The sequence below is a fragment of the Podarcis vaucheri genome (assembly GCF_965113315.1).
Source record: "Podarcis vaucheri genome assembly, chromosome: 10".
Lineage (NCBI taxonomy): Eukaryota > Metazoa > Chordata > Lepidosauria > Squamata > Lacertidae > Podarcis > Podarcis vaucheri.
The window spans coordinates 66,439,799-66,708,814 of NC_138748.1; the positions used below are offsets into that span (position 1 = coordinate 66,439,799).

Here is a 269,016-nt window from a genome sequence, read left to right on the forward strand (position 1 = left end):
AAACACAAGAATGGGGCTCCTGTCAGGGTGGGATAACTGCCTGCGAGGACCCTTGATGCCTCTCTCCAAGAGATGGAAGCCTGCCTGCTCACTGACTTTCTCTGATCTTGGTGTCACTGTACAATGTGGCTTTCTGGGGGTTGGATTTGGAGTTATTGCTTGAGGCTTTGTGTCACTGAGTTCTTCACTTAACGTGTGGGGATGTTTGGGATAATAGGTAAGCAAATATTGTTTAAGTATCCTTCCTTCCCCCACGCTAGTGAGTGACATAGCAGAGCAAATCCCCTCTATTTTCACGGAAGCGAGTTGTTGATAGATTGGTTTGAATCTCTGCAAAATGACTAATCCAATCTGGTTTGCCCAGGTGGGTTGCTCCCGGTGTCCTCTTTTCTCCCTCCTAAAATACAATAAAGATGGCTGTGGTGACTCTGCTTTTATAGAGGAACAGGAAGTTACACATCCCTCTGTCCACTCTAGGAAGTAAAGTGTGTTGTAATTGACTGTACTGATGTAACACACCCCACAATCTGCTGTTTGTGGTGTGTGGGTCTTTCTGCACCCTAGACAATGTTGTGCTCGGGGGAACGGGCTGGATTTCTGGAAGAAACAGTTCCAGTCTGGACCCCCCGCCCCACCTCCTTCCAACGTTGATCTGTTCGATGCTTGTTCCCGGGGCTGAGCAATTTGTGCTTCTGAAGGGTGAAACACATTTCTCAGAGCAGCCAGTGTGAGTGGGGAGAAGCCAGCAAGTAGCTGTGCTCCCTTCCAAGTTCAGGATTTTGGGGAGGAGGATCCCTCCTAGTCAACCACACGAGAGATTCTATACAGGGGAGAAACCATATCAGTGCTTGGGAAGATGTCACCAAGGAGCTAGTAGTAGTTGTGTTTCACAGGGCCAGATTTAGATGAAGAGAAGGCCCTAGGCTACTCCAGTTGTGATGTCTCTGGAAAATTTCTCCTCTCCTGAGCAGTTGGTGACTATAAGGCTAAGAAATAGCCGCAAGATTGCTTCCACATTAGGAAAGGTTATCTGAATTTTTCCTTCTATATAATTTGATAAAGGTCTGTATGAGACAAGTGCTTTGCCGTAAGCCTATGGCTTTGTGTCACATACAGTTGAAAGTGCAAAAGTTCATCCAGAAGTCTCAGGTCAATATGTTCTGTGGGTATGCTTCCAGCAACAGTTCAACAACTTGCTGAATTTCTTGCTTCGATGCTGTCAAATTAGCAAGAATGGCAAATAATTGTGCAACATCACTTTATGCAGTACTGTTTCTTTTTAAACTGGCTTCAAATTGGCATCTAATGTAGGAATAAAGGATTTTATCCTAAACCTCTCTCTTCAAGAAAGGGCATCTAAGTCATCAGTTGCACTTCTGTCATTTCTTTGCCGTTCCCTCACTCTTCGTCTCCTTGTTTTGTTGTTGACATTTGGCAAAGTGGCTTTTGCGTGTTTCTCAAGCTCATCAAAATCATTCCTTATTTTCCTTAAAAAGATCCAGGAGTGAACTGTACAAACTCACAAGAACTCAATAACAGGTCTGGTTTTTGAAGGCCTTTGCTGACCTTGTGAAAATGACCTAGCACACGGGTCCAAAAATGCAGCATAAACACAAATTCCAGTTCTTCCATTTTCTGCAGGAGACTGTTAACTCTGTGCTTGGCCTCCCTCTTCCCATTAACATCAGAACAAATGACTTGAGGGCATCAATGATAGCACTGTAACTTTCCAAAACAGCTGCTGTGGCTTTTGCGTGTGCGTCCCGTCCTAGAGTCTGACAGGCACTTTAGACTGAGGTGGCAAAAATGAACTGCCCATCTCTTTGTGGAGGATGAAAAGAAGGTATAAAGAAAGATAGATAATACTTTATTCGGCTATAAGCCCACCAGGTAAAACCAATCAGTAAATAAAATAGCATTTTACATTCTAAAATATCAACTAAAATATTTCAACGCATAATCTCCTTCACATTACATGCGGTCTCTAGATGTACCATATTCTGGCCTTGAATATAAAGATGGTGGATAGAGTTTACTAGATTTTAATAGTCATGCTGCATTCCATGAAGTCTTTTATATGAGAGAACAGAATTCAGGAATCTTGCAACCTGTAATGTTCTATAAGAGTCAATGTCCTGGAGTAGATAGGCTAGATGGTCTAAACCCGGCCTGTTCATGCCCTATCAGATTGGAATCTTCGGCCCATTGGGTTAGTCTGGTTAGCAGGAAGCGAGTATAGATTTTTCCGATGATTGATAATAAACTGATATTACGATAGTTTCCTGGGTCCTCTGGTGGTCCTTTTTCATATATAGGAATTATGATGGACTCCTTCCATGATCTAGGTATCTGGCCCGTGGCATTAATTGCATCAAAGATTTTTGCAAGGATTTTGGAAAGAAGGTATAAATTTCATTGATAATGCCAAAACAGTTCCCTTCATCAAGGCAGCAATCCACAGTTGAACTGCCCACCAGATTTAAAGAGTGACCTGCGCATGGAATAAATTTTGCAAATTGTTTCCCCCCCCCAATGTTTTATTGCTGCATATCGTCGTACTTGCCAGCCATGTTGGCAGCGTTGTCCTAAGACTGCCCTCAGCATCTAAAGTCAATTTCAAGCTCAGTAGTAAAATAGGAGAAAGCACGGCTGAATTAGTGTTCAACTGTAAATCTGTGTTGGCAAACGATCTTCAGGTGATACATACCTGATATTTAAAGTCAACGGATCAGTATGTGAAATGTCAGGAGTGGAATCTACTGAAAAGCTTGAAATATCCCGTCTTTCTCACATCAGCCAGAGTTGCATCCTTAACTTCTTTTGTCCTGGGCTGAACAATTTCCTCACATACAGTTTTGACAAAGCCTTAATTTCTTGGGATCCATTTGCCCGCTTACCCAGGACGTAGAGGAGACAAGAAGCACCAGGGATTCAGTTCCTTCAGAGAAAAAAGTTTATTGCGATCTGCGCAGAGGCAACCAGCGGAATTGCTTCCAAAGGCTGGCGGCCCCTAATGCAAGCAAGCAATATTTATACCCCTGCAGCACCTCCCAACCACCCCACCACCAGTAAATCATCATATCATATTCCCCGATTTACCTTACTGCCTCATTGGGTGTTGCTAAAGCATTTCACCAGTGCACTCCTTTCGCTTATCAGTCAAGCTTGCATATCTTGTTTGCTCCAGCTGTATTCCTCCTCCTCCCCTCCGGGCATCGCCTTCCAACTGCCAGTACACTCCCTGCCTACTCCCTTCAAGAGGGATTGCTTGATTCAGAATGTCCATACTGATAAGAGCAAGTAAAAATGGATCAAATTTTGCCACTAGTTCTAAAAGACCAAGATAATTGCCATTATTTGGAGATCCAAAGTGCTCATTGTCTCTTCTGAATGGTAAGCCTCGTTCTACTGGAGTGCATATTAACAGCAATAATTCTCTCCATGACATGCCTCCAGTACTGCTGTTATGCTTTTATTTGTTCTTCTAATAGAAGAAAAAAACAACAATCACAGAACTGAGAAATTGCACAAAACAAAAATACTGTGAAAATCCCTGAAACGAGAAGTAATCGACTAGAAATATTAGCTTGTGGAAATAAACTAAATAATAAAAATCAAAAAGCTTGAGGGGAAAAACATAGAAAAACCTAAAATTGAACAAAGCATGCTGGCTACAAACCTCGTTTCACTGAACTATTCAGTTTTCTCAGACGGAAATAGAAAAATTAAATGACGAAAATTCAAAAAAAGGGGAAGAACCCAAAATGCTGAAGTATTATAAGCCTAGCTCAACCTAGGTAAAGCAAAGTGCAGTAATAAAGGATAGAGAACTCAAAAGTACAGTTTCTAATACTGAATTTACAAAACCTAAATGGCAAGTTTTAAACAAAGCCCAGCTTGAAGAAAGCAAAGCACAGTAATAAAGAGTTGAGGACTCAACTGTGAAAATTCTAGTGCTGCTTTTACAAAAAGGTTTAAAAACCAAAATGGCACAAATTCAAAGAAAGGAATACGAGATAAGCTGTTTTAGATTTTAAACAAACTCAAGAACAGGGCTGAAACGCTCCCATGGTCTAGATGTTCTGGCATCTCTCCTATGAGGGTGACCTCTTGCAACAGAATAATAAAAGATCAGCCTTTCTTTCACTGAAGCCCACAGCTGATTCTCTAAGCAATAACAAACTTTGGGACTCTTGAGTCCCTTAAAAGGGGAAGCAAGCAAGCCATTAAAGCCGTTAGCCTGTGTTCTTCCAAATTCAGGATTTTGGGGAAGGGGATCCCTCCTAGACAACCACATGAGAGATTCCATACAGGGGAGAAACCATATCAGTGCTTGGGAAGATGTCACCAAGGAACTGCACTCCACACACTGGCGGAGGAAGAGGAGTGGGGGGGGAGCGCACTGGCCCCAGAACCGCGATCCTGGTGGGGTGCCATTGTGGCTGCCCCCATGCCCCCAGGACACACGACAGCCCTGTCCACGCCTGCTCTCCGCGCCCCCCCCCCCCGGTGCTGGAGCATGAAGCTCCGCCACTACAACACACACACTGCACCCCAATTATAAGATGTTAAAACAAAAAAATGTTCCTAAATACAGAGCGGGCACACATACATAGGTACAAAACCCATACTCAGAAAAAGGTTGCAGGAAAGCAATTCTAAAGACATTTGGATGCTTTAAAATGACCCCAAATTTTCAAAGAAGGTAAAGGGAAAAATTGTCAGTACGTCTTTCAACCGATGTCAGAAACTGGGCTCAATAACTGGTTCTGCCTGGACTGGGCTAGGCGACTGGAGCACTTTCAGAGACCTTCCAGTCCTGGAAAGCAGGTCCCAGTGCACTGGACTCACAACTGTGTATTGTGAGCACCAGACTCAGCAGAGTATAAATAATGTGGAAGCTAACTGTTTATTTCTAATAGCTACTACAGACTAATGAACTACTGGTTTGCATGAGTGTTACATCTCTGACTCAGCCATCTAGTCACTACCATAGATAAGACTACACAGTCAGGCAATCAGCAGCAGAAGAGTAGAAGAGCAGTTTCCACCCGCTCCTTTCTCAAAACATCAGATCAGGAGATTCTTGCAATGGGAGGGGGTGAAAATATCAACAAGAATACTGTCGAAAAATAGTTCTTTTCATCCGTGTTAATCCTATTTATCTATTAAAGACCTTGAAATGTAGAGACGTCTGTACACTAGTCCAAATTAAACTCTTAATTTAACAGAAGAACCTCTTGTTTCTTAATGGTAATCCATGCCAGAGCAAGAGCCAGGTATTGAGAAAAACTGCGAGTGAAGGCCATTACCCGCTGTCCTTGGTGGGGAATTCGCAAAGATAATTGCCCTCTTCGTTTCCCCCCCCCGCTAATCTCCTGTCGTGGGAGCCTTTCCATTAAGGCACACCGGAACCGGAAGCCACTGCAGGATGTTTTGGGAGTTGCTGCGCTTAGTTTGTAGTGTCATTTCCAACTGGAGGAAGAAAAGTTGCCCAGCTCTGAGCCTCCCACCCTCCTTATCACCCCCTCCCCCACATTGAAATTATTAAAAGAAGGAAAAATAAGATACTTAAAGTTGCAAGTGTTATTTTCTGGTTTTTTTACTTAACATTGTGAGCATAAGCACTTAAAACCTTTTTTAGGCGCTGGGAATTTTTGAATTTTTTTTTTTACTTAATTTCTCATTTTGCAGCTTTGGCTTAATGTAGAAATACAAACAAATAGCATGCATCATACCGTTTACGTTACTTGCCAAACTCCATATCGTAGAGAAGGGGATGATCACAATGAATCAATGAACTAAAAAATGTAACAAAAATAAATTCGGCACGGCACTTAAAAGCTTCAGTAATAATGCACAACTAGCTCAACAAAATGACATGGGGTGAGTCATCAAACCATCAATGTATGTTTCCAGCCCATGCCAGGTGTTTTTAATCAGCTGCTTGCCAATTTGGGGGGGGGGGAAGATATACATTAATCAGTAGCATGGTGAAGAATCTACTTTTCACTAGTAAGGCCATAGCCAGGTGTTTCAGTGTCTCTAACTTTACTAGGGACAACCTTGTAGATATTAAAATGCCTAGGCCACCCTTGACTCTCCCCCCTTTAGTGCTTGGGGATCCTGTGAGGGACATTGAGGAAAAGCCGTTAACTTGTAGGTCCCCTGTGAGCCATGTCTCCTGTAAAAATACTATGTCGTAGCCTTGGATAAATTTAGCAAAGGATGGGTCAGCTGCCTTTTTTTGCCATCCTGCGATATTCCATGATAAAAAGCTAAGGTTGGCTTTACCAAGATCCACTCCTTGTCAATTATCTTGCAAGGTACTGTTGGAGTTTACCATTCTACGTGGCTGCCGACTATCATCTTTACATGGAGAGCTGCCCAGGTGTTCTTGTCAGCATCGCCCTAGAGCCAGTGCGCCAACTGGACTCATGTACCTCAACCCCGACTGGGCTAGGCGAGCTGGGAAGCACCGCCAGAGACCTCCTTCTCGCAGGAACAGGTCACAGTGCTGTGGACTCACAGCTTAGAGCTGAGAGCACCGGATTCACTGTCTCAATAATTCAGTCGTTGCGCAGCAGAGTTTTGCAGAGTCTTGCAGAGTATAAACCACTCGGAGAGCAGCTCTGTAAAATATCTTCCTTTTATTCTGTAACTACACTGAGAGTATGCAGCTGCTCTTAGCAGCAATATTATCTCTAGGATCTCTAACACTCTCACTCTCTCCGATACACTGACTGACTGACTCTCACTCGCACACACAGATATGTTGCTGGGCAGAATAAGTAAATAGGCAGGACACGCCTCCTCTTCTCTGTGGAGAGTCAGCAGAGATCATCAGGAGATGGTCAGGAGATTCTTGGGTATGGGAGGGGTGAAATCTCCTCAGTTCTATGGTGTCAGATGGTAAATATAGAGTGCTCACATTGGTAGACACTGGGCCTTTGCTATACAAGGCCTCCTCCTGGGGGTACTCTACCTGGTTGTAGCCCAATTCCGCTTCATCTAAGTATCTCATTTTGGACCAGAAGCCTGGTGAGGTTTCCTTAGGCATGTTTTTCCTTATAGGGAGCGATGCATTGTTCTCCTTTGTGAGTTGTACTTTCTTGATTGCAGGTAGATTAATCTCTGCCTTTATCTGAAGGCTACGTGGTCGACGAGCTGCTGAATCGAGTTCTTGTGAGATGATCATTTTGGGAGGGCTCTTGCTCTTTCCTTGGACATCCACCTTGGTTTCCTTATATAAGTCTTTCCCTGCCAGCTTATTTCTTTTTTTTATTATAATAATTTTTATTACATTTTTCCAAATTACAAAAAGAACAGAAGGAAAAGCAGAATAGAAGAAAAAAAAGAAAAAAGAACAGAAAATCACATCCATTTCAACAGCTTATTTCAGATTTCCATTGGACTTCCCCACATCTCCCGCATAATGCATTCTTGATAATAAAGTCATCAGCAAATTATACCCTTATTTCGTGTGTTTCTTTATATTTTCAGTTGCAATTTAAGTTTAAATCTCTTATTCTCCATTTACTCTAAAAATATAACATGATATCATTTTTACCCATTTAAACTTTGATTCTTTCACAAATGTTAGCAATTTCATAGATAATTAAATTTCATTGCTGGGGCTAACGTTCCAAATCATACGACGTCTTATGTTTCATACAGCTTATAATACTTTTGCAAATAGTCTTTAAATTTTTTCCAGTCCTCCTCCATTGCCTCTTCTCCCAGGTCTCGGATTCTTGCAGTCATCTCGGCCAGTTCCATGTAGTTCATCAATTGCGTCTGCCACTCCTCCAGTGTGGGCAAATCTTGGGTCTTCCAATGCTTGGCGATAAGAATTCTTGCTGCAGTTGTAGCATACATAAAAAAAGTTCTATCCTTTTTTAACACCTTCTGGCCGACAATGCCCAGAAGGAAGGCCTCTGGTTTCTTGGGAAAGGTGTACTTAAACACCTTTTTTAACTCGTTATAGATCATTTCCCAAAAGGCCTTCAATCTTGGACAAGTCCACCAGAGGTGAAAGAATGTCCCTTCAGCCTCCTTGCATTTCCAACATTTATTATCAGACAAATGGTATATCTTAGCGAGCTTGACTGGGGTCATGTACCACCTGTATACCATTTTCATAATGTTTTCTTTCAAGGCATTACATGCCGTAAACTTCATACCGGTGGTCCATAACCTTTCCCAGTCCTCAGACATAATATTGTAACCAATGTCTTGAGCCCATTTTATCATGGCTGATTTAATTGTCTCATCCTGAGTGTTCCATTTAAGCAGCAAGTTGTACATTCTCGATATTACCTTGGTCTTTGGTTCTAACAACTCTGTCTCAAGTTTCGATTTTTCCACCTGGAATCCTATTTTTTTATCTAGCTTAAAAACCTCATTAATTTGGGCATAATGTAGCCAATTTTGCACCTTATCCTTTAATTTTTCAAAGCTCTGCAACCTCCAATTACCTCCAATGTTTTCTATTATTTCCCAATATTTCGGCCAATATGCCTCCATATTGGATGTTTTCCGAGCTTTGGCCTCTATTGGTGAAATCCACCTCGGGGTTTTACTTTCCAATAAGTCTTTGTATTTTTTCCAGACCATAAATATTGCTTTTCTGACAATATGGTTTTTAAACATTCCATGTGTTTTCCCCTTGTCATACCACAGATACGCATGCCAACCTAACGAATTATTAAAGCCTTCCAGATCTAGGACATCAGTGTTTTCCAATAAAATCCAATCTTTCATCCAGCAGAAGGCCGCAGCTTCATAGTATAACCTTAAGTCCGGCAGGGCAAACCCCCCTCTCTCCTTTGCATCAGTTAGTATTTTAAACTTTATTCGGGGCTTTTTGCCCTGCCAGACAAATTTAGAAATGTCCTTCTGCCACTTTCCGAAACAATCCACTCTGTCCACAATCTGCAAGGCCTGGAACAAAAACAACATTTTTGGCAAAACGTTCATTTTTATAGCTGCAATTCGGCCTAACAAGGATAGTTTCAATCTTGACCAAATTTCTAGATCTTTTTTAACTTCTGACCAACATTTTTCATAATTATCTTTAAATAAATTCAAATTCTTGGAGGACAGATTGACCCCCAGGTATTTCACTTTTTTAACAATATTTAGTTCTGTTTCCTTCTGAAACCCCTCTGTTTCAGTAACCGTCAAGTTTTTCCCTAACACCTTAGTTTTTTGTTTGTTCAGCTTAAAACCCGCCACCCGACCAAATTTCTGAATCAATTCCAAAACTCTTTTTGTACTAGGTTCTGGCTCCTGTAATGTTAAAACCAAGTCATCTGCAAATGCTTTCAGTTTATATTGTTTCGCTCCGACCCGTATTCCTTGTACCTGCCGATCCTCCCTTATCATATTCAGCAAAACCTCCAGGACTGAAATAAACAACAGAGGGGATAGGGGGCACCCCTGGCGTGTTCCTTTTTCAATATGAAGTTCTTCTGTCACCACATTGTTCACTATCAACTTAGCTTTCTGTTCTGAATAGATTGCCTCTATTCCATTCTCAAACCCCCTTCCCACTCCCATCCCTTCCAAGTTTTTCTTCATAAATTTCCAAGAAATGTTGTCAAAGGCCTTCTCCGCATCAATAAAAATTAACACTGCTTTGGTGTTAATATTTGTTTGTAAAAGTTCCAGAATATCGATAATGTTCCTGGTATTGTCATACAAATGTCTACCTGGGAGAAAGCCTGCTTGGTCCTTATGGATTACTTCATTTAATACTTTTTAAAATCTGTTAGCCAAAACATCCGCAAATATTTTGTAATCCACGTTTAGGAGTGAGATGGGGCGGTAGTTCTTGAGTTGAGTCTTTTCAGTTTCCACTTTAGGTATCAGTGTGATGAATGCTTCTTTCCACGTATCTGGTGCCCTCCCTCCCCCCATAATCTGGTTACAAACCTCCATTAATGGTTGTATCAAATAGTCTTTTAAAATCCTGTAGTACTTGGAGGTGAGTCCATCAGGGCCCGGAGATTTGCCTAGTTGCATATTCTGAATGGCATCCTCGATTTCCTGTTGTGTTATTTTACAATTCAAGATTGATCTCTTCTCTTGAGATAATTTTGGTAGGCCGTTATCTTTCAAGAATTGTTCTATCTCAATTGCTTCCTCGGATTCTTGTGTGTACAGTTTTTTAAAGTATTTCTGGAAACACCTTCTAATTTCTCCCGGTTTCTGAATGTTTTTCCCTTCAACTTCTAAGTTGGTGACATAATTTAATTTTTGTCTCTTTTTCAACTGCCAAGCGAGCAGTTTCCCACATTTGTTCGCAGATTCAAAAGATCTTTGTTTCATTTGTTTGATTTTCCATTCCACTTCTTGGTTAATCAATTTCGCATATTGTGACTGGTGAAATTTGATTTCTCTTAAAGTCTCTTTTGATTTTGGATTCACTCTTAATTTTTTCTCTCCATCACTTATCTTCTCCAATATCTTGTCTTTTTTACTATTCCAAAGTTTTTTCTTGATTGTATTCTGTTGTATCAGAAACCCTCTCATAACAGCTTTGCTTGCGTCCCAGATAATTCTTTTTTCCACCGAGGTATTCAAGTTAATTTCAAAATAATCCTTTAAAGTTTTTTGGGCCTTCTTTACGATCTCTTGATCTCTTAACAGGTTGTCATTCATTTTCCATCTGAAGGAGTCGGCAGTAGTAAATCTCATTTCCATTTTCAAAGCGTTATGGTCGGAGCAAGTCTTTGGGCAGATTTCTATTTTTGTAGTCTTAGGTGCCAGCCCTCTAGTTGCCCAGATTTGGTCGATTCTTGTCCATGACAGGTGGGCCTCAGAAAAGAAAGTTCCTTCTTTACCTAGGGGGTTTCTCGTCCTCCATAAATCAATTAGGTCCATATTGTCAGTTAGTTCAAAGAAAGTTTTTGGTAGTCTTCCATCTTTAGTCAGATTCTGATTCTGTGACTTATCCATCAAAGTAGAGACGACCCCATTCATATCTCCCATCATAATGATGTTGGAATAGTCCAGATAGTCCAGTAGTGTCTCATGCAGCTTCTTATAAAATTCTGATTTCCCCTCATTTGGTGCATAGATTCCTAATATCAAAACTTTTTCTCCTTGGGTCGAAATTTCAATAGCCAGGATTCTTCCTTGTTCATCTTTAAACAAAAATTTTGGTGATAGATTCTCTTTGGCGTAAATCACCACGCCTCTCTTCTTGACTCTATCTGATGAAATAAATTCTTGGCCTAATCTTTTATTCGTTAACACCTTCCTGTGTGACCTGGTCACATGAGTTTCTTGCAAGCAAATTATATCCAAATTCTCTTTCTTTAGGATATGGAAGATCCTTTTGCGTTTTTCTGGGGAATTCGCGCCGTTAATGTTCCAACTATACAGCTGCAGAGACATCCTGTGTCAATCTGTTGTTACTCTTGTTGGGTGTCTTCTTTTTTGTCCAAATCCGAGGGTGGTAACTCTTTTCCTGACTCTGGTGGTGGCCAAATAGCTGCCGCTCCTTTCTGCAAGTCTTCTCCGTGGTCGTGTAGGAACTTCTGGCTATCCTCTTTCGTTTTGATTTTTATCTTCTTTCCTTTGTATTTGAATGAGAGGCCTTGTGGGAACTCCCACCTGTAAGGTATTCCGTTACCTCTCAAAAGTCCAGCTAGGTCAGTGTAGTTAGATCTTAGATCCAGTAATTGTTTAGGAATATCCTTGTAAATTTGTGCTCTTCTGTCCTGGATCACAAGTGCTTTATTAAAATGTAGGTCGAGTATCTTGTCTCTCTCCTGCTTAGTCCTTAAAATAATCAAACAGTCTCTAGGTCTGTCCTTCCCGGCAGCCCTTCCCAATCTAAATGCAGTTGTTATTTTGAAGTCTGTATCTTCGTTTATACCCCAGAATTTAGAAAATTCTACTGTTAAAAAGCCAATCAAGTCCTCTTTCTCAATCTCTGGGATAGAGCGTAATCTCAAATTATTTTCCCTGTTTCGCAGTTCCACCAAAGACAGATAGGCCTGCTGGTCAGTAATATGTTTATGGAGCGGCCTTACCTCTCCTTTCAATTCCTCCACTTCTTTAGTTACTGCTTCTACTTTTTCATTCGCAGCCTCGGCCAATTTTCGATTTTCGGATACAACGTCCTTTAGGTTTCCAATATCTTGTGAATGCTTAGCCACCTGTTCAGAAAGTTTGGTAATTGAGGATGTGGCTAAGTCAATTTTTGCAGTTTGGTCATCCACTTTTTTGTTCAAAATTGCAAATTGTTGTAGCATTTCCTCTAGGAGAATGTTGGATCCCCCAGCTGCCATATCTTCACTTGTTGATTGTTCTGATTCTTCAGCTGGGGTTGTTGGTAATGGTACAGCCTGTAGTACCGCAGGGACTGAAGATCTGCGGGCCTGGGAAACCAAAGTTGTTTGTACCAATTTGCCTTTCCCTGCTTTCGACGCAGCTCTTGTTTTTGGTTTACCACTCATTCCACACTCATTCCACACCTGTCTTTGGATTCAAGGTCAAGCTGTCAAAAGTTCCATGGGAAAGACAGGCCTCAGAGTGAGTAACCAGACCACAGAGAGACAAAACAAAGTCAGTTCTCAGGAAATTGTAAATCCCAAACTCCACTAGGGGGAGTGTTGTTCAGTTCATGAAAGAAGAAACAAAGTTTCAGTCGCCATTAAAGTTCCTACAATTAGTTAAATTAATCAGTGTCTTTAGAGAAGATCTTTTCCCTCTGGCAGAGCCCTCTCAATTTTGCCACAATAGTTTCTTAAAAGGTGCAAAATACAGTTACTTAATTGTATCCACCGGTAATGCCTCTAAGTGTCTGTTTCAGCTTTGTAAGTGTATCCGCAACACAACTTTTTGCCCGCTGCAAGTCCGGGACTAGGGATTTTCAAGTCTTTAAAGTTTTTAAAAGTTTTAGCGGAGAAGAAACCCCAAACAGAATAGACACGATCACAGGAAAATAAAGATAACTTGCCTTTCCCTTCAATTTCCAAACTTCTCCAGACGTATGCTGTCTCTCATTTAAAAACCCTTTTGTACTGCTTCCAGCTTGTCAGTTCCTTTGCCTTTGATCATTAAGCACCTCCGGGAGACGGACTTCCTTTTTCTCGTCTCCCGCTTTCAGCCTAATTCACAATTTGTAATCCAATCTCAAATAAATCCTACTCACGAGTAGTTGATTTGTAATCCAATGTGAAGGAAGAAAGGTCGGCGCTCATCGGTAACAGCCGCGCGGCTTCACTCCCGCAGAAAGAGCGATGAATCCACAGCACCGCTTCCCCTCCGCGCTTCCGGAGCCCCTTACGGGGTCCCTTCTTCGTTTTGGGGGTCGCTCTCGGTGCCCGCCGGATCCCACGGCCACGAGCTCACTCTGCTCGTGGTTTAACTTAATGGGTCGTCGCTTCGCCGTAGCGAACAACCCTTTCCTGCGGAGCCCCTCTTTGCTGCGCAAAGAGGACCGCCATTACTCGTTTCGCGCCGCCTCCGGAAGTCTGCCAGCTTATTTCTTAGTGTTTCTAATCTTTCTAGGATTTCAGCTTGTATTAAAGGTGGAAATGTCCAGAATTGACTAATTAAGGTATTTTCTTCAGAGAAGAAGTGTGTGGAGGTACCCAGATCGTGAGGCGACTGGTAGTTACTCTGATATTCAGCTTTATTGTTTTCCACCACCTTTGAATAGATGTCTGTCTTATTTAGTTTGATGAGGTGCGAGGGGGGACGGGGCACTTCGAATAGGCGAGTCACTATCAGGCCCACCCTTTGCAACTTTTCCTTATTAATTAATATTTGTTTTGCGGTCGAGTCATCTTTAAATGTCAGCATCACTCGATTATACTTATTGTCATTTGGTAGAAAATCTACATTGATAACATTACCTTGTAATAGGAGGCCTCTGAGTACTAAGTCAATTTTTTTGAATATATACGTTCTTTGTTGGTCCAGTGAATGTAATTGTGTACGGTTGTACATAGGGCAGATAACCAATCTGCTTCTGTTGAGGATCAGCGTTTGATTGTTCTGAGTTACCTTATTGTGAATGGGGGTGTTTAAAGGTAAATCCTCTCTCTGCACATAACTGTTGCATTATGGGGAAGCATTGCTTCTTTTCTCTTGCATTCTGGGAAGTCTTGCTTTTAAGCTTTCCTCTGCTCCTGCACACACTGTACGAACCTGTTCCAAACACCAAGACATTCCTTCTTTGCTCAGTTCATCTTGAGTTCATGAAAAACACTATGACCTGTACTTAATGCACAGCTGACCACATCTATGGAATTCACTTAGTATATTCTTTCATGTTATGATTAATCATTAGTAATTGTTTTAGTCATGTTATATTAATCTTTAGTTATAATTTGATTAGGAGGTTTCATGCCTGTCTAGTTCCAGCTTCGTTTCCCAGCCCTTAATCTATCGGTGATTAATGATCACATGTAATTCCCGCCTTGTACTTATGTTAACCAATCAGCAACAAGTTGCTTTGTGTTTGTATCAACCAATCAGCCACAAGCACACCTGTGGCAATGTTTGTAATATTCAATAAAAGAGAGTTCCCGGGGCTCGCCCCGGTAGACGCCTCTCTCACATAACACCTGCTACTCGTCTGTCGTTGTTCCAACCCAACAGGTGTTAGTCTCCACAGTAGCAGAGGAGGTTTGCTGGTCTTTATCAAGTTGATCGTTCCGATCTTTCGTTGATTGAGGGTTAGGGGATTGTGATGCACTTGTCACTTTAGGTTGCTGGATAATGCTCTGTTTTGGGGTCACGGATTTAGTATGTATTTGATTCCTTTATTGTGGGATTCTCCAGGAACTTGAATAACTTAGAAAAATTGAATTTCTTAGTTCGTGTATGACTCTTAGTCCGCCTTCCCACTTTTATGTTTTTAGACTTCTTCTTGTAAAGTGGGTATATTCTTTGGTGGCGATGCTTCTTTTTAAGTGAGGGGTGTGTGGCTCAACTGTTGGTAGACATGGGAGTGGCTCTCTTTGGGAGCACCTCTGAGATACTGGGCTCTGTTGGAATTTCAGCCGCTGGAGTGGGGGTGTGTGAGATTGCTCCCTTCCTGATGAGCTCTGTCAGGCTTACTAGCAAACCCACATATTCCGTAAGAAAGTTCCTAATTGGTCCTAATTCTTTACTTATGCGCATTTGGCATTCTTTCATCATTTCATTGAAAAGCCCAATCAGGATACAGATAATGCTATCTGTGTCCCAGCAGGCTCCTTTTAGCTGACTTGGATTTTCCTCTGTTCTCGTCGCACTTGCGGATTCCATCCTAGCATTTTCGCTGGGGCTGGCTGCATTGACTGATCCATCTAGTGTGACTTCCAGGCGTTTCAAATTTCGTTCTTGATCATGCTCTGCGAGAGTGTCGGTAGTACTAGATTGGGAGACTATCTGAGCCATCTCCATTGCCAGACTGATCCCCTCTCTCTCCTCACCAATATCAGGTTCCTTCCCATACCATGTTCGGTCGATAGACCAATTGTGGAGAAGTGGGGACTCTGAGCATATGGGCGTTTTTGTTTTAGGCTTAAAATAATGCACAATTTTCGTCTGCGAGGTTACTGATGGCGATTCAACCCTCTGCTTTGGGGAGATCCCCAGAACTTTACATTTCTGTCTGGTGAGCACAATCTCCGTAGAGTATGGAGCTATGTGGGATATGTGGATGTGAAGATAGCACCACTTAGTCCCAGTTAGACAGGCTGGAATTAGCACTCCTCTCGTTAAATAACGCTCTCCCCAGAAGCTCCACGTCTAGTTAATTAATTAGAAGTGGCTGTGGCCCACTGCGTGCCAGACTTTCCTACAGTTAACGATCTAGCTGTCAGAGATAGAGGGGGATAGATGGAATAGATTTTTACAGCGGCATTACTTACAACGACCGTGGCAGATGGAACGTTGAGGGGAGAAGGGCGATGAAATCTTATCTGGCTTGAACCGCCATCTTACTTGCCGAAGAGACTGTAGTGATACTTCCCGACTATGTAGTGATACTTCCCTCCAGTGATGTTAACATTAATTTACTGCCCCCGCTGTACCCCGCCAACTGCGTGGAATTCCGAAGTGTAAGTAAAGCTCAGAACTCTCTCTTCCTCTCTCCTCTATTATAGTTGCACTTGGAAAGATGTTTCGTTGTGGCAGGCAAACCTCCAACAGCCAAATGCCAATAAGATAAGGGGGTAATAAATCACTCAGGCTGGAGTCGAAGTCGGTGTTAGCTAAAGCTTAACAGGCAATAGAACTACTAAAAAAACTACTAAAAACTACTAGCACTAAAACTACTATCTAAAAAGCTCTAAAAAACACGGCAAGGGCATTTGAAACGAGCAATATTAAGCTGTAGCTGTCTGCAACATCAGAGAACAGCGTGGGGCTGCTGCTCCCTAGCCGCCATCTTGCCCCACAAAGAAAGTATTTTATAATTACTTGATTATGAAATAGTAAGTAAACAGAAATATGAAAAATTATAAAATACTTTATTCAGTGCGCAACCTGGGCCTGTTTGGCTGAACACAAAGCTGATATTCTGGCTGGAATCGAAGACACACACGTAGCTCTTCGTCAACAGCTCTCAGTCTCTCTCTGTATTTAGTTTTTATAGCAATCATGCTTGAAAAGCTCATCGCACACAGATATGTAGTGGAAAATGGGAGCAATGTCAAAATAGCTTTGTTTGCCAGAAGGGGGAACTCCTTGGCAGTATCCAACCAAAAACTGTCCAAAGGTAGATCAGCAAATCTTAGCTTGAAACCACGATTTTGTCTCAGTTCAGTTAGTTCCTCCTGCTCCTGTAAAGTCATGTCCTTTCCACCAACTGATGCTGAGCTATAAGGGTCCCTAACCCAGTCAAGACATTCAGTGGAGACTGAAGAGAAATAAAATGACAACTTCTCGAGAGTTTTTAAATGTTTAACTATTATCTCACACAGTGCAGCAGTGTGAACACCTTGGTGAGTGTGAACATTACAAGATTGCCACTTTCCACGTGTTGATGTCAGAATTGCACCTTTGAACGGAATCCATTTATTTTATCTGTACTTGTAAGCAGGTTTTCATTTTGGCCTTGCATTCATGTGTTCAGTTCATTCAGAAGATGAAATATATCTGCCAGGTATGCCAGCCTTGCACACCACTCATCACTTGCAAGCAGCTTTGTGTAATCTGACCTCTCATTTGTCGGAAACACTTTTAAGTTCCTCCCGCAGCTCATACACACGAACCAAGACCTTGCCACGCGACAACCACCGGACCTCCGTCTGAAACAGCAAGGTTTTATGCTTCGCTCCCATCTCCTCACACAAAGCTGCATATATGCGACTTTTCACGGGTCGTGACTTTACAAAGTTTACCATGCGCACAACATCATCCAACACATGAACTAGGTCTGTTGGTAAAGTCTTGGCTACGAGGGCCTCACGGTGTAAAAAACAATGCGTAACAAATCACATCTGGATTTCTTTCCTTCACTCTGCTTACACAGCCTTTGGTGCGCCCGACCATGGCTGCAGCTCCATCGGTGCAGACACTTGTGCAGTTTTCCCACTTAAGTCCTCCTTGTTCAAGGTGTTCTGATGTGACCCGAAAAATTTCTTCTCCTGTTGTTTTTTCTGGCAATGCCTTGCAAAAAAAGTAGTTTTCTCTAATTGCATCACCATCAACAAAACGCACATTGGCCAAGAGTTGAGCATGTCCACTTGTGGTAAAACCTTCGCCCCCAGCTGCCCCTCCCTCACCTGTCTTTGCTCTCCGGCCAGAACAGGTTTCTTGAGCACACTGGCTGGCGAGGTTACTTCTTCAGAAACACAGGCCGAAATCACACCCGGTAGGGCTGCCACCACTCCCTTTGTTCCGGGGAACCCAGAGCCACAACCCAGGGAGAAGGGTGTGTCCCGTTAAGCTGGCAATTTCCCCCCCCCCTACAAGCTGAATCCATAGACTTGCAGACAGAAATTCTTACGGTAGAGCGTAACTAAGCGTAAGGCTAGGATTTAGCTATTCCCCCGGAAAAGGCACAAATACCAAACAGGTTCTTCTTTAAAAATTTATTTTAAAAGATTAACAGAAAACAGGTTGAAACAACAGGCACTTCTTAGGAAACTTACAAGCCAGGAAAATAAAAACGTTGCATAGTCTAACTTTACATACTCACAAAGACAAAGAGTTAGGATAGTCAAAGTCCTTTCAAGCATCTGCGTATTGAAGGTGTTTGAAGATTTCCATTTCAAAAGACGAAACGACGGCTATTAGGTGGACATCACAGCCGGGCATCTTTGCAGATTGCAGAGCAATGGCAGAGAGCAAAGAGCAACTTCTCTAACAATTCCTTGATCTTTTATTTCCAATTCGCCCTTGGCGTCGTAACTTTCCAGCCAATCATAAGTCCTAATCAACCAATTTACTCTTTTGCAGCTGGGTCAATTTAAGGTCCGAACCCAAATCAAAGAATTGTCCTCCCTTTCGTGGAAATTAACCAGATCCCCATTCCCAAGCACTTCAAGGACAGATAACATCACTGAGGGGAGGGGGAAGGTTCACACTCCGAACCCAGGTGTCAAGGATTCCTTTATTCCCATAAACCTCTCACGCCAAGGAGCCAGATTGTCTAGAGTTTAAAGAAACACAACTCCTTTTCCCAGGGTCCTTGCGGCTGATGAAATACCCACAAGGCCACAGTCTTTTACTTGACCAAGGAATGATTTCTAAATATTGTCTACTTTACTACACCACTGATATCAGTAGACTCGTCAAGTTGCAATGCAAATTTCTCACTGATACGGATCTTTTCCAAAACCACACTTTCGATGTCTGCAGACATGTCATTAATACGTCTGGAAATTGTGTTGTCTGAGAGAGGGACTTTGGCTATTTCCTTAGCTGCTTCAGGTCCGAGCATCTCCTCTACAATAGCTTTGCAGGCGGGAAGTATTAATGTCTCTGCCACAGTGTGCGACTTTTTTGACTTGGCTATAAGTTCAGCAACTTGATAGCTAGCTTTAAGAGCTCTTTCATTTACCTTTGTTGTTTTTCTCATGAAAGTTGCCTGTTTCTCCGTGTTTTCACGCAGGCGAACAAAATAGTCCGCATTCTTGTTTTGAAGCGAAGGGTGTTTCGTTTGGAGATGGCATTTAAGTTTGCTTGGGATCATAGCACTGTTAGGTAGCTTTTCATCACACACCACGCACAGTGGAGTTGGTTTGTTTGCATCTCCGGTGAAAGTAAATCCAAATGAAATAGAGCTTTCGCTATATTGCCTTGTGCCAGAGAATTTGCTTGAGCTAACCATCTTTGCTTTCTTTTGATCCCCACTCATACTTGGGCTCTCATCTGGCTCCAAATTTTGTTCAGAGTCCAGTTCTTTCCTTTTCAAAAACTTGTCCATCACTGCAGTATCTCATTGTCACTCAGTACTTACTGCGCTTGTCTCCTCCAGATAGCCGCTGTCCGTCACACTCAGCACTCTTCTGTGCATGTCTCCATCCAGATCCATCAGTCAGCGCTCTTCTGCTCATGTTTTCTCCAAATCCAGATCCATTCGCGCTCTTCTGCTCATCGGCGATCTACTGTGATGTCTCCTCCTGTCCTCTTCCTGTTAGTGTAACAGTGACACCGGAGCTATTTATAGTTCTTAACATCAGTGGCGGGATTCAAAAATTTTAGTAACCAGTTCCGACATTCAAGCATGGTTTAATATTTTTTTCTTTAATGGCATCAGAAAAGTGGAGGGTGTCCCCCTGAGGAGCACCAATCGGCACCCCTGTTGGCCGAGGGTGGGATCAAAAACCCCACTCCCCCCATACCCAGGACACAGTCTGGCACCCGCCTAGTGGGCAAAAATTTGACATTTTTTTAAAAAATAAATCTTTCACATTTTTCAATTTTTCCCACGGCACACCAGGCAACATTTTGCGGCACACTAGTATGCCGCGGAACAGTGGTTGAAAAACACTGCTCCTGAGGCTTAATAGGGGGCTACTGCACCCTGTAGCACCCCCTTTTGTCATCCGAAATAGCCGGGATTCCTCTCACCGAAAAATCCCTCGCTTGCGACGGGATCGCGCTCCACCGGAAGTCTCCTACAGTGATTAAATTAAATTAAAATTAATTATCAGGAACAAACCCTTTAACACAAACCCTTTAACTCTGTTGCAGTTAGCTCTTTGACCACTTGGAGTTAACTCTTTTTGCCACTTGGAGTTTCTTCAACTGTCCTCCCAAGTGTGTTACAAAAAAAGGGGGGACCCTTTATGAAACAAAGTAGGAAGGGATCCAAATGGTCCGTTTCCTCCAGGCATGCTTGGAGTTGTTCAGCAACCACCTGCTCAATCACCTTGCCCAAGAATGGCAGATTTGAGACTGGGCGATAATTGGCCAAATTGGCCGGGTCTAAAGATGTTTTTTTAAGAAGCGGTTTAATGACCGTCTCTTTCAGCGGGTCTGGGAAGGCTCCCTCACAGAGGGGAAGCATTCACCACCCCGCAGAGCCCAGAGCCCAGCCCTTCCCGGCTCGCTTTTATCAGCCAGGATGGGCAAGGATCAAGGAGACAGGTGGTCGGTTTCACTTGTCCAAGCAGCCTGTCCACATCCTCGGAGGTAACAGATTGGAATTGATCCCATGTAACAGGACCAGACAGAACTCTAGCACTCTCCTGCCCCGGCCCTGCTCCCACGGTGGAATCTACCTCCTTCTGAATCTGAGCGATTTTATCTGCAAAAAACTTTGCAAAAGCATTGCAGGAGATCTTGGGGTCCCTACCAGGCCCCGGTGGTACAGGTGGTTCCGATAGATTGCGAACCACCTGAAAAAGTCTCCTGCTGCTGTTTTCTGCAGATGCAATGGAGGCGGCGAAGAAGGCCCTCTTTGCCATCGCCATTGCCACTTGGTAGGCTCGACGTTGAGCTCTAGCCCGTGTCCGGTCTGATTCAGAATTGAGTTTTCCACCACCGGTGCTCAAGCCGTCTCAACGATTGTTTCATCACCCTCAGCTCCGGGGAAAACCACGGGGCTGTCCGGGCTCCATGCAATCGGAGAGGGTGCTTCGGAGCCAGACAGTCAATAGCCCTGGTTAACTCCGCATTCCAGCGTGCCACCAGGGAATCAGCTGAAAGGCCATCAACTTGGGATAAAGCATCCCCTACCACTCTCTGGAAGCCAATTGGATCCATTAAGTGGCGGGGGCGGACCATCTGAATCGGTCCCACCTCCCTGAAGAGGGGAAGGGTTGCAGAGAAGTCCAGTTGCACCAGGAAGTGATCTGACCATGGCATTTCTTTTGTTTCGCTTTTAGTTAGTGTCAGATCACCAACATCCATAGAGTATTGTATTGTTTGTTATGTGTTGTTTGTTATGAAAATACTGATGTAATTAAAGTAAAATGCATCTAAATACAAGTTTATTTTCAAACACTTTATTGAGTGCGAACATGCATTACACATTCTCCACATTTTCAGCAGGTCTATAAATACAAATCTACAAATGTAGTAACCTAGCATGGGCCATGCTATTATATGTCGTCTCACAACCATCGTAAACGACAAAAAATACCAAGAACAAAAACTAAACATCAAAATGGAACCATACCCTGGAGATGATCCAAGACTGGGCTAGATGGAGCCAACTTCCTCAAACCTGTACCTCTAATTGTAATTCTTAAATAGAAGTGCAAGATATCAATCTATATACAGATTAATTTAAATTTGCCTGCTTTTAATTAGCGCAAATTTTTCAACAGTGGAATTGAAATCTACGTTAGTCTCTCTCAATGGACAGTATTGCTAGATTACTCAGTCTTTCTTGGCTCATTGTAGATCTCTGATATGTTTTAATTAGTTTAAGTTTTGAGAAACTTTCACAACTTGCTGTAGAAACAGTGATAGTAAGAAAGATTCTTAATGTGACAACAAAGTTAGTTAAACTTTCTTGCAGCTTCCACTTATACACCCAGCGAAGCAAATCTAAAGCTGACCTGCTCATCAGGACTGACCTCCTTATACAAGATAATGTGGTGCCGAAGTCGAGTTATTTCGGTGAGCATAGATGCAGCATTCAATTCTGTGTACTGAGCACACGTGTGCTGAATTTGTTTCTTAATAAAATCATCTTTTCCAGTATCCAACAATGTTTGGATTTGCAAAAAAGCAAATCGCTGGTGAAGCGTATTCATCTGCGTAGTATGTTTTTAAATTTCTGCCTGAAGCTGATTAATTGCTTCCAGTTGTTCTCTGCTTGTTTTCTGTATTAAGGTCAAGCCAGCATCGCAACTGTTCTCACCATCCATCTTCCAACTCTTCTCTCTGTAGGTATGCAATAGGTTTTGCATACCTGCAGAGCTTTCTCAGTTGCTTTTGACACTAGACTGTCACGTTTTTCATGACAAAATAAAGCCAATGCTTTTAACTTTTGCATGCGTTGATCAAGCGCAAGTCCTTCTTTCAATGCAGAGAGACCAACGTGCTCGCTTTCAATGCAGAGAGACTTACCTGCAGCAGCGGCTTCTACTCAGTTCCCCGCGTCTCCTCGAGTCCTCCTGCCTCCTGCTCGGCAGCTCAGCCAATTGCATGCATTCGCCTTTCGGCCAATGAGGAAGTGGATCCCACTTCCTGATTGGCTAGGAGGAGGATCCGTGTGACAATAGCGAATTTTTTGCGTGGCTATTCCCTCCCCCCCACAGGTGGAATAAATACAGACACTGGACACAAAGATTTAGGTTAATGGGCGAAAATGGCCACAACTTTGATTACAGGTAAGAAGGGTATTGGCTTTAGGCATTGGCCCCTAACCGACTATCCGGTCTAACCGGGAAGGGTTAAACACCAACAGGGGGAGCCACCCGAGATGCATATCCCTAGGCGCTCCCCGAGGGGTTACCGCTCGGGGGCGCGTTTTAGGCCCTAGCCTCCGTAGGTTTCGGACGAGGCGTCGCCCCTCGGAGTCCTTTAATGAACTACCCTTCAAGCATTGGGGGAGGTGATGGCGTTCCTCCCCCCAACCTCATTTGCATGACAATACCCTGGCCAATGCCTACCGCCACTCGAGCCGTATTAGCCGGCTCGCCGCCAATACCCTCAGACCTGTAACCAATCCCTAACACCTTGAAAAATATCCGCCAACCAAATATCATTACCAGCATCAGATAAATGCACGCCATCCCAGCGATAGAGCGTTTCCCTGTTATACTGGATGCTTGGGTGCTTGATGACCCGTCTGCCCAACGCGGGCACTCTACGCGCCACTGTACGCTCCACGATCCTCCTGGCTTTATTCACAGCCGCGGGATTCTCTGCGTCCCGCCAACATCGCCTTTCCAGCAAAGATGACCAAATTATTGCAATGTTTGCATGGGATGCCCTCAACAATTCCAAGTCATTGATAATGTTCCACATTAGGTCCACCCCTTTCCTATAAGCCAGGTCGTTCTCGCGTGGGCCTTCCCCAACGCATACCCCGCCTAGTAATCCATGACACTTTGACATTGCTAGGTAGTAGGAGGTCAGCATCCCAGCCCCTATGTTCTGCGCGCCGTTTTGCCCAATATACGATGCTGTGGCCGATAATCCACAGTCGCACCACATCGGTACCTGGAATGAGAGAATAGGAGAGCCGGGTCAGGAGGAATGCACGGGGGGGTGGGGGTGGGGTGGGTAGGAGAGAAAACTGAGGGGAAATTAAAAAGGCTTCCGGATGTAACCCTTGTACGCGTTGGACTTCCATCGCCCCATGTCCATTATCCTTTCGGCCGGCAAACCCATATGGACGGCGGTGGTCGCCGCCCCAATGCGAAAGGAGTGTGCGGCATACTCCTCTTGCAGAAGACCAATGGCCGCGATCGCCTTGCGCATGACCCTCGTGAACTGATGTTTTGACGGGGGAACCGTCGTAAGAAAAAGGGGCCATTTGATTTTGGTCTTATGCACAGATATTTCCTGGCATCTTTTACTGGGCAAGGGCCAGCCTTCTGAGTTGCCTGGAGGCGAATCAAGGCCCCCCTGCCGAGCTGATCGGTCTTGGAGCTACGGATTTTTAAGATCACGTGCGAGCTGGCTACAGTTACATCCTCCAACAATAGACCCCTATTGGCCGTGATGTCTTCGCAGACCACCTCGCCTATGCGCAAGGCACCAAAGAATGCGAAGGAAAATGCTGCGGAGAATAACCTGGCTTCAAATCTTGACCAACAGAGGGCCCATAGCTTCCTGCGGATTTGCGTGAGTGTGTCAAGTGTTATGGGCCTTCTACTGTCTTGGCCATGAGGTCTGGCCCTGCGCCAGCCCTCAAGCATTTTCCGCACAACAAAATGTGAACAGGGATCAACGGCGAACAAGGCTTTTGAAAAGAAGGATATAGCTGCTGAATGGATATTGAGGGTTTTTGGGGCCCGGCCTAGAACGCGAAGGTGAACCATATACTCTATGACCTCCGACTTGGATGGTGGCCTGCCTGGCTTAAACCGCTCCTTTTTCCTGCGGAAAGATGTAAAGTCTAGCCATGCCTTATTATATGATCTTAGGGTTGAAGGTGCCAGTGCTAACAATACTCCCTTTATTGCTTCTCGTTGCCAATACTCCAGAGGTGCTCCGGGAACTGTTGCGGCTGCTGCTGCGCATCCGGCGCCAATGAGCGAAAGCGTTCCATCTGGAAACGAGATAGAGCATCCGCAATATTGTTATCTATACCTGGGACGAACTTGGCAGAGGCGTGAAGGTTCAGCCGAAGGCATGAAAGGACGAAATACCGCAGTAGGGACGCTACTCTAGGTGAATGTGAGGACTGCTTATTCAGAACTGAAACAACCGCTTGGTTGTCCGTCCAGAAACAGACCCTATGGTTTTTGAACTGGCCCTCCCATATGTGAATTGCCACTACAATTTTTAGGGCCCATTCCAGGAAGGTGCTGAAAGCCTCAAAAGCGGCGCAGGCAATAGAACACCCCATAGGCATTGCCTTATCGATGAAGTAAGCTCCCTGGAATTTAAAACCAAGCCAACGATAGTCATCTGGGTGAACTGGGAGAAGGCGAAATGCAGACTAGATGTCGCATTTTGCCATAAAGGCGCCCCTACCCAATCTCCGTACCAACTTCACAGCTTGATCGAAAAGATGCATACTTCACCGTGCACATTTCTTGGGGAATGGCGTCGTTAACTGAGGCTCCCTTGGGGTAAGAGAGGTTATGTATCATTCAAAATTCCCCGGGGGCCTTCTTTGGGACAATACCGAGCGGAGAAATATGCAGCTCATCGATAGGGGGTATTGTGAAGGGGCCGGCCACCCTCCCGGCGGCAATCTCCTTTTGGATCTTTTTTTGTGGCAATGTCGGGTCTTTCTAGAACTGATTTCTGGTTAGGGGGGCAACCGGCATTGGGGGTGAAGGCAACTGGGATCCTAAAACCCTGGGAAAACCCTTCACTAAGAAGACGGGCAGGTTGTTCATTTGGGTAAAGCTTCAGCAGTGCTCTCAGGGGCTGCAATTTTATCGGGGAGTACGCTAGGCCAAGGGAAACATTAGTATCGAGTCCCAGTTGGCCCTTGGGCGGGTCCTGAAGGTCCAGCAGGGGCACCTCGGTTACCCCGGTTGAGGTGACCCCTGCCTCCTCGAAAGGGCTGCTGCTTCCCTTTGTAGCAGTTGATGGCAGGGTGGCTGCCTAAGCACTTATCACATTCGTGCAAATACTTACAAGATGCACGCTGACAGGCACCCTTATTGAAGTCCCAGCACTGTCTACGGCGTTGAGCCTCCACCTTACCAGATCTCGGCTGATCAAGGGTTTTCTTTTCGATGTTAGGCCCCACATGTTCCATCCAGCAGTTATTGTCCCTTTGGTCCCATCGCGTTGAAGACTGCAGCGAGGCATTCCTCCGAAAGTCCTCATCATACGCGATGGCAGCCTCATCTCCCGCCAGTTCCCGCGCCCTCCTGACGTGTGCCAGGTAGGACGCGAGGTGCATGCCTCGTTTGGGATAACATCCCGCCCCTACTGCCATGAAAACCTGATACCCGTTAAGCCAGTTCTCAAACGTTCGCTCCACCCGGGGGGTCCTGTACCTTTTCTTACCGTAGTATCTCCTTTTCTCCCCTTTACCCTTGATTTGAGCTGGGGGTAGCAACGAAAACATATCTATGAAATCACCATTCAATATCTTATTCCTCTTCCTCTTAGAGAGGTGATTCCCTAAAATAAAGTCAGTGGTGGAGTTAGTTGAGACTTTAACGTCCTCAACTAGGGCCCCATCCTTCCAGTCAAGGGTGCCATTGAAGGTTCTCTGGTGTGAATTGGCCCTCCTTTCATGGACCCATAGGGGGGCTCCTGTGTCCTCCCCTTCCCCCCAATACGTCTCCATTGGAGCGTCGCTATCCCCATCGGAAGAAGTATCTGTCTCCTCCTCAGAGTCAGAAGTGTCTCTCTTCTTGCTCTTCTTAGACCGATGCTGCTTCTTCGCCTTCCGTTTCCCGCTACGTGATCCGCCGTCACGCGGGGCTGGGTCATTGACAGCCGGAGCTGCCTGTTGAGGGGACAGCACCTCATCCGATGTTGACCCCTCCGAAGAGCTCTGCTGCCCTGGGTTGTCCTGAAAAACACTAGGAACATCGATTACCTCTTGTCGTGGGACTGAAGGGTAGGCCACCGACGGCCTGGCCTTCTGCGTATTAGCCGTAGGTTTTTGAGCGGTTGCCTTACCCTTCTGAGGACCCGACTTAGACTTCTGTGCACGCGCAGTTTGTAAGCGTGTCCGAGGCCTGCTGGCAGCCTGCTGATCCGTGGTAGCTGCACTTGTGGAGGGACCCGCCTGACCCTGCTGACTGGGGGGGGGGTCCGGTATACACTCCTGTGACACTTCCACTATGTTCGGAGAGGGAGTGATAGGTGTCCTGCATTGCGCGTAAAAGGATTGAAGCGCGGAAAATAGTTGTGCCAGAGCCTGAGGGTTGCAAGGACCTGTTGGCACCAGGGCGTTACCAGGCTGAGGTGCTTGAGGATTGCCGTTGCCTTCCATGTTAAAGCAAAATCGGCGTGGGGGCGCTGGTCAGCTTATGTGTATTACCGACTACCAAACGGTTTTAAGAAGGGACCTCAAATTGACCGTTGCTAAGCTTATTACTTGTCAGGGTCCTGCTTTAATTTGTTTTATTATAATTGTTTATTTATTTATTAAAAATTAATTTTTTATATTATATTATTTTATTTATTTTATTTTATTCTTTTTTTATTTTATTTTTTTATTAATTAAAGATAAAGTATTATCACTCAAGATAAATATATATATATTTATTTTATTTTTGGTTAGTTACTTTCCTCTATATCCCTGACTACTTGTTTAATTATCAGCAAATAAATCCAACTGCAGCCAATTATCCAATTATCAGCAAATAAATCCAATTACTTGGGGAAGCAAGCTAGCAAGAGTAGAGGCTGGCTAGGACAATAAAGGAACAACAAACTCAAGAGTCACTGATGTATAAGGACTAAAGAGAAAGAATGCTTAATTAAAATGAGCAGCAGCAAAACAATGAAGTAAGTGAGCAGCAGCCAAACAAGAGAAGCTGCCCACCTATTAATAATACTATAATAGTAACTTCAGGAAAACGTGAGCTTAAACTTCCATTAAAGAAACCAGTTTTTGTTATATGCAGCTGTCCCTTATGGGAATCGAACCTGCAACCCTGGCATTATCAGCAGCACCCTCTAACCAACTGAGCTATACAGGCTGGATACAATAAGATGGCTCCCAAAGGCTGCCAAGCTTCACTTTACTATACAACAGCAAATAGTAGCTCAGCCTCTGGAGACAATGCCCCTAATTATCGCTCGTTAGCTGTGAATTGACCTGCCGGCCAGCACACAAAGACGTTTCTATGGCAACACATAGAGCCAGCCGGCAACAAAAGCCTCCTTAATGGGGCAACAGCAATAGCGTTTCTATGGCAACCACAGAATGAATCACCCAGCAGGGGGAGGGAGGTGGAGGGAGGGAGCTCGGAGCACAGGGAAGGATTAAAACTAACTGCATGAAACACCCAAGCAGACACGGAAGTAAAATACTCAATTTAAAACCAAGCGGGTGGGGGGGGGTACAGGGTATGGGAGCAAATAAAATGTCCACAAACAGAGGGAGCAGCGGAGACTGTTCAAAATCAGCTGTTTAAAGAGCAGTCATTGTTTAAAGAGCAGTCAAACACGTGGAGAGAGGGGAGAAACAAAGGGGCGGAACGGAGACTGATCAAAATCAGCTGTTTAAAGAGCAGTCAAACACGTGGAGAGAGGGGAGAAACAAAGGGGCAGAATGGAGACTGTTTAAAATCAGCTGTTTAAAGAGTGGTCAAGCACGTGGAGAGAGGGGGAGAAACAAAGGGGCAGAACGGAGACTGTTTTAAATCAGCTGTTTAAAGAGCATTCAAACACGGGGAGAGGGGGGGAGAAGCAAAGGAGGAGGGATGAGGAAATTCTGAAGAACCTCTGCTGACCACGGGAACAATAAACACACACCCAAACAGCAACGCACCAGCGGAACTAACGACGAATGGCTATGCAGTCACCCCCAGGCACCCCAATCAAGTAAAATTCAGCCAAAGTACCTAATTATGATGAGTGCAGCGCAATAAAGGCAAATTAAGCAGTGCTCATTCCTAGAGGAGAAAGGAATAAAGAAAGGTAAACTTCCCTGCCGGCAAGCCTCTTCCGAGATAGATCCACGTGGTCCAGCAGCTGAGGGAAACAACAAACCGCGTTGGCTGCAAGGGAGAAAAGGGGCGAGCCAAGGGCTGCCCCGACCTTAAGTGGCCTCTGGAAGGCCCGCCCCTGCCGCCAGCCGATTGGCTGGCGCTGCAGGGGATGCAAATAAAGGGAATCCCTGCTTCCTGCGAGGCTGGCGCCAGCCTCGCAGGAGTGAGTGTGGGCGGGGTCGTGAGCCCGCAACCCCCCCTCCTCCTGAAGTTCGGTAGTGGCATTGTGAAATCTGTGACAGCACTGAGAGAGAGTGAGTGAGCCAGGTAAGGGCAGAGAGCTGCGAGTGCGAGCGAGCGCCCCCAGATGTTGCGCCTGGCGCGGCCGGCCCCCCCTGCACCCCCATGCTACGCCACTGGTATCTAGGCAGGCTTTTCTTAAAACACCTTGTACAATTATTAACAGAGGGTTTTCGCGTGAGGAATATGGCCCCCTTCTCTGTTGTCTGTTCGGTTCTGTAGTTCACTTCACAAACTTCTTCCTGCCTCCCCTTCCCTCCGCTGAACAGGTAGAGGTTTTTCAATTGTTTTCTTACAATTTTATTTTACAGGGGAGGCATTTGCTTTTAACAGTCTCCTTTTTATAGGAGAGTTCAGTGCTGCCATGCCGGGGAATTGGGGCGTTTGTACCAGAGAGTGGTTTTGCCTCTTTGCGCAAAGGTCTTCCCCACGTCTTTTATAACAGTTTTCTTTGTTCTATAATATTGGGAAACCTCTCCTTTTGTGTTGCCTTGGGCTTCCGCCCTCAGGTTCCCCCCCTGAGGTTGAAGAGACTTATGCCTAGTCCCTTGTTTCTCTTCGGCACCAGGTCCGCCTCGAGATTGCAGGATCTCCACCCGTCTCTCTGGCGCACTGCTCTGGAAGTCCTCCCCTCCTGCAGTTCCTTATTTTACCAGCCGGTGGTACCTATTCAGGCTCACTTCTCAATTGCAGTATTATAATTGGCCACTTGATGTTTCTCTTAGCGTCCCCAAAACTCTGTTGCAGTTAGCTCTTTGACCACTTGGAGTTAACTCTTTTTGCTACTTGCAGTGAGCTTTTTGCCACTTGGAGTTTCTCCAACTGTTGTCCCAAGTTTGTTACAAAAAAAGGGGGGTAGATGGCATCAACCCCTTTCCAGCAAGGAGATTCCTTTCTTCAGCTGCCAATTCAGCTTAATCTGCAATTTAGAAAGCCCAGTCTTATATCGAACACCACCTCTCTTCAGTCTCTTCCACAACCTAATCCACAATTCATGTATTCTTCTAGTAGTAATTCCTCTTAACAGCCACACGCGTCACGATTTCCTCCTTCAGTGCCTTCCTTCCCTGTGCTGCTCTCTCTGGGATCTTTAGAATCTCTGTCTTCTCTTCCTGTCTTTGTTCTCAGTAAACTCTGTCAATGATGGAGGGCCCCCGTGACTCAGCAATCGCTCTCCACTCCCCTCTCTCACACAGGTATGTCAGTTTTCTGCAAATTCTCAGTCATATCAGATCTTCAAGACAAAATTAAACCCATAAAAATTAAATTTAAACTCCTTCCTGGGTAGATCGCTGGCTTCTGTTTCAGTTAGAGAGACTAGCTGCTGATTCTTCAACGTTATCTTTTCCACGCTGCAGAATTGTTTTCGGCTAAACCAGCAGGGTTTCTACTCCTCCAGTGCTTACGAGCCACTTCTCTACTCTTAGCTTTTAAAGTTACTGTCACCAAAGCAAATATTGTATCCAAAAACTAACACAAAGTTGCAATTCTCTCCCTTTCCCAAAGGATTGGGAAGGGAAAGTCTTTTGTTTCAACTTTCCTGTTTGTAGTAAAGAAGTCACGGACTTTCGGTTTCATAGTAGAAAACTTACTGCGCCATTTTCACGCCTGCAGAGGGACGGACTCCCTGTTTGTGCCCCTTCTGCATCCAAATTTGATCTTTGACAAATACTTGCCAAATTTCTTCTATTTTCGGCTTTCTTTTTATGTCGAGAAATCAGCTGCCTTTTCCCCTCAGAGCCAGAGGCTTCACTCAACAGCAGTAGCAAATAGATCCCCTTTGCACCCGCGCCTCCATCCCCTCCAGCTTCTGAACCTTATTAACCTTATTACAGAAACGTCTGCTTTTTGGGGAGATACGCCAGGGGTGCTGCTGGGTCCCCAGCACCCAAAACTTCCTTTTGGGTTTTTGTCAGTGTTTGTAAGAAGAAGAAAAAAGGTTCTGACCTCCCTTTTGTTGCCTCAGCCTGGTCCTCAGACCCTTGTCAGCACAAAAGAGTCCACGAGAAAAGTATCTTTGCAGAGTACTTTCTGCTTTTATTCTTAAAAGTCTTTCTGCAAAAGCGACTGACCAACTATACACACCTCAACACTACCAGCTTTCACTAACCAACCCAACAACACACTAAAGTTTTTCACTCTATATATACAACCCAGTGCAGGCCGCTGACTAATGCTGACCAAACTTTTTTAAGCATTAAAGAAACCGCGGCCAATTTTCAGCCATGAGTTTTTTTCTGGAGCTCACAGCGCCTTTGTGTAGCTCCAATCTCCCGTTGAGCTCGGATTTTGCCAGAGAGGTAAAATCCGTGTCCAAAATGGCGACTGCAGCCGACCGGAAGTCATATTTTCCAGTTCTTAGCTAGTAAAATTCGAGCAGCCGTCGTGGCATACAAAAATAATTTTTAAAGAAATTTGAGTTCTTGTTGGAAATGCACTGAAAAAGATATACCAAGAACTCTGGCCACAACTTTCAATTTAAGGAATAATTCCTCCTCAAGAGTTGAGATGAAAAATGTGTATATTCTGCTAAGAATAACAGTTTGAAGCTAGTAGTAAATTTAAATATAACATGTAAGTACAATGGTTTTAAAGTAATAGTAAGTTTGGATACAACGTTTAAGTACAGAAATAATGTAGTTTCAAATATGCAGTGATATGGTACAAGGGTACATGAAATACCAGTGCACAACAATTGTTTTATACAAGTCTCAATGGCAGTCCGAAAGAGTCCATATATATAAAAAATCAGAATAAAGGATCAAATAGGGCCAAAACGGAGTATCCGGAGTGTGGATCAGATGTACGACTCAGTAGTGGTGACCAGGACAGGGCCCTGTTTCGGAGTAAATGCCTTCTTCAGCTGGTAATATCAAATAATATGTCAAGGTAGATCAAGATGCTTCAATGCCATAAATCATAAATATAATAAATTATATACATTCTAAAGTGTGTTAACACATATCATAATATGTGTCCCCCAATACCAATAGGTTAGGGAACTCCAAGGCCCAGCCACCGCCTCCAGCAGGCCTGACAGGGTGGCTGCTGGTACGCTAGGTGGCCGGTACACCAGCCAGACAGCCAAGCTCTCCTCGGAGCCCCACACTAGGCCAACACATTCAATGCCGGGGATTGATGGCGATGGTAGAGCCCTGAAAGAACAATCTTCCCGGATTAATAATGCCACCCCTCCCCCCTGGCCCACAGTCCGCGACTGGTGGAGGACGGAGAAACCCGGGGGCGCCATCTCTCATAAGGTAACAGTTTCCCCTTCGCGCACCCAGGTCTCCGTCACACAAGCCAGGTCAACCCCCTGCGAGGTGAAGAAATCTCGCAGGGTGGCGGTTTTGTTGCCTATAGACCTGGCATTGCACAACACCAGTGACGGAGGTGAGTAATCCTTGCTCACCCTACCTTCGTCCCTCGGGATGGGGCGCAGATTGGAAAGGGTACGAGCATATCCATATCTCGATCCCCTTCGCCTATGACATCTGCCCCCACCGCCATACCTCCCTCGCCCCACTACGGTAGCAATCCCAAGCCTCAAACCAGCCTCCATTTACAAAATAGAAAAAGAAATCAAACCAAAAACAATTATACCAAACAAAAGCAAATCCCCACCCCACTCAATATCCAACCCCAAACCAAAATAAAACGGAACAAAATAAAAATACATCAGTAAAAACCACCGTTCACAGTGGTACAACAAAGTAGAAAGTAAAAACCCCTTTTAAACACTTTAAAATATATAAAAACATTTTTAACATTTGCTGCAGCAACACCAGTGTCGTTAAAAGTGTAGTGGTGGCGAGTGTGGGCCCCGCCCCCAAGGCCTGGTGGAATGGGTCTACCGGAGGGAGCGGCCTTTCTCAACACCCACGGTGCAGCAACAGCAGCGGTGTCCCAGTGCCTCAATGAGGCCTCTTAAGCTGTGGTGGTGGTTTTAAAAGAGAGTGGTGGTCGTAGCTGGGGGCGAAAGATTCCCCCCTCAAGAACAAGCCAACAAATAGAAAAGAAAGGGCTTTAAAAAGAGAAAGAAGAAAGAAATTGTGTGGTTTTTGTTTTGTTTCGGGTTTTTAAAAATAATATTTCCCCCTAATTATTGTTATTATTTTTTGTTTGTAAAAAAGTAATTAAAAATGTATGGGTAAAAGATAAAAAATGAGAATTAAAGGTAAAAAAAAGGGGGGTTGTCTTGATAGATAGAGCTTTTTATTTTTTTTTAAAAAATGAGTAAAGTACGAAGAGGATAGGTAAAAGAGAGTGGAAAGTCTGGGGCGAAGTGGCAGTCCCAGGAAATGGCCTGTGATGGTTCAGGGCTGTTTTCTGGGTACTGCCATTTTAATTCTTAAGAGGGGAGTTTGAGGTGAAAATAAAGTGAGGTTTAAATTGAGGGTGTGTGTGTGTGGAAAAGTGTGTCTTTAAATAGTGTGTAGAAAAGGTAGAAATAAAAATAAAAATTCAAATAAAGGGTGGCTGCAGCAGCAGTGGCCCCTCTTTTAAAAAGAAAAGTGATAGAAGTAGGTTTATGGGGAAGGGGAATAAAAAAGAATTTTTGTAAAAAAAAAAAGGGAGAGGGGGAGGAAGGGGTTAAAAAAGGGATTAAGGAAAAAAGAAGGGGGTAGTTTCTTCCTTTCTGCGATCTCCTTTGTCATGCGGCTTTCCTCTGTTTTCCTTGCCTCTGGAGCTCTTTTCGGAGCCTCTTTTGCCTTCCTGTGCTCACCTACCTTTCCTCTTACTTCCCGTCGGCAGAGATGGGGGCAGCAGCGGTAAAGTTGGGGCTCCTTTTTCTTTCTTTCTTTTTCTTCTTCTTTCCCCCTTTTCCTTTTCTCCCTCTCTGCGTTAGCTCCACTGTCCTGGTTTTGGAGCTCCTCTCGGCTGTTGGGGGGGGTAGTCGGGTGCCTTTCCGGCACAATCAAGGTTGTGGGGGGGTGTTTTGGCTCCTTTGATAGACTCCCTGGGCACCCCCGATTCCTCTCCGCTGGCAGTGCTGGCGGCAGCAGTCCTGGGAGCCCAGGAGTCGGCCAGACAGAGCCTTTTACTCTGGCTGGCTTCAGGAGCTCTTTTCTGCTGTTGCAGCCGCCATGCTGCCTCGCCGGATCTCCAGCTGTGGCGGTGGTGAGTCAGTCTGGGCCCTGCCCCCTGGGCCAGGTAGAATTAGCCTGAGGAGGTAGAAGACATGGGGGCGCTTAAGACAGAAATTTCAGCGATTAAACAGGGCACTTCACAAATGAGTTCACCTTCTCCTCGTTCACCCTCATTAAAAGGTTCCTTAATTCCTTCTCACTTTAGTGCTTTTTCTTTGTTCCAGTTTTTCAGCCTTGGGCATGTTTGTCCTGGTTGCTCCTCTTTAGCAGAGCTGTGAACTCCGTCACCTTTTTGGTATATACCGTATTTTTCGCCCCATAAGACGCACTTTTCCCCCTCCAAAAATGAAGGGGAAATCGGGGTGCGTCTTATGGGGCGAATGCCTGCAAGCCTCGCGCGCCCGGCAGGAGGTCCCACCGGGTGCGCGAGGCTTGGGGCGGCAGCCTGTCGCCTGAAGCACGGGGAGCCCTCGGGAGGGCTCCCCCTGCTTCGGGCGAGTGTCTGCAAGCCTCGCGCACCCGGCAGGAGGTCCCACGGGGTGCGCGAGGCTTGGGGCGGCAGCGGACTGCTTGCGCGCACCTAGAAGCTTGGTGCGCGCTGAGCTCAGCTGGCCCCAAGCTTCTCGGTGCGCGCAAGCAGTCCGCTGCCGCCCCAAGCCTCGCGCACCCGGCGGGACCTCCTGCCGGGTGCGGGAGGCTTGGGGCGGCAGCGGACTGCTTGCCGGCACGCAGAAGCTTGGGGCGCGCTGACCTCAGCTTGCCCCAAGCTTCTGGATTAGCGCAGGGGTCCGCTAGCCCTGGGAGAGGCGCCCGGCTCTCCCACGCTAGCGGAGACCTCGCCGGCACGCAGAAGCTTGGGGCGCGCTGAGCTCCGCACGCCCCAAGCTCCTGGTGTAGCGCAGCGCACCTGGGGGGGAAATAAAATTTTTTCCTTTATTTCCCCCCCTAAAATCTAGGTGCGTCTTATGGGCCGGTGCGTCTTATGGGGCGAAAAATACGGTAATACGTTAAGGCATATCTTATCTCTTGACTGGGTTTTCCTGTTTCATAGAACCTTGACTTCTGCATTGTTTTACCAAATAAGGGCTTGGTGCTGGCCTTTGCTTTCTTGTGTACTTGGTCCCCAGATGCTGTGTGAATCCAGTAGCATTTTTATTCTGGATTCCTTCAGATCTTCCCCCTGCAATTCGTACCCATGTTGTTGCATCTTAATGCCTGTGCCAGCAAAGCTTGGATGTTGCTGTCCACCAGGTCCTTTTCCTCCCGGTTTTGATGGGACAATTGTGTTGCGAATTCCTCACGGCGCTTTAGCAGAATGCTCAGAGTCCCGGGTTCTTTAGTACAGTATTATTGTGAGCAAAATATATATGCAAATATCTACAGAAGCAGTTCGTATAATCAGGCAGGGTACCTGGCTGCACCTTGAGGCAAAAGAAGACTCCACACTCATCTATACCACACCCGCTATTGGCCCGGCTTCCGTTTTAAACAGATGACAGCCAATCAACTGCCAGCACATTACTGCTGAGTCATTCTGACCCAGCACCTTCACAGAAAGTGTTGCATCAGCCTGTTGCATCAGCTGGCAAACTGAAGCCTGCAGAGTTACTTACACAGCATCCTGTGAATCCCAACAAATTGGCCCTAATCACATTCCTTATTAATCCATCATTGTCCAAGAGCTCAGCAGGAAGAAGATGCATTCAGTTGTGAGCTGTGGCCCTTGCCGCCTTCCATGTCCTTTATTTACCCACTAAGAGAAATCAGTAGTAGTGCAGGACTCGAGGGCAAGGGAAGTGTGGTTGGAGTACGGAGCCCCATTCATCTTTTCTTTGTGGAAACGTCCAGCCAGCAATCCCCATTGTTTTGAAGCAACAGTGTCTCCCTTCTCTCTCTCTCTGGAGGTAGTAAAGCCAGTTTCTGTTTGAAAAATCAAATCATTTCGAACATAGCCTAGGGCTATGGCGGGACGCCAGTCTTTTTTTTTTTAAAGATTTCGACAAAGATGACATGTGTGAGACAGGATTGGCCCATGAGATTGAGAGATGCTGTATATGATGGATTACAACAGGAAGAATGAAGAAACAAAAGGAAAATAAACACCTCACATAGAAAAATCACAGAATACAAACTACTCTGAAATTCAACACATGGGAAGTCAATCAAAATTGTTTAATTTGGTATTTGAATAATTATTATAATTTGGTATTGTGATAATGCAGCTTTTATTGGATTATGGTAATTGAAAATAGAAAATTAATAAAAAAATTAAACAAACAATATAGGTATTGCAGCTCCTCCAAATATATATATATATATATTTGCTGCTTCAGCATCATGTAGACCAAATTGTGAATACCATAGGCTTTGTCAGCACTGAAAGCTGAAACTTGATCTAGGAGAATCCCTGTTTTTCTAAAGTGTGTAGTATGCAGTCCACAATCCATTCTGCAGATTTTTCATGTTCTTTAGTAATCTGTTTCTAGCTGTCGGAAATTCTTCTAACAGTGGGAGCATAAGCAACGGCAACTCTGTGTTACGATTCTTTTCCAATTACCCATAGTTTGTCTGGAAATGGGTCCTGTAATTGTGACGCCTCGAGAGCCTCTAGTGCATGAAAACTGTTGACCTGGATTTGAAACAGAGCGTCTGTAGTATTATTTATTTATTTAATCCTGGAATGAACGCTACAGGAAAGAACGTTATCCCGCAGTCATTGCAAAACAAAGCACTCAGCAACTTGAAGCAGCGAATCCAATGGTGATCCAATGGTTTTAATTTTATTCATGATACAAGCTAACCATTTGGAATGGTGGGATTCCTACAGCATGTGAAAAATTAGAAAAGGGGTCAGACTTGAAATGGAGGTGTAGCTATAATTGTTATAGTAGTGAGCCACGATCGGTAAGTTTTCATAAGCCATTGTTCACATGGCTGCATACGGAACACAGTTTGGCAAGCTTGGGGTTTTATGAAGGAATTTTGATTGGGTGCATTTGAGGTGGTGGTCAACTTCACCAACCCATAATGCTGTGCCATACTGTCAGTGCTGGGATGCGTCCAAGGAAATGGGCAATTGGCAGGCCCCCAGCTGACCCCAGCCCAGTGGCTGGTAGCCAGGCAATCTCGCTTCCTTGGATCAGCATGTAACTGCAACTTTAGCATCAGAAAGCTTCAGAAGCTGAGCAAGCAAGCCAGCAGATAATAAAACTCTTCACAACAGAAGGGCATATAGAGGCTTTGTAAAGCGTATTTACAGGCATTTTATTCAGCAGCAGGACAAAGGGAAAAACATGTCTTCTCCCCGTCGTGTCCAAGTAAACAGCGTAAGCAGTAGCTATACACAAATGGAAGTTCCCAGCAAGTTGTGCCGGAATGTAAACAGGCATGTGACACACAGCAGCCTGTTCCTCTTAAGGCGGAACAGAATATCTTAACAGTCAGGTCCCCAGCTTTCTAACACAGTGAGCGTAGTTAATTAAAAAGGATTATGTATTTTCAACACAGCCTCCGCTATCATGAATTATGATGACCCTTCTAAGGGTCCCTTCCGCTTTCTAAAACAAAGTGAATTACGAAGCTGACTTTCTGCTTCCTGTCTAGCAAGCCCCCCATATGCAGGTTCCGGGGAGAGATTGGATCAGCTGCAACCTCTTCCGAGCCACTCTGTCTCTGTTCCTGCCTGATGAACTGCTTCCTTCTCTCTTGGTGGTATTTTGTAGTTCTCTAGAGTGTTGGCAGGGCTCCAGCTCACCCTCTTGTCCTGCTTTTTATCAGCTGGCATTCCTAAGGGTGGGGGAATTGGCACTCGGCGATGCTCTTGTCTGGCAGTTAATCCCCTCTGTATTCCTGGCTACCTACTTTGCTGGGAGCTGGCTGGGCTGCCTCATTCATGACACGATACAGTAATTTTGGATTTACTTTGCATCTAAAATCTTTTGCGTAGCAAGAATATATTGGTTCTTTATCGAAGGAGCAGTAGTTGATAGCCAAGCACTGGTACCTGCCACACTTGATGCAAACTTGCCAGGAGGCATGCATTGAAAGCGAATGCCTAGGTATTGAGAAAACTTGGTTTACCAGAATCCTTGGCCTTCGGTAGCTAAGCAACTACTCACCCACACAAGAGAACTTGGCTTCCCAAGCTCTCTTGCACCCGAAAGAGCCGCGGCAAAACACAAATCCAGGAACGGCAGCCGAGACCCTCACGCTTGCGCCTCGCTTACCACTTGTTGAAGGAGGAAGCAGTGCATGGCTGTGATGGCCTGGGAATCTGATTCAGAGGCTGAACTGGAGGAATCCCAGCCTGCACAGGAGTCCCCGCCTCCAGGGCCGGCTGAACTGGGGCAGGGCCTTGATTCTGAAGTGCCTGAACCTGTGCCGGATCCTCAGGAGCAGACACCAGATGAATCCACTCTGGCTCCAGAGGTGATTGAGGACCCGTTGCCTGCAGGTACTCCTCTCCCAGCTCTGTCAGGAAAAGGTGAGGCTGCCTCTGGGTCCAGTAACCCTGCAGCCTCTCCTGAGTTGCAGAGGCTCAGGGCAGAGAGGCGGAGGGAACTGGGTTCTCTCAGGAGGAGTGCTCGCCTTAAGGCCAGGAGAGGCGAGTCACCTGTGGGCCAGGACCGCCCCAGGCCCCAGAGGAGATAAAGGCCAGTCAGCCCAGTCCCAGGTTGCGGGAGCAACGACGTTGGAAACCTGTTTCTGCCAGCACCCAGACCTGTTTTTCCGGAGTTCCCGACCACGCCCGGCTTCTTGCTTTGGACCCCGCTTTGCCCTTGGTGGACAGTCTCCAGACCCTCGGCCCAGGACCGGACTCTGACCACGCCTCACAGTAACCCCCCTCCCCCCGGGTCCAGCACAACAGCGCAAAAACAGGGCAGCAACCTCCAAAAACACTTGGAAAGGAAAGGAAAGCCGTGCTGCTCCCGGCAGCCAGGCACATGGCTCAAAAGCCCCAGGCTGTGCAATGGAGCACTTAACAATAGAATCACAATCGCTGCTGGATGCTGCCGCTGGAAATCGTTACAAAGGCCCAGCGCACGGCGAGGAAAGCGTGGGGGAGATCCCAGAGGTGAGCTTGGGATGATTGGAGCAGCAACGCAGGAGTCCGGCGGTGAGCCACGCTGAAACCCAGCAAAGGTGCAAACAGGTAGTGCCCCAGGTGCGGGCTGCTTAAGTGGGCAAGGGGCAGGATCCGAGGGAAGCCTACCTGCTCTGTCAGCTCTGCCTCCTGGCACAGCCTGTTGTTGGCATCTCTGCTCGGCCAAGCTGATAAAGCTCATCTTCCTCCGGCCAAGTCCTTCGGAAGCACCTCCGACGAATAATTAACGACCTGAGCTTTTGATGAGGCCTCAGGCACATTCCCGTTCAGAGTTTCCAGCACAGGGAAGTGATGAGATTTAAGGCTACATCGCTATGCTTTATTTCTTACTACGCAGACAGCAAAGAAATATACATCCTCTCTCGATGAAAGCAGAGAGCAACTGAAACAAAGGAAACAGGAAACCAGTACATCACATCCGTCTCCCATCTCCCGTGAGACTTCCAACAGTATGGAATCCCAGGAATGTAAACAGAGTCCTTGTAACTCTAAGCAGCTGCACAGTGGCAAAACAGAAACTTAACATCTATGTCCCTAGCCTGCATTCCCATTGGCCAAAGCCAGGTGCAGGCTAGGACCCAGTTCCTGATGGGTGCAGGGGGGAGTGTAGAAAAGGTTATGCCAAGGGCAATAGGAGACAGGTAGACTACATATTCCCCCCCCATTTCTCCTGGTTTACTTTGTGTTTCTCGGCACACTTTTACACCTGAGGATCTTGGATTCTGTTGGGCGGTGTGGGAGAGTCTCTGGCAAGTTCTCAGTCCGCCATTTCCCTCAGAAGTGCGTCCATAACTCAGCTCCCCTTTCCTGAAGGTTCTGATCATATGAACCAGAACCCCTCCGACTTCTTTGAGCGAATCTGGATATTATTGGAGTTGCGAGTGCTGAGATCTTTCCCCTCAAACTCCCACCCCCTACTGTTGGGACAATTTCTACAAATATGCTCCTTACCTATAAGATACATGTGATCATCTTCTGATTGGTGGCTTTTTTGTGATATTTGCAATGAAAACACTTACCGGGTTTCAGGGACCGCCCCTAAGATGTGTTGTTATGCCTGCTTGGATTTCTGCCTCAGCTAGCTAAATACCACTAAATGAAAGAAATAATAATAAAAAATTTTTATTTCTATCCCACCCTCCCCAGCTGAAGCTGGGCTCCAAGCGGCTAACAACAGTAAAATGACAAGTTTCTAAAATCATTTCATTATAAAATCAGTTCAAATCAGATTAATACCGTGAAAATCCCTGAAACGAGAGGTAATCGACTAGAAATATTAGCTTGTGGAAATAAACTAAATAATAAAAATCAAAAAGCTTAAGGAAAAAATCAGAAAGACCTGAAATAGAACAAAGCCTTAACGGGATGCCAGCTGCAAACCTCGTTTCACTGAACTATTCAGTTTCCTCAGAAGGAAATAGAAAAATCATAAACTTTAAATGACAAAAATTCAAAAAAGGGTAGAACCCCCAAAATTCTGACGTATTATAATCCTAAAATGTGTTGTTATTTCTGCTTGGATTTCTGCCTCAGCTAGCAAAATACCACTAGACATCATTACTGGCCAGTTACTAATAACATACTTGCGGAGTGACCTGAGACCTCATGTTAGAAGCAGTTTCTTTAGATTTTGACCCCGCCGCCCATGAGATTCGCAGCACCATTATTGGCTGCAACGTCCTCAGTCCAGCATTGAGGTGTGGATCCAATTGCCTCTGGACCGACAGGTGTCAAGAGCTCCTAGTGATTCCCACTGCTGCAGGCAATTTACACATATAACCATTTTTATTGAAAATGAAACTTTCTATCAGATGCTGGCTGTACTAAGCATACATTCATTGAAATAAACTGAGACTACAAACCTGGGTTCATGAATTTCAGTGGGTCTACTCTGAGTAGAACTTCATTGGATGCAGAACAAAGCAAGCAGCGTGTAAGGACCAAATGACAATTTTTTTAAAAAATGATTCTTTTCCATGTTTTTGCAACGACTGCATGAAAAAAGTTTGGTAATAGTAATTTGCATGTATATTATCATTGATTTTGTTACTCCAGGGCATCAGGAACATTCATTTCTCCATCAGTTTATGAGGTTGATTAGTTTACATTCTCTTATAATAGTTTTAACCAGATACCAAACGTTTAAAAAAAACACATGTACAAGGGGATGGAGAATTGGACAATCAATGGCTACTAGCCATGGTCAGTGGCATTAATGTTTCTGAATTCCATTGCTAGGAATCGCAAGTGGGGAGAGCGCTGTTGCATTCTCAGGTCCTGTTGAACCAAGAATAGCGGCTAAATGGAAGAAGAAAGCATTACGAATAAATTCATTGACCACTGTCAACGTGGATTACAGTTCCATAGCGGGCGCTTATGTTGGTTGATGGTTTGCGAGTATATTCTATTCAGCACAATTTCAATCTGTTAGTTTCCCTTCCTTAGGAAGATTCATACTTCTTCATCGGATCCTCTGTCCACGGGGGGAAGGATCTGGCCAGCTCCTGAGTGAGATTCTCCTCAATTGGCCACCCCCAAGCTTTAAAGAAAGGACCCAGATTTTGGCTCACTTCTTGAGAGAAATGGCGTGTCCAGAGGTTCATCTTGGAGCTGTTGTCAGTTGGGATGTGGGTCATTGCTTGGTACTTTGCGAATATGTGGATGTAGGGCTCCCAGCCAAAGGCCTCCTGCAACTGAAAAAAAATAATTATTCAGTCCCTTTCCTAAGGACTTGGAAAATATATCACTGTTGCTTTTCCTGTCTCTGGGTGCCTATTTATGCTACCGAAGCATATCAGTTTTACACCATTTATGACTTACGTGGCTCCGCCCTCAAGGCCCTTGAGAATTCTGGGAACAAATGAGAGCAGCAACAAAACGTTGCAGTATGAAGTGCTGCTCTTCAGGATTCCTGCTACTTCACTGCACGGCATTCCCCTTTGTCCTCCCATGATCCTCCACTCCCCACCACTGACCACGCTTAGTCCTCCTTGGGCTGGTTTTAGAATAGGCCTTGTAGTAATGCTCCGGCCACTCGCCTCTCCCTCACCTGTCCTTACCATCCAGCTGGATCAGGTTTAGAGAAACGGCGGCCGGAGGCATATACTTTTTACAGGACAAAACGTATCAATAAAGGGTAGTTGCTGCCACCACTCCCTTCTACCAGGGCACCAGAAGGTGTAACCCAAGGGAGAAGGTTATCCTTCCTAGTTACCGGTTGCCCCACCCTGCAAGTTGCTTCCACAAACTGCAGGCAGAAATTCAACAGATACAGTAGCGGCTGATTGGTCAGGCTCCGGATTCAGGCTTTCCCCCAGAATGGCACACAAGACATAAGAAAGTGCTCTTTTAAAAATTTATTTAAAAAACAAGATTTAAAAAGCAGGCACATCTCTTATACGTTTCAAACAGGAAAAACGAGAACATTGTAGAATATGACTAGCTAACATACTTACAAATGAGAACAAAGACAAAGTTAGAATCGTTTCAAAGTCCTTGGATAGATCCGCATCTCAAAGGCAGTAAGAATCTTCATCACAAAGACTCACATGTGAATGCAACAGGACGACTGTCAGCAAGGTGGCAAACTGACAGAAGGGCAGATTGCAGAGCGCGCGCTTTCTCAGCCCTTTCCTAGGATCTTTATTTCTGAACCTCGTAGAAACGGAACCCAGATCCAATCAAAATTCTTGATTATATTTAAATTCACCAAGAGTCAGCTAGTTGACTAATAATTTTAACTTATGACAGCTGAGCTTGTTAGTTCCCAGGATCTTGGATCAAAGAGTTCCTCCCTTCTTCAGATACTCAGCAGATACACATTCCCAGAGTGATTAGGGTTGATAACTCATACACACCCAGGCATTTTTGTTAAGTACCAGGTGCTAGAACACTAATCAACCTGGAGAAGTTCCTTCCTGAGATAAGCAACTTCACACATTTGGAGACTGTTAGTCTGCAGTTTTAAAGTAACAAGGACACATTCCCCCATAAATCCTATGGCTTTTGATCTTCCCATAATACTTTGCTCCTTACTTGACCAAAGTTTTGTCTATTGAAATTTCCTAACTTTACTACAGGCCTCATAGAAATATTTCTGCAGCCCTTGGAATTTCCCCAGTCCTGCCATTTTCTCCGTTCCCCATATATAAATTCATTCCAGTAACAGAAGCAACACTCTCAAAAAACTACAGTTCCCAGAAGTCCCTGAGAACAAGGAAGATTCTTCATCTCTCCTTGGTTCTAAGTCCCGTCATGCTCAATAAGACATTCTTCCTTCCTAGGGTCTGTAGCACTGCAGCTTAATTCTGACTTAAAGTTTAACAATTCAGACTTTGTTTTGGTACTTGGATAGCCGTGTCACACCCAAGAGGTGTTTGACGTCCCATTTCTCTAAAGCACAGGCTTTTATAATGAAGGGGATATTGGTTAACCAGTTTGTGATAAGTTGGAGGTAGAGAGGAAGGTGTGCATTGGAAAGTGGGGGGACATCAAAACAACCTCCCTGGGCAGCGCCAGTTGTCTCTGTCTGCTCCTGAACGCCACTCTGGAATCTTTAGTTAGAAGTCACAATCACACATTTCAGCGGCAATGGCTGAATCCAAGGTTTAGGCCTACAGAAGTTCAACAGATGGGACTAAAGGTCAATTGATTTCAATGACTCCCCCCTGAATATTGCAGAGTTGAGATACAACCCAGAGTCCTGAAGGAATGAAAGACCATCTGCTTGGCTTGCAGCAGTAGGAGCAGCTTCTGCCACTGGCCAGTTAAGGCAGCACTGGTTTAAATGGTCCAGTGGTCCGACTTCTGTTCCGCTGTGGAAGATATGGCGGTGAACTCTGTGTCGTCTGCTTAAGAGACGACACGATTTAGGCAAATAGAGCTTGAGGGTGGCTACCAGGGCTTGACGCACCCCCCCAAAAAATGCCCTATGGAAGAGTGGGGACCCCAGGGTTCTGGCAGAAGCGAGGAAAACTCACCCCCGAACCTCCCGGCTCCCATTTCGCACACAGGGGAAAGGGAAGGGGCTCGAGTTTGCTCACGGCTCCAGTGCACTCTATTGCCGAAGCCATACTCATCACCAGAAGCAGTGGAGCTTCCAATTAGAGTGGTGCTTCGCAAGACGAAAAGAATCCGTTCTGTGATTCTCTTCGTCTAGTGGTTTTTTCGTCTTGCGAAGCGAGCCCATTGATGGATTAGCGCTATTAGCGGCTTATCGGATCAGCTGATAAGCGGCTTAGAAAAAGGGGGGAGGGGAAAAACCCCGCAGGAACTCGCAAGACATTTTCGTCTTGCGAAGCAAGCCTATAGGAGATTCGTTTTGCGAAGCACCTCCAAAACGGAAAACTCTTTCGTCTAGCTAGTTTTCCGTTTTGCGAAGCATTCGTCTTGAGGGGCACCACTGTGGAGGTAAAAGCCAAATCACTAGTAATAGTTTAAGTCTTGTTATAATCAATCACTAGTTAATAGTTTAATAAGGAGGCTTCACGCCTGTCCAATTCTGTGTCCCCTTTCCCAACCTTCAATCTATTGATGATTAATGCCTATATTCAACCTTTGCATTGTATTCACGTTAACCAATCAGCAACAAGCACATATGTGGTAATGCTGTAATATTCAATAAAAGGGACTCCCCGAGACTTGCTCGAGAGATGCCTCCCATATGACACTTGCCACTCGTCTGTCGTTTATTTCAACCCAACATAAAGTTGCTAATTAATTTAAGCCTAATTTCTTTCTTTAATTTGGCGAAAAGGAAGCCAAACTTCCGATTTCTTCCGGAAGTCAGCTTCCGATTTCTGCGCAAGGGACGTTTTTGTGAATGGGAGAAAGAGAATTGCCTACAGACAAGGAGATTTAGTAACAGAGATTCTTGACTTTGGGAATGGTTTCCTTCTGTTGGATATATGTTAGGAACAATTGTGTCAAGCTGCCCTTTGGGATAAAAAGAAGATACAAGCTGACAGCTGGAGAGAATTTGACCGTCTGATAATCCTGGCAGAGTATAAAGCAAGAAGGGGGAATTAAAATAATAATAATAATAATAATGGTCCAGTGGTCTGACTCTAGAGAGCAGCTTCTTTATGTACCTGCAAGTAAGGTTCCAGTGCAGTCCACACTGTGAAGTCCTTCAGCCGAGCTCCGCCTTGAATATAGTCCTTCACCCTCCTCTTTCTGCTGTCTGGTTTAAGCTCTGGATGGGCTCTTTCTCTGGGGATGTTCAGCACAGTTTCATTGACGTAAACAGACCAGAGATTGCAGGTGGCTTCCGTGGTATGTGGAGGGAATTCCCACCCACCCTTCTGCTGATTGTGACCCAGCTCATGGATTGGGCCCCAAGTGCCTTTGGTGTACATGCGCTGTACATCCGTGATCTCCTCTGACGCTGCCACGTTAGCCATGATCGGGTAGCCAGAGTGCATCCCACCTGGCGAGAGAGTTGGGACAAGGGCGACTTGTAAGACAGACGCATGTTTCTCCATGAAAGCGGAATAAATCATTTGCAGATAAATCATTTGCATCTTTTCCCTCGGCTTTAAAACGAAGAAGGTACAGTGGTTTGTGTATGTAGTGGTTATTTCTCCCCCAAAAATATTTTTATTGTAATTTTAACATGCAGAAAATCTGATTTGCATGGGGGTTGCTTTCTGTGTTTAAAATTGTTGAAGTAAATGATTCGGTGATTTATGGGGCCACCTAGAATTTTGCTGGCCAAAAATTGGAAATTACAAGAAGTACCAACAGTGGAGGAATGGCAGGTGAAGTTGATGGACTTTTTGGAGCTAGCCGAACTGACCAGAAGAGTCTGCGACCAGAAGGAGGAGGAGTATCAAGAGGAATGGAAGAAATTTAAAGATTATTTAATTAAATATGTTAAGATAACTAAGTAGAAATACTTGTAACAGATTGGCCTAGTATTTAAATATGTGATGTTGTAGAATACTATGGATAAAAGTAAAAATGAAAAGAAAGATGTTAGTTGACCAAGTAAATTCATATGGGCCCAGAAACAAATTGGGAGAGCCCTAGTGTTGCCATGGAAGACACCAGGTCCAGAGCCTGTGAGGAGGGAGTGGCATCCACATGGACATTGAAGTCCCCCAAAACCAATAGGTTAGGGAACGCCAAGCCCCAGCCTGCCACCACCTCCAGTAGGCCTGACAGGGTGGCTGCTGGTGTGCTAAGTGGTTGTTATACCAGCCAGGCAGCCAAGCGCTCTTCAGTGCCTCACACCAGGCCAACACATTCAGTGCCATAGATGGATGGCACTGGCAGAGCCCTGAAAGGGCAATCCTCCTGGATTAACAACACCCCTCCCCCCCAGCCCACAGTCCGCGATTGGTGAAGGATGGAGAAACCCAGGAGTGCCATCTTACACAAGGTGACTGTTTCACCTTTGTGCACCCAGGTCTCTACACAAGCCAGATCAACCCTCTACGAAGCAAAGAAGTCTCGCAGGGTGGCAGTTACATTGCCTATAGACCTGGCATCGCATTGCATCAATGATGGAGGTAGGTAATCCTGCTCACCCTGCCTTCATCCCTTGGGATGGGGCGCAGGTTGGAAGGGGTTCGAGCATATCCATATCTCAAAGCCCTTCACTTGTAATATCTGTCCCCACCGCCGTACCTCCCTCAGCCCTCTATGGTGGTGATCCCAAGCCCCATGTTGGCCTCCCTTGGTAACATCAGTTACCAAGAAGGAAGGCAAGGCCCTTCAGGCCCTCAGCAGCAGGTGAGTCCCTCTAGCCAACTTTTCACCAAACCACACATTCCAATGATTCTTTGTGGAAGCCATGATGGTTTAAACCAATACAAGCTTACAGCTCAGATGCATCTCTGAGGATATTTTTATAGATCCCGGTGGCTGCTTATTTAAAGACAGAAGGATTGTGCAAAATGGATTGGAGGTGTTTTCATCCACCTGCATATGAACAAGTTGGTACTTACCAACAGATATTTGGACATCTTCCACTATCCTTTCTGGTCTGGGGAAAAAGGGAGGGATGGCTGCTAACTTGGCTACTGCTCTCATCATCTGGGCCCAGGTGTTCAGCAGGACCTCTGGATTGTCCATTCCACGCACATCATCTGAGGCCACTGTCAAGATGATGTTCTCCGTTTCTAACTCAGCCCAGGGAGCAGGGTAGTGGCGGATAGTGTCCTTCCAGGCAGATAGGCTGGTTTCACCTAAATGCATTTATTTATTTTGTTGCAAAAAGAAGTAATAACAATTAACTGCATATTCTAGTGTGGAGAAAGGGAAAAAGAAAAAAGGAATGGATGGGTTTTGGTCAGTGTGTTCCCCTCAATAAGAGCTCCCTCTTGATGATATTGTTTGTGAAGAGCCTCAGGTTCTGATGATACCTCCAGAGACAGGGCAGATGGATTCAGGAAGGTTTGCCCTTGCTCCAAGTGGGCTTTATTTTTCATTATGTAGTTGGGTGTGATGTGGCATAATCTAGAAAATGCCGGAACCTCCAAGGATGGTCCCAGATTTACAGAAGCCATCCTGGTTTCTGATTTGGTCACAGAAGGTCCTCCTTTTCTGTAAAGGGACCCCTGACCATTAGGTCCAGTCGTGGCCAACTCTGGGGTTGTGGCGCTAATCTCGCTTTACTGGCCGAGGGAGCCGGCGTACAGCTTCCGGGTCATGTGGCCAGCAGGACTAAGCCGCTACTGGCGAACCACAGCAGCACACGGAAACACCGCTTACCTTCCTGCCATAGCGGTACCTATTATCTACTTGCACTTTGGTGTGCTTTTGAACTGCTAGGTTGGCAGGAGCAGGGACCGAGCAACAGGAGCTCACCCCGTTGTGGGGATTCGAACCGCCGACCTTCTGATCTGCTAGTCCTAGGCTGTGTGGTTTAACCCACAGTGCCATCCGCGTCCCCTCCTTTTCCTTAGGACAGCCCTATTTTCATCAGAGAAATGTTGGAAGGTATGGAGTTACATGACCCGCAAGTCAAGGAGATAAGCAACTATACAACCTTAAGAAGACATCTGAAGGCAGCCCTGTTTAGCGAGAACGTAATGATGCTGTTGGGTTCCTGCACATCTTAATTCAGACGGATTTCTGATCTCACGAAATACCTCCCCTGCTTCTTTCAAAGGGAGCCCCCTTACCATGCTTGAAATAAGGAGCCAGTGAAGCCCCTTCAACAGTGAGTGGTATGTTGCCCACGGAAGACTTCTTTGGCAGCACAATGTACAAGAGGCCACCGCACAAGCTGGAGACTTCCATTCTTTCACTCGTAACTTCAAACCGCCTGATCACTACCGGAGGACGCAGCAAGTTCTCAGCATTGCTCAGGTCATCAGAATGGCAGCCAATCTGGACCTGGAGAAAAAGACACTGGGTTCAACTAGCAGGTGGTGCAAAATATTAACCCCAAGGGGCAGTTGATAAGGTCTGCTGTTGAAGGCACCGAATACTTTTGAAGACTCAAGTAACGATTGCCTTTCTTTCCACTCTTTAGCTAAAGGACCGCATGATACAATTCGGTTATAATCACACGCGATCTTCACAGCAATCTTGTGAGGTGGGAGAAGGGCATAGGTGGCAAAGAAGGTCTTTCTGTGAGTGAGGAAGTGGAGATTGGTTAGTTGGGGGAGGGACTGGCATGCTGGGAATTGCAGGTTAGTGCTCAAAGGTGTAAAAAAAAGGGGGGGTAAAAGTTGTAGGTCCCACAACAAGTGGCTAATAAAACAATCCCGTCAAAACCCAGTGTACAGTTAAATCAATGAATAAAATACTAATTATATACAGGGTTGTATTCAACTAACTTTTGCTCAGAGTAGCCACATTGAAATTAATGGAGCCTGGTGAGTTGGGAGGCAGAGACAACATGTTGGGAGATGGAGCTTGGGGGTCAAAGAAGTAGACCTCGTAACACCCTTCAGCTGGGGGGTGGGGCCTGGTTGTGCTACGCTTGGCTCCCAAAGGTGTATTTTTCTGCACCTGTTCTTGTAAACCACCTCATCCTGTGCTGTATTCTTGTAAAATACCAATGTTATAAAGGTTTGTTTTCAACAAGTTTTTCTTCAGAGTAGCCCCATTGGAAATAATGAACCTCAGTCATGGTCATTGATTTCAGTGGATATACTCTTGAGTAGTAAAAGTTAGTGGAATATAACCCATCAATCACAAATAGCGGCTAGGGAGGAGGAGATGGAGTCAAGTCTCTCCCCAAGGGAGGGTTTCCAGACACCTAATCTACCAGGAGGGAGAAGGGTTCCAAGAAAACAGCACAAGGGGAAATGATCAGCCACCCTCATCCTCGCAGCAGCCTGGTCTCAATCCTTTTGACAGAGATTTAAGGAGATGGAGGAGCTAATTGCTTAAACCCAGTTGTGTCCCCTCAAGGCTGTAGTCACAGCCCTGACTGATGTTTAAAAAGCATCACCTCCAGCTGAGCACTGATGGCGTTGGGCGGAAAGAGTAAACTGACGGTCTTTGCCGGAGGAACATAAAGGCCCGTGCTTCTCCAAGCTTCGCCTCCTGCAAGGCAAAAACAAAACATGGAGGTGAATCATAGGAGGTGGATCATAGCTGGTCAAGGATGATGGGAATTGTAGTCTCAAAACATCTGGAGGGCCAAGGTTGAGGAAGCCTGTTCTATAGAGCCCTCTCAGTGTTTGTTTGCTTGTTAAAAAACCCTTTTACTTAATATTTTCATTTATCCGGGTTAAATAATCAGGATTGCTTCTTGAGTGAATGTGCTGCATGCACACATTTCAGCCAAATGTGGGCATACACCCAAGTTTGCCTAATGTGGCTCCTTTGTGTCACATTCAGGAACAGCCAATGTCAAGAGGCCCTGCCGCACACCTGGCCTCCAAGCAGCAGGTTAAGGCTGTGTGGGTGCCCCAGTGTGGCCAATCCATTGCTCCTGCTGGTGGGCTGAAGGCTAGGACTGGGGGATGCATTCTATGGCAGACCAGTTTCCCTCCGATGGAGCGCTGGAAGGGGAAGAGTCGCCCCCCCCCTTGTCCACAGCATGTTCAGAAGCAAAGAGAGGGAGAAGCTGAACGACTTGGGAAGGAGTTGCCCAGTTCTGAGATAAGGACGAGAACCAGAAGGGAGGGGTAGCTAGTTGAGACGCCTATTGAGAGCATGGGGGGCCACCCTTCACCACGGACTCAGAGATCCGAACATATCAGAGAGCAAAGGAGTCGGAGGGAGGGAGGAACGAACTTCCTGTTGGCGCCCAAAACGCTGCAGATGTTGGAAGTCGGATTAGACTAGCCAACTGTCCTCCTTGTGCAGAGCTGTGTGAGTGTGCTCGCAATGTGACGCTGCAATAAAAAGACTATAAATCTATCAACTGCTTGTTAATGCTTACATGTGAAGTGGGGAAGGACTGCATGCCTGACCGCTGGTGAGCCCACACAGCCCCAGCCTCTCCTCACTACCTTGTGTGGGATGTGAAACACAAGAGCAGTCAAGTACATTCCTAGAGTGAACATGTTTACACATGGGGAGGAATGTTTGTCCAGCCAGCATGTAAACTTCTTGTTTCCTTCTGGGCTGGGACAGACTTCCTCTGCATGTGACTAGAGGTGGATGTGGCCTCACCTGTGCAGGTAATGACAAAAGCACAGGGCAGGGCAGCCATCTCTCTCTCTTTGACTATATGCATCGAAGAAGCAACATTTTGCTTAGCCAAAGATGCTCTCCAACCAAGAGAGGACAAAGGGACTGTCTTCTTATGAGATACCGTATTTTTTGCCTCATAGGACGCATCGCCCCATAGGACGCACCTAGTTTTTTTTGGGGGGGGGATAAAGAAAAAAAATTATTTTCCCCCAGGCGCAGGGCTGGTGCGGGGGAAGCCCGAGCTTTCCCCGACCCCAGCCGCAAGAACAGCCTGCTATACGCAAGCCTAGGGAGCCCGGCGGGAAGTCTCCCCAGGCTTGCGGAGAGCTGCGCGAAGCCCGGGACTGCAGGCGGCTCTGCGCAGCCCTCTGGAGACCGGCGCGAAGTCCAGGCTTCAGCGAAAGCCTGCATTCGCCCCATAGGGCGCGCACACATTTCCCCTTCATTTTTGGAGGGGGGAAGTGCGTCCTATAGGGCGAAAAATACAGTAGTTTCCAGATTATGTTACTTTTCTAAGCTAAGTCTGCCTTCTGGGATCCTATTGTGAATAGAATGTGAGTAAACTCTTTTTATACTTTTATAGAAGACTGTGTCATGTCTTTTATAAGGGAATAAGGGGGAACTACCAGGACGGTTATTATAGAGGGTTTAGCGAGCCTGAGCAAACACATCCACTGCGAGTTTAAAAAGGGGAATGTTACTCTGCTAAATTGTGAACTTGTGTACACAAGTTGGAAAGGCTATAATCAGACAATATATCCTCCCCTTCATCCCTGAACATTTCCATACCTTGCCCCCTCTCGCCTCCCACCTGGCCAGTGGAAAAGCTACTGCTGGGAGATGAGGAGGAGCAAGGTCGCCCCCTCCTCACTGGCTGCTCCTGGGAATGGCAGGGCGGGGAGGCCAACGTGTGCAAGCCCCTCACTTTAAATGTGCCAGGGGCTCCTATGATACTGCGAGAACTGTTAATAAATGAGAGAGATGCTTTGTACTGCAACTTGAAACATGACCAGAACTGAGAAAAATGAGTTCTGAGCCAAGTTCACAAAACGACCCATTTTCAGATGAGGAAATCAGACAAGCTGAAAGGAACAGATTTACCTGAGGGAAAAATACTGTGGTAACAAACTGGTTTAAAGCAACAAAATCTCTCACCCTCATTTATTCCATTGATCTGAATGACTTGAGGAGGTGCTGTGGGATAGTTTGGAAGGTTTTGAATCAGATGGGGCACTACGCCTTGGAAATGTGGTAAATTGTTGTAGAGCAGGAATGCCATTTGAATTAAAAAGGCTTCATCCGAGTTGCTTTCAATTGGGTTGCTTGCCCTGACACCAGAAATCCCGCAGAGAAGTGCAATTTTTCTAGAAGAAGAGGTGCCGGAGCTCAACATGGACGCTTCCATTATTCTCTGAGTTCTGGTGAGTTCCGGCTGAAAAAACCTGAGCTTGATCAGCTGCAGCATATCCTCATGGACTGAGGAGAGAGGTGGAGAGTTGGTAGCTGGGATTCTCAGGAATGTGGCACAGTCTTTTCCTAGCTTCTTGAGCCATGAAGAATATGGAGGCTGCAGAGCTTGCTTGCACCGAATGTGCTCCTTGAATTGGAAGAGCGCTTCGCGGAAGTGATAGCTCGAAGCAACAGTGCTGGCCTGTCTCGCTGGGTAGCTTTCACCAGGTAGGTTGATACACTCCCCGGTGATCCAAATTCCAAATTTCTTCAGTATCTTGTTTCCTGGATATTGTGCAATGGCGCAGGCGGTGGGATTTTGATAAGTCCAGTACCAAGCTTGTCCACCGATTAGGAGACCACCTCCCTCAGAGACGAATTCGTGGATTCTTTCCTTCTCTGTGTCACTGTAGGCGTTGCAGCAGTACACGCTCAAGCCAGGCTTAAGATCGGTTAGCTCACAAGGGATCCCACCCTGATTTAACATGGAGTAAAGTTCCTTCAATTGGTCTCCGACGCCAACTTTCCCTCCCTTTCCAGCAGTAACCCAGTTGATGGCGTTGAGGAGGAAAGTTTTCATGGATGGTCTGTTGAGCATTCCTTCGTGGGAGAAGACCACAACACGTCCCCTGCCGTAGTAGGCGGCTCCAACAAAGCACTGGAAAGAATCAGTTATGCCCACTGGAAATGCCAGATTCCCGTGGATAAGCAGGTGAGAAGGGATAATGCCCTTAAAACAGAAGGTCGTCACACCATTCAGAAGAGTCTTTAAGTCACCCTCAATGTCTAATCCATGCCTATTTAAAAAAAGAATAGATAATCCTTTAAGCGAGGTTATAACTTCCTGTGGGATCATCTGAATCATTATTGCCTAACTCGGTCCCTTCCTAATGTTTTGGATTCTATCAAGGCCTCTCAATTTAGCCAATGATCTTGGGAGTCCCAACACTTGGAGGCTCATTGCATTGAAACCAAAGCCATTGCTTTGGCAATTTCATGTGCGGCTAATAATAATAATAATAATAATTTTTTATTTATACCCTGTCCATCTGGCTCGGTTGCCCCAGCCACTCTGGGTCCAACACATATAAAAACATAATAAAACACCAAACCTTGATAGCAACAATCTGATTCAATATTAAAAAGTCACTCTAATAGTAAAGAGTAAAATTAAGCATCTGCTCAGTGGGCTTTTGTTTTCCTACCCTTCTTGTCTGCTAAGTTTTCTGAAGCTTTTTTTCCTGTAATGAAGCTGAAAATCCTTAGTCAAAAGTTTTCTTTGCTAATGAACTTTTGGCTCTGCCTGATATATTGGAACCAGACGTGCCAACTCCCAATAGGCTCCTGCAACTCTGCGGTCTAACAGGACACTGGAGCGCCTTGGAATTTATGGCCAAATCATGGCAAACAAATGCAGTGTTAAGATTAAACACTTCATACTCAGTTTAAATAGTCAATGTCTTGGGGTGGTATTCTGTTCCTGGATAATGACAGCCTGACCACAGTGGTCCGTGCATTGGAAACGTCAAGGCTTGACTACTGTAACACACTTTACATGGGGCTGCCCTTGTATCTGGTTCAGAAGCTGTACCTAGTGCAGAATTCAGTGCCCACTGCTCTCAGGAGCTGATTACTGGCAGCATGTCACCTGTCTCTTGCGAGAGCTGCCCTGGGTGGTGATTTGCTACCAGGCCAGGTTCAATGTTCTTATAATTCACCAAACAACTAGGGCCCAATGTACCATCTGAGACACTACACTCTGCCTTGATCGCTCAGGTTTTCCAGTGCTTCACTGCTGGCGATCGCACACACCTCTGAGGTCCAGTCGACCTTCACTAGGGTCTAAGCCTTTAAGGTGGCAGGCCCTGCCCTGTGGAACTCCCTGCCAGTAGACGCCTTCTTTCAGACATCTTCGGAAAACTGTCCTGTTTAGACAGGCTTCACAATACGAATTCCACTTTTTAACCAAGCACTATCAACTGATGTCTTACTGATGTCTTTAATTATGTTTTACAGATATTTATAGATGTTATTTTCTTACAGTTGTCTCCTTCACACCGCCTTGATTACATCCTATGAAAGTAAACTGAAGGGAAAGATCAGAATCAAGTATTCCTAAAAGACTGGAGTAAATTTTTTATGTATTTAAAAGACCTCTGTAAACAGTTAAAATAATGGGCAGGGATATAAAGACACTTGTAATGTGGAATTAACTACAGTAACTATAGATATATAATGGATGGAGAAGGGTAAAAGATGCAGAATACATTATTTTAAATATGGAACCGATGTAGGGAGGGAAAGAGGTCCGAAGGTTTGAATAAACCTTTTATTTTAATAATAATAATAATAATAATAATCCTTCCAGTAGTGCCTTAGAACCAAATAAGTTTGTTTTGGTATGATCTTTCGTGCTACTGGAAGCAATTTTTTATTATTATTTTGTTTTGACTACGGCAGACCAACACGGTCTTTTATTTTAATGTTTAAAATGATTAAAGTTAAAATGTGTAAAATTATATAAAACCAAGGGGGGAAAGTATGCATTAGACATACAGTGGTGCCTCGCAAGACGAAAAGAATCCGTTCTGTGATTCTCTTCGTCTAGCGGTTTTTTCGTCTTGCGAAGCAAGCCCATTGACGGATTAGCGGATTAGCGCTATTAGCAGCTTATCGGATCAGCTGATAAGCGGCTTAGCGGCTTAGAAAAAGGGGGGGAGGAAAAAAACCCGCAGGAACTCACAAGACATTTTCGTCTTGCGAAGCAAGCCCATAGGAAATCCGTTTTGCGAAGCACCTCCAAAACGGAAAACTCTTTCGTCTAGCGAGTTTTCCATCTTGCGAGGCATTCGTCTTGCGGGGCACCACTGTATGTAAATAAAACAGACAATAAATAGTGTACTTACTGGGTGATCAAGGGAACCTTTGGCATTTTCTCTTGCACTGGGAAGATCCCATTCTCTCCCACGTTGGCAGTGAAGTACACCCCGGAAACACTGGTCACCCAGTTGCCAGGAAATTCAGCCAGCACTTTCTCCTTTCCATGTTGACTTGACCAGTACCAGGCCTGTCCGCCAATGAGCAGACCCCCGCCTCTCTTTACAAACTGCACAAGGCCATCGGCTTGCGTGGCATCGTAAGCGTCAATGCAGTAGACCCCAAGAGAGTCCCCAGGCCTTGCATCTGGGTGCACCTTGACACCGTTACTGAGGAGCAACTCGGAGAGGGCACCCAAACTTTTGTGGACACCGATCTGCGCCGTCGAGGATGGCTTGAGCCACTCCAGGCTATTTCTAATGAATGGCAGGAACTGGGGGATTTTCAGCATGGATTCGTGTGCCGTCACCACCATCCGGCCTGCCCCATACCAGGATGCGGCTATTAGTACTTGCCCGTTGGTACTTACAAGGACAGGGAAATCTTGGTCTCCTGTGAGAAGCAGCTCGCAAGGATTGAACTCCCCAGTGACAGCCAAAGACTCAATACCTTTCACCAAAGATTCATAAGATTTTCTGGACTCCCTCTGGACTGTTTGGAATGCTGGTCTACAGGTGTATCTGAGAGGACAAATATCTGTTAAGTTGCAATATCTGTTAAGTTGTGGGTGAACATATCAGACGACACAGCGATTCTTCAAACAGCTCTTGTTTATTCACAGGCCAGGCCAGAACTGAACTGCAGGGTTCAGCCAGCCTGCTTATATAGAGCTCCACTACAATGCAACTGTAACACTTTCTGTAACTATCCAATCACTGAATGTCACTTTCAATCCCTTATTTGCATATTTGGACCTGAGTGAAAACTATCTACAGTATCCCCCTGCTGGCCCAGGGTGAGAACTTCAATACATAACAATATCTATCTGTAATTCCCCATGAAACCTTCCTAAAAATGTACAATCTTACCAGACCTCAGTCTCTTTGGCTCTTCCCTGTCCAGTTGTACCTTGGAAGTAAAATAGAATCTGTTCCGGAAGTCTGTTCAACTGTCAAAGCGTTTGAAAACCGAATCGCAGCTTCTGAATGGCTGCCGGAAGCTCCTGCAGCCAATCAGAAGCCATGGAAGCCCCATCAGACGTTCAGGTTCCAATAGAACATTCACATACCAGAACAATCACTTCCATGTTTGCAGAGTTCAGGAGCCAAAACGTCTTGAGTTCCAGGGTGTTTGGGATCCAAGGTGCGACTGTATATACTTTTAAAGCTCTGCTATATTAGTACCCAGGCAGCAGTTAGCTTGAGAAAAAAATCAGTGGGGTAAAATGTAGCTTGCCCAGCCCTTGGTCTTTGACCCATCCATCCTGTCTCTCTGTCGCCTCCATAACTACTAATGGAGCTATTCCGTCCTATTTGGTGTGTCCTTAATGGATTCGTAAGCCCACTGAGTGACCTGATTGATTCGGACAAAATCAGCATTCAGAATTAGCCAGGAGGCTGAGGATTGTCAGAATGTAAAGGCTTCAAGAAGTCTTGTCACCATGTATGGTGACTCAGACTTAAGAATAAAATTGGTGCTGAGAAATGCCTCCCTGCCCGACTCGATAGTAAGAAAGTGCCTCTTTTCTCACCGCAGCACGAATCACCCTTGGAAGGACAAAATGGCGGCTAGACATTCCAGGAGCCATGTGACAAATAGCTTTTCTACCCTATTTTTTAAACACTGGACAAAACACCTACTTTTTTGAAGGGCAGTCACTGCAGAGGGAGCTCAGGTTGAAATAACTTGGGTGATTTCTTAATTTATCCCAAGAGAGCATCGGGATGCTCATCCTTCACTATTTCCCACGAAAACTTTGGATTGAAATCTTTGTCTCTTAATAAGGGGAGCAAAAGCCTCAAAAACACCCTACTTACAGAGCTGGGATTTCTACTGCTGCTTTGAAGCCAATTTTATTTGGGGCATCATCCTGAGGATCAGTGCTGTTTCTTTACGCAAAGAGGGGCCGGAACCCGCCATGAATGCCTCCGTTGTTCTCTTATAATGGCAATTGAGTCCACCTGAGAGGTGCTGGAACTGAGTTCCGGCTGAAAAAAAAAGCCCTGTTGAGGGCTATAACCTGTTTATGTGGTAGGTAGGTCACCCCCCCCCCCATTTATACTTAGGCTAGATTTATGCTGTAAAAGAATATCTATGCTCTCTATATGCATTCTATCCTCTCACACACAAAATGGGTTTGTATGTTGTCATTATTTTGGCATTGCTTAAGGGCCCAGAATGCATCTGACAGCTAGGATAAGTTTTCGCTTTTCTGATTATTTGGGGCAGGCAGATTCATTATGGTTTTCTTCCTCTCCGTATACACAAACGGGGGGGGGGGGATTTCCTCATAATGAATCTTGCTGGGTCTATCTGTTGGTCATCCCAAATTGGGACATGCTATCAGGAGCGGAATACTTCAAACAAATTTTCACTCAAACCTCATTTGTCGAACGTAATCCATTCTGGAAGACGGTTCGACTTCCGAAACGTTCGACAACTGAAAGCAGAAGCCTCAATACAATAGGGAAACTCAAAACAGAAGCCGTGTAGCATGTTTGGCCTTTGAAAATCGTACGAAAACCGGAACAGTTACTTCCAAGTTTTTTTGCGTTCGGGAGCCGAAATGTTCGAAAACGGAGCCGTTCGAGAACCAAAGTTTGGCTGTAGCATTGTTTCTTCTCCCAAGAAGAATAAATGGAGATAAAGAGGTATACTTACTCAGGGCTTGGGGGAACCTCTGGTATATCCTGTTGCACGGGGAAGACCCCATTGTCTCCCACAGCAGCGGTGAAGTATACTCCAGCCATGCCAGTCACCCGGTTGCCAGGAAATTCAGCCAGCACCTTCTCTTTTCCATGTTGATAGGACCAATGCCAGGCCTGCCCTCCAATGAGTAGACCCCCGCCTCTCTCTACAAACTGAGCAAGGCTGCCAGCTTGTGTGTCGTCATAGGCATTGATACAGTAGACCCCAAAGGAGTCTCCAAGCCGGGCGTTCGGATGTACTTGAACAGAATTCCTGAGGAGCAGATCAGAGAGAGTGGCCATGTTCTGGTGGACACCCACTTTTGCTGTTGGGGACGGCTTGAGCCACTCCAGGCTATTTCTAATGAAGGGCAGGAACTGGGGCATTTGCAACATGGCTTCATGCGCCGTCACCACCACCCGGCCTGCCCCGTACCAGGATGCGGCTATTAGTACGTTGCCCTTCGTGCTCACCAGCACAGGAAAAGCTTGGTATCCGGTGAGAAGGAGTTTGCAAGGGTTGAAGCCCCCGGTGACATCAAAATACTGAATACCTTTCACCAGTGACGAATAAGAATTTCTGGAGTGCATCTGGGACATTGAGACTGCTGGACCGCTTACAGAACTGGAAGACCAAGAAATAACACACACACACCCAAAGAAAACACGTTAAAAATTTCCTGTCCACCTGCAAGGTCCATACTTACTTCCCATGTGAAACCTACGTAAAGTACACAAGCTAGCCATCTTGTGTGTGTGATCATTCTCCTAAATTCGTTGTTGTCGTCACGCATTTATACAAGAAGCAACAGTGTGCAGTCGTACCTTGGATCCCGAACGCCTTGCAAGTTGAATGTTTCGGCTCCGGAACGGCGCAAACCCGGAAGTGATTGTTTTGGTTTGCAAACTATTTTTGGAAGCCGAACGTCTGATGGGGCTTCTGCAACTTCCAGTTGGCTTTGGTTTCTGAATGTTTTGGAAGTCAGATGGACTTCCAGAATAGATTCGGTTCAACTTCCACGGTATAAGTGTATATTGAACCACCATACCCCCCACTCCACAAAAGCACATTTCTATACTAGGTTTTTAAAATTGGGGCTCGTCTTATACACGAGTAGTGCTGAGGGGTGTTTTCTTAATTTGGAGTTCCTCAAAATGGGCATCATACATGGGGTCGTTTTATACATGGAAAAATATGGTACATCTAACATTCCAGTCAAAAGTATCATTCCATAAGCTGCCATGCATTGCTGGAGGCCTGTCCCCGTATTAAAGGTAAAGGACCCCTGACAGTTAAGTCCAGTCGTGGATGATTCTGGGGTTGCAGCGCTCATCTCGCTTCACTGGCCAAGGGAGCCGGCATTTGTCTGCAGACAGTTTTTCTGGGTCATGTGGCCAGCATGACTAAGCCGCTTTTGGCAAACTAGAGCAGCGCACGGAAATGCCGTTTACCTTCCCGCCAGAGTGATACCTATTTATCTACTTGTACTTTGACGTGCTTTCAAACTGATAGGTTGGCAGGAGCTGGGACCGAACAACGGGAGCTCGCCCCGTTGCAGGGATTCAAACCGCTGACCTTCCGATCAGCAAGCCCAAGGCTCAGTGGTTTACACCACAGTGCCACCTGTGTCCCTGTCCCCACATTGCAGTGATGTAATAAAGTGATGTCAGGTTGATTGTAAATTAGCGCTTTTCCTGTCTGCTCAACTCTCCTGGGTATAAGTTTCTCAGGGTTAATTCCCAGAGTTGTGAGATCCAGATGTCAAACAGGTTTGCATTTAGACCCTAGCAGTGCCGGATCTACATATTAGGATAAACAAGCTATAGCTTAGAGCCTCACTCTCTTGGGGGGGGGCCCAAAAAAATAAAAGAAAAACAACAACTGGATGTACATTTCCAAAATTCAAAATAAAAAAACAAATAAAATAAAACCTACATACAGCAACAGTGTTTTGTGTTGTGTAGGCTCCTAAGATGTAAGTCAGACATTCCCAAACTCAGCCCTCCAGATGTTATGGGACTACAATTCCCATCATCCCTGACCACTGGTCCTGTTAGCTAGCGATGATGGGAGTTGTAGTCCCAAGTTTGGGGGTGCCTGGTGGAAGTAATGGGCCCCACCTGCTAGCCTACTTCTTAATTGTATTTCAGTTCAACAATTACTTTGATAAAAGTAATGTTATGTGCAAATGGCTTTAGATACCTATGAGGCCCATAAATTACAATATAGCATATATTCAACACAAAAAAAAAAACAGTGACAATTTGTTGTTGACCAAGGACAACTGGGCATATAAAGGACCCCATTACCTTCAGTTCCTCATCAAACCTAAATCTGGCTCTGTGCCCTAGCACACCTCTTAGGCTTCTTCCTTAACTTCCACACTCTTAGTTGGGTTTGGGCCATGCCTTTGGACCCCTGCGTAAGGTGTTAGGGCCGTCTTAAGTATATCCGGCGCCGTGGTGCAAAGATCCCTCCGGCGCCCCCCCCCCCCGAGCAGCGCACGGAAACTCCGTTTACCTTCCCACCAGAGTGGTACCTATTTATCTACTTGCACTTTGACGTGCTTTCGAACTGCTAGGTGGGCAGGAGCAGGGACCAAACAATGGGAGCTCACCCCGTCGTGGGGATTTGAACTGCCAACCTTCTGATCAGCAAATCCTAGGCTCTGTAGTTTAACCCACAGCACTACCCGTGTCCCTTAATCTGGATCTACAAGGCTGTTTAAGGAGGAGTGGATGAATGGCTTACCGCTTCCAGAAGATTCCTCAAAATTTGCAACTGAAAAGCAGTGGCAACAGAGCTTTTCCTCTTCTGCTTTCTCAGAGAGTTGTGTCTGGTGCTGTCACTCCTTCGGATGGGCAGCTTGCTCAGAACTGCTTTGAATTCTTGTAAGGCTTTTGCAGGAATCTGAAATGCAGAGTGCGAGGAGCTAGTACGGTCTGTTCACCTATATGACCGTGAAAAGTGAAAGTGAAAGATTAAACTGGTCTAAATTTGTACTTTGCATGTCAACGACCTGGAATAAAAAGCATGACACACACACAAAAAGTTACATTGATTACTTTCTCTTTTAATTAAAGATACTCCTTTTTCTTCTTTGTAGTTGAAACTCATCCATAGTTTATTAGTCGCCTTCAGAATGTAAGAAATAGCTTAAAGCCGCCTTCTAGTGAGCAAGTGTTGCCATATTTTCACAGGCAGTGGAAAGTTTTCTTGCTGAGTCTGTCCTTTGTAGCTGAAGAAAGGCAATCTTGAGTCAGTTTGTTCAGAGGCAAGTCTCACTGATTGCAGTGGAAACTTACTCCCTTGCAAATGTGTTTACTATTGCAGGCTCAAATTGCCCTTGTTTTTTGCCGTGGCTACTGGTTGTTCTTTGCTGTAAGAAAACAGACACGGCAATTTGCATGCGCTAGTTGCTCCCTTTGTAATACGAGGAATCTGTTCTAGCCAGCACTGTTGCACACCTGCTTCTCTGTTTCACATACCTGGCAAGAGCCACACAGGAAGTTGTCCTTTTGATGCCTTCCTCAGAACTGTCAGGTGAGCACTTGACAGTGCAATTCTTTCTGCAATTCGGCTGTCTCAGTTTGGCCTGTGCCTTAAGGCAGAATTAAATGTCGTGTTCCAGAATCGTGTTTTCTCTCCAGCGTGTCCGAGAAGTAGTTCCGGGAACTTCTGGGCAAGTGGCCAAAATAATCTCTGATAGAATAGAATAGAATTTATTATTTATATCCACGCCCATCTGGCTGGGTTTCCGCAGCCACTCTGGGCGGCTTCCAACAAAGTATTAAAATACAGTGGTCAGTTCAACATTAAAAGCTTCCCTAAAGAGGGCTGACTTCAGATGTCTTCTAAAAGTCTGGTGGTTGTTCTTCTCTTTGACATCTGATGGGAGGGTGTTCCACAGGGCGGGTGCCACGACTGAGAAGGCCCTCTGCCTGGTTCCCTGTAACTTGGCTTCTCGCAATGAGGGAACCGCCAGAAGGCCCTCGGCGCTGGATCTCAGTGTCCGGGCAGAACGATGGGGGTGGAGATGCTCCTTCAGGTATACTGGGCCATTTAGGGCTTTAAAGGTCAGCACCAACACTTTGAATTATGCTCGGAAACGTACTGGGAGCCAATGTAGTTCTTTCAAGATCGGTGTTATGTGGTCTCAGCGGCTGCTCCCAGTCACCAGTCTAGCTGCTGCATTCTGGATTAGTTGTAGTTTAATTTTATTTATTTAAGCAGATTTCTGCCGCAGCCACGGTACTCAGGATGGCAGACTGCAAAAACCCGTTCGTAAAACTAAGAAAACAATGGGAATAGGAAATGGGAACATGAAGCCAGAGGTCTTGTGTTGCAAACTCATCTGCTTGGCAAGTCATATGTCAGCTGGAGTAAAAATAACTGCATTGGGCAGCAAGAAGTCAAGAGAGGGGCTACGAATTCCTTATTTGGATGTGGTCATAGAGAGATGATAATACAGTGGTACCTCAGGTTAAGTACTTAATTCGTTCTGGAGGTCCGTACTTAACCTGAAACTGTTCTTAACCTGAGGCTCCACTTTAGCTAATGGGGCCTCCTGCTGCCGCCGTGCCACTGTAGCACAATTTCTGTTCTCATCCTGAAGCAAAGTTCTTAACCTGAAGCAATATTTCTGGGTTAGCAGAGTCTGTAACCTGAAGCGTATGTAACCTGAAGCGTAAGTACCACAATAATAATAATAATAATAATAATTTTATATGCCACCCATTGGACTGGGTTGCCCTAGCCGCTCTGCGCGGTTTCTAACAAATTGAAAACATTAAGCACAGTGAAACATCAAACATTAAAAACTTCCCTGTACAGAGCTGCCTTTAGATGTCTTCTAAAATTCAGATAGTTATCTGCTTGACACCTTACAGTAGGGCATCTCACAGGGCAGGCGCCACTACCGAGAAGGCCCTCTGCCTGGTTCCCTGTAGCTTCACATCTCACAGGGAGGGAACCTCAGTGCTGGACCTCAGTGTCTGGGTAGAGATGTTCCTTCAGGTATACTGGGCGGAGGCCGTTTAGAGCTTTAAAGGTCAGAACAAGCACTTTTATTATTTGATTCTATTTATTTTTTTCATTTGCATTTTCAAAAACAGGAGCAGAGAGCATACTTAACCCCCCTCCCCCATCCCACTTACAACTTCATACCAAATTCAGCATGTGTATATGTTGTTAGAGGGGGGGATGAACAGAAACTGTGACTCCATGAGACCGATGTAAAACCAAGTTAAATAAGGACTTTATTTCAAAACAACAAACAGCAACGCTTTTGGGTGTTTTTCCTGCAGGCAGAGTTCAAACTGCATCTTTTCTCCTTTTGTAGCCATGGGCAGCTGCACCCAACCAGCCCAGAGCTTACAGAAACTGCTCTTAAAGGTACAAACATGTTTCTGTACAGAATGATTCCCAGTACCCCCACTCATTCTAACAGAAACAGAAACAGTACTTTTTTGTTATTTAATCATTTAGTCATGTCCGACTCTTCATGACCCCCTGGACCAGAGCACGCCAGGCACTCCTGTCTTCCACTGCCTCCCGCAGTTTGCTCAAACTCATGCTGGTAGCTTCAAGAACACTATCCAACCATCTTGTCCTCTGTCGTCCCCTTCTCCTTGTGCCCTCCATCTTTCCCAACATCAGGGTCTTTCCCAGGGAGTCTTCTCTTCTCATGAGGTGGCCAAAGTCTTGGAGCCTCAGCTTCAGGATCTGTCCTTCCAGTGAGCACTCAGGGCTGATTTCCTTAAGAATGGATAGGTTTGATCTTCTTGCAGTCCATAGGACTCTCAAGAGTCTCCTCCAGCACCAGAATTCAAAAGCATCCATTCTTTGGCGAACAGCCTTCTTTATGGTCCAGCTCTCACTTCCATACATCACTACTGGGAAAACCATAGCTTTAACTATACAGACCTTTGTTGGCATGGTGATGTCTCTGCTTTTTAAGATGCTGTCTAGGTTTGCCATCACCTTTCTCCCAAGGAGCAGGCGTCTTTTAATTTCGTGACTTCTGTCACCATCTGCAGTGATCATGGAGCCCAAGAAAGTAAAATCTCTCACTGCCTCCATTTCTTCCCCTTCTATTTGCCAGGAGGTGATGGGCCCAGTGGCCATGATCTTCGTTTTTTTGATGTTGAGCTTCAGACCATATTTTGCACTCTCCTCTTTCACCCTCATTAAAAGATTCTTTAATTCCACATCACTTTCTGCCATCAAGGTTGTGTCATCTGCATATCTGAGGTTGTTGATATTTCTTCCTGCAATCTTAATTCTGGCTTGGGATTCATCCAGCCCAGCCTTTCGCATGATGAATTCTTCATATAAGTTAAATAAGCAGGGAGACAATATACAGCCTTGCCTTACTTCTTTCCCAATTTAGAACCAATCAGTTGTTCCATATCCAGTTCTAATTGTAGCTTCTTGTCCCACATAGAGATTTCTCAGGGGACATATGAGGTGATCAGGCACTCCCATTTCTTTAAGAACTTGCCATAGTTTGCTGTGGTTGACACAGTCAAAGGCTTTTGCGTAGTCAATGAAGCAGAAGTAGATGTCTTTCTGGAACTCTCTAGCTTTCTCCATAATCCAGCACATGTTTGCAATTTGGTCTCTGGTTCCTCTGCCCCTTCAAAATCCAGCTTGCACTTCTGGGAGTTCTAGGTCCACATACTGCTTAAGCCTGCCTTGTAGAATTTTAAGCATAACCTTGCTAGCGTGTGAAATGAGTGCAATTGTTGGAGCATTCTTTGGCACTGCCCTTCTTTGGGATTGGGATGTAGACTGATCTTCTCCAATCCTCTGGCCACTGCTGAGTTTTTCAAATTTGCTGGCATATTGAGTGTAGCACCTTAACAGCATCATCTTTTAAAATTTTAAATAGTTCAGCTGGAATACCATCGCTTCCACCGGCCTTGTTATTAGCAGTGCTTTCTAAGGCCCATTTGACTTCATTCTCCAGGATGTCTGGCTCAAGGTCAGCAACCACACTACCTGGGGTGTACGAGACATCCATTTCTTTCTGGTATAGTTCCTCTGTGTATTCTTGCCACCTCTTCTTGATGTCTTCTGCTTCTGTTAGGTCCTTTCCACTTTTGTCTTTTATTATTGTAATATTTGTACGAAATGTTCCTTTCATATCTCCAATTTTCTTGAACAGATCTCTGGTTTTTCCCATTCTATTGTTTTCCTCTATTTCTTTGCATTGCTCGTTTAAGAAGGCCTTCTTGTCTCTCCTTGCTATTTTTTGGAAATCTGCATTCAATTTCCTGTATCTTTCACTATCTCCCTCGCATTTTGCTTGCCTTCTCTCCCCCGCTATTTGTAAGGCCTCGTTGGACAGCCACTTTGCTTTCTTGCATTTCCTTTTCATTGGGATGGTTTTAGTTGCTGCCTCCTGTATAATGTTACAAGCCTCCATCCATAGTTCTTCAGGCACTCTTCGTTTTGAACTCCAAGGCCAAACTTGCCAGTTGTTCCTTTTATATCTTGACTCCCCACTTTAGCATTCCAAACCCCTATGATGAGAAGAACACCCTTCTTTGGTGTCATTTCCCTTACTTAATTCTGGCATTTTTGCAATACTGCGGAAATTGGCATGCCCCAAACGACGATGCCACAGATGCTGGCACTCATCATGCAAGGCTCTATTACAGGCTTTAACACATGCCCCAGACTCACTTATTAGCTGGTCTTTTAAAACAAATAAACCATTTTTTAGTGACGCTGTAACCACTTTTCCAGCTTTCTCTATTTTACAGCCTGAATTAGAGAAGTTTCCCTTAAACCCCTGTTTAACAAGACTTGTGGCTGAAGGCAAAATATTTTCTAAACTTGGTACACATAAAACATTGGTAAATTTGGTGCTTAAACAGTTAATATTCACACTACCCTTTCCAGCTGACTCATGCACTGTTCCATCAGCTAGTAGTACATTTACAGATTTACAAGGTTGCTTTTCTACAAGAACTTGTGCAGACTTAACAAAAATGTTTGTCGCTGCTGAGTCTAAAATCCAGTCCTGTCCAGTATCGTGACTGGTGCCTCGAACTGCTGCAGAAACATACTGGACTCAACTCTTCCTGCCTCCTCGCTTCCCAGCAAACGCTGTGTTTTCTCCCACAGACACAGTGCACTGTCGTACTAAATGCTTTGTTGACCCACAATGATAGTATCTTCTGACTGTGAAAGCTGCTTCCTCTGTGTGGTCAACAACCTCTTTAGGTTGCTGCTCCTCATCAGTTGCATATCTTTTACTGGACCACCTCCCATTTCCGGAATTACGGTGAAGGGTTGTCGCCTTCCTCTCATGGCGTCTTTCCTCCTTATCAAGCAAACGCCCAGTTAAGAAATGCATCGTTAATTGGCTTTCTGGAATTGCCTCCAGAGTCATCACTAAGTTATCCCATGACTCAGAAAGTGAAGACAGCACAATATAAACCTTTCTTTGCTCAGAAAATTGTTCCCCAAAGTTCATTTAACTGCAAAAATAAATCACGCATTCTTTGAAGATGTTTTGAAACACATTCACCCTCACTTAGTCTGGCTCGGTACAGAGCTCTCATTAGAGTAATTTTGCTGCTAGCAGTGTCTCTGATGTGTATCGCTCTCGAGTGCTTTCCAAATTTCACTTGCTGTTTCAAGGTCTCGCACATGAGATAACTGAGACTTCTCTAAACTCAAAATTAAATTGGCATATGCTTTGTCCTCCAGCCTTTGGTCTGCTTCATCTACTTCTTCATCCTCATCTTTTACAGGAGGGTTAACAATAACAGGCCAACATTGACAAAATAAAAAAATTCCTTCCAGTAGCACCTTAAAGACCAACTAAGTTAGTTCTTGGTATGAGCTTTCGTGTGCATGCACACTTCTTCTGATACCTATCTGTAACTAGTCCAACATTGTTCTTTCTTTAAAAATGCCTGCATCTGTAAACTCCATGACATATAATTGGACTCTCCCAGTTTCTCTACTGGAAAATATGAAGTTCCCCCTTGAGCTCCAGCTCGAAGTCCAGCCATGGCTCCACCCAGCTTTCAGCTTTCCACTCAGTCTTTACTCACACGTGGCTTGAAGCATTGTTCAGCTCCTGGTCTCAAACAAACACTCCCTGCCGACGCCTTCACACAGCCAGCTGCTTGAGAAACGCTGAGTTGCTTCCAGTCTCTGGGTTCTTTTCCACGCACTGTCTCTGCCCACTCAGGACTGGGCCCATAACCTGTTAGAGGGGGATTTTTCACTGGTGGCAGATGAACAGAACCTGACTCCATGAGACCAGTGTAAAACCAAGTTAAATAAGGACTTTATTTCAAAGCAACAAACAGCAACCCTTTTTGTTTTTCTGCTGCTCTGCATAATCCACATCTTTTTAATCATTTTTAATCATTCAATTTGTTACCTATTTCAACTCGGCTGGATTTACTCGAGACCTGCGAAGCTATGTATTTGTTTGTACTGGTTCTTAAAATATTCAGGAAACATCATTTCCTCCTTGTATTCCCTATCTTCATTTTCTCTTATCCTGTTCGTCGGACCAGCCAGTTCACCATATTCGAACATTTTGCACTGCCATTCCTCCTTGGTGAATACTAGACTTGTTCTCCACCTTTGTGCCAGTAAGGTTGTAGCTGTGGCATTGGCGTATAGTTTTTTGTTTTCGGGGGACCTCCGTTGTTGTCATCCCCAAGAGGAAAATCTTGTCAGTGTTTGTAAAAAAAAAAGGTTCTGACCTCCCTTTGTCGCCTCAGCCTGGTCCTTGGACCCTTGTCGGCATAAAAGAGTCCACAAGAAGAGTATCCTTGCAGAGTAATTTCTGCTTTTATTCTTAAGACTCTGCAAAAGCGAGCAGCAAGACGCACCTAGTTTTTGGAGGAGGAAAACAAGAAAAAAAAAATTCTGAATCGCAGAAGCCAGAACAGCAAGAGGGATCGCTGCGCCACCTTTGGTGGACGTGCCCAAAGATTAAGGCTTTCTGGGAAATGATATATAATGAACTGAAAAAGGTATTTAAATATACCTTCCTGAAGAAACCAGAGGCCTTTCTCCTGGGCATAGTTGGCCAATCAGTGCAAAAGAAAGATAGAACATTTTTTATGTATGCTACAACAGCAGCAAGAATACTCATTGCAAAGTATTGGAAGACACAAGATTTACCCACTCTGGAAGAATGGCAGATGAAGGTGATGGACTTTATGGAATTGGCAGAAATGACTGGCAGAATCCGAGACCAGGGAGAAGAGTTGGTGAAAGAAGACTGGAAGAAATTTAAAGACCATTTACAGAAATATTGTAAAATTAATGAATGTTAGAAGGATGTTGGATAGAAATTAAGGGGTTTCCAGCTGTAATGCTTTAGGAGATGAAAAAAAAAAGGTTTATAAATGGGTAAAAGCTTAATGGTAAGGATTTGCTGAACTAACAAATTGAAGTGGAACTAACAAAGAAGGGAGGTATGAGGAGGTCTGGGGAAATAAGCGTAAGGAAGATATGTTATGGAAAAATTTGCTCGGTCCCAGCTCCTGCCCACCTAGCAGTTCGCAAGCACGTCAAAGTGCAAGTAGATAAATAGGTACCACTCCGGCGGGAAGGAGCAGTAGTGTTATTTGTAGTGGTAAAAAACTGGGTTTTTTGGGGGGGAGGGGAGAGTCTTAAAGTGTTGACCTGTGCATAGAAACAAAGTCAGGATGAGTCCTGAGTGGTCACAAAATGCTGTGGGTTTGGTTTTTTTTTTGTAGGGAAGGGAGGAATACCAGAAAAAGAGTGGGAATGCAGTTGGGTCTTTGGGATCCCAAAGAACTGCACATCATACCATAGGTGCAGCCAAGGGGAGGGGACGGGGGGGCAGCTGCCCCCCTAACAAAGGACCTGACCCCCCCCCCAGAAATCCTAGCTACTCTTAGGCTTCATCCTGAGCCCTTTTTTTGCTGGTCACATTTGTTCTCAACAGTAGGAGTGGGGAGAAGCCATGGGAACTATAATAATAATAATAATAATAATAATAATAATAATAATAATAATAATAATAATTTATTTATATCCCGCCCTCCCCAGCCAAAGCCGGGCTCAGAGCGGCTAAGAACAGTAAGCGTAACACAGCATTACATTGACAAACATTGCCAACATTGACAAAATAAAAAAATTCCTTCCAGTAGCACCTTAAAGACCAACTAAGTTAGTTCTTGGTATGAGCTTTCGTGTGCATGCACACTTCTTCTGATACCTATCTGTAACTAGTCCAACATTGTTCTTTCTTTAAAAATGCCTGCATCTGTAAACTCCATGACATATAATTGGACTCTCCCAGTTTCTCTACTGGAAAATATGAAGTTCCCCCTTGAGCTCCAGCTCGAAGTCCAGCCATGGCTCCACCCAGCTTTCAGCTTTCCACTCAGTCTTTACTCACACGTGGCTTGAAGCATTGTTCAGCTCCTGGTCTCAAACAAACACTCCCTGCCGACGCCTTCACACAGCCAGCTGCTTGAGAAACGCTGAGTTGCTTCCAGTCTCTGGGTTCTTTTCCACGCACTGTCTCTGCCCACTCAGGACTGGGCCCATAACCTGTTAGAGGGGGATTTTTCACTGGTGGCAGATGAACAGAACCTGACTCCATGAGACCAGTGTAAAACCAAGTTAAATAAGGACTTTATTTCAAAGCAACAAACAGCAACCCTTTTTGTTTTTCTGCTGCTCTGCATAATCCACATCTTTTTAATCATTTTTAATCATTCAATTTGTTACCTATTTCAACTCGGCTGGATTTACTCGAGACCTGCGAAGCTATGTATTTGTTTGTACTGGTTCTTAAAATATTCAGGAAACATCATTTCCTCCTTGTATTCCCTATCTTCATTTTCTCTTATCCTGTTCGTCGGACCAGCCAGTTCACCATATTCGAACATTTTGCACTGCCATTCCTCCTTGGTGAATACTAGACTTGTTCTCCACCTTTGTGCCAGTAAGGTTGTAGCTGTGGCATTGGCGTATAGTTTTTTGTTTTCGGGGGACCTCCGTTGTTGTCATCCCCAAGAGGAAAATCTTGTCAGTGTTTGTAAAAAAAAAAGGTTCTGACCTCCCTTTGTCGCCTCAGCCTGGTCCTTGGACCCTTGTCGGCATAAAAGAGTCCAGAAGAAGAGTATCCTTGCAGAGTAATTTCTGCTTTTATTCTTAAGACTCTGCAAAAGCGAGCAGCAAGACGCACCTAGTTTTTGGAGGAGGAAAACAAGAAAAAAAATATTCTGAATCGCAGAAGCCAGAACAGCAAGAGGGATCGCTGCGCCACCTTTGGTGGACGTGCCCAAAGATTAAGGCTTTCTGGGAAATGATATATAATGAACTGAAAAAGGTATTTAAATATACCTTCCTGAAGAAACCAGAGGCCTTTCTCCTGGGCATAGTTGGCCAATCAGTGCAAAAGAAAGATAGAACATTTTTTTATGTATGCTACAACAGCAGCAAGAATACTCATTGCAAAGTATTGGAAGACACAAGATTTACCCACTCTGGAAGAATGGCAGATGAAGGTGATGGACTTTATGGAATTGGCAGAAATGACTGGCAGAATCCGAGACCAGGGAGAAGAGTTGGTGAAAGAAGACTGGAAGAAATTTAAAGACTATTTACAGAAATATTGTAAAATTAATGAATGTTAGAAGGATGTTGGATAGAAATTAAGGGGTTTCCAGCTGTAATGCTTTAGGAGATGAAAAAAAAAAGGTTTATAAATGGGTAAAAGCTTAATGGTAAGGATTTGCTGAACTAACAAATTGAAGTGGAACTAACAAAGAAGGGAGGTATGAGGAGGTCTGGGGAAATAAGCGTAAGGAAGATATGTTATGGAAAAATTTGCTCGGTCCCAGCTCCTGCCCACCTAGCAGTTCGCAAGCACGTCAAAGTGCAAGTAGATAAATAGGTACCACTCCGGCGGGAAGGAGCAGTAGTGTTATTTGTAGTGGTAAAAAACTGGGTTTTTTTGGGGGGAGGGGAGAGTCTTAAAGTGTTGACCTGTGCATAGAAACAAAGTCAGGATGAGTCCTGAGTGGTCACAAAATGCTGTGGGTTTGGTTTTTTTTTTGTAGGGAAGGGAGGAATACCAGAAAAAGAGTGGGAATGCAGTTGGGTCTTTGGGATCCCAAAGAACTGCACATCATACCATAGGTGCAGCCAAGGGGAGGGGACGGGGGGGCAGCTGCCCCCCTAACAAAGGACCTGACCCCCCCCCGAAATCCTAGCTACTCTTAGGCTTCATCCTGAGCCCTTTTTTTGCTGGTCACATTTGTTCTCAACAGTAGGAGTGGGGAGAAGCCATGGGAACTATAATAATAATAATAATAATAATAATAATAATAATAATAATAATAATAATAATAATAATAATTTATTTATATCCCGCCCTCCCCAGCCAAAGCCGGGCTCAGAGCGGCTAAGAACAGTAAGCGTAACACAGTTTACATAAAATCACAATCAAATAATTGAAATACATTCTAAAATCAATTCAGAATCAAATTAATGGCAACCATTGGGCTAGAGTTCTGTGAGGATTACCAAAGGAGGGGGTCAGACTGTGCCTTGTCCAAAGCCCTGGTGGAATAGCTCTGTCTTGCAGGCCCTGCGGAAAGATGTCAAGTCCCGCAGGGCCCTAGTCTCTTGTGACAGAGCCAGTGGCGTAGCGTGGGTTGTCAGCACCCGGGGCAAGGCAAGTAATTTGCACCCCCTAACCCGTGGATTTGCGCCCCCTAACCCTAACCCCCAGATGTTGTGCCCGGTGCGGCCGGCCCCCCCCTGCACCCCCCACGCTACGCCACTGGACAGAGCGTTCCACCAGATCGGGGCCACAGCCGAAAAAGCCCTGGCTCTGGTGAAATGGTGAAAACTGCTACTCTTTTTGGTAGCATAAGCCTGCAGAGAGACAGGGAATGCAGCACGGAAATTGTTCTTAAATCCTTAGGAAAGGAACTGAATACACACACACACACACAGTGGTACCTTGGGTTAAGTACTTAATTCATTCCGGAGGTCCGTCCTTAACCTGAAACTGTTCTTAACCTGAGGTACCACTTCAGCTAATGGGGCCTCCTGCTGCCACCGTGTGATTTCTGTTCTCATCCTGAAGCAAAGTTCTTGACCCAAGGTACTATTTCTGGGTTAGCGGAGTCTGTAACCTGAAGCGTCTGTAACCCGAGGTACCACTGTGTGTGTTTGTGTGTATATATATATCTTCACCACTTCCCCAGTGGTAATTCTGTATTGATTGTTTTGGATGTTGTATGTGATGCCAATAAAAGGTTTGATGAAGATATTTCTTCAGTTGCAGGAGTCCTTTGGCTGGGACCCCTACATCCGCATCTTCGCAGAGTACCAAAAGATAACCTCCATCTCAAATGACAACACCTTCAAGATGAAAGCCTGGAGAAGAGGAGGTTAAGGGGTGATATGATAGCCATGTTCAAATATATAAAAGGATGTCACATAGAGGAGGGAGAAAGGTTGTTTTCTGCTGCTCCAGAGAAGCGGACACGGAGCAATGGATCCAAACTACAAGAAAGAAGATTCCACCTAAACATTAGGAAGAACTTCCTGACAGTAAGAGCTGTTCGACAGTGGAACTTGCTGCCAAGGAGTGTGGTGGAGTCTCCTACTTTGGAGGTCTTTAAGCAGAGGCTTGACAACCATATGTCAGGAGTGCTCTGATGGTGTTTCCTGCTTGGCAGGGGGTTGGATTCGATGGCCCTTGTGGTCTCGTCCAACTCTATGATTCTATGATTCTATGAATCAGTGGGCAATACGCTTCTCTACAGAAGTGAAGAAGGAGACCTGGGTCCTTTCTTTAAAGCCTGGGGGTGGCTGATTACAGATGAGCTCATTCAGGAGCTGGCCAGATCCTTCAGTCCCTGGGCAGGGGATCCAATGAAGGAGTACGAATAGTCCTGAGGAAGCGCAAGGGAAGCGAACAGAGGTCGAAACTGACTAAACACAGTGATCTTGCACAAAATCGATTCCTCGCAACACAAATTCCTTTGTAGTGATTCGCTTGCCAGCTACTGATGATATGGAGCAGTTTATTTGGCTGCTGCTGCTGCCTTGAAAAATATAAGCACCTCTTGCTGAGTTGCCATTTAGTGCTGTACCCGAAGGAGCCTGGTTTATGGGCCTCTCCAGACTGGTGTTTTACCGCCGACCTGCATATAACCTCTTTATAAAGCCACCAGGGTCACATATATATCAAAGTCCCTTTCCTATTTAGGTATAACAGGAAAGTCTCCCTTATACTTTCAAATTGCTTTTTCTTAGCAGTTCCCCTAAGCACACAGTACAGTGTTACCTCGGGTTACATACGCTTCAGGTTACAGACTCCACTAACCCAGAAATAGTACCTCGGGTTAAGACCTTTGCTTCAGGATGAGAACAGGAATTGTGCTTTGGCAGCGTGGCAGCAGCGGGAGGCCCCATTAGCTAAAGTGGTGCTTCGTGTTAAGAACAGTGTCAGGTTAAGAACGGACCTCCGGAACGAATTATGTAACCCGAGGTAGCACTGTACTGACAAACTAAATGTTCAGAAAAAGCCATGTCCCAGATTTTGTGTCTAACCAACCGTTCTTGCTGAATACTGATGTTTTCCAATGGCTGGACAAGTAAACCCCATCAAATACAACAGCAGTTTCTTCTGAGTAACCAAACATAGGATTGTGTTGCAAGATGGGCAGAATTTATAGAGCGCAATGTTGATAACAACAATAAAACTTCTACCACCTAGAAACACGTCATCGTTTTCATTTTATTTAACAAGATTTAACAAGATTTTGAAAAAAGATCTGAAAAAATAAAACATCTCAATTCACCACCAATTTCTTTTAAGAACTTCACAACCTGTGAACTGAACTGGCAGTGAGAGGACATTGTGAGCGTCTCTGGTTGGGAGATGAATTTTATACATCCTTCCTCTACCTTGGGGATAAAACCAGCTCTCCCCGCAACCAGCTGAACACTAGTTACAGGAACCATTGAAAATATCCACTTTCTTCTTCCCATAAAGTTCAGCTAGGATTTTCTGGAGGGTCTCCAAGCTGTATTCCTTGACTTCATTCTCACTGTTTTTCGCTAGGGCAGCCCAGGATTTTCTGTGCTGGTTATCAAGCACACAACAAGCTGCCGACCAGATGTGGCTGGGCTTATTGACCCTGAGGTCCGAGATATACTCATCCCCGGGCACAGCTCCCACGAGGACGTACATATCATGGCAAGCCTGGGCTTCTTTCTTGAGGAGGCTCTCATGCTCAGCCCAGGCACCTTCATTGAGCTTGCTATACTGGGGCACGATATTGGTCAAAGTGGAAGTGGCCGCTCTGCTGTCTTCGTCCGGTTGGTGGCTCACTGGGTTCAAGTGCCCCTTTTCAATGCTTAAGGCCTGCGCATAATCGTCAAAAGTGGCCTGGCTCTTCTTAATCCCCGCGGCAGCGACGTTGGTTTCACGCTCGTCTTCCATACCCTTCCCCAAAGTTGGGTCTACGAGCTGAAAAACAGCAAGGAAAATAGGTCAACTGCTCCCTGCTCAGACATGCAGTGGAACCAGACAGGGCCTTCTCGGTGGTGGCGCCCACCCTGTGGAACACCCTCCCTTCAGATGTGAAGGAAACAAGTAGCTATCCTATCTTTAAAAGACATCTGAAGGTAGCCCTGTTTAGGGAAGTTTTTAACATTTAATGCTGTATTGTTTTTAATACTTGATTGGGAGCCGCCCAGAGTGGCTGGGGAAACTCAACCAAATGGGCGGGGTATAAATAATAAATTATTATTATTATTATTATTATTATTATTAACCAAACCTTTGAGACTGAGGCTACATCCACGCCATACAGCACTATCGTGTCACTTTGACATGTCTTGATTTCCTGCAAAGATTTCTGGGAACTTTAGTTTGTTAAAGGTGCTGAGAGTCGTTAGGAGACCCCCCAATACCCCCTCCCAAAGCTACAATTCCCAGAGCCCACTGTGAAGAGGGACTGGTTGCTAAGCCACTCTGAGAATTGTGCAGAAATCAGTGATGATAGGTTGCACATTAACTTTTACTCAGAGTTGACCTATTGAAATCAATGACCATGCATAATAATAATAATAATTTTATTATTTATGCCCCAGCCACCTGACTGGGTTGCCCCTGCCGCTCTGGGCAGCTTACAGCATATATAAAACATAGTAAAATATCAAACTTCCTGATACAGGGCAGCCTTCAGATGTCTTCTAAAAGTCAGATAGTTGTTTATTTCCCTGACATCTGATGGGAGGGCGTTCCACAGGGAGGGTGCCACTTCCGAGAAGGCCCTCTGCCTGGTTCCCTGTAACTCTGCTTCTTGCAATGATTAAGGAAGGTTTGTTCATTTTAATGGGTCTACTCTTTGTGTAAAAGCTAGTTGGGCACAACCTAATAAGCACAAATGTATTTGTTTATAAAAATGATTGTATACCACAATTTCATAAAGCTTATCAAATAAGTTTATAACAATTATATACGTACATAGTAAAATCATGTAAAGAAATGGAACAGATTCCCAGCTAATTATCGCAGAAAATGTTTATCTTTGTTGTCCACTTAAGCCTGGCGGCAAAGAAACATATTTAAGCAGATGTTTAAAGGTTAAACATCAGACGGCTGCTGAATCTTGCAGAAGCAGTGAACCTGGGAGGGGGGCTACCTGGTGTTAGTGAACTACAACTCCCATCGGCCCTAGTGAGCAAGAATGATGGGAGCTGTAGTTCAGCCACCAGTGACACCAGTTCCCTGAACATGCTCTGTTTGGTGGCATTCCACAGGGATGGGACGACGACACTCAATTGTCAGCTGAGCCTCACCAAATATGGTGCAGAAAAACAGGTGGCAAACCGGAAGGTCCTTTTGGATTGGGCAGGTGAGAAGTCCCCTTACCTGTGGCTCTATCATCCATCCTTGATATCTGTGTCCCTTCCCAGGTTTGCATTTGTAAGCGGAGTAGATGGGAATCCGCTTCTCCCGGTCGTACATCGTGGCAAAGCGATAGGCGTTCCTATAGAACTGGCAGATCTTGGCTTCTCTGGGCGGCGTCAGAGATTCTCCAGGGGGCATCTTGTCCAAGAAGAACTCGAGGCAGTTCTTAAAATCCTGGACCACCTCTCCCTTTGTGGCAGCGAGAAAATGTGTAGCCCCATAGAGGAGGAAAGGCAGCAACATTGCTAAGCTGCTTTTACCGTCCTATAGGTACCGTCCGAAACCTAGAGGTGTCAGAAGCGATGCAAGAGGTGGTGAATCAATGGTCACTGTCAAGATTTTATAAAGAAGAGGTCAGCAAGAATTTCTCCCAGGGGTTTTTGTGTGTGTGTGAAAATGTCAGATGTGGCGGAGAAACGGGTGGGTTGGTGCAGGGTTATAAAAAATGCAGAGGCAGCCATGAATCTGATAAGGAACATCAGAGCCACTCCCTCTCTGAGCTTACCCACAATTTGCAATTCAAGCCGGAGGAACGTGAGAATACAAATCCCTGTTTGAATTTGCACACCAGAGGTATTGATAAGGCACAGGAAGGGGGGGGGGAAGATATGTAATGTGTTTGCTGTTAACGTGGTCTGCTTCCAGTGAATTTCGAAGGCACCAGAAATAACTTCATATATTAAGTTAGAATCTCCTGTCTTGTAATTTGAATATATTGGTTTCTGTCCTCCTCTCTGGAGCAGCAGAAAACCAGCTTGCTCCATCCTCCATGTGGCAGTCCTTCAGCTATCACATCACCTGTCTTCTTTTCTCCAGGCTAAACATGCGCAATAAAATTAGTTTGAGTTTCTTTAGCTTACCTACCAATAAGACTTTCCCAGTAGTGATGTATGGAAGTGAGAGCAGGACCATAAAGAAGGCTGATCGCCGAAGAATTGATGCTTTTGAATTCTGGTGCTGGAGGAGACTCTTGAGAGTCCCATGGACTGCAAGAAGATCAAACCTCTCCATTCTGAAGGAAATCAGCCCTGAGTGCTCACTGGAAGGACAGATCCTGAAGCTGAGGCTCAAAGACTTTGGCCACCTCATGAGAAGAGAAGACTCCCTGGAAAAGACCCTGATGTTGGGAAAGATGGAGGGCACAAGGAGAAGGGGACGACAGAGAACAAGATGGTGGGACAGTGTTCTTGAAGCTACGAACATGAGTTTGACCAAACTGCGGGAGGCAGTGGAAGACAGGAGTGCCTGGGGTGCTCTGGTCCATGGGGTCACAAAGAGGCAGACACGACTAAACGACTAAACAACAACAAACCGATAAGACATCTCCTTCAGTAGACAGGTGTTCAGACAGCTGTTAACAGCTGCAGTTCTTTGACACACAGCAGCAGCTGATCCTGATTTTTATGTGTATCTGTCACGTCAACAGAGTGGTTTTTCATTTTGCTTGTGGTGAATTTCAAATCTTTGGGAGTGTTAGATGCCTCTGGGGTAGAGAAGCCTGCCTCTAGCATGCCCCCAAGCAGAAAGGAAGGTTGTTTTGCATGAAGTTCCCGCTAGATCAGTTGCTGCCTCTGAAGTTCACTGAAGCAGATTTTCTGGCCGCAGTCTTGTTTCCCCTCCCATTGCATCCAGTCCTATTTCCAGCCTTTTTGTAAATTGAGAATAGTTTAATTCAGGCATGGCCAAACTTGGTGGTTCAGCTGTTTTGGGACTACAACTCCCATCATCCCTGACCACTGGTCCTGTTAGCTAGGGATGATGGGAGTTGTAGTCCCAAAACAGCTGGAGGGCCAACTTTGGCCATGCCTGGTTTAATTGAACAAAATAAAGTAGAAATAAAAAGCGGATGAAGAAGAAAATATATATTACAGTGTATCATTTTATATGCAAACAACTTCAATACCATTGCCTAGGATATAAGCATATAAATGTTATTATTATCCAAATACATATATGTTCATAACCTACTATATTTTTTATAAACGTGTTCCGAATGTCATTATTCTTGTCCAGAAAAAGTCTACACCTGCAAGCGATCTGTCCATAAGTTGCGAGTGTTGTCATATCTCAAAATCCATTGACCAAAAAGAAGCCATAGATTTATCTTTCCAATGCATCAATCTCTGTCTTTGGGCTGTAAGTAAGGGCATGAAAAATCAATTTACGCTGCCCAGTTGTACGATACAATAGGTTTGTAATTCCAAATAATATTTTCCTCTGGCCTATTTCCAGTCTTGTGTATGTGTGTGAATGTTAAAAACTTTGGGGAGATTTGTAGGAGAGAATCTGGAGGCTCAACAAGTCTCTCTCTCTCGCCACTGGACCAGAGCCAAGGCTAGTCTAGTCCATTGCCCTGATCTCTGCAATCATAATAAATAATAATAATAATAATAATAATAATAATAATAATAATAATAATAATAATTTATTTATATCCTGCCCTCCCCAGCGGAAGCCGGGCTCAGAGTGGCTAACAACAGTAAAAGTAACACAGCATTCTAAAATCAATTCATTTTAAAGTCAAATTAATGGCAACCACTGGGCTAGATTTCTATGAGAATTACCAAAGGAGAGGGTCAGGCTATGTCCTGGCCAAAGGCCCTGTGGAAAGATGTCAAGTCCCGCAGGGCCCTAGTCTCTTGTGACAGAGCGTTCCACCAGTTCGGGGCCACAGCCGAAAAAGCCCTGGCTCTGGTCGAGGCCAGCCTAACCTCCCTGTGGCCCAGAATCTCCAAGATGTTTTTATTTGAAGACCGTAAGGTCCTCTGTGAGACATACCAGGAGAAGCGGTCCCATAGGTGCGAGGGTCCTGGGCCGTATAGGGCTTTAAAGGTTAAAACCAGCACCTTAAACCTGATCCTGTACTCCACTGGGAGCCAGTGCAGCTACAGATAGCACTACAGATATGTACTTTTGTATCATTTTAGTGTGGGCATGTGCATTCTGTGACGGGAGATTTTGTAAGCTGTTTTTCATCCATCCCCAGCTTGATTTGCTTCCAGTCCCATCCAGTATGAGCATACTGGGTGCAGCTGATGGGAGATCCAATACACTTGGGAGATATTTGGGAAGGTTGCTTGGGAATGCCTCTAACCCCCCTTACAATGGCAGCAACCTTTTTGTAGCATAGCTAACCAATTAAAAGATTTTCCAGGCCGCAATGCCCTGGACCACCTTGCCTGGCAGTAAGGCCCATTTAACTCAATGGGGTGTCTCCTGAATAAAGACTGCACTGGGACCCCAGTTCCTTGCTTAGCCTCAGTGCCAATGATTTAACATTTTGAAGGGGTTTCTAGCTGTAATGGTATAAAAGAATATGAAAAAATTGGATTCTTAACAGGTAAATTTAGGTTACAATATATCAAGATTAAAGATCAGGATAAAATAAGGAGGGAAAGGAATTGCTGAACTAATAAATTGAACTGGAATACAAAAAGGGGAGGTATGAGGAGGTCCGGGAAACAAGTAAATGAAAGATAAGCGGTGAAAAGATTCAATTGTTTTTAACTATTTTTATTTTGTATTTTTTCTTTTCTCTTTTTCATTTTGTAACATTGTAAAAACCTTAATAAATATTTATTAGGGAAAAAATGATTTAACATTTTGAAAGACTCTCTAATCTTGAGTCAGATTCCTGCTAGCTCAGGGCCAAATGTGACTCTGATGTCCCTTTGCATTTACAACACGGGCTTTTTTTCTTTTTAAATGCAAAGTGTATCAGCTGCAGGGCTGATAATTAACAAGATTTACTCTCTCTGTAGCTCCCTTTCCCCTTGCCTTTCTTCTTCCTTTATTGCATTTATATCCCAACTTTTTCTTCCCAGGATCTCAGGTTTTCCCTCTCTTGTTTTGTTTTGCTTTGAATTTAGGTAGTTAAGCCTAGAATGGTGATTCCATCTCCCCGCCTCCAACATTGAATTTATTCTGTGTTTGTCAAATTTCTGATTTCTGAATGTAGCAGCCTGCTGTGCATTTTGTATATTTGTATTTGGACATCTTGAAATTTTGCAGTGAGCTGATTTGGGTACAGCTCATTGCGGGAAAGCGGCATATAAGTAAACTCTGTAAGTCAAGCAATCTCCACAACTGCCCTGTGAGGTGGGTTTGGCTGAGAGGTCAGCCAGCGAGCTTCATGGATGAGTGAGGATTCGAACCCAGGTTCCCAAGTCCTAGTTCAGCAATCTGAGCACCGCATTATTAGCTCTATTCTTTGGCGAGCACTCATAAGATTGCCTTCCATGAACATGGTCATAACAGTGGGTCTGTAAGTGACTGTGGAGGCCAATTCTGGATCCATACGTCCTTCCACAGTGGGGACATTGGTTTCTGGGCGGGAGTTGATCATGGTGTGGATTTGCCAAGCATGCTTTCCTCTTAGCATGTTTCTTCTGTCCTGAGTTCAAGTGTCTTCAAAGCCCATGACATCTTTGGTAAAGGCTGTTCTCCAGCTGGAGCACTCGCAGGCGAGTGTTTCCGAGTTGTGGGTGTTTATACTACATTATTTAAGATTTGCCTTGAGAGAGTCTTTAAACCTCTTTTGTTGACCACCAGCATTACGCTTTCCATTTTTAAGTTTGCAATAGAGTAGTTGCTTTGGAAGACGATCATCAGGCATCCAAACAACATGAACAGTCCAACGAAGATGATGTTGAAGAATCATTGACACTGGTGATCTTTGCTTCTTCCAGTACACTGCTATTAGGCTGCCTGTCTTCCCAAGTGATTTGTAAATTTTTCCAGACACCAGTGATGGAATCTTTCCAGGAGTTGGAGATGGCGTTTATAAATGGTCCATGTGTCACAAGCATTCAGTAAGGTTGGTAGTACAATAGCTTTGTAAGCAAGCATTTTGGTTTCCCTGTGAATGGCCTTTTACTTTTTCCTCATTGCTATAGTAGTAGTCTTCTCTTCTTTGGCGATCCCTCATAGCCAAGTAAGATTGTCTTCAATAAACACGGTCTTAACAATGAGTCCGTAAGTGACTGTGGAGGCCAGTTCTGGATCCACACGTCCTTCCACAGTGGGGACATTGGTTTCCAGGCGGGAGTTGATCACAGTGTGGATTTGCCAAGTGTGCCTTCCTCTTAGCACGTTTCTCCCTTGAGTCCTGAGTTCGAGTGTCTTCAAAGCCCATGACACCTTTGGTAAAGGCTGTTCTCCAACTGGAGCGCCCACAGACCAGTGTTTCCCAGTTGTCGGTGTTTATACTACATATAGTAGTAGTATGACTTGCTTTACCCCAGCAAGTCCCAGGGTGAGCTCAGCAACTTAAAATTCAGTTTTTAAAACAGTTAAAACAAATTAGCAATAGGATATTATTACACCATTTGCCTTTTAAAAAAATCTGCATATTAAAAATCAAAGGTGCATTTAATGGGACATCTGGGGTGGACCCAGATTAATGGAACCCCCCCTTCCCCTCACAAAGTTACAATTCCCAGAGAGGCAACTCTGCGAATTGTAGCTCTCTGAAGCACCCTAACAACTCCCAGCACCCTTAATAAACTACATCTCCCAGGATTCTTTGCGGGAACCCATGACTGCTTAAAGTGGTATCCTAGTGCTTTGAATGTATGGAATGAATGCAACCAGAAATATATTTTCCTGGGAAGAGGGAATATTTATTTAACTCAGTTTAAACCTGACACACCACACAGACATACATGGACTGAGGCGGACAGAGCAATAGCAGGCAAGCAACCTATTTATGAATCACCCAAAAATAGCAGTAATATCTGCTCCCAGCATTCACTCACAAGGGCGCTTGGCTTTTGCTTTGTCGGGTGGAGGAGGATTAAAGCAAAAGCACCAAAAATAAATCTTCAGCTTGTTCAAACAGTATAATTCCAAATATCTTTATTTCATGGCGCTTGGGCGCCCTCTTGTGCTCAAAGGCTGTCACTTACCCACAACAACAACACAGCAATTGACAGCATGTCAGGTTTCTGCTTTTAGATGGAGGAAAAAACCACCACAGTTGCTATTTTGTGCAAGGTACATTTTGTCTGTTTTGCTTTCTGTGCTTTTTGGAACAGTCGGTTACTCTGCCAGAAGCGACAGAGCCTAGGGAGGACGCATGTGTTTGTAGGAGGAATGTGCCGAGACAGAAGATGCGCTCTGTGTTTAATGAGCTGAGCGCCAGACAGGGAGAGGTGGGGACCACATACCTGAAGTAGCATCTCCACCCCCATCGTTCAGTCTGGAAACTGAAGTCCAGCTCCGAGGGCCTTCTGGCGGTTCCCTCACTGCGAGAAGCAAAGCTACAGGGAACCAGGCAGAGGGCCTTCTTGGTGGTGGCGCCCGCCCTGTGGAACGCCCTCCCACCAGATGTCAAGGCAATAAACAACTATCTGACTTTTAGAAGACATCTGAAGGCAGCCCTGTTTAGGGAAGCTTTTAATGTTTGATGTTTTGTCACTTTTTTATTATTAATATAATCATTAATTATGTTGGGAGCCACCCAGAGTGGCTGGGGAAACCCAGCCAGATGGGTGGGGTATAAATAATATTGTTGTTGTTATTTGCAAACCTGTGATTTCCCTTGGGAGGTTTCCCTCCTTCATTGCAAGTTTTTTTTTTAAAAAAAAGTTTTATTACATTTTCAATTTTTTGTAATCACAATATCCATACATAAATCAATAAGCTCAAACATCGCTCTATCCCAGCATTAACCTCCTCCCGCCCCTCTTTCTGACTTCCGTACATATTTACCTTCTTAGCATTTCTATAGCCACCTTTTTACCTTCTCTCTTATTTTTATATTTCCTCTTATTAAATGTTAATCAGACACAAGATCTACCCACCCTGGAAGAATGGCAAACGCAATTAATAGACTATATGGAAATGGCGGAAATGACTGGCAGAATCCGAGACCAGGGAGAAGAGTTGGTGGAAGAAGATTGGAGGAAATTTAAAACTTATTTACAGAAATACTGCAAAATTTTCGAATGCTGATGACGTTGAATTGAATTGAAGGGGTTTTAGCAACAAGGTAAAATGTAAGATGGGATTGATAAATAGAGAAACTAAATTGGATATGAATTTGCTGAACCAATTTTTAAAAAAGGGATACAAAAAAGGGAGGCGTGCGGAAGTCAGGAAAATAACTTAACTAAAGATGAGAAACTAAAAAAGAGGGAGTTTTGTTTTTTCTTTATGTGTTTTTCTTTTTTAATGTTTGTATTTTTGTATCTTGACTTTGTATCTGTTTTTGTATTTTTTCTGAATTTTTCCACTGATAAAACTAAATAAGATATTAATAAAAAAATAAATAAATGTTAATCAGTTCCTTATATTGTCATTACAAAACAGTTCATCTCAAAGCTACAAACGTTTTCAGGTGTTTACAATATTCTTTCATATATAATATAAATTTGCTCTAGTCCTTTGGAAACGTTTCCTTCATTGCAAGTTTTTAAGCACAACTTTGATGGCCCCCTTTCACAGACGCCTTAGCTGATATTCCTGCACCACGGGGGGGGGGGGTTGGACTAGATGACCCTTGGGTCCCTTCTAAATCTACAATTCCATGTCTACCTAAAACCCTGAAGACCCACAGACAGTGCAGATCTATACCTATCTTTCTGGTGCACTTATATCCCACCTTTTTGTCCAAGGGACCCAAGGTGAGGGAGGTGAGACTTAAGAGGCAGTAGCTGGCCCAAAGTCACACTCAGTGAACTCCATGGCTGAGTGGGAATTCGAACCCTTGTCTCCCCCCCCCCAGTCCCAATCAAGCACTCTAACCATGACACCACGCTGGCTTCGTATTGAAAACAAATCAAACGTGGCAAGAAAAACTGATGAGTTATGCAAAGTAGGCTAAACTGACATATAAATTGCGGGACATGGACAACTGTGGTTTTAAGGAAGAATGGGAGCTTTTTTTTACAAATTATTTAAAAGGACAACAAAATGAACTGGACTCCTTGGCAGGTTTTGAATAAACATACACAAATTTATTGGTTGATGTTAGATAGATAATGTAAGGATATGTAAAATTTTATAACATGCAGAGAATCACAGCTGTCAACCTTTCCCTTTTCTTGTGAGGAATCCTATTCGGAATAAGGGAAGTTCCCTTAAAAAAAAAGAGAAATGTTGACAGCTACGCAGAGAATAATATGTGCTGAGAAATCAGAGGAGCCGAGGAAAGTCTTTGGTGGGGGTAGGGAAAAAAATAATGTATGTGATTATATGGTTTGATAATTTGTTATGTTGAAATTGCTAATAATTTTTTAAAAAGAAAACAAATCAAACGTTTCACATGAATGAGACGGTGGTTTTAGGGGGCGTTTAGGAGCATAAAGCGACAGCGAGTCAGCTGGTTGGGAACTGTCAATGATTGCCCTAAACTGGGGTGGGTGTCTGGATCCGTGCTTATGTATACAGAAGTTCTGTTGGGGTGGAGACCCTGGCGGAATATGGACCCTTCTTAAAGACTTGGCTGCTGCATGAAAAAGCAACACCAGAGGGCAGCACACCCTCAGAGATTTTAGCTGCATGTGCTCATGTTGGGGTGAGAACATAGCTCAGCGGCAGAGCACATTTTTTGCACATTGATTTCTTGGTAGCACCAGCTCAAAGGATCTTCTAGCAGCAGGGGCGGCGGTCCAAAATCCTCTGGGATGTGTGCAGAGGACAACCAAGGTGATTCAGGGCCTGGGAACCAAGCCTTATGAGGAACGGTTGAAGGAGCTGGGCATGTTTAGCCTGGAGGAGACGGAGACGAGATACGATAGCCATCTTCAGATACCTTGAGGGCTGTCACATGGAACAAGCTTGTTTTCTCCTGCTCCTGGAGGGTAGGACTCGAACCCATGACTTCAAATTACAAGAAAGCAGACTCCGACCAAATATCAGGAAGAACTTTCTGGCAGCAAGAGCTGTTGGGCAGTGGAATAGACTCCTGTGGAAGCTGGTGGACTCTCCTTCCTTGCCGGTTTTTAAGCAGAGGTTGGATTCTCTAGGCTAACAGATTGAGGTTGAATCCTGACAAGACGGAAGTACTGTTCTTGGGGGACGGGGGGGGGGGCTGGTGTGGAGGACTCCCTGGTCCTGAATGGGGTAACTGTGCCCCTGAAGGACCAGGTGCGCAGCCTGGGAGTCATTCTGGACTCACAGCTGTCCATGGTGGCGCAGGTCAATTCTGTATCCAGGGCAGCTGTCTACCAACTCCACCTGGTACGCAGGCTGAGACCCTACCTGCCCGCGGACTGTCTCACCAGAGTGGTGCATGCTCTGGTTATCTCCCGCTTGGACTACTGCAATGCACTCTCCATGGGGCTCCCTTTGAAGGCGACTTGGAAACTACAACTAATCCAGAATGCGGCAGCTAGACTGGTGACTGGGAGTGGGCACCGAGACCACATAACACCGGTCTTGAAAGACCTACATTGGCTCCCACTACGTTTCCGAGCACAATTCAAAGTGTTGGTGCTGACCTTTAAAGCCCTAAACGGCCTCGGTCCAGTATACCTGAAGGAGCGTCTCCACCCCCATCGTTCTGCCCGGACACTGAGGTCCAGCGATGAGGGCCTTCTGGCGGTTCCCTCACTGCGAGAAGCCAAGTTACAGGGAACCAGGCAGAGGGCCTTCTCGGTAGTGGCACCTGCCCTGTGGAACGCCCTCCCACCAGATGTCAAAGAGAAGAACAACTACCAGACTTTTAGAAGAAATCTGAAGGCAGCCCTGCTCAGGGAAGCTTTTGATGTTTGATGTATTATGGTATTTTAATATTTTGTTGGAAGCCACCCAGGGTGGCTGGGGAAGCCCAGCCAGATGGGTGGGGTATAAATAAATTATTATTATTATTATTATTATTATTATTATTAGAAATTCCTGCATTGCAGAGGGTTGGACTAGATGACCCTTGGTTCCCCTGCAACTCTTATTCTAGGCAGGTTCTTGCAAAGAATGGGGTCTGTGCTGGGAAACACTTTGTGAGGTGGGAAAGTGCCTTCCAGTAATCTTTTCATTGTCCGCTGATCGCAAGTCAACGTTCTTCCTTGACATTATGATGGATTCCTTTCACGTAACCAGACAATTCTGCACATGCATGCAACTTTCAAAAGGGAAAATAATGGCAGGTGCAATTTATGCTGCGGTTGACTTGCAAACTGCGCCACAATCTTTATTGCACTGGTCCCCAACAACAGCCTTGTGAGGTAGACTGCTCCTACCCCCCACCTTACAGATGAGAACTGACATATCCCAGTTTCAGACACTGTCTCTTCTTTTTTTTTTTTTTTTTTGCATTTTAAAATTTTATTGGTTTCCAACCAGTTATACATTTTTATCCATATCATAACATTCTTATCCATTTTGGACTTCCTTCAACGTTACTGACAATCATTCGTAGTTTTCCCTTTCATACGCATTCCGTTCTTACATATTGCCGTTTTCCCTCCCTTCCCTCATTATTTCTATTCGACAATACTTATTAATTCTTTACAGTGCCTCTTTTAAACCCACCAGCGTTGTATTTACATCACAGTTGTTTTCCAGATACCCCACAAATTTCCCCCAGTCTTGAATAAACTTTTGGTCTTTAGTGTATCTAATTTTCCCTGTTAATTTATCCAATTCTACATATTCTATCAATTTTTCTCTCCACTCTTCCACCGTTGGAATTTCCTCCTGCTTCCATCTCTGTGCTAGCACAATTCTTGCGGCCGTTGCCACATACTGAAAGAGTTTGCGGTCCTTTCTTTCTATATCTTTTCTTACAATACCCAATAGGAAGATTTCTGGTCTTTTAACGAAGGTATATCTCAGCATCTTTTTCATTTCGTTATAAATCTCCTCCCAAAAACTTTTAATTTTTTTGCATTCCCACCATTGATGGTAAAATGTCCCCTCTGTCTGTCTGCATTTCCAGCATTTGTTATCTATCTTGTACATCCTTGCCAGCCTCACTGGCGTCATATACCACCTGTAAAGCATCTTCATCATATTTTCTTTCAAAAGCGTACAGGCCGTGAATTTTATGTTCACCTTCCATAACCTTTCCCAGTCCTCCAATTGGATATTGTATCCAAAATCCCTTGCCCACTGGACCATCACCGATTTCACTTCCTCGTGACACTGTCTCTTCACCTTGAAACAGACCTTCAAACCCAGGTTTTTGCAGTTCCAGCTCTCCAACCAACCGAAGCGACAATTTATTTGAAATACAGTTGCAACTTTGGATCAGCTTATACACGGTGCTCTTCCCCAATCACTATAACCGATTTCAAATGGTGCTAGAAAGAGAAATAGACTCTGAACACCAGAAGAAATCAGTCATCCTCTATAGGGGTTACTGGAATCTGTAGATGCTGATGCTAATGTAATATGTGCTGGGAATATTGAAAGTATATATATATATATATATATGTCAAAACAACAACAACACAGCATACGTTCAGTTCAGATGCTGAACGAGCAAAGATTCCATTGTGTAAGTCTAATTAAAGACCTTCACATCTTAATAGGATATTGGATGTGACTGACAAAGCTATGGCAGGTGTCCTTTACACCAGCCAATTCAGTTTCCTTTGAATCGTTGCAGCATATCTTGCGTTATCTGTAGCCATTCTGAAAACTACCTCTCTTTTGCTTATTACACATGCTTTGTTGAATCGTCGTTCCAATTTGTCTCTGGCTGTGTGCTTTTACTTGCAAACCAAAAAAAAAATTAAGACTCTTACTAATGTGCATAAGATCTGCCTTGTTTTACTCTTTTTGCAAACCGCTTTAAGGTTTCTGCTTTTGCAATCAAGTAGTATATGGATTTTGTTAAATAAATCAAGAGAACGTCCCAGAGAAAAGGCCCACACAGAAATGGGATTCTAAATGGGCTCTAAACTCTTGAGTGTCTGACAACCCACTTATTTCTTCACCAAGCAAACCTTGCTCTGTTCTCCCGCCTCCCCTCAAAACTTTACTAAACACAGCTTTCCAATAATCTGAGCATCTCAATCTCTCTTTTTAACCAGTTCCCTAGGAGGACACCATTTTGATGGGTTATGCTAAAAAAGCAAACCATGGTCACCTGTCCTTCAGCCGTGATTTCTGCATTGCAGGGAGCTAGACTAGAAAACTCTTGGGACCCCCAACTCTACGGCCTTTGCTCAACATTGCTACCGTGCTGTGTGAGTCTGTGCAGGCGACAATTCCTTTTCTGACGAGGTTTGTCCCAGAAGGATTTTTCGGGAGGCCTTGCACTTCCTTTGCCTCCAAACCAGAGTCGCTTCCCGTCCGGCGAATGTGCAGCCAACCTTCCCCCAAGAACACTGATTTCAAATGGTGCTAGACATCGTGTAGTTAAATCTAAACCACCATATGAAACCAGCTTCCTGAGGGAGCTCCAGACAGACTTCCTCCGACGGCAGAAGAGGCCGCAGCCTGACCTAGAAAGAAGAGATGTGAGCGCAAGGGCTGGGCATTTTCTTTTATCTAAAAAATAATAATTAAATAGGCCCCACTGGCAATCAGGAACAGGGAACTATGTGCCAATGATGTGATGTTAGCCATCAGCTTATCCACCATTAGTGGGGAGAGAAACACAATTCACTTTGCATTCAAAGGCAAAACCACCCAAACCAGACTTCCGGAAACGATGATGTGAACATTTGGAACGTTAGAACTTCCCCAAGTTTTGAAATACAGTTCTCCCGGCCAAGTAACGTGTACAAAAATGCACACACTGGGCAAAGTATGTATATATATATATCAGTGAAAACAGTGTTATATGCATGCACACACACAAATGCATTGTATTGTGGGAAACCGCATTTTCAAAAGGTGCATATTATAAATTGGGTGGCACATTTTCACCAGGTTGTTTGACGCAGAAGGTGCGGAGAGCTAAACCAAAGGATGGGAAAATGAGAAAGGGGGAGACTGATTTGCCCATTCCAACAACTGTATGTGACAAATAAAGTTCACACTGGAAAACCCTTCTTGGGTGTGAAAGATAGGACAGCCGACCTTTGGAGAAGAAGGAAGTCAGATCTGCGAGCTCCAGGTAGGCTAACAGCCCTTAACTACCAAGGGACGCGGGTGGCGCTGTGGGTTAAACCACAGAGCCTAGGACCTGCTGATCAGAAGGTCGGTGGTTCGACGGGGTGAGCTCCCGTTGCTCGGTCCCTGCTCCTGCAGTTCGAAAGCACGTCAAAGTGCAAGTAGATAAATAGGGACCGCTCCGGCGGGAAGGTAAACAGTGTTTCCATGCGCTGCTCTGGTTCTCCAGAAGCGGCTTAGTCATGCTGGCCACATGACCCGGAAGCTGTACGCCGGCTCCCTCAGCCAATAAAGCAAGATGAGCGCCACAACCCCAGAGTCGTCCGTGACTGGACCTAATGGTCAGGGGTCCCTTTACCAAGCTGGAAAACTTTCAGCTCTGTGTTTTCTTGTCAACAGGTGAAGGGAAGGCATCACCTCAACCCAGGCCAAAATTCCTTCCAGCATCCAAACAACCCAGCTTTGCCATCTTCTGGGTATTGGTTTGCACATGTCGCCACGGCTCTTAACTCCCATTTTGGCTCCTTATCTCCCAACACGTAAAGAACAGCAGAGGAAATTCAAAGCCTCCTCTCCACAGCTGGGCACTTCTCCTTCCTCCCCGAAAAAACCAAATTCCTGCGGTTGGAAGTTCTAAACGAGAAGCAATCCATCATCTCACTCTGGCTGGTGAAAAGGACAACTGTGTGCGCATTCTGGAAGCGTGACTCCGGGATTAATCACAAAGGCTCCGAACTGGCAGCCTCTCGCAGAGGTTTCTCGAAGGGGAAGAAGTGCTTCTGGAGGGAGGCGTTCCAAAAATATGAGCGTAGTTCCTTTCCTCCCCCCCCCCCGCTTCCCCCACCCCTGGGCTGGTGCATGTGCAAATGTGGTCTGCAGATTGCAGGGCGGTCTCCTGCAACATCTGTGCTACACTGGGGAAGGGAGAAGCCTTTGACCCTCCAGATGTTGATGGACTTATTAGCATCCATCTGTCTTGAGAGGCAATGGAGTTAAGCTCTGGGGGTGAAGCCAACCACTGCATTAGCAGCGCCAAAGTGACCTTCCTGGGGAGCCAACCTGGGCAGTGTGTGTGGAGGCCCTGGGCTGCCCAGTCAAAAAGACGCTCCTCTCTCAGCCTCGCTCATGTGGAAAGCAGAGCAAGACATTTAGCACCAGCTTGGCTGCAGAAATTGCTGGAAGGAAGTGTATAGGGCACCATCTGAGCGTCTTAGGGATTCCACTTCGGATTTGTGAAGGGTTTCCCCTCCCCCTTAGTCTTGTCTTCTCCCAAAGATACCCCACAAGGCAAGAAAGGTTTAGGGTCAGAGTTTTCCTTCTCCTAGATGGGCTACTTTCCCAGGCCGATGAGACACAATTGCCCCTTGATGGACTATAATGCCTGTGATCTCCAGCTTTTAAAATGGAGATTCTTACCTCAGTCTGTTTCTATACAGTGGTACCTCGGGTTACAGACGCTTCAGGTTACAGACTCTGCTAACCCAGACCTCGGGTTAAGAACCTTGCTTCAGGATGAGAACAGAAATCGTGTGGCGGCAGCGGAAGGCTCCATTAGCTAAAGTGGTACCTCAGGTTAAGAACAGTTTCAGGTTAAGAATGGACCTCTGGAACGAATTAAGTTCTTAACCTGAGGTACTACTGTACTGGCTCCGGAACGGTTTTCAAATACGTTCCGCAGTGTTAAAATTGCTTTGGGATGGTTCAACCGAAGCGATTCCTACATCAAAACAAACGAGCGGATCAGATTTTTAAACAGAGGTTTTGAATGGCCACCTGTCAGGTATTACAGTGGTACCTCAGGTTACATACACTTCAGGTTAAAGACTCCGCTAACCCAGAAATAGTGCTTCAGGTTAAGAACTTTGCTTCAGGATGAGAACAGAAATCGTGCAGCGGCAGCAGGAGGCCCCATTAGCTAAAGTGGTGCTTCAGGTTAAGAACAGTTTCAGGTGAAGAACGGACCTTTAGAACGAATTAAGTACTTAACCTGAGGTACCACTGTATTTAGTTGTGATTCCTGCATTGCGGGGGGGGGGGGGGCGGGGTTAGACTAGATGACTCTTGGGGTCCCATCCAACTCTACAGTTCTGAGTCCATGAAGTCATCCAACCAAGTCACTTTCTCGTCTCAAGAGAAGCCTCCAAGTTAAGTTCGCATTCTTCTTCCTGCGTCGCAGCTCTGAGGCCAAATCCTTGGGGTATCACCCTGCCGTTTCCTAGTCCTCAGCCAAGTTTCCCCCTGAACCACAGTCTACATCCTCTCTCTCTTCCCCTGTTGTTTAGTCGTTTAGTCGGGTCCGACTCTTCGTGACCCCCTGGACCAGAGCACGCCAGGCACTTCTGTCCTCCACTGCCTCCTGCAGTTTGGTCAAACTCATGCTGGTAGCTTCGAGAACACTGTCCAACCATCTCGTCCTCTGTTGTCCCCTTCTCCTTGTGCCCTCCATCTTTCCCAACATCAGGGTCTTTTCCAGGGAGTCTTCTCTTCTCATGAGGTGGCCAAAGTCTTGGAGCCTCAGCTTCAGGATCTGTCCTTCCAGTGAGCACTCAGGGCTGATTTCCTTCAGAATGGAGAGGTTTGATCTTCTTGCAGTCCATGGGACTCTCAAGAGTCTCCTCCAGCACCAGGATTCAAAAGCATCCATTCTTCGGCGATCAGCCTTCTTTATGGTCCAGCTCTCACTTCCATACATTCCTACTGGGAAAACCATGGCTTTAACTATATGGACCTACTCCCTCTCCCCCTACTCACACCCAAATTCAGGGTCTCTTCAACACCCTAATCACACAGCTTTTGCCAACCTGCCTTCCCGGCTGGGGCTGACGTGAACTGGAGTCCAAACATCTGGAGCGCATCCGCTTGGCAAAGGCCGCTGTGACCAGTGAACCACTGGTGCCCTCCTGAAACGAATCCTGCGCAGAAGATCCCCAAGAAGGGGGGGAAAAACCCCCACATCTTTCTCGGTAGCAGCTGGCTTCTTAGCAGCGTTGCTTCTTTTGGCACACGGCATCCTCACGAGGCGAACATCTGCACCTTAAAATAAAAAGGGATTACTGTTAGTATTAAAAGGATGCCAGTAACATTCCAGCCCTCAGCGCTCATTGCTTTTAATTCACCCTCATTTTTTAATTCAAGCGAGGAAGAGGGAGGGAAGGAACAGCAGGGGGAAGAAAGGAATCAGCCTCTTTAAGAAGAGGATTGGACAAAGGAGAGGGCTATTGATGGCTCCCGGCCACAAGGACTGCGCTATGCTTCCACATTCAGAGGCAGAAATACTTCTGAAAGCCAGTTGCTGGAAACGGCGGGAGGGGAGAGGTCTCTTGTGTTCGAATCCTGCCTGCGGGCCTGATCCTGAAGGCTCCTCGTTTCCTTATGACGGCTGGCAATTCTGTTTCCAAAGGCCAAAGCTGCTTCCTTCCTTTGGGCCTCTGGACGCCCTTAAATAATTCCCAAAGCAGCAGGAATGTCTCGGCTGAGACTGTCTCCAGCCGATCTCTTTCTCTACATGCGGCTTTCCAAAAGGGAAAGGAGGAAATGCAAGCATTCTCTGGGGATCCATCACGCTCTCGTATCTTGGAAGGGATCCCAAGGGGCATCTAGTCCAGCCCTCTGCAATGCCGGAATCTCAGCTAGATCATACATGACAAATGGACACCTGGTAAAGGTAAAGGGACCCCTGACCATTAGGTCCAGTCATGACCGACTCTGGAGTTGCAGCGCTCATCTCGCTTTATTGGCCGAGGCTCATGTGGCCAGCATGACTAAGCAGCTTCTGGCGAATCAGAGCAGCACACGGAAACGCCGTTCACCTTCCCGCCGGAGTGGTACCTATTTATCTGCTTGCACTTTGACCTGCTTTCGAACTGCTAGGTTGGCAGGAGATGGGACTGAGCAACGGGAGCTCACCCCGTTGCAGGGATTCAAACCGCCGACCTTCTGATTGGCAAGTCCTAGGCTCTATGGTTTAACCCACAGTGCTACCCACGTCTGAAACCGGCTTAAATACCTCCAAGGAAGGAGAGCCCACCACCTCACAAGTCCACGTAGTTCTCCTGCTGGTCCTTGCTGAGATGGAAGCTGCAATACTGCTCTCTGGTCACCATAGGGCGCTGAGGGGCAGGGGAGATGGCCAGCAGCGCCCTCTGGTGGCAAATTAGCAGAGCAACAGCAATGCCCCTGAGTCTGGCTGGCGGAGCCCCTAGTTTGGAGTCCTGTGCCTTACGAACCTCTCCAAAACAACTACCCTGAACATCTGATAATTTTATCATGCCAGGGTGGGATCAAATTTCAGTGCCAAAGAGTTACAGGGACGCCAGCAAAGAGTTGCCAATTGTTTAAACATTTGCCTTTAAGCTGGCTGGATGAACGTGAATGAAAAACCTCCATAAAGGGGAGTTCTTGAGATACCGCAGGAAGCATAATTCATCGTTTTTAACAAGCAAAAGCTGCTCCTCCTCCTAGGAGGGAACAGAAAGGATATATCAAAGATGCAACGTTCTCCCCCTAACAGTAGCACGGAGAAACCGAAACAACTTCAAAGAAACCAAGCCGGTCTGTTCCAAAGCTTGCAGAGCCTCCTATCAACTTTTTCTTTCTCCCGCTCCCTTTGCCAATTAAAATTAGTCAAGTGCTTTGACGGATTATCCAGCTCGGGGGCGGATAAACGAAAGGTACCAATTAAAGTGTGCAGTGACACAGCCCTGTGCGCGAGAGACACTTTCTTTAAATAAACACGCCCAATGCATATGCGGGAGAGACCGTCCGGGGGTTTGCAGGAAGGAGAAATGAAATATAATGCAACATGTCCGCATGGAATGATGCACCCACAGCAGAGGGACTGGCCCATGAATAACAACAGCCTTTCGCTGGCCTTAGTTGCACTTTTAAAGAAAAGCTATGAGTCTAGTCTTTATGACAGTAGACGATTCCCCCCAGCCCCAGAAAACAGAAATTCCAACTGTGCAATATCAGTTTTGCACAAAAGAGTGCAATATCAGTTTTGCACAAAAGAGAGTCCGAGGAATGGCCATTCCTACAATGCGTCATTTGCATGTCAAAAGTCCTGGGTTCGATCTCTGGTGAGCTCCGGGACAGTGGTGGAAAACATTTCCAAGCAAGCAAGTTCCGTCGAGACCAGTATCCTGCTCCCAAAGTCCTCCATTCCTCCTTATACCTTTTTCCTAGGTTCTCTTGGCAGGACTTTTCCCCAACGCTTCCTTACAGAAAGGAAGCAATTGCTACTCTGGCCCTCCTACAAGGCTCTCAAAAAGACAACTGCTTTTGCAACATCCCTCTGTTCAACTGGCAGTGATCTTACCCACTGGATTGACCAGAATTGTTGAGCTTTTGTTGGGGAGGATGAGCTTGAAATATTTGATTAGCATTGGGAGAGATTATGTGATACAAGCCTCGGGCCGTTGCACAGAAACCGATCCAGGTTTTCCACCATTTAGGGCAACCGTCTTCTCCCTGTACGTGCTGACCAGTAACTTCTGCTGGAAACTTGATGATTTCATCTAATTTAATAAACTGGAGGCATCCCCCCCCCGCCGCCCCCTTTCCAGGAACATCCTTCATTTGGTGCGGGGGGGGGGGGAGCGTCAAGAAGAAATCCTTTGCCTTGAAAGACTTCTCTAGTGTGAAATTAAGCCAGTTCCCCCCCCCATTTCCAGCTCAAAGAGAAATAGAGAGATTTTCTCACTGAGTGTTTTGATTTGGCTTCTTGTCCCTCATTGATAAATCATACATTATTTTTTTTTTTGCTTTGTTTCCACTGCACTTCGAAAGCATCCAAAGATGTCACAAGCAGTATGTAAGAGGAGATTTTTTCACGCACGTTTGGTGGCATTGTGGAGACAGAGGAGGCCCCTGGCGGGGATTTTGAGCGACAGAGAATCGGCTACGCCGGCGTTCCAGGGACTCCTCTACTCTTAATCCTGTTTGGGTGCCTCAAGCCCAGAGTTGCAAGTGGAAAGACTAAAGGAACTTGCTGGGAAATGTAAAAAAAAAAAATCGCAGGTACAGGATTGCTGATAGAAACTTGTGAAAACAGAGAGGCGCGAGAGAGAAATGTACAAGGTGATGTGCTGTCGGAGGAGCACTTTGCAAATTTCGTAATGTTGAAATTTGAATTCAATTTGAATTCCCTAGCTTTGAACTGATTTTCTCCGTTCATAGGTTATCTTGTTTTAGTTGACCTGAGACTTTTTGCATAAAGAATGTAAATTAATAATAAAGAGAAGGAGAGTCATAATGAATTATGGTGGTACTTTGGGTTACAAACACTTCGGGTTACAGACTCTGCTGACCCGGAAGTAGTACCTCGGGTTAAGAACTTTACCTCAGGATGAAAACAGAAATTGCACAGTGGCGGCAGTGGCGGCAGTAGCGGGAGGCCCCATTAGCTAAAGTGGTACCTCAGGTTAAGAATGGTTTCAGGTTAAGAATGGACCTCTGGAATGAATTAAGTTCATAAGCAGAGGTACCACTGTATATATAGCCATGGACAGTTAGGTTTGGGTCTTTTCCAAAGAAAGAAAGAAAGAAAGAAAGAAAGAAAGAAAGAAAGAAAGAAAGAAAGAAAGAAAGGCTTTTTTTTAGAACAGGCACCCCCAAACTTGGCCCTCCAGTTGTTTTGGGACTACAATTCCCATCATCCCTGACCACTGGTCCTGTTAGCTAGGGATGATGGGAGCTGTAGTCCCAAAACAGCTGGAGGGCCAAGTTTGCGGGTGCCTATTTTAGAAAATAATAATTTTGGACCATTTTTCCTGCAGAAAAGAAAAGAAAAAGGCACACACACACACACACACACACACACACACACACACACACACAGTGGTACCTCAGGTTAAGAACTTAATTCGTTCTGGAGGTCCGTTCTTAACCTGAAACTGTTCTTAACCTGAAGCACCACTTTAGCTAATGGGGCCTCCTGCTGCCGCCGCACGATTTCTGTTCTCATCCTGAAGCAAAGTTCTTAACCCGAGGTAATACTTCTGGGTTAGTGGAGTCTGTAACCTGAAGCATCTGTAACCTGAAGTGTATGTAACCCGAGGTACCACAGTATATATATTATTTTGGACCACTGGGCATACTAACTGGCAACCAGGAATTGGGAGTCAAAACATCAGATCTAAGAGGCCTGCACTAGGTGTGGGGAACTTTGGTCCTTTGGATTTTGCTGAAAGACAACCCCAATCAACCCTGGCCACTGGCCATGCTTGCTGGGGCTGATGGGAGTTGTAGTTCAGCAATATCTAGAGAGTCAAACATTCCCCGGAACTGACCTAGGTGAATGTTAAGGTCTTCTTCACCAGGCACCCAAACAAAAACAGTGAGCCTCCCTGGAATGGGAGTTCTGGGGACAGAGCTTTCTAGTTGAGCTCTCCCATCTCCTGTCACTCCCGTCCTCGCTTCCGCCAGCAAGCAGAGGGGTCTCTAAGGCCCACCCGTCTTGCACGCAGAAGCTCGCAGGCTCAATCCCTGCCATTTCCAGAGAGTGCCTTACATGAAACCTGGAGAGCTGCTGCCTGCCAGAGCGGACAGTCCTAACCTAGGTGGACCAATAGTTCTTGAGTCAGTCTAAAGCCGCTTCCTCTGCTCCTAACTGCCTGGGAGCTGCAGGATCCATCTGGTTTGGTTATGGAATTCAGGGCAAACGTAATTTCCAAAGGAAACTTCCTCCTTCCCCTGCCAGCGCATAAATCTGGCACAGTTTTGGAGACGGAGCATGATGAGGCATGAATAATTTCTCCCTCGGTTTTAGATATATATATATATACAGAACCCAAACTAAAGAATTGTAAAAACAAAACAAATTGTTCAGCAGAAAATCCACACGGACACGCCCTTCCTTTGCATCCTTGTTTTTTTGTGTGTGTGCCCCCCCCCATTTTGTGCCCAAATTTAAGCCTTCCAAAGCATGAGCAGTCAGAGTGACGTAACAGCAGACGGCCCAGAAAGAACAGCGTGTACTTTGCTCATAACACAGCTCGGTTCTCTTGGAAATCCTTCGGCACTCGTTTTGTTTGGCCGGCGTTCCCGGCTGGTGCCGGAGCAGCTCGCGTTTCCACCTTCCTCGCCCAAATCCAAAGGCCTGCCCTCTTGAGGAAAACCCTTGGGCTCTAGATTTAAGGAACAGCTTGAAGCTGACCCCTAAGTGCATGAAGGGGGAGTTCAGGCCTCCCTCCCTTCTCTGCGAACATCAAATGCAGGGGGGGGGCACAGTAGGAATAAGAGAGGCTGACCATCACCAGGGGCAGAAATCTAGGCGCCCGGTCTTCATTCCTTGTTCCAGTGCTCTCACGAGCTGTAGGGTAAGGTAAAGGTAAAGGGACCCCTGACCATTAGGTCCAGTCGTGACCGACTCTGGGGTTGCGGCGCTCATCTCGCTTTATTGGCCAAGGGAGCCGGCGTACAGCTTCCGGGTCATGTGGCCAGCATGACTAAGCCACTTCTGGCGAACCAGAGCAGTGCATGGAAATGCCAATTACCTTCCCGCCAGAGCAGTACCTATTTATCTACTTGGACTTTGACGTGCTTTCGAACTGCTAGGTTGACAGGAGCTGGGACTGAGCAACGGGAGCTCACCCCATCGCGGGGATTCGAACCGCCGACCTTCTGATCGGCAAGCCCTGGGCTCTGTGGTTTAACCCACAGCGCCACCCGCGTTCCAGCTGTAGGGTAGTGGTTCCCAATTAGGAGTCCATGAAACCCACCCAGGGGGTCTGCAGCCCCATCTCTTGTCTCTCCCTCCAACTAAATTTTTGCATGGCCAATATCACAAATATGTTGGAGGGGTTTTTTTCCGCTGGTGGCAGATGACAGTAAGAGCTGTTCGACAGTGGAATTTGCTGCCAAGGAGTGTGGTGGAGTCTCCTACTTTGGAGGTCTTTAAGCAGAGGCTTGACAACCATATGTCAGGAGTGCTCTGATGGTGTTTCCTGCTTGGCAGGGGGTTGGACTCGATGGCCCTTGTGGTCTCTTCCAACTCTATGATTCTATGATTCTATGATTCTATGATTCTATGACAGAAGCTATGACACCATGAGACCGGTGTAAAACCAAATCAAATAAATGTTTTATCACAAAAGAACAAACAAAAAAGCTTGTTGGTGTTTTTCCGGCAGGCAAAGTCAAACTGCAACTTTCCCTCCTTTTGTAGTCATGGTCAGCTGTACCCATCAGCCCAAAGCTTACAGAAACAGTTCTTAAAGGTACAAACATATTTACTGTTTCTTTGCAGAATGAATCCCAACACCCCCTCTCATTCAAACAGAAACAGAAACAAAACAGTACTTTAAATACATACAAAACATATTTATACATCACGCACAACAATCCCTAATTTTGTCACTAGTTGTGCATGTTTCTCAAAAGTTTCTGTTTCTTTGCAGAATGAATCCCAACAAAATATTATGGCCTGTTTTTCTTAGTATACCTAAAATCCTCCGCTTATTTGGGACTACTCCACATTCTGTTCAAAAAATTGCTTTGCAGAGGTAACTACTATAGAGCTTCCTGCAGCCAACTGGAAGCCGGTCCCTGCTCTGCTCCGTGCCGATTTAGCACAGCACAAGGGAGCCGACCGAGCGGGCGCTAGGGGTCCATGGGCCGGTTAAACGGCCCCCATGGGCTGGTTGTGGCCCATGGGCCTTCGGTTGCCGACCCCTGTTTTGGACTCTCCTATTTGGAGGTTTTAAAGCAGAGGTTGGATGGCCATCTGTTATGGATGCTTGAGTTGAGATTCCTGCTTGGAATGGATGGCTCTCAGCGTCCCTGCCAACTCTACCATTCCATCTTCTACCAAAGTGCGGGCAGCACATAACTAAAACAAGCTCCTTTGAACAACTCCACCTGCTCCACAGCAGTGCCCAATGCTCATTCCCTTGCTATGCATGAATCGAAACTATGGTTGCGCAAGCCAAAGACCCCCGGAGGGTCTAACACACACACACACACACACACACACGTCCTGCAATGGGCCCTTTGCACTTTGCCAATCTGCCTTGCCTGAAACCTGCTCGCTGGTGGAAAACAGACAAGCCAGCTTTGAACCCAGCCCAGTTGGCAACGAGCGATGAGAAGGCCCATTAAAAACCATCCGAGCTCACTGAACCACACAGGTCTCTCCGGGACAAACAAAAGGGCCCCCGTCCTCCGTGCGTCCGGGGCTGCTCCGAGGGGCTTTGATGCTGAATTGAGCCCTGGGACCTTTAAAGATGCACAAAACCCCCCAGCAAAGTGCTTCCGATCAATGGCGGTGAAGGCTTGACAGCAGAGGCTTTTGAGACCCCTTGCTATTTCTAAGAGGTGCATAATTAGCACCGGAGCTCTGAAAGGCCCGGGAGCCGTGCGCGGGGATGTTCTCGGGAGAGAGAGCATGGGCAAGGGTTTGCTAATTGGACGGGCCGTGTCTCCGCTGCCAGCAGCATTCAGAAACGGCTGGGCACGGTTGGCGGACATGCCAGTCCACACCTCCCGTACAAAGGCAGGTCTCTCTAGGGCAAGGATGCTAATGCCTCGGAAGCACAGAAAAGCGGGAGAACATGGCGCTGGCAGCAGAAGACAGCTCCCCAGGAGCCTGGGCTCCCTTTTGTTTCCATCTGAGATTTTAAAAAGCTCAAGTTTCTAGCCATCAAGCTTGAGAAGAGCATGCGAGCAACGCTTACTGGGATCTCGGGAGCCAGGGAATAACTTTCCAGTCGCCAAAGCCCAGGGCAGATTCCCATCTCACCCAATGATTAGCTGAAATGGAACAAATTATGCAAAGTAGTAAAAATGCAGAAATGTGCCAATATAATTGCAATTTGCATAATTTGTGCAGGCCACAGTTTTTTAAAAAAATAAATAAAGCACAGGGATTTTTGATCTCCTCCTGGAATACATCGTGGGCAAACGGGAAGGGGGAAACTAAGTTAGCATGTGCTAAACTTCTGTACTGTACTGCGCACACTGAATTCTCAAGAACGAAAGCAAAATTCCTGGGAAAACTCAGTTGGAAGAGCATGAGACAAGAGTTGTGCGTTCGAGGCAACATGTTGGGTAAAAGGTTCCTGCATTGCAGAGGGCTGGACAATTCTATGAAAAAGTGACTGGGCTACAGTGAATTATGGGGTGCAGTTCTCACCCTACCCCAGATTGTACCATTCTGATCTCTAGCAGAGGGGGCTGCAGTTTTGCATGCTGTGTCCCACTACCCCAGTGACTTGAAAACCATCTTTGTACTTGAAAGACTATAGGGAAGCGGGTGGCGCTGTGGGTTAAACCACAGAGCCTAGGACTTGCCGATCAGAAGGTCGGCGGTTTGAATCCCCGCGACGGGGTGAGCTCCTGTTGCTCGGTCCCTGCTCCTGCCAACCTAGCAGTTCGAAAGCACGTCAAAGTACAAGTACAGTGGTGCCTCGCAAGACGAAATTAATTCGTTCCACGAGTTTTGTCGTCTTGCGATTTTTTTTCGTCTTGCGAAGCACGGTGTCGGGAAAGTTTTGGAAAAGCTTCAAAAATCACCAGTCTTTAAAAACTTCAAAAAAGGCTACCACACCGCGTTCTATGAGTTGCTCCTCGAAGTCAAGTCACAACTGTATTAACGGTGTTAAGAAAAAGGAAACAAACTTGCAAGACGTTTCTGTCTTGTGAAGCAAGCCCATAGGGAAAATCGTCTTGCGAAGCAGCTCAAAAAACAAAAAACCCTTTTGTCTAGCGAGTTTTTTGTCTTGCGAGGCATTCGTCTTGCGAGGTACCACTGTAGATAAATAGGTACCGCTCTGGCAGGAAGGTAAACGGCTTTTCTGTGCACTGCTCTGGTTTGCCAGAAGCGGCTTAGTCATGCTGGCCACATGACCCGGAAGCTGTACGCCAGCTCCCTCGGCCAATAAAGCGAGATGAGCGCCGTAACCCCAGAGTCGGCCATGACTGGACCTAATGGTCAGGGGTCCCTTTACCTTTACCTTACTTGAAAGACTAGCCCATTGGGGAGACAACTGACGCAGGGTCCTTCTCCCCGGCTTGCCACCTTCCTATAAACAGGATTTTGTGTGTGTGAAGGATTATTCCTCCACCTGCAAATGGAAGACAAACAACCGCCATTAACACAACGGTGTGCAGAATTCTGACAAACTCACAGCACACCCAGTGCATATAAACGAGGGGTGCTGCTTTCCCCATTACGTAAGTAGAAGTGCTGATGGGACAGTGACTTAGCACATCACTGGAGACCGAAAAATGGGGCGGTTTTGCCTCTGAATGCAAGTTGCTGGGCAATGCACCCAGGTCCTGATCGCAGGCTTCCCTGGGGAATCTGCTCGGCTGATAGATAAGCTTTATTCGCATTAGCCAATGGCCATAGCAACAGTAAAACATTACAGTATACGCAGAAAAGGAAATTTGATATAAAAGCACAATTTAAAGTCCTGAATCAGCCGTCAGTTAGTGGCCCTTATTCTGATCGCCCCTGCTATGAACCTGGAAACATTTGCTGTTATCGGCTCATTTTGATCTGATAGATGAAAGGTCATTGTGGCAGTGGTTGAGTGTCCTGGGATGGTTAGTACGAGTGGGGCGATGATCTCGTTCCTCAGGTCTTTGTAGAGAGTACAGGACAGGAGGACGTGTGCCGCTGTTTCGGTGCTACCATCTCCACAGGGGCAAAGACGTTTCTCAGGCGGGATCTTTTGGAATCGACCCTCAAGTACCGCAGATGGCAAAACATCCAGTCTTGCAAGTGTAAAAGCACGTCCATATTTTGGGATACAGTGGTGCCCCGCAAGACGAATGCCTCGCAAGACGGAAAACTCGCTAGACGAAAGAGTTTTCCGTTTTGGAGGTGCTTCGCAAAACGAATCTCCTATGGGCTTGCTTCACAAGACGACAATGTCTTGCGAGTTCCTGCGGGTTTCCCCCCCTTTCCCCCCCTTTTTCTAAGCCGCTAAGCCGCTTATCAGCTGATCCGATAAGCCGCTAAAAGCCGCTAAAAGCCGCTAATAGCGCTAATCCGTCAATGGGCTTGCTTCGCAAGACGAAAAAACCGCTAGACGAAGAGAATCACAGAACGGATTCTTTTCGTCTTGCGAGGCACCACTGTAATAAGTTTACGCAGATATGGGGCCAGAGAATCAAAATGGAGAGGTGGAAAATGAACATACCAAGGGCAGAATTTCCTTATAGTGGCCAGGTTGTTCTGATGCTCGATATCTTTTAGACGTTGACCAATTAGACTGTTTGCTTTAGTGGGGCCCATAGTGAGTAGGTGTTGTGGGGATAGGACACAAGAGTGAGGTTTTTGATAGACGGTTTTAAGCCAGGCACTTTTATGCATCTACTCGGCTGCTGTGAGAACAGGTTGACGGGCTAACTGGACCTTTAGTGTGATCCAGCAGCCGGTTTTTTTCTTGTGCCCTTAAGTTCATTGGAAAATAAGCTTTAGTTGGGACTCTGGAGAACCTCCAGCAGAGGGAAGTTTCACAGATGTACCAGCACTGCCAGAGTCCTCTGTGCAACACCGTTTGCCATGATGATGCCGACTTCTAAACTCCACATTACTGCAGGCGCACGATTCGCTTAGCATTGTGGGAAAATGCTGTGCTCTAGGAAAGGACGAGTGTTGCACCGAGGGGGGGAAGAAGAGGAAGCTGGGAGGTTTTGACAGACGCTTCCAGGAATGAATGCTCGAGTCACAAGACAGGCAGTATGACTCGGAGCAGGAAGGCTGGCTGCCCACAGACGAGATGTCAAAAATGGGTAACAGGCAAGGATGAGGCCTCTCTTCCCTGCCTGTTGCGAAAGCTGCCCTTCAGCAGCAGCTGGAGAAAAGGGAGGAGGAATTGTGTTGGGGGCAGGCAGAGGAGAAAGATAAGGAGCTCACACATACCCCAAAAGCGTTTTGCAACTGGCAAGGGTCCGATTGCAACCATGGGGAGATCTCTGGATGTCAGGTTTCCACTTAGAGAAGGTTCTGAAATATTTTCCTTGAAGCTTGAATTTGTTTTATTCTGGAACTGTTTGATTGATGCTTTAATTTCAAATTTTTTGAGCTAGTTTTCAGGAAATTCGCCAACACTTTTGACACGGGTTGCCATATGCCCGGGCTTTCCAGGACATTTTTACCGATTTTCGGAAATTCTGCCCGGACGCTATTTCCGACGGGTGCACCCTGGGTACGTCCAGGAAATTCCGGACATGGGGCAGCCCTAAATGCAATGAACGGTAAAAATAAATAAAAATAAATTCCATTGCGAAATAAAAGAAAACAGCACCTAAAACATTCTATTGTGGTGACCGTAACCAAGGTTTAAGGTGACGTTTGGCAATTAGGTGTGTATATATATATATATATATATGCAGGTTTTGGTGTCTTCGGGTGTCTTCCCGTGTAAGAGTCGGGGTGTCTGTGCGACGTTTCGACGAGGTCTCACTCGCACAGACACCCCGACTCTTACACGGGAAGACACCCGAAGACACCAAAACCTGCATTCCTGTACCCGTGAAAATCTACGAAAGCAAATATATATATATATATATATATATATATATATATATATATATATATATATATATATATATATGAGCTTCTAACATTGGTTGGGCATGACTTAATAAACAAGCTGAATCCTAAAAAAGCTGAAAATTCTGAAGCTGAATCTTGAAAAGTCAGGGGTGTTATCATGGAATTGTAGAGCTGGAAGGGACCGCAAGGGTCATCTAGTCCAACCCCCTGGAACACAGGAATCTCAATTAAAGAGTCCAAGACAGATGGCCATTGAACCTCTGCTTAAAAAAATATGACTCCCATGTTCTCATGTCTGGGAGGTGGTCTGTCCTGGGTGGGGTTTCACTTTCCTGGGCTGCAGCTCCTGGATTCATCACTGTCACTGAAAGCTCAGCTGGCCTTCATCATCATCATCATCATTTGAAACTACGTTCAAGGCGGCTTACAACAAGACAAGATTTACACAATTACAAACATAACAGAAGTCATAAACAATAAATAAAACACATCAAAAAGCACACAACCAAATGGAAACCATTTCCAAGTAAATCGTAAGATCTAAAACTAAAGATACAACAATACAGTCATACCTCATGTTACATCCACTTCATGTTACGTTCTTTCAGGTTGTGTCCCGCGGCAACGAAGAAGTACCGGAAAGGGTTACTTCTGGGTTTCGCCGCTCATGCATGCGTAGATGCACAAAATGACATCACGCGCATGCACAGAAGCGGCGGGTCGCAACCTGCGCATGAGCAGTCTCGCCGCTGCGGGTTGCGTACGGGCTTCCGGAACGGATCCTGTTCGCAACCAGAGGTACCACTGTAATATCAATAACAGCCACAGCTCTATCAACACCCTCCGTAAACAATACTCCAGCCCAAGAATCCGTTCAACAGCTTCCGCTTTTGTAGCTGGAGTCAGTCCGCGCTCCACTCTCTCAGGCCAGATGGGAAAGGGCCAGAATGGCAGGGGGAAGGTCTTCCAGGACTCACAGCCAAGATGGTCTCATTTCAAACAACACAGATAAAAACGAAAAACCAGCTGCAGTTCTCGTGAAGCCTGTCAAGCCGCCAACCCCAAACCATGTGGAAAGAGGCAAGGGCAGGGTCCTTCAGGCTCTCAGCTGGCAGTTGCCCTCCTCCAGGTAAACTCCGCGTTAAATGCAAAATCTGCATTGGCAACAACCCAGATGTTTCTCCTCTGGATTCCCTCCTGTGCTAACTACTTTTACGTACAGAGCAGGGAAAGTAGGAGGCCAGCTCAGCTATTCTTCTTAGGCCACGATTGCATCTTCAAGGAAAGACTTCCACCGAGCAGGTGCTTCTGAAGTGTTTTGAAGCTAAGCAGCAGCAGGTGGCGGTAGGTGAATTCAAAATCTTTCCCCCCACTTGCCATTTTCAGACCTGCACATCCAGTTGCGCCCCCCTCCTGTGCTGTGTGTGGGTCTGGGCACGTGAGACTGACGAAAAAGTAGCTGAGCGTAAGGGCTTGCAGAGGTGAAGGTCCCAGCCTTAGGGCTTAAAGTAAAGGTAAAGGGACCCCTGACCATTAGGTCCAGTCGTGACCGACTCTGGGGTTGCGGCGCTCATCTCGCTTTATTGGCCAAGGGAGCTGGCGTACAGCTTCCGAGTCATGTGGTCAGCATGACTAAGCCGCTTCTGGCGAACCAGAGCAGCACACGGAAACGGCGTCTACCTTTCCACTGGAGTGGTACCTATTTATCTACTTGCACTTTGACGTGCTTTTGAACTGCTAGGTTGGCAGGAGCAGGGACCGAGCAACGGGAGCTCACCCCGTCACTGGGATTCGAACCGCCGACCTTCTGATCAGCAAGTCCTAGGCTCTGTGGTTTAACCCAGAGCGCCACGTGTGTCCCTGCCTTAGGGCTTAGTTGCATGTAAAATTTGCATTTTTAGAAACAGAGTGGGAACTGAAACACAGCCACACTTTTGAAATCTGCGCTCCTCTGCGTTTTGCAGTGCAGATCTCCCTCCAAGTAATCTGTGCAGAAACGCACAGGCTGGGGTAAATCATAATATGCCGGGGTTTATATGAGTTGAAATTACATACAAAATGCATTCCATCGGGCAAGACTGCATGCAAAATTTGACAGATCTGCCCAACTGTATTTCAGTATTTTGTTGGAAGCCGCCCAGAGTGGCTGGGGAAACTCAGCCAGATGGGCGGGGTATAAATAATAAATTATTATTATTATTATTATTATTATTACTACTACTACTACTACTACTACTACATTATTATCTCTGAGTGACAACAGGGCAACCACTTAGAAACAGCAAGCAGGGAACGGGGTTAAACCCCTCTGTTTCTTCACCCCAAAATGGCAGCTTTGGGGTGGAAAAACAGGGTGAGTGGTGCTTAACCCCTTTCCTCACCGGCTGTTTCCAAGCTGCAAAGCACCCCAAAGCTCTGCCACAACTTTGTCCCTCCTACAGGTTCAAAATAATGCAATTAAGGATTCAGAAATGCCCCCTCCCACTGCTGCACCCAGCTAAAATCCAACCCCTCAAATCTGACTTTGATTTTTGAGCCGATGTTAAGGCTTGATTACATGCATAGAGGGTTTTTTTTTTGGGGGGGTGTGTGTCACAACTCTCCCCACTAAGCTTATGACTCACAAATCTTGTTGGCTTTCCTCTGCCCAATTTTGTTCAGCAAAGTGAGTTGCTCATTCAAGAGGCATTCACATCTTGACACCAAGGATGAAGGGGGTATACGTGTTCTGCCAGGACCCTGAGATCCAGCGCCGAGGGCCTTCTGGCGGTTCCCTCGCTGCGAGAAATGAGGTTACAGGGAACCAGGCAGAGGGCCTTCTTGGTAGTGGCACCCGCCCTGTGGAACTCCCTCCCACCAGATGTCAAAGAGAACAACAACTACCAGGCTTTTAGAAGACATCTGAAGGCAGCCCTGTTTAGGGAAGCTTTTAATGTTTAACAGACTATTGTAATACTTTGTTGGAAGCCACCCCAGAGTGGCTGGGGATGGGCAGGGTATAAATTATCATCATCATCAATCAATCTTTAGTCACCTTCAGAAACACTGAGCCCCTCCTCCTGTCTGCTGCCACTCCAACCAGTACCCTTTTCACAGAAATGAGAAAAAACTTGTACCGAGTTGCAGCCGAGTCGCCTTGTGGGCAGAGTCTCACATAGCAGGCTCCAGTTTCTTCCATGCAAGCGGAAGGGCCGTCTTAAGCATATCTGGCGCTGTGGTGCAAAGCTCCCTCCCCGTTTCCCAGAGTTTTTTAGGGAGGACGGCACTGCCGCGGGGCTGGAGGAGGCGGGCAGCGAGCTGATGCCAGGAGGTGCCGCATCCAGCCTCCACCTCTTCCCTGGCACCCTCCAGAACTTGGCGCCCTGGCGTCCTGCGCCACTAGCTTCTATGGGTAAGACGCCCCTGGTCAGCCCTTCTTCACAAACATCTAGACTAGGTGGCGGGCAAGCACAGGAACCCAAGGAATGAAGCAACGGGCTACAGAGCTTCCTCAAAAGTCATTCTCGTGTGATTCGTCCTGCCTGTGGATTGCGTACGTGCCGCCAAGGGAGGCGAGAAGCAACCTTGAGAAAACTTGCCTTCTTCCAGAAAACCTGCTGCTGCTGCTTCTAAAGGCTTCTAAAGGCTCAGTGGCAGAAGCTCCTGCGTGCAGAAGGTCTCCGGTTTGATCCCCGGCAACTCCAGGTATAGGATCACAGAATCTAGTCCAATCTCAGCTAAAACATCCATGACAGATGGCCACCAAATCAGCTTAAAGGCCTCCAAGAATCCACCACTTCCTGAGGGAGCCCGTTCCAATGTTGGAAGAGCTCTTGTGGTCAGAAGGTTCCTCCTGACGTTGAGTCGGGAATCTCCTTTCTTGCAACTTGAAGCCATTGGAGCAGGAGAAAACAGGCTCGCTCCATCCTCCCTGTGACAGCTCTTTAGATATTTGTTAAAGATGTCTCAAGACATCTTTAAAAGAGAGGTCCACTATTGTGTGAGAGAAGAGGAGGGGAATATACCTCCCCCACCTTAGACATGGCATATAACCTAAGAGAGTCTACTGGATCAGGGTAAGGATGCGGGTGGCGCTGTGGTCTAAACCACTGAGCCTCTTGGGCTTGCCAATCAGCAGGCTGGAGGTTCAAATCCCCACAACGGAGTGAGCTCTCCCGTTGCTCTGTCCCAGCTCCTGCCAACCTAGCAATTCAAAAGCACGCCAGTGCAAATAGATAAATAGGTACCACTGTGGTAGGAAGGTAAACAGTGTTTCCATGCACTCTGGCTTCCGTCACGGTGTTATGTTGCACCAAAAGCAGTTTAGTCCTGCTGGCCACATGACCTGGAAAGCTGTCTGGGGACAAACGCTGGCTCCCTCGGCCTGAAAGTGAGATGAGTGCCTTTGGCTGGACTTAACCGTCCAGGGATCCTTTACCTTACCTTTACTGGATCAGGCCACAGGCCCATCTAGCCGAGTATCGTGTTCCCACAGTGGCCAGCTTGAGATGTGAAAAACCAGCAAGTTTGCCCCAAACAAAAGCTCACTCTACCCTCACTGGAGGATTGCTCCCTCCAAGTGTATCACGGCCATCATGGCTACGAGTCTTTGATAGCCCTCTCCTTCTCCTTGAACTAGCCTAATCCTCTTCTAAAGCCATCCAATGTGGTGCCTCATGTGGGAGGGAGTTCCATAGTCCCACTATGCACTACTTTAGAATCAAAGTCTTGCAGAGTTGGGAGGAACTACGAGTGTCATTGAGTCCAAACCCCTGCAATGCAGGGATTTTTTGCCCATCATGGGCCTGGAACCCACGAGGTGAAGACGTTAAGAGTCTCATGCTCTACTGACTAAGCTACCTCTATTGACTTAAGAAACATGCAACTCTGCGGGATTCGAACCCACAACCTTTGAATCACTTCTCTATGCCAGAAGTCCAATGAGCTATCCATAGCTCTCTTTTTATAACAGATGCAATCATCGTCTGAATCGCACAGCACACTTTCTCCTGTAGAAACGTTCTTCTCTTCTTATAGTATATAATTTTCATTACGTTTTTTGTTTTACAATTTATAGCACCCATTTTTGCATCCTTCAAATATCAATGGCTTCCCTTCTTATCTTTCCCTGGTTCACTTTACATATCATAAATCCCTGCCTATTTTACAGAAACTATCTGTGGTTCTCCACCTGTGGGTCCCCAGATGCTGTTGGACTACAACTCCCATCATCCCTGAGCTCTGGCCTTGCTAGCTAGGGGTATGGGAGTTGTAGTTCAACAACATCTGGGGACCCACAGGTTGAGAAAGGCTGAACTATATCACTCAGTATTCCATTATTACAAGAAATTCCCCCCCCCCCCATATGCAAAACCTGTGCAGATTCATCAGTCGACGAATGCAGCAACCCTAAGCCAAATTCTTCTTGGAACAAGACAGGACTGACTGCCGAATAAACGATGCAAGGCTCCTGTGATCAACTCAGATTTCTTTTAACTAGCTGACAGCCACAAAAAGAATAAAAATACAGAGGGCATAACAAGTGTTCTGCGCAACGGCAACACACAGCTCAGAACAGCCCTGACCTCACTGCCGTCCTTCCACCGCAGAGCACAAGGTTCTTACACAAGTCCCTTTACTCCACTGACCTCCCCGCAACATTTGTACATGCAAATAGCTAGCGGAAGAGGAACCATGCGCCGATGGGGTGACTAGATGGAAAGGGAGTGATTTATCTGTTGGACGGAGTCCTAAATTTAGGCACATTCAGCTCCCAGGCAGGGAGAGGTGTGCCTGTCTCGTTGCTTGTAAAGGCAATTACATAAGCAAATTTCACAGAATGAAGCCGTCAGAAGGTGCGTTTCAGAGCAGTTGTGTATAAAGGTAATTATATGCCCCCCTGTCTTCCCGGCACCCCAAAGACACGAGGTGCTTCTTTAAAAAAATATGACTGCCATCACAGATGTGATGCTACAATTGGAGATCTCCGCCACGCAGGAATCTCAGTTAAAGCATCCATGGCAGATGGCCATCCAACGCCTGTGCTTACAAACCTTCAAAGAAGGACTGTCCACATAATAATAATAATAATAATAATAATAATAATAATAATAATAATAAAATTTATTTATACCCCAGCCAAGGCCGGGCTCAGAGCGGCTAATAAGCAATAATAAAAACAAGTTGAATGAATACAACTTAAAAACAAGATTAAAATACAACATAAAACATTAAAATGCAGTCTCATCACAGGAGGAAAATGGAAAAAGAAAGAGGGGGAGGGAATCAAATTGGCTCCAAGCCAAAGGCCAGGTGGAACAACTCTGTCTTACAGGCCCTGCGGGAAGAAATCAGATTCTGCAGGGCTCTGGTCTCATGAGACAGAGCGTTCCACCAGGTCGGAGCCAGTGTTGAAAAGGCCCTGGCTCTGGTTGAAGCTAATCTAACTTCCTTAGGGCCCGGGACCACTAGGGTGTTGCTATTTATGGACCTTAAGGTCCTCCATGGGGCATACCGGGAGAGGCGGTCCCGTAGGTACGAGGGTCCTAGGCCGTGAAGGGCTTTAAAGGTCAAAAGCAGCACCTTAAATCTGGTAATGAAAGCAACATACAATGCTACACTTGAAAGACTGCCTTATCTCTTATATGCCCAGTAGGTCATTGTGGTCTGCCTCCAAAGACCCCAGAAGCCCACACCACTGTAACTTGGAGCAGGGCCTTCTGTGTGGCTGCCCCTGTTGTGTGGACTACAACTCCTTTTGAGATACTGTACATACGTAATTTTATTTGCACGTCGCCCTTCCACAGTTCAAACCATGCTCAAGGCGGCTTACAACATGGGAAAAAGAGCTAGCTACAACATATCAAAAAGTAGCCGTAAACAATAAAACATGAAAGCAAACTGAACGGTTTTTGCAATCACATCAAGTTCTAATAAATTAAAAAGTTGTCCAGTAGCACCTTAGAGACTAACTAAGAATCATCTAGTTTAACCCCCTCGCCAAAGAATGGATGCTTTTGAATTCTGGTGCTGGAGGAGACTCTTGAGAGTCCCATGGACTGCAAGAAGATCAAGCCTATCCATTCTGCAGGAAATCAGCCCTGAGTGCTCACTGGAAGGACAGATCCTGAAGCTGAGGCTCCAATACTTTGGCCACCTCATGAGAAGAGAAGACTCCCTGGAAAAGACCCTGATGTTGGAAAGATGGCGGGCACAAGGAGAAGGGGACGACGGAGAACGAGATGGTTGGACAGTGTTCTTGAAGCTACTAGCATGAGTTTGACCAAACTGCGGGAGGCAGTGGAAGACAGGAGTGCCTGGTGTGCTCTGGTCCATGGGGTCACGAAGAGCCGGGCACAACTAAACGACTACAACACTAAACTGAAAACTATGGAGAGACCTGGTCTGAATATAGAAATTGAATTTTTGTCTCATTACATATGCGAAAGCTATTTCTGGTCATCTGGAAACTATCCCTTGCTTTTTCCTGTAGGACTAATTGCAGCCGTTAACAGTTGTCAGGAGGTTTATCATACCCATTGAGTCAATCACCCATCTCCTACTACCCTCCTGAGAAAAACCACGCCCCACCCTCCCACTATATCTAAGGGTCATATATAAATTCAATACATAATAATGATGATGATGATGATGATGTCTGAAACTGTGGGACTGCTATACATTGCAGCTGCTTGGACCACTACCCTCGGGGTCACTTCCAACATTACAATTCTATGAAACACAAGACTGGGCAATGCCTGCACAGTTCGTTGTATTCCTGGACCAGAAAGAAACAATTTGCCTAAAATAGGACCGCCTCTCCTGGTGTGCCCCGCGGAGGACCTTAAGGTCCCCAAATGACAACATTTTGGAGATCACAAGTCACAAGGTGGTTAGATTGGTCTCAACTAGGACCAGGGCCTTTTCAGTACTGGCCCCGACTTGGTGGAACGCTCTGTCCCAAGAGACTAGGGCCCTGCGGGACTTGACATCTTTCCGCAGGGCCTGCAAGACAGAGCTATTCCACCTAGCCTTTGGTTTGGACTCAGTCTGACCCTTATGTTTCCCTCCCCTTATGGTTTTGTCTTCTAAAATGAGGCTGCATTTTAAATTGCATTTTAACCTGTATTTTAAATTCTTCCCCCCCTTTCTTTTTTCTTATTATGTTTTTACTGAAATTTTATTGGTGTTAGCCGCCCTGAGCCCGGCTCTGGCCAGGGAGGGCAGAGTATAAATAATTTTTATTATTATTAGACTGCGATCTACTCCCAGTATAAAAAACTGGCAGTGATCTACCCATTTTTGGGAAGTGGGAAGCCAAAGTTGTTGACCTTTGGGGGGGGGGCAAAGCTAAAGTTGTTGACCTTTTTTTAAAGGGTTTTAATAGGGAGGGAAATCGCTCGCCTATAACGACGACGAAGCAGGAACAACTAATTCCGTTTCCTCACTTGCCGGCAAAATTTGACACGGCGGAGTAGAAGATCGACGGACGAGGGGCGTGGGGACTTTTACCCCATCGCTTTTCACTGTCGCAGATCAGGGATCAACCTGTCGATCACGGTCAACCGGTTGGACATCCCTGTTCTAAGCCACTGGGATGCCGTCCTGAGACAGGCAAATTGTCCCATGTTTAATTCCTGTGGCTTCCTACATTTTTTCCTTCTTGCCTTTTCCGCCCACAGCAAAGGAAGGCCAAAGAGGGTGGTTGGTTTATATTGACTCCATGGTGCTGAGGTAGTGTCTGTCAGGAAAATAATCAGACGCCTCGGGGGAATAGAAATATTTTTAACCAGTTAAGAAGCTGCTTAAGTTGTTCGAAGGAAGGGAAGGGGAGGGAAGGAAAAGGAGTATCTTTCCCGCTGAGTGTTTGTGGTTTAGTCTGCATCGCCTTCTCTCTCTCGCACCCCCAGCATCTACCAGTAAAACCAGTTAGGTGCCTTATTGGTTTTACACGGGCTGAACTCGGGGCCTGCTGCTTTCCAAGCCGTGCGCCCAGCCGCTTAAATCTGTGGTCAAGCATCTGCCTCTCAGATCCGATAGCTGCTTTGCACGGGCATGTGTGCGAAAGACGCCAGAAAGGACGATAAGGATTGTGCCTCCTTAACGGCCGGAACACGTTTGAGTGTTCCAACACAGCTCTGCCTCGTTGTGTAACCGCCAGTTTTTCCCCATTCTTCTCATGCGAAACACCTGCCTCTACAGGTCGTATAAAGATTAGTAGGAACACGGTGTTCAGAGAACGTTTCCTTTCCTGGTCGGCAGTGTGTTTGGAATGAAGGGAGTGGCCGGCGGTTCTGTTCCCCATCTCCATCTGATATACGCTCAGAGGACGGAAATAATAACCTGCGCTTAAGTAACGTACGGGTTTCTCTGGCGTAGTGATAGCTTTCAAAAAGGGATGATTAGCCTTAACTTAACAGCATGGGAAGAACTACGGAGAAAGAACTGGAAATTTACAGCCTGTGAAGTATTGAGGGGAAACCTAATCAAGGTGTTTTATAGATGGTACTTAACACCTACCAAAATAGCTAAAACGTATAAGACTAAAACTAATCTGTGCTGGAGGTGTGGCAAAACAGAAGGGGCACTTATACATGTTTGGTGGACCTGTGAAAAAATCAAAAGCTTCTGGAACACAGTATATGACTGGCTTAAAATAATGTTTAAGTATAATTTTATGAAAAATACAGAGGCTTTTCTTTTTTAAAAAAGGGGATTATTAGACCCACAATGGGTAGGGATTTAGCAGCAGCCAGCCATCACAGCTGATCAGAACTTGCATGTTCAGAGCCAGTATATCGCTCAATTGTTGTTGCTGGCATCTGTCTGTCTCGAGAGAGAGAGAGTCTCTGGGGGTCAAGTCAAACCGATGTGTTTAGCAGCACCAAAGTGACCTCCCTGGGGCGCCCTCAAGGCAGCACACATGGTCTTGCCCTGGTTTCATCGCACAACAGCCCTTTGAGGTAGGCTGACCCCAAAGCAACTGCCTCACCCAGGGAGCTTCACAGAAATTCAAACTTGGGTCTCCAACCACTAAGCAGCACTGCTTCTTTAAAATCTGTGGTTTGGACCGCTGCACATGAACAGGCTCTACACTGCAAAAAAACAAAAACAAAACCCTTTTGCTCCATGAACTTCTGGCAAACTGTTGCCCAGGGTTCAAAAGGTCTCTCTTTTATCACCGAGGTGGGAGGGCGTGCGGAACTGGCAAAATGTACTGTGCGTAACTTAATAATACAACCCAACCAGGATGTTGTAGCAATAACTCTTAAAACAATAGGCCGATTGTGGGCCGCTAAATGAAGGTCACGGCGGCAGGCCTGTAACCTTGACATTGGGAGCTAAACAACCAAAAACATCTACGGATTAATCACATTCGGTGCCGGAAGATCACTGAACTTCTGAGGGAAATCGTTCCCTATTAAACAGGTAAAAAAAAAAAAGGTAAAGGACCCTTCGGCGGTTAAGTACAGTCAAAGGTGACTCTAGGGTTGCGGCTCTCATGTCGCTTTCAGGCCAAGGGAGCAGGCGTTTGTCCACAGAAAGCTTTCTGGGTCATGTGGCCAGCAGGACTAAACTGCTTCTGGTGCAATGGAACACCATGATGGAAACCAGAGTGCATGGAAACGCCGTTTACCTTCCCGCCGCAGCAGTACCTATTTATCTACTTGCACTGGTGTGCTTTCGAACTGCTAGGTTGGCAGGAGCTGGGACTGAACAATGGGAGCTCACCCCATCGTGGGAATTCAAACCGCTGACCTTCCAATTGGAAAGCCCAAGAGGCTCAGTGGTTTAGACCACAGCGCCACCCGCGTCCCTATTAAACAGGTATTCAAACACTGTCCTGTGAGCAGGTACACATCTGCTACCTGTTGGGTGGGACAGCTCCGAAGGAAATCAAAAGGAAACTGGGAGATGGAATAAAAATACTTGTGGCTGTCGTCCGCCACCATGGGTGGCCTGCAACTAAGCTTTACTCAGAGTAGACGCACTGAGATTACTGGCTTTAATTTAGCCATGTTCATTCATTCCAATGGGCCTAGCTGAATGTCACACCGTATAATTTGTTTCATGAAGTTTATATGCCGCTTGATTGAAAGAAATAATAGAATTCCTCAAGTCTCAATTCTGTTGTCTAGTCTCTATGAACACACCTGCTCAGAGGTCATGCTGAGCTCAATGGGGTTTGCTCTCAGGTGGGTTTAAGATTTTGCAGCTGTGGACATTTAATAATTATTAAATTATTATTATTCCTTAGGGTCCCGGGCCCTAAGGAAGTTAGATTGGCTTCAACCAGAGCCAGGGCCTTTTCAACACTGGCTCCGGTCTGGTGGAACGCTCTGCCTCATGAGAGCATGGTCTTGCAGGATCTGATTTCTTTCCGCAGGGCCTGTAAGACAGAGTTGTTCCGCCTGGCCTTTGGCTTGGAGCCAATTTGATTCCCTCCCTCCCTCTCTTTCTTTTTTCCTTTCATTCTCCTCCTGCGATGAGGCTACGTTTTAATATTTTAATGTTTCAATATTTTAATGTTGTATTTTAATTTTGTTTTTAAGTTGTAATCATTCAACTTGTTTTTATTATTGCTTGTAAGCCACTCTGAGCCCGGCCTTGGCTGGGGAGGGAGGGGTATAAATAAAAATTATTATTATTATTAATTCTACATGTGATAAACTAGGATAGCTCAGTTGATAGAACATGAGACTCTGAATCTCTGGGTTGTGGGTTCGATTCCCATGTTGGGCTAGGTGATCCTCAGGATCCCTTCCAACTCTGCAATTCTATGTTCCTCCACAAATGGTTCCAACCCTGCGAAGGTTCACAGCCTTGAAATTTTGAAAGCAAAGACATTGACAGTCAGAGCTGGGAGGGGTCTCCCTGTGCCTGAAACCTTGGAGAGAGGTCCCCGCTCCAGGTAGACTATGCTGGGCTAGAAAGGAGCAACAGAGAGCTACGGCTATTATTTATATTTGCTCATCATTTTTTTTTAAAAAAAGAAAAGGCTCAAAGCAACTTGTGCAATATTGTAATAAGAAAAAAACGGTAAAACCTTTAAAAACTCTGCAACGCAGAACTGAACTGGAGGATAACAAAAGTGTTTGTCCATCAACAAGAATGAAAAAGGTGACTCTTACCCCAGAAAAAAACACACACCAGTGAAATGTGAACACCTAAAAGCAAGTCACAATCAATCGGCACTATGATCCAATTAGCACCCAAATGTTTGGCCAAACCAGAATGTTATTGCTCGGTGCCTAAAGGCTGCCAAGGTGAGCATTTCTGAGGAGCCCCCTACCCAATCAAGTGCTTTATACGTTCACATATGAGCCCCCATAAAAACACTCACACCTCTACTCTCCAGAAAGCACATCCAAACCCAGTGCAGTTCCATTTAACAGCAGCCAAGAATTATTTGAGGCATGAGTTCAGATCCCTTGTGGTACAGTGGTTATAGCGCTGGACTGGGGATTGGGGAAAACGGGTTCTAGTCCTGATTCAGCCGTGAAGGTGACCTTGGGCCAGTTGTTAATTCTCATCCAAACCTGCCTCACAGGGTTATTGTGAGAATAATGAGGGGAGCCATATCTGCCATACTGAGCTTTTTTTTGGTGTGTATGAGTGCAACAAGGGATGCGGGTGGTGCTGTGGGTTAAACTACAGAGCCTAGGGCTTGCCGATCAGAAGGTCAGCGGTTCGAATCCCCACGATGGGGTGAGCTCCCGTTGCTCGGTCCCTGCTTCTGCCCACCTAGCAGTTCGAAAGCACGTCAAAGCGCAAGTAGATAAATAGGTACCACTCCAGCGGGAAGGTAAACGGCGTTTCCGTGTGCTGCTCTGGTTTGCCAGAAGCGGCTTAGTCATGCTGGCCACATGACCCGGAAGCTGTACGCTGGCTCCCTCGGCCAGTAAAGTGAGATGAGCACCACAACCCCAGAGTTGGTCATGACTGGACCTAATGGTCAGGGGTCCCTTTACCTTTATGAATGCAACAGATAAGCAAACAAACTACATACCCTTTGAGCGATGCCATGTTCCCTGAAATTAGGGTGCTGTTTTGAGGGGTACAGGTGGCAACAAAGATCTCAGGCTCCCTGCTTATTCGGGGGAACAGTTTTCCAGCTCCTTTCTGGTGCTTGCCGATACGTGGAGGCGCCACAATGTTTGCTAATGAAGTTGGCCCAACTCTGCATTCATGTGCGCCCAAGTGCTCATCGGAGTGTACGCTCCCCGTACGCTTGCCAACCTAATTAACCGCCCACTCACATCATCGCTCGCTCACGCACCCAAGTCACACGTTTTTTCCATCCATTTCCCTATTCAGCTGTGTGTACAATGCAATTATTTCACACTCCCAGCCAGGCCCCTGCTGCTGGAAAGAAAGAAAGAAAAGAGGTCCCCCGGCTCCATCTTTCCACCCTAACCTTGGGAGTCCTTGGCGGGTGTTCACACATTCCTCATCCAGCCCTTTGCGGAGTCAAGAGGAGACTTGCATGTGCGGAAGAGACTGTCACGGGTAAAAGGAATGCAGTGATTTTATTTCCCCTAAGGGGAAGAAATGGAGGCAGTGAGAGATTTTACTTTCTTGGGCTCCATGATCACTGCAGATGGTGACAACAGCCACGAAATTAAAAGACGCCTGCTTATTGGGAGAAGAGCAATGACAAACCTAGACAGCATCTTAAAAAGCAGAGACACCACCTTGCTGACAAAGGTCCGTATAGTAAAAGCTATGGTTTTCCCAGTAGTGATGTATGGAATGAGAGCTGGACCATCAAGAAGGCTGATCGCCAAAGAATGGATGCTTTTGAATTATGGTGCTGGAGGAGACTCTTGAGAGTCCCATGGACTGCAAGAAGATCAAACCTATCCATTCTGAAGGAAATCAGCCCTGAGTGCTCACTGGAAGGACAGATCCTGAAGCTGAGGCTCCAATACTTTGGCCACCTCATGAGAAGAGAATACTCCCGGGAGAAGACCCTGATGTTGGGAAAGATGGAGGGCACAAGGAGAAGGGGACGACAGAGGACGAGATGGTGGGACAGTGTTCTTGAAGCTACCAGCATGAGTTTGACCAAACTGCGGGAGGCAGTGGAAGACAGGAGTGCCTGGCGTGCTGTGGTCCAGGGGGTCATGAAGAGTCGGACACGACTAAACAACAACAACGAACCTAAACACAACGCTTTAAACCTCGGCTCTCATGTTCAATGGTGAGTTCTTGGCAAAGAAACGTCCCGAGTGATGCGCATGCATGTGCAAAAGTGAGCGCAGGTTGAGTCAGCTCACCAGCTTGCTGAACGCACTAAGCCCAATGCTGTCCGCACTGGCTGGCAGCGGCTTTCCAAGATCTTAAGGCTATTTTGGGGCCGCAACTCCGATAAGCTTCAGCTATCACAGCCATCCTAGTTGATGGGATTTGTAGTCCCAAAGCACATGAAACAATACGAAGGGGCAACGTGATTCGAACCAGGGGAGAAGCTGGGTTCAATTCCCCGCTCCAATGAAGCTCGCTGGGTGAGCTTGGGCCAGCCGATCTCTGAGCCTGGCCTGCCTCTTATGAGGAGAAAGTGAGACCCGACAGGGAGTTATTCTGTGATCGTCGGACAGGATAGAAGCGGGGAAGGTAACATGCGACGGTTATAATAAAATAAATGTGCCAAAATCTGAGTGCAAATTTTGAGAAATATGCAGGGGTTTCTGCACCACCATCTTATTTGTTTATTCGGAATATTTACAGTATTCATTTATTATTTTAAAAGAGTTATGCCCCACCCTTCGTCAATTACTGGCACCATAATAACAACAACAATAATAATAATAATAATTTATTTATACCCTGCCCATCAGGCTGGGTCCCCCCAGCCACTCTGGGTGGCTCCCAACAGATTAAAAACAGAAGAAAACATGAAACACGGCAGGGGACATAATAAAATAAGCAATAAAGGTGAAAGGAAACAGCAGCAACACGCACACACCGAATTCTTATAAACACTGACAAACGGCAAGACCCCGACAACGTGTTTGCATCCCTCAGTGCGGCTATTGAGAAATAGGAGTGCCGAAGTCGAAAATCAGCACACAAACTAAACAAACGAACGAGAAACAGAAATGGAGACAGGAGCAAGCCACAGATCAAAGCAACCGAAATGAGGGTTTGCCGCGTAAAAACGTCACTCAGCCTGGCAGGGCAAACGGCTGCCAGAACAATTATCGTTATCATTTACAGTGGTACCTCGGGTTAAGAACTTAATTCGTTCCGGAGGTCCGTTCTTAACCTGAAACTGTTCTTAACCTGAAGCACCACTTTAGCTAATGGGGCCTCCCGCTGCCGCCGCACCACTGGCTCAAGATTTCTGTTCTCATCCTGAAGCAAAGTTCTTAATCCGAGGTACTATTTCTGGGTTAGCGGAGTCTGTAACCTGAAGCGTCTGTAACCTGAAGCGTCTGTAACCCGAGGTACCACTGTATTAAGTTTCTACAATAAGAAGAACGACAATAAAAGTTTTGCTCGCGCAGCGAAAACAACGAGAAAAGAAGCCCAACTGATGCTCCGTTGCAAAGCATCCTTCAAGACAAGACCAGGTACAGAGAGGCAACCCTTCACAGCAGATCCTTCCTGCACCATCTTCCAGGGACCATAGGCTAGGGGTGGGGAGGGCCACAAACAAAAGTGGGTGGGGCTAAGGATGCAAGCTTTACCTTGGTGCAGCAGACACTAGTTTCTACCCCAGGGGTGAGCAAACTTTTTCAGCAGGGGGCCCGGTCTGCTGTCCCTCAGAACTTGTGGGGGGCCGGACTATATTTTTTGGGGGGAAATGAATGAATTCCTATGCCCCACAAATAACCCAGAGATGCATTTTAAACAAAAGCACACAGTCTACTCATGTAAAAACACCAGGCAGGCCCTACAAATAAGCCAGAGATGCATTTTAAATAAAAGGACACATTCTACTCATGTAAAAACACGCTGATTCCTGGACCGTCCATGGGCCGGATTTAGAAGATGACTGGGCCAGATATAGCCCCCGGGCCTTAGTTTGCCTATCCATGTTCTACCCACTATTACACAAGCACCTTTCTGTCCCGCATCTGGGTAACCAGGTGGGCTGGGGAATGATTGCAAGCAGAAACACGCAATCGATGGACCACCGAGCTGTGGCTGCGCTTGGTTTTGCTTGTGCGCATGCCCTTTTGCCAGAGCTTTTGTAAATAGGGGTGGGGAGAGTACACACACACACACACACACACACACACACAGGTTTGGTGATTTGCTGAGGCAGGAGAAACCACGCTTTGCAGGCCGCCGCCAAAAAAAATGGACCACAAGGGAGAGCCGGGGAACATTCTGTATTTCCTTTAAGTGCTTCTTTTACTCCAGAGAAATTCTCACAGGAAAGCTGAGGCGCAGACTGCTTCTGCCATCTGAAAACATTTGAATGTGCTAGGTTTTTCCCTCTTCCTTTTTTTGCAAGCCATTTGTTTCTTTCCGGTGCGCCCGAACTGTCACCACTTTCAGGTAGGATTCAATCGCACCATGGAAACGTCAGGCTGAACAACTACAGCTGATTTGGCACTCGTTGTACAACAAATCCGTTTCCGCCCCCCGCCCAAAGACCAGACTTTTGCAATATACATGGCAAGTGCTGAGATGTGCCAGAAAGAGTGGGATAACACTTGCTCTGACGCGACGCCGTCTAACCCCCGTGGAAATGAATCAAGATGAACGCTCAATAAACAGGTTGTCCGGAAGGACCTTTGGCGTCTAACACACGCCTCTTTCTCTTCCTACGTATCTTAAGCTTCTAAACAGTGTGCAAAATGGGCTAAGAAGCTAGCTGCGAAGTTTGTGCTTCACCTCCAATTTGGGAATTCAGAATGGCGTTTGGGGGGATTGTCAGAAACCATATGAGAAGAAGGCTTTTTTGTTCTTATTTTACATGGTGTGTGTCTGTGTTAATACGATGGCTAACGGGACAAGGTGTGATGTTTCACACTTTAGAGCAAGAGGGAATGTAGGCGGCAAAGGGACCATGTATACAGTCGTATTTCGGGTCACAGACGCTTCAGGCTACAGACGCTTCAGGTTACAGACTCCGCTAGCCCAGAAATAGTGCTTCAGGTTAAGAACTTTGCTTCAGGATGAGAACAGAAATCGTGCAGCGGCGGTGCAGCAGCAGTGGGAGGCCCCATTAGCCAAAGTGGTGCTTCAGGTTAAGAACAGTTTCAGGTTAAGAACGGACCTCTAGAATGAATTAAGTTCTTAACCTGACGTACCACTGTATACCAAAGAGGAGTGAGTTCTCCTTTGTGGGTGAAAAAGCACCACCCAGGGGCAAATGGGAAGCATCAGCAGGCCGGGGAGAAAGCTCCGGTTTGGGGGAAGTACCGAAAATATTTAGAAGAAGCAAAAACAGCTCAATGATGTCTGAGCATGCTAAATGCGCACAGAATCTGGACTGCTGGGTAGCTAGAGAAATGGAGAGCCGAGATGGAGTATCCTGGAAAGGGGCATGGCTGGCTTGCACCCTGAACAGCCGCAGGTCCACCTTGTGTGGTATCTTTATTTAAATTTCATTTCGTTAGCTTTCTTACCCGCCCTCCACCGCAAGATCCCAGGACAGGTTGAAACAATAAAACAAAGCAGTTTTAAAGAAAAGAGAACGGTTGAAGCCATAAAACGAGTGCGGAGACAAATAAAAACAGTTCCACATATAGAATAGTTAAAACAATATAAATCAGGCACAGGCAAACTCAGCCCTCCGGATGTTTTGGGACTACAACTCCCATCACCCCAGCTAACAGGACCAGTGGTCAGGGGTGATGGGAGTTGTAGTCCCAAAACATCCGGAGGGCCGAGTTTGCCTGTGCCTGATATAAAAGATACCCGTCCTTTACCCAGTAAAAATTGGAGGGTGGGAAGGAGGAGAGAGGCAAAAAATCCTGCAATAATAGAACTATTATTCCTGGGGCAGGGAATATTTTGGCTGTTGGCTTTTTTTAAAAAAAAGATATTAGGAGGAATTGGCTCTAAAATGCTGATGCATTTTCACATTGGTTTTTTTTTAAAAAAGCAAACTGATGAGGAAAGATGGGGAACGCAATGTAAGAATGAGAAATGAAGTGAGAGAGGGAAATTGGCAGATTTTCCCATCCCTGGTTCAGAACCCTGTTCCTTTGGGCTTAGTAAAGGCCTATTCTCGACACCACATGCCTGCCTCTCCCTGGGTGACCCTGAGGACAACAGAGCAGATGCCAGCAACTCTGAAGTCTGCCTACACCTGCTTGGAAAACTGCAACCGGCCAGCGAAGAACTTGCAAGAGTGAACTAACTCAAGAGACACACACAAGATTAATCCTGGCTTTTTCCTTCAGGTGAAATCTTCGTGGCAACTAGGGCTGGGCAATATATTGATATATCATTCCAAACTGGTTCCAAGTCCAGATCCCGATACAGTGGTACCTCAGGTTAAGTACTTAATTCGTTCCAGAGGTCCGTTCTTAACCTGAAACTGTTCTTAACCTGAGGTACCACTTTAGCTAATGGGGCCTCCTGGCACCGCCGGAGCACGATTTCTGTTCTCATCCTGAAGCAAAGTTCTTAACCTGAGGTACTATTTCTGGGTTAGCGGAGTCTGTAACCTGAAGAGTATGTAACCTGAAGCGTATGTAGCCCGAGGTACCACTGTATTGGTTTCATAGTTTCTGACCTGGCAATATACAGTGGTACCTCGGTTTTCAAACGTCTCCACTGACGTTTTGGAACACCGTAAACCCAGAAGTAAATGCTTCGTGTTTTCGAATGCGCCTCAGAAGTCGAACCGCAAACGCGGCTTCCCTATTGAGTTTTCCGTGTTGATATTTCCGTTTTGAGTTTTTGAACGTTTCAGAACTCGGTCTTCCAAAACAGATTATGTCCTAAAACCGAGGTACCACTGTATCACAAATCATGATGTGTATTAGAGGTGGGCGATATATTATCCAAAATTGGTTTCAAGTCCGTATCATGAGACCGGCTTCATAATCTTTGACCTGGCAATATATCACATATCATGATGTGCATGTGCTTTGCGAAAAATCACAATGTGGGGGAAACTGTGAAGCTAGCCAATGCCTATTTATTGCTCCACCCTATTTCAGACATCATGATATATTGATACAGTGGTACCTCAGGTTAAGTACTTAATTCGTTCCGGAGGTCCGTTCTTAACCTGAAACTGTTCTTAACCTGAAGCACCACTTTAGCTAATGGGGCCTCCTGCTGCCACCGCGCCGCCGGAGCACAATTTCTGTTCTCATCCTGAAGCAAAGCTCTTAACCTGAAGCACTATTTCTGGATTAGCGGAGTGTGTAACCTGAAGCGCATGTAACCTGAAGCGTATGTAACCCGAGGTACCACTATATTATCATGGTTTAGCTGGTGATATATCGCGATGTTGAAAACCAGGTATCGCCCAGCCTTAGTGGTGACTACAAGCCAATCCAGCCCCTTACCTGCTAAATGTGGGACTCACCTGTGACTGCTATGCTGCTGGGCCCGTTTCCAAATTTCCCTAATCAGCAGCAAAGAGGTGCGCCCCCCCCCAGCCACAGCCTTAGAAGGAATTAACCGACCCCAGTGGCATCTTGGGCGAGGGTACGCACATGCTGGTATAAGCCATTCTCGTCTTCCTTTTGCCAAACCGCCTGGGAAACAAATCCTGCAAGGATCAAATACCCATCGCTGACAGGAATGCTCTTTCTAACATGAGAGAACAAGACGCGCTTGCCTGCGCTGGAATTTATCTCCCTCCCCATTGCCACCCCCCCACCTGTGTTTTGGTGAATCCACGTAAACCAAACATATTTCCCCTGCCATACGGCACATTCTTGCCCGGGACAGTGTTTTGGCAATGAGAACCGTCATGTGCTTAGACAGGAGCCTGTGACAGCACGTCGGCAGAGAGAACACACGTCGGCACTTTGCCTACGAATGTAAGGAACAACCTTGCACCGAGTCACGCCCTTGACGAGTCTAAAGGCTGTTTGGTTGCCATGGCCTGGCTGGCAGCGACTTCCGAGGGGGGGGGTCTTTGCCAGCCACGTGGAGGAGGCTGAGGGTCGGATCTGACACCTTCTGTGTGAAAAAGGCATGGGACTGCCATTGGTCCTTCCTTACTGGTCAAAGGCTGGATTTGCCATAAGAACGTTCTGATAGTTGGTAGTGGCGCCTGCCCTGTGGAACTCCCTCCCACCAGATGTCAAAGAGAACAACAACTGCCAGACTTTTAGAAGACATCTGAAGGCAGCCCTGTTTAGGGAAGCTTTTAATGTTTGATGCATTACTGTATTTTAATATTCTTTTGGAAGCCGCCCAGAGTGGCCGGGGAAGCCCAGCCAGATGGGCAGGGTATAAATAAATTATTATTATTATTATTATTATTATTATTATTATTATTATTAGGGAGCCCTGTTTAGGGAAGCTTTTAAAGTTTAATAGAGCACAGTGGTACCTCACGTTACATATGCTTCAGGTTACATATGCTTCAGGTTACAGACTCCGCTAACCGAGAAACAGTGCTTCAGGTTAAGAACTTTGCTTCAGGATGAGAACAGAAATCATGCTCCGGCGGCGAGGCTAAAGTGGTGCTTCAGGTTAAGAACAGTTTCAGGTTAAGAACAGACCTCTGGAACGAATTAAGTACTTAACCCGAGGTACCACTGTAATGTATTTTAATATTCTGTTGGAAGCCGCCCAGAGTGCCTGGGGAAACCCCGCCAGATGGGCGGGGTATTAATAATAATAATAATAATAATAATAATAATAATAATAATAATAATAATAAGTGCCACACCTGATGAACTGCTGGCTTTTCTTCTTCAAAGAGCAGCCCTCATGCTACCTGTCAACTTTCATATTGAGCACACGATCTAAATCTAATTTATCAGCAAAGCTTCCTGAACTACCATATTGGCTGCGCCGCATTTTAAACCAAGGTCTCTTCCGGACAACCCGAGTTTTGAGGCTTTTCTCCTGCTTTGCCTGCACAAAGTCTGCAGAGAGAGGAGACAAAAGCGCATCCCTTCCGATTTGCTTTCAGGGAGTTCATGTGATGCTTCATCCGTTATCCCACAATTCCCTGCCACTTTTATTTTAAATCTCCGAAACTCAGGTATTTAGGAGGCGCGGGCAGGGAACAGGTTTGCTGCTTGAGTGCGTCAAATCCACACTTCAATAAGTACGCTACCTGGGTTTTCAGGTATGCAATGGAATCCTACCTGCAAAACGCCAACAGCCTGGAAATACCCAAAGTTCTCACCGCACCCTCCTCTCCCCACGAAACCTTTATTTATTTATCCTTTCCCCCTTTTAACCTTTCATCTCTTAGCATCTGGGAAAGTAGCATGGTCCTCTGCGATTCTTATTTGGGTTTATGAGCATGGCAAGCTCCAGCCTGACATACCCTGGTCCATCTAGAATAATAATAATAATAATAATAATATTATTATTAATAATATGGGAGGCTTCCTAAAAAATATTAAAATACTGTAATACATCAAACATTAAAAGCTTCCCTAAACAGGGCTGCCTTCAGATGTCTTCTAAAAGTCTGGTAGTTGTTGTTCTCTTTGACATCTGGTGGGAGGGAGTTCCACAGGGTGGGTGCCACCACTGAGAAGGCCCTCTGCCTGGTTCCCTGTAACTTGGCTTCTCGCAGGGAGGGAACCGCCAGAAGGCCCCTGGCGCTGGACCTCAGTGTCCGGGCAGAACGATGGGAGTGGAGACGCTCCTTCAGGTATACTGGACCGAGGCTCAGTCCTGGGGTCCTTAGTGCTTTCTAACTACAACCCTGTGAGTTGGCCAGGATGAGATCGAGCGACTCTGGTGAGCTTTCATGGCAGACCTCGCCAGGGCCGGCTTACCCATAGGCACTAGGGGTACGGGGCACCTAGGCACCAGGCTCACAGGAGTGCCAGGCTGAGAGTCCAGGGCTGAGATTTGGAGTCTGCCAGGAGAGCCAGGTCAACAACTCTGCCCCCCTAAAAAAAAGCTCAACAGCCTGCCCCCCCCCCCACTGAATGCTATATTTTGTCTGAGTAGACCTTCCACTCAATGCTATATTTTGTCTGAGTAGCAGGGTGGATAAAAATCAATTATGTTTTCTTAAAAAATAAAAAAAATTGATTTAAAAAAAATTAAATCAGATTCTTTAAAAAAATTAAATCGGATTTTTAAAAATAAAATGCTTTAGGAGGAAAAATATTTCTCAAGATAGTTTTCTACTTAAGTTACATTATAGTCCAAAGGCTATTCATCAGGAAATAAGGATTTGTTTTAAGTTTTTCATGTGTGCTAAAACTCCGTCTTGAAAAAAAATTGTTTAACCACATCAGTTAACAAACATGGATACATATGCTATAATGTTATTGTTTTAGTTAAATAAGTTGTTTAAATTGTTATTAAGGAAACAGTTATTTTTCTCCTTCTAATAAAGTGCAGCAGAAAAGTTGTCCAAATATAAACAGTTAATTTATTAAACCTCACGATAATTTCATAATTATCTGTCTTGTGTATTTCTAATAGTATAACCAAATCAGTCGTTTTTGATGCGAGTGTAAAAACTACTCTGAAAATTTATTATTCCAAAATTGAAACCTTCACCTGGTTGTAAATATTAAGATTATAGCAGCAAGGGGGAAAATGGCTGAAATCAAGTCTTACTGATTAGTGATTTAAATCGATTTGATTTAAATCAAATCCACCCTGCTGAGTAGTGTTCAATACAGAGAGAGTATCTTGGCCAGCAGGGGCCCATCAGTTTGGGATAAGTAATAACGATTATACCGCCGCAATAATATATCATAACAGTGACAATTTATGTTGGAAATGCAAAGAAAAAGTAGATACCTTTTATCATATGTGGTGGACCTGTCCCAAGGTGAAAGACTTCTGGGAGAAGATTTATAATGAATTGAAAAAAATGTTGAAATATACATTTATTAAGAAACCAGAGGCCTTTCTTCTTGGAATAAGAGGTTTGGAGTTGCCCAAGAAAGATGTTAAATTGCTTTTGTATGCCACAACCGCAGCAAGAATTTCGTTAGCGAAGAACTGGAAAACACAAGAAGTTCCAGCAGTGGAAGACTGGCAGATGAAGATGGTTGATTTTTCGGAGCTAGCTGACCTGACTGGAAGAGTCCGCAACCAGAAGGAGGAGGAAGAATGGATAAAATTTAAAGACTATTTAGCTAAATATGTTAAGATAACTTAATTGGAAAAGCTTGCAAATATTAGATAGGCTTAGGATTTAAATATGTAAGGATAGGAATTAAGATGTTTAAAGCTAGATTAGAAAGAATGAAAGATGCTAAGGGATCAAGTTAACTTTCTGAGAAGATTGATTTTGGAAAATTGTTAAAATGATTTACAATGAAATTCAACCAGGGGGATTTGAGGAAGTCACTTAACAATGTTATTAAGATTGGTTTAATCACAATTAGGATGTAATGGAAACAAGAACAAATACCAACGTTGGAGGAGTGGAGAATGAAGCTGATGGACTATGCAGAAGTGGATAAACTGACTGGGAAGATCAGATATCTACGAGATCAAAAGTTTATCGAGGACTGGGGAAAATTAGTTGAATACTGGGAATGTATAAGTGATAATGGAATAACGCTAGTGGCATTTAGAGAAGCTCTGTAATAGCATAAGAAATATTGTAAAAAGGCAAAATAGAAGTGGGGGCTAGGTATAAAGGCAATAGCAAAATTTGGAAATGCGCAATTAAAGAAGTTAGAATTTGGATGATTGGCAGAGAAGCCGAAGGAAGTCAAAAATGGAAAATCTAATAGAAATTGTAATGTGGTATGAATGTATGGAAAATTAATAAAATATATTTTTTAAAAAAAATAATCACAATTAGGATGTATGTTTGTTTGTCTTAAAATTTTTTCTGGAAAATTAATTTTTAAAAAATTGAAAATAAATAAATAAATAAACCGCCACAATAAATGAACCTGGAGTGATATCTCTCCCCTTGCACCACGCAGGTAGGTAAGCAGCAATGAATGGGAAGAAAGGTCTTTTTCACACACAGCCGGCTCTGACTTCCTCGGCAAATTAATGTTCCTGCTGGCATCACCCTTGGCGAAACCTGATCCTCGGATCCCAGTTCGTACCTGGCAGTTACAAATCACGAAAACTATAAAAACCCACAGCTTCCTCCTTGAGATAAGGGGTGCTGAGCTGCCGTTCCGCTGGCAAAGGACTCCTTGGAAATGTCTTGAGAATCTGGCTGCGATAAGAGCCGGGCCTTTTCTGGATCTACGGGGTTAGTCCGGCCTTTGCCAATCTGATTCCCTCCAGATGTTTTTGGACTAGAACTCCCAGCACCCAGAGCATCTGGAAGGAGCAAGGCTGGCAAATCTGGGCTGGGTTAGCCCATGTAAGGATCTGCAGCGGCGGCAGCGACAAAACAATGTTTCTTTTTAATGCACAATTAAAATTAAGAAATCTGGTCCTCTGCCTAACCACACCCCTTTATTTGCTGAATTCGAGTAAATTGGTTTCCTCCACCCTTTCCTTTTTCTTGGGCTTTTTCCCGCCTGCACAGAAACCGCAGCAAAAGTGGCTTTCTCTGTGACCTTGACACCCACGCCGTTCAGAGGATCCGCTCATTTGAAACTTGCTCTTTACATGTTCATCCCCAAAGATCAGGGGGTGTTTTTGTGGGCGGCGGAGGCAGGTCTCACGAAGAACCAAAACGTGGGACGCTTTGCCTCTTCCTGTGCAATCTTATAAAAAAAAACCTCCATGGCCATTACTGCTATTGTAGACCTTGGTCTCAGGTCCAGGAGACTGCAAAGGACATGTCTGGACTCTCAGTTCGCGCTCAGCCTTGCAAAGCAAAAAATCCACAACTCTCTCTCTCGCTATTGGACCAGAGCCAAGGCCAGTCTAGTCCATTGCCCTGATCTCTGCGATCATTAATAATAATAATAATAATAATAATTTATTTATATCCCGCCTTCCCCAGCCAAAGCCGGGCTCAGAGAGGCTAACAACAATAAAAGTAACACACCATTTTAAATCAATTCATTTTAAAATCAAATTCATGGCGACCATTGGGCTAGAGTTCTGTGAGGATTACCAAAGGAGGGGGTCAGACTGTGCCTTGGCCAAAGGCCTGGTGGAACAGCTCTGTCTTGCAGGCCCTGCTGAAAGATGTCAAGTCCCGCAGGGCCCTAGTCCCTTGTGACAGAGCGTCCCACCAGATTGGGGCCAGTACTGAAAAGGCCCTGGCTCTGGTCGAGGCCAACCTAACCTCCCTGTGGCCCGGGACCTCCAGGATGTTTTTGTTTGAAGACCGTAAGGTCCTCCGTGGGACATACCAGGAGAGGTGGTCCCGTAGGTACGAGGGTTCTAGTCCGTATAGGGCTTTAAAGGTTAAAATCAGCACCTTAAACTGGATCCTGTACTCCACCAGGAGCCAGTGCAGCTGGTATAGAACCGGGTGAATGTGATCCTGTGCGAGGACCCCGTAAGGAGTCTCGCCGCGGCATTCTGCACCCACTGGAGTTTCTGGGTCAGTCTCAAGGGCAGCCCCACGTAGAGTGAGTTACAGTAATCAAGGCTGGAGGTGACAGTTGCATGGATCACAGTGGCTAGGTCAGGGCAAGAGAGATCATCTACAAGATGCCCCAACAGGGCGGCCACAAAGCAGGAGATAAGAGCAATAGCCTTCTACTGTTGATTCAGAAGCAGGCGTTCTCTGACCCTGCAGGTAGGTCATAGCCGTTGTGGCTAACAGTAGCCATTGTATTTCTTTAGCTGCAAGCTATAATAAAGATGAAGGCATGGAGATGTCGAGCCTTCAATTCGGATCTCCGTTTGATGGCTGCCAATGCAAATAGAGAAACGTGCCGAAGCTCAACAAAAATCTTCCTGCGGCTAAAAGGATATTGTTGAGCAGGAGGGGCAAACTGTAAGTTGCACTTGGCACCTAATTCATGTTGCTTAGAAACGTTGGCTCAGTCGCTCTCAAAGGCTGTGGGCATGTGTGCCACACTGGCCTGGCAGCAGAGGATGGCGAGTGTGGCAGGGAGATTCAAGGACAAAGAAACGTTTAAACATTTCAATATAGCATAGTATCCAAATTATGAATTATGAATTATTTTTGAATTATGGTACTGGAGGAGACTCAAGAGTCCCATGGACTGCAAGAAGATCAAACATGTCCATTCTTAAGGAAATCAGCCCTGAGTGCTCTCTGGAAGGACAGATCCTGAAGCTGAGGCTCCAATACTTTGGCGACCTCATGAGAAGAGAAGACTCCATGGAAAAGACCCTGATGTTGGGAAAGATGGAGGGCACAAGGAGAAGGGGACGACAGAGGACAAGATGGTTGGACAGTGTTCTCGAAGCTACCAGCATGAGTTTGACCAAACTGCAGGAGGCAGTGGAAGACAGAAGTGCCTGGCGTGCTCTGGTCCAGGGGGTCACGAAGAGTCGGACACGACTAAACGACTAAACAACAACAACAGTATCCAAATACAGTCATACCTCAGGTTGAAGTAGCTTCGGGTTGAGCATTTTCGGGTTGTGCTCCGCGGCGACCCAAAAGTAATGGAGTGCATTAGTTTTGGGTTTCGCTGCTCGCGCATATGCTCAAAATGACGTCATGCGCGTGCGCGACAAATTGTGCCCCGCACACACGCAGACGCGGGTTACATTTGCTTCAGGATGCGAACGGGGCTCCGGAACAGATTCCGTTCGCATCCAGAGGTACCACTGTAACTGGAACAAGCTGGAAGATGTGCAGAAGAGGGCAACCAAGGTGGACCAAGGGTCCAGAAGCCAAGCCTGATGAGGAACGGTTGAAGGAGCCGGGCATGTTTAGCCTGGAAAAGAGGAGACTGAAAGGAGATACGATAGCCATCTTCAAATATCTCGAGGGCTGTCACATGGAACAGGGGAAAGCTTGTTTTCTCCTGCTCTGGAGGGCAGGACTCGGACCCATGGCTTCAACTTACAAGAAAGGAGATTGAAACGAAACATCAGGAAGGTGCTCTTTCTGACAGTAAGAGCTGTTTGACCATGGAATGGTCTCCCTCGGGAAGTGGTGGACTCTCCTTCCTTGGAGGTTTTTAAGCAGAGGTTGGATGGCCATCTGTCATGGATGCTTTAGCTGTGATTCCCCTGCATTGGAAGGGGGTTGGACTAGATGACCCTTGGGTCCCTTCCAATTCTACGATTCTATGATTCCATTTTTTTAGTTATTTGCAGGATAGAGGTGACTCCCCATTTATGCAGGGGTTCTGTAACGGGCCCTTGTGCACGTACGCTGAGTTACGTAAAATGGGGAGCACCCAGGAGAGTCTTCCTCTGTCCTCCTGCTCGCACGAGGGGAAGAAGATTCCCCGCTTGTGTCGGCTGTGACAGCAAAGCTCGGTTGACCAGGTGCCCTCCATTTCCCCTTCTCTCTCTCTCTCTCTCTCTCTCTCTCTCTCTCTCTCTCTCTCTGTGTGTGTGTGTGTGTGGTTGCGAGCAAACAGAACACACATGAATGGGGAGTTGCCTGTATAGTTAGATGTTTAGGGAAGCTTTTAATGTTTAATAGATCATTGTATTTTAATATTCTGTTGGACGCCGCCCAGAGTGGCTGGGGTAACCCAGCCAGATGGGTGGGGTTTAAATAATAAATTATTATTATTGTTATCATCACCATCATCTCTTTTCCAAGAGCCTCTAGTGACACTGAAGACAACACTGGGTGTGTTTTCCAATGTATTTTTTGTTTTTCACCACTAGAAAATTTGCTGTGGGTGTGAGCAGATTCTTCTTCTGAAACGGTGGCTCAGAGAAAAATGTCTGAGAGCCACTGCTGTAGGCCACATCCTTAGAAGTACAGGAAGCTAAAAAAAATCAGGTCAGGCTATCATAAAAACATAAGAAAAGGCTGCTTGGGCCAAGTCCATGGTCCCTCTAGTTGATTGGAAGGTTGGCGGTTCGAATCCCCGTGACGGGGTGAGCTCCCGTTGCTCGGTCCCTGCTCCTGCCAACCTAGCAGTTTGAAAGCAGGCCAGTGCAAGTAGATAAATAGGTACCACTGCCGCAGGAAGGTATACGGCGTTTCGGTGCACTCCGGTTTCCGTCACGGTGTTCCGTTGCACCAGAAGTAGTTTAGTCATGCTGGCAACATGACCCGGAAAGCTGCCTGCGGACAAACGCCGGCTCCCTCGGCCTGAAAGCGAGATGAGTGCCACACCCAAAGGCTAAGTCCACCTTTGACTGGACTTAACCATCCAGGGGGCCTTTAGCTTTACTTTTATACCATCTAGTCAGACATCCTGTTATCACAATGGCCAACCAGATGCCTGGAAGTATCTGAACACAAGAGCAACTCTCCTCCTCCAACCATGGAGACAAGGCATAGCTATTGTGGCTGGTATCCATCAACAGCCCTTTCCTCCACGAACTTCTCTAAACTTCTTTTAAAGCCATCTAGGTCATCGCTGCCTCTTGTGGGAGAGAGTTCCACAGTTTAACTATGGGCTGCATTAAAGGTGTTGATCTTTAAAGCCCTAAACGGCCTCGGCCCAGTATACCTGAAGGAGCGTCTCCGCCCCCATCGTTCTGCCCTGACGCTGAGGTCCAGCACCGAGGGCCTTCTGGCGGTTCCCTCCCTGCGAGAAACAAAGTTACAGGGAACCAGGCAGAGGGCCTTCTCGGTGGTGGCGCCCGCCCTGTGGAACGCCCTCCCCCCAGATGTCAAAGAGAAAAACAACTACAGTGGTGCCTCGCAAGACGAAATTAATTCGTTCCGCAAGTCTCTTCGTCTTGCGAGTTTTTCGTCTTGCGATGCACGGTTTCCCATAGGAATGCATTGAAAATCAATTAATGCGTTCCTAGGGAAACCGCCTTCAGACCAGGTCCGGGGACAGTCTGTCCCCGGACCTCTTCTGAAGGCTGGGGACGGACGGACAAGGGCTTTTCTTCCCACCCCCAGCATTTTAAAAAACCCCGGGACAGCGGAGGACTTCTCCGCTGTCTGGGCGATCTTAAAATGCTGGCGGGCGGCATTTTAAAGTCGCCCCGGGACAGCAGAGGACTTCTCCGCTGTCTGGGGCGATTTAAAAGCCCCTGGGAAGGCAGGCAGGGGGGACAAAGACTTTTGCCCCCCGCCCGCCTTCAGAAGGTGTTGCCGCCCCGCCGCCCGGCTTCGGAGCAGCGTTCCGAAGCCCGCCGGCGGCGGGAGGAGGCGTTCCCGTCCCACCGCCCGGCTTCGGAGGAGGTCCGAGGACAGTGGGGAAGACGCGCTGCGCTTCCCCGCTGTCCCGGATATTTCCCTATGGGCTGTCGTCTTGCGAAGCAAGCCCATAGGGAAATTCGTCTTGCGGAGCGCCTCCAAAACGGAAAACCCTTTCGTCTAGCGGGCTTTCCGTCTTGCGAGGCGTTCGTCTTGCGAGGTACCACTGTACCAGACTTTTAGACGACATCTGAAGGCAGCCCTGTAAGCTTTTAAAGTTTAAGAGGTTGTTGTATTTTAATATTCTGTTGGAAGCCACCCAGATTGGCTGGGGAGACCCAGCCAGACGGGCGGGGTACAAATAATAAATTATTATTATTATTATTATTATTATTATTATTATTATTATTATTATTATTATTATTGGTTAGGAGAACAGAGCCTCCGCAGTATATCTCTGAAGGCCAATTGTGGTTTTTTTTTGGGGGGGGGTGGGTGGGACAGAAAGGCAGTTTCCTGTATGTCCTACTTGGGAGTTTCTCACAGTAATCTGGCTGGTCACAATACTGGAGCAGGTGTACTTTTTAAGATTTGAAAAGGCTATCTGGATTTTTAGTGCACCAAACCTGAGATCTCCTTAAGATGTCATATGCCAAATATAGCCGAGGACTAAACTCTAAATACTAAGTGCCATTGCATGTCACTATCAAACGCAGTAAGTCTCTGTTAAGTCCTAACAGACAGCAAATACTGTGAAATGCCAACTTCTGCCTAATATCCAGTAATAAGCATCAAACATTTATTTAACAAGATATACATACCACAATAAAATAAAACCTCTAAGCTATTAAGCTAAAGTAATATAAAATATTCATAAGGAAATACTGAATAAAATCAACAGACTTTTTTAAAAAACAAAAGATATAAAGCAATTAGCAAAATATAGCTAAAACCAACGGTTTTTAAACCAAATGTGCATAATCATTCATATTTGTCGCCTGTGCAGGTTTGTCTAAACAAAAGCCTTTTTAGCAGGCATGGAAAGCAGTACAATGAAGGCACTTGCCTAATACTGGAATTGAGCATCATAGGATTTCAAGGTCATATTAAAATTATTTGGCAAATTATAGAGCAGACTATACAGTACATACTTGGAAAATTGTATTAGTTAAACAATTCCTGGAAACTCTTTCGAGGCTGAAACTGCAGAGCAGAATTTTGGCTTTTCAGAATTTTTTTGCATTTCAGCTCAGATATAAAGCAATAACCGAGAGTGCAAGACGCAACTTAAAATGGCCCCGAATTAAGACAGTATGCATAAAAACAAAAGAAGTTGTACAGACTTGAACCAAAATCTATCTCAATGTTAGTGGGAGAAATTAGATTCAGTTCACATTTAAAAGTGAATCAGTCTAAGTCACTTCCCCAAATGATACAGAAACTCGAAACACAACTGTCCTTTGAAATTCATGCTTCTTTGAATTTCGCCATGCAGTTCTCCAGCAAAGCAATGGTTACAAAAATGCCTAAATTGGGGGTAAAGTCTGCATTAATGTGTTAGCAAAAACAGCAGGCCAAAGAAATGCTTTGCATTAGCGGGAATTTGCTTTGTGAAATTGTGAATATTAGGCAAAAATTGCATACAAAAAACGTGCACGTTAAATGCGCACATAAAAGCTGGTGAATTTTCACGATGATTTAAAAAAAATTGCAGACCAGTGTGAAACGGTGGAGAACTGAATGTGAAGATTGCAAAAAAGATATACTCAGTATATCCTGAATATCTAGGAGCTGCAATGTGCAAAGGAGACAGCAGATTAGTCTGCACTGTCCAAGTCAGAACATCCCACAGAAGGAGAAAGGAGAAATGAGCGAAGGGGTGTCATGGCCAGGAAGATGCATGATGTAGAACCTAATCAGCACATGGTCACATGAAGGTCTGCTTAGTCAGAGCATTGCTCTGTCTTGCCCAGGACTGACTGAGCAACAGCAGAAGCATTTCTCTTGGGTACCAAGAAGACAGTTCTTCCTGCCCCCTTGCACTGGGAACAGCCAGAAATTTCCACATGCAAAGCCAGCCGGTCTATCGCGATGAGCCCTCCATGTGGGAAGCATCTGCCGCAAACTACAGAGAGCGAAACGCACCCCCCTATTGTTTTATTACTGAGGTCCAAATCTTGCATTATGCCTTTAGGAAGCTGCAGGTAAGCCCTGATCTCTCCGCAGCTGCTCTCTCATCCCCCACAATCTTCCATCTGCAATACAGACACTGTGAGCCTTTGTAGGGTTGTGGTGAGAATCATGCAACATGATTTGGGATGCTCAGCTCAAGCCAGGAAGGAGAAAAGAACAAAGGCAACCAAACCGCCCTGTTGTCAGTGTTGTCGTTAGAAAATAAGCCAAGTGGGAATCGGGTTCTGATTTTAGGAAAAACCAGAAAAAGCAATCTATGGCAGGCTGGTGGTGGTTCTACATTAGAGGTCTCTTTTAGTCCCTGGACCTGATGTGCAACACTCACCCCAATGTTTAAAGCATGCTATTCCTTGATGTACCTTCCTCCTCCATCTTCAGGGTAGCTCAGTCCGCAGAGAACGAGATACTGAATCTTAAGGTTGTGGGTTCGAGCCCCACATTGGGCAAAAATATTCCTGTGCTGCAGGGGGTTGGGCTGGATGACCCCCGGAGGTCCCTTCCAACTCTACAAGTCTACGATTGTGAGCTAAACCAGTCGCACTGCAGCAGCAGAGGAAGACGGGGGAGAGGGGGAGGAGAGAAAGCCTGCTGTCCACAGACAACCCTACTTATCAGCCTCAGTTGTCCGCCTCTAAAATGGGAACAGAGATAAGCTTCCTCGCAGAGACTGTTTGAAATGCCAGCGAGGTTGCAAAGCGTCTTGAAAGCACGCAGTGGAAATGATTGAAAACCAACCCACGAGCCTCTCAACCCAGAATTAAAATGGCATTTTGACTTACTCACCCTCTCCAAGAGACTGGGATCCCAGGCAGTCCTCGTGGTGACAAAGGCAGCAAGTTCATTTCATCTCAGGCACCAAATCCGTGCGCATGCAGCAGCCCCCTCTTCTCCTTTTCCTGGCAGTGCTCCTAGACGACTCCCGAAATCTGCTGCGAGTGAAAGGGAAAGGAGGAACCACGGTGAGACTTCTGTCTGTGACCCCTCCTCCTATCTGAGCCAGTAGGTCAAGAATCCACCGGCAGCAAACACTCTGCAAAGATTATCCTTAATTCCCCATCCTCCTCTTCCTCTCCGCTGAAAGAGCTGCCTATTTTTTGCCAGTGGCTGCTCTCGTAGAAGCTGATCTTTGCCTGAGCTGCCAGGGCCCAGGACCGTGCAGTTTGGAGACGCAAGCCAAGAGGCGAAAGAGAGATAAGATATGCACAAAAATTTCCTCCAAAACGAAAGCAAGGCACACCTTCAGCCAGCACCTCCCAAACTGGCAGCGCATGCTTGTATTCCGGATTGCCTGATTCCCGCACACTCCCTTTCCGTTCCCCCAAAGCGGAGTGCGGCGCCATCCACCACGAACCGTTTGTACTCCACATGCAAATTACGGAACGTGGTGGACACACACCACCCCTGGCTGTGTGCACAAGGCAGCCTCCTCTCCCCGCTGCCTGATTCAAGGAGCTGCTTGAATCTGGTTTCATAACAGGCTCTTGACTAACTGGCGACTCTCTCTCTCACACACATCGCAGAACGGGCTTGTGAGGAGAAGCTCGCAGGAAACTCTCCTCGGCTGCCAATGCGCACCCTCCTTGTGGGCTTATGAATCCTTCACAGTGGAGAAATTAAGCAGCGCTCAGGTCCTATGGTCCCAATGTGCTGCAAACCTCAACATTCGCGGACAGGTGGGTCTCTGCATCAAATCTATCCGTGCTTAAGTGGAACTTCCACAGCCAAAGGCACTGTATCTCTGGGTACCAGAGGCGAGAGGAGGAGAGGAGGAAAAATGACCAGAGGTGCCTGGCTGGCCATAGTTGCGCAGCAGAACTGGCCAGACCCCAGGCTTGAGAACAAAGCAATTCTTATGCACTTCAGCATTGGAGCACATGGCTTTCCTGCAGAAGGTCCCAGGTGCGACGTCCAGAATCTCCAGGTAGGAGCTGGAGAGACCTGACACCCTGCAGCTGCCAGCCAGTGTGGGCAATGCTGGGGCAGATGGGCCAATGCTTTGGTCCAGTATAAGGCAGCTTCCTAAGGTTCCTGTCATCATGATTCGTACAGTCCTTTTCATTTGCTGTGCGCTCAGCTTCCTTCACCCTGGGCCAGGATGGGTTTCACAAAATGCAAGGTGCCAGAACTGGGGATCTTAGTACCTCCGCCTGCATGCCCAGCATCAAATGCACCTATAAGCAAAATAACTGAAAACTATAAGGCAGTGCCTTATTCCAGCTTAGGCTATTTGTCTATCTAGCCCAGGTTTCTGTACTCTGGCAGCAATTCTCCCAAGGTCTTACAGAAGCCTAGAATTGCAGAGTTGGAAGGGAACTCCAGAGCCATTTAGTCCAAACCCCTGTAAAGCAGGAATCTCAACTCAAGCATCCATGAGAGATGACCACCCAACCTCTGCTTAAAAATCTTCAAGGAAGGAGAGTCCATCACTTTCCAAAGAAGTCCATTCCACAACTCTTACTGTCAGAACGTTCTCAGTCGGAATCTCCCTTGTTGTAACGTGAAGCCATGGGTTCGAGTCCTACCAGAGAAGCGGAAAACAAGCTTGTTCTATCCTCTGTGTGGCAACCCTTCAGATTAATTTGAAGATAGCTAGCTTATCTCCTCTCAGTCTCCTCTTTCCTAGACTCAACATACCCAACTCCCTCAGCCGTTCCTCATAAGGCTTGGTATTTTCCTGGGCAGAGGAGGGTCTTTCTCATCACCCCCTCCCTCGCCCTCCTGAAAGGAGAGGGCAGGGACTGAATTTGGCACCTGTTGCCTGCAAAGCAGGTGTTCAGCTGTTCAGTGGTCCCTCCCTGGTGCATAAACTGGCAAACACATATGGCAGGATGGTTAGGCACAAAACAAGATAACCACACACACACACACACACACACACACACACACACACACACAGCCCACTCAAAGGAATCCTAAACTTAGTTCAAAACACACTTGCAAGCTGCCACGTTCCCAAACTTACATCTTAGCTTTCAGCACTCCATCGGCTGATTCGGCGAGATGGTCCTGGGAATGGAGCAGGAGAGAACGAAACGCTCCTTTTTCTTTCCCACGGGGCAAACAGGATCGTTCCTACGCTTATCCACCTTTGGGCTCCACAAAATCCATCCTCGGTTTCTAAAAACCAGGGCTGCTTCTGTCTCAAAATGAAGCCACTTCAATCGAGCTCTCTCTGTGTGTGTGGTTCAGCAGATCAGCATGCAACTTTCATTTTTCTTTTTTTGCTTCTGAAAGTTTCGCTCTGATTCAGAGGCAAACGACGAAAAGAAAGAAAAACCCCCATCTAGAAAACCTGCCTGCCATATGTGAAAAGAAACCCTCTCTCCTTGCAAACAACAATCGCAGCTTTCTGAATCCGGCAAACAAATGGGTTCTCTGGCAAAACGCCGGGACGAACGCAGATTCCCCAGGGAAAATGACTTGGCCTCCGATTAGCATACAAAAGCCATGAAACTGGCCACGTGCCTCGCTGACCACTAACAGAACCAGCTCCTGAATCATCCTGACCATAGGATGACTCCTTGCACATTTATTTCCTCTCCCTTCCACCCCCTCCTGCCTGGGGTTACTGAGTGTCGCTGGGGGACCCTGAGCCACCGCCATGCGCTGATGGGAATTCCAACCCGGGTTGCACTCTGCAGCCGTAATGATGCGGCCAGCTGCCAGCCCCTCGCTTTGAGTCAGCCCTCAGCTATACACCGAAGGATATTAGTCAGGGGCCAGGCAGCGCGTGTTTCGTAGTGAGTAGCTGCTCAGGCTCTCGTGCAACGCTGCTTCCGAGAAAAGCAAGATCCTGGCAACGCCCAGAGCACAGGAAAATTCCACAAACAGAGAGAGAGAGAGAGAGAGAGAGAGAGAGAGAGAAGGGAAGACCAAAAGGAAAGGGGGGAAAGAGGGAGGCAGGGTAGGGTAGGGAGAGAGCGAACAGGGCGAACTGCAAAAAGTCTGTGCTGGAATCCACGCTTAAGAAGTTGCTTTTGGAGCCGGTGCAGTAATCAACAGAGGGGAGAGTATTATTGGGGGAGAGAAATGTCACCCCACAAAATGAGATTTGAGAGTCTTCCAGAAAAACAATCTCTCAAAGTACCTGTTGATGGCATTTTACCATTTTACTGTGGAGAGTGTATTAACTTATTATGGTCTGTGTGTGTGGTTTGGGAGCTGCACGGTCAGGGGAAAAACAATGCTGTCCAGGGTTGTAAAGACTGCGGAGAGAATAATTGGCTGCACTCTTCCCACCTTGGATCAAATCTATGCTTCCAGGTGCCATGAGAAAGCTGAAGAGATAGTGCAGGATAGTGCACACCCCGGAAATGATCTCTTTCAGCAACTGCCTTCTGGAAGAAGGTTAAAAGGTAAAGGTAAAGGTACCCCTGCCCGTACGGGCCAGTCGTGTCCGACTCTAGGGTTGTGCGCCCATCTCACTTAAGAGGCCGGGGGCCAGCGCTGTCCGGAGACATTTCCGGGTCATGTGGCCAGCGTGACGAAGCTGCTCTGGTGAGCCAGCACCAGCGCAGCACACGGAAACGCCGTTTACCTTCCCGCTATAAAGCGGTCCCTATTTATCTACTTGCACTTAGGGGTGCTTTCGAACTGCTAGGTTGGCAGGCGCTGGGACCGAAAGACGGGAGCTCACCCCGCTGCGGGGATTCGAACCGCCGACCATACGATCGGCAAGTCCTAGGCACTGAGGTTTTACCCACAGCGCCACCCGCGTCCCATCTGGAAGAAGGTACAGGGTTTTAAAAACTAGGACTAGCCGCCTGAGAAACAGTTTCTACCCAAATGCAATTTTGGTTTTAAACGCCTTGTAAGGAGTCTGTATGGGAATATATTGTATTTAAAAATGGGGCATCAGTTTTTAGGGGCTAACTAGGTTGGGATAGCTGGGATAGCAGGCTTGTTGGGTTTTGAATGTCTGATGTATATTTTTCAATTTCATTGTTCTGTATGGGACAATGACAATAAAGATTATTGTAGCTCTCCTGTGCATGATTAGAAAAATAATCAACGGAAAGAAGCGAATGAAACTGGAAGCTGGTGTTGGTGTTGAGGTTAACTCTTTTCAGGTTCGCATAAGGGGGGGAAAGAAGACTAAAGCTTGGGGTGAATTAACTCAGTGTCGTGGGATGGTTAAGTGGGTTGCTGAAAGGCGGAGCGGACAACCTGTGACTGTGGTGATGCTGTGACGACTAGCACACCTGGAAGGTGTTTGCGGAAATCTTGAGGGAGACAGTGGGCAGGCTATGAAACAAAAGCCGGGCCTACAAAGCTGTGCAGCTGCTACGTATAGACCAAACCAGAGGTGGTGTGGTGTAGTGGTTAGAGCTTTGGGAGACCAGGGCTCAAAGCGCCGCTCAGCCACAAAGCCTTGCATTAGTCACTCATTCTCTGCCTGACGTACAGGGTTGTTGTGCGGATAAAATGGGGGGGGGGAGAGAAGAGAGAATGACATACGCCACCATGAGCAACTTGGGAGGGAAAGTTGGATAGACATGCAATGAGGAATAAATGAATAAAGTAACAGCACACACAGTGGAGAGGACTGCACAAGGGATTAGAACACCCTGGTTCTGACATGCTTGCACAAGTTGGCCTCCACCGCCAACGCTGGTTTTCCACAACCTGCTTTTAATGTGGTCGAACTAGATGTGTGAAATGTGATGTCTTCCATAGGTAAAGGGACCCCTGACCATTAGGTCCAGTCGTGGCTGACTCTGGGGTTTCGGTGCTCATCTCGCTTTATTGGCCGAGGGAGCCGGCGTACAGCTTCCGGGTCATGTGGCCAGCATGACTAAGCCGCTTCTGGCAAACCAGAGCAGCGCACGGAAACACTGTTTACCTTCCCGCCAGAGCAGTACCTATTTATCTACTTGCACTTTGACATGCTTTCGAACTGCTAGGTTGGCAGGAGCAGGGACCAAGCAACGGGAGCTCACCCTGTCGCGGGGATTCGAACCGCCAACCTTCTGATCGGCAAGTCCTAGGCTCTGTGGTTTAACCCACAGTGCCACCCGCGTCCCTCAGATGTCTTCAATACACTTGCTTTATTTTTAAGCGGCAGGTGCAGCCAGGGGAGAGATTGCAGCTAGGACAGTGGGAATGGGGCTGATTCCCAGAGCATCCTGTTAAGAGAGCCGTCTCTCTGTGAACAGCTGCTATTTGCTCCAGGAAGGGAAGCTTCCCTAGCAGTTTCAGGTGGGTGGGACAGCCACTGGAGCAAAAAGATAAGGAAAAAGCAATCATTTGTTTTGCATGGATCTCTCTCTCTCATACACACTCTGCACATGCACACAAGCACACTCCTCCTATTCCAGAATGGTAGATGGGTTCATCTTCTGTAGCAAAAGCAACAGCACCCTCTAACAAAGGCCAACAAGTTCTGAAGAAAGCCTCCAAACACCAGAACAGAGACTTGCGATTGTCCGTGGTCTTGGACTCCAGCTCCCATCATCCCTGACCACCTGCTGGCTTGAGCCGATGGAATGTCTTGAGACCAACAAAACCTGGACAGAGCCACAGCCCTCATAATAATAATACTACTTTTTTTCCTTATACCCCGCCCTTCCCGGCTCAGAAAACCGGGCTCAGGGCAGCTAACAACAAATTTAAAACACTTAATTAATGCAACAAAAAGCAGCATAAAATACAGTATAAAACGTGAATAACAATAAATGCAGAATTCAAAAATCAATTTAGGGGGGAAATCCATCCAATAAACATTAGAAGATCACCAGGGCTAGCTGGCTAAATTAGTCCTGTTTGGGCCAGCGAGGAGACCAGGGGAGAATTAGCTGTGGGATCCCAGAGCGGGTAATCTTCATAGAAAGGCGAGGGGGAGGGAAGAAAGGGGAATAAAAGATCAGGCTAAGTTCAAATTGAAAGCCAGGCAGAAAAGCTCTGTCTTACAGGCCCTGCGGAAGGAAGCTAAATCCTGCAGGGCCCTAGTCTCATGGGAAAGAGCATTCCACCAGGTCGGAGCCATCACTGAGAAGGCCCTGGCCCTGGTGGAGGATAATCTGACTTCCTTAGGGCCCGGGACCTCTAAACTATGATTATTCATGGACCTCAGAGGTGTTGGGGTGGAAATGGGAGACTTAACATCATTCTGATACTGTTCCCCATGTGCAGTTCAGTTGTCTTAGGCATACACTGTAGACCATATGTGTGGTCCCAAGGTGTGGTCTGAAGTCACACAAAGCTGCTGCCACATCTGGGTCTGATCAAGGCTCGGATTGGTCCCAGAGCTCCCCGTGGAGACAGATTGATGGTTAAACCATTCTGGGAATTGTAGCTCTGGGAGGGGAATCGGGGTCACATAAGAACTCTGAGATCCCTTAAGCCAGGTACAGGCAAACTCGGCCCTCCATATGTTTTGGGACTACAACTCCCATCATCCCTGACCACTGGTCCTGTTAGCTAGGGATGATGGGAGTTGTAGTCCCAAAACATCTGGAGGGCCGAGTTTGCCTGTGCCCACCTTAAGCAACTACAGTTCTCAGAATTATTTGGAGAAGCCTTGTGGGGTATCTTCAGGAAGGGCTAAGGAGCAAACGCTACACAAATCCAGAGTGGAGTCCCTAAGATGGTTGGATGGCACCTTGTACACCTCTTTCCGGCAAGTCCTGCAGCCAAGCTGGTGCCAGACGTGGTGTAGTGGTTAGGAGCGGTGGACTCGTAATCTGGTGGACCGGGTTCGCTTCCCCGCTCCTCCACATGGGTGACCTTGGGCCAGTCACACTTCTTTGAAGCCTCTCAGCCCCACTCACCTCACAGAGTGTTTGTTGTGGGGGAGGAAGGGAAAGGAGAATGTTAGCCGCTTTGAGACTCCTTAAAGGGAGTGAAAGGCGGGATATCAAATCCAAACTCTTCTTCTTCTTCTTCTTCTTCTTTCCTATGGACCACAACAGTGAGGCTGAGAGGGGGGTCTTGTCGTCTGGGCAGCCCATGACCTCCAGACACACTGCCCGGGCCTGCGCCCCAGGGAGGTCACTTAGGTGTTGCTAATGCAGTGGTTTGGCCTCACACCAATTATTATTATTATTATTATTATTATTATTATTATTATTATTATTATTAATTTTATTTATGCGTTAAGGGGTGATATGATAGCCATGTTCAAATATATAAAAGGATGTCACATAGAGGAGGGAGAAAGGTTGTTTTCTGCTGCTCCAGAGAAGCGGACACGGAGCAATGGATCCAAACTACAAGAAAGAAGATTCCACCTAAACATTAGGAAGAACTTCCTGACAGTAAGAGCTGTTCGACAGTGGAATTTGCTGCCAAGGAGTGTGGTGGAGTCTCCTACTTTGGAGGTCTTTAAGCAGAGGCTTGACAGCCATATGTCAGGAGTGCTCTGGTGGTGTTTCCTGCTTGGCAGGGGGTTGGACTCGATGGCCCTTGTGGTCTCTTCCAATGATTCTATGATTCTATGATTCTACCCTGCCCTCCCTGGCCAGAGCCAGGCTCAGGGCGGCTAACACCAGTAAAATTACAATAGGAAAAAACAAACCAATTTAAAATACAAGTTAAAATGCAATTTAAAATGCAGCCTCATTTTAAAAGTAGCCCATAGATCAAAACCATAAGGGGAGGGAAACATAAGGGTCAGACCGAGTCCAAACCAAAGGCCTGGCGGAACAGCTCTGTCTTGCAGGCCCTGCGGAAAGATGTCAAGTCCCGCAGGGCCCTAGTCTCTTGTGACAAAGCGTTCCACCAAGTCGGGGCCAGTACTGAAAAGGCCCTGGCCCTAGTTGAGACCCATCTAACCACCTTGGGACTTGGGACCTCCAAAATGTTGTCATTTGTGGATCTTAAGGTCCTCCGCGGGGCATATCAGGTGGTCCCGTAGGTACGAGGGTCCTAGGCCGCATAGGGCTTTAAAGGTCAAAACCAGCACCTTAAACCTGACCCTGTACTCCACCGGGAGCCAGTGCAGTTGGTAAAGAACAGGGTGAATGTGATCCCGTGGCAAGGACCCCGTAAGCAACCGCTGGAGTTTGTGGGACAGTTTCAAGGGCAGCCCCACGTAGAGCGAATTACAGTAGTCAAGCCTGGAGGTGACAGTCGCATGGATCACTGTGGCCAAGAGGCACACTCCATTGTGTCTCGAGACAGACAAGATGCCAGCAACCACCGTTCTCTTGCGGGACGGATTCAAGAGCATACCAGAACTTTAGGTTTCCTCGGTGAAAATGGACAGAACGGCTCTGTTGCCCTGACATAACAAATCCACGTTAAAAAGAAGAGAAATCGTAACTCGCTGTGCTTTGGAAAGTGATGGGAGAAACAAAAGCACCAGCAAGTGTGTGAGATGAGAGAATGACTAACGGGAAGATGAAGAAACACTCCACAAGCAAATCTGGATGAATACAGGGCGGGAAGGCCGGTGCTTGTATAACCGCCTTGTAAACAAATCAGAACAAGCAGATATAATCTAACCTCCATGCCAGATTTCTGCATAAATAGGTCATCTGGAAGAGCCCTGTCAGGGTAGACAACAGGGAGCTAGATGGACCGATTCAGTACAGTGGTACCTCGGGTTACAGACGCTTCAGGTTACAGACTCCACTAATCCAGAAACAGTACCTCAGGTTAAGAACTTTGCTTCAGGATGAGAACAGAAATCGTGCTCCAGCGGGGCGGCAGCAGCAGGAGGCCCCATTAGCTAAAGTGGTGCTTCAGGTTAAAAACAGTTTCAGGTTAAGAACAGACCTGCGGAACGAATTAAGTACTTAACCTGAGGTACCACTGTATAAGGCAGCTTCCAGTGCATCCCCACCCCAATACCTTTTGCCCAAATAGCCTAATAATGTCATCCTTAGCATCAGGGGTTACTTCACTTTCTCATCTTCCACTGCAGTAATAAGTCATTGTTTTGCATCCTAGAGAGGACGGACAGGTCAGGACCTGTGCGCAAAGGACAAACGGACACAGATCGGACATCCGAAACAGCAACATTTGAAAGCCAATGCAGGAAGGGGGCATTTCGGCCTCACGAAATGTTCTGCAACTGATCCACTGGGAAGACCTGAGCAAAGGTGCATCGGAGGAAAAACTGCAATGGGAAATCACTGAACGTTCATCAATGCTCACCCATGTGGACAGTGCGGTTTTTTAACACGCGAAATGCGTTAATTGCCACTGCTGGGCTGTCAGCGTTACCAACCACTGTCTTGTTCATTACTGACACGGAGACAAACAGAAGAAGACACCTTTACGCCGGTATGGCTCCCCTTTATCACAGACACAGCCCAACAATGACAAAATCCACCAACAGCATACTAATCAATAAGGCTAACCTGATCCAAAACACCCACCCACCTCACTCACACACGAAAACAAAGATCACCACAGCCAATCACAAACAAACAACCACACCCTAGGCCAACCCCAACCTCTCTCACCACCAAAGGAACACAAGTGAACAGCACATGCAACGCTGACACCAAGTCCTACATACATTAAGCAAAATAGAAATATTGCCACCAGACCCACCCATCTCCCCCCCTTCCTCCCCCAATGTCTCAACAAATGAAACTGATTTGTAAAAATGTTACATGGAAAAAATACGAGAGACATTACACATACTTCTGTAAAACAAGAAAACCTTTAATTAAAAAACAAACAAACAAACCAATGACCGTCTTGGGAATTTCCGCTATCAGCTGCATAGTTATCACTGTCTCCGAACATTATTGATTTCATTTGCCTCTGATCCCACTGCGGACAATGCCCACAGCATCACAAACCTATGCGCCTATGTACCTGCCGCTCAGGATAATTCAGAATGGGTGGTGGTCGGAAAGCAGACCGTAGTTCCCCAAACTTTATGCCATAATAAATTGGTTAATCTTCAAGGCGCCACAAGGCCCGGTTGGTTTTTCTAATTGGAAAATGTTTTGCAAGGTTCCTTGCACTGCAGAGGGTTGGACTAGATGGCCGGCGGTGTCTTTCCCAATGCATTCTGTGAAATCGGCAGAGACCAGAGTGGGATGAAGCTATATCCCTGGCATTAATAGTTCTAATCACGCTGCTTCTGGCTCTCTGGGAGGGAAACAAGACCGACAATCAAAATCCCCTTCTTCCCCCAAACCCTCCTGTCTCTGCCTCCAGTGGATGACCTGACCAGTAGGAATGTAGCTCTGGCAGGGTGAAAACATTCAGATCTTTTATTACTCAGATCAGATTCATGTCAGCCTCGTTGACTAAGGGGAGTGAGCAGCGCCGCAAGTCGCCGTTTCACTCACACCTGCCACAGAGATAAATCCTTATTTGGACCAGTCATTGATACTTGACGAACGGAAAAGGATGTTGATTTTAGAGAAGAGAAACAGGAGACTCACTGCAGCGTTTTTTCGGCATTACAAATGTTTTTGAAGCACTTGACGAGAATTAATTTTCCAGAAGAAAGGATTTCCCCCCAGGGCACGTTTCAGCAGAGGTACTTCCCTCTCTCCAGTTTTTGTGCAGAATTTGGAGTGTGCAGAAAATCCCCCTGTGCCCTCAACTAAAATGTTTAGTGAAATTGTTCTACGTTAGCAGAGAGGACACAAATAGCTGTCCACTCATATGAGGAGGGTCTCCTTCTGAGATACAGTGGTACCTCGGGTTACATACGCTTCAGGTTACAGACTCTGCTAACCCAGAAATAGTGCTTCAGGTTAAGAACTTTGCTTCAGGATGAGAACAGAAATCGTGCAGCGGCAGCAGGAGGCCCCATTAGCTAAAGTGGTGCTTCAGGTTAAGAACAGTTTCAGGTTAAGTACGGACCTCCAGAACGAATTAAGTTCTTAACCCGAGGTACCATTGTATATAGATCCCAGGCACTGAGGGGCTTTTAATCTGCAGGTGGCATTCACAGAATCATAGAATTGTAGAGTTGGAAGGAACATCTAATCCAACCGCCTGCAGTGCAGGAATTCAACTAAGTTTTACTCAGAGTTTTGCTTCAGAGAAGACCTACTGAAATCAATGGGCCAGATTTCAATGTATTTGTTAGTTTATACTTAGCGGCTGGATAAAAGTTTTCTCCCTCTCTCATAACACTAGAATTTGTGGACATTCAGGAAAGATAAAATAAAAGATAAAAAAATAAAGATAAAAAGATTCAGGAAAGATAAAACAAACAACGTCTTCATGCAGAGCATAGTTATAACCTCTGGAACTCTCTCCCACAAGGGACACTGATGGCCACCAACCTAAATTGTTGGTGTATATACCTGCCACTTTGTGCCGTAATAAATTGGTTAATCGTCAGGGTGCCGAAAGGCTTGGCTGATTTTACTAAGAAGGCTACCCTTCTGGAAAATATTTTGCAAGGTTCATCAAGAATTATAAAAGCAGGGGGCTGCACTAGATGACCCGTGGGTCATTGGTCATTTCCAATTCTACGATTCCATCTCTGCAAAGGAAACGCATGCGGAAGCCAACAGATTTTCAGAAAACAGCCGCGCAGAGCATTTAAAAACTCCCAGGAAACCTTCAAAGAAAGTGCAGGGCTTTTTCTGCGAAGAATGCAAAATAATAATAATATATTATTATTATTTATACCCTGCCCATCTGGCTGGGTTTCCCCAGCCACTCTGGGCGGCTTCCAATAAAAAATTAAGTGCAAGTGTTCTGCAAAGCGGTCTGCCACCTTCCCTGCTACATGCAGCCTTGTTTGCAAAGAAGAAGAAAAAGACGAAGAAATCCTGTAAGTTGAAAGCCCTGCTTTTCATCTACCCAACCCCAGCACTGAGGGTTCTAGAGCTTCCTGCCATAAAACCACAATCTGAGAGAACAAACAAGTCAAAACCAGGGCAAAGATCCTCTCACACCAAGCCATGTGTCTTGATTATCCAAAAGCGAGTCTATCCAGAAACTTCAATTACCCCCATTAAAATCAGGGTGAAGAGGGGACCCAGGATGCACCCAGGATGGTGGGTGCAAGCTTAAAGTCTGGAAAACGGGGAAGAAGTAATCAGGATTGCCGCAGGCGAAGCACCCTTTGTCTTAACCGAAAAAGATCCACAACAGCAACCCACCGAAGAGTTACGTTCCTCTGTGAATTTAGAACAGCAGTCTGAATCACCATACTAATTTGCAGATTCATAATTTCTGTGCGTATACTACTTTATTTGTCTCCATCTCACTACATTATTATTTATTCAATTTATATACCGCCCTTTATCAAAAGATCCCAGGGCTGATTAAAAACACAATACAGAGCATCAATGATGAAAACATATTATGTTACATTGAGCATGAATTAGGACATCAATCTGTTGTCACTTTTGAACATTTGCAATTCGGCCTGTGCTTTCTTTTCTACAGCTAGGCAAGACTTCCTGGAGATTTAGCTGAGATTCCTGCATCGCAGAGGGTTGCACCCTCAAGATCCCTTCCAAATCTAGGATCCTACGATGCCTGTTTGCTGAGCTTCTTGTAGTATTGGCGATGCTGTAGAAATGAATGAAAACTACTTAGCTCATGCCCAGGGAAACTCTCTTCAATCATTACTTCACATATTCCAACCTCCCAGCATCCAAACTGTGCCCTGGGTTATGTGTCAGGGGAATCATCCAGGATCCAAATTTATTCAATGAACAGCGAAATCCTTTGCACATTTGCTTGGAAGTTAAGGTTTTCCTCCTCCATCGCTGCTTAACCTCTGCCATTTTTTAAAAGTTGTCTGTTTCCCTCTCTCACTGCCTTCCCACCTTTGCTTTACTCAAACCTCTCCCTCCTCCATTCCTCAGCTGCCTTATGCATGAGAGACAAGGTAAAGGTAAAGGGACCCCTGACCTCAGGTCCAGTCGTGACCGACTCTGGAGTTGCGGTGTTCATCTCGCTTTATTGGCCGAGGGAAACGGCGTACAGCTTCCGGGTCATGTGGCCAGCATGACTAAGCCGCTTCTGGCAAACCAGAGCAGCACACAGAAACGCCGTTTATCTTCCCGCTGGAGCAGTACCTATTTATCTACTTGCGCTGGTGTGCTTTTGAACTGCTAAGTTGGCAGGAGCAGGGACCGAGCAACGGGAGCTCACCCCGTTGTGGGGATTCGAACCGCCGACCTTCTGATTGGCAAGCCCTAGGCTCAGTGGTTTAACCCACAGCGCCACCCGCGTCTACTCCCAGGTAAATTCAGTTTTAGAATTCCGACGCAGCCGTATCTCTTGTCCTGCCGAGTGTCCCTCTACCTGCCGTAACAAATAACAAAACAGGCTTATGGGAACAGGTGCGCATGCAGAAACAGAAACCCCCCTGCTAATTTTACCTGTATTAATAGCAGAGTTATTAATAACTCCAGTTCTTCTACTTGGCTGTTTTGCAGACCTGGCTTAGCCAGAGGCAGCCGAGTCCCAAAAGAAATCTGAAATAGTGCCCTTGTAGTTTCTTTCACATGTGGTGGTCATGTGATAAGGTAAAAACATATTGGGAAAACATAGATAATGAATTAAAGAAGATATTTAGATATACGTTTTTGAAAAAGCCAGAGGCATTCTTGTTGGGAATGGTAGGAGAAGACATTATTAAGAATGACCAGAAATTGTTCTTATATGCAACAAAGGGACCCCGGACCATTAGGGACCCCGGACCAAACGACCCCAGACTTAAAGGTAAAGGGTAAAGGGACCCCTGACCATTAGGTCCAGTCGTGACCGACTCTGGGGTTGCGGCGCTCATCTCACTTTATTGGCCAAGGGAGCCGGCGTACAGCTTCCGGGTCATGTGGCCAGCATGACTAAGCCACTTCTAGCGAACCAGAGCAGCGCATGGAAACGCCGTTTACCTTCCCGCCAGAGTGGTACCTGTTTATCTACTTGCACTTTGAGGTGCTTTCGAACTGCTAGGTTGGCAGGAGCAGGGACTGAGCAATAGGAGCTCACCCCGTCGCGGGGATTCGAACCGCCGACCTTCTGATCGGCAAGTCCTAGGCTCTGTGGTTTAACCCACAGCACCACCCGTGTCCCTCTGAGCTTAGTGGCACAACAAACCCTGAAACAGATCTACCTGCAATTCAACCCTCCCTTCTTCCCTTGCCCACCAGAAGCCAGCCTCTCCCAAGCCCCTTAATTCTGCCGCTCACGGTGCGTTCCTGGGATGGCAGGAGGGTTTGAAAAGCTGGTTGAGAGAAAGGAGGGGGGAAAGAAGGAAGAAATGCAAGTCACTTCCAGCACCCACCCACGATTATCAAGGGCAGAGGTAAGCTGTGTTTGCCGTGGCAGGGAGCCTAGCATTCTTCCGCAACACCTGCGGACTCCCCTTCGGATGGCTCAATGTTGCCGCGCTGGCAGTCAAAAGTGACGAGGCAAAAAAATCTGGATTTGTCTAGGAAGGGGAGTCGAGAGCCCTGCAGAATATCTCAGCTGGTCGAACACGAGGCTTTTGATCTTAGGGTGGTTTGAGCCCCAAGTTGGGCAGAGGATTCCTGAACTGGGTCCCTTCCAACTCTAGAATTCTATTATTTATTATTCTATGACGGGAGCACCAATTGTGGGGGCTTTGTGATCTTTATGCCTTCTTCTCTCTTTCTCTCTTTCTCTCTCTTTCTCCAAAGAATGGGATAGCAATTTGACTCCTTTCACATTCAAAGATGAGCCGACCGAAACCACACTCAAACTGAAACACAAGTTGGTCTTCATGTCAGGCCACTTTCACACCACGCATAAAAGCACTGTGAACTGTCATGACTCTCCATCCCCCCCAAAAAAGAATTATGGGAATTGTAGTTTGCTAAGGGTGCTGAGAAGTGTAAGGAGGCCCCCTATCTCACCCCTGAGCTACAATTCCCAAAACTCCCTGGGTAAGGGGGTTGGCTGTTAAAACCACTCCGGGACTGTGCCAGCTGCAGCTTTTGGGAGTTGTAGCACAGAACACATGGAAGATAGGCAAAATCTCCAAGTCCAGCACTCCAGCTACTCCCATCGCAAAGACGGATTATTCCTTGCTAGGGAGAAAACGGGACCTGGGTCTGCTCTCCCCTGGCACCGGGGGGGGGGGGGTTGCAGAAATTGGAGAGCGAGGGAGCAGCGCTCTGTTTCCTCCCTCAGTCATAGCACACACATCCATAGCAGTTCCTTTGCCCTACTGAATTTTATTTGCAACTTTCAGTTCCATATGCCTGAACGTCGGCTGCTGGGCAGCAACTGCTTCTGGGCTCAGGAATATAGGAAGCTGACTTAAACCAGCAATTTCCTTTTTCTAGCCGCCACCCGCTTGGTTCCATAAACCGATCCCCAGTGCCCCCCTACCCTGTAAAAAGCTCAGTGCCCAGAGATCTGCACTGGTTACCAATCTGCTCCCAGGCAAAGTTCAAGGTGTTTGGCGTCAGATTTAGGGCGATCCAGGGAATTCCCGCTGCGCAAAGCACTTTGGAACTCACTTCCGATTGAGACCAAGCAGGTGCCTTCACTGTACTCTGATCAGGGCCGGCTAAAAGCATTCTTGTTGAGACAAGCTGACCCAGACGGTTAGGATTAAAGTTTCAGTGCTTTAACTTTGTATGTTTCAAAGTAGGGTCATGAATTTTTCTTGATGTTACTGTCTTCTCGCAAACCGCTTTGAGGCTTTTATGCAATCAAGCAGTGTGTAAATTTTATGCGATAAATAAATAAAATTAAAAGCACCATTCAGACTAGCAGTTCCACAGCCCACTAAGGAAGAGGACACAGTAAAATTCAAAAAGGACCAGTTAATTCGAAATCCAGTTAAAACTTTTTAGTTTAATTAATTGAAATAAATGGGTGGATTTTGCCAGAGATGCCAGAGTTTCAAAGTCTGGTGGTCATTGACCCCTCCAGCACCCTTCCCCCATTGCCCCTTTGCCTCTCAGCACCCCACTATGTAATCCCACCCCTCCAGTAGGTGGTAATAATAATAATAATAATAATAATAATAATAATAATTATTATTATTATTATTAATAACCCACCCATCTGGCTGGGTTTCCCCAGCCACTCTGGGCGGCTTCCAACCAAATATTAAAATACAGTAATGCATCAAACATTAAAATCTTCCCTAAACAGGGCTGCCTTCAGATGTCTTCTAAAAGTCTGGTAGTTGTTCTTCTCTTTGACATCTGGCGGGAGGGCGTTCCACAGGGCGGGTCCCACCACCGAGAAGCCCCTCTGCCTGGTTCCCTGTAACTTCGCTTCTCGCAGGGAGGGAACCGCCAGAAGGTTGCGGCACTCATCTCGCTCTATAGGCCGAGGGAGCCGGCGTCTGTCCGCAGACAGCTTCCGGGTCATGTAGCCAGCATGACTAAGCCGCTTCTGGCGAACCAGAGCAGTGTATGGAAACGCCATTTACCTTCCTGCCAGAGCGGTGCCTATTTATCTACTTGCACTTTGATGTGCTTTTGAACTGCTAGGTGGGCAGGAGCTGGGATAGAGCAACAGGAGCTCACCCCGTTGCGGAGATTCGAACCGCCGACCTTCTGATCGGCAAGCTCTAGGCTCTGTGGTTTAGACCACAGTGCCACCCGCATCCCTCATCCAGGAGGTGGTTCCTTATACCAAAAGCCAGAAGATTTGGTCTGCCTTGCTCCTTACTGCCAACAAGGGCTGGCAGCAGCTTTCCAAGGGTTTCAGGAAAGGGGTCTTTTCCAGCCCGGGCTGCAGACACCCACGACTGAGCCTGGGAACTTTTGCATGCAAAGAATGTGCTTAATCACCACCTGAGCTATCGCCCTTGCTGCAAGACTCCCCAAACACATCTGCCTGGCCACCGTGGGAACAAGCTCTCTCATGCTGAAGAATTCTCTTGCAAGCAGCTGGAAGTGCATGTTCACAGGTGCCAGAACAACTTCGGTCAACAAAGCAGCCACACTGGAAAGCTTTCTGATTAGCTGCCACCAAGGTCATTTGTGGCATGCAAAGCACAACACAGCGAGAAGGCAGGGTTGAAGGTGTTCACACAACAGCTATGTGGTGACTTCTCCTGCTTGGGTGCTCCTAGCAGCAGCAGAGAGCCCGCAGGTGTGTTTTCTTGACAGGTCAGGTGAGAGCTGCATGCAAACCGAGCCAAATGGTCCAGAGCAGCCAATGGCACCTTAAACCTAAGTTGCAGTCGCCACCATGGAAATGTTTAGGTGCTGTTTTTTGTTTTGCAATGGAATTCATCATTACTGCTGTTCATTTCATTTCTATAGTGCTTTGTATTGTAAAGAACAAATCTTAAATCTGTTTAAAGGTAAAGGTAAAGGGACCCCTGGCCATTACGTCCAGTCATGACTGACTCTGGGGTTGCAGCGCTCAGCTCGCTTTATTGGCCGAGGGAGCCGGCGTACAGCTTCCGGGTCATGTGGCCAGCATGACTAAGCCGCTTCTGGCGAACCAGAGCAGCACACAGAACCGCCAGAAGGCCCTCGGAGCTGGACCTCAGTGTCTGGGCAGAACGATGGAGGTGAAGACGCTCCTTCAGGTATACTGGGCCGAGGCCGTTTAGGGCTTTAAAGGTCAGCACCAACACTTTGAATTGTGCTCGGAAACGTACTGGGAGCCAATGCAGATCTCTCAGGACCAGTGTTATGTGGCCTCAGCGGCCGCTTCCAGTCACCGGTCTAGCTGCTGCACTCTGGATTAGTTGTAGTTTCTGGGTCACCTTCAAAGGTAGCCCCACGTAGAGTGCATTGCAGTAGTCCAAGCAAAAGATAACCAGAGCATGCACCACTCTGGCGAGACAGTCTGCGGGCAGGTAGGGTCTCAGCCTGCGTACCAGGTGGAGCTGATAGACAACTGCCCTGGACACAGAACAGACCTGCGCCTCCATGGACAGCTGTGAGGAGGAAGAGGAGGTGTCAGAAGCTGAAGAGGTAACAGGGCTTAATGAGCTGGGAGAGTGTGTGGCAGAGAGACGGGAGAGAAGCTGAAGCAGGAGAGGAGAGAGGCCAAGAGGCAGAGAGGAGTCTGACTGGTGAAGAGTCACAGGTGTGTCCCCCTCTTGTTGCAACAAGCTGCCCTCCACCCAGGTCTCCCAGAACCAGAAGAGGCATGGAAAGGGCGGAGGAGAGGTTGGCTGCATGCAGGCAAGGTCTTCGATTGCTCAAGGAACACTGGAGAGGAGGGGACTAAGACGGCTGTGGGCTGTCTGATCCATGGTGGCAAGACCTAACAGCTCATTAGACCTGACACCCTGCCAAGTCTTTGCAGATCCTGTTCTTGCAAACAAAGAGTTAACACCAACTTGAACGGTGTGATTTACTGCTGGCTCGCTCCTCACAGAGGCCCACTGTGCAAAGGTAAAAGGTGTATTCGTCGCTCGGCCCACTTTGGTCCTGCCCAGTACAGTGGTACCTCAGGTTACATACACTTCAGGTTACAGACTCCGCTAACCCAGAAATAGTGCTTCAGGTTAAGAACTTAGCTTCAGGATGAGAACAGAAATCATGCTCCGGCGGCGCGGCAGCAGCAGGAGGCCCCATTAGCTAAAGTGGTGCTTCAGGTTAAGAACATTTTCAGATTAAGAACGGACCTCCGGAACGAATTAAGTACTTAACCTGAGTACTTAACCCGTACTGGCATGTGGTCCTCAGAAGACAATGTGGAGCTAAAAAGGACTCCTCAACCCTGCAGTGTGGGGAGAGGCACAGGGTTAGGCCAGGTGCCTTTCTGCCACGCTGAGCGCATACTTTGCATGCCAAGCTCAGGAAAGGTCAACCTGCCAGGAATGTGGCTTTTCCGCCCACCTTCGTTTCAGCCCAAAATTTTGTGCGAGCTGCCACCTCGGCGGCTACGAAGCCGTTCACCTTGCAAAAAAACAACAACGATAAAGAAAAGAATAAAACATGCTGATTCACTGCAATGCCAGTGGGCAGAATTTCACAAGCAACAGGCGTCACACCCCTCTGTTTGCCTTGCCGAGATGGAAAGGGCACAGGCAGGTGAAAGGCAGTAGGAGGGAGGGAGCGCTTAACCCTTTGCCCACCGGCTCCTTCTCCCCAGCAGCCTCCCTGGCTGCTTTCCCTTTCCCCCCAAGCTGCCTCTTAAGACTGGAAATAAGCAAGGGAGGAGGTTGTCGGGATGGAGAGAGAAGCAGAAGGTGTGGAATGCATAAGGACCATCCTTCTCACCTGCAGAAACCCCCCTGCAGTTGCCCTCAAAGTTACAGTTAACAAGGAAATGCGTTTTTGCTGAAAAGTGAGATACAGCTCCGTCCAAAAATAGTTGTGTAAACTGAACAGAACGGCTGCTTCCCTCGTCATCAGAAGGCATAAAGCAGAGAGGATAGTGTTTGCTGCACAGGGTGAAACATTTTTGCAACGCTGACACGGCGAAACAATTGGTGAATTTGTCAGTGTTGGGTTTTCTCAGTCCCGTCCCTCCCCATCGAAGGTTCAGTTCTCTACATCAATTTGCGATTCATCAGCATTTTCTCCTAATATACTCGTGTTTGAATATAACTTCACCTAATACAGACATCTTTTTTTGCAAAGAAAGATCCCTGATAAAATGCATGCTTTTAAATGTTGACGAGCTGGAAGCAGTGGCAGAGGAAGCCATGCGGGCGCATGGCGGTGTGCCCAGGGTCGGGGCGAGCTGCCCATAGGGGCGGGGTGCACCTTGGGGCCTCCAAAGCCTGCCTGCCTCCTCCCACTCAGCCGCCCTACAGCTGTGGGGGGAGGCAGCGGGTGGACCATTTGGGCAGCGCGGAGCCTGCGCGCGCCCAAGCCACCGTGTCACTCCCAGGAGAGACGCATGACTCGAGCGCACTTCAGGCCCCGCGGTGAGAGCGGCCCGGCATTTTGCCACCCCCCTCAGTACTGACACCCGGGGTGGCCCACACCGAACGCAACCCCCTTCCTCCACCCCTGGCTGGAAGGTGTGCAGAGGAGGGCAACCATGATGATCAAGGGTCCGGAAACTAAGCCATATGAGGAGCGGTCGAAGGAGCTGAGTATGTTTAGCCTGGAAAAGAGAAGACTGAAAGATGTGATAGCCGTCTTCACATATTTCACGGGCTGTCACATGGAAGAGGGAATGAGCTTGTTTTCTGCTGTTCTGAAGGGGAACTCAAACCAATGCATTCACACTACAAGAAAGGACATCAGGAAGAACTTTCTGACAGTACGAGCTGTTTTGACAGTGGAAAGGTCCCTCAGGAAGTTGTGGACTCTCCTTCCTTACAGGTTTTTAAGCAGAGGTCTGGTGGCCATCTGTCAAAGATGTTTCGTCTGCGACTCCCTAGATTGCTGGGGGTTGGAGTAGATGACCCTCAGGGTCCCTTTCAACTCTACAACTCTATGATTCCAAATGTTGCTTTTGTGATACATACATTTTTAGGCACGCTTTACCGCAGTATATACCTTTTTGCTTGTTTCTCATTACAGTGGTACCTCGGGTTAAGAACTTAATTCGTTCTGGAGGTCCGTTCTTAACCTGAAACTGTTCTTAACCTGAGGTACCACTTTAGGTAATGGGGCCTCCCGCCGCCACCGCGCGATTTCTGTTCTCATCCTGAAGCAAAGTTCTTAACCCGAGGTACTATTTCTGGGTTAGCAGAGTCTGTAACCTGAAGCGTCTGTAACCTGAGGTACCACTTGAATGTTGAAGAATGGCGGTGCTTTGTCCCACATGCTACTTTAGAAAGCGTGAGTCAGGTGGGCTCACCTTTAAATGGTATTTCTTCCCCATCTCTAGGGGAGGGGGGGGACACTCAAGCATCAGATTCCACTTTTGTAGGGCAGGGTGTGGGCCTAATTTCAAGCCTGGCTTTGAGCGGGTCACGCCTGCACTTCTTCTGCAATTCCTTCTTTCCCGCCACTGCCTCCTGCCCACGCAACTGCCTCTCTGCTTCTCCCCGCTTGCAATTAACGTGCCCTGGAGTATTCGCTGTGTCCTTGGACAAAAGCCCTGACTGTGTGGGCCAGAGATGGAGACGGCTGGCGGGCGCCTCTCTCTGCCCCAGCTCCACCAATGCCCTCTGGCCTGCTCCTCCCTTGGCCACGCCAATCCTGGAACTCCCACAAGCAGCCACGGCTGCCAATTGTGGCAAAGTTGCCGAGCGTTGGCTGATGTGATCAATTATCTACCAAGGGATTAGGGTGGGACGAGCCACTTCAGAGCCGGAGTCTCGTGGAATGCCAGGTCTTTGCCAAGCAGGAAGAGGAAGTCCTGAATCCTGGCAGCTATATGCTGTGGAAATCTACTAGGAAAAGAAAGAACCCAACGCTCCTCCCTCGGCCCCTTCCAACTCTACAATTCTATGGTTCTATGACTTCCAACGGGACGCAGGTGGCCCTGTGGTCTAAACCACTGAGCCTCTTGGGCTTGCCGATCGGAAGGTCGGCAGTTCGAATCCCCGCGATGGGGTGAGCTCCCGTTGCTCGGTCCCAGCTTCTGCCAACCTAGCAGTTCGAAAGCACACCAGTGCAAGTAGATAAATAGGTACTACTCCGGCGGGGAGGTAAACGGCGTTTCCGTGTGCTGCTCTGGTTCGCCAGAAGTGGCTTCGTCATGCCGGCTACACGACTCGGAAAAACTATCTGTGGACAAACGTCGGCTCCCTCGGCCAGTAAAGTGAGAGGAACGTCACAACCCCAGAGTCATTCGCGACTGGACTTAACTGTCGGGGTCCTTTACTTTTATGACTTCCAACATGCGCACTGAGGGGAGTATATGGTAAAGTGGCTCATAAATGTCTTACCGTGCTACCTCAGGTTACAGACGCTTCAGGTTACAGATGCTTCAGCTTACAGACTCCGCTAACCCAGAAATAGTAGCTAGGGTTAAGAACATTGCTTCAGGATGAGAACAGAAATCGGCCGGCAACAGCGGGAGGCCCCATTAGCTAAAGTGGTACCTCAGGTTAAGGACAGTTTCAGGTTAAGAACGGACCTCCAGAACGAATTAAGTTCTTAACCTGAGGTACCACTGTACAACAGATCCAAAGCAACTCCTGGAATCTGTAAAAATATCAGGATTTAGACCTATTCTTACAATACATGTGAAAAGGATCTAGGGGTCTTGGTGGACCACACGCTTAACAGGAGTCAACTGGTTCCAGTTACAGATAGGTAGCCGTGTTGGTCTGCCATAGTCAAAATAAAAAAATTCCTTCCAGTATCACCTTAAAGACCAACTAAGTTAGTTCTTGGTATGAGCTTTCGTGTGCATGCACACGAAAGCTCATACCAAGAACTAACTTAGTTGGTCTTTAAGGTGATACTGGAAGGAGTCAACTGGGTGATGCAGCAGCAGCAGCAGCAGCAAAAAACAACACTAATGCTATTCTAGGCTGCATCAACAGAAGTCTAGTGTACAAATCAGGGGAAGTAATAGCACTACTCTGTTCTGCCAATTCTGAGCAACAAAATGAGGAAGGATGTTGACAAGCTTGGAGGGTGTGGAGAGGAGGGCAGCCAAGGTGATCCAGGGTCTGGAAACCAAGCCTGATGAGGAACAGTTGAAGGAGTTGGGGATGTTTAGCCTGGAGAAAAGGAGGCTGAGAGGAAATAAGATAACCATCTTCAAATATCTCAAGGGCTGTCACATGGAGGACGGAGCAAGCTTGTTTCCTCTTGCTCTGGAGAGTAGGACCCGAACCTGTGGCTTCAAGTTACAAGCAAAGGAGATTCAGACTAAACATTCAGAAAAACCTTCTGACAGTAAGAGCTGCTGGACAGTGGAACGGTCTCCCTTGGGAGGTTGTGGACTCTCCTCCCTTGCAGGTTTTTAAGCAGAGGTTGGATGGCTATATGTCATGGATGCTTTAGCAGGTGTGGCCTGACCAAGGCAGATGTATTCACACAAGATCAGGAGAACCTCAGGTTCTGCACTCCTGCAGGAGGAAATCATACACTGATTCCTGGTTACCTGGGAGTAAGCCCCATTGCATTTGACGAGGCTTGCTTTTGAGTAGTTACGTAAAGAGATGCACCGTTAGAATCGTAGAACTGCATAGTTGTAAGGGACCACGAGAATCATCTAGTTTAACCCCCTCGCCAAAGAATGGATGCTTTTGAATTCTGGTGCTGGAGGAGACTCTTGAGAGTCCCATGGACTGCAAGAAGATCAAACCTCTCCATTCTGAAGGAAATCAGCCCTGAGTGCTCACTGGAAGGACAGATCCTGAAGCTGAGGCTCCAAGACTTTGGCCACCTCATGAGAAGAGAAGACTCCCTGGAAAAGACCCTGATGTTGGGAAAGATGGAGGGCACAAGGAGAAGGGGACGAGATGGTTGGACAGTGTTCTCAAAGCTACCAACATGAGTCTGACCAAACTGCGGGAGGCAGTGGAAGACAGGAGTGCCTGGCGTGCTCTGGTCCATGGGGTCACGAAGAGTCAGACACAACTAAACAACTAAACAACAACAGCAATGCAGGAATCTTCTGCCCAATGTGGAGCTCAAACTCACAACCCTGAGATTAAGTCTCATGGTATCTTTGCTCCTCATCCTTCTTTGTTTTGTTTCTCTTCTCATTTTAAATTGAGCTCTGCAGCCGTGAGACCTGCAAACAGTCCCATCTATCCACCATGTAAACCGAAGCCATGTTTTCTAGTACGAATGTTCACGTTGCACCCATGTGCTCAGGAGACCCGCTGGATAAAGGCTGCAAGTTCTGACCCCCTCCCCAGTGAAAAGGAAATTTCATATCCCCCACGAAATGAGTGCAACAAGCAATTAGCCACAACATGCCTCATTAATTCCAATGAAACTACAGAACAACTTCCGCTCCGCCGTGCCCTTCGGATATATAGCTAGCCTTTCTGAACGTATGTTATTTGCGGTACACACAAGAGCAGCGATCAGCCGAGTTGAGAAGAGACAAACAAGCGGCTCTGTAATGTTTCCTAAACGAATTCCTGCAAACCTGCTGGGGCAGAACCAGAGTCAATTCTCCAGCCTCTTTCAGCCGACTGGCCAAACGGAAGAGAGGCAAGGAGACCGCACCCAAAACTAAGCTGTGGGATGAAAATCTTAGCTTCTGGCCATTTATTTAACACTCCAAAGCCCAGGAATTGATTAAAAAAAACAAACCACCAGCGGATGGTTATAGTAACAAGGAGCAACAAGCATGACTCTTTTTTTAAATGTGGTTTATCGGCCTAATCTTGGTCTTACGAGAAGAACACATGAGCATTCCTAACGCAATTCTTCCACGCCTTCTTTTCCTGTAGCTAGCGCAGCTGAGGAATCGGTTAGGATTAATCGCCGAAAAGGCCTCTGGATAAATCGCAAGGGATGCTGCAATGATTTGGTTGGAGAACTGTTGTGCAGTATTATTATTTTTTTACATACAACTTCTAGAGGGTTTGTGTTAGGTCTGTTGTGGGGGGGAAAACCAAAGCTACAAAACTTGTCCAAACCTTTCGGTCTAAGAAACTGGTATCTATGTCATGTTGATCCCTGAAATCCTATTTATTTCAGTGACTAACTGCATCCTTCCAGGACAGACAGCAAAGTTGTGTTTGATGCTTTAAGCACAGGTTTGGGGAAACTTGGGTCCTCCAGATGTTGCTGAACTGAAGCTCCCATCACTTCTGACCACTGATTCCTGCACTACGGCAGGTTGGTCTAGATGTCCCTCAGGGGTCCCTTCCAACTCTACAACTCTATGTTTCTATGGCCAGGCTTGCTGCGGCTGATGAGAGTTTCAGTTCCACAGAATCTGGAGGGCCTTGGTTCCCCATACCTGCTTTAAGCACACACAACTCACATCCCTCTCTATTTCTGAAGATTCTGGAAATCTAATAAGTGACCAAAGCAAAACGAAAGACAATGATGTCAGACTGGTTAATACAGGCTTACTGCTTCCCCCTTCATGTACAATGGTACCTCAGGTTACATACGCTTCAGGTTACAGACTCTGCTAACCCAGAAATAGTGCTTCGGGTTAAGAACTTTGCTTCAGGATGAGAACAGAAATCGTGCTCCGGCGGCACGGCGGCAGCAGGAGGCCCCATTAGCTAAAGTGGTGCTTCAGGTTAAGAACAGTTTCAGGTTAAGAATGGATCTCCAGAACGAATTAAGTACTTAACCAGAGGTACCACTGTATTGCTTCCCCCCCACACACTTTATTGACCAAACAAACTGCTTACCAAAAATATGATAAATATAGGCCATTTCGCAAAGCTTGAATTTTAGCGACAGGCCATTTATCAGCATCTATTCTAATGCTGACTGTTTAAAACCCAATAGGGTTGTGAGGGAGATTGCAATGAATGGATTCACACAAATTTTGCCATTTGTGTTATGTGGGTGTTATGCAACATACATTTGATGTTCACATCATCTGGTTTTCCACTGGAAAAACACTGTACATTGCAAAGATTTATTGTGACACAAGGTGTGTCTGTTATTTTTAAGGGAGGGTAGCATTAAACGGCCTCTGTCCAGTATATCCAAAGGAGCGTCTCCACTCCCATCGTTCTGCCATGACACTGAGGTCCAGCTCCGAGGGCCTTCTGGCGGTTCCCTCCCTGCGAGAAGCCAAGTTACAGGGAACCAGGCAGAGGGCCTTCTCGGTAGTGGCACCCACCCTGTGGAATGCCCTCCCACCAGATGTCAAAGAGAAAAATAACTACTAAACTTTTAGAAGACATCTGAAGGCAGACCTCTTCAGGGAAGCTTTTAATGTTTGGCTTCTCGCAGCGAGGGAACCGCCAGAAGGCCCTCGACGCTGGACCTCAGTGTCCAGGCAGAACGAGGGGAGTGGAGACGCTCCTTCAGGTATACTGGGCTGAGGCCGTTTAGGGCTTTCAAGGTCAGCACCAACACTTTGAATTGTGCTCACAAGAACTATCCTGGGAGAGCTTGAATGGCCATCTGTCAGGGATTCTTCTTTAGCAGTGATTCCTGCATTGCTGGGGGGTTAGACTAGATGACCCTCAAGGTCCCTTCCAAATCTACAGTTCTACAAAATAAACAAACAACAGACCACCCAGTCACCACACTGAGCAGTTTGAAGCTGTCTTACCACTGATACATTTAGCCCAGTATTTTATCCACCAGTCTCTCCCCTTCCCCAATACGAGGACTAATCTCTACTCAGCCTGATGCCCAATGGGTGACCTTGGGCCAGCCGCAGTCTTTCAGCCTAACCTACCTCACAGGGTTGTTGTGAGGACAGAAAGCTACCCTGAACTCCTCGGGAGTAAAGGCAAGATAGAAACAAATAATCCAGCCTCTCCACCCTGCCCTTTCCCAGGACTTATTCTATAACGGTTTTTGAAGTCTGGCTCCGATGTCTCATGCTTTGTTCCCTTCGGCACTCACTTTTCAAAAGATGAATCATTTTTAAGATTTCCGTTTGAAGAGAGATGAACGCGATGATGGGAGCTTGGAAGCATCTGACCGAGAGTCACAAGGTGTTGGGTTCTATTCCCGGCTCTCCCCTGACTTTGGGGGAAATTCCTTTCCTTGCTTCGCAGTGAATCCTCACGCTGGTTTTATCTTGACTTCCTGTTGGTCAGTGCCACCACAGGCTCCTGAGCAGCAAATGGTTGGTTTAATCCGCATTCCCATAGGTCCCTTGCAACAACATCCAGCCACCTTGTTTAAGCACATCTGGGGAGCCACAGATGTCCTGCAACCCTGCGTTCCTGCACCATCCTTTATTCACAGAAACAGAGAATTGTAGGGATGGAATGGTCCATGAGGATCATTTAAGACTCAGGGGTCACCAAACTTTTTCAGCAGGGGGCTGGTCCTCTGTCCCTCAGACCTTGTGGGGGGCCGGACTATATTTTGAAAAGAAAAAAAAAAAGAACGAATTCCTATGCCCCACAAATAACCCAGAGATGCATTTTAAATGAAAGCACACATTCTACTCATGTAAAAACACCAGGCAGGCCCAACAAATAACCCAGAGATGCATTTTAAATAAAAGCACACATTCTACTCATGTAAAAACACCAGGCAGGCCCCATAAATAACCCAGAGATGCATTTTAAATAAAAGCACACATTCTACTCATGTAAAAACACGCTTATTCCTGGACCATCCGTGGGCCGGATTTAGAAGGCAATTGGGCCGGATCCGGCCCCTGGGCCTTAGTTTGCCTACCCATAATTTAAGTCCATCCCTTGTCAATGCAGGAATCTTCCGCCCAACATTGGGCTCGAACCCACGACCCAGAGATTTAAGTGCCTCATGCTCTACCGACCGAGCTACCCATCACACGAAGAGCGCAACTTGTGCTTTTCTGATATTGCAATTCTGTGCCAAGAAATTCAAATTAAGACAAACTCGCTTAATAAAAGCAAAATGGGTCTGTGTCTTTTACAAGTTGCTGCTGAACAGGAATGCGCAAATCTGACCTTTTTTACATGACAACATTTGCACGTCGCTTGGTTGTAGTTAAGCCGTTGAGCAATATGAAAGCTATCAATTAAGAATGGTTTTTAAAGAGTTTAAAATGATTAAAACATTTAGAAAAAGGAAAAGCCTTATCCAAAATCTCTGCTGCCTTGTGGGATATTTTTGGGGAAAGGTTGAGGAGTAAGCCCTGCACAAATCCGGACCTAAGACGGTCAGATTGCGCCTTGTATGCCTCCTTCCGGCAACTTCTGCAGCCAAGCTGGTGCTAAACGTTTTGCTTTGCTTTCCTTTGGACTACATCGGCGAGGCTGAGAGGGGGGTCTTGTCGTCTGGGTAGCCCATGACCTCCACACACACTGCCCTGGTTTGCACCCTGGGGAGGTCACTTCAGTGCTGCTAACACAGCAGTTTTACTTCACCTCCGGAGGTGCACTCGATAGTCTCTCGAGACAGATGGATGCCAATGCTATTAGACAGACTACACCTCCTGGCAAATAGAAGGGGAAGAAATGGTGGCAGTGAGAGATTTTACTTTCTTGGGCTCCATGATCACTGCAGATGGTGACAGCAATCACAAAATTAAAAGACACCTGCTTCTTGGGAGAAAAGTGATGACAAACCTAGACAGCATCTTAAAAAGCAGAGACATCACCTTGCCGACAAAGGTCCATATAGTTAGGGCTATGGTTTTCCCAGTAGTGATGTATGGAAGTGAGAGCTGGACCATAAAGAAGGCTGATCGCCAAAGAATGGATGCTTTTGAATTCTGGTGCTGGAGGAGACTCTTGAGAGTCCCATGGACTGCAAGAAGATCAAACCTCTCCATTCTGAAGGAAATCAGCCCTGAGTGCTCACTGAAAGGACAGATCCTGAAGCTGAGGCTCCAAGACTTTGGCCATCTCATGAGAAGAGAAGACTCCCTGGAAAAGACCCTGATGTTGGGAAAGAGGGAGGGCACAAGGAGAAGGGGATGACAGAGGACGAGATGGTTGGACAGTGTTCTCGAAGCTACCAGCATGAGTTTGACCAAACTGCGGGAGGCAGTGGAAGACAGGAGTGCCTGGTGTGCTCTGGTCCATGGGGTCACAAAGAGTTGGACGCGACTAAACGACTAAACAACAACAACATTATCTGTTAAAACTCTGCGCATGTTCAAACATGGGGAATCCCAAGACTGGAGGCCCTCCAAGCCTCTCCATCTGGCCCTCAGGATTCTCCCCAGCCAAGCCCTTTCTCCACAGGCCACACCTCAGCTGTGCTTTGCATCTTCCTGGAGCACTTTTGCCTGACTGTGTAGAGAGATAAAATTTTACATTCGCTGCCCACTTTTGCCTCTGGATGAAAAAGGTCCCTTGCCTCCGCCTCGGCTGCTTTGCAAGTGTTAAATAACAATAATCTCAGTGTGTGGGCAGGTTCCTGTAGGAGCCGGCAGTGCGGATATTAAGTTTCCGTCCCAAGGCAGAGGTCAGGACTACAAAGTACATGAGCGGCGGCAAAAATACCATTGGCAGAAGGACTTACGAGACAATGGGTCGAAGGCCAGCGGTTCACGGAGGAAACAGGCATGGCTTTCGAAAACACCCAGTCCAAAGCTGTTCTTGAACAATTGTGCAATCTGGGAATAATGGGGAGGGGAGAGAATGGTGGGAGGTTTAAAAAAGGACAAAGGCCGGCGATGTGAGCAGCAGCCAGGAGCTGAATGTACCACCAGTCCTAAGTAAAGGGGACAATTCAGAGAGAGTAATCAGCAGGCAATTTGCCTCCAAGATTCAGGTGGACAAATGTGTTTCTCAAATCTTCTCAAGGTTGTTCTGAGCCGGCAACTTTCGACAGAACAACAAGCGCCCAAGGGGGTTGCCAGAGTTCAGGACTGACTTCACCCAGGAACTGTGCTCGCAGATCAATGTGACCTCTTGCCTCTGTGTAATTGCTGCGATTACACTATGTACCAGCACACAAACTCGCTTCCTTGAAAACGCACACACCAGCGTACCTCTGCGTTGTTGCATCAAAGCTCCAACCACAGGAGGAGCAAACACACAGGAACTAAAATGCAAATCACAAACGAAACCAGACTTTTGGGGTGCAAAGACGAGATGTAAAATGCAGAATGGAAGGGAAGGATGTGTTTCTCACCTTTACAGTATTACCTCGGGTTACAGACGCTTCAGGTTAGAGACTCAGCTAACCCAGAAATAGTACCTCGGGTTAAGAACTTTGCTTCAGGATGAGAACAGAAATTGCACGGCGGTGGCACAGCAGCAGCAGGAGGCCCCATTAGCTAAAGTGGTGCTTCAGGTTAAGAACAGTTTCAGGTTAAGAATGGACCTCCAGAACGAATTAAGGTCTTAACCCGAGGTACCACTGTAATTTGTTTTTGTTAAATTTGTATACCACCCTACACCCATAAGGGACGCGGGTGGCGCTGTGGGTTAAACCACAGAGCCTAGGGCTTGCCGATCAGAAGGTCGGTGGTTTGAATCCCCGCCACGGGGTGAGCTCCCATTGCTCGGTCCCTGCTCCTGCCAACCTAGCAGTTTGAAAGCACGTCAAAGTGCAAGTAGATAAATAGGTACCGCTCCGGCGGGAAGGCAAATGACGTTTCCGTGCGCTGCTCTGGTTCGCCAGAAGTATCTTAGTCATGCTGGCCACATGACCCGGAAACTGTACGCCGGCTCACTCGGCCAATAAAGCGAGATGAGCGCCGCAACCCCAGAGTCGGTCACGACTGGACCTAATGGTCAGGGGTCCTTTTACCTTTACCTATACCCATAGATGTCAGAGCGGTTCGCAACATTAATGACATCACTGGTGCTGTCCAATAGGTGCCCAAAATCATCAAGCCGGTAGTTTTATGCAGAGATGAATCCTACTGACTGCAGCGGCATCAGCCGGGGTGAAAACTGGTTTGAGCCATTGGTCACAGAATCAGGGGATGGGAAAGGTCAATGGAGGAAGGGAAACATCTGTATTTTCTGAAACCGAAGAATACAAGAGCCCTCTCTTCCAACCAACACTCCACACGTCTAGTGAACAAATACAGGGGAACAGGATCGTGCTGGATGATCACACGCTTGACCTCATGTATACTGCCAGCGTTTGACAGGTGAACCGGAGGCACAAACAAGTAGGTTGTACTTACTGTAAACACATATAAATCAAATCTCCATCTTCAGCTCAATGCGTGAAATTTGGGGCCATTCAATGCAATGGGGTCAGAGGGTGGGACTAGCAAGCAAGATTCTCCTCCTTCTCCTCTATGTACTCCTGTGTTTGTTGCACAAGAGACCTATTTGTGGAAAGAGATCGCCTTCAGTTCCGAAAAAAGCAGCAAGTGGAACAAAATAAGATCTATCCTACTTCTGCATTGAAGTCCGCACAACCAGCTTTCTATTTATTTATTTCAAACGCCCTGCCCTGGCCTGCAGCTTACAAAACCAAAAGCAACAATAGCGCATGCTCTCTCTCTCTCTGTATATATACACACACAAACACTATTAAAACACTACTAAAAACATCCTCTGAACACACAGCAGCTATGGCAACAAACTCACTTTGCTCCTCCTGCTCACAGTCACCAAATGCCTGTGCAAACACGTTTATTTCATTTAGCTCTATTATTTGTTAAAATGTGTTTTATTGCACCCTTCCAGCCTATGCGCTCCCGTCCCCTGAAGGGCCCACAGTGAGCAGGGATAATGCCTGGGCCACATTTGAAGAGTATCACAGAATCACAGACTTGGGACTAGTTACAGATAGGTAGCCGTGTTGGTCTGCCATAGTCAAAATACAAAAATTCCTTCCAGTAGCACCTTAAAGACCAACTAAGTTAGTTCTTGGTATGAGCTTTCGTGTGCATGCACACTGAAGAAGGTATCTGAAGAAGTGTGCATGCACACGAAAGCTCATACCAAGAACTAACTTAGTTGGTCTTTAAGGTGCTACTGGAAGGAATTTTTTTATTTAGACTTGGGACTGTGAGGGTCATCCCGCAAGGGGCTCGAACCCACAACCTTGAGATTAAAAGCATCGTGCTCTACCAACTAAGTCCCTTGGCAGAGATTGAGGTGGCCCTATAACAGCATTTTATTACAGACTGGAGCGAATTGAGATGTCCTGCCATTTAAACCCCCGGTTGTCCTTGTTTTAATTAAATTTGCAAAAGATCTGCAGTTAAACGGCCCTTCGGGCTTCTTATTCATGAAGTCGAACGGCTACCCAACCTGCAGGTCTCCCCCGGGGCGACCAGAAAATGGAAATTCCTTTTATACTTAATTGAAATAATTTAAACAACATGACCATTTACCTGTGATTATGCTGCCTTTGCAATGAAGACTTCACTGAGAAGATGAGTAGCTCGGCAGCCCATAATTTGCCTGATTGAAGGGCACGTAACTCCTTAGATGTCTCCAAATAAGATTTCGCCGCAGCTTTTAGCCCTTTAAAGTTATTTCCAGTTCCAGGGGGAAACATCTCTCCCCAGGTCGGCTGCCAGCCTTTTTAATGATCTATTTGGCTTTGTATTGCTTAATGCAGTTGCTCATAGAGTTGCTATTTCTGACTTATTTCTAACGCGGATTTTCTTTTTTAAAAATAAAAGTGTGTATTACTGTAAGGCGACGTAATCTGATTAAAGAGCGGGTCACGAATTTTAATTTTAAAAAAAGATCTAAAATGTTACGAGTGAACTTTCTAATCTCTCCTACAGGTGAGATTAGCCTTGGGAAGAAAAGAATTTGCTAATCAGTGAACTGGTCATGAAAACTCCCTTCCCAAAGCGAGATGGAACAGTGTGACCCTGATTACCTACTCAGCCCTGAGTCACTGTTCTGGAGCAATGCACCCTCTCGCCGATAATAAAATGTGTACTCTTTTCCACATTTACAACTTTTGGCACCATGAACCAAACCTGGACTGTCCCCACCAACCGTTGGCTCTGACCGATAAGAACCCAGCCTTATTCAACCCTTCGGTCCCCATTGGAAATTACCGTATTTTTTGCTCTATAAGACTCACTTTTTCCCTCCTAAAAAGTAAGGGGAAATGTGTGTGCGTCTTATGGCGCGAATGCAGGCTGCGCAGCTATCCCAGAAGCCAGAACAGCAAGAGGGATTGCTGCTTTCACTGCGCAGCGATCCCTCTTGCTGTTCTGGCTTCTGAGATTCAGAATATATTTTTTTCTTGTTTTCCTCCTCCAAAAACTAGGTGCGTCTTGTGGTCTGGTGCGTCTTATAGAGCGAAAAATATGGTGATTATTACCGGAGGGGCGACGGCACGGTTGTGGCTCCCTTGGTGAACCTTAATAATAACAACCATTTTATTATTTATACCCTACCCGTCTGGCTGGGTTGCCCCTTAAAGGACAGGGAAGGCCACACTTTTTTGATGTAGGTTGCCTATTTTAAAGTTTTATTATCACATTTTCGTATTGCATTAGATTGTTATAAGATGTGCATTTTTTTGTTTCTTCAGCTTGTAAACCGCCTTGAGTATTGTAAGATAGAAAGACGGTACAGTGGTGCCTCGCAAGACGAAAATAATCCGTTCTGTGATTCTCTTCGTTTAGCAGTTTTTTCGTCTTGCGAAGCAAGCCCATTGACGGATTAGCACTATTAGCGGCTTTTAGCGGCTTATCTGCTGATCAGATCAGCTGATAAGCGGCTTAGCGGCTTAGAAAAAGGGGGGGAGGAAAAAAACCCAGCAGGAACTCGCAAGACATTGTCGTCTTGCGAAGCAAGCCCATAGGAGATTCGTTTTGCGAAGCACCTCCAAAACGGAAAACTCTTTCGTCTAGCGAGTTTTCCGTCTTGCGAGGCATTCGTCTTGCGGGGCACCACTGTATACAAATTAAAAAATGATGATGATACATACATCCAGGGACGTAGGAAGCCATCTTCTGCCAAGTCACAGAATCATAGAGCTGTAGCGTTGGAAAGGACCCGAGGGTCATCTAGTCCAACCCCCTGAAAGGCAGGACCGTTGGTCCATCTCAGCTCAGTACTGCTGACACGGACTGGCAGCAGCTCTCCAGAGTTGACAGCAGCACAGCAACTGAAGAAGCTGCCTTCTGCAGAGTCAAACCACTGTGAGAACAGGATCCTGGAACATTTTTGCCTAATCCTGCAAGGCTTTTCTTAGGTCCCAATGGGAACTGGGACATTTCGCATGCAGTGCAGCTAAGCATCTTACTCATCCGGACCCCACTGCTGAGAAGTTCGTACCAAAACAGATACGAGCTGCCGATTTCTCACTGTGGCATTTTATTAATTTTATTATTGCCCTGCTTGTGAGCAACAATTTGCATGCGCTCCCCGAGTCATGGAGCGTGCTTAAAATCCTTTTCGCTCCGGCGGACACTTTGGCGTTCAAAACCAGGGAAAGGGTTCCCCACGTCCTCTCCAAAATGTCGCCGCGGATTGTGTGCCGCGATATTTATCTGAGCTTCTTACTCTAGCCGCTCAGACAGCCAAGGCAAATAACCGTTCTTCCTGAGCAGGTTCCTTGCCACCCCCAGAAAAAAAAAAACCCCAAAAAAGCAATGCATGTGGGCAGGGAAGCAGAGACTATTTTCGCATTTGGGGCTCATTCCGGCACTTACTGGCAAAGCATAAGACAGCGAAAACCTTTGCAATTAAAACACACACCTGCCCCAGAATCTTTTGATTGCCTGTCCTAGAACAGATCTTCGTTTCCCAACCAATTAAGCTTCGTAATACTGAAGGCCTTTGCAAAAAGGTTCCAACAAAACTTTGGCACCTGCAATCTAAATATTTGACTATTTCATTCCCAAAGGGCTCGTTTATTAGCGGCACTGGAAAAGCTCATTGAAAACTCTGAATTATTAGGGCTGCCTGCACCCCTGGCTTAACGCAGACTTTGCAGCCGTTCGTCTTCCTCAGGACATTTCTGTGAGGGAAATGTTTGCCACCGGATTTGAGCAGGCTCTTTGCTGCGCTAGGAATCGCAGAATCGTAGCGTTGCAAGGGACTGCTGAGGGTCATCTAGTCCAACCCCCTGCAATGCAAGATTCTCAACTGAAGCATCCATGATAGATGGCCATCCAACCTCTGCTTAAAGACCCCCAAGGATGGAGAGCTCACTGCCTCCTGAAGGAGTGGCAGGCCACAGCAGCAGCCACCATTTCAATTTTCCACATTGCCGAAGGCTGGGACTACAAGCTTGGTTGTGGAGCTCCCCAACGGCGACGCAAGCTGATTTTTGAAATTCGCTATTTCCCCAATTATATTTTATTAAGTTTCAACGTTTTACACATGTGCAATTGATATACTGACTGAAAATGTATTTTATTGCAACTGTACTGTAACTTTTGAATATACCGTATTTTTTGCTCTATAAGACTCATTTTCCCACCTAAAAAGTAAGGGGAAATGTGTGTGCGTCTTATGGAGCGAATGCAGGCTGCGCAGCTATCCCAGAAGCCAGAACAGCAAGAGGGATCGCTGCTTTCGCTGCGCAGCAATTCCCTCTTGCTGTTCTGGCTTCTGAGATTCAGAATATTTTTTTTTCTTGTTTTCCTCCTCCAAAAACTAGGTGCGTCTTGTGGTCTGGTGCGTCTTATAGAGCGAAAAATACGGTGTATTTTCCATGGAGTTGTTGTTTTTCCCTTCCGCTGCACCCCTACTTCCATCTATTAAATCCTAACAACTGTGCTATAATCTAGTTACTTCTGTTGCTCAAAAACTGCTCGCAAGTTCTCCGTACTATAATATTTAAGTAGTCCGAAAAAGGCACCCATTCTTCCATGTAACACTTTGGGAATTCATTCTACTGGGACAGCCAAGACTGTTAAAAAAAAACTGGTGTGCCCTTCGCTGGCCAGAAGCACCTCCTGAAAGACTCGTTTCGCCCCCAGTTCTCCACATTTCCTGGGCGAACAATGGCGAGCAGCCGGCATCGTTCCTGCCTCAATGGCCGTGCCTGATCGATGCCTCCCTGCAAGATCTGAGCTCCTAGTTCTGCTGCAAAAATGAAGCTGTGGAGTCTTACTGAGATGCTTGCTTTGCCTGCAGAGAGGGAGTTGGAGGGGAAGCAGCGATGTGAAGGGCAGTGGCGTAGTGTGGGGGGTGCCAGGGGTGCCGGCCGCACCGGGCGCAACATTTGGGGGGGTGCGTTTGGCCGGCCCTCCTCGAGGAAGCAGGAACCCCACTGTCCTCGGACCTCCTCCAAAGCCTGGCGGTGGGGCGGAGAGACCACCTCCCGCCGCCAGGGTTCGGAAGGATGCTCCGAAGCCTGGCAGTGGGTCGGAGAGACCTTCTCCCGCCGCCAGCCTTCGGAAGGCTGTCCTGAAGACTTGTGGTGGGAGCAGTGGCGTAGCGTGGGGGGTGCAGGGGGGCCTGCTGCACCTGGCGCAACATCTGGGGGGCGCGGAAGAGACTCCAGTGCTAAAATCCACGGGTTAGGGGCGCAAATTACTTGCCTTGCCCCGGGTGCTGAGAACCCACGCTACGCCACTGGTGAAGGGGCTTCTATCTGCCCCCCCCCATAACCAGAGGAAAGCTTAAGGCAAAGGTGGGGGTCCCATCAGCCCCAGACAGCATGGCCAATGGTCAGGAGTGATGGAAGTTGCTTCCAACAGCATCTTTATAATAAATAATAATAATAATAATAATAATAATAATAATAATAATAATAATAAAAAATTCCCTGGCTTTTTTCTGGCCCATGTAGGACCAGTCTGGAAAGTTAGCCTTGGTGAAGACCTGGCGTTTTCATCCCCAAAATTTGAGTTTTTGATTTGAGTTTCCACTAAAATGAGGCTGTATTTTAGTTTTAATGTTGTATTCTAATCTTGTTTTTAAGTTGTATTTCAATCAATTTTTTTTATATTGGGTGTTAGCCGCCCTGAGCCCAGTCTTTAATTTAATTATTTATTATTATAAGTAATAATAATTTATTATTATTATTTATTATTTATTAATTTATTATTTAATAAATAATAAAAATAATAATACTACCCCGCCCATCTGGCTGGGTTTCCCCAGCTACCTTGGGCGGCTTCCAACCGAATATAAAAAACATAGCACAGCATCAAACATTAAAAACTTCCCTAAATCTGAAAAGCTAAAGGTTCCCTGCTGTGATGTGCGGAGAGTCAATATTCTTTTCTCCCCTGGAAAAAGGGCCCCACCGGGTGTGCTGGATTGGGGCAGCGGAGTCAAAGGAGACCCAAAATTTCCCCTGGTTTATTCGCTGCCTCTGCAACTGCGTTTGATGCCATCCTTTCGAACAGGAGAAAAGTAAAGGGGTGCAGCTGGGGCTGGACCGAAACGTAGTTCGCGCACCCCGCGCGGGCGCGGAGCCCAAGGGCGAGGGGACTACGGATCCCGGCAGCCCCCGCGCCGGGGACGGAGGGGGAGAGGCCGGGTGCAGGGATGGAGGGACAGGTGGGCGAGCGAGTGAGTGAGTGAGTGGCAGCCGCCAAGCCTTGGCCGAGAGCCAGGAAGGGCCTCGGAGGAGGAGGAGGAGGAGGGAGGCACAGAGCGGGAGGGAGGGAGGGAACCCCAGGGGTCATCTAGTGACGGCGCCCCAATCGAAAATTTTACTTTTTAAAAAAAATAATCTTTCGAATTTTTAAATTTTTCCCGCGGCACACCAGGCAACATCTCGCGGCACACTAGTGTGCCGCGGAACAGTGGTTGGGAAACACTGCTCTAGGCTAACCATACTCAGCTCTTTCCAGATTCTCCGCCATCCGAGTCACTTTTTTTTAAATATATATAAAATGTTTATTGAGATTTTACACAAAAGAAAAACAGTATGATAAAAAATACAAAAAGAAAATAGACATTTAAAAAAGTAGAAAAAGAAGAAAAAAGAAATAATCAATTTTTCAATATCTTTAGGTTCATTTGCTTATTTCCTTGACCTCCTCACACCTCCCCTTTTTGTATTCCCGTTTATTAAATCCTTTCAGCAAATCCTTACCCTCTTCCATTTATCTTTACTCTATATTCTTAACCTATTATAACTATAAATTTTCATCCATATAACTATCTATATTTACATATTCTTATTAGCCTTAATACCAAAACCACTTATTTTCAGTCCAACGTCTTTTTAACATTCATTAATTTCACAGTATTTCTGCAGATAGTCTCCGAGTCACTTTCTCCTTGGGGGGGGGGGGCATCCCCCAGTCTGTCCATTTCCTTACTGAACATTTGGGACCCAGAACGAGACGCGGTACTTCAGATGCGGCCTGGCTTGTGCAGAACAGAGTGCGGCTACTATTTCCCATGCTTCGGACACTATGGGCAGCCCAAGATCACATTAGCCTTTTTAGCAGCTGCCTCTCACGGCTGGCTCACGTTCAGATTGCAATCAACTAAAGCAGCCGTGGGGAACTTGCTGGCCTTCAGGTGCTGCTGTACTATAACTCCCATTGCGCCTGGCCGTTGACATCCAGCAACCTGAGGGCGGTGGGAATAAGCAGGCACAGGTCACCCACCCCAGAACGAATGCACCTGGAAGTTTGTTTTTTTACGTGTATTGCAGCCAGCCTGTTATTAATTACTATCACCGTTAATTTTATCCTGCCCTTCCTCATTACAGAGCCCAGGGAAGCCAACAACACCCACAAGATACAGCACGGAAATAAAATAAAAGCTACATTTTGCAGGAAAGTACTTCAGCCTATGATAATCTGCAGCGTTCAAGTTTTTGAATACTTTGGCTAAATGCGTAAAATCAAATAAAAGCTACATTTTGCAAGAAAATAATCTGCAGCATTCAAGTTTTCGAATACTTGGGCTAAAAGTGTAAAAAAGTGTAAAAATGAAATAAAAGCTACATTTTGCAAGAAAGTACTGTAGCCTATGATAAAGTGGAACACCTTTTAGATACCCTGGACAGCTAAAGACAAACAGGGACACTTCCTCTAGGCTCCAGAGACCTCAGCCTCTCCTATCCTACACTTGAGCTTTTGAATTTATTTATTTTTTAAATAATATTTATTACATTTAAACCTTACAAAAAGGAGAAAAGAAATAGAAAAGCAAAAGAAAAGCAAAATAAAAAACAATACAGTACAATGTATAAACAATACACAACACAACATTAACATTAACACGTTAAACAAAACGAAAGCAAAAACAGTTCAAAAAACACACATCATACCATCTCAATATCCTCTCTTTCATTCCCTTGTTTCATCGACCTCCTCTCACCTCCCTTTTTGTATTCCATTTCTATTAATTATTTCAGCAAATCCTTTCCATCTTTCTCTATTTTCTGTCATGTGATTATCTTAACATATTTTAACCTTGTTTTCCATTAATACTATGATACTTATTTATACTTAATTCCTGAGCTTTTGAATTTTGTACCGAAATGGGGAAAACATACCCCAGAAGGTTCCCCATAAAGGTCTAAAAACCTTCCTTCCCAGTTTTCCAAGAAACGGCAATTCTGTACATGTCTGAATCAGGCGGCACCCACCCTCACCTTCAGTGAACCTGGCAATTCCAAATAAAACCATCTCACTACGCTACAAAGCGATTCGTAAGATCAAGGGGCAAGTTTGCATTCTCAAAGGCATCCAAGAGGCCACGATGGGCTTCAAGTTTGAACAGCTCGTCTGCGTGGAAACATATGTTTGCTCAGAAACCTCCAATTGCTCCGAAGGGAGTTGTAAGAACCGGCGGCGGAGAAGGAGGCAGAAACAGAAGGCGTATCTACGAAGCCGAAACAGCTCTCCTCCAGGGAGAAATACCTGCTGTCTAACCAAACCGCCATGAGCCTTCTCTCACTCTGAAAGGCACCGAGATCGACGTGGCAAGATGCTCATCTCTGCCATGAGACTGCCTAAACCACAAAATTGCTTTCAAGGAGTGCTGGGGAGGAACCTACCAAACTGACCTTGAAGCACCTCGGCTTCAATCGCTTTCACCGCTGCCGAGAGCAGGGAAACCTTGGGATACGTTACAATCACGAGAGGAGAGGAATCAGAAATTGTCGCAGTCTTTAAAAACCCTCCTCGCAAAGTGTTTGGCGTCTTATTTTCCGAGTTAAGGTGTGGAACAGACGTCGCCCGAAACCGGATTCTACTTCTTATAAAGAGAGAAAGAGACAAGGAGAAGGAGGCGGGGCGGGAAAGTAGAAACAAGAAGGAACCTCGGTTTTTGGAGAAATGAAAACACGTACCTGTGGAGATGCACTTGACGACCTGAGCTGTTAAAGCAGAGGAGACCCAGCCGACGAAAAGCACGTAATCCAAATGACAGGACGAGTTCCAGGCTGCAGCCCGCAGCACGCCCAAAGGGGGGGGCACGATTTGCATGTTCCCTTTATAACGAAAGCAAAGTTCAGGTCAAAATCGGAACGGGAGGAGACGTGTAAAAAACCCCTGCAACCCTGATCAAACTCAAGTTCTTGGGGAGAGAGGCCTCAAAACACACACACACAATTCCCACAGGGAGACAGGAATTTGCACCCTGGCAATTATTTGTTATATTTTATTTTTTTTAAATGCTATTTATGCCTGCCTGGGACAAACTGAGCAAAGCAACCAGGAAGTTAAGGGCAGCAAGCGTCACTCCCAAGAGGCTGGCAGGTTCTGAGCAGAAACACAGCAGCGTTCATTGCCTTGGGTGGGTTTGAAGCGGGAGAAAAGCCGTGCCAGGATACGGCCCTCCCTAAAGATTATATATATGTGTGAGAAATGCTGAAACAAGGAACTGCAAAACAAGAAGTCGTCTGCCTATTTTTAAAAGGAACTGCGTCAAGAACTAGGGAGTTGTTTTTTTGGTTTTTTTACAGTAACGCTTCAAAGCTTGGAGGACTCGGGAGCCGGGAAAGATACGCAGAGGAGGCTGTTTGCACATGTCACTGCTGCTTCCATTATGTAACTCTCTTTCAAGCACTTTGGCAATCCAGTTTGTGTTCATTCTTAGCGGCCTCATGAAGCGGATCAATATTGTTTCCACCGGGAAGATTAAGAGCCAGTGCTTCCCTCCGCAGCGCCGGCTGAGTGGGACAAGCGCTTTGTACACGTGGCACTTTTGTGCAGCGCAGGAATAAGAAATGTGCTCACGGGAACGGAAAGAAGCATCCTGAGAATCTCTCTGACTTTTCTGGGGTTTTTTAAAGGGGGGGGCAAGCTTCTAGACCTTGCAAACTTATCTTTGCGGCCAGGTAGCCGCCGCTGGCGCCAGCAGCCAGCTCCCAGGTCACCCTTCTGTCCTTTCCTCCACATTCGTCCCCTAAAACCACCATTTTCCATTACACCTTTGGCATCCACTCTGAAATATACTCGGAGTCGAGAGTGGATTTCATGCTCTTTATTCAGCTCATAGTGGTGAGGAGGAATGGAAGTTCCTCCAGAATGTCTGCTTTGTATACATTATTTACACAATGGGCCCCACGTGACTGGCTAATTCCGGGATTCTCCTGTAAGCCAATCAGGTCGCGGATTTACTTCTACCTGGAGCTGGATTGGGTGGGTCCTGTGGACCAATCAGACTGCTGCATTCTGGAGCCTATTGTTCTAGGACCAATCAGGCTGCTACATTCTGAATCCTATTGTTCTAGGACCAATCAGACTGCTGCATTCTGAACCCTATTGTTCTAGGGCCAATCAGACTGCTGCATTTTGGATCCTGTTCAACTCAGTACATAACACCAACTCCCAGTAACTTATTTAGACTGAGCCAAAGTACGCAGAGCCAGAATACTTATATAATCTTCCAATTGACCCCTACGTCCTTTTCAATCGCCTTCCTCTGTTGCTTTCCTGGTGCCTGTTTCTAGTACGTAAGCTCCTTGGGGCAGGCACCTGCCACCGGGTATTTTAGCAAAGCGCCTTGTACCATGTGAACAGCATAATAATAGCACAACCGTTTGAAAATGAGTGGGCAACGCCTGGTAGAATAGTGGGAGGAGATGGTCAAATAGGATTTGCAATGGTCAAAGGAGTAAGATGACGATGGGAGTTTTCAGGTAGCGTAATGGACCGGGCAACTTCAGATACACGGGAGTGCATAAGAACATGAGAAGAGCAATGGCCTGTGGGGAACCTGCAAGCAGGATTTGAACACAAGAGCAACAATCTTCCCTCCTGTGCAATGTTAGAAACTCAGATATATAAGCTAACCACCAAATGGCACCTTAAACCTAGGTTATGGTTTTCCCAGTAGTGATGTATAGAAGTGAGAGCTGGACCATAAAGAAGGCTGATCGCCAAAGAATGGATGCTTTTGAATTCTGGTGCTGGAGGACACTCTTGAGAGTCCCATGGACTGCAAGAAGATCAAACCTCTCCATTCTGAAGGAAACCAGCCCTGAGTGCTCACTGGAAGGACAGGTCCTGAAGCTGAGGCTCCAATACTTTAGCCACCTCATGAGAAGAGAAGACTCCCTGGAAAAGACCCTGATGTTGGGAAAGATGGAGGGCACAAGGAGAGGGGACGACAGAGGACGAGATGGTTGGACAGTGTTCTCAAAGCTACCAGCATGAGTTTGACCAAACTGCGGGAGGCAGTGGAAGACAGGAGTGCCTGGCGTGCTCTGGTCCATGGGGTCACGAAGAGTCGGACACGACTGAACGACTAAACAACAACATGTCTAAGTGGAATGTCTAAGTGCCATTTCCCACCAATGGAATACTACTACTACTAATAATAAAATTGTTGTTATTATTAGTATTAGTAGTAGTATTTGCATTTCGATACTGCATTATCTTTTAAAGAACAAATCTCAAAGCTGTTTTAAAACATCCAATAAAACAACCCAGAAGAAAAGAAATTCAAGCTGCAAGGGAAATATTTCAGATCCTTCTCTAAATGACACTTTGCTTTCTTCAATTGCCAACTTGGCATCCAGAGATCTCCACATGGTCACATGTGCCTGGCGCCTGGCTAATTTCTAACACTGCTCTTGCGGTTTCCACCACCTGTATTCACAAGCATTGCTGCCTTCGACTGCAGGGGTAAGAGCATAACTATGATGGCTAGTAGCCATCGATCTCCCTTTCCTCCAGGAATTTGCCCAATCCCCTATTTGACAGCTCTCTAGGTTGGTGGGCATCCCTGCCTCACACGTTCCATAGTTTAACCACGCATGGCACAAAGCGCTTTCTTTTATCTGCCTTGAATTTTACAAAACATTTCGCTTGCTAAATAGTCCTAAAAACGGCTGCACTATTTAATTATGTGCCGCATCAAACACACACACACATTCCCTCTAATTGTTTCAAACGAGTGGCCTTTGTTACAACGAGCAAATACTTTGTTCCCCCCGTTAAGTCGGAGATGAAATTAGCCATGCCTAATTGGGCAGATTGCAAACCTTTGAATTATTTTATACGCCACCGACACCTCTGTGGTTATGCTCCCTGCATCCCCCTGGGGAAAAAGCTATCTCCTTTGTGTGTCCGGTCCCAATTTGGGGCAAATCTTACAGTTTGGGGTTAAGCCATACCCTTCAACAAAGAAAACAGTTCTGATTTTTTTATAAGAGGCTTCAGCACATCCTACAAACCCTGGGGCAAGTAGCAACTGCCCCAGAATGAGAAGACATTTATTGAATCTGTACACAGACATCCAGGTACTACCATGTCCAGGGAGCAATATCTGCTTTTCAAGATTGTGATATATCACCAACTTGTACTACCAACCTTACTGCATGCTTGTGAAACATGGACCACTTATAAACGCCATCTCCAACTCCTCCAAAGATTACATCAACGGTGTCTCCGAAAATTTTTACACAACACCTGGGAAGACAGGCGAACTAATGACACAGTGTACTGGAAGAAGCAAAGATCACCAGTGTCGAAGCAATGATTCTTCAACATCAACTTTGTTGGACTAGTCATGTTTTTTGGATGCCTGATTATCGTCTCCCAAAGCAACTACTCTATTCTGAACTTAAAAATGGAAAGCGTAATGCTGGTGGTCAACCAAAGAGGTTTAAAGACTGTCTCGAGGCAAATCTAAAAAAATGTAGTATAAACACCGACAACTGGGAAACACTTGCCTGTGAGTGCTCCAATTGGAGAACAGCCTTTACCAAGCACTAGGATACCACTTTAAGCAGTCGTGGGTTCCCGCAAAGAATCCTGGGAGATGTACCGTATTTTTCGCTCTATAGGACAAACCCGACCATAGGATGCACCTTGTTTTAGAGGGGGAGAACAAGGGGGGGGGAGAAATTCTCCCCCCCCCAACCCCAGGGACCACACATACTCTTCATAAGACGAACAGACATTTCCCCTTAGATTTTAAGAGGTAAAAAGTGGGTTTTATGGAGCAAAAAATAGGGTAGTTTGTAAAGGGTGCTGGGAGTTGTTAGGGTGCTTTAGAGAGCTACAATTCCCACTAGCTGGTGGGGGCATGGCCGGGACCATTTAAATGGAGGCGCGAGCCGGAGGGCTTCCTCCTTCAATCTCCGGCCCTCCCTCCCTTTTTTGCAGGTTTTCACAGGCCTTGCTATGGACCTTGATTGGCCGCCATCGAGGGGCCTGGTAGGAATTTTTCCATTTGGCAAATTGGCACAGGCCATTTGGTTTTCGCTTATATCGTAGCAACCGTCACAACTTTGTAAGGTTTTGCAGTTAGCCACTGTTGGATCTTTTGATGGAGGAGGGGAGGTGGGGCCATCACCTGCCCCTCCAAGCTTAAGAGTTTCCATTAAAGGAATCTGGGGGTGTGGATCTTGTCCAAAGCCCGGATCGGGGACTAGGGCCATGACACGACCCCGTCGGGAATACCCGTGGGAGCTCGAGTTGGTTTGCATCGACAGGGCTTCCCCTTCTGGTGGTTTATCCTTACCGGACTCCCTGCACGCCGGGAAGGAGTCAGATATAGTCGGGTCCATTCAATGCCTAAGCCAATTACCGCTCACATTCTGTAATCAATAAAGTTGTGGCCAAAATTTGCCCAATAACATTAACGTAATATCTGTGTCTAGTGTGTTTTATTCATCAACGAGGGGTGGTTGCGGGGTGTAGACGCACAACAGGTTTAAAAGCGCAGGTCCCAATACTGATCCTTGGAGGACTCTGCTTTCTCTTAGAGTTGTGGGTTCGAGTCCTGCGTTGGGGAAGAGATTCCTGCATTACACAGGGTCGGACTAGATGACTACACTTCAGTAGCTCTCCTTCTCCGTAACTCAAAATGTATTATGCAAAAGGAGAGGGTACAGTATAAGCAAACAGTACTTTTTTTTTGCAGAATCCTCCTTTTCTCGGCATCTGGGCTTGCCAACGTGCTGCAGAAGACTAATATTTTTAGCTCAGGGTACAATCATCCCTGCAAATATGCTCAGAACACGACACGGCAGCTACTAGGAACAGATGATTTTGCAAGCGGCGCTTTTTGACAGTCGATGCCCCCCCCTCTCCCATCTTTGCAGAAAACAAATCTCAATCTCTATTTGAAACTAAAGTGCTTCTCTAAGTGCTCCTCATTAAAAGAAGCTTGTGGTTTTCCTTTTTTCGAAAACAAACTACCGCTCGGATTTCGAAAGTATTTTTCTTTAAAAGAGAGAGAAAGAAAGACAGTGCTGTCAAACAAAAAGTTCCTGAGTTGAATACAGAGCCGTTTGCCGCCTGAACATCGTGTTAACAATGACTGGGGCTGTTTCGTATCAGCCTAGACTGCAAGCAGTGACTCATCAGCCTCTACCACAGAGTCCCAAGCTGTGTGTACAAGCACGCCGGCGCTGGGTTGCAAAGTTACTGGGCGACTGGGAGCCTGCCTGCTCTGTCTCTGAGTGAGTCCCTGCTCTGAGCTTGTCCTCTCCCAAACCGAAAGACACACTTAAGAACAGCCATTCACACAGAAGCACAAGAGGAGGGGGTTAGCTCGCGGGGCTAAAAGGTGTTTGGGAGGGACAACCAGAATGATCAGTGCAAGGGAAGGCAAAAGCATTGGGCTTTTGGTTTTTGCTTTTACAGGGAAGGGTCAAAGATCAGTGGTAGAGCATCTGTTGTGCAGGCAGGCCAGAAAATACTCAGGCAGGTATAGCAGTAGGTCTGGGTCAATACAGTGGTACCTCAGGTTAAGAACTTAATTCATTCTGGAGGTCTGTTCTGAGGTACCACTTTAGCTAATGGGGCCTCCCGCTGCCACCGCAACACTGCCACACGATTTCTGTTCTCATCCTGAAGCAAAGTTCTTAACCCAAGGTACTATTTCTGGGTTAGCAGAGTCTGTAACCTGAAGCATGTGTAACCTGAAGCGTATGTAACCCAAGGTACCACTGTACCACCCAAGGCCCAACTGTTGGTGCTGCTCTTATAGGAGCCGGTGGAAAGAGTTAGGGAGCCTGTGGAAAGGGTTAGGGAGTCCACTTACATACTAGATCTTATAACAAAAAAGAAGGGGGCGTCAGACTGAGCCCCGACCAAAGGCCAGGCGGAACAGCTCCGTCTTGCAGGCCCTGCGGAAAGATGTCAAGTCCCGCAGGGCCCTGGTCTCTTGTGACAGAATGTTCCACCAGGCTGGGGCCATGGCCAAAAAGGCCCTGGCCTTGGTTGAGGCTAGTCTACCAGCGTGGTGTAGTGGTTAAGAGCGGTAGGCACGTAATCTGGGGAACCGGGTTCGCTTCCCCGCTCCTCCACATGCAGCTGCTGGGTGACCGTGGGCCAGTCACACTTCTCTGAAGTCTCTCAGCCCCACTCACCTCACAGAGTGTTTGTTGTGGGGGAGGAAGGGAAAGGAGATTGTTAGCCATGTTGAGACTCCTGAAAGGCGGGATATCAAATCCAAACTCTTCTTCTTCTTCTTGAGACCCAGGACCTCCAAGGTATTATTACTTGTGGACCGTAAGGTCCTCTGTGGGGCATACCAAGAGTGTGTGCCATTCTCACAGAGGGCTGGGGGGAGAAATATGTATCACAACACCTTGACCACAAGAAGAAAGGCAACCCACATTCTCATCATTTTGCCATGGAAATGGGCCCTGATTTATCCCAAAGCAATTAAATGCAAGTGTCCTAGGCTGGGCCCAGACAACTTGTTTACTGATCATTCGTCCTCATTCATCTGCACTATCTATGGAGCATTCATTCTGATCTGCCTGCAGGGAGGTCACATGACGTTGATTGCTGGAAGAAATATCAACAACCTCAGATATGCAGATGACACAACCTTGATGGCAGAAAGTGAGGAGGAATTAAAGAACCTTTTAATGAGGGTGAAAGAGGAGAGCGCAAAATATGGTCTTAAGCTCAACATCAAGAAAACGAAGATCATGGCCACTGGGCCCATCAACTCCTGGCAAATAGAAGGGGAAGAAATGGAGGCAGGGAGAGATTTTACTTTCTTGGGCTCCATGATCACTGCAGATGGTGACAGCAGCCATGAAATTAAAAGACGCCTGCTTCTTGGGAGAAAAGCAATGACAAACCTAGACAGCATCTTAAAAAGCAGAGACATACTCCTTGCCGACAAAGGTCCGTATAGTTAAAGCTATGGTTTTCCCAGTGACATATGTGACATATGGAAGTGAGAGCTGGACCATAAAGAAGGCTGATCGCCGAAGAATGGATGCTTTTGAATTCTGGTGCTGGAGGAGACTCTTGAGAGTCCCATGGACTGCTAGAAGATCAAACCGAGCCATTCTGAAGGAAATCAGCCCTGACCTCACTGGAAGGACAGATCTGTCCTCACTGGAAGGACAGATCCTGAAGCTGATGCTCCAAGACTTTGGCCACCTCAGGAGAAGAGAAGACTCCCTGGAAAAGACCCTGATGTTGGGGACGACAGAGGACGAGATGGTTGGACAGTGTTCTTGAAGCTACCAGCATGAGTCTGACCATGCTGTGGGAGGCAGTGGAAGACAGGAGTGCCTGAAGTGCTCTGGTCCATGGGGTCACAAAGAATCATAGAATCATAGAGTTGGAAGAGACCACAAGGGCCATCGAGTCCAACCCCCTGCCAAGCAGGAAACACCATCAGAGCACTCCTGACATATGGTTGTCAAGCCTCTGCTTAAAGACCTCCAAAGTAGGAGACTCCACCACACTCCTTGGCAGCAAATTCCACTGTCAAACAGCTCTTACTGTCAGGAAGTTCTTCCTAATGTTTAGGTGGAATCTTCTTTCTTGTAGTTTGGATCCATTGCTCCGTGTCCGCTTCTCTGGAGCAGCAGAAAACAACCTTTCTCCCTCCTCTATGTGACATCCTTTTATATATTTGAACATGGCTATCATATCACCCCTTAACCTCCTCTTCTCCAGGCTAAACATGCCCAGCTCCCTTAGCCGTTCCTCATAAGGCATCGTTTCCAGGCCTTTGAGTCGGGCACGACTAAACGACCAAACAACAACAACAATTTCCCAGCGCGTTTCTCCACTACTTTCCTTACTGCAAAAAGTCCAGCTTGGAGCAGGGGGACGTAATCGGGTTTCTTGTGCAAGAGCTCTGAATTTACCGTCACCACACAACCCCAAATCTGAATCCCACCTGAAGCAGTGTGGGATCCCCAGAGTCCCGTCATTTTGCCATGTAAACCCGAACCCAACTAACCACAAGTTTCCTAGTCTAAGCAGAGGCTGGTTCTATCACGACAGTTTCTGCCTTGCTCAGAACTTGGGGGAAAGCCATGCCAGAATTCTTTTTTACTCAGAATTCTATTTTGCCCATGAGCACGAAGGCATGCATTCAGTTCTGACATGCACAGGTGCGCCAGAGGGCGAGTGCTTTGAGGGCACGACTGGTGGTATGAATCAAAATAAATATTATCTCAATATAAATGCTGGGAAACTGGACTCTACATCTCCCCCCACCCCATTAAGTGAAACGGGATATAAACTGGAATCAGGAGCTGGCGCTCAGTATGCAAAGATTTCTACATGCAAACACACACACTTTTCTTGCAGGGGGGGAAACGCCTGCGGAATCCTTAAGCATCTCTTTTGACACAGCAAAAGGCAAAACAGGGAGAAGGAATTTCAATTAGGCTGCGTTTTTTTTTGGACGCCACGTTAACACTTGAGTGCCGACACCGAAACCCGACATGGGCAGCGGGTGCCGGGGAGGGGAGAGAGAAAAGGCTGGGAGAAAAGAGATGGGATGAAATTCTATGGAAACCACCGCCAAAAAAGCATGCAAAGAGATGGGGGGGACCTTCCTGGCAAAGTCGCCGTTCCTGATTAACAGCAAATAAAGGAGGTGGGAGCAAGATGTGTTCAGCTTATTACAACTCCATCGAGGGCTCCATCGCCATGGAAACGGGCTCTCTGCAAGCAAAGCGACGTTCCCCAGCTACCAAAGCGTACATGTGCTTCTGTGCTCTCACGTGTTTTGAGGAACAGGAATTCACAGAACCACAAACACTTCTCCGATTAAAGTAACGTGCTGCACACATCGTCTGTGGTCCAGGGCTTTGGCGCTCCGTGGATGAGACTGGGCAAACATATTGCTCTGCTTTCCATTGGAGGTCTAGAGGGGGGGGGTCTTGCCACCTGGGCAGCCCAGGATCTCCAGACACAATGCCCAGGCTTGTGCCCCGGGGAGCTCACCTGGGTACTCCAAACGCAGTTGTTTGGATTCACCCCTAGAAGCACTCTCCATTGGCTCTCGTGATAGTATACCTGAAGGAGCGCCTCCACCCCCATTTTTCAGCCCGGACATTGAGATCCAGCTCCAAGGGCCTTCTGGCGATTCCCTCGCTGCGAGAAGTGAGGTTACAGGGAACCAGGCAGAGGGCCTTCTTGGTGATGGCACCCACCCTGTGGAACACCCTCCCATCAGCTGTCAAGGAAATAAACAACTATCTGACTTTCAGAAGACATCTGAAGGCAGCCCTGTTAGGGAAGTTTCTAATGTCTGATATTCTATCGCTTTATTATCAGTATAATTAATTACCGTATTTTTCGCTCTACAGGATGCACTTTCCCCCCTCTCCCGGCTTCAGCCGAGAGGGAGAGCTGCGCAGCGCCCCTTCGGCCAAGCGGGAGGAGAAATGGAAGGGGCTCCGTTTCTCCTGCCGCTTCGCTGAAGAGGCACTGAGCAGAGAGGGGGAGATTTTTCTTCTTCTTGTTCTCCCCCTCTAAAACAAGGTGCGCCCTATAGAGCGAAAAATACGGTATGTTGGGAGCCACCCAGAGTGGCTGGGGAAAACCAGCCAGGTGGGTGGGGTATAAGTAAAAAAATTATCATCGTCGTCATCATCATCCTTATTACTATTATTAACGGATGCCAACCACTGTAAATACATTCAGTTGAGCATTATCTCTCTCTCTCTCTCTTAGGCGGTCATCCTCTGGGTACTCACAAATGGTGCTTGGAGGGGGTGTCTTGCATACCCTCCAACGTTCCTCTGATGAAAATAGTGAAGCCTTATTCTATTATTATTATTATTATTATTATTATTATTATTATTATTACCGTGCCCGTCTGACCCGGTTGCCACTTCCATACATCACTACTGGGAAAACCATGGCTTGAACTATATGGACCTTTGTTGGCAAGGTGATGTTTCTTTAGTACTGAACTTTTTGTATGTTCTAAACCACCGTTGCAATTCTCTCCTCGGTTTTATTGTTCTATCTTTTTGCAAACCGCTTCAAGGCGTTTGGTTGTTGTTTTTTCACATGAAGCGGTGCAGAAATTTTATGAAATATATATATATATGAAGAACTACCTGGGATAAACATGGCTCTTACATGCAACCACAAAGAAAAAAGGGAGATCACGGAGGTCATCATCTCAAGCCAACCGCTCACACCTACTCTGGGGAAACTCACTCCTGCTAAGGAAAGCTGTGGCTTTAAGAAGAACCTTGAGTCATAGTTATTTATTGGCATCGATTAAAAAAAAAAAACCCCACACTCAACCAGATAACATACAAATTCTTCTCATTCAAGTGAGAACCATCAAGAAAGAGTAATCTAAGCCATTACCATTATGAATATTTTACCAGTGAAACATGAATCGTGGGTTCCTTTGTTCTTAGAACGGAACTATCCATTATTACTTTCATAGCTCACCAAGGAGGAGGAAGGGGACAGCAACAAGGTGCAGTTGGACCATCAACATGACGCTGGTTGGGAGTGGGAAAAGCAGGTGGTAACAATTATGACTCAGTTGACTCAAGAGGATTTCCCAATGTGGCTTTCAGTTTGGCACCAGAAGCTCAGAGACGTGTGTCACTCCAGTCTTCCAGCTCTTTGCCAAGAGTTTTGCTGTTGTTCTTCTTTTAATGTTTATATTTTATTGAGATTATTATAGTAAATTAAAGTATATTACAAACAGAAAAAGGAAAAAGAGGACACATTAAAAAAAATTTAAAAACACAGGAAAACAGCAAAAACAAAATAACAGCCAAATATAGTTACTGTTACAAAACTATACAGTATGTAAATGGATAAACTAATTGTTTCGCTCAAGACCCATGAAACCATGGGTCACTATGGTTTCAACAAATATGTTCCAAATATCATTACATATGTCCACGTATAATTTCACCTGAAAGTGATTCATCATAGGCTGCAATAGACTTGCCACTCTATTCTGCCTTGTTCAGACCACACCTGGAATACTGTGTCCAATTCTGGGCACCACAGTTTAAGAAGGCCGTTGATAAGCTGGAACATGTGAGGAGGGCAACCAAGATGATCAAGGGTCTAACGGTATGTTTATCTTACCCTGGAAAAGAGGAGACAGAGGAGATATGATAAAGGTAAAGGGACCCCTGACCATTAGATCCAGTCATGGCCGACTCTGGGGTTGCGGTGCTCATCTTGCTTTATTGGCCGAGGGAGCCGGCGTACAGCTTCCGGGTCATGTGGCCAGCATGACTAAGCAGCTTCTGGCGAAACAGAGCAGCGCACAGAAACACCGTTTACCTTCCCGCTGGAGCGGTACCTATTTATCTACTTGCACTTTCGAACTGCTCGGTTGGCAGGAGCAGGGACCGAGCAACGGGAGCTCACCCCGTCGCGGGGATTTGAACCACCAACCTTCTGATCGGCAAGCACTGTGGTTTGTATGCTTTACTCTGGAGTAAATAAAAGAGGCATTCACCCAGAGCCTTGGGCCAGTCATAACATTCCATCAGTCTAACCTACCTCACACGTTTGTTGTGAGGAATTAAACGAGGCAGGCGGAGAACTATGTACCCCACCTTGAGCACCTCAGAGAAGGAAGTGGGATAGAAAAGCAATAAATGAATAAATATGAATAAATGAGACAGCTGAGACTGAGGAACAAGAGCCCCCAGAAGAACCTCCTATATCTGTAGAGCCAGAATCTGGGACTTCACAGGCATCTTCCCTTGCACAGGAGTAACCAAATGCCTCTCCCAGAACCTCAGCAGTCCAGCCGTGCTAGCTAGAGGTGATGGGAGTTGTAGTCCAACAACATCTGGGCATAGCTGTCAACGTTTCCCCCTTTTTAAGGGAAATTCCCTTATTCCGAATAGGATTCCTCCAAGGAAAGGGGAAAGTTGACAGCTCTGCATCTGGGGAGCCACAGGTTGAGAAAGGCTGATCTAGAGTGAAGTGGAGTGTGAGAGAGGAAGTCTGAGAGTAGGAAATCAAAAAGGCTTCTCATAATCTTTGCTGGAGCAAGTGGCTCCTTTGGAGCTATCCGTAGTGCTGAAACTTCTCACCAGCCTTGCCTCCTCTTTCATGGAATCTGGCATTGGACTACTAGAACAGGGCATCCTTGCAGCTCATTTGGCTCCCCCACCTTCCCTTGATCCTCAGCTGTATCCTGTCGTAACTTCCATGATGGGAGGTAGCCCACGCTGTGCCCAAACCAATGGCTTAAAGTTACAAGAACTTTCTGATGGTAGGAGATGTTCGGCAGTGGAACAGTCTTTCTCAGGAGGTGGTAGACAGTGTTAGAAACAGAGATATGAAAGCTAGGAGCTAAATGGCAACTCAAACCTAGGTTACGGGCACAACAACGGAATGTCTAGGCACGCTTATTTTATAACAAGAATACAAAGCTGAAAATGAATGAACTTCAGCTAAAATATCATGTTCCTTTTTCACATGGTATAGTCCTAGCTGTATATTGTCTCCCTGCTTATTTAACTTATATGCAGAATTCATCATGCACAAGGCTGGGCTGGATGAATCCCTAGCCAGAATTAAGATTGCCAGAAGAAATATCAACAACCTCAGATATGCTGATGACACAACCTTGATGGCAAAAAGTGAGGAGGAATTAAAGAACCTTTTAACGAGGATGAAAGAGGAGAGCGCAAAATATGGTCTGAAGCTCAACATCAAAAAACGAAGATCATGACCACTGGGCCAATCACCTCCTGGCAAATAGAAGGGGAAGAAATGGAGGCAGTGAGAGATTTTACTTTCTTGGCCTCCATGATCACTGCAGATGGGGACAGCAGCCACGAAACTAAAAGACCCCTGCTTCTTGGGAGAAAAGCAATGACAAACCTAGGCAGCATCTTAAAAAGCAGAGACATCACCTTGCCAACAAAGGTCCATATAGTTAAAGCTATGGTTTTCCCAGGAGTGATGTATGGAAGTGAGAGCTGGACCATAAAGAAGGCTGATCGCCAAAGAATGGATGCTTTTGAATTATGGTGCTGGAGGAGACTCTTGAGAGTCCCATGGACTGCAAGAAGATCAAACCTCTCCATTCTGAAGGAAATCAGCCCTGAGTGCTCACTGGAAGGACAGATCCTGAAGCTGAGGCTCCAATACTTTGGCCATCTCATGAGAAGAGAAGACTCCCTGGAAAAGACCCTGATGTTGGGAAAGATGGAGGGCACAAGGAGAAGGGAATGGCAGAGGATGAGATGGTTGGACAGTGTTCTAGAAGCTACCAGCATGAGTTTGACCAAACTGCGGGAGGCAATGGAAGACAGGAGTGCCTGGCGTGCTCTGGTCCATGGGGTCACGAAGAGTCGGACACAACTAAACGACTAAACAACAACAACAAAGTCCTTCCCCTGCCTGCCCGCCCTCCTAATATTCTTAAGTGGATCTCTTCTCTAGTCTTCAGAGGGTGGCTGGGGAGGCAGAAAAAGGTCCTCTGCAGTTTTAATCTGAAATCTTAGACGCAGTACTGCGCCCAGAGCTAAGAAACTGCTCGCGCTAATGAAATTCCCTGTCGCAAAATGCACCTAGAACAATGGGAGTTTCGAACACTGGTGGATGGGCTCTCCTTCCTTGGGGGTTTTTAAGCATTGCAGGGGTTTGGGATAGGTGATCCTCAAATTGCATGATTCTGTAAGTGCTGCTAGACTCCAATTCCCATCATTCCTGACAGCTAGCCATGCTGGCTGGGGCTGATGGGAGTTGGAGTCCAACAACATCCAGATCTTCATAAAATCTTCGTAAAAAGGGGAGAGGGAGGGAAGGGGAAGAAAAGATCACGCTAAGTTCAAATTGAAAGCCAGGTGGAATAGCTCTGTCTTGCAGGCCCTACGGAAGGAAGTTAAATCCTGCAGGGCCCTGGTCTCATATATATATTTAAAAAACCAGTTACACAAACACTAAATACCCACAGTTGAAATACACAACGAAACAAACATTAAAATGCAAACATCCAGAATTAAAATGTGTGATAAATCAATCCCATTAAAACAATGCAACAATTAAACAGGAGACATGCGTTGAGAGATCAAGGGAACACCTGTGTCCGTTTTCAAAGCCGGCACATAGGGTCATTTGAAGCACTCCTTAGTAACCCTAAGAACTGACCCTTCAAGGCCTCATGGACAGAGTGTTTGATTTCTCTCACCCACCCCTAAGAACCATTTTATTACACACAAACTGGCGTAATATGAGCTGTTCATCCCCGCTGCTTCGTGCGCACAGACATACACACTGGTGCCATCGCACCCCCGATTTTCAGTTTAACCAGAACAACTCCATAAATCTCATTTATCGCGGGGAAGAAACCCCCTTCCAAATCTCACCTCAGCCTTTTGAGGAGGGGGAGAAACACTTCAGCAGGGGCAGGGTGGGCTGGGGGCTGGGAACGCAAACGGCAACTCACACGCCGAATAATAATCCGCAGCACTTTACAGAACCCGTGACATTTCTATACGTGTGCTCCTCATCCTTCAAGAGACAAGTAGTACGCAGTCGCCAAAAGAGGCTGCTCAGGAATCAATCTTCAAAGCACAACTGCGAAGATTAGATGGGTTCGTTACTTTGCGTACCATGTGCAAGCCCACGCACACAAACACACGCTTATGACGCTGAATGCCGTACGCACAAGGACATATTTTGAAGAACCAGAACATCTTGGAAGAGCGGGATGATGAAAATCTTGCACACTTGACAAGCCACATCTGAACTGCTTGTTTCAGAACAGTCAGGTTTTCTGAAATGTTTTGAGAACCCCAAACCTAGATCGAAGCTTGCTATGGCTGCATAAAGTTGAATGGTTTTTTAATTACAAGGATGAGCTACAGTGAGCCTCAAGCTCATGTGAGCTCCCCTCCCCAAGAGCTCAGAAGCTTTTGCTTCAATTTTAGATTAACCACGGCTTGCCATCTTAATCCAAACCCAGGCAAACCGTGGTTAGCCTTCATTACAGTTAGTCGAAACAAGCTAACATCAAACCATGGTTTACAAAGCTGGCTTGTTTTCTGTAATCGGGGTTACAGAGAACCTGCAATACAGGGTTCAACACAATACTGAACTGTGATCAGTTCAAAACAGAAGCTTCTGATCTCCCCCAGAGATGGGTGGGGGAGCCCACAGCTCACTGTGGTTTGCCCCGTAACACTAAACCATGGCTTGCTTTTATGTGGGAACCAGGCCAAAGTCTACAACCCCATGACTTAGCCCAATCATTCTGATATGAATTGAAGGTGACAAATCGTATTTCGTTCATTTTGCATCCTGCCCCTTGCCAAGGGCTCAGGGCAGGTGAGTACCTTTAAAAAACAACAACAACCAAGAACAAAGCACAGAAGTAAAAATATAACTGTTACCTCACACCTGCTTAATCCAGGTCATTCAACACTAGCTCCATGTTTTGTAGCTCCTCCAGAAAGTGCACTCTTCCAGGTTGAACTTTTCCTAGTGAGTCACACAACTGTAAGGGGATCATCCAAAAGGAATCTCCCAGCTATTTCAACTCGGTGCACACATAGGACAGTCAAGAAGGCACTCTTTGAGCAAAAGCCTGTCGTAATAGGAACATATTAAATCAAACCACTGGCCCCATCCACCTCAGTACGGACCACACTGACTGGCAGCACCTCTCCAGCATTTCAGGTAATGGACATTCTCAGGCATCCTGGAGATGATGGAGATCAAACCCGGGAACAAGCTGCTCTCCCTCCCAGGACCAGGAGAGGTATGAAGAGGGAAGAGCAGAGACAGACACAGTGGCGGAGTCTCAGATTGCTTGGGAAGGGCCCAGGGGAGGAAGAGATTTAGGCAGCTGTGGGGAGGCAGGGACCATCAGCTCCACAACTACCTCATGGGGGCAAGACCTACCAAGAAGACTTGCTGTGCTCAGTAGGCCTGGCACTCCTGAGCAGACCTTGTTTCTTCTAAAAACGAGTGACTTCAATTGCTCTGTGCGATTTATTCCTGACACCGAAGCGGATGGGAATTGGAGCACAAGAACTCTGAGAGGCCACAGCTTGCCCACCCCTACTCTTGGACCAAACATAAAGCTGTATCCAGCAGGCCACAGTGGCTCATAAATGGATTTTAACGGAGGCGCAGTGGGGAAGATCAGGCCCGCTGCAGTGACTTGTGTTTTCTTCTGCAGAGAGCAGGGGCTGCTTCTGTTTAAGAGGGAAAGTACACAGAGCCGTATCTTAAGCATTTGTTCTCCTGTTGCAGAGACGGTTTACTCGTGCATATGGGATCGATTTCTCGTAAGCTGAAACAAGCGTGCAGAGAAGACTTTCAACAAGTCGCCAGCAGACTGAATCACTACACCAGTCGGAATGATTTAGCAGCCCTCTTCCTCCTGAGGATATGTCTCCCCCACCCACTCACACTGTTTAACTGCTGCAAGAAGCAGGAGATCGTAAATTAAACACTCACTGCACATTGCAACATACACGTTCTGTTGCCTTTTAAAAGGGCCCGTCTAATATCTTCTTTAAAAAAGGAAAGGGAAGAGAACAAGAAGCTTTCGTCTCCCGTCGGAAAGATGCTCAGAAGCAGCGGAGCAATAAATCACTTTAGTATTAAGCCAGAGGTGTCATCTTCATGGCAAGCGAAAGGTTCTTCACAGTGAGTGAACCATATTGCGGCTTTTGGGTTTCTGTTTTTGTGGCTTTTTGTGTCGGAATAATTGGTCCTGTTTGCAAGCAGCACCCAGCTGGACAAGGAGACTTAGCTGTGCAACATGGCGCATGTTTATGTGGAGGTGGAAAATAGATCTAACCCATGTGTGGGTAATTAATTTTAAAAAATCGACTAGGCACCTAGATTCAAAAGAATGGGGTTTGCACGCCCTTCAGTGGGAGAGAGCCTCCGGCAGACTTAAAAACTTTCTCAAAATTAAACAGCAGTATAGCATGGAATATAGGTTGTTAGAATTTTTTTCAGATCCTGCTTGGTTTGCTTACAGCCCCTGGCAATGAACAGACCACACACTGTTAAGTAAGTTTAAAAAGCTTTACTTACAAACCCCAAAGGTCTGTCTATGCATTGCTCCATGCAGCAGCAAGGAAAACACAGGTAGAATACTCTTGGGTGCAAAATACAGAATGCAGTTTCAAGCATGCAGTCTGAACTTGGAGCGAGTTCAGACGTGTCCGTGCTGGTCCGTTACGTGGCACAGAGAGACAGAAAGGAAGAGAAGCAGCTTCACGTCCTCCTTCACAGAAGTAGGGGGGATGGCTTCAAAAACAGATTTGACAAATTCACAAAGGGTAAGGCTATGAATGGCTGCTAGCCATAATGGTTGCGTTCTATTTCGGCTGTCGGAGACAGTGCATCTCAGTGGCTGCTGTGCTCAGGTCTTGCTTACGTGTTTTGCTATAGACACCTGCTTATTTTTATTTATTATTATGTATTAAATTTGTATACGGACCTACACCCTTAGGTATACACTGTGAGAACAAGATAATGGACTAGATGGGCCACAGGTCTCTTGTTATTTTCTTACCGTATTGGCCCGAATATAAGCCCCACCTTTAAAATTGGAGGGCAAAAAAGAAAAAAAACCATAATATAAGCCGCTCCCTTCCTCGCTGCTCCTGGCTGCATACCGTAAGGTCACGAATATAAGCCGCACTTTAACTTTTCATGGTCGGAATTTTGGGGAAAAGTGTGGCTTATATTCGGGCCAATATGGTAATTAAATATCACATACAGTGCTACCTCAGGTTATATATGCTTCAGGTTACAGACACTTCAGGTTACAGACTCCGCTAACCCAGAAATATTACGTCGGGTTGAGAACTGTGCTTCAGGATGAGAACAGAAATCGTGCTCTGGCGGCGCGGCGGCAGCAGGAGGCCCCATTAGCTAAAGTGGTGCTTCAGGTTAAGAACAGTTTCAGGTTAAGAACGGACCTCCAGAACGAATTAAGTTCTTAACCCGAGGTACCACTGTCCTCAGTTATACACACATATATATTCATCCTTTACAGTACACGCGCACACAATCCCAAGTATTCTAAAAACAGTTGCTCTAAAGATGGAGGGGGGGCTGTGTTGGTGATGTCACAGACGCTGGCCAACAGGACCTTGACACAATGTTTTTTCACCACCTCAAGTTGCTAAGAGCCCACAATATTGCATGTTTAAATACAACCCAGAGCAGAGAGATGTGTGTGTGTGTGTTTGTTTGTTTGAAGGGCAGGGACAGCACTATTGAGCCACCTCCCAATGGCCATTCTGTCTTCACTATTAAATAAGAACAAACTGTCCCTGGAAAGAAAGGGAGGTTTCGAATGGGTGATCAAGGAGACAGCATGCTCAAATAAACACTGCATATTTCAACACAGCGGCTACTTTTCTCTCCCTGGACAGCAGGAGGAATGTATGCACACCTGAGACCTGTACCGGTTTGAGATTTCTCCCCGGAAAACTAGCAAGCGAATAAATAGTCCCCCAGCACATCACATTCTGAGTCACAGGCGTCAAAATCCGCATTCAGAATGATTGCCTTTGTTGTTAGCGTTCAGAGGGACCGGCTGCCTTTCCACAGAAATCAATACTTGCATAAGAATAAATGAAACAAAAAGGCCAAGAAACAAAACCAGGAAACGTTGCACAAAACAAAACCCAGGAAAAGCAGAACTGGCAGTCAGCCAAGCAATTGGGAAAGCTCTCTGGGCCTTCGCCAGTCTAGGGATTCCATAAATGCACATCTCTAGTTGTTGTTTTCCCCCCATAATTCATTCTACTTCCACGCTTCCCATTTTCAAGTTGCAATAATAACAATAACAACAATAATAATAATAATATTTTTTTATTTATACCCCGCCCATCTGGCTGGGGTTCCCCAGCTACTCTGGGCGGCTTCCAACTAAACACTAAAATACAAAAACCTATTAAACATTAAAAGCTTCCCTAAACAGGGCTGCCTTCAGATGTCTTCTAAAAGTTTGGTAGTTGTTCTTCTCTTTGACATCTGGTGGGAGGGCGTTCCACAGAGCGTGTGCCACTACCAAGAAGGCCCTCTGCCTGGTTCCCTGTAACTTGGTTTTTCGCAGCGAGGGAACCGCCAGAAGGCCCTTGGCGCTGGACCTCAGTGTCCGGGCAGACGAAATAGGTTGAAGAAGGACCTTGAATGTATTGGACTAGAGCAGTTTCCCAAACTTCAGTCTCCAGCTGTTTTCAGACTACAATTCCCATCATCCCTGACCACTGGTCTTGCTAGCTAGGGATGATGGGAGTTGTAGTCTGGAAACAGCTGGAGACCCAAGTCTAGGAGAGGACTGGTTCACAAAGTGGGCAGGGCTGCCCCCCAGGGAGTGGGACTAAGAAGCAAGCAGGGATGCTGGAGATGCAAATGACTGCCAGACTTTGAAAAGCTGGATCGAAACCATCCCTTCTGTCGAATTAAACTAAACTGCTTCAATTGGATTTTGAATAAATGTGCAATTAATGGCCACTGCTTGGATTTTATTGTGTTGTCAACTTCTCCTGCAGGTCGTGCAAACCGCTCTTCTGAATAATGCTTTTTTATAAGTTGGGGGGGGGGAGCGGGCCCCACAGGAGATGAGTTTACAGAACCAAGGGGCCGGAGGCCTCAAAAAGGTTGGGAAACCGCTGGATTGGAGTGATGTTACGTCTACTGCGCTTTGGCCCCACTGAAATCAGTGGGATAAGCAAGTTGCGACTTTGGTCCCAATGATTTCAGCAGGAATGAAGGGTAACCAGTGGGCAAAATAATCCGAACCTCGAATCCCAGCAGCTGGGAAGCAGTGGGGCAAGGCTGGCTGCTCTATCCAAAGCGGAAGGGTTTTCGGTATCTTCCTAGAGCAAAATGTATGTCAGAAGGTTTTGTTTGGTCAGAATCAAGGATATACTTCCAGAGTTAACGGTAAATACATTACAGTCGTACCTCCGTTTACGTAACCCTCTGGTTAGGTAAACTTTGGGGTGTGCGTGCGGCAAACCCGGAAGCATTCTACCAGGTTTCACCATGCGCGAATGTGCAGAAGAGGGCTGCACATGCGCAGAAACGGTCCTCAGGTTGTGGAAACCTTGGGATCCAACCGGATCTCCGGAACGGATCCCATCTGCAACCAGAGGTGCCATTGTACTTCTGGTAACTGAGCCGCCACAACTGATAAGAGGGCTGTGAAAATTTGTGTCCTGGGCTTTTTAGACACTTCGACCCATGTAATCCCTAAAGGGCCACTTTGGTGGCCTGATGTGGCCCTCCCCCCAGTTCTCTTACCTTGCTACCATGACCTACTGGAAACCTATTGAAGGCCTCATCCAACAAGCCTTTTAAGCAAGGATCTTTCCCAGTCTACATCTGCATTGCCATCGTTTCCTAGATGTCTTATTATTTGTGTCCTTCAGGAGGAAGAGTGGAGTAAGAATTTATTAACCACCTGGCTCCTGACTGCTCCTACAACTTCCCCTTCAATTCAACCTCCGATTCCCCCACACCTGGCGCACAAAACCTTCTCAGTGCCTACCTTTGGTTCGTTTGCGCCACGGCAGAAAACGATGGGACTTCCAACATGTAATCTCCTCAACAGTCGTGGACCGAGGTCTTGCGTATTCACACCCCAAACAGTGCCCGTCTCTCTGATGAGCTGAAAGCGGTTACTTATGTGTGTGTTTTTTAAGGCACACTTGTGCATCAGTTACCCACAGTGGAGGCCACATCACTATGGGAGGTGGAAGTGACGGGTCTCTGCTCCTGAGCCACAGCAAGAGAAGTCCAAAGGAGCAGGGGGCGAGTTTCATTGGGAAGAGACAAGACTCTTCGGCCTACTGTAGACAACAAATATAGCAGGCCCACATTGCATCAAAAACATTCAGCTTGGACATCAACATTTTTTGAACTGGTGCATCGCTGGATTGGATTGTTCAGGTGTGGCTATGGAATCATCCATCACCTGGAATCTATTTTCCAAATCCAGCAGTGATCTCCTTATGTTCCAGACCAGTATAAAAAGAGCGACCCACAATCACCACTGGAAACGACACGAGGATAGTGGAAGTGGTCTTCCGGGGAGGGGAAGATGGGAGATGTTAGCACAACCTGTTGCTTCGTGCAACAGTTTTTAGCCTTCGAAATGATTCTGCGAGTGGTTGCCTAGGAAACAACCATGGGGTTCTCTGCTTGCCGGGATGAAATCCTTCCCTCCAACGTGAACTGATGATGCATCCTCACGAAGAGACAGAGCGTTCAAATGAAGAACAACGTGAGGGGAACCTCAAACCAAGCGGTCCCTGAACCTGAAAGGGAGAGACAGACACAATTATACGTGAGGGAACACACGCATGCACCACAGTCTAAAATCTGCAGGCCACTCTTAAAAATAACCATCACAGCTCGCTGGAGACTACTGGGACTCTCCCTACAGATGTTTTGGATCTACACCTGGCCAAGCCAACATAGTCATGTTGGGAGTCCAAAATTAATGAGATGGCACCTGGTTGGGTGTGGGTTGGTGTACAGAAATAAAACAGGTGGGAGGCCATTGGAAAACCTGTGGCTTCCCAGATGTTTGACTGCACCTGCCATCGGTCCAGCGGTATTGGCTGGAACCTGCGGTCTTTGAAATAAAACAACAGTGACGACATTGAGACTGAAGTTCCTAAGACGGTCAAAGAGATATCCGGAAAATGTGTAACAGAAATCATGGAATTGTGGGGTTGGAAGGGACACAGCTGATGACTCTATGACAGCCTTCCTTATGCTGGTTCCCTCCAGATGTTTTGGACTGGGAGGTCCATCATCTCCAGTCAGCGAGGCTGAGGAAAGCTGTTCTTCTGCAGAATGCGGAAGGCAGAGGACATTTCTGGATTTTAAGGCTTCTACCAGCATCAAGGGACGCAGGTGGCGCTGTGGGTTAAACCACAGAGCCTAGGATTTGCCGATCAGAAGGTCGGCGGTTTGAATCCTTGCGACGGGGTGAGCTCCCGTTGCTCGGTCCCTGCTCCTGCCAACCTAGTAGTTCGAAAGCACGCCAGTGCAAGTAGATAAATAGGTACCGCTCTGGTGGGAAGGTAAACGGCGTTTCCGTGTGCTGCTCTGGTTCGCCAGAAGCGGCTTAGTCATGCTGGCCACATGACCCAGAAGCTGCCTGCGGATGAACGCCGGCTCCCTCGGCCTATAGAGCGAGATGAACACGCAACCCCAGAGTCGTCTGCGACTGGACCTAATGGTCAGGGGTACCTTTACCTTTACCAGAGTCAAAGGACACGGGTGAGATGAGACTTTTAGCCAAAAATGGCCGAAGTTGTAGAAAAGAGGGGGCAACCTCCAGTCTCTCCCACCCCACAATAAAAACCATTTCCATGCAGACCTTATCACTTTCCTTCCACTGCTAATGCTCACTGTCATTCACTGTACACATCTGGTCACTACTTTGAATGGGAAGCCCTTCCATAGGAGAGCAGTCCTTTCCTTCGCCTTTGAATTCTTTTGCCAACACTTATCAGCATTAAAACAAAAAACAGCAAAAGTAAATATTCATTTGGGGGAGGAGTACATACCTCATTTTAATTCAATGGATTCATAAGCAAAACCAGTTACGGACAATGCAGCCACAAGAATGTCTGCCATATTGCAAACCTGCCCCTATGACTAAGTAACATTAAGGAAAATATTTTCAGATCCTTCTCTAAGGGACATTTTACTTTCCCCATATTTATTTACCTACTTGATTTACCGTATTTTTCGCCCTATAGGGCGCACCGGCCCATAGGACAAACCTCGTTTTTTGGGGCGGAAATGAATAAAAAAAATTTACTCCCGCCGGGCTTGCAAGGCTTGTGGATAGCTTCCTGAAGCCTGCATTCGCCCCATAGGACGCACACACATTTCCCCTTCATTTTTGGAGGGGGAAAAGTGTGCCCTATAGGGCAAAAAATACGGTATACAGCTGCCCCATAGCAGGAGAACTCTAGTGGGCTAATATGGTACAGTGGTTAGAGCGCTGGACTAGAACCTGGGAGATCGGAGTTCGAAGTCTCACTCAGTCATGAAGATCACGGGGTGAGCTTGGAATTAGTCACAGTCTCTTAACCTACTCATGTAAAAACACCAGGCAGGCCCCACAAATAACCCAAAGATGCATTTTAAATGAAAGGACACATTCTACTCTTGTAAAAACACGCTGATTCCCGGATCGTCCACGGGCCGGATTGAGAAGGCGATTGGGTCGGATCTGGCCCCCAGGCCTTAGTTTGCCTACCCATGGGCTACAGCATCTCTGACAGCCACCGTCTCCTAAGATATCTCCAGCAGAGGGGGTCCCAGCACTCTGTTAACTGTTAGACAGTCCCTCCTTAATGTTGAGCCAAAAACCTGCTTTCCCGATATTTCTACTTAGTGGTTCTCAGGCGCATCTGAGAACATACCCTACTCTTCAGATACCTGAAGACACCTGTCACTCCCCTCCCCAAATCTCCTCTCTTCCAGGCTAAGCAGACCTAGGTGCTTTCAGCCCTTCCTGGCAGACTCACCAAACCCCTGGGGGGGGGGGGGAAACAACACAGTTCCATTTTGGGACCTAAACGGCTGTGGAGGATAGCAGAAAAGGGCCTCTGAATATCATCTGAAGGGGACTGCAGAGTTCGTAAGGGACAAGGCGATCCTTTGTTGCACGGATTGACTTGCAAAAATGTTCTTAACAGAGCTCTTTCGGGAGGAAATGTAGGGTATGAACGGGATAAATGAGTAACAGCACCAACACTTTAACGGGGCCAAATTCCCCACTGATTATATGTGATCGCAGCAGGCTCACCCTGTCTTCACAAATGAAGCAAACGGTGCCTTTGGCTACTTGGGTGGTTAGCAGAGGGCTTGGAAATAAGAGAATGCTGTACCAACCGCTGCTATGCTGCGGTCTTTGTGTCCACCTAGTGATAGCTACCTGGCACTGCAGCTCTGCCAAATTTGACATCCTTCCACCAGGAAAACGATCTACCAGTACATCACGATATCTGAAATAAGGGTGGAGTTATGAGTAGGAAAACAGTAGGGCGCGGCGATACCTGCTTTTCAACATCGTGATATATCACCAGTGAAACATCGTGATATACCGATACATCGCGATGTCTGGAATAAGGGTGGAGGCACTGTCTGGCTTCGCGGTTTTCCCTGCATCGTGGTTTTGGCATAGAACACACACGCATCGTAATTCGCGATATATTGCCAGGTCAAAAATTATGAAACCGATTATGGCGATATGGACTTCAAGCCAGGTTTGGACGATATATTGCCCAGTTCTACTGTGGATCCCTTATTTTTCAAAAGCCAAGCCATGTAACTCCTACTTTTGAACATTTTGAACATCTTTCTCACAGTTTTTGTTATGCGGGGAAGAAGCGGAGAAGAAGAGGAGGAGTTTGGATTTGATATCCCGCTTTATCACTACCCTAAGGAGTCTCAAAGTGGCTAACATTCTCCTTTCCCTTCCTTCCCCACAACAAACACTCTGTGAGGTGAGTGAGGCTGAGAGACTTCAGAGAAGTGTGACTGGCCCAAGGTCACCCAGCAGCTGCATGTGGAGGAGCGGAGATGCGAACCCGGTTCACCAGATTACGAGTCCACCGCTCTTAACCACTACACCACACTGGCTCTCTGGTGAATGGTGCTGTTGACTGGCAGTGTAGAGAATACTGAGTTTGTTGGACCAACTGTCTGATGCAGTACTGTATAGGGCAACTTCCAACTTCCTAAATTTTCACATATCTGCTAAGAAGCAGGTCCCACTGCGCTAACTGCATACAATAAATGCAGTATTTGGAATTCCCTGGGCGCTGAGTGCAGGTCAAATTGCAATGACGTGGAGATTTCTTGGCACCAGGCTGGCGACTTCACATCTCCACCGAGCCAGCCGTCTTGTGCAAAAGACCTTTTGTGCTTCTGCACTGCAGCGCAAATTGTGGACCCCTTGCTGGGCATCTTAAGTCCTTCATCGTCACACCAAGGAAAGTAATTCCAGGGTGGAGCACAGAGATATTGGACGGAGCTGCAGCCTTTCCACAAACCACCCAAATGAAACTCACAGACCACAGTTTAAAAGCCCCTGCATTAGTCCATATCTGATACCATTTCCATTTCCACTGTGTTTCTCTCCTTCTTCCATACTGGGACAAGTTGTAAGAGCAAGCTAAAGTCAAGCACTGTAGCTGAGATCACAGAATCGTAGTTCCCCCAAGGTCTTACAAAATCCTAGAACTGTAGAGTTGGACGGGACCCTAAGGGACATCTAGTCCAACCCCCTGGTGAATAGACATTCTGCTGCGGCGACCATAACCTAGGCCTAGCTTATAAATCTGAGTTTCTAACACCGGCTAAATGCATGGTGCAAACGGACTTCATAGCTGGCTAGCAGATACCGATGCTTGGCTACCACAATTTGTACGTGCCTTCTCCATTTTCTCGCCATGATAATGCATAGCCTCTCTCACGTCCTGAACTTCTATCCTGCCTCCCCACCTTGCGGTCACTTTTTTGCTAAACAAAAATGGACAGCTAAGACCATGGGTAGGCAAACTAAGGCCCGGGGGCTGGATCCGGCCCAATCGCTTTCTAAATCTGGCCCACGGACGGTCTGGGAATCAGCGTGTTTTTACATGAGTAGAATGTGTGCTTTTATTTAAAATGCATCTCTGGGTTATTTGTGGGGCACAGAAATTCGTTATTTTTTCTTCAAAATATAGTCCGCCCCGCCCCCCCCGCCCCAAGGTCTGAGGGACAGTGGACCAGCCCCTTACTGAAAAAGTTTGCTGACCCTTGCCTAAGATGAACTCTTTGCATCAAGGCAGGAAAAATGAAAGAGCTGTGTGGGTGTTTTCTTTCTTTCTGAGAAACTGGGTGTTTTTTTTAGATCTACTCTGATGAGAGAGAAAGAGAGTTGCTCAGGAAACAAGCTCATACCGGAAGCCAATGACCTTTTACCATTCTTGATATTTGTATATCATGCTGTTCTGCATGGCAGAGGAACTACACATATGTAGACTTCTTGCCGTCTGACCTTTCGGTTTCTGAGCTTCCAAGGCATCCGAACCAAAAATCCTGGATGACACTGGTAGACGAGCGAATCACACATATCTAAGCTTAATGCAATTTCTCAGCGCTTGATGCCTATAGCAGGACACGTGAAATGATTCCTTTGAAAAACTGTACAATGCATCTTCTATCTTAGTGGGGTTATTATATCCATCATGCCACAATCACATGTGCAAGTTGCCGCTTGATGCTTCAGCCACTAAGTGACCAGAATTCTACCTGAATCCTTCCTCGAACAGACCACCCCCAGGAATCTTATGCGCCGTAAGCTTGTTCAGCTAGAGAACGTTCAGTGAAGGATGTTTTGCAAACGTGGGTGTTTGCTTGCTAACAAAACACCTGTTCTAAATTATTGCACTGAATCTGGATCTTCGTGTAGAAGACAACAGACGGCACCAGGAGTGAAACGGTATTTGCAGAGCCTGGGGCTTGCCGATCAGGTCGGCGGTTCAAATCCCTGCAACGTGGTGAGCTCCCGTTGTTCGGTCCCTGCTCCTGCCAACCTAGCAGTTCAAAAGCAGGAAGTGCAAGTAGATAAATAGGTACCACTCTGGCGGGAAGGTAAACGGCGTTTCCGGGCGCTGCTCTGGTTCGCCAGAAGCAGCTTAGTCATGCTGGCCACATGACCCGGAAGCTGTATACTGGCTCCCTCGGCCAGTAAAGTGAGATGAGCACCGCAACCCCAGAGTTGTCCGCGACTGGACCTAACAGTCAGGGGTCCCTTTACCTTTACCTTGTCTCTCATGCATAAGGTAGCTGAGGAATGGAAGAGGGAAAGGTTTGAGTAAAGCAAAGGTGGTGAGGCAGTGAGAGAGGGAAACAGACAACTTTAAAAAATGGCAGAGGTTTGGGTTAAGCAGCGATGGAGGAGGAAAGCCGCAGTTTTAAGCAACAGCAGAGGTTTCAGTAAAGCAGTGACAGTAAGGGTGGGAAGCGATGGTTTTAAACAGCAGGGAAGTTTTGAGTAGAGTGAGCACGTAAAACACAGAGGGGGATCGTGATGGTTAAAATTAAGATCTGAATGCAGTGATAGGGGAGGTGATAAAGGCTTTGCTGTGTTAGCTTTTCAGAGTTGATTTCTGCATTGCACCCATCTCCACTATTTTTCCTAGTAGTAGTAGTAGTAATAATAATAAGAATCCCTCAGTGTTCCTCTGTTCCCAATCTTTTCAGATCTCTCCCATTGTTTGAAACCATCCCCCCCCCCCTCAGTGTCTCTCCCTTCTCACTCCCACGCCATGGCCACTGCTGTGATACAGCCTGCTTTTGCCTACTCCATCCTAACCTCATTCATATCCAGGGTACTCCAAAGGCATTCCAGATCCTCCAATGGGAGCTCAATGGGACTGCGTGATAACAGACTGGTGCAACACTAGTATAGAGAGAAAACCAATGGGAAGAGTCCAACTTGAAAGCACAAAAGAGACACTTTGGTTCCTAGGTCAACACACAAACACTACAGCTCTTTGGTCAGAGCATAAATGCCCGGACTTTGCAAAAAGACCTTTGTTTTCCTGTTTGGTGATTAATTTTGTTGCCATTAGACTAATAAACTTGGCAGCCAAACCAAGTTGGTCTTTAACAAGCTTAAAGTCAAATGTTATTAAATCTTCTCTTGAATCTTACTATAAATGGACGTGTTCCAGCAATCTTCTGGCTTGCAAGCTGTAAAGTGTTTCTCTTTTCTTTTTCTTTTTACAAGACTCTTCCCATCATCCAAGGCTACCCATGGTTGCTGTAGATTAACAGACTGCCGGTTCTCTTTCCATTTAGCTGTCATAAAGTGGTGCATTTAATCTGGATGTGCTTCGAAAAATATAAAACTGTCCTCTGCAAATTATCGGTTGCCAAGCGGATGTTATTAAGCTGCTATCCTTTTTAATGCTATTGACTCATAAGGCTCTAGAAAAAGCAGTATTTTATGTACAGTGATGTCACTATATAAAATGGTGGTGCATTGGGTTTTTGACCCTAATTGCCAGATTCTACAGTATTTAGTTCATTAAATACATTTTTCTTTCATATTTCAAAGGGGTTTACTTCATAGAATTGCTGAGTTGGAAGGGACCCTGCAGTGCAGGAATCTCAACTAGATCATACATGATAGAGAGATTCCTGTTTCAGAGATGTCACCATAAAAGCCTTGCTCCAAGCTGTTGGGAAATACTACCTTAAGGGTTGAAGTTTCCAAGCCATGCAAGTCTTTAAAACATGATGGCTGGGACCGATAGAACCTGGAATCCAACATCTGGAGGGCTACAGATTACCTATTCCCAGCTTTTTTAACAAAGGTTAAAACCAGCAGCCTGAACTGGGACTGGAAGCAAACTGGCCACCAATGTAACTGTCCCAGAACAGCTGAAACGGTCCACACTTTACAACAGAGATAGTGACCCTGTGGGTCCGTGGGTGTTGCTGTTGAGCACTCAACTTCTACCAGCTCCCAGTCAGGATCTAGGAGTCTTGGTTGACCACAAACTTGACATGAGCCAACAGTGTGACGTGGCAGCTAAAAAAGCTAATGCAATTCTGGGCTGCATCAATAGGAGTATAGCATCTAGATCAAGGGAAGTAATAGTGCCACTGTATTCTGCTCTGGTCAGACCTCACCTGGAGTACTGTGTCCAGTTCTGGGCACCACAGTTCAAGAAGGACACTGACAAACTGGAACGTGTCCAGAGGAGGGCAACCAAAATGGTGAAAGGCCTGGAAACGATGCCTTATGAGGAACGGCTAAGGGAGCTGGGCATGTTTAGCCTGGAGAAGAGGAGGTTAAGGGGTGATATGATAGCCATGTTCAAATATATAAAAGGATGTCACATAGAGGAGGGAGAAAAGTTCTTTTCTGCTGCTCCAGAGAAGCGGACACGGAGCAATGGATCCAAACTACAAGAAAGAAGATTCCACCTAAACATTAGGAAGAACTTCCTGACAGTAAGAGCTGTTCGACAGTGGAATTTGCTGCCAAGGAGTGTGGTGGAGTCTCCTACTTTGGAGGTCTTTAAGCAGAGGCTTGACAACCATATGTCAGGAGTGCTCTGATGGTGTTTCCTGCTTGGCAGGGGGTTGGACTCGATGGCCCTTGTGGTCTATTCCAACTCTATGATTCTATGATTCTATGACCAAAGACCACATAAACCTTCTTAGCTGCTACATGACACCACAGACTCACCCCCTGCCATTCATCTCATCATTGCTTGCCAAGAAACGCCCATCCATCTTGTGCTTCTGCCTGTGTTACCAGGAACACATTCACACTATTCATTTAAAGCACATGGCTTCCCTCAAGAATCCCAGGAACCATAACTTATCTTTCACAGAATTACAATTTCCAGCAAACTGCAGTTCCCAGGATTCTCTGGGGCAAGCCATGTACTTTAAATGGGCTTTGGCCAATGATTAAATGATTCTATAGCCAATGGTCAGCAATGATGGGAAGTGGTGATCCAACTGAGGTCCAGAGGACCACAGGTTCTCCATCCCAGCTTCAGAAGGCCTGAAGCACCAGCTGAAGCTTTGGAGTCAACTTCAAGGGCAGCGCCATGCCTGGCACACTGCAGGAACCATGCTTGATGGTACAGAAGCATGAATGAGCAAAGCATAGTCCCATCTGTCAGAGGAGAAGGAATGACTCTTTATTAGCCAAAGGTGATTTTTTAAAGGCATTCACGACAACTCTCAATGGCTTCTCAAGAATATGTTTTAATTTGCTGGAAGCTGACCAGGGTGGCTGGGGCAACCAGGTGACATAGACAGATAAGATTATTATTATGGGATGCAGGTATACACCCCAGGCTTGTTATGGATAAATATGAATCGCCAAGGAGAACAGAAGCTCCTCTACTTTCAGTAAGCATGCAGGAGAGAAAATTTTGGCAGGTTTCCTACACACATGGGGAGGAGAGGGGGACCACCACGAAAAGTCCTTCTTCTAATCTACGCAAGCGTTAAAGGTTCATGGGCCCTGTCCATCTTTGTATCTGTTCGTCCTTGTTGGTTTTGGCACACGTTCTGTTATTTGTCCAGCCAAAGAGATGCTTCCTTTCTTCCTGCCCCGCCATTCTAATTTCTAATCAAGATTCGCACTTCTTCCGTTGGAGTGGAGACAGGCTTGTTTCGGAAAGACGTGCTTCTGAGCCAAGTGCAGCGGAGCTGTCTCTCTGTTGACTTTTCATCTCTGTTTGCTTTTAATACCGATGCACAATCTGCTTTAATAAATTGTGCTTCGGCTGCGCGTTCATATGTTGTTAATTTCTTGGTGGGTTCTATAAAGCCGCACGAGGGGGCCCCTGAGAATTGCACAGCTATGAAGTTTACAAGTGAATCCTAAGCCAGCCCCATCTGCCAAACCTTCCAGGGGACACAGCGTGCTTCAACCCAAGGGAGGGTCATCTAATCCGCCCCGCAGACTACAGCGATGGGAATTCCTCCCATTGCTCAACTACAGTTGTTACTGGAAATTTGCTCTTCAAGTAACTAAGTTTTTAATGAATGTCTTTACTGGTACAAGGCAATGGGCTTGCTTATATGCTCAGTTCGAAGAGACTCTTAAAAAAATAATGAAACAGTGAGGGTCAAACCAGACATAAATGAAGACGGCGTCCTTTGTGTTTATTGTTGTTGTTTTCAGATAGCAGCTGTGAGGGGCCCTGATCTGGATTGGGACCTGCTGTGATAGAGGTGAAGGGGATTTAACCCTTTCCCCCGCTTGGTGGTCTCAATGAAAATCACCCGGCACCTCCAAACCTGCCATTTGCATGAAGACATGCTTCCTTCCTGGACTGGCCTCCTAGTGGGCATTCAGTGTTGCTGGTCCCGTGCTCTGAACACGCTTCCAGCAGAGATGCAGCAGACACCCTCACTTTTTATTTTCAACTCTTCCAAGAGCTTTTTTCTGTAGGCAGATCTATGCAACTACTTTAATATTGTCTGCCACTGATCTTAATAATTTTGGACCTTTTTGTGGTGGTTTTGTTGTATATGCTGCTGTATAGGTAAAGGGACCCCTGACCATTAGGTCCAGTAGTGACCGACTCTGGGGTCGCGGCGCTCATCTCGCTTTATTGGCCGAGGGAGCTGGCGTACAGCTTCCGGGTCATGTGGCCAGCATGACTAAGCCGCTTCTGGCAAACCAGAGCAGCGCACGGAAACGCCGTTTACCTTCTCGCCGGAGCAGTACCTATTTATCTACTTGCACTTTGACGTGCTTTCGAACTGCTAGGTTGACAGGAGCAGGAACCGAGCAATGGGAGCTCACCCCGTCGCGGGGATTCGAACCGCCGACCTTCTGATCGGCAAGTCCTAGGCTCTGTGGTTTAACCCACAGCACCACCCGTGTCCCTGTATACACTGCTGTATACCACCTCGTATGGATTGGAGGTACTGTATAGGAATACTTTTATAAACAAATAACTGGCAATAAGGAGGGGGCAGGGATTAACATTAAGACCATGGCATGGAGGTGTGGAAGAGTTAATCCCATACGCATTCCACAGCTGCTATTTAAAAACACAAGGGTAAATACAAAGAAAAATGAATTTGTGAACACATACTTCTGCCATGATCAGAAAGAGCTATCTGAAAGATCAAGGGAAGAAAATACGATCTACAAGAACAGGAGAGCAGCTATCTAAACAATGGAGACCATGGCGTCCTTGGGTTGCGGTGCCACCCACAGGATGGCATAACGTAGCTGCATAACACCATGCAAGCACATCCATCCCAATGACTGACGCATTCCTTCCCACGCCATCACTGGCAGGAACACACATCACGGTTGCCGTGGGGATCATGCTCGTCGCATGACTTCCCCCCATCGCGCAAGTCCCCAGGCCACACCGCTGGGTGTGAGACTGGGGAGGCTCACCACACAACAGGAAAAGCCATGCAGAAAGTAACTTGCAGTGATAAGAGGCCACTGAGTGTCATTAACTGGTCGGACGCAGAGGAATGGTGGGAGGAACCAGCAGGGGAACTCCCAAGAGAAGGAGGCTCAGAGCCCGGGAACTGGTGGTGGAACAACGATGAGTGGTCAGAGGGAGAAGATGGAGAAGACTGGGGGAAGGAGGTGTCGGATGCTGAAGAGGCAACAGGGCTTCGTGAGCAGGGAGAGGCTGTGCCAGAGAGCAGCCCAGAATCAGAGGCAGGAGAGGAGGCTGGAGAGGAGAGGCAGAGATGAGTCAGGCTGGTGAAGAATCCAGGGTGCCCTCTCCCTCCTGCGACAGGCAGCTCTTCTCCCCCCCTGGTCTCCCCAAATCGAAAGACGCATGAAGAGGGTAGAGGAAAGCCAGAAAAGATGAAGGTGCCTCACAGTGCTTGGGACAGAACTGGGTGAGGAGGAGCTGTAGGAAGGCGGGGGTCATCGGAATTGCAGCAACTGAATAGTGATTTGCGATTTTAACTTTTGCGGGCTTGCAAGATCAAAGGCTTAAACTGGCCCGGAGTTACAATTCGACCAATCGCAGTGATTTTCAGCCTGTAACCTGATTTTAAGGGAGCAGCTTATATTTGGGTATTGCCTTTTTTTTCTCTCCCCCCCCCCCAGTTCCTGGAAACCACTGGAAGGGAGAGTGCTCAAATCCTGCTTGCTGGTTTCGCACAGGGACCTGCTTGGCCACTGGCCTGATCCTGCAGCCTTCTTCTTACGCCCTTGCATTCTTAATGGAGCAGCCTCCACCGTTTGAGAGAACTGGGCTTTCCTTCTCTGGGATTCTTGAGTTCTGATGTGCAATAAACCAAGGTCCCTGTCTATGACCATTAGCATCAGGAAATACACATCAGAAGTCGGTGGTTTCCATCTACCGAGGGAATACACACACCCTTCCTTCCCCCCGCACCCCGTATATACCGCACAGGAAGAAACGCAGAACAGTTCGTTCCTAGTAGGTAAATTCCCCTCCCAGTGATCTCAAAGGCTGTGTTCTCTCTCAGCTCTCCCAGTTGGGGCCTCTGCCCTTCTTCCCTTCCCTCTGTGAATTTTGCAGGGGCAAGGCACTATGTAGAGTAATTTCAGCTTTTCTTTTCCGCGCTGGGTGAGGCGCTGCATTTTCCAACAGCTGTATAACAGGCAGAAATCCACTGTGGAAGCTTCCCCCCCCCCCACACACACACAAGGAGGAAGGAATTAAAAAGCTGCATCTGTTAAGTTTCTGGCTGTCATGCAGCTATTAAATGCATGGAGGGTCTATGCCCAAAACAGAGAGCAACCCTGAAATATATGAGCAGTAGCAGCACAGTTCCCTGAATTTGGATTAGGGTTGTTTACATTTCGCTTGGGACTGTTGGGCCTTTTTACAGGGTCTCTGGTGCCTCTGAGCAGCAAGCGAAACTTCACCTGCTGAATTTCTGCCTGCCACACACTTTTCAAAGGCAGAATAGCTACGCCAGGGTGAGGGGGAATGGGTAAACCTGATTTTGGGTGCCGAAAAGGAGAATGAAAGAAAAAATAAAATAAAATATGGTGTTAATAATAAACATAAAACCATGCAAGCTAGCAAAGGATAACAACATTAGCCTGAAAAAGAGGAGACTGGGAGGAGATATGATAGCAATTTTCAAATATCTCGAGGGCTGTCACATGGAGGATGGAGCCAGCTTGTTTTCTCCTGCTCTGGAGGGTGGGACTCAAAACAATGACTTCAAGTTACAAGAAAGGAGATTCCGAATAAACATCAGGAAAAACTTTCTGACAGTAAGAGCTGTTCAAGAGTCTCCATGGGGGTATTGTGGGCTCTCCTTCCTTGGAAGTTTTTAAGCAGAGGTTGGATGGCCATCTGTCAAGGATGCTTTAGCTGAGTTTCCTGCATTGCAGCAGGGGGTTGGACTAGATGACCCTTGAGGTCCCTTCCAACTCTATATGACATGGAGCCTCTAGCAGGCAAACGCTCCTTTTGACACTCCCCATGTCAATCAGCTGATTGGCGCTGATGGAGCAACTTCAAAGGGGGATGCTTTAACCTCCAATCAGCTGGTTGGTGGTTTTGTAGGGTGATTGACAGCTGTCTGCTTCCACTCACGGGTGGATCCAGGATAAAGATGGCATGGTATATAGGATTACCCGTCCCCCCCCCCATGGCCCCTAGATCTCAGTGTGCAATCATGAGCAAATCAAAAATTTAGTTCATTATCACATTTTGTACTGTTACAGGCATTTTATCGAATCTCAGTGGCATTTTGGTCTTGAGGGGCTGGGAGCTGGGGGCACTGTTATACAGTGGTTCCGCTCCTTCCTCCTGGGCCGTGTCCAGAAAGTGGTGTTGGGGGATGAGTGTTCAGACCCCTGGGCTCTCACTTGTGGGGCGCCTCAGGGTTCCGTCCTCTCCCCCATGCTTTTTAATATCTATATGAAGCCGCTGGGAGAGATCATCAGGGGGTTTGGGCTGGGTGTTCATCAGTATGCAGATGACACCCAGCTCTACCTCTCCTTTAAATCAGAACCAGTGAAGGTGGTGAAGGTCCTGTGTGAGTTGGAGGCGGTTGGAGGATGGATGGCGGCTAACAGATTGAGGTTGAATCCTGACAAGACAGAAGTACTGTTTTTGGGGGACAGGGGGCGGGCGGGTGTGGGGGATTCCCTGGTGCTGAATGGGGTAACTATGCCCCTGAAGGACCAGGTGCGCAGCCTGGGAGTCATTTTGGACTCACAGTTGTCCATGGAGGCACAGGTCAAATCTGTGCCCAGGGCAGCTGTTTGCCAGCTCCATCTGGTACGTAGGCTGAGACCCTATCTGCCTGCGGACTGTCTCGCCAGAGTGGTGCATGCTCTGGTTATCTCCCGCTTGGACTACTGCAATGCGCTCTACGTGGGGCTACCTTTGAAGGTGACCCGGAAACTGCAATTAATCCAGAATGCGGCAGCTAGACTGGTGACTGGGAGTGGCCGCCGGGACCACATAACACCGGTTCTGAGAGATCTGCATTGGCTCCCAGTACGTTTCCGAGCACAATTCAAAGTGTTGGTGCAGACCTTTAAAGCCCTAAACGGCCTCGGTCCTGTATACCTGAAGGAGCGTCTCCACCCCCATCATTCAGCCCGGACACTGAGATCCAGCGCCGAGGGCCTTCTGGCGGTTCCCTCATTGCAAGAAGTAAGGTTACAGGGAACCAGGCAGAGGGCCTTCTTGGTAGTGGCGCCTTCCCTGTGGAACGCCCTCCCAGCAGATGTCAAGGCAATAAACAACTGAAGGCAGCCCTCTTTAGGGAAGTTTTTAATGTCTAATGCTGTATTGTTTTTAATATTCAGTTGGAAGCCACCCAGTGGCTGGGGAAACCCAGCCAGATGGGCAGGGTATAAATAATAAATTATTATTATTATTATTATTATTATTATTATGGTCTTACCGTTCTTGGTATGGAATTGGTTAAAATATCAGCCAAGTTATTCAAGTTCTAAAAAGCCGAATTACGGTGTACTGTAGGATTGATGATGCATTAGCCATTTCCTTTTAAGATGCCTTTTGAATTCTTCCGACTTTTGTTTTTTAAAAAGTAAGGAGTTTGAATTTGAAACTTCTGAAAACTTGGCACGTCCTTAGCTCTTGATGTGAAGCCACAGGCATCTCTTGCATAAGGAGAATAATAGATATTTTTTTACATACTTGCACAAAGCAAAGGAATAATCGCTATCCGTCATGGGCCTTTTAAATTTACCCTCCGTATTCATGATCGTAACTGCTCCATAAAACAGTACAGTACAAACTGTGCTTCGGGACACCATAACAACAGGATGCCCTTCCCCTTATTTGGAAAGGTGGACAGAATTCCGGGTTCAAAAAAGAAATAATTTTCCTACGTTAGAAAAAAATATATATCAATTCAATAAAACTAATGAAAGCAGCAGCAAGGCAGATATCAAAAAGGGTACTATTTTTTACTAGCAGAAATGTGTTTTAGGAAAGGATAACATATCCTCGCAATAATTTTATCCGATAGGCAGCCCACAAATAGCTGGAAATGTTATTAGTGTGCTAGCAAGCCTGCCAGCTGCTTCAAAAGAGAAAATGGCTAAGGCTGCAATCCTATACCCATTAGCCTGGCTGGGAGAAAGTCCTATTGAACTTAATGGGACTTTCTTCCAAGTAGACCACCTAGGATTGCAAAGCGACATCAATAATTTCTCTAGTTGTAACATCAGCTGAGGTTGTCATATCCTCAGTTCCAGACACTGGTTGCAATGCCTTTTCTGGTGCCAAGGTGGTGAAATTCCCTTCCTGGGGGAGTCTATTATGTCCCTGTCCTTTTGCCCTTTGAAAATGTTCTTATTCAAGAAAGACTTTTCTCGCACTAGGCAAAAGGTTCCTGAATTGCAGGGGTTGGACTAGATGATTCTTGCGGTGCCTAACTGTACAGTTCTATTATTTTATTATTCTAGTTGCTTTCTTTCAAAAATAAATGAAACTCACAAGCAACTTACAAAAAAAGGAAACGTTAAAAAACAAATATAAAAAGAGAATAACACAACCTAAAATACGTAAGTAAGATACAGATAGATGCACACAGATATAGCAGATACAACTCCACCATACCCTGCTAAAATTAAGTTCCAAAGACCTGGGCGAACAGGTATGTTTTTGCCCAGCACCTAAAAGCAGCTACTGAAAGGTGTGCCTTACCGGCAACAGCATTCCATAAACAGGGAGCCACCACTGAAAAGGCCCATTCTCATGTCGCCACCCTCAGCACCTCCCTTGGAAAGGGGCACAGGAAGAATGATTTCAAATGCAGAACAAATGTAAACATACTTCTCAACATCACTTTTTGCTTCCAGAAATTCATTCTGATTGTGCAGATAAAATATAACGGACAGGATTCTACAGGGTGTGTTCCTAGTGTGTGAAAACAGGCAAGACCCATGCAAAAACATGTACCTCCAGATGGTGTCAGGCCCAGGCATTTTCACTTGGTCCCAATAGCTGATAACCAGGTGCAAAATGCGCCTGGGAAATTTTGAACATTGGATGGGACAAGCCATGGTCATTTTGACTCCTGCTGAATCTGGAGATTTAGAGGCAGCTAACATCCAGTGTCCAGATTATATCTTAGAGATATTCAAAATATTGAGGCACTTATGCATGCTTTTAAACAAATAAATATCCTCACACGACAGTGGCCAAATGCAGAACAGATGCCTAAGAGACTCCTGCAGCTTTAACAACGATGCAAAAGACAGAGTTTGGAACCTCTCTCGCCATAGTTCAGAGCAACTTTCTTGCATTCAGAAGGTCCCAGATTCAATAGCTGGAAGCTCCAAGTTAGGCTGGGAACATTCCCAGCCCTGAAACCTTGGAGAGCCACTGTGACTCAGTGCAGAAAATACCGATCTAGACAGAGAAGCTTCCTCCGTTCCAAAATTTCCTCCTCTGTGCAGAAACCCCACTATCCTCCTTTTCGCAGCTGCCCGCCTGCCTACCTGCCGCATTGTTTCGCTCCGCTCAAATGTGACCAAACTGGTGTTTTTCTCATGAGTCACCAGCCTGCAGTCGGCTATTTTGGTGCCGCGCAAAAGAAAAAAAAGCAAAAGGGGGGGACGTATAATGGAAACCTTCAGGGCCGAATCAGCGGCGGCAGAGCTACCTGGTGGTGGCTGTTTTAATAATCTTGGCAACATCTACTGAGGTTCCTGCAAGGAATCTGGCTGGCCAGCAATAGCCCACCCGAGTACGAGACGGAGACTGCAAACCAATGCTTCAGCCCAGCATGGAGAAAAAACACACTAGCATTCCCTAAACGAAGTCTGTAAAATCTTAAATGCAAAGGATCACGTCTGGGCCTTTGGCTGCACAGATCCCCTTGCAGCCTCACCTTGCTTGCGTACTTTTGTTTGGCTTGAAATCCGATAATGCCTCCTGCTTGCCTGAATGGAAGACAGAGAAGGGTGTGGGACGGGATTCAGAAAGGATACTTCTGTTATGCAGTAACTCGATAGCCAGGCGATTAATTAAAACATCTATGGCCATTTTAATTGTGTTTGGGGGGAGCGAGGCGGTTATCGGTTGTTGTTGCGATTATGATATGCATTTGGGGTTTGCATTTTGATGCCGTAAAACTGCCCTGTAATTTTCTCTGGACAACGGGCGGTATATAAATTTAACTCATAGTAAGAATTCTGTGCAAGTATCGATGTTGCCTCAGCTGCTCCCACCCACTTGTGGCTCTGGCCCTTGCCTATCATTGGCATGTGGCCCCCAGAAGGTGGCCCAGGCGGCAATAAGGCCCTTGGGCTGTATCAGGGTGTGAGCGGATGTTGCTGGACTCCAATTCCCATCAGCCCCAGACACCATGGCCAATGGCAATGGACGATGGGAACTATAGTCCTAATAACAGTACATGTAAGGGCAGTTTCCCCGATCCTCTTCACAAAGGCAGCAAGTTGTTCTTGCCATAACAAATGTTGCACACAATACTACTACTATTATTACAGTGGTGCCCCGCAAGACGAATGCCTCACAAGACGGAAAACTCGCTAGACGAAAGAGTTTTCCGTTTTGGAGGTGCTTCGCAAAACGAATCTCCTATGGGCTTGCTTCGCAAGACGAAAATGTCTTGCGAGTTCCTGCGGGGTTTTTTTCCTTTCCCCCCTTTTTCTAAGCCGCTAAGCCGCTTATCAGCTGATCCGATCAGCAGATAAGCCGCTAATACCGCTAATCCGTCAATGGGCTTGCTTCGCAAGACGAAAAAACCACTAGACGAAGAGAATCACGGAACGGATTCTTTTCGTCTTGCGAGGCACCACTGTATTATTATATTTATATTACGAGTTGCTAGAATTCAGGGATCATTGGGCTCCACTCCCACAGCTAGCGCTGCAACATTTCTTCCCGCAGCCATGGTGTTGAAATAACACAGCATTTCCTGAAGCTGAGGGTGGGGGGGTCCAATTGGCAGCGAAGGGAACTTCTCGGCCATATTGCATTAAACAGCTGGCAGGCGGGTGCTGGCCAGGTGCAGCTTCCCCTGAGGCAGAGACAAAAGCCACGGCCGCCATTTCTGCCTGTTGAACTTCTACCTGCTGCAGCGACTGAACACGCAGCTTGAAGGGTTTGTGGGAGAATAAAACTGGTGTTGAATTATTCTGACAACAGGAGCCCACTGACAGAAACTAAACGTTTATTCATAAACATGAGGATTATTTCTCTTCTTCACAATTTCGTCCATGCGTAAGAAGGAACCCAAGAGCAGGCAGTGCCATTATTGTTGGCAGTGTCCTCTCTCTCTCCACACACACACACACATATATATCTATAAATGTATAGCTACATATATGTCATAGAAATATAGCTATATATGTAGATATACAAACTTCTCTCTCTCTCTCTCCACACACACACACATATTTATAAATGTATATCTACATATATATTATATAGATATATGTAGATATACATAGAGATGTACGTATGTAAATCTATATACGTGTGTGTATGCCTAAATATAAATAGATCTACGTGCGCGCGCGCGCGCATTTAGTATAAAATCCAATAAAATTCAAGGACCAGGATGTCTGAGGTAAAACGCCATAAACGCTTTTTAGCTCCCCTCCTTCCCTCCCGCCTTCCTCTCAGCCAATCAGAAGCCTCGTCGCCACAAGGTTCGGGGTGGGGGGGGGGTAGAGGGAGCTAAGCACGAGGGAAGGGAGCGAACGAGCGAGAAGGGGCGGGGACAAGGGCGGCGCGAGGCCCTGCCGCGTGACAAAATGAGCCGGCGGCACGAGGCCGGACCATAACAAACACTGGAGAAGCAGGCAGGGAGGGAGGGGAGGGAGCGGAGGAGAGCGAGAGCGAGAGACGTACTTGAGGAGGAGAAGCCAATCAGCACACGCGCGGGGGAGAGCGCCAGGGAGGGGGAGGGAGGGGGGAAGCTGAGGGCGTGGCTGGAAGGCAGCGGCGCTAGGCTGTGATTGGCTGGCAACGGTGCGGAGGGAGGAGCGCAGGGTTTTGATTAGGCGGCCGCGAGTGTGTGGGCGGGCTCGCCGGCGGCAGTGCCGCAGTCAGTGCGAGGTGGCGCCGGCCGGGTTTGGGAGGCTGAGGGCGGAAGCCGCTGCTTGGCAGCGGGAGCTGCGTTCGTGTTCGTGTTGGCTGGGGAGCGCAGCGGGGTGGGCGGGGCTTGACACGTCACTGTGAGGAGGGAGGGAGGAAAAGCCCGGCTGTCAAAACAAACTCCTGAGGCGACCCATACACATTCACACGGAGGAAGAGACACGGTTCTCTCCTCAGACACGCGAAAGCCGCGCGTTCCCAAGACGCGCCTGAAAACAAGTCCGACACTTTCCCCACACAAAAGTCTCCCCTCACAAAATGATAACAATAACAACAACAACATTCCTCATGTTACGCGTCAGGCAGCCAAACCCGCGTTCGCGGGGCGCAGGACAGGCAGGCGCAGAAAGGGAGCCAATCCGAGGAGGCTGATACTCGCAGTTCCAGAGCAGTTTGCCTCATTTCGGGTGCACGTGTGAACCTCGCAACGCGTGAAAGGTGTCTCGGGCCCCCTAACGGCAACAGATAGATATTGCTCTGTGCGTGCGTGAAGCGGACTAACAAGGCTGCCCGCTTGGAATTTTTATTTATATATATATATAAATATAAAATAAATATAAATATATATATATTTATAATGTGCGAGGTATCCCACAAAAGACGTGAAGGGAAGCCTAAATTGCGAAGGACTTTCCAGCCCAACACAGAGCCAAGAAGCATTGTCCTTGTTCTGGGGGAGGAATGCTGGAAGCAAACACCTTCCTGGCATCCATACCTTCCCGTTATTCCACAAAACAAATGCCCCAAACTGAGAATACATCAGGGACTGCAACATCTGCCCCCCCCTTACAAAAATGCCCTTTTGACTTTAATGCCACCCTCATGCAAGAGAAACGAAACAAAACCAGGGCTTCCTTCCATCTAGAAAGCAGCAAAATGAAACCTCTTCACAGCATCTGTTCTCTCTTTCTCTGCCACAAAACAAGACAACACAGCAGGGCAAACCTCTTCACAACCCCAGTACTTGGTTTCTGAAAAGCATGCCATGAAAGGCAGGGTGCTTTTGGGCACAGCTTGCCCCCTAAGAAGGATTCCATAAACCAATCTGGGTACCATCCCTGTGAACATGTGCAAAATGATGTTTTTGTCGAGAGGAACACTCCCCGCGTCTTTCTGAAGCGTATCTGGCCATGCTGTGGGATCTGGAGCCTCCCTCTCAACCTGCTTATTTACGGCGGCCCACATATCTTGCGCTGATCAAGGAGCAAGAGGATGATGATGCCATCCATCGGCTAGTTTTTATGCAGCAGATACGAGATCCCCACGCACCACAGCCTAGCAAAAATGGCGCCGGCCACCTCCGTGAACCTCTTATCGAGGCACAGATCTTCACATGGCAGCACCATGTGCATCCGTTCCGGTTCGAAGCAAACAGCACTTTTGCAATCTCTGCAGGACCCCACGCTAGAACAAGGCTCATGTCTTCGTGTGTACAGATGTGCTATAAGAGTTTGTGCATGTTTGCCCTGTGTTCATGCACAGAGGTAGCCGAATCACCTCCCGCCCACCCCCTTCCATTTCTGGTAACCATTTGCTGTTTCTGTTGCTTCCCCGGCCGCATCCAGGCCCCACAATTTCTGCTTTGTTCTGTAACACCATCATTACCTATGCCATTAAAAACCCTGGACTCACAAACCACTCCCCAGAGCAGCTCTCGAATCTTAACACAGAGCCCGCAACGCACAACAGCCCATGTTCCGTACGGAAGATCGTACGCATCAATTAATCCGGCACAGCCACACCCTCTTTCGATACAAAATAATACAGATTACTTTCCCCCTTTTTCTTACGAAAACTGCTTTTCAGTCAGTCCAGTAAAGCACGGTGGCTCAGAGACGTTAAAAAGCATATATTTGTGATAACATAGCCTGTGTTTGTACCCTCAGAACCTATCCGAATAAAATTAGCCACCTTCCCCTATGGAGAGACCTCTGGTTTCTATAAGAGAGTTCTTTCTCCCCAGAATGAGGCACACACACACACAACAAACCGGCCCTTTGCCCTCATTTAGCAGCGTTTCACACCATCGCCAGGCACAAATCAGCAGCTTGGAATCTGTATGCATTGGTTCCCAGCCTGCAGTGAGCTGGTTATTTGCAAGCTCTCTCCCATGCACAGGACTGAACATCTTGTACTCTGCCACAAACCATCCTAGCTGTGGGTCAGTAGTGCTAGGCTAAAAACACATACACACACGGGCCAATTTGCCGTGGAACATGCACAGCAGTGTGAGGAGGCTTCCCAGCAACACAAAAACACACACACACAATCAGACCAAAGGCCCTTTTACATTCAGCCTAAGCCAGTCAGAAAACAAATGGCCCCAAATTTCCCCCAGGCTCTTTTGTGGGGGGGGGGGCGGCTTCATACTCCTAATTAAGCTGTGTTACCTAGAAGAATCAACTCCTTGTCCATAAATACATATATGGTCTTTAATCTAAAGATACCAACACTGTTATTGCCATAGCAAATAAAGACCCCTTAACTCATCTGTGAAGTTCAAGAAACCACGGTAGTTGCAAGCTGATTTAACGTGGGTGATACGTACTCGTGTGGGACTCCTGTTCCTTTATCCTGAGATTACCCCAAGGCAACCCTGTGAACATCCAATGCCCCGCTCCATGCGCACAGGGAAATGGCATATTTCCTACTTTTTGCCTTCTCAAATGCTTCACACGCACACATCGGTCAGACAGCACCGCCACAGCCTTAAAGCCTGCCTTCTCTTCTAACCGGCTAATCTGCAAAACCCTACCTTCATCCCAGCTTTAAAGGGTGTTTTTTGCAGGGGGGGGGAGGGAAGGTTGTGGTGGGACCTAGTACTACAAATATCTTAGAAAGGGTTTTATTAAATAAAAGAAGACGTCTCACCACGGGGGGAAGAGAGGAATCTAGGTTATTTTCCTTCTACCAAAGAAAAATGCCGGAAAAGCCTAATCACTTCCTCATAATTCAACTTCTCTGGTTTCGTTGCCACAGTTTTAAATAACATGTTGTTACCCAAACTGAGCTGAGCTTCTAGGAGGCAATCGTGTGTGTGCCTGTCTGTGTGTGTGTGTGTGTGTGTGTGTGTAAAAGACAAAGAGAGAGAGAAAAAATATGACTTATGTATGCATATGAATATGCCTTTAAGACTGTTTATTTAAATGTTCCAGCTTCTGGCTTCCTCACTAACCCTCTCTGTCTCTCTGTCTCTCTGTCTCTCTGTCTCTCTCTCTCTGCATGCCACTGGAGGCAAGCTGTTCCCTGCCACCAGAGAACATTCGCAGAGGGGAAACTTGCATCAATTAATTAGTGAAATGTTTGCACAGGCAGCTCTCTCTGGATGCAAAACGTACAGCGAAGTTGCTAAGTATTACCCTGGAAGGCAAGGAGGCCTGGGGAGGCGGCGGAGGAACAACCACAGACACCAGGCAGGCATGCAACACTCTTTTAACAGCTAGCCTGTTATTCAACACAACAAGCACTTCCCGAAACATCTCCACCCACAGTTAACCAATCCATCGCCTGCACCTCCCTCCAAGCGGTTTGGGCAGAGGGGAAGTTTTCTCTCAAGTCATGTCAACACAGCCTCAAGCATCCCACTGGGCAAAAAACACCCGTCTGCTTCCTACCCCCAGCCCCCCGCAGGAAGCACATCACAAAAACCACCACCGCTGGTCGCACACTACCTGTGTGCCTGCCCCTTCACTACTACCATTCGCTCTCCTCTTTCCACCAACACCGCTGAGCCACATACGCAGCCAGCTGTCAACACCGTCTAACCTCACGCCCGCCCAGCTGTCGCTTCCACAAACCCCCACAAACCTCCACCCTGTTATTACAGCGTTTTGCATGTCATGAGCGATATGCCCGAAACTGCAGAAGCCTTAAGAGGACCAGAGGCCAAGGAGAGAGCAAGGCTCCCGTGACTTTCCTTGCAGGTGCCTGGGAGAGGGAGGGTCTTTCAGCAAAGGTCTACAGAGCAGCACCCACCGAACGCCCCATAGGCTCTCTCCTTTGCCCAGAAGTTTGGCGAAAACAACCACACAACCCACCAGCCCAGCGTTCCTCCACTGGCTCCTACGTTCATCAACCCTCTCTTTGCAGATGTAAGCTCCACTACTACAAAACTCCCCACTGCACCGCTCCTCTTGCTTTCAGCAAGGCTGCGGTATTGTAAGAGCAAAATGAGAAGCGCACCTTAAGCCCTGGATTTCCTGGGGCAAGAGTGGGTAAGAGGGTCATACAGGATTTCCTTTTCTGCCCTTCCTGTGTACACATACACACAGAGCTTTTTTTTAGGTAAGGAAGAGCCCAAGCAAAAACGGGAGAGGAGGTAGTGATAGGGATTCTGCCAGGGCCATAGCTATGGGGCGGGGGGGGGAAGGGTCCTAGCTGGATTTTTGCCCCAGGTGAAGCTTCCAGAGGGGCGCCATTGAGGCTCCCAGCCTGTGCATGTACGCTGATGTACATGGGGGGGTGCCCCCCAAACTGGAGTCTTTGACCTGGGTGAAATAAAGCCGTGTTTCGCCCCTGGATTGTGCCATGAAGCAAGGAGGGAGCGTTTCCTCCTCTACTAGAAACTCACCCGTAGGCCTCAGGGACAACCCCCTCCCCTCTTACCGCCTCCACACCGAACTGCAACGCAAGCACAGCGACACTGGCGTACCCTGCAAGGTTGTTGTCAGGAGTGCAAGCAAGATAACTGCCGGCAAGTCCTACTGACTACTCCATTCCCCTGTACAAAAACACTGCTCTGGCTGATTATAAAACCTGGGTGTTTTAATATGGGGAGGTTAGAGAGGTTGCAATACCCCTTTCCTTGGAGAAAAGATGTTTTGCGGCTAACCGGGATAGGAGCATGGCGTTTTCCAAATGGTAAACAAAAAGCAAGCCCAACGTTGGAGGTGTCTTGGGTTGTTAAACTTGTTAAACCTGGCGTTGCAAAGACACCTGCTCTTTCACCCCTGGGTGGAGAGTTCCGGGTATCAGCTGGAGCCCTTGCCCACCTAAGAAGTGAAGGAATCTAGGGATGGATGGGGTTGGAGGAGATCTGGGGACTGTTCTCATCTCTTGAACCGGGAGGTGTTTCCGCCTGGGAGGAGGAGGAGGTGGGATCTAAGGATGGAAACAACCTCCCTCCCTCCCGCCCCTCCTCCTCCTCTGTTTACCTCAAGTTTGAATTTTATCTGCGCAACATTAGCTGGAATGCGGACATCGCGGGGGGGGGCGAGGCGCACGCACGAACGCCACGCCGCCCGCAGGAGGGGCGCCCGCCGAGCCCGGTGCGCCCGGAGCCCCGCGCGGAAGCAGCGCCCGCCGAGCAGCGCCACCGCCACCATGGCGCGATCGCCTCTTTTACAAAACAAAAATAGGAAAGAGAATTCTTTTAAAAGAACAGCCCGGCCTTCGCTCTGCCTTCCTAGCAGAGCCGGGGGGGACGGGGACCGGGCAGTGCCAAGAAGAGGCGGCGAAACGAAAACGCAGCGTCTCGGAAAAGGACCCAACGCCGAGCGCCATCCTTCCTTGCCCGGGGATGCGCATCTTTGCCTTCTCCTCAATCCTTGCCCCCCCCCCCCAACAACAAATCCTCCCTATAAATAAACTCACATTCGCGATCCAGGCGCGGGTCTTCTTCTTCTTCCCAAAGAAGATGAAAAAAGGAGGGGGGGGAGAGAGAAGGAAATAATTCCCCCCCCCAAGCAAAAATTTCCAAACCCACGCGGACCCCTTTTTCCCAGCATTGCAGGGGGCTGGACTAGACGATCCTCGGGATCTCTTCCAATCCTATGATGGCCAGGCGCGCACTCTCTCCGGCCCGGAGCAGGTGCAATTCCCACGCAGGCTGGCGCGCAAAGTTCCTCTCGCTCCGGGCTGGGAAGAAAGCGGGGTTGGCCGGCTCTGCTGCTTGCTGCCTTTTAACCCGTAGCGACGCCCCTTCAGCCGAAGCCGCACCGGGTTCCCAGGGCTGCTGCTGCTGCCGGCGCGCCCGAGAACTTTCTCCGCCTCCCCGTGCGCGCCGGCGGCGCCCCGCGCGCCTCTCTCTCGCCGCCGCCCGGCGCTCGGGCACTGCTTCCCTCGCTACAATGTTGTTTCATTATATCGTGGCCATCATGTGACGCCGAGAGGCCTCGCTATGGAAACTTCGGGGACTCCCACGTGACTCTGCAGCGGCGGCAGCAGCAGCGAGCCAAAAAAAAAAAAAAAGGAAAAAGCCAAAACACCAACCCAGAAGCCCCAAACCACACCATCATCTCGCCTAACCCCCGCCGACGCAACACGCCGGGCTGTTTGCAACAGACCACCGGCATCACCAAGTTTTGTCCGGAGGAAAACAAGGAACAACAACAAGGGGGGGGGGGACCACACCGAGATCAGAAACAGGAGAGGCACCAGGAGGAATCCGGCGCAGGTGCCTTTCCCAAAAAGCAAGAGAAGAGGTGTACAGCAGTGGCGTAGCGGGGGGGGGGGTGCGGGGGGGCGCGGACGCACCGGGCGCAACATCTGGGGGTTAGGGTTAGGGGACGCAAATCCACGGGTTAGGGGGCGCAAATTACTTGCCTTGCCCCGGGTGCTGACAACCCACGCTACGCCACTGGTGTACAGTAATGAGCAAGCACATTTGCAAAAGGGGGGGGCACCTGGAGAATTGGATGCTAGGGGGTCTCTTTAAGCAGCAGGAATAGCTTCCCCAAAAGTTAACAAGTAAAACGGAATTGATGGGGGAGAATGCATTATTATCCTGTGGAGTAATGCAATGAGGATGATGATGATGATAATGGTTATTACCATAACAACAACAACTGATGGGAAATAGGAGTAAATGGGTTGTTTGTTTTTCACCCAAAACAAAAACCTGTCTGGGTTCTGCTTGCTAGGTATCAGCATCACTCAGTTTGCCACAGGGTTTGCACAGGGTCTCAGCACAGCCCCTCTGAGCAACTCGGGAAAAGGTGCTTTCTGGCATAAAGAAAATGCAGCTTCGCTCTTCCGCAGCTGTCTCGGGCCTTTGCAGTGCTGACAGAAGCAGAAACGAGGAAGGAGGAAAAACTTGTTTGTGTCGAAAGAAAGGGGGAGAGAAGTTACAGCCTGAAGCAGATGGGACCTGGAAGATGTGCTCCGCAAAACGTCTTCTGTAGAATGCATCTCGCAGTCGATAGTTTTGTTTTAATGCAGGCTCATAAAGTCAAGAAATGTGTGCCCTCTCTTCTCTGGGCCATCCGGTGCGTGGTTTATAGACCTGAACTGAAACTTGAACCTGGTTTATCCCCATGGTTTAGAGGGGCATAATCTGGAGGCATCATTTTGGCTGTCTCTGGTTTAGAGACTTCAGACATATGCTCTCAGCATCAACTGATGACTTGTTTGTCTGTCTTTGCAAGCCCACAATTAAAACCATGGATTGAACATTAATATCCCCTGTGTGATTGGGTTAAGAGACCCATCTAGTCCAGCCAACCGGATGCCTACAGGAAGCCCACATCAAGCATAAATTATTTTCGTCCTTGTCTGCTCACACATTAATGCTCACTGGTTGATGCAAGTGATGAGGCCAATCAGTTCGGTTTCAAGCCATATAGGCATGGAGAAACTATCTTTCAGTCCCAACACAGCCATGGGTTTGTTTCATGGATTTGAACCTGTCTCCCAGTCTCAGCCTTGTTTTGATGTAAAATGGGAATCATGATCTACTTCGGAGTGGTAGCATGGGGACTAATTATATGAGCCATCAATTAGATGCTGCCTGTAAAATCATTTAGAACATCTAGGGAAATTCTGCTTGTGGCACCGCACCCCACAGAATATCATAGGGTAGTGACCCCAAAACATTCATTTTCTGTACTGTGGGTTGCCCTTCCCTTTGCCATAAATGAAGCTGCAACTATTACTTGCTTCAGGGGTCTAGTAAAGGCTTGTTTTTTAGCCTAGGCTTTCCCTGACCCTTAAGATCAAAACGATGTATTTTATGTGTTTGAATCTTCTGGTTTTGTTTTGTTCACTTTTATCAGTTTTTGTACCATTGCTTTATTATTTTAGGTTGTTGTTTTTCTGTTTTAATGGGCATTGGTTTTATATTGCACATATGCTATATACAGTAAGAGGTTTGGAAATCCTTTTAAATCACCAAACATCTTCTTATCATAAGCTTGAGGAAATACCTGGTTTCTTGATATAAACAAATAATCAGAACTTCATTATCCAGGTCCCTAGAAAATGTGGACCCATTAATATTTCTGTTAAACTATGTAAAATATGTTATCCCAGAGAAATATTTTGAAGCAGACCTATATTATTTAACTCTCATGCCTTTGAGAAATATTAGCAATCACATTTGGAAATGTAACAAAAAATAAAAGGGTTTTGTAAGAGTATGGGCAACAGCAAAGTGCCACGTTATCGAGACTTGGGGAAACGATGTCAAAATTACAAACTGTTAAGGGTTACAGTAATGCATTGCATTATGCAAAAATATTAATTTGATGATAAGTGTTTACTATGGTCCCATGTGATGTAAGCCTAAATTCCTAAGCTGCTGTTTGTTTATTGGATTCTATGAGTTGTCTCATACTGTAAGACTTTTTCTGTTGATCACAGCGACAACAACAACAACCTGTTTCAGTACTAGGTTAATACCTCTCTTGTTTATCCAAATTTCTCCATCTCCACAATGTGTTTTAAGTTCCCACAATGAGGCTATTTAGCTAATTAGACTTTTGCGCTGAGCAGGCAGCTGGAAGGTTCAGTGACGCTTCTGAAACAAAATGTCTCCCTTCCACTTAAAGGGTAAAGAGTAAAGGGACCCCTGACCATCAGGTCCAGTCGTGAGCGACTCTGGGGTTGCGGCACTCATCTCGCTTTATTGGCCAAGGGAGCCGGTGTACAGCTTCCGGGTCATGTGGCCAGCATGACTAAGCCGCTTCTGGCAAACCAGAGCGGCGCACGTAAAAGCCGTTTACCTTCCCGCCGGAGTGGTACCTATTTATCTACTTGCACTGGTGTGCTTTCGAACTGCTAGGTTGGCAGGAGCTGGGAGCGAGCAACGGGAGATCACCCTGTCGCGGGGATTCGAACCGCTGACCTTCTGATCGGCAAGTCCTAGTTTAACCCACAGCGCCACCCGCGTCCCATTCCAATTAATGTATTGACCCCTTCCACTTAACGTATTGTTATTTCTGAACCCTACTTTTTCCAAGCACCCAGCACACTCTCTCGCACCCACTAAGACATTCCCATTCCCAAATTCTGTGCTGGGGAACTCAGAGATGCAAGAGGAGTAAAAAAATGTGACTTGAAAAACTAAGCTGGCTTGTCATAATTCACCCACAGCAGTATGATCATTGGAAAAGCTAGGCCTGGTGCAACACTGATTCCCTCCCTAGCCTCTTGCCAGTATATGGGGAGTGTCACTTGGATTTCCAGTGCAACTGAAAGGCATGAGAGAATCTCGGCAGCATCTCACCTGCCCAGAAAGCACTGCCTCGTCCCTGAGCCTTGACTGATTAGTAAGGAGAAGACAACTTTCCCCTAGTCACAAGGATGAGGAGAGAGGGTTGAGGAAAATCTGCGTGCATCTTTCTGAGCGTAGGCATGCCTCAAATTTTCCTCCATATTTTAAAAAAATGCCCCAAGTATCAAAAGCTTGGGAAACACAGCGGACAGAAATCTTGCTTGCCGAAATCCCTGTGCTGCGGAAAGCGTATGGGGCGAGGGTCGGCTGATCTGTGCGGGAGATCAGTCGCGCTGTTGCTGTTCCTACAGTGGTGCTGAAGTTGACTCTGCTCTGCTGAAATAATGTGTTGAAAGGGGAGAGGTGGTCCACTTCCTAAACTGCTTGGTGGAGTCAGAATCTCTCTCTCTCTCCCTCCAGATCTTCAGCTGCTGGGCCGTAAGCAAAGAGGCTGCCATTGTGCAGGCCTCAAAAGCTGCAAGGAAGGCCATTGCAGAGATCTCGGATCGCGCTCTCAACTCTACCACGCCAATGTTCTGCTTGCATTGACTTGACCCCATATCTGCTGAGCAAACAAAGAGGCCAAGTGGAACTAGGTCGGGAAATTTCGTGTTGATTCAGCCCATAACCCTAATTGCATCGAGTCACATAACAACACATAAACACATACACACAATTAAACCTCATGAAGAGAACCATGCTGAACCCTATCAGCAAGATTCCTCGTTCTGCGCCCCTGTGGCAGCAAATAACGTCATTATTTTTCAATTTAAAATGTGTATACATTATGGCAGATGTATTGGCGGTTGGCACTGAGGAAGACTAAGTATGTTATTAGTGGGAGAAATGAGACTATCACATTACATGACTTTTTCATATTTTTGGCAGGCATGGCTGTAGAAAAACTACATCGTGTGACAGTTATTAAGATATTCGGTCTTCTTCAACACGAGTCAGTGCTGGACTTTGGACAGTTAGAGGGAAGAACCATTTTTGTCCCATCTCCTTACAGCAAAAGAGTGACCCCAAGTTTGCAGCCCTTTACCCATTTACCTGGGAGTAAGCCTCACTGAGTTCAATTGCGCTTGTTTCAGAGTAGGCATATATAGGATTGGACTGTAGGTGCTACATTTAATCCCTGAATCTTTTCCACAAAAGCATTTAGGATCAGCATTCCCCAACGTGGTGCCCCTCATGGGTTTTGGACTCAGATTCTCATTAGCTCCAGGCAGCATAGCAAATGCTCAGATATTAAGTTGAACAACATCTGGAACATACTAGATTTGGGAAGCGTGTGAGAGCCAGAGATATGTATGGTTTTACCTGATGCAATGTGGACTAACAGATAGTTGCCTCTCCTGCAATCCACTTCTCCTTAAACCGGGACAGGGAATGCATTTTTCCCTGTGATGATTTCTGCTGTGGTGTATGCACCACCTATAAAAAAAAAGTATAATTTTCACCCCACCCATTTCAGGAGAATTGTTTTCAATAATTTGCACCAAACTAGCAGCACAAAATCATATGCATGCCTCAGCAGAAATAAGTCCCACTAAGTTCAATGAGACTAATTCCCAGATAAGTGTGTAATGGTTTGCCACCCCAAACAATTTGGAGAAGGTTCCAGCCTAAGCATTACTGACATCCTGGGCCCAGATGAAGAAGACCGATTTCTCCTGCAGTCAGGTAGTAAACAGAGAGTTTGCTTTTTACTAGAGTCTGTATCTGCACTTGGTGGGAAACTGTATTCTGTTCATCCAGTTGGAACTTCCAGTGGTTTTCATTGTGGTTGGCAGAACATGAGGTGTTGGGTATGCAGCTAGGTGGCCTAGCAGGTGTTCATAGAACCAACTAGTGTGTGGTTCTGTTTTGTCCTCGAAGGGCAATCCTAGAGCATGCAAGTGCTGCGCCCGGGAGTAACCCGTGAAATGAGGTCCAAGACCGGTCCAGAATCCAAAGGTTCTGCTGGGAATCAGTCCGACAGGGCCAAGGCAGGAAACCAGGCAAGGACAGGTACAGGATCTCAGGCAGGATCTAGAATACAGCAATGTTGCTCCTGCAACCTGGGGCGGGGTCCGACAGCCTTTTATCTTTGTGGGGTAACAGCCGGTCCTGATCCCCCGGCGACTCACCTCCCTGTTTCACCCGAAGGCAAGCACTCCTCCTGTGAGTACTCAGGTCTCTCCTTCTCTCAGACCTGAGTCTCTGCAGCTCAGGAGACGTTGGTGGGTTACTAGACCCAGGGGCCACCTCAGCCTCCCCTGACCAAACCGGTAGTGGAGCAGCTGTAAGTGATGGCCCAGCTGGAGGCAATGAGGTGATCCCCACATCTGGAGCCAGGGCAGGATCAGGCCCCTGACTCGGCCCAGCTGGTGTTTGTTGCAGGTGAACCTGTGCAGACTGGGACTCTTCAGGATCGGGCCCCAGACTTGGTTCAGATGATGCCCGAGGCAAAGGATCTGGTGCAGACTGAGTCTCCTCTGGTTCCGAGTCCGAGCCCAAGTCCCAGGCCATCACAGTGCGGACGGCTGGCAGTTCTGCAGAGCATCTATGTTCCCCCTAGCAAAGTTCTTCAAGGCTCCATCTTGTCCCCAGGTAGTGGAGGAACAACCGAGATGGTTAAACTAGAACCACAGAATTGTATTGGAAGGGACCCCGAGGGTCGGTCATCTAGTCCAACCCCCCTACAATGCAGAAATCTCAGCTCAAGCATCCATAGCAGATGGTCAAGCATCCATGGCAGATGACAGTTTCATTTTCCTAGCCTAGGACCCTCGTACCTACAGGACAGCCTCTCCTGGTATGCCCCACGGAGGACCTTAAGGTCTGCAGATAATAACACCCTGAAGATCCCAGGCCCCAGGGAGATTAGACTGGCCTCGACCAGAGTCAGGGCCTTTTTGGCCGTGGCCCCAGCCTGGTGGAACGCTCTCTCACAAGAGACCAGGGCCCTGCAGGATTTGACATCTTTCCACAGGGTCTGCAAGACGGAGCTGTTCCGCCAGGCCTTTGGTCAGGGTTCAGTCTGATTCTTTTCTTTCTGTATAAGAACCAGAATTAAAGAGGCCTCCTAGCAAGTTCACAGGTCCTTTATAAGACCAGTGGTAACAGCTGGCCCTAGAGAATATTAACCACTCTCAATTTTACCCATGCACTGCCATCTGTCCAGATTTTAATTTGCTCTGAACTAATTTTAAGATGTATTTTAATTAATTGATTGCCTGTTCTTATGTTCTTACGTTCTTTGTATACTGTGTTAGTTTTATGATGTTAGCTGCCCTGAGCCCGGCTCCAGCCAGGGAGGACCGGGTACAAATAAAAAATTATAATAATATTATTATTATTGAATTCACCGTGTTATGTAATGTAAACATGCTGATATGTTTGGAAAGGCCCACTGGGTCTTGAAACTCGAGGCGCTGCAGTAAGGGAGAATTTCCTATCGTTCTGTGATAGCTGCCTGTTCAGCTTTTCCTTGACGACAAGGGAAAGGGAAGCTGCAAAGTTGCTTATTCATCTTCTCTCTCTGTTCTTTTAAATGGGAGGCTTTTAAAACACCCTTAAGCAAGGTCACGAAAGCAAATTAAGCCTTGGAGAAGCACAGCCAGGCCAAAGCTGCTTCCCACATCCCCATTCTCAATAATTTTGCTGCGTCATATCCAGTGGTCAGAGGAGAGAATTACCTGATCACAAGATCAGTGCAGGATTAGAGCGTGGCGGAAGAAATGCCAGCCAGAGAGAAGACAGCCGGCAGCCCAGATGAACTTCGAGGTGCTCCAGGGGTGCTTCTGCTGCCGAGAGGACTTCAATAGAGGAGAGAGAGAGAGGAGAGACAACGCTGTGATTTCTAGGACTCCCTGAGTTTTCCCTAGGATGGTGGGAGATTGGCAGGGAGCAAGGCAACAGCAGCCGCAGCAGCAGCAGCAAATGATTCATAGCCAGGGCTTCGCCGGCTGATCTGCACAGCTTTATCTTATCCTCTCAAGCCAAAGCATTTCAGGTTTCAGCCAAGAAGGGAAAGAGGAAAACAAAACAATGCGTCCCTTTAAAAGAAAAAGAAAAAACAGAATCTCGTTTTGGATATTTTTTTCCCCCCTTTTGCTCGCAGTGTTTTGGAGGCTCTTGGACGGATTGTTGTTGTTGCTGCTGCTGCTGTTGCTGCCATCCCCTCCGCAGCCAAAAATAAAATAAATAAATAAGAGGGCTTGTTATAAAACCATTTCAGCCCTGCCTTCTGAGCCTATTTAGTTGCGTTCCTCTTTCCTCAGTGGCGGTGCGAAAAAAAAGAAAGAAAACAAATTACCTGGAAAAGTGTTGAGTCAGAAGCCAGAGGAAAAAAGAGAAATCTGGAAAATTGTGCCACGAGGCCCTCAAAAGTCATGGATTCAACACAGTACAGTCCTGGCCCAAGATATTTTGAAGCCTGAGGTGCTGGGAAATCCAAGTGGCGGCCCCTTCCGCTGGTTAACAAGGGGCCCAGTGTCCACAGCGAACTTATCTTGTCCTTCATTTAAGTGAATGGGAGTTGCCCTTGTGTGTCTTTAACACAGTGAGATCATAGAATCATAGAGTTGGAAGAGACCACAAGGGCCATCGAGTCCAACCCCCTGCCAAGCAGGAAACACCATCAGAGCACTCCTGACATATGGTTGTCAAGCCTCTGCTTAAAGACCTCCAAAGTAGGAGACTCCACCACACTCCTTGGCAGCAAATTCCACTGTCAAACAGCTCTTACTGTCAGGAAGTTCTTCCTAATGTTTAGGTGGAATCTTCTTTCTTGTAGTTTGGATCCATTGTTCCGTGTCCGCTTCTCCGGAGCAGCAGAAAACAACCTTTCTCCCTCCTCTATGTGACATCCTTTTATATATTTGAACATGGCTATCATATCACCCCTTAACCTCCTCTTCTCCAGGCTAAACATGCCCAGCTCCCTTAGCCGTTCCTCATAAGGCATCGTTTCCAGGCCTTTGACCATTTTGGTTGCCCTCCTCTGGACACGTTCCAGTTTGTCAGTGTCCTTCTTGAATTGTGGTGCCCAGAACTGGACACAGTACTCCAGGTGTGGTCTGACCAGAGCAGAATACAGTGGCACTATTACTTCCCTTGATCTAGATGCTATACTCCTATTGATGCAGCCCAGAATTGCATTGGCTTTTTTAGCTGCCGCGTCACACTGTTGGCCCATGTCAAGTTTGTGGTCAACCAAGACTCCTAGATCCTTTTCACATGTACTGCTCTCAAGCCAGGTGTCACCCATCTTGTATTTGTGCCTCTCATTTTTTTTGCCCAAGATATAGGGAGCCTCTGGCCTTCCCTATGTTAATGGGACTCCAACACCCATCATCCACAACCAACATGGCTGATGGTCACGGGAGTTGAAGCCCCAACAACTGCTGGAGAGCCATATGTCCTGGAGCCCTGCCTTAAGCTGTTTTTCTAGGAGAAGGCGAGAGGTGTGTACAAGGAGGTTTCAGCTACAGAAAATACTCCTGTAGAGTATGGCGTTAAGCTCATCTTCGGTTTTCCTTTAATGTCAGAGACGTCCCCTTCCCAGAGCATTTTTCTCCTGGCACCCTCTGCCTTCCACCGGTGTCGTTTGAGGAAACCAAAATCTGTCAGCCTGGGAAGTTTGCATCACGGTTTTCCCCCCTGATGCCTGAAAGTGGTCTTCGCCGAGTTAATAAACCTGCAGCTCTGCTGTGCTGCTTAATAAATACTTGCACAACCGCAGAGTTCTGATCGCGGCAAAATGGAAGAGTCATGAAATCCCCTCTATACAAGATTGGATCCAAAAGCTGACAGAATATGCCGAATTAGACGGTCTATCAGAAAAAATAAAGAATAAATCAAAACAGGAATTTGTTTCAAAATGGGAGGTTTTCAAAGAATATCTGAAAAATAAATATAAGTAGTTTAAATTCTGTTGCAGCATTCGAGGAACTTCAGTAATAGTTGCAAGGTAGATATAAGAAATTAGATATATTAAGAAAAAGTTTAATTATGATAAAAGTGTGAATTGGCAATAAGTAATATGAAATACCTTTACCTTTACCTTTTAATATGAAATATGGAGTAGACGGGAGGTTGGGTCTTTAGTGTTAAGACCAATATATGTTTTATTGTTTGCTAAGAAAATTATGTGTCTATGGTTATTCCCGTGTGTAATTTGGTATTTGTGTTTTTTTCTTGTTTCTTGCTGTATCAATAAAAATCTTTAAAAAAGAAGAAATATAAAATAAAATAAATAAATACTTGCACAACCAGATGCGCCTCCTCTATATTAAAAGAAGTTATTTGCACTTAGAAAAATAGCATTTCAGGGAGGAGGTGAGGATGAAACGCTGCTTTTATGCTCTCTGTCTCACCCTCCTAGTAGGGATATTCGATCCCTTTCTGACAGCTGAACTCATCTGTATGTTTTGGCAAGAACTTCCGATCATGAAAGGGGACACCAGTGTATCACACGCTCTGCCTGGTAGAGTCATGCAAGCTACTTTGGGGCTTGTTTACATTATCAGTTATGCTGCAATAACTGAGTTATGTCCACTTTTGATGGTGTTTACAAGACCAAAGGTTACTCAGAGACTGAAAACGGTTGAGAGCATGTGTGTGTGTGAGAGAGAGAGAATGAGAGCAAGATAATATGAATGACTGCAGAGCCATTGCACAGAAAAGCAAACAGTGCCTTGGCTTTCATTGACAACCGTGTTAAGACAGGTGTAACATCTCTCTAGATCTGTTAAGGCTAGTTTCACCTGATCTACTCCAAATGGAACTTCTTCCGGGCACAAACTCAGAAACAAACAAACAGAAAACCTGCTCTGTAGCTTTTGGGTGTGTTTCAGATTTGATCTGGAGAAATCCTGGCTGAGGACCATGGGGACTGGCTAGCATCTGGGACATCACCAACACAGCACTTTCTTCCCCACCAGCCCCCAATTCCCAAAGCAGTTTTGCAAATAATTGCAATGTGTATATATAATGTTTTGCTATCATTTGCAGCTAGCTCCTGCTGGGCTGAAGCTTGCAAGCTGTGTACATAATGTCTATATCATTTTTATTATACTATATATATAAAAAGGTAAAGGACAGTGGACGGTTAAGTCCAGTCAAAGGCGACTATGGGGTCGTGGTGCTCATCTTGCTTTCAGGCCGAGGGAGCCGGCGTTTGTCCACAGGCAGCGTTCCAGGTCATGTGGCCAGCATGACTTAACCGCTACTGGCGCAACAGAACACCGTGACGGAAACCAGAGCGCACGGAAATGCCATTTACCTTCCCGTCATGCCATTTACCTTCCCTATTTATTTACTTGCACTGGCATGCTTTCAAACTGCTAGGTTGGCAGGAGCTGGGACAGAGTAACGGAAGCCAGATGGGCAGGGTAGAAATAATAAAATTATTATTATTATTATTATTATTACTTTGTCGCGGGGATTCAAACCTGCAAGCCCAAGAGACTCAGCGGTTTAAACCACAGCGTCACCTGTGTCTTATTATTATATATCCACCTGAAGAGTCAAGCCATGGGTAGGCAAACTAAGGCCCGGGGGCAGGATCCGGCCCAATCGCCTTCTCAATCCAACCCACGGACAGTCCGGGAATCAGCGTGTTTTCACATGAGAAGAATGTGTCCTTTTATTTAAAATGCACCTCTGGGTTATTTGTGGGGCCTGCCTGGTGTTTTTACATGAGTAGAATGTGTGCTTTTATTTAAAATGCATCTCTGGGTTATTTGTGGGGCACAGAAATTCGTTCATTATTTTTTCTTTCAAAATATAGTCCGGCCCCCCACCAGGTCTGAGGGACAGTGGACTGGCCCCTTACTGAAAAAGTTTGCTGACCCCTGAGTCAAGCCCTCTGCCTGCCACCCGAAGGTGGGCTGTGGGTCAGGTAAACCTGGAGACATAATAAAATCTGGAGGTCTGGTGGCCCCAGCTCCCATGGAGGAGGTGAAACCTCTTAACTCAATAATTCTGGTGCTCAAAAGCTTGCACTGGCTGCCCAAATTGTACCAGGTGAGATTCAAGGTTGTTTACAAGGCCCCTTAACAACAAGTCCAGGATACCTCAAGGACCACCTAATCCCTTACTTCTCTGCCTGATCGCTGGGATCTTCAGAGGAGTTATTGCTGGCGATTCCCCCATGTACGGTTCATATCCATTGGGATTGTGGGTCCAACTTCATGGCACTCCCGGTTGAACTTCCACTGCCTGCTGCAGAGCTTATTTCAGCAGGCATTTTTGCCGAAGTTTGACATTCATATTTTCAACCCTTTTCCTATATTGTGTTTCTCGAACACGGCGAAGGGATGATTGTAGTTAAGTGGCATGTACGGTAAATTCTTCAAACAAACAGCATAAAATAAAACAGAAACAGCAGGGCATGATGCAGGAATATAGAAATAAAAAGAAAGGATTCCTTGATCCTATGGGGTTTGAAAAGAAATACAAGGTTCCACCCTGGTGTTCATTAAACACTTTTATTCTGACCTTGGAGGAGAAAAACAACAACCATGTTGACGTGTAGTAGATCACAATCTTTATTTTCATTCTGAACAGCTGGCTGGTAGTCTGTGCACGGGGAACCCATGACTGATGCCAAGGACTTACTTACATTTTAATTGATGTGAAACATTTTTAATGACAAAGTAGTAGTAGTAGTAGTAGTAATAATAATAATAATAATAATAATAATAATAATAAATTATGTATACCCCGCCCATTTGGTTGGGTTTCCCCAGCCACTCTGGGCAGCTCCCAACAGAATATTAAAAACACAATAAAACATCAAACATTAAAAACTTCCCTAAACAGGGCTGCCTTCAGATGTCTTCTAAAAGTCAGATAGTTGTTTATTTCCTCGACATCCAATGGGAGGGCGTTCCACGGGGCGGGCGCCACTACCGAGAAGGCCCTCTGCCTGGTTCCCTGTAACCTCACTTCTCGCAGCAAGGGAACCACCAGAAGGCCCTCGGCGCTGGACCTCAGTGTCTGGGCTGAATGATGGGGATGGAGACACTCCTTCAGGTATACTGGGCCTGAGGCCGTTTAGGGCTTCAAAGGTCAGCAGCAACACTTTGAATTGTGCTCGGAAACGTACAGCGAGCCAGTGTAAGTCTTTCAAGACCGGTGTTAAGTGGTCTCGGTGGACACTCCCAATCAAAATATTGGGTGGTTGCTTTTCATACCAGTGTGTCAAAGCGAGAGCGCTGTTGCGTTCCACCTCTGCTTCTGGGCTTCCTATAGACATCTGGTTGGCCCCTGTGAGAATGGGGTCCTGGACTTCAGGCCCACCCATGAGGCAAGGTGGGATTCTCCCACCAAAGAGTACTTGAGTCTTGGTGTCCAAGTTTCCAACCCCTTAGAAAGTCCTGGATGCTGCAGTATATCCAGTTATACCTCAGGTTGAAGTCGCATCAGGTTAAGCCTTTTCGGGTTGCGCTCTGCCTCTTGCGCATGCACAGGCACTCAAAATGACGTAACGCGCATGCGCGGAAGCAGCGAATCGCGACCTGCGCACGCGCAGACGTGGGTTGCGTTCGCTTCAGGATGCGAATGGGGCTCCAGAACGGATCCCGTTCGCATCCGGAGGTATCACTGTAGCTTCACTTTTACAAGTGCTCTGTTGGGTACCAACTTTTTCTGGCCTAACCAGACCATCCAGGTACAGTGGTACCTCGGGTTACATACGCTAAAGGTTATATACGCTTTATGTTACAGACTCTGCTAACCCAGAAATAGTACCTTGGGTTAAGAACTTTGCTTCAGGATGAGAACAGAAATCGTACTCCAGCGGCACGGCGGCAGCAGGAGGCCCCATTAGCTTAAATGGTGCTTCAGGTTAAGAACAGTTTCAGGTTAAGAACGGACATCCGGAATGAATTAAGTACTTAACCCGAGGTACCACTGTATCTCTGTTTTTCAGGGACAGTCCCAGATTTACAGAAGCCATCCTGGTTTCTGACTTGATCCCGGAATGTCCCGCTTTTCCTTAGGACATCCCGATTTTCATCGGAGAAATGTTGGCGGGTGTGGAGTTATCCAATCCCCGAGCCATCTGAAGGCAGCCCTGTATAGGGAAGTTTTTGAATGTTTAATGTTTTTATATATGTTAGAAGCCGCCCAGAGTGGCTGCAGCAACTCAGATGGGCAGATTAGAAATAATAAAGTTGTTGTTATGGACTAAGACATCCCTATTTCCATCAGAGAAATGTTGGAGGGAATGGAGTTATGTGACCCCCGAGCCAAGGAGATAAGTAACTATACAACCTTTAGAAAACAATTGAAAGCATCCCTGTGTAGGAAAGTTTTTAAATGTTTAGTGTTTTATTATGTTTTTATTATGTTTTTTTTATTATATATATATATATATCTGGGACGCGGGTGGCGCTGTGGGTAAAAGCCTCAGCGCCTAGGGCTTGCCGATCGAAAGGTCGGCGGTTCGAATCCCCGCGGCGGGGTGCGCTCCCGCTGCTCGGTCCCAGCGCCTGCCAACCTAGCAGTTCGAAAGCACCCCCGGGTGCAAGTAGATAAATAGGTACCGCTTACCAGCGGGAAGGTAAACGGCGTTCCGTGTGCTGCGCTGGCTCGCCAGATGCAGCTTTGTCACGCTGGCCACGTGACCCGGAAGTGTCTCCGGACAGCGCTGGCCCCCGGCCTCTTGAGTGAGATGGGCGCACAAACCCCAGAGTCTGTCAAGACTGGCCCGTTCGGGCAGGGGTACCTTTACCTTTACCTTTATGTTTTTATATATGTCGGAAGCTGCCCAGAGTAGCTGGGGCAACCCAGTCAGAGGGGCAGGGTATAAACAACAACAACAACAACAACAACAACAACAACAACAGAATGGGAATGAGGCATCAGGCATAAGCCTACATTTTATTAATGTTTGATCAGGACTTGTATATTAAAGAGAGAGCTTAGATTTTCAAAAGTTTCATGCCAGGCAGACCAGCTGCTTAAGAAAACACTGGCAATGTTTTTCCTAGACAAAGGGGCCCCTTTGATTGATAGCAGAAAACAATTCTCAAAGTCGTAAAAGCTGAAATTACAGGCTAAGAACGAGGACACTGACCCTACATGTTACAGAAGATAAAAAAGGCAGAAATAAATATAATTAGGAATGAGTAAATAGTAAAATAATGCCAATGTGCCTCCCAGTAAAATGAGCCAGATCTTCTTTCCAAGGTTAAAGACCAAATGGAGAAGCATCTAGCTGGCAAGTCTTTTTTTAAAGCTGTTTCTTTCTTAAACTGAGAAAGTTAGAGGGCAATAAATGTTGGGAAGAGCACATGGAAACAAAGCAACTGGCTGGAGAAGGGGGGGAGTGTAAACAGGGGAAGAGGCTTCTTTTAAAGCGGTTTTTACTGTGTTCCTTTTTACTGAGTTTCTTTTCTACTTTACAAAAGGCCTTATTCCTTTTAAGAGGCTATCTGTGTTGTGTATTAAATATATTGGCTTAAATGTAATTATGCAAAGGATTTAAGAAATGCTAGATTTCATATAGTTGTAAGAGTTGTATTTTGAAATTAAGTCAGCCACCAGCCTAGCCCTGCCAGACAGGAAGACGCCATCCAAGCAGTCCTGAGCAGTCCTGATATATTAGTTGTCAGACATTTGTTTAGAAACCTTCAAATGAAGGAGATCTTTCAATGTTGATGTGAAACTCAAGATCCTTGACATATGTTTAAGATAAAAATTTAAGATTAACCATTTGTTTTAGAAGGCAATAGGGCAAGGAGGGCAAGAGGTGAGCTGGTAATTAAGATTCCTTGTTGAGACACATGTAAGATATATTACTACTTATTTGTCATTTATAGATGTAACAAAATATAGCTCTTTGTGTTCCATATAAGGACAGGAGGATATGGGTGTATCTTTTTGTGATTGGTTCTAGCAATCAGCCAATAGGAATTTCAACCAGGCTGATTGGACAGAGGCAGCCACAGGAGGAGCAAAGGGGGCTGGATTAAGGGAATATAAGTGCTGGCCATAATGGCAGGAGGACAGGCCAGAGCTTGGTAACCATATACCACTGTGCCTCTCATTTATTTGTCTGACAAATAAATAATTATTTTAATTTCTCTATTGCTGCGTTGAATATTTCATTCCAGCTAAGCGTTCACCACAAGCAGGGTGCTACAGGACGTCCCTATTTTCATCAGAGAAATGTTGGAGGCTGTGGAGCTATGCAACCCCTGAGCCAAGGAGATAAGTAACTATACAACCTTTCGAAGACATCTGAAGGCAGCAGTGTATAGGGAAGGCTTAAAAAAAAAGTTTAATGTTTTGTTATGTTTTTATATGTGTTGGAAGCAGCCCAGAATGGCTAGGGCAATCCAGTCAGATGGGTGGAATATTATTATTATTATTATTATTACTACAGTCATACCTCGGGTTACAGACGTTTCAGGTTGCGTTTTTTCTGGTTGCGGACTGCTGAAACCCAGAAGTACCGGGACGGGTTACTTCCGGGTTTCAGCGTTCGCGCATGCGCAGAATAGCTAAATCGTGCTTTGTGCATGCGCAGGCGCGCCAAATTGCAACCCGTGCATTCGCAGATGCGCCGCTGCGGGTTGCGGACACTGCAGGTTGCGAACGTGCATCCCACACGGATCACGTTCGCAACCCGAGCATCCACTGTATTATTATTAAATAGGGTGCCCTTATTTTCCTCAGTGAAATGTCGGAGGGTGTGCCACAGATGCCTGGAAGAGAGATTGGCATGTTCTGCCTCGGCAGTTCAGAGTAGCAGGAACATCTTGGCAGCCACGTAACAGGGAGCAGCAAAGGAAAAGAATGCCTGGTGCGCAGGAACCAGAAATGAAAACCCACGTCCCCACGATATTTCAAAACAAAAATAGGGTCCTCCCCAGCGTCTAGAAGATGTGGGGAGCAAGACGAGTTGTGATGTGGGAGGTCACAGCTAAGGATTTTAGGGAAGGGGGGAACTGTGGGTGCCTTTCTTTCCAGCAGGCTGTCAACAATGAAGTCAAATAAAGCTCTGTTTACATGCAATGGGCAGGGATTATCCTTCTCATTCCTAAAGTGACGCAGCAACAGCTGAGCGCAGGGCTGTTTCAGCTTCCATCTATCCAGGACTGATAAGGGGGAAATAATGACCGGTTCCCTGCTGGGTGACTTAAGTGCTCAGTCACTTTTTGAAGCGGCTCCAAGGCTAACATAGCATCCTGCCCCACTCTGGGATACTGTTGCTGGTTTACCCCCCTGGTTTACCCATGAAACACAAGCCATCTGTTGCATTCTACTTACTTATCGAAGGAGACGCCACTGCCATTCCCTCCAGGTGTATTGGACTACAGTGTCTGCAGAGACACACATTTTTGAGGGGGCGCAACCAGGCGCCCCCACGACAGGCACAGATCCTGAGTTGCAGTGGCGGGCAGTTTGGTCTAGTGAGCAGGTGGACGGAGGCAGCGGGTGAGGAGCCTGTTAGAGGTGGGCTCCTTTCACCCTCCGTGCGGGCCCTCTGACGCAAAACCCCACCCTAGCTGCCCAGTCCATCTGGAGGATACAAAACTTGCCCTGCCCCGGGCACCGGCAACCCAAGCTACACCACTGAGCATCCGTTAGTTATGTATTCCATTGTTAGTCTGCCTTTACGCCAAGGTGTTCAAGGTGGTGTGTGTGGCTTCTCGCCTCCTTCCTATTTTATCCTCACAACAAGCCTGTGAGGTTGATCTAGGAGGCAGGGACTGGCCCAAGATCACAGGTGAGTTTCTTTTCTTTTTTTAAGATAGTTTTTTTAAAATTTCCGACATATAACCATTAGGTAAAGGTAAAGGGACCCCTGACCATTAGGTCTAGTCGTGACCGACTCTGGGGTTGCAGCACTCATCTCGCTTTATTGGCCGAGGGAGCCGGCGTACAGCTTCCGGGTCATGTGGACAGCATGACTAAGCCGCTTCTGGCGAACCAGAGCAGCGCATGGAAACCCCGTTTACCTTCCTGCCAGAGCAGTACCTATTTATCTACTTGCAGTTTGACATGCTTTCAAACTCCTAGGTTGGCAGGAGCAGGGACTGAGCAACAGGAGCTCACCCTATCACAGGGATTCGAACCGCTGACCTTCTGATCGGCAAGTCCTAGGCTCTGTGGTTTAACCCACAGCGCCACCCGCGTCCCTACTATATAACCATTACGCACACACACACAAAAGAGTTACAGAAACAAAATCTCAACTCGCTCTCCTCCAGGACGGATCCATCCAATTAAGTCCAATCTGTGATTTTGGTAGCTGCCATTCTTCAGGGTTATCAGCAAAGTGTTTTTTCCCCCTTAAGGATGCCATATCTCAACAAAATCATCTACATCATTTGTCTCATTCAATGCATGCAATCTCTTTGTTAATTGTTCTGACGCAGAAATAGACCATACATTCTGTTTCCAACGAGATATACACAGATGTTCCAATCCTTTCTGATTCTGTGCCACTGGTAGGCGTGCTGCTGCTAAAAGAAAATGAATTATCTCTTTATAACAAAGGTCAGGTTGCCCTTCTTTAAAACTAGTTAACAGTCCCAAACGGGGTACATTCCACAGGCTGACCTGCAACATAGGTTATTTCTGCAAATACCCTCTGCCAGAAGGACTTTAGAGGTTCACACGACCTGGTGAGTTTTGTGTTTGAATAGGGATTTGAACCCTGAACTCCCCGGCCCCTAGTCTAGGCATCATCCTGTGTCCATTCCTTCAGCTCTGCAGTCCCAGGGTAAGAGCTGGTTTCAGGTGGTGTGGTTGTGCTCATCACTCACAAAAGCCCACCTGTTGTGATGCTCACCTGTTGTGATGCTCAAAGTGTGAGCGCCGAAATCAGACAAACGACTTGCTAAGTCTGTTTCATGGTTTCTATCCACCTGAGGACCCACTGCTGCAAACTCTGGGGTCTGTCTTTGTTTTATTACCCAACAGTTTGCAATTCAGAGACTAGTTTTGCTGCTGCAGTCAATCCTTCCTTCCTTGCAATCTGTGGGCACACCTGGGTTATCCATGACCGCAAAACAAATGTGTTTATACCTGCGTGTGTATGCGTGTGTTGCGAGTCTAATATCTCATCTTAAAATAGCAGCGATTAAAGCGGAGAGGAGTAGGAGGCAAGCTGCGACGTCTCTCTGCTGGGGAAAAGGCAGAGGAGTTGCGAAGTCTCTGGGCTTCTGAAAGACGAAAATTGTCACTACCAGCAAAAGGTTTCAACGTCTCCGTCTCTGCTCAGCACGGAGTCCAGTTTAGCTTCTTCTAAGACACAGTGGCCCAAACAAAAAAATATTATAAAATCAATACCAGATAATACACACATTATGACAGCCCGTAATTAACTCAGAGCATTCTAACCCTTTGGATTTTATTTTTTAAAAGGCAGTCAGGGATGCCATTTTGTAAATGGGAAAAGTGCAGCTGAAGCTAGAAGATTGACAATGGGAAAGACTTCAACACAGGAAGGCCTTTAAAGTGAGAAGTGCAGGTGGAAACTTAGAAGAGGATCCAGGAAAGAAGAAAACAGAGCAAGGGAAAGGAGGAAATATATTTAACTGCTGTGCGTGTGAAAAGGGTAACAAAAAAGAGGGAGGGACAAAACAGCTGAAATAAAAAATTAAGGTCATTTTAATATATAGGGACGCGGGTGGCACTGTGGGTTAAACCTCAGAGCCTAGGGCTTGCCGATCAGAAGGTTGGTGGTTCGAATCCCCACTACAGGGTGAGCTCCCGTTGCTCGGTCCCTGCTCCTGCCAACCTAGAAGTAAGAAAGCACGTCAATGTGCAAGTAGATAAACAGGTACCACTCTGGCGGGAAGGTAAACGGCGTTTCTGTGCGCTGCTCTGGTTCGCCAGAAGTGGCTTAGTCCTGCTGGCCACATGACCTGGAAACTGTACGCCGGCTCCCTTGGCCAATAAAGCGAGCGCCGCAACCCCAAAGTCGGCCACAACCGGACCTAATGGTCCGGGGTCCCTTTACCTTTGATATATACATATATGCGCGCGCGCACGCACACACACACACACACACACACACACACATATAGATACACACACACACACACACACACACATAGATATAGATATAGATATAGATATAGATATATACACACACATAAATATATAGATACACACACACACACATATATATAGCTATACACACACACACAGATATATATATATATATATATATATATATATATATATATATATATATATATATATATATATATATATATAATATATATATATAATGTTCATAAATGTGCCGGCCAGGCGCGTACATGGAAATGTGGACCACATGTCTGGAGCAGAACAGCAAGACCGCCCTGAAACCATTTTGACTCCCAAACTGACCAAATGTTTTCTCTGCAAGGAGGGAGGGGGTGAGGGAGCCTTCCCATTGTCTCAGGAATTGGGAAATCACCATCTCAAAGGAATGGCCAGACTACCAGGAAAGGCAATCAGATAAGACACTATCAGATAACCTGACAGACAGGAAAAACAACAACATTCAAATTTCTGTTGTAGACCACCTTTTCTGTGATGTAGGTATGATGTTTGTGGCGGGTGGTCTTGTGTTACACCCCTTCTGTGATGTAGGTATGATGTATGGAGGAGTGGTCTTGAGCTCCGGGGAAGGCAATTTAAAGTCTATACAAGGGCAGGCACACCTTTGTTCTGGGTCCTCCTCCTTTCCTGCGTGTGAGGGGAGCACCCTGTTGCAACAGATCAATAAAGATCAGGCTTACAAGCTGCTTTGCTTCGTAATATTCTCTGGTTGGCCTCTGTTATTTTCTCCTACCGATGGAGAACCTACAAAGGACTCTATAAGGGAACGGGGGCCGATTTTGTTTATTACACAGCTAATTCTAATTTCATGTTAGTTCAGGTTGTCTTAGAATCATACAACTGCACAGCCAGAAGGGATCCTGAGGTAAAACTCATCCAGCCCTCTGCAATGCTGGAATCACACCTAAAGAATCCCTGACAGATGGCCATCCAAACTCCGTTTCAAAAGAGGCCACCATCTCTGAGGGAGACTGTTCCACCGTCAAACGGCTCTTACTGTCAGAAAGTTCTCAATATTTTGTCAGACATCTCCAATTCTTGTCAATTCAGATTCTCCCCTCCAGAGCAGGAGAAAGCAAGCTTGCTCCATCTTCCATCTGAAAGCCCTTGAGATGTTTGAAGATGGCTACCCTATCGCTTGCCATATTTTATCAGTGTGGGGTTTTCATTTTAAGACTGAGAGTTCTCCTCTTCTCCAGGCTGAACATCTTCAGCTCTCTCAACCGTTCCTCATAAGTCTTGGTTTCCAGACCCTTGATAATCTGGGTCGCCCTCCTCTACACAACTTCCAGCCTGTCAATATCCATCGTATACTTATTGACCAAACGCTTTGCAGCCATTTTGTGGTGGCTTTTTGTAAGCTGTACAGATAGGCTCTTTGAGTCTTCTCTGAGGAATGCAAAGTTTCCGTGAAGCCTCTTCATTTATAACATGGCACTAGAAGAAGAGGGACCCCTGTGGCGCTGTGGTCTAAACCACTGAACCTAGGGCTTGCCGATTGAAAGGTCGGCGGTTCGAATCCCCGAGATGGGGTGAGCTGCCATTGCTGGGTCCCTGCTCCTGCCAACCTAGCAGTTCGAAAGCACGTCAAAGTGCAAGTAGATAAATAGGTACCACTGCGGTGGTAAGGTAAACGGCGTTTCTGTTAAACCTATCCATTCTGAAGGAAATCAGCCCTGAGTGCTGACTGGAAGGACAGACCCTGAAGCTGAGGATCCAATACTTTGGCCATCTCATGAGAAGAGAAGACTCCCTGGAAAAGACCCTGATGTTGGGAAAGATGGAGGGCACAAGGAGAAGGGGACAACAGAGGACGAGATGGTTGGACAGTGTTCTCGAAGCCACCAGCATGAGTTTGACCAAACTGCGGGAGGCGGTGGAAGACAGGAGTGCCTGGCGTGCTCTGGTCCAGGGGGTCACGAAGAGTCGGACACAACTAAACAACTAAACAACAACAACAATGTGGCATATGAAGCCAGGGAGAGGCATTCCAGGAGTCGGCTCAAGTTAGTGAAGTGGAAAAGAACAAGGGCGTTAAAAGCAAAGCAACTGCTCAGTAAGAGAAAGGAAGAAGAACGAGCCTGAGCTTGGGAAACCTCTGAACTTTCTGGGGGAAGCACAAAGGGGGAAACAAGAGAAGAATCTCCATGTGTAACCAGTGTGGTTTAATGGCTAGCATGTCAGACTAGGACTTTAGAACCCTAGAATCATAGAATTGAAGGGACCCTAAGGATCATCTAGTCCAACCCCCTGCAATTCAAGAACATGCAGCTGTCTCTTACTGGGATCAAACCTGCAACCTTGGCATTACGAGCACCACGCTCTAACCAACTGAGCTATCCAGCTGCTAAGTTGAAACAAAGCCATCTGTGTAAGTCCCTGTCTGAGCTACACAGTGGTACGATCCTAGCATTCCCTGGGGCCTAGCTTGGTATAACAGTCAATCCCTCTTCCCAGGGAACTCTGGGAATTGTGGCTCTGGGAGGGGAATAGGGGTCTCCTAGCAACTCTCAGCACCCTTAACAAACTACAGCTCCCAGGATTCTTTGGGGGAAACCTTTGCTATTTAAAGTGGTATCATTCTGCTTTAGACGTAGAACGCAGAGGGAGGGTCTAATTTCTCTCATCCCACCGTTTGGGCAACAGTCTACCTGGTTAATTCCATTTTCTTTTATCGGGAGGTTTATGTACGAGTTGCCCCGCTCTCGTTTCATGACATTTCTCTTCTCCCCTCGTTTTAAGAGCTCCGCCACTTGCCTTCATGTGAGAATGAGGTAATGCTACAAAGCTTCCGCTCTTCCAGTAAGGAGCGAAAACTTAACACCTTGGTAAATCTTCTGCCGAGCAGCGATGACAAAACCAGGCCTTGAGGGACATGGAAGGAAAGCAAGGGATTTGCAGCGTGTCACCCGACGGGCTTGACCAACCTAGTCCTCACCCAGAGCTACAATTCCCAGAGTTCCGTGGGAAAAGGAATTGGTTGTCGAACCACTTTGGGAACTGTAGTTCTCTGAGGGGAACAGCATCCTGAACAAACTGCTGCTCCTGGGATTCTTGAGGGGAATGAGCCATGACTGCTTAAGGTGTTATAATAGTGTATTCAAAGCACTGTACAGTGGTACCTCGGGTTAAGTACTTAATTCGTTCCGGAGGTCCGTTCTTAATCTGAAACTGTTCTTGACCTGAAGCACCACTTTAGCTAATGGGGCCTCCCGCTGCTGCCGTGCCGCCGCCGCATTATTTCTGTTCTCATCCTGAAGCAAAGTTCTTAACCCAAGGTACTATTTCTGGGTTAGCGGAGTCTGTAACTTGAAGCGTCTGTAACCTGAAGCGTATGTAACCCGAGGTACCACTGTATGCCCTTGGCTTCAGTTGACACAGAAACTAGTGTTGTGTCCAGCAACTGGAAGGCTGAAGAGGTGGACTACCTTCTCTGGCCACACACAAACCACAGATGCAGGTGATAGGACCAGCACACCTATGAGGAGAGAAGAGGCGATGGCCTCAGACTGTCCACCTGGACCAGCAGATCCTAATTTCATTCTTTCTTCCTGCCTCCCCCCCTTCACCCCTTGTGCCGGATGTTGGTTTTCCCTAACGCTTATTTCCTCTGGTGTGGAAGGGGGCTACCATTTTGGGTCTACCTCAGGCGGGGTGTGTGTGTGTGTGCTGCGAAACTGTTGAAGCTTCAGGGCCCCTAACCTGGGAGCAAATTTAGTCCACGTTGCTTAATTTTTTGGGGGGTCTAGTAGACCCAATTTGAGTGGAACAACTCAAAAGGATAATTTTTGCCGTCCATATTTCAACAAGGGACACGGGTGGCGCTGTGGGTTAAACCTCAGAGCCTAGGACTTGCCGATCAGAAGGTTGGCAGTTCGAATCCCCGCGACGGGGTGAGCTCCCGTTGCTCGGTCCCTGCTCCTGCCAACCTAGCAGTTCGAAAGCACATCCAAGTGCAAGTAGATAAATAGGTACCGCTCTGGCAGGAAGGTAAACGGCGTTTCCGTGCGCTGCTCTGGTTCGCCAGAAGCGGCTTAGTCCTGCTGGCCACATGACCCGGAAGCTGTCATGTGCTCCCCCGGCCAATAAAGCAATATGAGCGCCACAACCCCTGAGTTGGCCACAACTGGACCTAATGGTCAGGGGTCCCTTTACCTTTACTTTAAATTTCAACAATCCCAAAGTTTCAAGAGTTGGTAGAGCAGATGTTGCAAAGGCGTGTTGATCTGTCAAGGAACAACACCATCAAAGAAGATGACAGCGGTCACCCAGCCCTCATTGCTGGTTGCGAAGTGGTCCCCATGACAGTTCAAGGTCCAGTGCTGAGGGCCTTCTGGCAGTTCCCTCGCTGCGAGAAGCCAAGTTACAGGGAACCAGGCAGAGGGCCTTCTCTGTAGTGGCACCCGCCCTGTGGAATGCCCTCCCACCAGATGTCAAAGAGAAGAACAACTACCAGACTTTTAGAAGACATCTGAAGGCAGGCCTGTTTAGGGAACCTTTTAATGTTTACTATTGTAAACATTTACTATTGTATTTTCATATTCTGTTGGAAGCTGCCCAGAGTGGCTGGGGAAACCTAGCCAGATGTGTGGGGTATAAATAATATATTATTATTAATTTTTGGAAGCTGCCCAGAGTGGCTGGGGAAACCCAGCCAGATGGGCGGGGTATAAATAATAAATTATCATTACTATTATTATTCGAGCTTCAGGGGCCCCCAAATGTAGGTCCACCACTGGCCTCACAAGCCAACATGTCTTGGGACAGCCCTGCCTGGTGATAAAGGAGTTTCAGGGATTCCTTACCCATGAGGAGAAACCTCCCTCATGGATGAAGGCCTGTAGAAACAGTTGATATCATGGCTTTGGGGGTACAGCCTAGACCTTTTCGCCCTGGCGTTCTAGAGGGTTGGGGATGGCTCCTCCTGTGATACAAGGGTTCTTCAGCGAGTTTCAGGGTGATCCTCAGCATTCGATTAAATTAAGATGGGCACCTGCCTTTTCCTCAAGATCCTCAATCTGTTCCTCCTCTGCAGGCCTCGGTGTCTGGGCTGCTCATGACAGGCAACCTCAAAAACCCAGAGATTCCATGAGGATGCTTCTGTTCTTTCCAGCACTGCTCCCTTGAAAAACCTTTTAGCTTTTCGAGATTTGGAGGGGGATGACGACAACCAGTGGCGTAGCATGGGTTGTCAGCACCAGGGGCAAGGCAAGTAATTTGCGCCCCCTAACCAGTGGATTTGCGCCCCCTAACCCGTGGATTTGCGCCCCCTAACCCGTGGATTTGCGCCCCCTAACCTGTGGATTTGCGCCCCCTAACCCTAACCCCCAGGTGTTGCACCCGGTGCGGCCGGCCCCCCCTGCACCCCCCACGCTACACCACTGACGACAACAACTTAGCAGAGGGAGGCAGTTCAGGTTTTTGTGGAAATGCCTCACATTTTGGCAAGCAAGCTGCTTATGTGGAAAGGTTGTTCAAGTGATTGGACTGGAGGAACCTTCTGTTCTTCGCGTTCTGCAGCGAGGACAGTGTGATATTTTGGAGAGCGAGAAACAACGTTGACAGTCCGTCCATCCGTCCCCCGGCTTGTATCTCGATTTAACCAGAGACAAGGAACAGCCTCATTACTGGATGACCCTGGGATGTGATCTGAGAGTGAAGCAGTGTCAAGGTGTGTGTGTGGGGGGGGGGGACTGTACTGTGCAAGGTGCTAGGGGTCTCAAAAGGGAGACTCTTGGGCAGTGGGACGCAGACCGTCCTCTCTTGGTACTGTCATGGCAGATTGGAAGAGCAGGTAGACGCTGTGATGGCCTGGGACTCGGGCTCGGACTCAGAACCAGAGGAGTCTCAGTCTGCACCGGATCCTTTGCCTCGGCATCATCTGAACCTAGTCTGGGGCCTGATCCTGAAGTCCCAGTCTGCACAGGTTCCCCTGCAACAAGCACCAGCTGGGCCGAGTCAGGGTCCTGAGCCTGCCTTGGCTCCAGATGCGGGGATTACCTCGTTGCCTTCAGCTGGGCCATCACTTACAGCTGCTCCACTACCAATTGGGTCAGGGGAGGCTGAGGCAGCCTCTGGGCCTAGTAACCCACCAACATCTCCCGAGCTGCAGAGACTGATGTCTGAGAGAAGGAGAGACCTGAGTACTCGCAGGAGGAGTGCTCGCCTTCGGGCGAGACAGGGAGGTGAGTCGCTGGGGAATCAGGACCGGCTGCTACCCTGACAAAGATAAAAGGCTGATGGACCTCGCCCCAGGTTGCGGGAGCAACATTGCTGTATGCTAGATCCTGCACCTGTCCTTGCCTGGTTTCCTGCCTTGGCCCTGCCGGACTGACTCCTACAGAATAGGAGAACTCCTCCCAGAATACATTCAGATTCTGGACCGGCCCTGGATGGTGTTTCATGGGTTACCCCCGGGACCAGTTCCCACGCTCCCAGTTCGGTCTCTGCTGAGCTGTAGCACCACCACAGCAGGTGGACATAAGGTGAAATTGCAAAGTATTGGAAGACACAAGATTTACCCACTCTGGAAGAATGGCAGATGAAAGTGATCGACTACATGGAATTGGCAGAAATGACTGGCAGAATCCAAGACCAGGGAGAAGAGTTGGTGAAAGAAGACTGGAAGAAATTTAAAGACTATTTACAGAAATATTGTAAAATTAATGAATGTTAGAAGGATGTTGGATAGGAACTAAGGGGTTTCCAGCTGTAATGCTTTAGGAGATACGAAAAAAAGGGTTTATAAATGGGTAAAAGCTTAATGGTAAGGATTTGGTGAACTAACAAATTGAAGTGTAATACAAAGAAGGGAGGTATGAGGAGGTCTGGGGAAATAAGCGTAAGGAAGATATGTTATGGAAAATTATTTGTTTTTTAACTGTTTTTATGTTGTATTTTGAATTTTTTTCTTTTTCTTTTTTTTCTTTTTTCATTGTTATATCTTAAAAAACCTTAATAAATATCTTTTTGGGGGGGAAACATAAGGTAAAATTGCAACTACTCGTTCTTCAGAACCAGCCTGCTAGATCAGGCCCATGGCCCATCTGAGTCCAGCATCCTGTTCTCACCGTGGCCTGGCATGGCAGGGGGTTGGACTAGATGACCCTCAGGGTCCCTCCCAACTCTATAGTTCTACGATTCTATGTATCTTTGTCCTTTTGTCCTTCTAGGCTGTGATGCCTTATAGTTTAAATATTTGATCCTCTTTTGGGTGTGTGTGGAGGCTATTATGTTTGTAATTTTTAATTAATAAAAGAAAGAAAAGAAAGAAAACAAACAGGATTTCTCTCTAGTTCCTTTCTCAACACCTTGCTTCATTTTTAAACTTCTTAAATATTTAAATCCTTGTTGGAAATTTTATTTGCAACATAACATAACCCCCACCCCACCGCCCAATACAGAAATCCACCTTCATTAAACGTGAGCATAACATACAATAAGCATAACACACAACAGATACAGGATAAAGGAAGTCTTTTATTTGATTGTTTGTATTGTTGTGTATTTTATAAACGTCTAAGGCTCTCAAGCACAGCGGAAAAAATAGCTTCCCCAACCCTACGGACCCCGCTTTCCTCGGAGTCCTTGCAAGGACCGCTAAAATGCTGAGTCTCCAGCTCATACCCTGAAGACTTGGCAGTCGTGGGGCTGAGCACGAGCGAAGGCTGTGCGTGTGCTGGATGGGTCTCTCTGCCTCTGAGTGACAGGGCCGCAGATGGAGTTACTCGCCTGCGTCACTGGGAATCGTGAGTCAGCTGCTCGGCTGGAGCAGGAGCCAAGGCTAGGAAATCAGCAAGGCAATCCGGGCAGGCTCCAGAAGCAGACACAGAACAGAAACCCCGGGTGGGAAGGGAAGAGGGAGACAAGCGGCTGAGCCTCCTCATTGCACCACCAACTCACGACTCAGCTGGGCAAGCAGAACTGTTCTGGGGCAGCGAGCGACAAAGCTCAGAGACGGCCAAGGCAGCTGGAATCTTGATTTGTGCAGCTGGAGTCTTGCCGCCTTGAGTCCACATTGCGAGGTTGTTGGAATGAGAGGAAAATGATGATGATGATGATGATGATGAGATGATGATGATTATTATTAATACCCCGCCCATCTGGCTGGGTCTCCCCAGCCACTTTGGGCGGCTTCCAACAAAGATTAAAAATACATTAAAATGTCACACATCGGATGTGGGTGGCACTGTGGGTTAAACCACAGAGCCTAGGACTTGCTGATCAGAAGGTCAGCGATTTGAATCCCCGCGACGGGGTGAGCTCCCGTCGCTCAGTCCCTGCTCCTGCCAACCCAGCAGTTCGAAAGCACGTCAAAGTGCAAGTAGATAAATAGGTATCGCTCTGGCGGGAAGGTAAACAGCGTTTCCGTGCGCTGCTCTGGTTCGCCAGAAGAGGCTTGGTCATGCTGGCCACATGACCCGGAAGCTGTATACCGGCTCCCTTGGTCAATAAAGCGAGATGAGCGCTGCAACCCCAGAGTCGGCCACAACTGGACCTAATGGTCAGGGGTCCCTTTACCTTTTAAAAATGTCACACAATAAAAACTTCCCTGAACAGGGTTGCCTTCAGATGTCTTATAAATGTCAGGTAGAACCCTCTGCCTGGTTCCCTGTAACTTGGCTTCTCGCAGTGAGGGAACCGCCAGAAGGCCCTCGGCGCTGGACCTCAGTGTCTGGGCAGAACGATGGGGGTGGAGATGCTCCTTCAGATATACTGGACCGAGGCTGATTAGGGTTTTAAAGGTCAGCACCAACATTTTTAATTGTGCTCGGAAATGTACTGGGAGCCCATGTAGGTCTTTCAGGACCGGTGTTATATGGTCTCGGCGGCCGCCCCCAGTCACTAGTCTAGCTGCCGCATTCTGGATTAGTTGTAGTTTCCGGGTCATCTTCAAAGGTAACCCCGCATAGAGCACATATACACTGCATGATTCTAATAATACTCCCTCCAAGTGCCCCTATTTTCCAGGGACAGTCCCAGATTCACAGAAGCCCTGATCTGATCCTAGAATGTCCTGCTTTTCCTTAGGACGTCCCTATTTTCATTGAAGAAATGTTGGAGGGTATGGTAGGCTGTCCCTATTTTCATCCGATAAATGATGGAGGGTATGGAGTTATGCAACCCCTGAGCCAAGGATATAAGTGATGACTATACAACCTTCAGAAGACATCTGAAGGCAGCCCTGTATAGGGAAGTTTTTAAAAGTTTAATGTTTTATTATGTTTTTATATATGTTGGAGTGAGCAGGGTCACCCAGTCAGATGGTGGGGCATTATTATTATTATTATTAATTATTATTATTAATTATTATTTGTTGTTTAGTCATTTAGTCATGTCCGACTGTTCGTGACCCCCTGGACCAGAGCACGCCAGGCACTCCTGTCTTCCACTGCCTCCCGCAGTTTGGTCAGACTCATGTTTGTAGCTTCGAGGACACTGTCCCACCATCTCGTCCTCTGCCATCCCCTTCTCCTTGTGCCCTCCATCTTTCCCAACATCAGGGTCTTTTCCAGGGAAAAGAATTATTATTGTTGTTGTTGTTGTTATTATTATTATTATTATTATTATTAGGAAGGCCCTATTTTCATCGGAGAAATATTGGAGGGAATGTGCTCCCTCCAGCCAGCTGAGACTTATATCCAGCGCTACCTCTTATTTCATTCAAGTGCAAGGTTTTTGTTTTTTAAATAGCACATCGAAATCAAAAGCAGCCGCGCAAAAAATTAACGACAGCCCGGAAGCTCCTTCTCCACCTGCATCTCTTCCAAACTGGGGAGGACTGATTAAAGTTTTCCAGCATGGAAATTTACTGGGCGAGGAAAGCGATTTTCTGAGCACTTCTCTTTTGTTTTGATTCTCTGTGTGTCTTCTCCACACCCCCCTCCTTCCTTGCAAGTCTCTCTGAGCAGAAGAATGGAAATTTCCAATTACTGCATCGAAGGCTGTTACTCCTCTGACAGCCGGCTTCGGCTGGGGTCATGTGCTCCTCAGCCAGGACATTAAATAATTCAGAGACCAGGAAGGAGGACAGAACAGGTTCCTGTTGGCAAAACAGAGAGCCTTCCCTTGCCAGCTGCAGCACAGTTGGCGAGGGTGGGCACAATTTGGGGCTCAGTTTCTTATAGGACCTTTGGTGCTCTGGCTCCACCCCCTGGTGCAGAAAGACCCGCCCTTCGAGTTGGAGGCCACGCCCACCCACTTCAGCCCAGGCTCCACCCTAAAATGGGGGCTTAGCTCTCAGGGACAGGCAACCTTTCAACCTTCATTAAATGTTTGGGAGAAGTCCATCCATCTCAGAATTGGAGGAACCAGGATCCGAGTAGACCAAGGGTGCAGATTACTGATGGCGCAAGATTTGGGGGCCACCACTCCGTGGCTCCATAAGCCCATCCAGGGGCGGAGCTTCAGGGCTGGTGCACGTCCCTGGAGCATGGCGCACTGCCCACAGGGGCATGGTGCACGTCCTGGGGGTATGGCACCCAGCGTGGGCAGGGTCCAGCCACAATGACACCCCACCAGGATCGTGCTGCCGGGGGTGGTGCGCTCTCCCCCCCACTCCTCTTCCTCTGCCTGTGAGCCCATCCTTACCCTACTGTGCAGAGCCAGTGTGGTGTAGCGGTTAAGAGCAGTAGACTTGTAATCTGGTGAACTGGGTTCGCTTCCCCGCTCCTCCACATGCAGCTGCTGGGTGACCTTGGGCCAGTCACACTTCTCTGAACTCTCTCAGCCCCACTCACCCCACAGAGTGTTTGTTGTGGGGGAGGAAGGGAAAGGAGAATGTTAGCCGCTTTGAGACTCCTTTGGGTAGTGATAAAGCTGGGTATCAAATCCAAACTCTTCTTCTTCTTGGCCACCTGAAAAATCCCCCACCGCTGTGGGGTGCCCCCTACCACTCAGGAGTGGGTGGCAAGTTCTTCTCCCTCTCTCATAACACTGGCACTTCCTGGTCAGATTAAAGGAGGTACTTCTTCATGCATCAATTGGCCGAACGGTGGAACTCACTGCCACAAGAAGCAGTGGTGGCCACCATCTTGGATGGCTTTAAAAGAGCATGGCTTTGGGGTAAAGGTATCAATGGCCACTAGCCAAGACAATTATGCTTTGCCTCCATAGTTAGAGACACTAAATGCTTCTGAATACCAGCTGCTGGAAACCCCTGGAAGGGAGAGTGTTGGTGTGCTTGTGTGGATTTTGGCTTTTGATTTTGACCCAGCTTAAGCGGTGGACTCGTAATCTGGTGAACCGGGTTCGCTTCCCTGCTCCTCCACATGCAGCTGCTGGGTGACCTTGGGCCAGTCACACTTCTCTGAAGTCTCTCAGCCCCACTCACCTCACAGAGTGTTTGTCGTGAGGGAGGAAGGGAAAGGAGATTTTGAGCCGCTTTGAGGCTCCTTCAGGTAGTGATAAAGCGGGATATCAAATCCAAACCCTTCTTCAAACTCTTCTATAAAAAGCAATATTCAGAATACAGTCGTGCCTCGGAAGTCGAACAGAATCCGTTCTGGAAGTCCGTTCGACTTCCAAAACGTTCGACTTCCAAAGCGCGGCTTCTGATTGGCTGTGCAGGGTATAAATAAATAAATAAATAATAAATAAATAAAAAATACTATTATTATTCTGAAATGCGTAAGTAAAAATTCAGAGTGATTCTTACAAAAAAAAAAATTTATTTAGCGCTAAGTGCTTATTAACTTAAATGTGACTGTCCATTGCTACCCATTAAATATGTATTTCTCTCTCTGTATATACATTCTTTTTTAAATAATGTGTTTGGTGTTTGTTTTGGATCAGAAGTGTAGTCTGGAAGTGTTTAATTAAAAATTGCAGCGCTAAAATGGTAGTGACTGGAAACTGTGCCCCCCCTTCCCCCACCGTATGTTTTCAACTAGTGATATAGTGTTTTAGCACTGTAACACTGGCTAATTTAAGCAGCATTCCACCAATATTTTCATAACAATTCTAATCGGAAAAGTATTGTCGCTCTCATTAAGAGACTGGTTTTATTTTATTTTATTAGGGAAAAAATGAACATGGCGATAAAAGTGCGACTACCACAAAACCTACAGCGAACGTGTGCTTAGCTGCGATGGGTTCGCTTGCCTAATACAGGCTTCCTCAAACTTGGCCCTCCAGATGTTTTGGGACTACAATTCCCATCATCCCTGAACACTTGTCCTGCTTGCTAGGGATCATGGGAGTTGTAGTCCCAAAACTTCTGGAGGGCCGAGGTTGAGGAAGCCTGGCCTAATACGTCACTGCTCACATCGAACACACAATTATTAAAAAGCATCATGCTATAGCTATGGAGATCATGATACCCACTGTCCTCCTAAAAAAAGTGACAGACTTTCTGCAGTATGAAAAAGGATGGAAGAAGCACTGGGGAAACATAGATCTACAAATGGGTGAAGGGCCGGTCCTGCCATTAGACACAATGAGGCAATGGCCTTAGGCGGCAGGTGGTGGGGGGTGGCAATGAATCACAAGTGGGGCGAGTTGCTGTTGCCAGGGCCGGATTTAGGTTTGAAGAGGCCCTAAGCTTCTGAAAGTAATGGGGCCCTTTATATGTCCAGCTGTCCTTTGTCAACAACAAATTGTCACTGCTTTTGTGTGTGGAATATATGCTATATGGTAATTTATGGACCTCATAGGTATTGAAAGCCAATTGCACATAAACAAACAAAATATGTATTTTATTTTTATCAAAGTAATTGTTGAACTGAAGTACAATTAAGATAGTAAAATTCATGTTAAATTGCTGTTTTAGGCGTTGTTTTTAAAAGTCTGGAACGGATTAATCTGTTTTGCATTACTTTCTATGGGAAAGCGTGCCTTGGTTTTGGAACGCTTTGGTTTTGGAACAGACTTCCAGAACGGATTAAGTTTGAGAACCAAGATACCACTGTATATAGAAATGAGCAAACCAGTGATATTTTTTTAGGGAGCAGGCTAGCAGGCGGGGCCCATTACTTATATCAGGCATAGGCAAACTCTGGCCCTCCAGATGTTTGGGACTACAATTCCCATCATCCCTGACCACTGGTCCTGTGAGCTAGGGATGATGGGAATTGTAGTCCCAAATATCTGGAGGGCCAGAGTTTGCCTATGCCTGACTTATAGGAGACTACACAGCACAAAACACTGTTGCTATATGTAGGTTTTATTTTATTTGTTTTTTATCTTATATTTTGGAATGTACATCCAGGTTTTTTCCCCGCTTTAATTTTTTTGGGGGCCCCCAAGAGAGTGGGGCCCTAAGCTATAGCTTGTTTAGCTTATATGTAAATCTGGCACTGGCTGTTGCACTCGGGTCCCAGGACTTCGCAAAGAGGCAAGTGTTTGGCTGTCGTGAAAATGGGATGCTGGAACTTTTGCCATGATCCAGCAGTGCTTTTCCTTGCGTGTTTTCAAAAGTTCAAAGAAATCTAACAACCAGCTCTTCAGATCTTTTTGAAACAGTTCTGCCCGGGCATTTGGAAAAGCAAAGATTTGGAATATGAAGCAGCTAAGGGGGAAAGGAGGCAGGGAAGAGCGAGGGCGACGGTCGCATTTTGAAGAGGTGGGGAGAAAAGGGCTCCGTGACTCTGTAACAGAGAGGACATGCCAGCCTTGGGTTTTGGATGTTTGTGTTCCAGTCTGATGCAGGAGGACAGCAATAGCAATGAGGTCAACCAGTTCTGAGTCGCATGCGGGTGGGGAGAATCGCTGAGGTAAGGTTCGAGAAAAACGGTGACACCATCCCCTCCCCCCCCCAGTCTGCTGGACAGCTCATGTTTTCCTGGAAAAGCTCAGTGTTTGTGCGATAGGCTAATTGTCGGGCTAGGATATCAATCAGGCAGCCAAGGCAATCTCCTCTGCGAGAGAGGCGGCTTGGGTAGAGCTCAACCTCACAACAAGGCCTTGTTCATAAGAATATTTCTATACCTCCATGTATGTGGTTAATAATAATAATAATTTATTATTTATACCCCTAAGCCGCTTCTGGCAAACCAGAGCAGCGCACAGAAACGCCGTTTACTTTCCCACCAGAGCGGTACCTATTTATCTACTTGCACTTTGACGTGCTTTCGAACTGCTAGGTTGGCAGGAGCAGGGACCGTGCAATGAGAGCTCACCCCGTCGTGGGGATTCAAACCGCCAACCTTCTGATCAGCAAGTCCTAGGCTCTGTGATTTAACCCACAGCACCACCTGCGTCCCTTAACCATATATAACCCTCCCCTTTTCTGATGTAGCAATGATGTAGTGATGATGCTTAATGAACTGTATGCTGGGGTAAGATAGAAACTTTTAAAAGTCCTTGTCACCCCATCCTCGGGGTTCAAAATTCCTCTTTGAACCTGTTGCACAATAAACAGCTATTTGCTCCGGTTGGTGGCTGGACTCCTTCCTTTATTTCTCAGGGACCCACGGGCTCTGCCCGACGAGCTGGGTGACTGAGCAGCCTCGCACCTAGATTTTTTCCATAACAAACAAGATAAGCCTAAAAGGAATATTTATTTCCATGAGCATTTCTCCGTACTATGTTGGGAATTCTCTCCCTGCTTCCCTCCCCCTCTTTTTCCAATTTAGAATTACCACGTGTCGGTAAACATCTGCATTGCGGGGGGCTGGACTAGATGACCCCTGAGGCCCCTTCCACGCTGCAGTTTTATGATTCTGTTTTTCTAACCCTGTTGTTGTCGTGCCCAGGTTGTGTGTGTCTCTATAACAACAACAACAACAACAACAACAACAACAACAACAACAACAACAACAACAACAAATTTATACCCCGCCCATCTGGCTGGGCTTCCCCAGCCACTCTGGGTGGCTTCCAAAAGAATATTAAAATACTATAATACATCAAACATTAAAAGCTTCCCGAAACAGGGCTGCCTTCAGATGTCTTCTAAAAGCTTGGTAGTTGTTGTTCTCTTTGACATCTGGTGGGAGGGCATTCCACAGGGAAGGCGCCACCACCGAGAAGGCCCTCTGCCTGGTTCCCTGTAACTTGGCTTCTCGCAGTGAGGGAACTGCCAGAAGGCCCTCGGTCTACACACAAACATACTTTTTTTGTGTGTGTTACCCCCTAGTCCATCAAACCAGTGATTCATCCTGCTCATCAGCTGAACTTTGTCTCCCCAGCTGCTGGATCTCATTTTCATCTGTGTTCCTGGTAATACAACCAGCTCCCTGGCAGATGCTGAGCTCTCTCTCTCTCTCTCTCTCTCTCTCTCTCTCTCCCTCTCTCTCTCTCCCCTTTTCTCTCTCTTTCTTTTCTCTCCCTCCCCACTGCCCGCCTCCCACTGTTTCCTCCTTGTTGTTCTGGATTGCAATGCAAAAGAGTGCACAGAATGGGGAAAAGGTTCGCCCTGTTTTTCAGTGCACCAGGGGCGCTGGGGTTAGCGTCTTAATAATACGGGCTCAGGGTTGATTTGAGGCTAGCTGGCTATCTCCCTTCCACACAGGCACACATGTTTATTATTGCCCTGCCTGCGAGATAAACTGGAAGCCAGCTCAGATGCTATTGCTTGTGCCAATCGCTAATAACTAAAGGAGTTCGGCTTTTGGAAGGGAAAAATAATCTGTATTTGATTTGCATCAGGGCTCCACCATGGCTGGCCCAGAACATCAAAGCCAAGGTGGTCTCTGGTCTCGCACCTTATCTTTCTCTGCTTTTTTCCTAATAGCATTCGGTTACGTGGATGTTTTTCCTCTCGACCTAACCTTGTGTGCTTTTTATTGTGGATATTTTAATTGTTTGTTCCTGGCTTGAACTCTCTCTAACGGTTTTGATGGTGGTGGTGGTGTTTTTTTACATAATTTGTCCTGTCAGATTGGGGATTTGAACCTAAGGCTGTGCTAACATTCCCATTTAGGGTGCATTCAGATTTAGGGTGCCCACATTCTGCATTTAGGGGCTCCCGCTACTGGCTTGGGAAGTGGTGTCTGTTCAACATTGGCCATAATCCTTACCTGTCCTGTTGTTCCTTATGAAATACAGTGGTACCTCGGGCAGTGGCGTAGCATGGGGCAAGGCAAGTAATTTGCGCCCCCTAACCTGTGGATTTGCGCCCCCTAACCCTAACCCCAGATGTTGCGCCCGGTGCGGCCGGCCCCCCTGCACCCCCCACGCTACGCCACTGACCTCGGGTTAGGAACTTAATTCGTTCCGGAGGTCCATTCTTAACCTGAAACTGTTCTTAACCTGAAGCACCACTTTAGCTAATGGGGCCTCCTGCTGCTGCTGCGCCGCTGCTGCGTGATTTCTGTTCTCATCCTGAAGCAAAGTTCTTAACCCCGAAGCACTATTTCTGCGTTAGCGGAGTCTGTAACTTGAAACGTCTGTAACCTGAAGCATATGTAACCTGAGGTACCACTGTACTGCATTTTTTGGGGGGGGGGGAAGGTTTGATTTATTGGGCAGGGGAGGTGAGGGGGAGGTAAGAAAGGCTGAACATAAGAATTGATACATTTGAATATTTTCAAAAACCCAACCCTATCACAATCTGAAATAATACATAATCTCTCCTTTGTAACATCTGATCCTAAATGTGACCCAAAGTCTCAGGGTTTTCGTTTGCTTTTCAGGGCATCCAGGAAGAAGTAAATGTCATGGCAACAAGTTAGAAGCACAGGGGAAAAAAACACCCTTTCCCACCATACATTATTCTGAGCCTTCTCTGTCGCTTGAACACTTAAACCGCCCTCCTTTTTCTGGCACATTCTTCCAGTTTTAGTATATATTTACTATCTTTCTGCCAAAGTGCTGGAGGGTCAGAAACAATAAAAAATACTGAAAACACATGAGAAAGAGAGTCATGACCTTGCACTGGCTATATTAGAAGAGTGCCACTAGATTTTACCTCAAAAAAGATACCAGTATGGGTGGATTCACATTACTGTTTCTTTCAGCATCAGGTGATTTATTTTAGTAATGTTGTGATGAGAACCGTATGGCACTGGAATGGGTTCAGTGATACACTGGTGAGTCATGGCGAATGCTCTCAGCTCACATACCTTAAAAAAACCCTACTGTACTGCATTTTGAGGCATTTCCCCCCAAAGTAGCTACGGTCCGAATTGAGAATGACCTAGCTGCATTTTAAACTGGCAATGTGCACACAGCCAAAGTCTCCCTAGTCCAGGGGTCTGCAACCCGCGGCTCCGGAGCCGCATGTGGCTCTTTTACACCTTTGCCGCGGCTCCGGGGCGGATACTAGCGAGGGGAGGAGGCGCATTGTGCTCCCCGACACTCCCCACTGTGGCAGGCGCTGTACTGGCTGTGACGTCGCATGGGGGCAGTGCATGCATTAGTCACGCACCGTCCCGACGTCACCTTCCCGCCCACTGTCAGATTGTGGCTCCGGAGATATATTTGTTTTAAATGTCGCAATGGTTTTGCGGCTCCCAGTTTTTTTTCCCTTCGAAAACGGGTCCAAGTGGCTCTTTTTGTCTTAAAGGTTGCAGACCCCTGCCCTAGTCCTAGACTGGCGCTCCAACCACTACACCACACTTCCCCAGGTTCCATTCCCAGCTGCAACTAATCATTGAATATTCATCGCTTCTGACCTGTTCTGCTTCCTTCCTTCCTTCCTCCATCATAAAGAAAGCACTTCTTCATGCAGCACACAGTTAAACTCTGGAACTCACTCCCACAGGAGGCAGCGATGGATTAGACAAATTCCTGGAGGAGAGGACTATCTTTTTCTTTTTTAAAAGATTTTTTATTGATACAACAAGAAAAAAAGAAAAAAACACAAATACCAAATTACACACAGGAATAACTATAGACACATAATTTTCTTAGCAAACAATATAACATATATTGGTCTTAACACTAAAGACCCAACTATTCTATTCCATATTTCAATTTCATAATACTAATTGCCAATACACACTTTTATCATAATTAAACTTATTCTTAATATATCTAATTTCGTATATCTACCTTGCAACTATTACTGAGGTTCCTCGAATGCTGCAACAGAATTTAAACTACTATATTTATTTTTCAGATATTCTTTTAAAACCTCCCATTTTGAAACAAATTCCTGTTTTGATTTTTTCTTTATTTTTTCTGATAGACCATCCTGGACGAGAGGACTATCAATGGCTACAAGACACAATGGCTATGCTCTGCCTCGGAAACAGAGGCAGAGTTGAGTCAGGCTGGTGTCTCCCCTCATCGCTTGTCTCCCAGAACCAGGAGAGGCATGAAAAGGGCGGAGGAGAGTTTGGTGGTGTGCGGGCGCAGTCTCAGATTGCTTAGAAAAAGCCCTGGAGAGGAGGGAATTTAGATGCCTGTGGGGAGGGAGGGACTTTCCATCTCGACAACCTACTGCTATGCTCATTAGGCATGGCACTCCACCACGTCTGTGAAGATCATGGTTTTGCTAATAAAGAGTTAACTCCCAACTTGAATGGTGTGATTTATTGCTGGCTCGCATCCGCACCTAACCTATCACAATCAGGTCCCCTGAGAGAAGTTGAAGCTTGATTCTTCTTTCATATTTTCTAGGAGAGAGATTGGTGAGAGCACTGATTTGTAAAACGTATTGGAGAGCCCTCCGTTCTGCCTGACAAAGGGAACAGCGAACGGAAGATCGAGCGAGCGAGAAAAACCGACCTCAAAAAAAATGAGTCTAATGAATTGCTAATGCAAAAATTATTGGTGTTGGTTTGGGGGCGGGGGAGAGCGCATCTGAAAGCTTTCCGGTGTTTTTGTAGCCCAGTCAGAGGCGGGTTTTAAAGCTCTTGTAAGACACACAAGCGCAGTTCTTGTGCGGCTGGATATCTGAAAGGACAGTAAGGAAGGAGTTGTCAAAAGCCCTTAGCAAAGGCTCTCACCTTCAAAGCTGAGGCAGGTCTTTGGAAACTCAGGCACGTTGTTAGGGGGGAAATGGGACCAATTCACCTCAATGTCTGAGTCTCACTTTTCTGATGCTAATGCAGGTAGGAGAATTGCTAACCCTACATTAGGTCCCCCAGGAAGCAGCACTTCTATTCTATCCGTTCCCCATAACCTGACTGCAGCCACTTTACCCAACTCCCACTAACTCCCCCCTTCTCTAACGTGCCCCACCAGCTAGAATGGTGACTGGGAGTGGCTGCTGAGACCACCTAACACCAGACCTGAAAGACCTACGTTGGCTCCCAGTACGTTTCCGAGCACAATTCAAAGTGCTGGTGTTGACCTTTAAAGCCCTAAACGGCCTTGGTCCAGTATCCCTGAAGGAGCGTCTCCACTCCCTGTGAGAAGTGATGCTACAGGGAACCAGGCAGAGGGCCTTCTTGGTGGTGGCGCCCGCCCTGTGGAATGCCCTCCCATGAGATGTCAAGGAAATAAACAACTATCTGACTTTTAGAAGACATCCTTGTTTAGGGAAGTTGTTAATGTTTGATGTTTTATCGTGTTTTTAATATTCTGTTGGGAAACCCAGCCAGATAGGTGGGGTAATAATAATAATAATAATAATAATAATAATAATAAGAAGAAGAAGAAGAAGAAGAAGAAGTTGTTGTTGTCGTCGTCAAGACTGAAAGTCCCCACCTCCTCACATCCGCCACCCCCCTCTCCAGGGCTTTCCCCAAGCAATCAGAGACTGCCCCTGTGTGCCGCCTATTGCCGCTACGCCTGTTTCAGCCCTCTTCTGGTTCTGGGAGACAAGTGAGGAGGGGAGCTTGTTGCAGCAGGAGGGGGAGAGACCCATGCCTCTTCACCAGCCTGATTCAACTCTACCTCTTGGCCTCCCTCCTCCCCTGCTTCTGCCTCTGCTTCTGACTTCTCTCTGCCACAGAGTCTCCCCGCTCACTAAGCCCTGTTCCCTTCAGCTTCCGACATCTCTTCTTCCTCATCTTCTCCCCCTGACCACACATTGCCGTCCCACCACCACTCCCTGGGCTCTGAGCCCTCTTCCCTTGGTGGCTCCCCGGCCAGTTCCTCCCACCATTCCTCTGTCTCTAACCAGTCCATGACACGTGAAGGCATGTGAGCTGGGAGGAATGAAGACTGGGGTTGGCTGGGCAGCGCCCTGTCTAACCTTTTCTAAAAAGGAGGAGGAGGAGAAGAAGGATGGGTTTGTTCTGCTAGGCTGACAGAGCACTTTAATCCACTTTAATTGTATAAACCTAAATGCCCTGTCATTCTGGAGGGTGACTGTTTTATCTCTTCGTATTTCTAAATCAAAGCTGCAACAGCTGCTTCCCTGCTCCTCCCATCAGCTGAGGGCTGAGTCATTCCAAGAGTCTGGAGAGAGATTTCCAGCCATTAAGGAACATTAAGCCACGGATCACCCCCAGTTGCCAGGTGACAGGTTCATTTACAATAACCAAGATGGCCCAAACTCACAGCAGTCCTGTTCTAAAAGGCAGTTCAGCACTTTATGGCGTTCTGTAGAAAGCATTTTGAGAGCTGCTGTGAAGGGATGCGTGAGTGGAGACTCACGGCTCTCCGTCGATGGGCTGACAACCTGGCACAAGCCATCTCTCTTCTTGTACAGTGGTACCTCTGGTTACGTACTTAATTCGTTCCGGAGGTCCGTTCTTAACCTGAAACTGTTCTTAACCTGAAGCACCACTTTAGCTAATGGGGCCTCCTACTGCCGCCATGCCGCCGGAGCACGATTTCTGTTCTCATCCTGAAGCAAAGTTCTTAACCTGAGGTAATATTTCTGGGTTAGCGGAGTCTGTAACCTGAAGCGTATGTAACCTGAAGCGTCTGTAACCTGAGGTACCACTGTACTAGAATGTCCGTGGTCCCCAGAAACATTTCAAATTTACAAAGAAAGGGCGCATATTCAAGATACAGTGGTACCTCATGTTAAGTACTTAATTCGTTCTGGAGGTCTGTTCTTAGCCTGAAACTGTTCTTAACCTGAAGCACCACTTTAGCTAATGGGGCCTCCTGCTGCTGCTGCGGCACCGGAGCATGATTTCTCTTCTCATCCTGAAGCAAAGTTCTTAACCCGAGGTACTATTTCCGGCTTAGTGGAGTCTGTCACCTGAAGTGTATGTAACCTGAAGCGTATGTAACCCGAGGTACCACTGTATCTGAATTGTGGCTCTGTGTTTATATACTCTTTGCTAGAGATTAGGAACGCAAGAGGAGTTCTAATGGGTTCTGACCAGTGCCAGTTGCCCATTGGAAGCCATTGAGAAGCACCTCATCACAACATCCCTCTGTCCTCCTGTGATTTGGGTGTCAGTGAGAGGACTTAGGGTTTTTGTAAATATCATTGCAGATCAGGGAGGGGGGAAAGCTTGCTGATTGCCGAGAGGACAAGAATGTATTACAATTTGTACTTGTTTTAACTGCTCTGATGTTTTAAGCGATGGAGCCTTGCGATGTGTTTTGATGCACGCTTTATTCTGTATTGAATTTTATTGCTCTGTGACCATAATACATTAATATGACTACTACAATAAGCAAAGCAATGAACATTGCACCAGCAATATATACTATATCTGCAGTATTGAAAAACTACCCTCTCTCTGTTTGGCATCTTGTTCCTGGTCAGTTCAGATGCTGTTATTGCATATATGAAATTAGGAAGTTTTCTGCATCACTTCACACCTGGTTCCATTGAACCGCATTTGCTATTTTACTGCCCATTCACCCAGTTCGGAGAGATCTGTTTCGGGCTCCTCCATTCAGTTTTTAAAATATATATATATATACATTTTTATTAATTTTTTAACATATTTCCAACAGTCGTTTAACATAACTTCTTATCTTATACAATATTTTAGACATCTGTCAACAACCTCTGAAGATTTTCCGTTCTTTATCACTTATTCTTAATTTCTTAATTTCTCTATTACTTTTAATTATCATTAACTAATAATTCTCTTCATAGTCTTCCTTGCAATATTTCATATAATCCTCCTTACAGAACTTCTTGCACTCCTACTAGTGTAATCTGCTTATTACAATCACTTTTCAAATAGTTCAAATATTTACTCCAGTCTTCTAAGAATCTCTGGTCCCGCAGGTTTCGAATCCTTCCTGTTAATTTATCTAATTATGCATAGTCCATTAATTTCATTTGCCATTCTTCTTTCGTCGGTAATTCTTCTTGCTTCCATTTTTGTGCCAATAGTATTCTTGCCGCCGTTACTGCATATAAAAACAACTTACAGTCCCAGATGTCCTGCTCCTCCATTCAGTTTTAACCACCCTGAAAAATCTGTTATCACCAGCAATCTTGGCCATGTGGCTGTTCATCCCTAATACTACCATGAATAAAGAAGTTAAAAAGCTTTTGGAATGGCTGTCCAAAAAGGAGACTTGCTTTGGGGAAGACTTAGCCTGACACTGGAGTTCCACCACTCCTTCAAAGGCAGCGAAACCAAATTGTTGTTCAACGTCTTTATAAATGACTTGAATTGAAGGGATTTGCAGATGACACCAAACTGGGAGGGGTAGCTAATGAGACATAAAACAGGATTGGGATTCAATATGGCCGTAACAGATTGGAGAATTAGGTCCAAACTAACACAGTGAATGGGATGTGGGTGGCACTGTGGGTTAAACCACAGAACCTAGGACTTGCCGATCAGAAGGTTGGCGGTTCGAATCCCTGCGACGGGGTGAGCTCTCATTGCTCGGTCCCTGATCCTGCCAACCTAGCAGTTTGAAAGCATGTCAAAGTGCAAGTAGATAAATAGGTACCACTCCGGCGGGAAGGTAAATGACGTTTCCATGCGCTGTTCTGGTTTGCCAGAAGTGGCTTAGTCATGCTGGCCACATGACCCGGAGAGCTGTACGCCGGCTCCTTAGGCCAATAAAGCGCGATGAGTGCTGCAACTCCAGAGTCGGCCACGACTGGACCTAATGGTCAGGGGTCCCTTTACCCCTTTACCTTAACACAATGAAGAGGGACAAATGTCAGGTTCTGCCCTTAGGCAGGAAGAACCAGATGCACCAATATAAGATGGGGAACACCTGGCTTGCCAATAGAACATGTGAAAAGGATCTTGGGGTCTTAGTAGCTGAACATGAGTCAACAGGATGATGCAGCAGCAAAAAAGCTAATGCTATTCTAGGCTGCATCAACAGAAATATAGTGTCCCGATTGAGGGAAGTCAAAGTACCACTCTATTCTGCCTTGGTCGGACCCCATCTGGTGTATTGTGTTCAATTCCAGGCGCCATAGTTTAAGAACGATATTGACTAGCTGGAAGAGAGCAACCAAGATGATCAAGGGTCTGGAAACCAAGCCTTATGAGGAAGAGGGGACAAGCATGTTTTCTCCTACACTGGAGCGTACGACCCAAATCAATGGATTCAAGTTACAATAAAGGAGGTTCTGACTCAACCCTGGAAATCACCTTCTCAATCCAACCCGCCGATGGTCCAGGAATCAGCGTGTTTTTACATGAGTAGAATGTGTGCTTTTATTTAAAATGCATCTCTGGGTTATTTGTGGGGCATAGGAATTCGTTCATTTCCCCCCTTCAAAATATTGTCCGGCCCCCCACAAGGTCTGAGGGACAGTGGACAGGCCCCCTGCTGAAAAAGTTTGCTGGCCCCTGAGATACATGGTTACCTGTTTTGCTTGGACTAGATGACCCTTGGGGTCTTTTCCAATTCTGTGAGCTGATAGCTTCTAAGAGCCACAGGTGAGCGATGAGAGTGCAGGATGGTGACCAAAGGTGGACAAACTAGAATCATAGAATCATAGAGTTGGAAGAGACCACAAGGGCCATCGAGTCCAACCCCCTGCCAAGCAGGAAACACCATCAGAGCACTCCTGACATATGGTTGTCAAGCCTCTGCTTAAAGACCTCCAAAGTAGGAGACTCCACCACACTCCTTGGCAGCAAATTCCACTGTCGAACAGCTCTTACTGTCAGGAAGTTCTTCCTAATGTTTAGGTGGAATCTTCTTTCTTGTAGTTTGGATCCATTGCTCCGTGTCCGCTTCTCCGGAGCAGCAGAAAACAACCTTTCTCCCTCCTCTATGTGACATCCTTTTATATATTTGAATATGGCTATCATATCACCCCTTAACCTCCTCTTCTCCAGGCTAAACATGCCCAGCTCCCTTAGCCGTTCCTCATAAGGCATCGTTTCCAGGCCTTTGACCATTTTGGTTGCCCTCCTCTGGACACGTTCCAGTTTGTCAGTGTCCTTCTTGAACTGTGGTGCCCAGAACTGGACACAGTACTCCAGGTGTGGTCTGACCAGAGCAGAATACAGTGGCACTATTACTTCCCTTGATCTAGATGCTATACTCCTATTGATGCAGCCCAGAATTGCATTGGCTTTTTTAGCTGCCGCGTCACACTGTTGGCTCATGTCAAGTTTGTGGTCAACCAAGACTCCTAGATCCTTTTCACATGTACTGCTTTCAAGCCAGGTGTCACCCATCTTGTATTTGTGCCTCTCATTTTTTTTGCCCAAGTGCAATACTTTACATTTCTCCCTGTTAAAATTCATCTTGTTTGTTTGGGCCCAGTTCTCTAATCTGTCAAGGTCGTTTTGAAGTGTGATCCTGTCCTCTGGGGTGTTAGCCACCCCTCCCAGTTTGGTGTCATCTGCAAATTTGATCAGGATGCCCTTGAGTCCATCATCCAAGTCGTTGATAAAGATGTTGAATAAAACCGGGCCCAAGACAGAACCCTGTGGCACCCCACTAGTCACTCTTCTCCAGGATGAAGAGGAACCATTGATGAGCACCCTTTGGGTTCGGTCAGTCAGCCAGTTACAAATCCACTGAGTGGTAGCATAGTCAAGACCGCATTTTACCAGCTTCTTTACAAGAATATCATGGGGCACCTTGTCGAATGCCTTGCTGAAATCAAGGTAGGCTACATCCACTGCGTTCCCTTCATCTACCAGGCTTGTAATTCTGTCAAAAAACGAGATCAGGTTAGTCTGACATGACTTATTTTTCAGAAATCCATGCTGACTATTGGTGATCACAGCATTCCTTTCCAGGTGCTCACAGACTGTTTGCTTAATGATCTGCTCAATACCTCAGAAGGAGCATGATTTGCTAATGCCCTATCACCCCGAAGGGACGCGGGTGGTGCTGTGGGTTAAACCATAAAGCCTAGGACTTGCTGATGAGGTTGGCGGTTCGAATCCCCACGACGGGATGAGCTCCCGTTGTTTGGTCCCTGCTCCTGCCAACCTAGCAGTTCGAAAGCACGTCAAAGTGCAAGTAGATAAATAGGTACCGCTCCGGCGGGAAGGAAAACGGTGTTCCCGTGCACTGCTCTGGTTCACCAGAAGCGGCTTAGTCCTGCTGACCACATGACCCGGAAGCTGTCTGTGGACAAACGCTGGCTCCCTTGGCCTATAGAGCGAGATGAGTGCGCAACCCCAGAGTCGGCCACGACTGGACCTAATGGTCAGAGGTCCCTTTACCTTTACCCTATCACCCCGAAGGTCCTATATGAATGCAAATAATCACAACCGTGTATTAATGCATTGTCAATAATTAGGATCTTAAATCTTCAGTAAGTTAAATATATTTACGAACTGGAAAAACTCCTAGGTCAGCAGTTGTTGCGGAACTGAAATCAAAAGCCCCAATGAACTCTTAATGACGCATCATAATTTTTAACACTGTTTGCCTACTATAAATATCAACTGCACTCGAGGAGTCCTTCATTTCCTTGGCTTCGATCCTAGACTGAATGGGTCAGTCAGAATGGTTACCAAATTAAGTAGGAACAGGAAAAAAGAAGCTATAAAAGGCATATGAGGATCTGGAATTATTCTTATTTCCTTCAAGCCAAAGAACAGCAAGAAAAAAATGTAGCGAGAAAAACATCTGTATTTCACAGACTGAGGTTAAGTTGGGGAGGGAGTAGGACTAAGGTCATTTTGGGTATTTGGGAAGTGGGGCTATTTGCATAGCTGTCAATCTTTCCCTTTTCTTGCAAGGAATCCTATTCAGAATAAGGGAATTTCTGTTTTAAAAAACGGGAAACGTTGACAGCTATGGCTATTTGATGGTAATAAGACTGGGTGGGAACAGGGGGAATAAATTGTTATGATTTGGGGGGGGGGTTAGTCTGGATGATGCCCTGGGTCCCTTCCAAACCTGCAATCTTGTATCTGTGAGGTATCTATTGGAGAAGGCATGCCGAACCAATTGAAGCAGACCCTATGTCCAGAAGGGCAACTGCAACTTGCTGCTAAGCTAGGTAACCCCATTTGCATCTTAAAAGAATAAGCTCTGTTACCATAGAGACAAATGAGGTGGGGGTTTCCCACCTCATCTGGCTGGATGGGATGTCATCCTAGAAGAGGAGCAATAGCCTCTGTGTGGAATGTGCATCATGTGTGTGTATGTTGGAGTGATGCTGGAAGTCAGAGACACAAAGACTTGTCTGCTCTGTGCTGGGCCCAAGGCTGTGATTTGGCTGCTTCTCTGGAAACCTAACAGAGAAGCAAGATCTGTTGGGGTGCTAATTCTGCAAGTCCCTCCATCCTATGCTCAGGTTATGTGTGTGGATTAGGAAGACACAAGCTCTTGTTGCTGATATGTGCCAGCGATGTGCTTCGCGTTTTGCAGCGCGAGCAAAAATATAGGGTCCAGCCCTTTGGAGTGAGGAGCGGGGTACCTTCAGCCCTAGAGGGGTCACAAGTCCAGCATCCACTAATGTTTTCTTCTGGATTGTTTTATTCGATCGTTGAATTTAGGTTGTGAACCTAATAATAACAATAACAGTAAATATTGTTGTTGTTGTAGGACAAACCTCAGGAAAACTTTCCAAGCATCTGCGTGGGAATGTCTGAGCAACAATGCCTCCAGCAGGCAACTGAAAGAAGGCAGCGCAGGCGCCTACTTGGATATCAATAGGCGGGGAGTTCCAAAGTGTACGGTGCTGGCACACATGCTGTTGTTTAGTCGTTTAGTCGTGTCCGACTCTTTGTGACCCCATGGACCAGAGCACCCCAGGCACTCCTGTCTTCCACTGTCTCCCGCAGTTTGGTCAAACTCATGCCGGTAGCTCCGAGAACACTGTCCAACCATCTCGTCCTCTGTCATCCCCTTCTCCTTGTGCCCTCCATCTTTCCCAACATCAGGGTCTTTTCCAGGGAGTCTTCTTTTCTCATGAGGTGGCCAAAGTATTGGAGTCTCAGCTTCAGGATCTGTCCTTCCAGTGAGCACTCAGGGCTGATTTCCTTCAGAATGGAGAGGTTTGATCTTCTTGCAGTCCATGGGACTCTCAAGAGTCTCCTCCAGCACCAGAATTCAAAAGTATCAATTCTTTGGCGATCAGACTTCTTTATGGTCCAGCTCTCACTTCCATACATCACTACTGGGAAAACCATAGCTTTAACTATATGGACCTTTGTCGGCAAGGTGATGTCTCTGCTCTTTAAGATGCTGTCTAGGTTTGTCATCGCTTTTCTCCCAAGAAGCAGGCGTCTTTTAATTTTGTGACTGCTGTCACCATCTGCAGTGATCATGGAGCCCAAGAAAGTAAAATCTCTCCCTGCCTCCATTTCTTCCCCTTCTATTTGCCAGGAGGTGATGGGCCTAGTGGACATGATCTTAGGTTTTTTGATGTTGAGCTTCAGACCATATGTTGCGCTCTACTCTTTCACCATCATTAAAAGGTTCACATACTGCATGCAAATAATAATACTAATAATTTTTAAAAAATGCGCTGCAAACCACCCGACGGCAGTCTGACCCCAGAAACACCAAGCACGGGTAGCAATCGAGCAACAACTTCTGGAAGATGTGCAAACACATTAGCAGCTGGAGGTAAGCGGCAAAGTGCGCGGCGGTCCCTTTAAGAGCGGCGGCGTCGCTCCGTCACTCTCTTCCCCCCTCCCCTCGCTTCGATCCCTCTCGGTCCTTCTAAACTTCCTCCGGCCAGCGCAGCCTACGCTTGCGAGCGTACGCT

The 269,016-nt window shown here is 46.6% G+C and overlaps 2 protein-coding genes across 21 annotated transcripts; both read right to left on the reverse strand.

Annotated features, from left to right (window-relative positions):
• Positions 1 to 40,261: 40,261 nt before the first annotated feature.
• On the reverse strand, positions 40,262 to 73,684 carry LOC309541212 (TRPM8 channel-associated factor homolog). 5 transcript variants are annotated; one of them, XM_082238782.1, is made up of 10 exons: positions 73,525 to 73,684; positions 60,681 to 60,839; positions 57,903 to 58,553; positions 55,112 to 55,762; positions 51,912 to 53,002; positions 49,564 to 49,658; positions 48,284 to 48,497; positions 47,105 to 47,344; positions 45,245 to 45,582; positions 40,262 to 41,848 (listed from the first exon to the last, which is right to left on the reverse strand). In XM_082238782.1, the coding sequence occupies exons 3-10, from the start codon at positions 58,526 to 58,528 to the stop codon at positions 41,597 to 41,599; spliced, it is 3,507 nt and encodes a 1,168-aa protein (XP_082094908.1). In that variant the 5' UTR covers positions 58,529 to 58,553; positions 60,681 to 60,839; positions 73,525 to 73,684; the 3' UTR covers positions 40,262 to 41,596. The 5 variants fall into 5 exon arrangements, with proteins under 5 accessions (XP_082094908.1, XP_082094909.1, XP_082094907.1 ...); XM_082238783.1 differs by lacking the exon at positions 73,525 to 73,684 and adding an exon at positions 61,414 to 61,593 and having other exon boundaries at positions 40,262 to 41,842; positions 60,681 to 61,308; XM_082238781.1 differs by lacking the exon at positions 73,525 to 73,684 and adding an exon at positions 61,418 to 61,590.
• A 68-nt stretch (positions 73,685 to 73,752) lies between these two features.
• On the reverse strand, positions 73,753 to 231,680 carry LOC309541425 (endonuclease domain-containing 1 protein-like). 16 transcript variants are annotated; one of them, XM_082239285.1, is made up of 6 exons: positions 221,255 to 221,700; positions 196,072 to 196,840; positions 135,575 to 135,721; positions 91,698 to 91,929; positions 75,853 to 76,175; positions 73,753 to 74,442 (listed from the first exon to the last, which is right to left on the reverse strand). In XM_082239285.1, exons 5-6 carry the CDS (start codon positions 76,132 to 76,134, stop codon positions 73,918 to 73,920), a joined length of 807 nt encoding a protein of 268 aa, XP_082095411.1. In that variant the 5' UTR covers positions 76,135 to 76,175; positions 91,698 to 91,929; positions 135,575 to 135,721; positions 196,072 to 196,840; positions 221,255 to 221,700; the 3' UTR covers positions 73,753 to 73,917. The 16 variants fall into 16 exon arrangements, with proteins under 16 accessions (XP_082095411.1, XP_082095410.1, XP_082095412.1 ...); XM_082239284.1 differs by having other exon boundaries at positions 91,698 to 91,923; positions 135,579 to 135,724; XM_082239286.1 differs by having other exon boundaries at positions 135,579 to 135,724.
• Between the last annotated feature and the right edge of the window lie 37,336 nt (positions 231,681 to 269,016).

Excerpts from the sequence above, each read along its gene's own strand:
- LOC309541212 (XM_082238782.1), bottom strand. The coding sequence starts at position 58,528 with ATGTCCCAGATGCACTCCAGAAATTCTTATTCGTCACTGGTGAAAGGT. Across the intron at positions 55,763-57,902 it reads GAGGTTCCCCCAAGCCCTGA|ATACACCTGTAGACCAGCAT; the intron begins GTAAGTATACCT and ends TTGTCCTCTCAG. Across the intron at positions 45,583-47,104 it reads AGATGTCCAAATATCTGTTG|GTGGGATGCACTCTGGCTAC; the intron begins GTAAGTACCAAC and ends CTCTCTCGCCAG.
- LOC309541425 (XM_082239274.1), bottom strand. The coding sequence starts at position 76,134 with ATGTTGCTGCCTTTCCTCCTCTATGGGGCTACACATTTTCTCGCTGCC. Across the intron at positions 74,443-75,852 it reads GATGGATGATAGAGCCACAG|CTCGTAGACCCAACTTTGGG; the intron begins GTAAGGGGACTT and ends GCTGTTTTTCAG.